Here is a 257,873-nt window from a genome sequence, read left to right on the forward strand (position 1 = left end):
CCCATCCCTGGTAGTGCTGAAATCACCAAACTAATACTGCGAGAAAATGTGGACGCCAATGCAAGAGCGGCCACATTTGACAACGTGGCTGGAGGCGACTAACCTTTTTCATCGGCAGAACATGGCCCTACGGCGTTGCACATCGCTGTGAGCACGAATTGGGACCGATTTATCATATGAATGGAACAAGAGATGGTTGAAATTTGCCTCTATGTGGACAAAGCGTGGTGCAAGCGTGGAAGGAGTGGTTGACTGCTTCTAGCTCCGAGACATCGCAGAGTTCGAGGACTTTCCGCCGTTGTGGGATAGGCTGAGAGAAGTCATCGCAACCATTGACAAAAAGGGGTAACGGACGAAGAGTCGATCACCGAGGGAGATGATGTCACGAACGAGGAAGAGTTCACTGATGAACAGGTTGTCACTAACAAAGAAGAGGTGATTGGCGAAGAGGAAGTTACTTACGAGAAGGACGCTACTGGCCAGTAGTGGATCACCGATGATGAAGAGTATCACAGCCAGCTAGTCGTAAGGTTGTGTTGACAGGAAATGAGGTTTCGGGAACTTAGAGCAGTTCTGGTTGGTGTAATAATCGGATGTAATGATCAATGATTGTTTCAGGGCGCGGCGGGATAGCTGCAAGCTGAATACGCAAGTCATAAAGTACCTTATGGCGACCCTTGGGAACCTAGTTATATACTTGGCAGGAGCTTCTTAGCAAAACAGCCGAAAGCGGTTATAAGAACTGATACTCAATTGACTGCTGAAGAAGCCATAGAAAGTCTGTCCTCAGTCAACTTCCGGCGAGGGACCGCTTGAGCATGGCACCTGCCGTTGGTCGCATACAGACGCACGAAATTTTGCACGCCCTAGCAGATATGGCGGGCAAGTTCTGAACTTCTGGCGTCGTTCGTACGGTCTCCCATCCCATGTGGCAGTCTCCCGAGCCGACATTCATGAGCGTGATCAGACAATGTGCCTTTCTCCACATTTTCAAGTCGAACTTCACTAATAATACGATGAAAGAACTCTATGGATTGAGCCGCAAGCCCATCGTGCTACGTGGCTGTTCGGGCCGACCAAGTTGCTGTCGCAGGGTGGTGGCTTGGAAACCCACACTCAAGACAGTAGAAGACATGAGTGAGAATACTACACAGGTTCCAATTTTGTTGCCATCCAGATGAAGTGTCCTAACTCGTCGTGATCCAGACACCAATTTTCGACATCCGCTACCCAACCCTCCCTTGGTAAGGCGTTCCCCGCGTATCGGGCGTACTCCCGAAGATGAGAGACTTTGAGGGTATCTTTGAAGTCCCGTTGCGATAGTTGTTCAAGATACTGTCGCTGCCATTCTATATTTGCCTTGGCTAGCCAGAGGCTGCGTGTGCTCGGAAGGTGTACAGTTTTACACGTCGCGCCACCGTTGCCGGAAGAAGGACATATTGCTATGCTGAGAAGCTCATTCAATGCGTAGCAAAAGCATATTAGTCTACAAGTGATAAGTTGTCAATAAAGAGCACACATTATTCGATTATATGACTGACCTCCCTACGCTTTCGTTACTGATCCATTCGTGCCGATTGGAAATGCTATGATGTTGCGTGTAATTGGCTCCAGTTCGATCCTTCATCATTGTATAAGTCATAGTCTAGAGATTCAAGCAAGCGTAGAAATAACGTCAGTCATAAACGTGCATGAATCCTGCTGCGCGACAGAGACTCACGCCTAAGGTAACGGTTGTTGATCTGAGATAGTGCTCAGGGATAGATGCGACATCTTCAATGTGGAGAATGGTATACAACGTGACGGCTTGTACGGCAGCAATCAATGTCTTCCTATCGTAAGACTCATGCTTTAAAATGACTGCGATTAGTGTCTGAAAACTGTTTCTGGTATCATCATGGCCCTTCTCCAATGACCGAGATGCGACCTACCTCGTGAAAAAGTCTCTGTTGTTCCATGTAGATGGTCTTCCATGCAAAAGATCTGTCTCTTAGGCTGTCTCTCGGAAACATGCGAACTATACTGGCACATGCAGCTAATGGTGGTGGAAGACATTGATGGATTCCAGACTGCTGGCACAGGATCTCGTCGCCGAAGCACGGCGAGCTGATGAAAGGTGGGAGGTTGAGATCGTTGATCAGCATTGCAGGGTACTTTCGTATGCTTCCCAGCATCATTTTCGAAGTAAGCGAGGCTTCTGCAGTTTTGTTTCTACGCGGCCGAAGTAAGTGGTTAACGTCGACCAGCATACCGAGCTCAAAATTGGCTCGTGATGAGATTTGTGTGTTGATGTCGGCAATTATATTGGTAACAATGTCAGGACTCATGTCGGCTGTTGGACCCGTGGATGTTAACCTTGGACTGTTGCTTGTGAAGTCATCGGTCCAAGGCGTTTCATTGGCAATGTTTGTGGGCACGGCAGCCCATTCAAAAACTCCAATATCACCAATGGTATCGGTGACCTCGAAAACGCTAGCTGTTTGGCGCTCATTGTGATCCCTTGTGCTAGTCATAATCGCCGCCTCAATGCTTGTAGTATCTAGCAGCGATACTTCAGAAATTTGTCCCGACGTGCACAACTGCGGACTCCGAAGCTGCCGATAACCTTTTTCTAGGTAAACACTTGCCTGCGACATAGGAGAGTAGCAGCATGGCCAATTTCGTTGCTCACAGCGGGAGCAGCGGGGCTGGTTTCGGTCACAAGCTAACTTTGACGACCGACATTGTTGACAAGACTTTCGACGGAAGTTGGGCATCCTTACGCTGAGCCTAGTGGTGCCACGAATCGTTTGGCTTCAGGGTGACGAGTCTGGCCAGCGGACAGTCTGTCACGAAACAGGAATAGCATCGGCAATCTAGGAGATACTCGTCACGTGATCTACCCCGTGATTTCGAAGGTCCCTCCCTGGACCCTTCGCTTTCTTTGGTTCTCTTCATGAGGCTAATAAAAGCTATCTTATCCCACTCCATTGACTTGTAACAAAATCAATCGTAACTAGCGCGTTCATTTGAGGCGGGGTGTTGGAATATTTAACCCAGATAAGCTGGGCTAATCCGCAAATGCCGCCCCTGTTCGCTCTGGCATAACCGCTGCTGCTAGTTGCTGCCCGCCCCAGGAAGGACACATTATGTATCCAGACCCAATTTACCAAACATGTTGAGATACGGGCCGAGCTACTATCCACTGAGCAATGATTCCGGAACATCACAGAGGAGAAAACGTCCCTTCGTCGTGCGCAGGCCGGCAGGTGGGTTCCATCTCGGCTTTTCGTTACATATGATTGGTCCTGCTTGAATCGAAAATCCGACTGCGCCAACTTGCTGCACAGACTCTCGGCTTTTCACAGAGCGGTATGCTTGTTTGGCTGCGCGAGGAGCCAGATCTTCTTGGGTTATGTGGATACTGATGACTTGTCTTATGGCTAAGGCACAGCTGTGAATGGAGTTCGGGGGGCTCATCAACGTTTCACCCGCAATGTCACCATCTCCGAGTTTCCGTGGAAGAGGCCACTAAAGTCCGCATGGAAGCTTATAAGAGAAGCACGAAGTGATGGTATTGCAAGAAATATGGTCTGAATCATCATCCTCGTCTTGAAACAGAAAACTTCATCTTCATTCAAACGTAATCTAAAATTATCTACATCTCTTCGGCCCTGTTCACGATGACTGCTATCAACTCGATTGCCACCAAATACAAAACTGAGCGAGATAAGAGATTCATCGCCATCTCTGACAACCAAGGAGACCGTATCAACTTCAGGACTAGTTCCTTGATGAACGACTTTAATCGTGACCCTTGGGCCAACTACGACGCCCTCGCCAAGGAAACTCCGCCTTTGAGTGACGGATCCGAGATTCGTTTCCTGATCCTTGGTGCCGGCCATAATGGCATACTCTTTGCCTATCAGCTAGTCGCGGCTGGATTTAATCCGGCCGATATTGTCATTATAGACGAGGCCGGCGGCTTTGGCGGCACCTGGTACTGGAATCGCTACCCAGGCCTGACCTGCGATGTCGAAGGCTACTGCTACTTGCCACTTCTCGAGGAGACAGGATTCGTTCCCAAGCATCGCTACTCGAAGGGCCAAGAGATCCGTCAGAACGTTGAGCAGATCGCAGAAAAGTATGGAATCAAGGGTATGTTTTGTACTAAGGCAAAGGGCGCCGAATGGGACGACGGCCAGAAGCGTTGGATTGTCACGATGAGCCGGAACATGGGGTCTGAATATCAGCATCTCAATGGCGATTTTGTCGTCCGGACACAGTTTCTCATGCCTGCTGGCGGCCTCTTCTACTCGCCGAGCGCGCCTGACGCTCCTGGTCTCAGCGAATTCGTGAAGAACCGGGAGATTTTCCACACGGCTCGTTGGAATTACGAATACACCGGCGGTTCTCAAACCCAAACTGACCTGGTCAATCTGAAAAACAAGAGAGTGGGAATCATTGGTACTGGTGCGACGGCTGTACAAGCTGTCCCCGAGCTGGCGAAATGGTCGGAGCAACTCTATGTCTTCCAACGCACGCCCTCATACTGCGGACCAAGAAAGCAAGTTGAGACAACCCCGGAAAGCTGGAATATTATAGCTGGCCGGCCAGGCTGGCAGGCTGATCGGATGAGAAACCTAAACAAGTTTCTTAACGACCACCCAGAGGTGACTCCTGTCGATGACCTCCTTAAAGACGGATGGAGTAATGCACGCACGTTCTCTGGACTCATTGGAAGCCCCCGGGCGAAAGATATTACTCCCGAGAACGTCCCTCAGCATCTGCAACGGATGTTGGAGCTCGACGCGGGGATCTCAACTGAGCTCCGCAAGCACGTCGAGCGCGAGGTGGACAATCCAGAACTAGCTGAAAAGTTGAAGGCCTGGTACCCCGGCTGGTGCAAGCGTCCGACATTCCACCAAGATTACCTCAAGTCTTTCAATCGTCCCAATGTCGCACTCGTTGATACCGATGGTCAAGGTATCTCTGGCTATACTGAGAAAGGTATTTTGGTCGGTAAGGGCGACTTGGCCAAGGAGTACGAGGTCGACGTTCTCGTACTTGCGACAGGTTTCGCGACGACGACTGCCGTCGATGGAGACCCATCCCAAGTACTGAACATGCCAATCCGGGGCCGCAACGGTCGCGATCTGACGCAGAAATGGCAAAGTGACGAATTTGCCACCTTCATGGGCGTGGCTACACACGACTTTCCCAATCTACTCTTCTTTACCGCAAAGGGTGCCACTTCCTCGGCAAACACGACCTACCCGTACACGGTGGGAGGCAGATTAGTAGCTCACATCGCCAAGACTGCCTGCGATCATGCTTCCGATATCAACAGGGTTGAAGTTGAGGTCAGCAAGGAGGCGGAGCAAAGTTACACGGAGAGCTTGAAGCCCTACGCTCCGTGGTATGCTCCTGTGGCATCTTGCACCCCGACTTACTTTATGGATTACAAGGATCCCAAGAAAGAGCAGGAGACAAAGAAGCCCTCGGTGGGCTTTAGTATGGGGGCTGTGGCTTTCGAACAAGTCGTGGAAAAGTGGGCCGAGGGCAGCTTGAATGGGTTTGTGGTGCAAGGCTGAGAGTGAGCCGCGTTTGGCTGAGAGCCCGAAATCGATAGCCCAAAATCGATATCCATACATCATCACTTAGTGTACAAACAAATGGACTGGTCTATCGTGAAGCTCGAGGAAGTAGAACGTAGAACCAAGTGATCTAGGTACTTACAGAAGTAGCGAGCTGGATGGGCGCACCGCTTTAAGGAGCTTTCCTCCAATAAGCGGTGCAGCGTACCTGCAATACAAACAAGTAACAAGCCTGATGACTAGCGGTGATAATGCATGTGTTGTATGCCTTACCTAGAAGGTGTCAAAGAACGTATGAAGTCAAGCATTTCTCGAGCTGCAGGATAGTAAAGAATCTGTTTAGGGGGGTAAATGGACACTCATTTAACTTCTAACTTCTTGTCAATTCGACTTACTGAGGTGCACCTTAGTACTTATGCTATGAGTGCTTCCAGTAGGATAGTAGTCTTTTGTCATGCACCACTCCCCTCGTTGTTGTAGGGTTCTCTGTTTAACCACAACTTATTCGAACATATGTACGTTGAACATGTAAATAAAATTGTAACTTCAAGATACAGGGGTCAATATAGTAAGGGAGGTACCCACGGTAAGTACTAGCATTGTGGCATCGTGCTTGGCCCTCAAGACAACACTTTGCATCGTTCAAGAAACACTTGATTGTGATGTCTGAGGTGTCCGTCATTGCTGGGACGGCGCGTCATGCTGGGGGTTTTACGCAAGTGCTTGCTCTAGTAGCTTGCAATGAGGACAGCATAACACTATCTCAGGGCAAGGAATAAAGATTTTCTCTTCTTGCGTTTCACAGAGGTTGTTACAATATTGCCACTGACAGCGCGGCGTAGGGGAAGCACAATTGGAATCTCTAGTAAGTAGTCAAAAGAATCTTTCTGACTATAAGATCTTCTCTAGGATAGGTCGAAATATCCTTTCTTCCGCGTCGATCAGAACCTGCAAAGAAAGCTCATCCATGAGCTTAATCTTGCAGTGCGCTTGAGCAGCTGTCCTTATTGTTGGGACATGCTTCGAGTCTGGACCGATAATCCAGTCGCGCGGGGCGCAGCGACGCAAGGCATAGGAGCACCCAATGGACTTCCAGCCTTGCTGAAACAAGAGGCCAGGCCAACATCGTGAATTTTCGGATGAAACAGCCCCCCAAGCGCGTCAACTATCAATAATGGTGCAGTTGGTGGCAATCCAAAACAACACTTGTCACAGGCGAGTTTGCGCACAGCCCTCTCCAGAAGAAATCAGCAGGAAACTAGTGCACGGATGGTATACCTAGCTGAATAAAGATGGAGAGTTTTCCTTGCATGTACGGCCGGCGTTGAAAATTGAAGCTCCATCTGACCACCAGCTATCTGCATGCAATATCACACCCAGAATGTCTTCAACCCCCGAATATCAGCCTTTTCTCAAATACTCGGACGACCCGAGGACCGAAGAGCCAACATCACCAAGCCGGCCATCAACCCGTCGGAACACGCTTTTTTCTCATATCCTTGTACTCATAGGCACATCGCTAGTATGGATACTTGTCTTCTTTCTGTTCTTTCCGACACCAGCTGCGACGACTGCGTCCCAAGACGCTGCACTTTCCCAGTCATCAGCTTCATATGGGGCTGGCCAGCGACACAACATAACCACTGGTAGAAAAAGAATCTCTTGCGGCAACACGACAAAAGAGGCAAGGGCCAAAGGCTGCAGATACGATGTCCTATTGAATCACTGGGTCCCGGCTCAGTGCTTTGACAAGGACTCGGTCGACGAATATCAAGAAGATGCTAGCTGGGGTGCGTTTGCGGATAAAAACATGACGCAGCAGTTGACAATTGATGAGATGTCAGAAAGAGACTTTTACTGGACTTCAATCCGGGACCATATCAACCACTGCGCTATCATGTGGCGACGCCAATTCTACGCTCTTTACGACGAGCGGGCTGCAATTGACACCATCGTCACCAGCCCTGGGCACACTGAGCACTGCTCACAGTATCTCATGGACGCCGTGGATTCGAAATGGAAGGAACCAACGAAGACAATGAGAGGGTTCGCGGGGTGCTGGGTACGCGAAACATAGTGCTTAATGCGACATACCAACCAAATACCAAAAGCTTCAAGTACACTAGGGTCACCGTGTGGGTGTAAAGGTTGAACAATGGCAGGGAATAATTATGCTATGTTATATTCGTCTGATTTCATCGGTTTAGCAAATCCACAACATGCATTGGGGATTGGCCTCAGTGTCTCTCGAAGAGCCCCCGAATCTTGGTTAAACCTCACGTGCGAGACATTTGTGCAGAGCTTGGTAGTTGTCAAAGGGATATTACACAATAGTTATCCTGTTTTGGGACTGTTTTACTCTGGGAAGTGTTGAGTAGAGATTGTACGGAGACAACTCCTAGCGACGCAGGAATACCCGCCAGGATTCAGAGCTAACCCGCTCTCAAACGGTCTCGTGAGTTCTTCAAGTTGTCTAGTCGACAGCTTGTAAGACTTGTAGGACTTTCTGGTCTTGAAATGTGTTCTGCCTATCACGAAAGCCGAGTATGTACGTGATCCAGTGGCTCTACTTCGGCGTCCAGTATCTCATGCAAATGCAGCATGATTATTGCCGACCAAGGTCTAAGGACTTTTATTACCGTTAAGCATGTCCGTTCCATCAGCTCCTGCTCTGTTTCCCGACAAGGCTGTAAAGCATTGCCCAGGCAACATCGACGCTCTCCGGAATAGCCACATGAATTATAAAATCATTCCCCCTTGGCCCATAGCCCTCTTCGTCATCCCTGAGGCGAGGAATCTCTCCCATGAGTAAATCAACAAATCGGCCTATGCTCCACATGCCACCGATTGTCTTCTGGGCGCACTCCTTGTTATCAAACACAAGCTGAGCCATGACGTCCTCATCAACGTTGCCCTGCGATGTGTCAATGAATTTTACTTGGGGGGTGAATGTGGGCCAACTCTTTATTTGGGGCAACGCAGTACATTGTTCCTCATATGCCCTTTGGAAGGTGGCTACCGTTCGCCTTGACATCGTTGGGTCTTGCACAATGACAATGGACCTCGGTGAGCAGACCCCACAGGCCTCGAGGACTCGTTTTGACTCGGCTGCATTCCCTCCACAATTTGTAGAACGGTCTTCGACTACAACCAAGAGTTTGTTCGTGTCATCTGGCTGAATTGTCGCTTCCACAGTTCCGACGTCATGGATCTGGATTCCGTACCAGCGCTCAGCTATGAGCTGCAGTACACGCGATTCGGCCTTTCCTTGCACTTCATCGGCAAGCACATTGTAGACCGGATGTCTCTTGATCGCTTCGTATAGAAAAGGCGTCGAGTGACCGATGCCACCACACAAGACCAGAACTGTGTTTCTTCCCTCTCTAAACACGAGGATTAGTACTTGGTCAAGAAGATATATTCAATCGCATAGGATCGCAGCATCTGTATACTTGGAAATTTGTTCTTTTGACTCTAACCCATTCGTATTCACAGCCGAGAAAACCACATCCGCAAGTGACAGGACTGAAGAGGCACAAAAGACGATAGCATCGGTCGCTTGGTGCTGTTCTAGGCTGCTCGGGGCAGCAGGGTCCGTGAGAGAACGGAAGAACTGGTTGAGACCGTCCACATCTTCGATCTCCTCATGTGATAGGAATGAGGACAGGGTATTGATTGCGCAAGCAGCGTTGGCCATTGAAACGAGTTGACAGGCATTGGGCATGCTGAAAGGAAAAGAGAAACGCGCATTGAACTAATTACCTGAGGTAATGAGGGGGTGATGCAATTATCAACTGCTTACGTAAAATAAATTCCCACCCAACTTCGGAGCTGGCAAAATCAGGTGTCTCCCTACTTTATGGTCATTGACGAACTTCATAATCGGTTGGCGTATACTTTAGTATGACACACCCGGCTCGAGAATAGAACGCAGGTCTTATGTTATGAACGACAGCCCGAAAAATCTTTCGGGATAATCAAAACTCTGGAACGCCCCAACCTAGCTCAACTTATTGTCATGCATCTTCACTTCAAATTCAGAATGGAGGGAGTAACGTAGACAACACCCGAATAATGATGCCTCTAGTTCGTCTAGCAGTATTTTGTTATTGTACAATATTAAACGACAGAACAAATCCCTCGCCAGTTGACAGGAGTGTGCGTCTTTCTTATACACAGAACATAATACCTCATGCTGTCACATGAGTCTCCCCTGCGGAATTTGACAAAAATGGCTGCGGAGTTGATTTTACCAGCCTGATTTTGGAGCCCAGCAACTCCGCAGGTCGTTGTCCAGCTTCATACATGTACCAAGCTACATACAACTCCGCCAAGCGCTTCATTGTGCTAATAGCTTATTTTTTCCAAGGAGTCCCTCTGAAAGTATGACACAAACATTCCACCGCATGGTGGCAGTTGAGCTTACGTGGAGTTGTCTGGGTGAACGACTATCAAACATGTACTTAGGACACGGAGTGATAGGACACGGAGTGATAGTAGAGCCAGGATATGCTTCTCCGCGGCATCGACAACTCCGCTCCACGAGTACTTCGGTTCAACTTAAAACGAAAACATTTTGCCCCAATCTGTCGAGCCTGCTGCTTTACTTACAGGTACCTCTTGATCTATCAAGTCTTTGAATCTAGCGAATCTAGCGTTCAATCCAGATTTGACACCACAGTCTATATCAACCCTCTCCGTCATGGCCTCCTCTCCGTCGAACCAAAACCGTGTAGTCTTTCTCCAGAATGTGGAAGGCGTGCAGAACCTGAGGGCAGAAATGCAGATTCGCCCGATTCCTGAAGCGACTCCCGGAAGTGTTGTTATCCGCGTTTTGGCTGCGACTGTTAGAGCCAATTCGCCGAGAATCTATCGGGACCCGAAGAGCGGATATCCGCTGCCTTTCCCCCTCGTCCCAGGACATACCGCTATTGGAAGGGTGTCTAAGATCTCTTCGGATGTCACCATTCTACAAGAAGACCAGCTTGTTTTCTTTGATCCTTACATTCGAGCACGCGATGGGGGTGGGTTTTATGTCTCGGCCATGATGGAAGGCCTTACTCCTGAAAGCTTCAAACTGTCCCGCGGAGATTGGCGGGATGGAACATACGCAGACTACGCCAAGCTGCCGATCGAGAACTGTCATGTTCTTGACGAAAGCCGCTTACTGGGGGATGAGAGCCAGGGTGGATTGGGCTATACTATACTGGACTTGACACATTTGTTTAGCATGCTTGTTCCATTTGGGGGACTATCAGATATCGATATCAAGCCAGGAGATACCATCCTCATCGCCCCAGCAACTGGTCGACATGGATCCGCTGCGGTACACCTCGCCTCAGCATTGGGTGCACGCGTTGTGGCTATTGGCCGCAACCACAGCATTCTCTCAAAGCTTGCCGCAATGAACCCACGCATCTCGTTCGCGACCATTACCGGGGATACTGCAAGGGACGCCGACACTATACGCAATGCGTGTGGAGGTTCAGCTGACGCGTTCTGGGACATGTCACCGGCCACGGCTGCCTCCTCAACTCACTTTAAGAGCTGCCTTGAGGCACTCAGGATCGGGGCGCGCGTTAGTCTCAGCGGCGGCGCCCCGCCTGATGTAAACTTCAGCTACGTTGACATACTCTTTCGCGCGCTTACCATCAAAGGCACGATGATGAGTACTCCAGAACAAACGAGGCGACTCATCAAACTTATAGAAAGTGGCATCTTGCCACTTGGGGATAGAGCTGGCATGGGTCCAGTCAGAGCGTTTGCATTGGAAGCTTGGGAAGAGGCTTGGGATGCCGCCGATCAGAGGAGAGAACCCGGGGAAATTGTTATCACCCCTCAAGTACCGAGATAAATTGATAACAAGATGCATTGTGTGTGTTGACAAATACCCATAGCTCCCGTTATGTTTGTGACTTATAATTCGTTGTCGATATGTTCCTTTGTGACTTCTGACATAGTATCGACTTTCAGCAGTTGCCAGTAGAGTCTATTCACAAATAGTATGCTTCAGGTACCAGAGAGTGTGGTTGAGCTATTCTGATTCCCTTATGCCTTAAAGAGATAATCGAGGAAAATTATTCAGTATTACTCACCACAACTCAATTTATATAAGTATATTAGATCAAGCATTTAAATAAGGAAACCTGGCGTTTGAAGCTCGGATCTCATCTGTGCCGAGTCCGTCAGCGACGTCCGCAATCGCTCCTTCGCAACCCGCGGCCATCGGCCGTGGGCTAAAGAGGCATCCCACAGGCTTGATTAATCATATCCCACCGGCTGCAACGGGCTTCAAAAGAGAAAATCTACCGGCGCACATGCGCAATATGTTTCCAGGGGAATATTGATCTCTTTGATCTAATCAAAGCATTGTTCCCTCAAGTTAAACTCAACCTCATCTCAAAGCTTCCACTGCCGACCGTTCCGGCGCCATGGTACAGGACAAGACGAAGGAAGTTGTGAGAGTGATCGACGCACCAATCGCCGACATTTGGGCAATAATTGCAGCCTTTGGTTCCGAAAGGCTTTGGTTTCCCAATGGTATCAACTCCAGTCTTGAGGGATTCGGTATTGGATCAGTTCGCACACTGACTTTCAACAACGGCCACGTGGTTCATGAGCGATTGGAGAAGGCCGATCCGGAGACACATACCATCACCTACCTAATTCTTGACGGCGTCCCAAACACGACAAACCCCCGCGGAACGTTGCGATTGACAGCCATGAGCGAGGACAAAACACAATTCAGTTGGTCGGGCGCTTCTGAATGGACGGAGCCAAGCTTTAAACCGGTTCTTGCCGGAATGTTGGAGGAGATGTTCAACGGGTGCATGGATGCTATTGTGTCCATTTCAAGTAGCCGGGAGGAAAGCTGTACATGATTTGATTATTAAACACCTATGGACACATTAAAATATGAAGGGCTCTAGGCAATTAGGCGTTCTGGACTGAAAAAGCAGAGATGCAAGGTACTGGAGAGTGCTCCTCCAATAAATAACTATCGTACCCACTGCCCATTGTCCATTGAATGCCTTGAATTAAAGGATGCCTGGCGTCCGAGGCAGCATTCCTTATGTCGATATGTGGATTGTTGACTTTTGACCCAAGTTCTCTACTTGTCGACGGGGGGCTAATTTTTGTTCAATTGGCCTAGTTCCTGCGCCCACCCTTTTTGCCCTTCTTGCACGGACTCTCGTCCACGGGATCTGCGACTGAACCCAAGTTTAGCGACTTTCATGTCTCACTTGGCATTGCTTGTTATAAGAACATCGTTTCCAAACCTCGAAAGCTTGACAGCTTCGTCGGTCAAGTTTAGACTTGATAGTAGCTCCCACTGAGAATAGCAAGGAAATATGTTCAATTGCGGAGATCATCTAGTAAATCTAGTTCGTACCTTGACCACTCTCGATAATCTTCTTGAGGCTCTCATATGCATTCTCCAACAAGTTCATTTCACCGGGACTGTTCTGGGTATAGCGGGCGTTGTACTTCATGATGCTCTTCGTCTTCAGGTAGGTCGCAATATCGAGGGGGATCGGGCTTCCAACAACGTTCCAAGCAATGGACTCGGTGCAAGGAGGGGTTGTGAGAGAGCCTGTGTATCTTTGGTACAAGTTAGACTGAAGTTCCGGGGGGTTTCAAGGATTGGTAGATGGAACATACTGGTAGATGGTGTTCTTTGAGATATGCTCAGCCAGGCTGGTAAAGTCCAGAGGTCCAGTCGCAGCGTGAGATCCGAACTCAGTGACCTTGTCAACGTTCTTGAAGACGGCAGCCAGAAGAGGGTTCGAAGTCTCGGCGACCTCGATGGGAAAGCCAACGACAGCAAGAGAGGATCCTGATTGACGATCAGCCATGTCCGACAGGACCGTAAGGAGTCAAAGTTGGCGAGAACATACCGTTCCCAATCTCGGCTTCCCAAACAAAGTGAACCTCTAGGGGGAAGTGCTCGCCGTTAATACGGTGCTCACTAGGGGTGTGGAAGTGGAATTGACGCAAGTTGTAGGTCTTTCCACCATTCTTCATGGTGCCATTCGCGCGGACCTCGAGGAATCCGGAGAGATTCTCGAGTTCGCCTCCCTCAGGGTGCTGGTCCGGGCTGAAGGTGATGGTAGAGCCTTTAATCTGCTTGGTGTTTGACTCTTGGACGTTGATGGGAGACTGGCTTCTGCCAAGAGCACAGGCAGAGTTGTTAGAGCTGATGGAGTGCCAGTTGAGAGGGCCATTCAGACCATCGAATCCGAAAGTACCATCAGCTCTTTTGAAAAGCTGATCCTTTTTGAAAAGGCTGGTTCCATGGTGGCAGAAGGCAGCGACCGCAGGAATGAGGGAGAGTAGGGTGGCAGACTTCATGATGGAGATGGAGATTGTATAGAACGAGCGATCGTAAGGTAGAGTATGATAAAAGAGTGACTGGTTCTCGGTGAAAATGAGATGAGATGTGAGCGACTCTATGAAACATCAGATTAGACAGCGGCAGATCTAAAGGTAAATATACACCAGCACTGCAGAGTGGTAGTTAATCGTAAGGAGCGGGAAGCTATGACAATGAGATGCGATATTAATTCCATGGAGCCATGATGGCACCAATCTGCGTAGAAAGCAACGTCTTGGCAGGTTTACCTGGTCAAGCCGCAAGAAACCCAAGCCCCTTTGAGGATTTGGCAGGCTTCTGCCAGCTATCTGCTCGAGGATGGAAGGGGCGGACCTCTTTGCGAACACGTGCTTGGCAATGATCAATCGCGGACGGAACCAGGGGGGATACTGGCAGGGATAAGAGTCAGGACATGGGAAACACATCACGAGAACGGAAGGGGGGCCTCTCCACGTCCAGATGAAGTCAGGTCCAAAGGAAGCACTGCAAACGCTGCCGCAAAGACAACTGGAGAAGTACGCCGAAAGATTGCCCGGAACAGGTCGTCATCAAAAAGTCAAACTGGCGACCGCTTGGCGCAGGGCGTCGCAATGCCAGTGGAGGCAGTACGGCGTTATCCCGCGTGAACACTACATCCCGCGATATTGAGCAGATATGTTAGTCTTGGCCAAATGGTAGATGGCGAAGTTTGGCCAAGGAAAAGAGTGATGAGAGGACCCTCCATGGGCTCCAATTCAACAATGCTAGAGACTCAGCTTTGGCGTCGGACACAGAATGTCGAGGAAGCCCATTCGGCGCCGACGCATGTCCGTGAGCAGCTGACTCGCCTTGCTGGTGGCCACATCTTTATTAACCTCAGTCAGCCGTGTTCAAGAATAGCCGCCGCTCGCTGGGGTAGGCTCAGGCAAGTGTTCCTTAGTGATGAACTCGTCCGAACTCGCTATAGCGGACTTGCGAACACCGCACATGGCAGAGAAGGAGTAGGGCGGATAAGATGGGACTGGAATTCGGAAGATGTGAGGAGCACGAGCAGGTGCCAACCCGTGACAGTGGTGGGGTTACTAGTTAGGACCGTTGGTGATGCGACGACGCTGACGCCAAGAATTGGGGACAGGGCTCCGGGGTTCCCAGAGAGCGCGCCTTACTCGGTGCGGCAAATGTAGAGAGGCCCATCGTGAGTTGAGGTGAGGGCTAAGCGGTCGGCGTAGACGCATGTAAACTGAGCTCTGCCTGGTTGATGCTGGTCAAGATAAAGTTTAGGGCCCAGAAGAACTATGCGCCTGGGTCATTGTGGTTCTTTTGATTGGAGCCTACGCCGCCAGAGATGAACCCGCAGGTCGGTCTATGGCGAGCCAAGAGTCTCCAAGACTGAAGAGGGAGGGGTTCGCTCGTGGACGTGCCCAGAATGCATTTTTGGCACACAGCCACGTTACCTTGCGACCTTACTCCTGTATCCTGTGTCGGCAGTGTTGGATGGATCTTACACCACGCCCTAGACTTTAGCATTTTGGGCCTTAGCATACCGGTGTCCTGGTTCAGCAAACGTATGCGAGGACTGAAACTAGCTTGACCCGCCATGTGTACAGCGTAGGTATCCGTACGGAGAACCTGCGGTCCTGTGCTCGAGCCTGGAGCGCAAGACCATGATGGTAAATGTTGCCAAGGTCATCGCAGCCCATCTTGGTCCATCTTAACAGCCACGAATGCTTTTTGTCTTGGCAAATATATAGCTGCGGCGTTTTCTCGATGGCCCAAGAAAAGTCCAAGACTTACCCAATACCTCCCAAGACCCGGGGACATAACCGACATTCTTCATCGGGCATGGCGGCACCGTTTCTCCGTGGGTTGGAGCGGGCGTCCCGACACCTTGGAACAGGAACCGGGAGGCACATCTGAGCACTGACATGCGCCAGCGGCTTGTGTCTCACTCTCGGATAGCGCCTGGGGACCGCCTGGGATTCTCGTATCGGCCCATTGGTTCTTTGTGGGATCCTCGTCTTCCCCTGATACTTGCGGATACCTTCACAAGCAAGAGACGAAACTCACTGCTTGCGGCTGTGTATTCGTACGCGGTAAAGACTATGTGAAGCAGAGTAACCCAAACTATCAATCAAGATTTCGCTGTCTCTTGATGCGCACGGCTTATCTCTCAGATCAGAAGAAAGAAGAGCAAGCGATCCTTGGGATGGGAAGAAACTTTCATCTATTCCGTCATCAGCCAAGGCTTGCGAATACCAATATGCAAATACTTTAGCGAAGTAAAGTAGGTACGCTTCATCCCATGGTCTAGGAATACCTTACTAGACAATGGCTTCACAGACTTACTTTCAGCATACACTTAATTATTGCAATACTCGATTCGTCTCATCCTCGTTCTTCCCATCAATCCATCAGCAGCTCTCCCGCTATTTACAGCAGTACCTACAGGCTCCGTACAGTCCCAGGGTTCCAGAGTCACAAGTCCAGAGAATAGCCTGCCCAGTGCAGCTTGCCGAGATCCCTAGCGTGCAATAACGTGTTTGTCTTGGCACACTAAATTCAGGACTGCGGCACTGCGACAGATGAGGACCGCCGCGTAATTGGCTGCATTGATCGGCCTTGACTTCAAGGTTTCCGTGCAGGACTCCAGGCGGACCAGGCCCCAAGCCCAGGGGACAACGGGCGGGTGGACCTTCTGAAATCTAGAATTCTGGAGAGAACAAAATCATTCCAATTTTCAATCTCCTCCCACATTTCGGCTTGGCGCGGCGGGTTTCTTCCACTTGGGAAAGGGTCAGGAGGGCAATCATAATCGAGGAACACCTCAAGGCTCCTCATCGGTCATTCACGTTGTCCACACAGAACAACACAGCTCAGCGGGTTGCAGACTTGGACTAGCCCAGTCGGCCAAGCCCAAATCCTCGCTCACCCTTTCAACTTCAACAACACAACACACCAGACCTGTCCTTGGCAAAAACTCTCACAGTCACACAAACGGATACGGATATACACACTCACACACATTCACATACATATTTCCGCCCTCAATACCTACCCATGTCGCTCTCCCTGTCTCCTCTGCTCGACGCGCTACCGACGGACTTTGTACCCGAGTCAAGCGGACTTATCCACCCCCGCCCAACTGTCACTGCCTCGTCTGCATCGTCCATCTGGAGAGATCTCCCCGAGGCTGTATTTCGCCAACATGTCGTTACGTTGGAGAAGCTGACCAATGCTGTTCCTGTCGACGCCAAATCCTTCCCGCTACCATCCCAACTGACAACTTCTTCAGATGGGTCTGCGGAAGCTCGTGCTAAAGTGCTTACAGATGGCTCTCCAGAGACCACTGTGACGAATGACCGCTACCGACAGTCCGCAGAGCAACTCAAACATCCCCGTCCCCGCCTGTTGACAGTTGCCACGGAGCAGCGCCTGGCAGATGATATTGCCTACCTTGTCGCCGTTGGAGAGGGAGCGCAGTCCGTTGCTGCTGCCACTGTCCAGGAAAGTCGGATAAAAGTCGACGTTGCAGCTGGGGGCCTCGATGGAGGCCCTAATCATGATCAACAAGCACTCCCAGCTGCAAGTCTCAAGGTCACCATCGCCTCCGCAGATGCGATCGAGCCTACCTCCCAGGCTTTCCTACGCTCTGTTTTCCAAATACTCTCTGCCCCGCCGCCTGCCAAGCCCTTACATAGCCTCTTGGACCTGGTCATCCGGCATCATCAAGCTCGCCTTCTCAACCGCCTACGATCCGCCAAATGGAATAAGCCAACTTATCTCTCCCGTACTCACAAGAAACCCCTGTATGCCGACTTCGCCAATCTCATCCACCGTGCCCAGTTTCTCTACTCCAAAAGAGAATCAACCGCGCGGGCTGGGCTAGAACGCGAACTCTCGGAGATGGCCGCCCTGCTAAAAGCTTTTGAGACGGAATCAGACGACCACGAGAAGCTGGTCGAAATCGCTCAGTCTAGCTACCAGCTTTGCGCGTCACCCCTGATCGCAAATTACCTAGAACGCTTACAAGCTATCAGAGCAACAGCACAAATTCAGGCTTGTCTCAAAACCTTGCGTCAGCTTGAAAAGATCGCAGCTTACTATCGCATATGTCAAACTCTGACTGGTTTGTCCCACACACGCCCAATGATCTTCAACAGCGCTAAGCTCGTTTTCTTACCTCCTTACGAGGCAGTGCCTCTAACTCTCGCCTACCAGCCTTGGGCAAAATCTACCCACGTCCATGCAGAAGTCATTCTGTCTGTACATCATGACTTGGAGAAATCTGACAGCCCTTGGCACAAGCCAAGATGTCTAGGCGCCTCCAAGTACTTTTGCTACCTCTGCTTCTTATTCATCCGACATCATGGGGCCTATTTTGCGGCCAACACGCACGGGGCTTGCTACGACCAATGGACTATCCCAGACCTCGCGGACTATCCTCAGCCCCTCGCAGACCACTACAGGAAAGTTGTGCGAGCGATGGATGAGGAAATTCAACATCAAACGCATGGCGCGACGTGGAGACCGGAGCCGATGACGAGCCGGGAAAACTTGATAGGACTAATAGACTGATAGATTTGATAACATGAGTTCTGCCCGAGCCTAATCTGATCCAAAGTGTTCCAGGTCAGACCTTTGCCCGGACTAGTCCCACTACGCGTGTTTGCAAGTCATGACTCTGCCGTTTACGTCGATTGTTTCGATGGCACAGCGCCCGCTTGAGGTGGCCACGATTCAGGCACGCTCAAGCCTTGGTCCACCCAACGGATTTCTGCCGGCTGATCGCTGCAAAGGCAGAGCCCCTTGATTGGAAAACGAGCGTGTGTAATAGCAAACTGGCGCTCTTCATCCACAAATGCCTGTGGGAAAGTCAGACCTGCCATTGGCATTGACGAATTACCTACTCAATATCCATCATTCGCCGACCACGCCCCTGAGCCCCTTCTTACTCAGAAGTCGAAACCATGCCACCCCACTCTCTCGCCAGCATACCCATTAATACTGATAAGAAAGCCCTGTCCGTTTCAGCTTGCGCTTATTGAGAATGTAGTACTGGACATTGGCCCAAATACCACAAACCGCGGCGGCAGTAGTGAGACCTGTTATAACTGTCCATCCGTTGCGATACTTCGGTGCATCCTCTTCTCTGAATAGCTGCTTACCAACAATACCTGAACAGTTGGCGGCCATGATGAGGATGGCCATTGTGATGGAACGTTCACCGGCGGACTTGGCGTTGGCAGAGACCCAAGCGCCATTGACAGGATCTGCGGTGTGCGTCAGTTACATGATTCGCCAGTTAAAGACGGGAATTTGAACCTACGCCAAGGAAACGAGAATGCCGTTGACAGAGTCAACATGGCAAATCTCGCGTTGCGGCCGGCATCTATCAGCAGATAGTTGCCAAGCTGTGTATTATTAGCTGGGAGCTTCGCCAAGAAGAAGCACGTGATAAAACATCAACTAACATTGAAGCCCCAGAATATGAATAAGCCTAGGAACACCCATGGACCACGGACTCCCGTTTTATCGCTGCGAAAATCAGTCATTCTGTTTTGTTTTGATGGTGATCATCTTGGCACAGAAGTGCTTACGCAGTGAACCCCCATAAGAGGTTGATTGGAATCAAGAGCCAAGCGCCAACTGAAACCATGGCATTGGATTCCAATCTCTCGAACCCCATTGAGTTCACGAGAGAGGGCGCATAAGATGATAGAGTAGAAGATGGTGCCAGGGCAGCAATAGTGAAGATAACATGGGGAATGAGTCTCCAGTTCGTCAACTAAATCCACGTGAGCCAACAATCGATGACGCCCAGGTTACGGGAGTCCAACACGTACCGCTGATCTCAGCTCTGGCCAGCTGACCGAGCGCTTCGAATGAGCCTTGGACGGGTCGTCGATCATGACTCTCTTATACAAGATTTCGGCTTCCCGTTCCGAGAAGTAGCGAAAGCCGAGCATCGATACTGGTTTGTTGACTTGGTTGGGGAAGCAAGCAAAAAAGGCGATGCCGACTAAAATTGTGAAAATTCCCTCGAGCTAGCAATCAGCCGTTAGTTTTCTCCAAATTCCCTCTTTGTTTGCCGACTACTATCTTTCTCCGCTAGGTCAACCCAACTTACGATAAAAAGCCACTGCCATCCAGCAAGTCCAGCAATGCCTCTCATGTGCAAGCTTAGGGCACACACTTTGTCAGCTCTTGCTCGAGATTGACGGTAACTCATCGTTTGTGATCGACTCACATCCCGTACGCTATGAGGCCTGAGCATGCGGCAGCTAGCATGTTGCCAATGAAGAACCACGAGAACCTTTTACTAGTCTCATCTCTCTTATACCAACGCGTCATCGTGAAAAGAGCTGCAGGAATGAAGCCTGCCTCGCAAAGGCTACATGTCCGATTTGTCAGTTTTCTTCAGATGGAATTGCTTGATGAAGCTATCCAGGCTTACCCAAGGAGGATTCGGGTCACCATGTATGCACCCTGCCCTTTTTGAAATGCTTGGAAGGTCGCAACCAATCCCCTATCCACTTGTCAGTATCACTGCAAGGCTATTGCAGTCTTCCCAGAAAGACTGAGAAAATATTACCAGGCCACTATCTGTCCTCCAATCCAGAGCGTTGGTCCAATACGGTAAAGAACTAGGTTGCTCGGTATCTATGGATCATGTCAGCCGGATGTTTAGGATAAGGTAGGATGTCCCAGTTCAATCGACTGACTTCCAGAATCACGATGCCTGCAGATAACAATTGTTGACCAACGTTGAATTGGTTCTGTGTGATACCAACATCTCTAAGGAAATAGTCTGTCAATGCATTGCCACTGCTTTTGGTCAGATATTTTTACAGATCAGGTCCATTATGCTCAGATAGTCTTCGTACATGTTGCCACGGTCGAGCTGTAGGGCAAAGAAAGCGAGGATCAACAGCGGCATGATAATCAAATCAACTCTTTAAGCCCCCCCAAGTTAGCTTTAGTCCTCTGAAGCCAAAGAACGTTTGACAAACTTACTTTCGCACCAATTGTCGCTCTTCCTCCGGGCTCCAGTCGATATCGGGATTTTCGCCATCACTCTGACTTCCTGGGCTCTTGGCCACCATCTTGATTTGCTTTCCGTCTACTATTGCTACCATTTTGAAGAGCTGAGGAAATGTGGTTGGTTGTGTTGGTTACGCAGGCGTTGACTCGAAAGCAATACGTCGAAGGACGAACTCAACATGGCAACTTGAACCTTTGTATGTTCTCGAACAATTACTGATACACGGCAAGCTCTGCCAAAATGCATTCTCGAAAGAAAAAATGTACCTTGCCCCTCATTGATCCCGGCTTACCTGTCCAGGTCTCGCCTTGCTGTTCCGCGTCCCACATATGTTCCAGCTGTCAAACTCGGACTTCTTGCTCTGACGGAACGGAATATGTCATGAACGCAGCATTTCCGTGGAGAACTGAACAAATACCACGCGTCGCAGAGCCGATTTGTCGGGTCGTGTTCAAGCTGCCATAGGTCTTCTGGGCCGACACTCGGCTGTCTGCCGTCTGGACGTACAAGATGACCCACTCTCTCGTTGATGCCATCATCTGGAGCGCTCACGCCATCGACGGTGACCCCTTAGGATGCTCCAAACTCGCATTTGAACATCCACCCTCTACGCAGCTAGGCTTAGGTAAGATACTGATGCAATCACCTCTCGGGATTGCGAATGTCTTTGGTGCCAATCGGATGGTCAAATTTCTCGGGAGCGGCCGACTTTTCAACCATCGCGGCATGCGCATTGCCACTTTGCACCAGAGCGTCGGCCTTGTTCCGACACAGGTACCTTACCTTAGAAAGTCGCTATCTTCAGAGCTTGAAATAGCTAGATATCTTTCCATATAAGCTCAATTTCCCAATCATATTTCCAAACTCGAGGAAGTCACCTTAGATAAATTGGCCGCCTTTCTTTTGGTCGTAGCCTTGGACCTGGAAAAATATGCTGATAGATATTGAGAGCACTAACCACTTTTTCCAGGCTCTTTCGGACTGCAGAAGCACGCAGTCGTTGAAATGTCTAGTTGGCGACTGAGAAGGCGCGGGAAAAGCCCAACTTATATGTCACTTTAGCGTATGACACCCTCTTTGTTGCCCGCAAATCAGGAGAAAGCCCGGCGCGTCTAATCTCAAGGTCAGATCGCGCAATGTATAGATGTTGACGTGCTCGGTGGCACAAATTGAGGGGAAATTGTAATGCTGTTCTCGTAGTCAAAGTAACGAGGTCTTACGCTTCAACAAATATACCTCTCGGACATGAAATCCAGCTCATTCCAGTTTCCGTCTTCTTTCAGCAATATATGGACTCACTATGTCGAATTTGGAGTCTAGAAAGCATGTCTCCCCGGACTCAGGCTTCCCGATCTCCTTGCATCCGCACTTCCATCCCAAGATACAAAATCATGTACCTCTGGAGCCAGTTCGAGAGGAGAGATTTCCGGAGAAGGACAGGGCATCCTTCGCCGATCCTGAGAAGAAAGCCCTCCTTTCAGCTGCGAAGAGATTTGACTTGACAGAGTCAATCGGCACAGTCTTAGAAAGTGTGCAGTTGTCACAACTATCTACACAGCAACTGGATGAACTCGCACTTCTTGTTACTGAGCGCGGGGTTGTCTTCTTTCGGAACCAGGACCTGACAACTGAGGGTCAAGTTAAGCTCTTCGAGCATTACGGCACTCTCGACCGTCATCCCGCGCAGAAGGATGTGAAGTACGTTGTTATCAAGGGCAGCCGCGAGGATCACCGTGAAATACTCAAGTACACCCCTTGGCCCTCTGGAGACTTCCACGCCGACACGTCCTTTGAGATCAACCCGCCATCCTACTCCTTGTTGCGTATGGAGGAGCACCCTAACGTCGGCGGTGACACTGCCTGGGTTTCTCAATACGGACTCTATGACGCTCTCAGCAACGCCATGAAAAAGTTCGTTGACGGACTGCACGCAGTACACACTTCACGACTGCAATATGACACAATCTTGGATCTATGGGGTACTGGCCCAAATCGACCTCCCATCGATTCACACCATCCGGCTGTTAGAACCCATCCAGTCTCCGGCCTCAAGGCGCTGAATGTCAATCCAGGCTTTGTAACCGCCTTTGCTGAGCTCAAAAAGGTCGAGTCTGACAAACTTTTGGACTTTTTCTCGTACCATATCCACTCTGCCGATGACCATGCTGTTCGGTGGAAGTGGGAAGTGGGCAGCGTGGCCATGTGGGATAATAGGTGAGTTGGACATAACGCATTTAGGTCCTCGTGAACGTTTTCTTGTCCTCAGCTCACCCTTCTTAGATGTACAATTCATCGTGTCATTCCGGGGACTTACGATGGACCGCGTAAGGGTATCAGAACGACCGTATTTGGTGAAAAGCGTAAGTTTTGTCATCCCACTGGTAATGTCATTAGTCTAATGGCATACTTAGCCTATTTCGACGCGAGCAGCGAAAGCAGAGAAGAGCGGGTAGCAAGATTAAGCAGTCATTCAAGTCAGGTCTTAGTACAAGGGGTCAAGAAGGGCCCATGAGAGCAGACATGCACACGCAATTACATTAGCCAAAACTCGGAGACACGGTGGTGTCTCAACTCTCCACCCTCCCTTACTTATCGGCAATCTGAATATGGTAGAATTCGAACTCTTTTTATAGTGATTCCAGCGTAAGCAACGAGACCTGCTCTTTGAAGTCCGTCTTGCGCAAAATATCTCTAATCTGCACACATCCAACGTAGATATCCCGATGATTCTCGCCTTCTATCCAGCACCCAGATCTGACCCAAGGTAGTACTCAATCAGGCTTCCAGCCCTTTTGTTGTCTCTTCTTCATTCCCGCGTAACCTTCCAATTGGTATGTACGTGTATCGCAGTGTTGGTTTGCTCTCTGGTGAGTTTTCGTTCAGAATCGCCATCGTCATTGCTGCCCATCTCGTGCTCCTTGTCATTCTTGAGAAGTCAGCAAATCTCTCCCAGGACCTTACAAGCGGCTTGAATGCCATTGGAAAATTTGACAACTAACCAGTTCTATCCATGCTGTGTACTGACCAGGTTTGGGTTGCACCTTGATCTGCCCACTCCGCGATCCCTTGTTGAATGCACTCTGGCTATTGGAATTTTCGATCGAGGAGGACTTGTACTTGGCTCTCCATCTGAGGTAGAAGGGTCGAAGCATAGGGATATTGATGCAAAGACCTGCAAGCATGAGCTCGACCGTGCATAACATGAATGTAGTCAAGGAAGTGCCAGTCAAATTGCCAATGAGATCGATAACGTAGATCTGCCAGAATCGAACAATGCCAATCACACAGCATCTTCGCTGTATCAGTTCACCGAGCCATCGATAGCAGTATCAAGGGGGTTCAGGTGGATTGACTCACGCTAAGCCGAGGGCAAAGCAAGCAATAACAGCAAGCTTTTCGGTTTTTCGCATTTGCAATTGCCAGACAGTCCAGATAGGTAGAATTACAATGAACAGGTCGGTGACAAGGTTTGTCATGATAATGCACTTGAGCACCAGGATCTGGTCCATGCAGTGCCCGATTCGCTGCACTGTCCATTGTTGGGAAATCGGATTACAGAGGAAGATGAAGACGAAGGTGAAGACCAAAGCCCATGCAATGACAACGCTGCCAATAAGGAAGATCCACCACTTGAGTTGAACAGAAAAGGCTCTGTAATAGAACCAGAGCTGACTGAGCTTCAAGGACGCCAGTGCCCAAAGGTAGATAAGCGTGAAAGCAAAAGTCGTCTAGTTCACTTTTTATTAGGTATGATTCGTAGAATCGAGAGTTTGGGAGAATGTTCCGTTGCCGAAGTAGATACTATTCTTACCTTCAAGATGAATTGCATGTTATTGAGCACTATACAACATGATCAGCGCCTGAAAATTCAAAGCAACGATCGAAAGTCCAATGACGCCTTTGGGGTTGTTGTTTAATAGCACACCAGTCGCCTTAGACCACTCACATACATTTTGGATACACCTCAGAGTCAGGGTCGAAGTTGTACCCGACACCAGACGTAAGAACTGTGGTCTCAGTCATTATCCTATGGCTCCAGACTGGAAAGCCATGCCAAAAATACCTGCTGTATTCATGCCTATTGTACTGCCTGATAGAAACTGTGATATCTGTTAGACCAAGTGCGAGACGCAATCATCTACCAGTCGTAACTCACACAAGCAGCCAAAGCCAAGATATCATCTCCGCCAACGCCAATTCCACGATATCTGCCCCAGAGTCGAGCAAATACTACCGCTGCAAAAATTGCCCATAGAAAGCAGATAGCTATGAGCGAGTCTCTCGCGCCAGTCGTCATCGGGATATACATGGATGGCCACGACGCCAGCGTCGCTGGTGTAGCCATCGAGGGCAGTGTTCGATCGGGGTTCGGTTTCAACAAGTCGATGAACGGGAAATGCGTGATGGATGTGAGTCAGGTTCCGCCGAGTACTTCTTAAAGGGGAGGCATGGACAACAGATACACTAAGGGGAGATATATTGACGAAGAGTGGTAGTTCTAGTTCGTGGCGCCCCAGTAGTTAAAGTTATGACGCCCAGCCAGTCATACTCGGCGATATTTTGCGGCCCTGGCTAGGTTGAATTTGATCACGAATTTCAGCGCTCTGTAGTAGGCAACTCTGGATGAAAATCTCCGGCTGAATTGACTTAGCTCAAGCCGGGAGACATGTTTTTGGTTGCCGAGCTTTGAAGCCCTGCTTCCGGGTGCACCATCTGGTGTTGCCATGACTTTGCCTCGTCCTCCTGTGGACCACCGTTCCCAGGGTCTGCCAAGCCGTGACTCGCGGAGACCCATTGGTGATTCTGAAATATGACTGCACTGAAGTTGAAGCAGTGGCTTCCGTTTCTGATTTATCATTGACCACGGTGCTCCGCAAGTCGTCAATGTTTTGACCAGCGGCAACTCTAAAACTTGAGCGGAACATTGAGGGTGCCTTTCTGTGCCGGCACTTAGTAGACACTCATGTAATAACTTAAACTCACAAGGGTTCGACGAAGTGTCAAGTTCTTCATCTTGTGCTCCTCTTACTTGCATGTGAGAATTGGCGTCTAGAATATCGGCATAGATTAGCTGGAACGAAGTAGCGATACTTTGGGATTCAATTAGGGATACTGCTCCTCTGAACTTTCGGGGTCGTAATGTTTCGCCTGCTTTTTTAATGAATTGCAGGATGTATACGGAGTGCGTACAGATGGATACTCCTTCTAACCTGTTGGTTCTCTGAGCTCATGGAGTTCGCCGTTTCCCAACCATGGTTAACAAAAATTACGAGTGCTTGGCATCCGCTGACCCCGGTATTCTCAATCCTGAAGCGTCTCTCTTCTGGTTTAGCACTTATCTGTCGCTGGTGACCATGGACTCGCTCCGCTCAGTCTCACCAGAACGTCGCAAGTTCATGTTCATAACCAAGTTTGTTAGAGTCGGATTGGGCAAAGAGAAGCAGGCTGGGACTAGCACGCGGCCGCTTAACCGGGTGCTCACAAATGACTACGTGTCCGGAAAAAGGTTTCAAGCAGTTGATCTTCTCCTCAAATTGAAGTGAAAGCCTTCGCTCCTCGAATGAAAATTCACAAACCATTCCTGATGAAGAACTACATCTCGGCAGTCGGGGCCTGCACACGATCAGTTTTCCGAAAGGAGGCTGTCTGAGACTTTAACACATGCTGGAGCAGTGATGCTTGATAGGCATGTTTCGTTGATCAGAAGTAGTCAGATGGTAACCATTCAGTCACTCAGAGCAGAAAACTTCATTACTTGACGGTCCGATCGTCGTGAGGGAACCATGACTTCATTATCGACAAGATCCATCCATCAGACCCGAGCTGGCCATCGATTTGGAGCAGGCGTCTCTACATCGCGGGGGCTTTGAGTGCATCCCGTTGTTTTGAGAGGTAGAAATATCCTGTTAGTTTTGGACACATGGTGATACGGTTCATGTGCGGGTGTCCCCAGGTCATCTTGGCCTACAGTCTGGACTTCTCATCGGTATCGAGACGTGTCGTAAAGAACAAAAGCTTACTACTTGGTAGTTACGGATACAACTGCAATTGCCTGTTTATATTCAGCGAGAGAAAAAATGCTGACCCCGACTGGATGGTGAACCAAGTGTCACAAAGTTCCTAAAGTGGAGAGGTAGGGGATGTGTCTCCATTATTTGCCCCCGGTTCCATTCGGGTTCCCTGGGCGCTTGAAGATCTTGGAAAGATTCGTCTTAGTGCCATGTGCTGGTCACGTTGCATTCAGGCGGTATCTCTGTGCGTCCCGTTATTATGTCCTGGGCTCCTGACAAGCTTGAGTCCTGGCAAGCGTATCTTCAAGGATAGAGCTGTAGCGCAACCCCATTACGTTTCCTTCCTCCCACGACTGGAGGGGGAAAGATCTAGATCATGTTTTTTCCATCAAGACTACATGTAACGTGAGGTATACGGGAATCTTCTTGCTCACGATCGCTCATCTCCTCTGATGCCACTAAGAACCCCGGTTCGGAGCGTGTCGCCTGTTGCACTTCGAGGGGCTGGCCTAGCCACGGTATATGCGTCGACGGTCGGTGCTGTTGGCTCATTTAGGATTCTTCAATGGGCACAAGATGTCCCATCTCGGCATTGTGGGTCGCCCCCGCAGGCTCGCTGCACTAGCAAACGCTAGTTGGCTCCCCTCGTCAAGGTCGCTCCTTTTCTCAGGGGCTCGTTGTGATCGTGCTTTTTTCTTGATTTCCAGACGGGTCGCAGAAGCTGCTCTTCCGGCCAGTAAGCGCACGCCTTTTATCAATGTTGCGGTGGCTGGTGGGCCAAGGTGATTCGAGCTGCACTGCCTGGGTGGTGCAGGCAAAACATGTATGCAGTATTTATATATCCATTGGAAAGGTAGCTGTCACATAATCTTGCGCTTAGCAGAGGTTGCGTCGACGATATGACCTCTTGTGCACACTCGGTCCAGCGATTTGTGTCCGAAATGGCCTCCATCGCCATCGTAGATGGTCTCAAGGCTGCCCTGAGTCCCAATGCAGTCGCCTACTTTATTGTTCTTTATGTCGCTTATCACATCGTCGTAGCCTTGTATAATATCTCGCCATTCCATCCGCTAGCGCACTTTCCTGGTCCAAAGATCGCAGCTGCATCTTACCTATACGAAGCGTACTTTGACTGGTGGTTGCTTGGCAGATATGGCAAGGTCATTACACGGATGCATGAGCATTATGGTAGATTCGACGAGAACCCTAGTCTGAGACTTAATTCGCTGCTGACCAACATGAATCACAGGGCCCATTGTCAGAATAAACCCGGATGAACTTCATGTTTCTGATCCTTACTTCACTGACGAAATATATGCCGGTCCGGGCCGTATCCGCGACAAGTGGCAACATCAACTCAACACCGGTGGCGCAGGCCCTGTCTCGGTGACCGGCTTCTCCACCGTCAATCATGAGGTTCATCGAATGCGCAAGGGCGCTTTGTCAAAGTTTTTCTCGCGCCAGCAAATGCTCAAACTTGAGGGCGAGGTGCAGGAGTTTGCCCAGCTCACGGCAGATAAAATGCTCCGCTCAGCGGGGAAGGAGCCATTCGACGTGAAGGAGGCATTCAATTGTTTTACTGCGGATATCATTTCCCAGTATGCTTTTGGAGAACCCATGGGCTTCATCTCTCAGGAAGGATGGGAGCCCAACTTTGCTACTTGGGTGAAGTCCTTCTTCAAAAGTGCTTATATGATGAGACACAACGCTCTTGGTCGTAAAATGGCTCAAGTCATGCCTATGATGGCTGATTACTTAGGTGAAGACATCAAGTCTGTCATGAGACAGATGAATGTTGTCATCCCCGGGTACATCAAGGCAGCTCTGAGCAACCCGGAAAATGGAAGAGTCTTTGCCGATCTCATGGAATCCAAGACACTTCCCGACGAAGAGAAATCATTGTATCGACTTTCTGGGGAGGGCTTCAACTTCTTACTCGCCGGTACCGAGACCACTGCTGTGAGAATGAGTAACTTCCCGTTACGTGCCGCGTTGCTAATTGTTATGACACAGGCTACTCTGACTGTCGTGACGTACTACCTTCTCGCCCAGCCCCAGACCTATGCTCGCCTTATGGAGCAGTTACAAGGTCTCAACCCATCAAACCTGAAATGGACAGAGCTCGAACGAAAGCCTTACCTGTGGGCAGTCATTCACGAGTCTCTTCGCATGATGCCTGGTGTGTCGCACAGATCTGCCAGGATTGCTCGCGAGGAGGACTTGGTTTACAGGACCCGTGACGATAAAAAGGAATGGCTTATCCCCAGAGGAACCCCCGTTGGCATGACATCAATGATCAACCACTGGAACGAGGAACTCTTCCCAAAGCCCGGGGAATTTATTCCTGAGCGCTGGTTAATCGATGGTCAGCCGAACCACAAGCTGGAGAAGTTCCTCCTTGCGTTCGGGAAAGGTAGTCGCTCCTGTATTGGTGAGAAGTAAGTGCTTGTTCAGAGACCAAGGCTCTCGATCCTCAATGCTAACGACGCCTCTCAGCTTGGCATATTGCGAAGTCTATCATATGGTTGCCACGATGGCTCTCTGCGTCATACCGAGATCCAATTTATTTGAAACCACGGTCGAAGATATCTCTTACGACCATGATCTCATCGTCGTACAAACTAAGAAGGGCTCAATTTCTGTCAAGATAAAAATTACCTGAGATGTGTTTTACTGATTGTCAAGAGATTACAACAACACTCAAGGATGGGGTGACTATGACTGTCCATTGGCCGACTTCCGAAATTGGCGCTTCACACAAAACTTAAGGACCAGGCCGGAAGTGTCCATTCAGTGGTTCTTTCATTCTTGTTCCTGCCTTCGTTCGCATTGCTACACTGCGGCATAGGTACGGTGCTATCTCCAACATTAATCACAATCAGATATCATCAAGAGGAAGCCGAATGGGAATTGTGAGTAAGGCTCATCTCCACAGCAATCCACTTTAGTAGGAGTCCAATTCTCCTGAGATGCACATCTTTACTGCTTCTGCAGTGACTTGGTCTAGATCCTCAACCGGGAGGTTCAAGGCCATATTTGCCAACCCGTGCTTGTGCTCGACGTCACCGTCAGTCGCGGAGAAGAAAATGCGCGAGTACATCATTCGCGAGAACCCATTTCTATCCCCTGATCTCAGTGCCTCGTAGCCAGCTTCCCACCGCTTTTTCGAGCTTTCGTGGTTGATGACCCAGTCCTCGTTTGTTGTATTCGTGACCCTCTTCATACTTTCGAACATGTCTCTTTGAGATACCAAGAAGCTCGAGACGTAGAACACATCATTGGCCCAGTTCTGAATGTTGGGGCACTGATCATCCTTGTCATCAGGCAACCATTTGAGGCTCAAGAAAGCAGCCAGTCCGCGGCCACATTGAGACCAGGTAGAAGTATTGATCTTGAGATCGCCCTCATCGAACAGGGTGAGTGACTTGTTTCTGACGTCGAATCCATATCGATTAGGCGAGCCGGCCACGCTAAATTCGTACCAAAATCCACAAGACATGATGATCCATTCGCTTACCCCAAGGTGCTCAATCTCTTTGACAGCTCCTTGAAACGAAGAACCAAGAAGAGCATCTTTCATCATGTCTTCATTCTTTGGATCAGGACCCCACGCGTTCGGCATGACGTAAGGTACGCCAGCTTTGGCCGCAGCCCGTACAAGCTTATTTTGGGTCTCCTGGCCGACGGTGGACTTCATCGTGATGATCAAGTATTGCTGTCCCTTTAGAGCCTCCACAATCGAGCTCTCGTCGTCGTAGTTGACCTTGGCAGCAATAACACCGTCGGGTAATTTGGAATCACTGTCATGTCGGGTAATTGCGGTGACCGAGTGCTTTCCACCTTTCAATAGCTCCCGAGCTACAAACTTTCCCATGGTACCAGCAGCCTTGGAGCTGTCAGTCTCTTTTCTTATGATTTGCTGGGGAGTCGCGATTTAGTTTGAGAGGTACTTACACCGACGATGGCAACTTTCTCGATGCGATTCACAAAGCCTTCCGGCTGATCTTTGGCAAATCTAAGAGTCTTGGGGGCCATTGCGTAGATGATGTCTGAGAAATGACACGGTAGGTTTTTAATTGAGAGGTAGAGCAGTTGATGATAGTGATCACTCAGGGGTGTTGGCCTTAATGATGTTACCAGTTTTACAAGCTGGGAATGTTTTCCGATCAGACGAATAGCATGGGGGATTTTATATCTATTTCTTCAGCGTCTGGAAAATGATTGCATTCTTAAAACGAGGAAAAGGTACCTCTGCAACCAAGACCTATCGTTGTGGATCATCATCGTGTAAGACAATGAGAGCATCGTGAGGCAAATGAGACTGTGCGCTAGACTCGGATTTACAGGCACACTAGGCGTAAATACGTTTCGCCGTGGGTATGAGCTTTCAAACGGAAGAAGTCTTTCAATTGCAGACAACGTCATTACATCTTTTACGCTAGCTTCTAATCGTATTCTAAGATCTGTTGGCACTGCCGGCATTAAGCAATTTAAGTGCGCGAAATGCCTCAAAAAAGAATAGACCACGTTCGGTTCCCCTGGACGCTCTCATCCATCAACGGCGCATCACATTAGGCGTGTGAGCTTATCATAAGTCCGTCGGTTGTGGCCGGGAGTCGGAAACTTGAGTTTCCGTATTGGGAACACCCAGCTCCGACGCTTGGCCATCAGGCGGCGCTTACCCCAGAAACTTGAACCATTGGACAGCCACAGATATCGACGTATTCCTTTACAATTTAGGCGACAGGATATCCGTTTTAGGCGATCTTCTCTCATATTTGCACCGTCTTAACTCCGCCGGGGTGCCATCTTTCTCTATGCGCCAAGCCGGGTCCCACGCCGTGACCACCGACTGTCCATGGCCTTGGCATTCTCCACACCCTTGACGTCAAATTCTCTTGCACGGAGACGCGACGCTGATAAGATATATTACTGACAGTCCGTAGCTTGATACTTTGAAAAGTTTCTTACTCTGAAAGGTCCCAGTGTTTACATGGCGCTTTGTACAGATGACTAGCAGGCAATAACGCCTGGCCCTAGAGTATGTGCAATTTGATATCTACAATGGTTTTACAACACATGTGCCAAGTCCGATACGGCTGGCGTTGGTGATAATGTATCTACAGGAATCGAAAGCCTTGAACAAACAATCTCAAAGATTTGAGTCAGATTGTCGGCTTATTCGGTCAAGTTATCCTCCGCGATGGTGATGGAGTCGACGGTCCAGGTGATACCGTTGTCCTTCGTCTGCCATTCCGTGTGGGTAGCGTTGGTGTAAGAGACTATGTCGGCCAAGTTCGTAACAGCCTTGTCGAAAACAAGGGTGATATTGGTGTACTTGTAAGCCGGCAGAGTACCGCAGCCATCACCGTAACACTCGTTGCCAGAGTAGAAGACGGCAGGTCTCATGCCCTTGGCTGTAGTGGGTTGTCAGCATTCGTCTTGGAAGTTGATATGGGCGTCACTTACAGTCAGACTCGGAAGAGATGAGGTCTCCGTTCTGCCAGATCTTTTGGTCGATCATGTCGGTGGAGGAGTTGAGAGAAACTACGACACTGTTAGCAGATCGATCTCGCAATCGAATCAGGCGTGGAAACATACTCTCAAACTCAAGAGTGGCCTCCTTGTTGACCGGAACGTAGGCCTGGCCAATTTGACCGCTGGGTTGGTAAGTGCTGGCAGCAGCACACCACTGCGTGTTGGGAGCACTGCAGCCCCAGACGGAGTTATCGGGTCCCCAGTTGAGGAGGGGCTGGACAAAGTTCATGTTGAGCACGTCGCCGTTGTTGGGGTTGTCCTGAACACCGATCCAGAGGGAGAGCCAGCGCTGAGTCTCATCGGTCTTCACCCAGTTTGTGGGCGGGTTGGGGACCTCCATGTTGTAGGTGGCCTTGGTGATATACTGGCCACCGGTGGTAGGGCCAAGGTAGAACATGTTGCCATACTCATAGTTGGGGTAGATGTCGGCTCTAGCTCCCAGAGCCAGGGAAGCGGCGGCGGCGATGATCGAGTTGCGCATCTTGTAAGGACTGTTGAGTGAAAAGAATAACGGGAAACGAATGACGAGAGATCCTGTCTCTGTAGTTGGGAAATGTACAAAATCGAAGAAGAGCGTGATGCGGTTGACTATCGTGAGAAGGATTGCCAAGCCCCATGCTTTTGTTCTTATAAGTCTGTAAGCCTTCATTTAGTTGATACTGCCCCTAGTTGAAACATTTGGTAATAAAGGTGGACATGCCCCCTATCATGGGTCGGTTCAGCCTACGGAGAAATTAGTTTTGCCCACACGGGTAGATCGGCATCCAGCGCAACGGTAAGTGGCGGAATGATATAGATGAGATCGTCCGTCTGTTTCCTCTTGCGCAACTCAGAGTTCATTTTCGCCTGTGCTCTGTTGGCGCGACTCGCCAGAATCATCAAGCAACAGAGGCTCAGAGCGCATGTCAGACCTGGCAGAGCGGAAGTCATCACATCACTACGGGATACCGACCCGGGGCACTATATTCTACGGCATAGATCCGAGAATACAATACACGTTTTGCACGCCTCAAAGCTTGAGCATTGTTGTGACTTGCCCGTTCGTCGTAGTCACCGGATCCATCGCAAGCTGAAGATTTTGAGCTAGACTCGGAAGAGTCAACGCAACCCCGCAACGGTTTCAAGTGGGAGACCTAGTTCAATACGAAAATTGGCCGATTAAACGAGCTGCCCTGAAGTTTTGAGCTCCCTGATTCATCCGAATGGTTGATTAATTTGTCTTATCGAGATAAGTTACCCTACCGTCGTCTTCCTTCAGTTGTCAACCCTTGTCAGCAACACATAAATATTCACCGGCGACAGTGTCAGGGGAGGGAAATCTTCACAACATAATTATCGCTTACGAATTAATCTGGAAAAGGTCTTGACGAGGCATATGTTTCTCTCTAGGCTCTCCTTTCGTTTCAACAACAATCCACCCCGAGCATTGTAGTCAAGCATGTAGTTGCTGTGGTTCTGGCACGAGCTCAGTTAAGGTTCAAATACCTTAGCTTTAGGGTAGTCTGAGCTGTCAATGCCCAGGTTGAAAGCAAACTCTATTCAATGGAAGTCCCTCAAAAGTCAGAACTTTGTTCTGAACAATGAGGTAGTGGGTTGGCAGGGCTTGCAACCAGAATAGACGAGAGCCTAGCGGATACGCTGCGGAATGGTCGTCTGAAACTTGCACAGATCGAATGGTAACTTGGCTCTAGCTAGCTTTCAATGTCGGGTCATTATGCCTTTTGAAACAGAACGAAAGTACATGGGAGTAAATGTCGCGGGAGTGATAGTACCGGCCGGGCTATTCGCATTAGTCATTGGTTGTCCTGGTGAGATTACCAGAGATGAACGAAGGCTGTGGTCAAAACTTCGATGTTCAGAACGCACAAGTCTTTAGACTTCTAACATGTTGGAGTAATTGACATCATACAACACAAATTCCTACGGGTCCAAAAGTTTGTGGGTAGTATGCGTCGCCTTCTAAGTATCGACTAGGTATACTAATGGGGCTTCTTCTCACTAAGTATCTAATGTATAACAAGGTAAGACATCAGACCGACGAGAACCTGTCTCAAGGGCGACCGCGACCTCCCAAGTTTACACAGCGCTCGCTACCGCAGTAGCCTTCAAATAGGGTATTGCGAGACTGTGAAAGAGTTTAGAGTTCCCTGGTTTGGAGTCATCACTAACTTTGAGAGCGATAGACCTTTGCCTCGATGTTGACAACAAACTCATTGCCAGTCTCAACTCTATTTCTCGACGTAGTCATCCTAAGTTCAAGTGCTGGGGGCAGATAGGAGATATGACAAGAAGTCCTAGCGCGGAGCAGAATGTGGATTTGTTCATTGTCTTCAAACCCTGCCTGTCACTCGGTGTTGCCAGGCCATTCTTACGCCCACGGCCGGATTAGATCTCAGCTCAATAAGTAGAGGTCGAAGAAAAGGCGAGGTCGTCGGGCAAGCGCTGGTTTTCAGCGATTATTAACGTGATCACAAGAGGTTCTTTCGTCATTTTGAGGGCCGGGTGCTGCGGCCTCATGGCATGCATCTGTGGGTAACGCGCGTTTTGTTTTGTATATGCATGGTACTTTGCTGCGTCTATTGTTCTGATTATAATAATGGACACATGTGTCGCTAAGAAAGGAAGAGCTCAAGCTATGCTGCATCGCTAGTGACCCTGGATGCTGTCAACCGCTCTTTGGCCCGTCCAAGGGGCTCACAGTTGGGTCCCAGCAAACTGGGGAGTACTCGTCTGTCTCCAAGTTCTTGACGTCCTCGTCCGTCAGTTGGAAATCGTAAATCTTGGTGTTATCCAAGATACGAGTGGGCGTCACACTCTTGGGGAGAGGGATATAACCCTTCTGCAAACTCCAACGCAGCAGGATCTGGGCCTCAGACTTGCCGTGCTTTTCGGCCAAGGCCTTGAGAGTCTTGTCGCCCCATCTCTCGCCTCTGACCAGAGGGCTATAAGCCTCAATAGCGACGTCGCGCTTCTGAAGCCACTGGACGATGTCGTTGCGCGCGCACCATGGATGGATTTCGTACTGTGCGACATTGATGGCACCCCCCTTGCCTTTGCCGCCGCGCTCCTCCTCGAGCTCCTTGATGTGCGTCTCGAGCTCGTCAAGGTGGTGCACTCCGTAGTTGCTGACGCCAATGGACTTGACCAGACCAGCTTCTTGGGCCTCGACGAGGGCTTTCCAGGCACCCTTGCGGCCTTCTGAGCCGCCATAGGGGCAGTGAAGCAGCATCAGGTCAATGTAGTCGAGGCCGGTCTTTTCTAGAGTATCCTCTACTTGGTCCTTGGCATCGTCGTAGTTGATGTAGCGAACCTTGGAAGTGAAGAAGATATCGGAGCGGGGAATATCCTCGACACCACGGATAGCAGCTCCGGCGCCGGCCTCGTTCTTGTACGAAGCCGCCGAGTCGACCTGTCATGATAGTTAGTAGGTGACGTAAATCGAGGCTTATGCCGTGGAACCCACATGGCGGTAGCCAACTTTGAGAGCTTCAGTGGTGACCTCTTCAGCTTGTTCGGGCGCACTAGCAGTCGGTGTTGGCAATGTTGGTTGCTATGATGTGTTTTCAGTTGTACTTACGTCTTCCATAGCTATGTCCTTGTCAGTAACAAGATCATGATAATCGCGCAAGGGGGGGGGGGGTCATACGCCATAACCGAGCACGGGGATCTCGAGGCCGTTGTTCAGCTTCTGCTTGGACTGAAGTGTGAGTGCGGACGCCATGTTGTGGGAACGGTGCGCGGAAAAAGCGATGGGTTTAATGAATTTGCGCCGTTGAAGATGAGATGAGGTGAAGAAAACAGATGAGCTGGCCAAGAGCACTTGCATTCGCAATTTGGGCATTGTCCGTCTTCTCGAATGAGGCCATTAGTCATTCCGGCCCAGGATAAGATGAGGAGTGATCCCCCGCCATTTGCACCATCCATTCTGTCCCGTCGGCTGCATGTTCGGTGTTGCTGTGCCGAGCTGTTGCGCACTGTCAGAGACTCCTGTTCATTGGATCCCGAATTGTGTTTCTCACCCCAGCGGTTTAGTGAGCACAGGCGATGGCCCAGGATGCTCGGGTGCCTATGCCAGGGCATGGGCCTGGACCGGAAAGGAGAGGGGGAGGGGCAATGGGCAGCGCTGATTACCCCGCCATTGAAGCCCCTCCATCGCTACCTTACTTTAAGATCGGGTATTATGCTTTCCACGTTATCGTATGCCCCAACATGAAGGGAATTGAAGATGCGCCGAGTCACCTACACAAGTTTATGAGTTTATATTGTGTTTTGAATCTCCTACTTCTATGCATCTCTCTTTTCAAAATGCACTTGTTTGGTATCATTTACTCATATATATATGTATCCGCATTCGACTCAGATGATTGACTCGCCACCAGCTTCACCGCTAGCTGCAGCGCTATCTTCATCCTCATCGTCGTCCAGGTCGTGGATGGGGTAGGACAGAATGGCGGCAACACTGCCCAGCATGTCCAGCCGCTTGCCGCTCTCGTGGTCACTGCTGAGAATCCTGACATCGCCGCCATCCGCCTTAACCTTGTCCACCATGGCCACGTACTTTTTCCTTGTTGGAATATCCGAACTGCGGAATAGCGAGTTATTCATGATGAGGACGCCGCCACCAGGGCCAATGGCACCTTCGTTGACCGCTTTTGCCACGGACGTTGTTCCGTACCACGCCCTTCCGTCCTCTAACCGGAGTCGTTCGAAGAACTGATCCATCAATTTTGTCTCCTTGGTGAACTTGAAGTCCTTGAGCTTGTTGCCCATCTCAGGGCTCTTGAGAACCTCGTTGAGACTGTGCACGTGGCCCGAATTTGTGTGAATGACGACCGCCTCCCTAGCGACCCCCGACAGCTTCTTGTCTGATTTGTCCCTCCCCTCGTCCGCAATGTACTTTTTGAAATCGGCCGCGGTGAACCCAGGACTGGCGAGGAGCAGGGGTCTCGGGGTATCAAAGTTGACGGTTCGGAGAAGAGCGGTCAGCGTCTTTTCATAGAAGCGGGTCATGCCCTGTGAGGTTTCGGTTGCGGCGCTTCGCTTTTTGGGTATGACGCTTTCGATTCGTTGCTTGACGACGGTGCGGAATTGGCTGATGAGGCAGATGTTGGCGATGCCCTCCTGCATGACGACGGCAGCCATAGCGCCATCTTTGTCGTCCGACAGGCTCTCTGATAATGTGTCTTTGGCGACCGAGTCCCAGCCCTGCGGCTTGCTTAACGTGAAGGGGCGAGAGACCTCGAGGTCAAGCGTATGGTATTGACCCAGACTGACGTAGGCATTTTCCGACTTGACGACGCCGCTGACCTGAAGCTGGCCGACAATGGGGTCGAAGAATGTGCTCTTGACTTGGATCGCAAGGACGGTGTGGACTCGTTCAGAAATCGTGCTGCCGGTTTTGGTTTCGGCGACGACTTTCCTCACGGCATGCGCCATGACGAGGTCGCCGGGTGTGATGAGGTTGTAGGCATGCCACTATTATGCTGTTAGTCGGACTGGTTTGGTGTGTTGTGAATAGCATCTCGTCGCAAGACGTCGCAGCGTTGGGCGCATCAGGCGACGGGATAGAGTGGGTTCGTGGACTTGCCATATCCTCAGAATCTTCGGGCAAAAGGGTTACTGCATCCTCGGCAATATTTTGCGACGGCTTGGTCGGAACAAGCTTCATTTTCTAGGAGGGTGTGCTATTGAAGCACGCGAGGAAGGGGACAAGAAAGTGCTAGGTTCGTGTTGGAAAGAAAATGAAGTTGCGACGATGACGAAGATCGAGAATGTTTGAAAATATCTGGACGCAGATTGGCAGATTGAATTACCTCTGGGCTCTACCTTAGGTAGCTGCTGGGGAACGGAATGCACTGCGCATCATTTTAGGCCGTCACTGCACTGTATCTCCGAAAGTGACGGCAGAAGTGCTGGGCTGAGGTGCCCGGTGGCGGGGTTGAGGTACCTTAAGGTAAGGTAGGTACGTATCTTGGATTCCATGTTTCTTTCTCTTATCGTTATCGCTATCTATCGGAGACAGGTCCGATAACGATTCTCGTCTTAGGTCCTCCCATTCCAGTTCTCAGAGCCTCTCAGGGATTCAGATGATCAAGGTTCTCCAAGTGCTCAAGAAAATCTACCTCAGCCATGCCCACGTGAAAGGCCGAAAGGGGGAGCACAATTGGGTTTGGGTCTTCCCTCCATGATCCTAGAAGTCGAGAGACCCTCAGCTCCAGGCCGGTGTTCAAGGTTCCCTCTCATTGTGCAATTGGGACACTGGATGAATCCCCGACGCCTCAGAAGGGTCGGAGATGCTACTTGACTTGCCTCGCTACCAGGTGCTTGCTTCGTATCACGACCGAGGTCAAGATCCTTTCCGAAGTAGACACGAGTCATCTGAAGTCATTTATTTCAGCAAATTGCCCTGAAAATCACTCATACCTTAGTTGCCATTTATGAATACAGGCACGTAAGCCCTTTGGTCCCTCTCAAGGGTATCAACCAAAACCCCCGTGCGGTGCGTGCTCATCGCCCGGCTTACCTACGCAGTAGGCGAGTTAGGTCGAGTTCAGGCACAATTGGGTGAGTGTAGATCGACGTCATAGGTCTCGTCATCGTTTTGATACCCTGCCATTGCTCAAAGTACCCTTGCCTTATCCGTACTCAACATACGTAGTAATACCTAGCATATTCATTTCCTCGGCGCATCCATGGAGCATAGTTTGCCGGCGCGCACAATTGAATGGCGGGGAGGTTTATGGGGAAGCGATGAGGAGTGCGCAAATGTGTCCAATACTCATTTCTTACTATGAACTGCAAACCAGACAGTCTAAACTTTCCAACAAAACGCCATGTTTGGAGTCTGGATGGATTTGATCTTGGCTAGCTAGTTGTTGGCCTTAGCAGAGTTGAGTGTCTCCTCAAGGCTAGGTACGTTTAGAGCCCAACTAAACCACGGTCAGCTGCAGCTGCTAGAGTGCCATATTCAAAGGCTGCTGAGAGGGCTGCGGCATTCTGCATTCACAATACAGCCTTGACTCTTCTGGAGGGTGGTTCTACTGTGCCCCTGGTTATCGAGGAACGAGCACGCATCAAAAAGCTGGCTGGTGGCGATCGTCCAGTGTCGCCATCAGCAAGCAGGCGATCCAGTTCCAAGTTCCAGCCTGGTGTCAGTGCTCCAAGCCTCCAATGTGATTTTGTGTGTGTGTCGTCTTGGGTTTCGCCTTGCCTTGTGCTACCTCATGGGACAGAATGAGTGATTGAGGCTTCCATGTCTTCGATTTCCCTCGTAATCGTTTCTTATATCTGACGCCAACCTGCTGTTTTCGGCGCACTTTCCTCCACTACCTTACCTCGCTTAGGTACCTTGCGGTCCCACTCTCTATGCCTTCCTCTTTCCACGTTTCTCTTCCATTTCGATCATTTCCCTGCTCATCCTTTCCGTCGGCTTCCATCTTCGAGACAAATACTCTTGCAAGTCTTCATTGCGCACTCTGCAGGGAGGAACAAACCATCGTCAGCGTACCTTAGACATCGTCATCTCCGCTCCGAGTATTAACTGCGCGCAAACCCAATCGCCAATTGCCTCGTGCCTCGGCTCCGTATCCATTACTCCAGACTCTATTTTTCGCTTTTAGATCTGGCCAGGGTACACACGATACGGTCAGATCTGGGCCAGTCTCATCTGTCCCGACTCATTGCGCCAGAAAAAGAAACGCGACGTTTCTGCGTTCCTGTTCCCCCACACTCTGCCCTCTTCGAAGCGGGTGCATCCTGGACAGTTGCAAGGGAAGCTGTGCGGATCCAGCCGAGAATCGACGGAGACATGCAACTTTGTCTTTCTTGATTACTTTCCTGCGTACTGCGTATTCTTCCGAGTACAGATACGTTGCAGACATAACCATAACCTTACGGTCAAATTACCAAGCCAATCCGAATCGCCCGCATACGGCAACTAGCAGGTTCTGGAATTGCTTACCGGGCAACACCAGCTATACCTTACCTAGCTGTTCATCAAAGAAAGGGTGGAAACGCGGGCTGCGTGGGTGCCTTGCTTTAGCATACGGAATACGCGGACTGGACGAATCCGAACCCGCGTAATACGTACCCAGTCTCCCAACCACCAGAAAACACCACCACCGACCGCGTTTGACCAACGACGGCCGAGCAAGCGGGCGCCGGTTCCCTTTGGGAGAAAACCTCGCGCCGCGCCCAGCGCAAAGTCCGCTTCTTCTCGTTTCCACAGAAATTTCGTATCGGGAACGACGGGAATCCAGTAGAGCGATATACCCAGTAGACAGGCCCGACCGTCCAATTCACGGCCACCCGCGGCGACGGGCAATATCGGCCGTCTGCGAATTCCGGCCTCCCCGTTGGACCGTCAAATCATCCGCCCACCGTCGTCACACTGCTCCAATCCCATTCGTGAAGCTCGGGTGTCTCGGATCATTCGTATTACTACATCTTGAATCACTCAACCACCTACCGACGACCACCACACCTCGAATTCAGGCCCACGACCTACTCAGCTTACCCGCGCTTACCTCTCGCGCCCACAAACGGCCCAAGTGCCTGCAACTCTGTACGCGGCTGTCCTCCTCGTCGGCGTTCGCATAATGGGAAATGTCGACCCCTACGTCTTCTGCCATAAAATCCATGGACGCTGGCCGTCGCGAAGATGGCCAGGCACCACCACCACTGCCGCCCCCGGCACCCGTTTCTGAACCTCGTCTCTTGACCCCCCTCAGTCGTGAAGGCTCCTCGACTGCCCAGAAGTCACCTGGCGGTTCAGAGTCTCAAGGTACGTAAAGATATGCGGATCTGTCACGCACTGGGCCCTTAGTTCTCCAAGATTGAGACCGGGGACCGTCATTGACCCTGTGTAGCGCATACGGTGGATGCTAATCGTTGTATAGGCAGCAGTTTTCCGACCTTTGCCAAGAAGACACCTACGAAGCTCGTCCGGAGTACAACGCCGAATGCAAAGGACGGCAAGGCCGACAAGCCCTCGCCAGTCGCCGTCCAATCTCCTGCCGCAATTGACCCGCTATCTCATGTTCGTCGCCGCCGTTGGCATGGCTGTAGGATAGCCTTTGGTTGCTAATTTTCCACAGCACATTCTGATGCGAACCAACACTGGCCATACTGTTCCTCCTCAGCTTCGCAAACGCCCCGATAGTCCTACTCAGGTTCCAGAGCAGCCAACGAAGCTTCCTGCGCATGCATTCGATGCCACCAAGGACAAAAAGTCCGCACTCTTGAGTCCCCTCATTCATGCTAGTGGTACTAACCTAGTGTAGAAAAGGGCCATCATTTCTAAGTCGATTGAGTATGCGAGGAGGACGAAGACGCGAAGACGACGAGGACTCTGTCTTCAGCGATCACCGAATAGATGGGACCAATGCCCAGGCCTTTGGTTCAGTCATTGGGTCCGGATACATACCCCATCACAAAGAACCCCCACGGTATATCCGGGTCAAGGCACACAGCAAGAAGATCCGCGAGTTCAATCGCATGTTTCTTGCTCAGGAGCTGTTCGTTCCACAATCCGACTCGAAAGACGACACGAATACGACAGCAACAGCATCAATCGACACTCGACGATCGAATACAAGCGGAGCTATTTGGGCAACGGAATTCAGCACCGATGGCAAGTATTTTGCTGCTGCGGGAAAAGACCAAGTTGTGAGAGTATGGGCTGTGATAACGACGCATGAGGAACGGCGTCGTCACGAAGAGGAGGAAAACGCAAACGGGGCCAGTGGAGAAAGGTTGAGTGCACCTGTCTTTCGAAGCAAGCCGATTCACGAGTTCCGAGGGCATACCGGCGAAGTACTAGACCTCAGTTGGAGCAAGAACAACTTTCTGTTGTCGTCGTCGATGGATAAGACTGTTCGTCTATGGCACATCAGCCGGAAAGAATGTCTCTGCACGTTCAAACACAAGGACTTTGTCACGTCAATAGCGTTCCATCCTACTGACGACCGGTTTTTCCTTGCGGGGTCCCTCGACTCGACACTGCGTCTCTGGAGTATTCCGGACAAAGCTGTAGCTTACTCTACCCAATTGTCTGATCTCATCACGGCTGTGGCGTTTTCGCCTGACGGGAAGACTGCAATAGCTGGAGGGCTCTCTGGCATGTGCATGTTCCACGACACGGAGGGCCTCAAACAGAACTCTCAGTTGCATGTGCGATCATCGAGAGGCAAGAATGCCAAGGGCAGCAAGATTACTGGTATCAAGACGATGGTCATTGACGACGAAGTTAAGGTTTTGATCACATCCAACGACTCAAGAGTACGCATCTATAATTTGCGCGACAAGAGCCTGGATTCCAAGTTCAAGGGCTACGAAAATACTTGCAGTCAAATTCACGCCGACTTCAGCGACAACGGACAGTGGATAGTGTCTGGCAGCGAAGACAAGAGAACGTATATCTGGTCTGTGCATTCCGCAGAATCAGACAAGGAGAAGCCTTGCGAATACTTTGATGCCCACTCAGATCGAGTTTCAACAGCAATATTCGCTCCGACCAAATCGCGCCAGCTCCTTGGTGGCTCGGGAGATCCTCTTTACGACCTCTGTAACCCTCCCCCAGTCACTCTGATGAGTCTCGAGGAGTCCATTGCCAGCCAAGCAGGTAACTCGGACGACGAAAAGCCTCAGATCAAGCAGCAGAAGATCAAAAGGCCGGAAGAATCGCCCGCTTACATCGAGAAGTCGAAACACTTTGATGGGCAAATTCTTGTCACCACGGACCAATCTGGGGGCATCAAGGTCTTCCGCCAGGACTGTGCATACATCAAACGCCGCCATGAGAACTGGGAAACGGGTTCAACTTTCTCCCGCCGCATGGGAGGAAGCATTGTTGGACGCAGCGGAAGTGTAGCAACGCGCACAAGTGTCGGTAGCCAATCGCGCTCACGCCGGGGCTCGGTTTCCCGCCTGGCAGCCCCTGGTGGTGCTCAGCTGAGCTCCGATATCAATACGTGGCGGCATGGAATCGAAAGTGGGCGCCCGAGCTCCATGATCATTACAGCATCTCAAAGCCCCCGGTCTCTATCGCCTAACAAGACGTCACGGACGCCAATTAACAACAGTGCCTCCAACCTGGCATCAGAAGCGCGAAAACAACCATACAGTGGATCATCACCACCGGCACGTCCGCAACTCCCAGCTAGTCCCACATCGAGCCGGGCTTCCCGCGATCGGGCTCCGTCCATTCCTCCGACCCCGAGTTTCTCTTTCCTATCCGCCGATGACGACGAAAGCGACGAGCTTCGACTTGATCCTGCGGGCGCCAGCTATTCTTTCTGGAATCTCAATCGATGGCGTGGGATCTCATCCTTGCGATCGTCGGTGTCGTTCAGTAACGTGAATACATCGCAATCGCAGGTTGGCCAAGGGCGAAATAGCATGAGCACAGCAGACACGATGCAAACGTCGGCTAGTAATGGAACCAAAGCCTCCCGCCGCAAGAGCTTAGGTGCGGGCATATACGACTTGGCCGTGCAAGAAGAGCACAAAGGCACAACGAAGAGCATTGAGGCTGCTGCTGATAAAGCTGAGGTAGATGAACATTTACTACAGCCAGATAATTCGCGAGTTGGGAATCGTCTTCGGAACTCGGTTGTCAGCCGTCTAAGCTCCGAGTATACCAGCGAAGATGGCGAACAAATGACTTGTCAAAAATGTGCGAGCAAGGATTTCAAACCGAAGAGAGTTGGTGGCAGACAACGTCTGATCTGCGTCAAGTGTGGTAAGCTTGCCGATGACGGCAGGTAGGAACGAACAGGCAGAGACATGCGCGGAGTTCTGTCTGAGGACAGAAGTTTCTTGGGGTTTGAATTCAATTTTACATTTTCTTTTCGACAGCGATGGATTTGACCGCTTAGGTACGATACGACGAGGCGCATCTATCATGATCAAGAACAACAGATACCCCACACAACAACGGCTGCAAAGAAATGATCGAGGACGACGGCATATATCTCCATTTCTTGTATTATTATTTTCATACATACAGACCAAAGAGTCAAAGGATATCGGTTGGGCAGCATTTTCTGGGTGGTCAAATAAAGCAACAAAGCGGCGCAAATGAGGAATCAGGGGCATGAAAAGTTTGGAGAATTAATACAATGAAACAATTTTGATGTTTTTCTGCCACGCTACGGCCAAAAATTCAACCCGTCCTCCGACTCCCATGTGCATAGCGGCGCGACAGCCGCAGTGTGATACTCTGCTTGAAATGATGAGAAACGCGACGGCGGCAATCACCCCCTCAAGGACATTTTCCAGTCCGACCTCGGGCCCGTATTGCCGCCGAGGGTGTAGCCGCCAGAGACAGTGGAACCATCATCAGGCTTGACGTTCTTCTCGGCGGCTGCGGCAGCTTCCTTCTTCTTCCTCTCGGCCTCGGCCTTCTGTGCAGCCGCCTCGGCGGCTTTCTTCTTGGCCAGCCCACCCAGCTCCTGGACGGTGGTCTGCAGGCTCCTGGGATCGGCGCCGCGGATGACGCTCCGTCCGCCGTTGTAGGGCTGACCGTTTTCAAAGAACATGAAGGTCGGCATCGCCGTCACGCCATAGCGTCGGGCGATATCTTGGGCGGAGTCGACGTTTACTTTTACAAACACGAGGGAGCCTGGCTGGCCGTGAGTGTTTGAGAGGGATTCGTATATCGGTTTGATGGCGTGGCATGGGCCGCACCAGTCTGCGTAGAAATCGGCAACGAGGTATGTGTTTGATGAGAGGAGGTTTGTGAACTCTGTGAGCGTTGTGGCGTGGAGGACGACCATTTTGGCGGCTAAGAGATGTGAGTTTTTGGTGTTGCGGAATGAGATAATAGTTGGATGTCGCTGTGTATAGTAGAGTAATTGAGATGAAGTCGTCGGCAGATCCGTGGTGTTTTCTCTTCGTTCTCACGCGGTTATTATATAGTGGGGATGCGGCAGCCTGGCTTATGAGAAAGGCTCACTTGAACTTGCCAGAGTGAGGGCGCGGGTGAGAACAAGAGTGAGTGTAAGTGTGAGTGTGAGTGTGAATGAGTGTGAGTGAGGGCATTCGTCAGCGACGGCAGTGATCTCGTCAGCTTCTCTTTCCAGCGGTAAGTGTGGGGTCGGCGACCGAGGAACCTTCCAGGTGCTCCGGAGCACAGTCGAGGGAACACTAAATCTTGGTCATTGGCTGCGCCCCGCGCTGTCCTCTTCAACTAAAACACTCGAAAACTCCACACCCGTCGCTGCAAGCAATGGAAGTTGTCACTATCACATCTCTTACGCCTTACGCACACTACTTTACACCTGGCACGTTGCCAATTGGATCGACCTTTGGGTTCTCCTAGGGCGGCCTGCTGCATGTACTCCAGATCGCTGTCCCATCTGTCTAGCAATGCAGGCCGCCGGATCGGTGTCTTCTGCATGGTTCCCGAGTCACTGGATCCTCATGACTTGCTGTTTTCTCCAACTGACGTTTCGTTATCATTGCTGACCACTCCAACAGTCAAAGGGCTTTAATGCATGTGAGCAATTTCTATGGGTATAGTTCCTGTTATCAGAATGCTGAAAACATTCTTCATCTTGTTTCTTGCGCTTCGTTGCTATCTAACCCATCGTTCTTACTCAACACCACCGTACCTTATGGTCTCGCCATGCTCCATATGCTACCTTCGACCTCCCTGTCATTAAAGCTTCAGACTTCATGAGTTCTGACATTTTGACGCTCTTTTGCGCGAGGTTACTTCGCCTTAGTGCGGACCCTTCCGGGGTAAAGGGCACCAAGTTCTACCGTCTTACACCTCTTCCACCAGCAAGCGTTCACAGTGTCGGGTCAAGTTGAAACTCGTGTCTTGGCATTCCGTGTATATGTGAGGGGAACTCACGATCTCGCGAAACGCTGGCTGGCCATCGTCGAGTGACGGCAACACACGATCCCTAAAGGACTACCAACACCCTCGGCTCTCAGAATAGAATGTTTGTCTGCCCTCGGCGGCTCTTTTGGACAAAGTGTCTAGGATCATCGAGCCCATTAACCAACAACCCCTCACTCACCCTTTGACGTTGCGTCAGATGACCCCATCAGGTGTCTTGCAAAGTCACAATCCCCCCAGCCCTCAAAGCGCCCGTCGCCCCCTTACTCCCAACTCGATCCACGGCTCTCGCCGCCCCTCCAAGTTGGTCTTTCACACCTTCACGGCCGTGACCGGCGCCTAGTTCAGCGCGAAAGGCTCAGGGGACAGGTACCATGTTTCTCTCCAGGGATGTCGGGGATATCTCATGTGGTGTCGGCCATCTTGGGTCTAGTCTTGTCCTGACCCTGCCGACTCTCTGACCTTATCGAGTTGATCTTGCCCTAGAAGACCAGGCTGCCTCCAGAAAGCTCGAAGCGCCTTGGGCTGACAGCCAACCCTCATTCAGGAACAAGTAAGATGCGTACATTCTAGCCTGATATGGCCCCCACCCTCCTCTGTTCGACGTTGAGTTGAGCCTCAGGGGTATGAACTCTCCTTGTCGTGATATTTTGGGATCGCCAGGAACCATTCTTGCATAGCACTGAGCGCTAGCCATGAGCGTCTCGCCGGACGAGGAACTGGCATCGATTGGTGTTAGCCTGTGGCTGGCTTCCCTTGGCTCACCTTCGAAGCAACTACAAGGTATTGTATCTCAAGTCTCGGGAGCGGTATGTTTCACGTCGAGTGAAAGGGTCGCCCAGGTGGCGATGTTGACAAGAGGGCCGTTGGATAGGCCGCGGTCTCGATGAAGTTGGCGTCTATGAGTCGTACCAAGCTCATTCGCAAGCTCAATGATCGATGGACATGTTCAAACTCGCTGAAGGCCGGGTGAATCTCATCTAGTATTCACTTGAGAAGTAGAATATAAGACATGTTCCCGTGTTTCTCAAGTGAGGACTCGTAGATAGCAAGCATTTCCTTTTTCTTGAACCAACCCCCAAGCTCCAATATAGTCTTTAGATACAACCTCTTCCAAAATGGCCATTTACCAGGCCCTCAACTTTGGCTTCGAGCTTGAGCTATCTCTCAATAGCAGCAAGAAGCACAAAAATTGGCTATCCATGGCCCAAGACACCAGCAGTCGCTTGGCCAAGAAAGGTGTCAGCAATCATGTCAAGGAAAAGGTGGATGGGAACTACCGCAAATGGTCCATTGTCCAGGAGATCACGATCCCTCAGAATCCTGCCAAGAACAACTGTCAGTATATCAAGCCACGCAACAAATGCTGAATTCTGATGCTGAGCCGACTCAGGGGCACTTGAGCTAGTTTCTCCCGTCTTTAGCCTCGAGTCCCAGTGGTTGTCCGATGCAGACAACATCTTTTCTGCTGTCCAGAAGCACTCGTCCGTTCAGATGCTTCCCCAGTGCAGCACTCACGTACACGTCAGCCAGGCAGATCAGGAGTTCTCGTCTTTCCAACTGGCCTCTTTGGGCAAGGCAATCATGACATATGAAGCTTGCTTCGATGCCCTCGTACCGAAGGACAGAGCTGCCGCCTACTGGTGCCAGAGCAACCGCCGGAACCCGGTGCTATCTCGTTGCCAGACCCTCGAAGACTGTCTCGACACTCTCGATATTGCGGCTCAACGAGGGACTACTGCCGTCGTTGAAGCGATGTGCCTCTTTCCGGCATCCAGTGCGTATGGAAGAGCACATGGGAGAAAGAGAGATTTCGTTCACGGCAAAGTCTACAAGTGGAACTTTGCCCGCTTGCTAGGGCACGACAGCAGCCGCACTATTGAGTTTCGACAGCCTTCGGGCAGTACTTGTATGGAAGATGCCATTGGCTGGGTTCTGTTGACACTGACGTTCGTTGCTGGTGCAACTGGAGGCGGCAACTGTATCGGCTCGTTAGAGAGTGGCGGTGATGACCGGTTGGAATTTTGGCAGCTTTTGTGTCATGGCGCTAGGGTTCTTGGACTTGATCCCTTTCTACTTGATGTCTTGAGCGGATTCATCGGTCGTGCAGCAGCTTGATCGAGTGTACGCCGTCGATCACATAAGAACTCACGCTTTCTTACTGTCCCTCAAGTTGGCTGATTTCACCTCCCGCTTGGTCGTTTGGTTCCTGGAACATTGTGAGTAGCTAGTGAGGTATCTTGTATTGTTCAGCTACTTTGGCTCTCAATCATGTCAAACGCTGGTTGTGATGATGGAAGTCTCAACTGTTGCCAAATGGACGTAGCATTGGTCCCAGCGTTCCGGCAGCCACTTCCGGCCCGGAAGACTTCCCTCCGCCGATGCTCTCCTTCAGGCCAGTACACCGTACAACGTGATGTACATTGGGCGCTATTCTCATCTCGGTTTCGAAAATCAATCGCATTGCAACCTCATATTCTCTATTTAATCTATTCGGGACGCCGTTCCCTCGATGAGTTTGGTCAAATATAGCCTTTACCACCGCCGCCTGCAGAACACATTGCATGACTCCCGGAGCTCTCAGGGCAGGAGCCAAAGATGGACCATAAGGAGAGGAGCAGCTAGTTCCGTCATTGCCCTTCAGCTGACAGGTTTTTGGAATTGAATGCAACGTGAGTAAAAGCCTCTTTGATCCTCCTTGAGTATATAACCATACACACTTGGCATCCACTTCAGTCGTTCGCCAAGCTGTCAACAAATCTTGTTGCAACCACCAAAGACTTAGTTCGCGTTCGTTTTTACTCTTTCCAGATGAACTTGATACCTGTCGTGGCCACCGGCCTATCAGCAGTCTTGCTCGCTAGTCCCGTGGTAGCGCAGACTACAGCACCAGCTTGGGGACAATGTAAGTCATGATAGACTCACCTGGTTATGCTGGAGTCAGATCTAACGCGGTCACAGGTGGCGGCAGTGGCTGGACTGGAGCTACAAGCTGCACTAGCGGCTATACCTGCTCAGTTCTTAAGTTGGTCTATCATCACAACAATCCAAACCATCCACTGACTGTTAAGACAGCCCCTACTACTCCCAATGTATTCCAGGATCCAGCACTCCCACAACCTCATCCAGCAGACCTGTTTCAAGCTCCACTACCCCTATCTCAACAGGCACTAATACCCGCACGACTTCTCGCGCAACTACCACTCTTGTGACCGTGACCACCACGGCTGCAGGTGGCGGCGGCTCTGTTCCTACAACTCTCGTCTCTGGATGGTCCTGGATTCGCGCCGTGGCCTCGCCTAACTTCCACAGCTACCTCCAGGCCAAGCCCACTGGCACGCCCAGCAAAGCCTACCTCGATTCACCCAGCAGCGCGGGTCAGTTCAAAGTAGAGGACGGCCAACTCGTTCATCTGACTGGATCATCGCCGCTTTACCTCAATGTCGAGAACCCGACAGACAAGACGCAGAGAAAGCTAGAGACGTGGTTTAGTGCAAGCAAAGGCACATATGGAACTTTTGCCTTCCAGGGCGATACGCTAACGTGGAGCACACCCGACATTAGCAGACCCAATGTGGCTGCATGGCTTGTTTGCGAGAATCAGGAGGTGTTCATTAACACGGGGGCATACTTGTATCAGACGCCCGTTGGTTGTTCTGACCAGACTGTGAGTGAAACCCTCGACTCTTGCAAGATAGTGCTAGGAAACTAATCAGAATTAGATTCATTCCTACGGAGGTTCGACCGCAGACCTCTAGTATTACCAAGATATGTCTATCAAGTAGAAAGCTTGATCATTCAAATTCATTATCCCCCGTGTAGTGCCTCAACAAGCCACACCACAACTACTCCATGCTCTCTTCCATCCCCCTCTTGTCCCCGGGGTTTTTCATCACCATGGTAGTCTCCAAGGTGAACTTGTGCGGTCCCACATAGCTCTGTGAGTTGCTTCCATCTGCGAGTGTTGTGTCCTTGAAGTACGACTCGTCGAGGTGTATTCCGCCCAGCAACAAAGCATGACTAGTAAAAGCCCACCAAACACTGAAATGCATCCCTGTCCCCATCGGTTCCAGACTCCATGTGATAGAGTTGATGTCAGTGCAGACCACCTTGTCGACCGTTGGCACTTTAGGGCCAGTGTCCGTGTTGATGGTGCAGTTAGCAAAGTCGGCCCCAGGGGTGGGCTGGACGGAAAATATCACACTGTTTCGGTTTGCGTTAGCAATGAGTTTTGTAATGACATGTCCCTCGCCGTCCCGTAGTCTGGCTTACAAGTTTCTTGTACTTGGTGGAAGACTTCCCGCGAAGAACCTGTCCACTTCGAAGACTGCTGCAGTACGTGCGGAGTGTTTAGCCGGAGTAGAAGGGGCACAAAGTGCCAAGTGGCAGAGAAGAGCCAGACTTGCAAGATACCGCATGTTGAAGAGAACGAGATGATCTAGTGGTATGGATTAATTTCGACTCATCTCTCTCGGGAATTTTGGTTGAAATAGCGAGGAATCGTCCTTATTTATGCCGAAGACGCTCGGTCTCGACCCCTTGTCTCTAGTCACACTGAGCAAAATTCGACAATCCCGATAACCTCAAAGGATTACCCGAATATTCAGCCGCTTTTGGATACTCGAATGAGGCTCTAAAAAAAAAATCCATCTCGTACCCAGAATCCAATATAATACCTGAAATAGACACTTCCTTGTGACAAACGGGTCATACCTAGAGAAGCAAACATCGACCATGCTACGTTATACGAGAGAACTGAGGGCTTTGTGTAACAAAGCATACGACTTTTGATTCCTACCAATCGGCTCCTCATCCGTGTGAGCGCCCAAGCCATGCAGATTTCTTCAATTCCAAGTGTAGCAGCAACATGAACACGCAAAAAGTCATCTATCATGAACAAACAAAGTTGGTATCCCATTAACTTTTGACTAACCATCCGTCTAAACGCTAATCGTACGGAAAACACTGAACTCGTCACCGGTAGCCATCAAGCTGCCAGTGATCTGGGGATGCCAGTGGAGCTCCTTGACGTTGGACAAGTAGTGGACGAACAACAGCTGAGGCGGCACGTCCTTGACGCCGCCGGTATCCTTGCTCTCTTCGTCGTCCAGCTCGACAGCCAGGTCCCACAGGGTGACGGTGTTGTCGCCCGCCGCAACAGCAATGATACTGTCGTCTGTGGGGTGCCACTCGATACTCGTGACCTGCTCCTTGTGGTAGTTGAAGCTGGCAATCGGCGAGGGCTTGTCGGCAGCAGAGGTAGAGCTCTGCTTCCACTGGCGCAGATCCCAGACGGCGAATTCGCCGTCATCGGCGCCAGACGCAAGCAGATGCGTCGTGAGGGGTGACCACGACATGACGTTGACATCGTGGTTGCTGACCTGCATTGAAAGCGCGGGCTTTCTGCTCTTGCTACGGACGTCCCAAACGCGGATTGTGCCGTCGCTTGAGGCGGATGAGAAGACAGACTGTTCCGAGGGACTCCATTGAATTTCCTCAACGCTGCTGGTGTGACCCTGGAATGGCCGGGTGTCGGTGACGAAACCACCGCCGTCGGTGCGAGTTGTGACGTAAATGAGACCATCGTTGTCACCAGTGAGGAGCTTTCCACTGGGAACAAGGGGGGACCAGTCAAGAGCATAACCCTCTGCTTTGTGGGCGCGAATGGTCGACACTGGCTTGTTTTGCTGTGCGGAGATGACGGTGCCCGGGTTATCGAAGGAGTAGATGTGAGGAGTAATGTCGTGAATGAAGATGTTGGATGACTCGGTCATGGTGGCTGTGAGAGTGGTAGGAGGTCTGGAAGCATCTTGCGAGGGGATCTGGTGGGCGCGGATTCGGTTCGTAGTCGAGTTCAGGGGGATCGCCTTGTGCTCAAGAATGGGCTCGGCGTCCTCATCGCCATCTTCGTCGTCGTCATCAGAGTCCTCGTCGTCCTTCTCCGTACGGCTCAGACCGCTGAATTTCATAACCATCAGCTGGTTCTCGCCAGCCCTGGCGTTCTCTGCTTGTGTACCAGCCACGGTGTACATGGTGGCGGGGTAGACCTTGCGGTTGTCACCAAGGCTGTCGCGGAGGATATCGAAAGACAGACAGGGCCATGGCGTGCTCAGGTTATGCAGCATCTCGTAGGTAGACACGTCGGGCGCGAGTGTCTGTCCCGCTTCAAGCTTGTTTCGTCCGACGATGAAAGTGCCCTGGTCGACGGCAGCTAAACCGGTCAGCTAAGTTCTGAGTCGCGGGACCGTTGCGATCATACCTTCCTTCTCCTCAGCCTCCCTCTCTGCGTCAGGGCGTCCGTCAACACCGGCCTCCATAATTTCGTCCTCCTCGAACTCATCCTCGAATTCGTCCTCGAACTCGCCCATGTCGGGGGCCTTCTCGTCAATCTCCATACCCTCAGGGCGATCACCACCCTTGAGGGGGGCGTCCCCCATTTCGACATCAGCAGAGCGTTTCGACATGATTCTTGGCCGTCTTCAGAAAATAAATGGGAAGTGGTGGTCGGGATTCTGCTCTTCTCGAGGCCGGACTGCGACCTGCAAAATCCTAGTGCTGCAGAAAAAAAAATTAAGGCCCCGCGATTTGTGGCGGAAACGGTACCCCGCGTGGCGGTGTTCTACCGTAGAATGGATCAGTTGCAGGGGCCGTTTAAGTGTGGCTTCACTCGAAATCAGAAGCACGTGACCTCGTACGTCCGTCGCGTCACCCGCCATTCCACAGCTTCCAGGCGCATCCCCGTCCCGTCGGTGTTGATTGCCCCGCCAGGTCGAATGAGACCTTGAACACCAGACGAATTCAGGCTTAATTGTCGTTCGCACTCCGACCTGGCGATTTGCGCCAACGTCGTTCCCCTCGAAGATGCTTCCTAGAGGATCACCGGCTCAATGGCGCCGCAGCAGAACACCTTCGCTGTCATTCCAGACGCCCCCGGGCGCGTCGGTGGCCCCGCGAACAGGCCGCCGATGACATCGAAGCAGGCTCAGAAGCTATACAAGCAGGCGAACAAGGAACCGAAACGATCTAAGGCCGAACAACGGAAATGGGAGAAGGAGAAACAAGAGGAGATTCGCAAGGAGCTAGAAAAGGAGCGCGCGGCAGTCAAGGCCAAGGCAGCGAGAGAACGAAAAAAGGCCAAGGAAGAGGAGGCCCGAGAGAACAGGCGAAGGGCTGGGCAGCCTCTATTTGACTGTCGACCAAGTCAAGACACGATCGCGCGTTTCGTACGAGGAAATGGTACGCACAAGAAGAGAGATTCGTCTGGAGAACCGATACCAAAACCCGAGACTGCCTCTGCCGCCTTGGCCGATATCGAGCCGGATACCTTAGCGTCAACCGCGGCTTCCAAGCCTCCTCTTCAAATTGAGTCATCAGAAGAGACCAAACCCTCAATTGCCTCCATGGCACCACCTCCTCGTCCCACACAGATAACAAAGTCGGCCATGTCACCTGCTCAAGGCGCAACTACGAGTGAAAGACAACCTTCGGCTGAAGGAGTCGCGCCGAAACCAACAGACAAAGATGCTCTCACACGACAGCTCCTGAAGCCGCTATTCACGGCGCCAGAAAAGGCACCAGCATTAATGGCTTCCATGGGACCTCCTCCACGACCTGCTGTGAAGGCCAAATCAAGGCCTTTCATGATGCCGAAAGCGGCATTACCAACCCATCAGCCACCTCGGCACAAGATATTCAAGCAAAAGCCGTCTCCCCAGCCTTCTGTCCAGCTCAAAACAGAGGTCTCACTGCCAAAAGAGTTGTCATACCCGAAGTCTGCACTGCCAAAGTCATCAACGGCGATACCTTCCCCTCCAGTACCATCACAGAAGCCCAGAATAGAGGCTGTAGGAGACAAAGCGCCGACGGACATATCCATACCGACGATTGCACCGTCACCAGGAGTCCAATCGAAACAAATGCTACCGCCACCAAGGCCGTCAATATCGCAGATGCCTCCACCAAGCACACAAGCAATCGTGCAAGATTGTTTTGATGACTTCTTCCCAACAGCCTCACAACTCGCTGTAGAGCTTGAAGAGGATTTCGATGGAGTTCAGAATGCACTGCCTTCACGTCTGAGTGCTCCAATACCAAGCAATGCTCCTGCTCAGGGGTCTGCCGGACCTTTCAGTCGACCCAAGGACACAAGGAGCCTGGCGAATGAAAGAAACTTGCCACCAGAAAAGAGCAAATTCTCGGCCATACAAGACCATGGAAGCAACTTGGGTTCGTGGTATAAACAGCTAGCCAGCCCAGGGACACAAGTCTGTGCAACGCAACCACCAACCTCTATTACGAACAAACCCCAAACCCTACATGGGCTGGCTCCAAAGGAACAGATACAGAAACCACAGCGGCAGAAACATACGATGCCTCGAGCGGTTTTTGGCCCAAAATCGAACACACATGGTGCGATTGCAGCAGCACACAGTACGCCTCTAGTCAAGCGGCATGTTGCTCCGCCACTTCTTGCGCCCAACCGGTTTCCAAATCGTGGCACCCTTCAGGAAATCAGCAGCAACCACCAACCTGCACCAAAACCTCCAGTTGCAAAAGCTTTGCCTGTTCTTGACGACTTTTTCCCCTTGATCTGCACTCAGGACCTGATGATGTCCTCTCAGGAGGTGCTGGATATAGAGTCCCCAGCCAAAGCAATGACACAGTTATCGTCAGGGGGACCGGTAACAAACCCTGCCTCGCCACTCTTCGAGATGGATCTGGGGTCGATAGATTGGGATGATGACTTGGATGATTTTTGATTTGATACATGCATACACGGAAAGGATGACATAAACGGGCACAAGGTTCAGACCGGAGCATCACAGCGCGTCAACGATTAGCAATAGGAAGGCATTATACCCACAAAGACGCAAGAGCATGAGCATGTCGGTTGCTTCATTAGTAGACAAGAATTTTCCTCTTTTCGTTAGTAGCAGCGACCAAACCCAAGAGAGAGGTTACGAACGATGATTACTTCGAGCAACTGAATAATATTATTCACGAGAAGACTCTATACAGGGGATTGTTTGCGCTCCCTGCCGCTAAAACTATGTGCTCGTGTCCTTGATCATGTACAGCGCGTGCCGCTACAAGGAAAATCATCCGCTGAGAGACCTTGTCCCTCTCACTGGACTCCTCGAATATCAAGCCCCTCAATTGAAGGGAGAAAGCAAGCCTATACCGTGACCATGGGAATCTCTGACCGATCATGCGATGCCGTCCCACCCCCAAACGCCGAGCTAATGCCATCCATGTAACCGGATGACGCCAATTCTTATTCGTCTCTTTAAAAGACTTACTTTGCGTCATTCTATGCCGCAGCTCAAAGGTAGATTCCAACCCAGGCTGTCTTGTTCGTAGCCTGTGTCTCGCAACCATCGACTGCACAGGTGAGTTTGCTTTCATCGTCGCGCCCAAATCCAGTATTCGGGCGCTTAGCTACCGGTTTGCGATTCTCGTAGCAGTCTTCGCAGTAAACCTGGTACAGCATCAGTAAAGTGAGTGGAACGCGTGTGATCTTGATCCTTACATGTCCGCAACCCTTCAAAGCCCAGAAGTGATGTTCGCTTCGCTGGCGCTTGCTGCCCTTCCGCGCAGGTTGCTTCTCATTGACAGGCACGTCAGGGTCGTAAGCCAGCTCTTCGTTGCATGCGGGACATATCACGACCAAATCAGAGGCGGTGTCTCTCGTATATCCGGGTCTAGGGGGAGGTGGAGCTTGGTGGACTGGCTTAGGTGATTCGGCGCGTTGATCAAAAGCACCGTGCTCGTATTGAAGTTGGATATTCCCAAGGGGATTGTTCAGGTCTCCCCCTTGATTGATACGATTGTGCAACATGCCGAGCAGCTGTACCTCGTCCTCAGGACCAGGGAAGAGCCTGAAAGGATACAGATGGCGCCTTAATCCAGCTGCTAGCCCACTGAATGCACTTCCGTTCGGGTTCAACATGAATCCGACCGGCTGTCGACTGCGATCGCGCTGACGAGGGGGGTGTGGAGGCGGCGGTACATGCGTACGCCTTCGCGGAACTTCGGGCGAGTCGTCGGTAAGATCGATGACGGGTGGCGCATTGCCGGCGAGAATGCTACTGTCACTCCGCGAGAAAGACGGCGGGTTCCTGCCTTGAGAATGTTGTCTTCTGGGATTCGTCGGAGGTCGAGGCGCATGTCTCTGGATAGGGCTGTCGGGTTCGTTGGTTAAGTCGATGACATCAGCAGGGCCGTTTTGGTTGTTTTGAGGTCTCCTCTCGTTTCTCCCCTGTTCGAAGTACAGCTCCAGGTCCACAAGAACATCGCCTGAGCCATTGTGACGGGCCGCGCCGCCATCACGTTGGCCTCGCATGCCTTCATCTCGGCCACCGGGGGGTGGCATCCTTTGTTCGCGAAGCTGTGGCAACTGATCCATTTCGGCGAGGAGCGCAAGCTCTAGTTCGTCGGCAAGATCGGGAGAGAAAGGGTCCGAGTCGTTAAATAGCGGATCGTGAGGGTCAATCTCGAGTGACATCAAGGACTCTGAATCGGACTCTGAAGGCTGTGATTGTGATTGTGATTCAGACTCGGGGTCCCAGTCCACCTGCGCATCGGCTTCGGAGTCGAATATGCTCGAACGATGATCACCCACGTCGGAGGAGGATTCGGGAATGTAGCCTTGGTAGGCGGCCTCGATGTCGCTATCGTCGTAAATTTCTTGCTCGGGTAAGAGAGACGCTACCGAGGGCGAACTTGGAATAATTGTAGAGAGCCGAGTCGGAGAAGATGCAGTCGATGGAGAAGCTGATATTGAGGGAGAAAGCGGAATCGGAGAGAGCCGAGCCGAAGAAGACGTCGTCGATGGAGAAGATGGTGGAGAAACAGAGCTCATATTATGTTTATCGGGCCAATATGGGTTGGCGCTGGAGAAATAATTAGCTTAAGTCCGGCAGCTCCAGTCAGCAAGTTGCTACGCACAAACCGTCTGTTCCTCGGGTAGGTGTCTTGCGTGCGGGAGGAGAATCGTAGTCGTGAACGTCGGGTCGTGTCGGGAGACGGCAAGTAGAAGTGAATCTCCTACGACGGGCACAAAGGTGAAGCGACCATCCCGTGGAAGCTGTTGGTGTGGTCGAGATGTGGAAGAAGGAAGAAAATCCGAGGGCGCTTCAGAGCACAAGGAAGAGGCGAGGTCCTTGGACTTGCCCGTCGTGGTTGTGGTGTTGTTAGGTTGGTGGCGGTTAAAGGTTAAGTGCGGGTCTAGGCCATTCAGCGGAAAGAGCGACGGATGGTTTGGCGCTTCAGCCTTAGATAAGCTCGCACAGCGCAGGCCCTGCAGGGGGCAATACCGCCGATAAGGCAGGAGCCCCTCTGGACTTTCAGGGTAAGGTGAGGTAATTGCGGCGGAATATTTGCTAAGCGACGGTGCCCTGCATTCCCCATTGTCTCCATGCAAGCACGCAAGGTAGGTAAGGTAGATGGTAATTAAGTCCCTAGGTAGAATGATTATGTCATAGTCCCGAAGAGGGACAGGCACGTCGCGATGCACCTTCGCCTCAGTACAATGTGAAAAAGCAACTGCGCATGATACCTCAAGGCATCTTCAACAGGATTCAGTAAGTCTTCCACTTGACTGATATCGGGATCCCGATGGTGTTTTTTTTCTGTTCCTTCGCGCTTTTCTTACAAGATCAGAGTACTTCATACCTTGTGAGCCCAAGACTTCGGATATCATTTTAGATGAACTCTCCTGTCCTCATTACTTATAATACAAATCGCGAGACATGCATGTCTGCTTATTCCTGCTTGAGTCCAAACACTGAAACAACGCCCTCCTCGTTGACGGAAACCAACTGCTTGGCCCCAACACCCCACTGGACCGACAATGCAGCCACCGACGTTCTGAGGGGCTCTGACCATTTCTTGGAGCTCTTGGTGTACTGTTGGACAGTAATGCCGCCGGCACCCGCGGTTGCCAGGAACTGTCCAGTGTAGTCCCAAGCAAGTGACTGCACTGGCCCCCCGGTCTCTAGTGTCTTGACCTTTGCAGCATCTCCCTCCTTGCGCAAATCGAAGATTGTTACTGAGCTCTGGCCCTTGGCTGTCGCTGCAAGCCAGAAGCCGTTTTCTGAGAAGGTCAGCGCCTCGACAGGCGCGCCGAGTTCGAATGCAGCCGCAACCTCCAACGTCGTTGTCATGAAGAGCTTGATTTCGCCTGTAACGGATCCGGCTGCGAAGAGGTGTCCATCGGGGTGGAAAGCAGAGGATGTGAGGGCTGCGCAGGTTAGTAGGTGTTATAGGAGTACTGGGGGGCTTCGGTAGCTTACCAGAGTCGGCGTAGGCACGGCTGATCTTCTTGAGGGTGTTGAGATCGTACAAGACAATGCTCTTGTCCGAGCCAACGGATGCGAGGAGGTCGCCGGTAGGGTGAAGGCTCAAGGATGTTGCGGGGCCTGCGTGTTCAGAAATTGACGCAACTTCGCTACCACTCTCGAAGACCTTCACTGATCCCTTGCTCGTGGCAAAGATGAGCTTGCTACCAGTCCAAACAGAGTCAACGACCGGCTCGTTGACCGCGACTTGGCGTTCGACCTGGTCTGCCTCAATAGAGTATATCGCAGCATCTCCTGAACGACCACTGATGGCCGCATAGCTTCCTTCGGTGGCCAGCGACGAGGCATTCGAAACCGGTGTTGAAGTGGATGCCACAGTGGTCAACAAGGCGACCTCTTCGGACGTAGCCCAGCCCTCGGGGACCGGACGCTTCTTGCGGCTCTTGGAGAGTCTGTGACTCGTTAGTGAACCATTCTAGAGTTGTCCATGCCTATGCCTTCTGAAGACTGACTCTTGGTGCTTGGCGTTGACTTTGTCAATCCATTCCTCCGGAAGACCTTCGGCCGAATCAATGGCCATAGCATCCCCATTTGTGGCTCCAGCGCTGACGCTGACCTTGGAAAGCGCCTCTCTAGCCTCATCTCGCTCCTTGGACAGACGCGCAATCACTCTGACCGCGGCATCATGTTGGTACAATGCTGTGGCTAGCTCCTCCCGTGTCCTCGCAAGCTGTTCTTTCAGGTTGAATGTCTCGAGAGCGAGCGCATCCCACTCATTCTGGAATGTCGCAAGCAAGGCCGGAATCGAAGTGAGCGTCGGGGGTCGCGGTCGGACAACGTGAGACTGTGTCAAAGGAAGAAGGTCCTCGATCGTCAGGGCTTCGCCAGTGACAGGTTCGGTTCCATTCTCCTCGATGTATTTCTCGATCAATCGTTTCTCGAAGACGGTGCCTAGTTACAGTCAGCATTTTGGGGGTTGACGCGACCAGGCGCAAAATACGTACCAGACTTCTTTGAGGCAACGGGCTCCTGAGGAGCTTCTCCGGAAACTGAGAAAGCAGTCAGCAATTGCGCAAGATACTCCCGAGGATTTAAACCTACTGGCGCACAGCATTGTCTCGAATGTCGCGATATGAGCCGTCTCAAAGTTCGTCCGCGTCAACTTTTCCCTTCCAAAACAAAACTTCAGCCTTGCTGCATCTGCAGTTCCAAGGTACCTTAGGGTGGGTCTTGCTTCGTAGCTGGTGAGCACGAGCCACTTCATCACGTGTGGCTGGTTCTGGAGGAATGTCCCGTCATCGGCGCCTCCCGTCCTGGCTTATCTTATCTCTATCTTATCGAACCATGAAGTCTCGCCGGGCTGCGGTCTACCTCACCAAGCACCTTCCACTGTCTAAAATGCAGAGGGTGCCCTTAGTGCGCGCGATATTAAAGACTACGCAGGTCATGGACGGTTACTTACTCATCGCTTCATCGTAATTCAAAATCACACAAAGTGCAATTCGTAGTTCATTATGGCTTCTCTACCTGACGTCAACAGTCTTAACTCCCTCCCCGTGGAGCAACAGACCAAGGTCCTAGATGCGCTCTTCGAGCCGAGCCCCGCGATTCACGCCTTTCTGCTGCCCTCTATTTCCACAACATCTTTCCAGTCTTACGACGAGTTCATCAATCAAGCTCAAAAGATATTCGAGGCTCTTGCGGCGGACCCTACACAAAAGGCTCAGCTCCACTCAATCATCGGCTCACACCCGCGTCTCGGGGCCAAGAAGGTTGAGAGTGCTCAGTCCGCCGCAGAGCAAGCACAGCTCCAGAGCGGAGACGCCGCAGAGCTGGCTGCGCTGAACGCCGAGTACGAGGAAAAGTTCCCAGGCCTGCGTTACGTGGTATTCGTCAACGGTCGAGGTCGGCCGGAAATTATGGAAAACATGCGTGCTCGTATCTCCCGTGCTGACTTGGCTCTTGAGGAACTCGCTGCCATACAGGCAAGTCGCGCCATTGAACCTATATCCTAGAGACATTCTTTTAATAAGACAGTAGGCAATGTGTGATATTGCCAAAGATCGTGCCGCTAAGCTCCTGGCTGCTTCGGTCTGAACGGTTCAGAGATATCTCAGAGACATTTTTTCGATCAAACAATCGGAGTCATTTCCTAGAAAAAGAATTTCCAATCCCCGTTTAAGCCTGTAGCACAACCAAATCTAGCTTGCCTGTGAGAAACTATTCAACACTTCCCTCAACCCGATCACAGCTTCGCGTTCTCGTCCAGCAGTCTCAAAAGTCTGCCAACACGCTCTGCCTCACGGTAGCCACTGACGACTGCACCAGCCACGCTTCCACGGTTTTCCATCTCTGTGTGCTCACCGGCAAATCCGAGTCTTCCATCCCACACAGGTCTGCTCAGCTCCTTGAAGTCAAGTGGGCTTCGCTCCCCATTCTCTGAAATAATTGACGGCGTGGTCGTGGCACCGCGGGAGAACTCGTCTGTCAACCAGTTGGTCATGTTGGTCTCGACCGGCTCCGCGGGCTCGGATGATGGCTTAAAGCGAGAGACGAGGAACTGGTGGTAGGCAGCCGCAACTTCCTTCTGGTCGAAGCGGAGCAATGCGGTAGCAGGAGTTTCGGAAAGGTACGTCAGCAGAGTCGGACTAGGGCCAGGGAGAGACGGCCCAGCGAAGTTGGCGCAAACCAGAGTCGACGCCTCGAAGATTTCGGCGGGGTAAGAGCTCTCGGTCACGGGCTTTGTAGATGTGGGCAAGAAAGTGTAGGATCCTGCCTTGTCGGCCTCGGGCCACCAAGCTGTCTGGTACTGAAGTAGCAACTTCTCCAAGACACCGACGTGGGTGCCCTTGATTACCTCCTGTAGGCGCGGCGGCAGCGCAGGGTTGAAGGTGCTATCGGGCAGAGTCTTGAGGGTACCGAGCGGGATGGTAGAAATGGCCGTCTTTGCCGTGAACTTATTGCCATTGGCATCGACAATGACAACTCCGTCTTGGCTCTGTGAGATTCCAGTAATCTTTGTGCTCAGCTTCACTTCAGTGCCCTTGGCCTTGGCGTCATCAAGGACCTGATTGACCAGAGACTCATAGCCTCCCTCGGGGGCGGCGTCAGAGCCACCAAATGAGATGGTAGTCTCCCATCCAGCCCACTTCAGAGAAGCTTTCTCGAGCTTAAGTCCAAGAGGAATCTCGAGGGAGCGAGCGAGGGCAGCTGCCAGCTCCTTCTGAGATGAACCTGATGCGGGTTGCGTCGCTACCTGCGTCGGGTCGGCAGGGCTGGTTTGGTTGACGTCTGAGGAAGGGTCAGGGGATGCAGAAGCTGAGAAAAGAGCCGAGTTAGCGGCCAGAAGGGCGGATGCGAGCGATGTAGATGGAGAGGGCGCTGGGTGAGGGAGCTTCAATGATGCCTGAGCGGCGCCAAGTGATGCCCGCAGGCTATCGGCGTTGGAACTTGAGAGACGGCCTGATCTTGGTCAATAAAGACATTGCGGTACGGGTCAGAGTCTCACGCACCAGCTGGGCCGTAAATCACACCCTCAGCAGCTTTGGGCAAGTGAGCGGCCTACTCCATCTCATTAGCTTCTTATCTCTATTACTCAACAACGTCCACGTCAAACTCACAACGCCAAAGTCTTGAGCAATGTATCTCGCGGGGTTTCCTTCTTTGTAGCCATGGATCCAGCTACATCCAACATCAATCTTGGCATCTCCCTTCACCCACGTACTCGCGCGTCCTCCGATTCTGTCTCTAGCCTCAAGTACCAACACTTTGCGGCCCTTGCTGGCAAGCTCCCGGGCGGCAACGGCGCCAGACCAGCCGGCTCCGATCACGATTGTGTCCAAAAGTTGATTGCTCATTGTTCCAGAATTGCGTCTAAACATGTGCTTGGATTTGAAAGTTGGACAAAATGCTGAGCAATGGGCTTGACAATGTCGTGCTTCAGTTTCCCTGGTTAAATCACCCCGCCCCCAGTGTCCCCGCCGTCGTCCCCAGGCCCAACGTCACGGCGGGGGCCCGGGAAGATGTCCGACCGGGCCGACCATCGGAACTGGTGGGGATTTCTTCTGCATTGATTCCATTGTAACACCGAGAATTGCTCTCATTCTCTGTAGCATCCCGCTATCAATACAAAATCACTCGATACGAAGAACCTTCGACACGGATCACATCTTTCAGCCTGAATCCAATGTGAGTTCCTTTTACTCTCCGGACCTTCGGATGTCGTAATTCCGGGCGGAATCATGGACGGAATTGAAGGCAGCTTGAGGCATAGGCTTCCGGCAGGCAAGTATTGCCTCTGAGTAAGTCTTTTTTTCTTCTTATTCACTTTCATCTATATCAAGGCTGGGGCTGTGACTCGACGCCTGCTTTACGGCGCCGTATCCAATAGCGTATGATTCCCGATCCTCTCTTTTCCTGTCAGGCCAACAATGACAGTGAGTGACCTGCTTACGGCGCTCATCCCATATGTCCTTAGACAGGGCCAATTGGCCATCCCGTGGCCTCGGGAGACTTGGTCGAAAAGATGCTCCTCGAATGTCGCCTACGCATTGATAGGCCAAGTCTGATTTTTGCTGCTTTTTTTTCTTTTCCACCCCAGTCCGCCCATTCCGGTGCTAATAGCTGCTTTGCTTTTGTCTTGGATTTGAAATTCGACCAAGTCGGTTCTCCTTCACCCGTCATCCAACGGCACTACCTGCCGCCGACCCAAGAAATACCATCCAGCTCATCGAGATACTCTTCGTAGGAGTTGCCATCGTCGTCAGTCTCACCAGTCTGTGCAGATCCTCCGAAAATGGCACCAAAGTCAGAGTACACATCTTCCAAATCGTCGTCATCGGCCCATGCGTAGGAACACTCATGTGTTGATGTGGGAAACGCCAGCAGCCCGTCATCCTCCATTTCATCCAGCATTGTGCTTGAAGGAGCTAGGACCGGCGACCGGGTTGGGTTTAATCTCGGCGATATAGGTTGTGTTCGAGTTGATTGAGGCGTCCATGGAGGCGATGGCTTTCTCTGCGCCTGGGCGGACAGGGCATTCGTTGGATGAGGAGTGCCTGGCGAGATTCCGGGCCGCATCAGAACAACCCTTGCTGGCGGCGGTTGCTGTCGGTGTTCTGGGTGTGCTGGCGATTGTGCAACAAACCTAGCTCCTGTGGCTAGTTGCTGGCCGTGGTGAAGCACAGCCGCATTGGCAGCCGTCACGGCGATACCGATATCACCCCGCTGTGTCGCCTCATTTCGGACACGTAGCCGAATCCTATTGAGTACTGCCGCTCTCAGCATGATGGAGCTCTCTCGAAGTAGGCCCTGTTTGCCGACATCGGGCGAGGTGGCTACAGCAGCCAGCTTCACGAAACGCTTGTCGCCCAGGGGACCGGCTTCACGGTTGATGATATGTGTCGCGGGTAATGAGTACGGCTGAGAAAGTCGACTTGTTATGAGATGAAGCCTCAAGCGACGCTTTTTACAACTCAGCCCGGCTGTGTGTGGGCCGTCAACATCGGACTCGGCTCTAGCACGCTTCACTCTGTTGAAAGATGAGGGTTGGCTCGAGAAGACGAAGTTGGCCTTCTCCTGGCTGGTAGGGAAGACGAAAGGTGTTACCATCGGCGGATTTGTCGGTGAAGAGGTGATTGGGTTCGTCTGGGCAGTTTCAGTGGATGTTGTTGTAAATATTTTTGATCCATGCTCCGGGCCACGGGCACTCGTGGTAACCAAGGTAGCTCTGCGGATTGAAGCTGGAGGGCAGTTGGACTCATGCTTAGCACATCGTCTCAAAGCCTGGGGCGAGAAGAGATGGGAGTCGATGTTGATACCGTCGTCGTCTTCGCAAGCTGAAGCTCCGAGGCGCCATGTCTTGAAGGGTTCCAACGCACTGCGGTTCAAAGAACCGACTTCAACCACCATCGTTATCTTGTTGTCTCTACTGATAACTCTCGTTCGGATGGAAGGAGACGACCACTCGCTTCTTCCGGGTGACTGAGTCGCGTTGGTAGAAAACAATGCTCGGAGAGCCGGTTCATATCCCACGGCCACTCCCACGCCCGATCTAACTACCGTCCGCTACCAACATGGAGGCCGGGTGACGTGACCCTACAGAGAATTAACAAAGTCCGTCGAAAGGTTAAAGCGGCATAAGAAAAGAATAAGATGCAAGAGTGGAGCAACCAAGGTAGATGACGAGAAAAGGGCCCTTACGCTAAGTGCGAGCGACCCTCCTAGCAGGATGCGTGACTGAGAGTGGGGAGAGCGGGAAAGGCGAAAAGGCTGATGCCGTCCGCAGCTGCAAGACAAGCACGAGACCCCGTCTTCTATTTATTGCTCTGCTCCGTACGTACTCCGTACACGTTAACCGTCAGACGGGTTCTCAGGTGAGGGCATAGAAAGCGGGGAGAGAGAGGCACAGCGCGAGAAGGGAGATCAGCACAAACCGACAGGGCGGAACCGCCCATTCGAACATTGAACGTGACTAGCTCGTGTTCCACCCCCCTTCTCCTCTCTTTTTGAAAGCCCGGGAACTGCGCTACCCATTGACAGGACGGGCTAAGAAAAACGAAAAGTCGTAGTTGACTGATGTGTGGGCGTGTGAGGGAGAGGCGACAGGGGTCGCGGAGGTAGGAATGGGCAGAGACCTGGGGAAAGCTGGCAAGGGGCGAATGAGAGGGTCGGGATGCGCCGGTCACCCCCGGTCCTGCACCAACCCCGGTCTGGGGTCGAGGGGGGAAGATGCGAGTGACATGGGCGGGAAATTTGGGGCGTTTTCAGTCTTCAGGCAAATGGACGGACATGCGTTGGGTACGGAGTAGTTGTATTTGTTTGAGTAAAGTACGGATAAGCATGCTGTGTAGCGTGGTATACAGGGGCAAAAGAAGTATGACTACTAGGTATGTATAACATAGAGAGATGCTCGTGATTCTTCCGTGGCTTTATTGCATCCGTGTTTGAAGCGCGTCAAGGTTTATCACAACCAGGGTACTCTGGACACTAAGAAGACTATGCTCAACTATTAAGAATGGTTCAGGAATCGAGCTGCTATTTTACGCACTTGCTGTGCATTGAAAAAGCAATCCCGACCTGGGATTAGAGGTCAAGTCCGTACGGCTAGATACTACTCTGCACAGGGAGGCAGAGACATGTTTTCCTGCACCCCGGACCGGGTGGTTTTGTCCGGCCCAGAGGCGATGTGACAAGCTGCATAAGAGAACACCTAGACCACTTTCTTGACCGACTGGTTTGCTGACCTCTTCCCCATTTGCCTGTCGAATGGACGCTCGGAAGCTGGGCAAAGACATGCGTCAACAGTGGAAACTGGGAGTTGTGGGAGGATCTCACGGAAGCTTCCAAGACAAGACGTGGGCTGTGTTTCTGCGTTCATTTCCATAGGTAATCCGGCCAGGTACTTACTTAGTCTGGATGCTTACCACCAAAATGTTCGCCACTCGGCAGGCTTTGGGCTTGTTTCCCACATTCCACTGCTTCTGAGTGATTACTATCCGAGTTTGTTTGGTTGGATATCTCCGATGTTGCAAGCAAGTGCAATTCCTGAATTTCCGGTCATGTTTCATGGGCCTGGCACCAAGAGCCCAACGTTTCTTTTTCTCGCGCAAGTGGCTTGGGTCATCCGCTCTGCTGGATTTTCGCCGCCCCTCTTGATCACACTTGCGATATCGCAGCTTTCAAGGTGTTTGTTAGCTCGAGGGCCTCATTCTTCACTTGTGCCGCTATCGAATTGAGCCCACACCCTTTATGTTGCCAGATTCGTCATAGGTCGTCAAGTCCTTTTTTGCAAGACTTGAGTCTCCGGTGATAGGTCTACAACACCCGAGCTCGATGTGATGACTACCTTAGCATGTCAGGAAAGAATACATTGAGACAGATGATCTGCTCTTTTGCTTCCCCGTCAACAATAACAGTCTCCTTGCTCGCCTCCCTGTAGTTTCTCGAGTACCGAGAGCCTCGAACGGTCAAAGCGACACGGGATGCAACACCATAAAAGGAGCAGCCAAGCACAATCCCGATGTGACGCCAGCAAACTCCCATTCGTTACCACACTTTGCGGGGAAACCAGCCTCGTCCAACCATGCCCCGGGTTTACGTCCTCTGATTGTGTACGTGCGTTTACCATTTACGCCTATTGTCAATCACCACGGGGTGCATAGTGCAGCGCTCGCCGCTGCGTATCCAACAAGAATTGTTCCGAGACCGCTCATCGGCTGCCAGCAGAGCTGAGAGGGGGGCGAGGCGAGACTTCGAATGCAGGATGCCCGGAATGGCATTGTACGGTAATGCGTATCCTCCCCCCCCTCTCCCTAAGCCCGCTCATCCGCGGATGGCTGCTTGTCGGTTGCTTGCAAAGCTGGTGGTATTGAGCCGCTAAGTTTGAAGTGGGAGGGTCACGCGTACCTAGCCCAGAATATTTTTATTTTTTTCGCTGAGAGTGATTATGAGCTAAAGGTTCTTGGGTTGAGGGAGTATTTGTTAGCCAATGGGCTTCGTGACGAATGAACATTCAAGGCTTGGTGAGAGCACCAAGACTAGTTGTGTTAGGCGCCTGTCAGTTGCGGCAAAGACATCAGAGAGGTGCCAGGGTAAACCCCATCTCGGGTTACCCATCTTGGAGATAGAACTAAAGCTATGGGTGTCAGCAAGAGGTAGCTTAACTCCGAGTAAGGTACATAGTTGTGGACGGATGTTTTCTGAACTACTGCTTCTTTACGAGGTACTCTTTTCGTGATGGATCATTTTTGAATGAATTTTTTTCGCCCTGAGGGCTTCCTTGTAAACACTCTAGTTTTACCAAGACATTTACTTCCTGAATTAAATCAACTCATCGCCTGGAGTTTGAAAGACTGGAACGCCCGCAGGCTGCGACATGTTGCATGACAATCCCAGTTTTTTTCGAGTCAGCGATGCCCAAGATGGACTCAGTCCCTTATTCAACTACCCTTCAGGGCCAAGCGGCCACAATTCCCATCACTTGTCAAAATTTTCCGCTTACACAGGGGATAACGGGGCCAAAGCGGCGCCAAACTGCATGTGTAAGGTGACAGACAGGCAACCCGGCCAGAAATCAGCTGAAGTTCGTTCTCGGTCAGTTGAGAAGACGGCACGACGGGTCGCCGACGGCCCCAAGGGTCAACATGTCAGCGGAAGTTCGGGCAAACTGGTGGGACAAATCCATTCTCCCGCAGGGTCTGAGAGGGTAGCAGCGGCTTTGACCTCCAGAGGCCATGGTATGTGCATTGTGAGGTATGTATGGTAGTAGTAGGGCCCATTTCCTGTCAGCTGTGTGCAGCGCTGGGTGGGAAAGCGTCTTGTCCAGGTCACACCTACTTGTAAGGATTCAAGGTCGTCTTACATCAGCCACATGTTGTGGATTTCGCCCGCCGCTTGTACGCCGTTGTGACCGGTCCAGAATGCCGTCACCCGTCTTTTTCATGTTGTATCCAAGGCCGAGGAATTATGGGTATGCCCCGGAGACGAAAGCCGGCATCCCCACCAAGTGCCGCGGCGGTCCTTGGAATGGAGCGGTGGATTCGGCGTAAGAGACTAGCCGATTCCCCTAAGAATCATCTGGGGAATTCCCCTCACATGGGGTGCCTCGGCTCCGCACCGAGACTCTGGAGTCCTGGAGTTCTGGAGAAGGGAGAAGGGAGAAGGGCAGCTCCGCACGGCCACGGCCCCCGCCACAGAGCTCCTCGTCCCGAGGTTACAATCTCGTCCTGGTCTCAGAGGGTTGTTGGGGAAAGCTGAGCTGAACCCCCGAAGCTTAACTTCAAACCAGTCAATCCCTTCTCCAAGCTCCAGAGTTTCGTCATTTTTGGCAGGCAGAAATTATTTCAAAACCCGCTTAAGGATCTCTCGTCGCGTCGTATTCTGTGATTCCGTCAATCCACCTAGATCGGCGTTACTTGTTCCCTTATTGTTGTCGTTCGGCAACCCCACCACTCGCTATGTCCAAACTCTTGTTCAAGGATGTCATGGCACTGGCCCTGCTACCAACAAGCTCGAATCATACAACAACGACAGGCGGCATCGTCAAGCGTTACATGAGTCTCTACCCAGCTTGGATACCAGGATCTGAACTCGTTGGCGGCAAAGGCCGCGGATCCAAAGCAGATCCTCGAGCTGCATATGGAGGGCATGTTTACTGCCAGGCGCCGCTAGCCGCAAGCCGAGCTGTGAAAGAGGAGGAACCTGAAGGATCCGGGACGCAATCCGGGGGGTTCGGACTTCATGTGAGATTGGAATCTACTGCCTTGAGTTGAAGATGGAACCGTCGCTAACACCATAGCAAGGCCATCCAAGGTGTCTTCTCGGCTGCGGCCAAGTCAGACAGGCCTTTCATATATGAGGTCACTATTCTATCGACTAGTCGGACATTCTGCTCCCGCCTGGTGACTGTACGCCAACCAAAGGAGACGAGCAAACGCGACCACTACGAAGACAACTTCTTACTCGAGGATGCAGAAGGACCTTTGGGTGATATCTGTTTCAGTTGCATATGCACCTTCAAACGGCCAGAGGATGCCAGAATCATCTCTCAAGAGGAGCCACCGCAGAAACGCTTTGCCGAGATTTTGTCAACAAAGTCACCACAAGATTGGCCATTCGCACCAGCGGTCGACGTGGAAGAAATTAAAGCCATGTTTCCGGATGTTGGCCAGACGACGTTTCCCATCGTTGACATGCATAAAGTCGACCTGTCGGCTTACAATGAGGGAAGGTCGGTCTCGGAGAGGAAGGAGCTTCTGTTATATCGTCTTAAAGGCCCTCTTCCAGCGGACGATCCCAATTCGCATGTAGCCGTTCACGCGTTTGAGTCCGATCGTAACGGATTATTGATGATAGGCAACCATGTTGGTCTCGGGTGGAGTCTAGGGACCGCGGCCAGCTTGACGTACAAGTTTGTCGTTCATGTCAATGTCGACCAAGCCGTGATGAAAGACGATGGTTGGTGGATTCAGGAGGCGTCATTTCCCCGGACTGGCCAGGGTCGAGGGGCATTGATCTGTAAGATGTGGAGTCCTGAAGGCATACACGTCGCTACTGGATATCAAGACGGCATACTTCGAGAGCGGAGAACAGATGGGGATAAAATTAGCCAAAAGCTATGATGAGATGATATAGCGAAGACTTATGAAGGGCTCAATTAGATCAGTGTAAGCTTAAATAGATCTAACATAGATGAACAGAATGATTTACAGATAGGAGATGCCTGGCTTCCTATTTCTGTCCTTAATTCAGTAGATTCATTCTTACTATGGTAGAGACCACCTCACCTTACCTTGTCATCTTCCTTCTTAAGTATAGATCGCTTAGAGGAAAGATCGTATTTGATTACCTACCTTAGTAAGTCGAGTCGCTCTTGCTATCTTCTGGTCTATAGATCACTGAAAGGAAGGATCGCATTAGTTTTAGATCGTTCTTGCCATCTCCATCTACAGATCGCTTAGAGGAAGGATCGCACTGGTTTAAGATCGTTCTTACTGTATCTCAGTTTATAGATCGCTGAAATGAAGGATCGCACTGGTTCGAAGTGTTCTTGCCATCTCCTTGTTTACAGATCGCTGAACGGAATGATCGCACTGGTTTGCAGACGTTCTTACTATGCCTCCTTTGCTTACTGCCATTTGAGGGTATGATTCCCTAAACTGTCCCGTTGTTCTTACCCTCACTACTCGTGACTTCCGCACCGATGTCTCTTGTCATTCTCACCTACGCTCCTTCTCTCACAGCCTCTCTCGAGCCCTACATACAACCCACGCTGCCTTTCCGCTTCTTTCCTCATTCACCACCAGAATCTTCCAGCCTCGGTGCACCACTCTGATTGACTCTTCCTCAGCACACCGCACCAGGGTCTTTTTCCTTAGTACTTCACAACAATCAGCCATCCCCTTCCAAGCTCACGACCGGTATTCTCATTGATGATATTTACAACTCATCATCTTTGACATTTCTACGCATCTTTATGAGCTTGGGTGGTTTGGCATACGTTATTCACCTAGCATCTCACACCGTTTGCGCCTACTTTGAACTCTCTGACACATAGATTGGGTTTCCTTTTCACTACATCCTGACCATTCTTCATTTGTCTGAGACCACTATCATTCGCTGAGAGCATTTGGGTAAGTAAATTGTTCACGCTTCAAATGGGTCGCAACTGCTAAGTCTATTCGGGAGGCAGGACTCGGAAGCTACGATGGACCCGACTTCGCCCTCGTACAATAGTGCGCCTGTACGGCGATCGCAACTGCTCACTTCTATTTCAGAATTGAGACAAGGAATCCAAGCTACTGAGGCCGACATCGATCGCATCGAGAACCGGATCTCGTACAAAGAGGACTGGCTCAAAGAGCTTAAATCAGAACGCATTGCCGCTGATATCCCTAAACCGGCAATTGACAAGGCCATCAAGCAGACACAATCACGCATCAAAGAGGTCGAAGAGACTCTCATTGCGAAGAAAGATGAGATCGCACGCCTGAAAAGCAGGCTGCAGAAGAAAGAGACAAAGCTTGCAGCGATCCCACAAATCGAGTCATCCAGTGCGCCCAATCCCAAAGACAACGAAGATGCTGTAGCACTGCTTGAAGTCACAGCCACCCCTGTGAATGCCATCTTCACAATCAGTGAAGACGGCAAGACCTACACCAACCCGCCCATGCTTCGGGGTGTGCCAGTCGCGCCTATTAGCGAAACCGGCTCATACTGGAACCCCTTGTGGAAAAAGTTCGCAGAGGCAGTCAACGAAGAGAAGGTGGAAAGGGAATATCAAGAATACCTCTTGATCAGACATCAGCGAATGCTCCAAGGACCCCTCCCAGCATCAGAGGATGACCCAGAGCATGTCTTCAAGAGATACCAGCGCAGCTTGCGGCAAGCCAAGGTCACAAAGCAGTGGTTCAGTCCGGGACACACGATCCATCCCAATCAACTCATGGCAAAGGAACACTTGCCTGAGACTGGGATCTGCGACAACTATGTTCTCTACAAGATCTGCAACATCCTCAGCCGGATCAACGCCATGTATGAGCGCGGAGAGGTGGGAATGCCGCCCATGCACTTCCTCATGTGGAGGATGAGTGTCTCCCTGGAGCGCTTTCCGCACGACCCCATGAAGTCATTCTGGCGCGTCATGGTTGACAAGAACCACAATGCTTACGACAGCATTCTTCGGCAAGCTGAGATCAGAGGTGCACAGCATACCGGTGACTACAACTTCTACTTAGGTCGATGGAAGCAGGCATCTTCTGCCAGAGACCAGACCCATTCGTCCGCATTGACCGGTAGCAGATCAGCCGCCCCTGACACAGCAATTGCACAGCCTGGAGCAGGTTCCCATGAGGCCTTTGCCCAGCAGCAACAGCAGCAGCAGCAGCAGAATCTGCGTGAGCCTGTTTCCAACCTTGCCCTGAACCCAATAGAGGCGTTGAGGTCGCAAATGCAGATGCAGACATCCTCCACGCAAGGAGAAGGACGGCATGTCAGTGATCGACGCAAGACGCACCACTCTTCAGAGGCGTTTGATCAATCGACCCCTGATCACGACGGTAGCCACTCGCGCCCTGCTAAGAGGCTGCGTCAGTTACCGCTGTTCACAGAGGATCGTCTTGCAGTTCGAAGCAGACCATCTGCTAAGAGCATGGTCTCGAGCCATTCCTTAGTCGGACCCATCATGGAAACCGGGCCTCCTATGGATCTTGAAGCGAAGATTGGACATGAAGCTCACACTCATACATCTACGTTCCGGGTTGTGGATGCCCCAATGGAGGATGAACTTCAACTGGACAGCTTCGAGAAGAGCATGGCCGATAATGATGATCTGGCAACCGAGGCAACGGCTCCAATTCTCGAAAACACCAGCATCGAAACCCCACTCGACAATCGCGAATGGATTGACATGTTTGTCGGCTCGGAAGAGATCAGAAGACAGATCCAGCCCACAAACATGGAGGCCATCAGAGCTGCAGTCGGAGAGAGTCCTTTCCCGAAGGATACTGGAAGAAGAGTTTCTCACGGATTTGTCTTCCCCTGGTACCACAGCGAGGAAGCTCAGAAGCTGGACGAATTGGGATTCCCTTTCTAGACGCGACTGAGTCGGGCATCTACCTCTATAGGGAGAGGCATCTTTATGGGAGGAAATAATTGGCATGAGAGTTGGATGGATGGATGGTAACCGACTCGGATAGGCATTCAGGTCGGAGGAGTGACTTTTTCCTCTATTGCTTTGTTCTTTGCTTTTTTTATTTCTTTTGCTTTTGCTTTGGAGAAAGCCTCCATCGCGGTCTTGGGCCATGTGGGTACTGAGAATGGATGGCGGAACTAAACGGTGACCAACTCGGATAGGCTCTCAGAGAAGTGGCTAGGTTTCTGGAGAACAACCTCGTCACAGTTCTGGCCCATCTGAATAACGAAAAATGGCCGGTGGACAGCTTCAGCTTAGCATGATAGCTTCGAAATAGAATAACGTCAAAAATCGTGCCATTGGCATCTTTGGGAAGCTGCATCTGAAAGCGGCGCGGATGAAAGGGGACGAAGCTATCATGGCTCTGTAATGCTCCAGCTCTCATTTGATACTCTTTTCATCACGTGATGTTATGTCGCTTACGATTCCGGTTATGGCAAGTACCTTGGCCAGTGCTCTCTCTATGGTCTCTCTGACTGGTGGTTCTCCGTAGCTTACCCGACAGCCGCAACATCAAACCATCAAATCAGGCCATCGACAAATCCCTCTCTCTTCACCCAAACCCGACGTCACAACAACGAACCTCTCCTCTCTACCACCCCAATTGCCGTCGCCATGTTTTTGCAGCGCTCCGCCATCATGGCTGCCCGCCGGGCGGCCGTCGCTCCCCTCGCCAGACGCACCTTCGCGACCTCCATGATCCGCCGTACGAACCCCAATTGAAGGCCCCCCCCAAATCCCGAGAAGAAAAAAATAAGCCTTGCAGCGAAGCCATTCCGAAAGTTCCCTTATCGCTGACTCTACGGCCATCCGCGGCCACAAACAGGCGACGCCAACTCCTCTACTCCCGCCAAGCCCTACAAGACCATCACCGGTAAGGTCTATCGAGCCAATGGATTCGAAATTATCGTCGTTTCCGTCTCGGCGCGGTTCCCCGGAATGCCCAAAGCCTGACCGCATGCATCCCTTCGGACCGCGTCGTACGATCGAAGCGACGCACCAATTTTGAACGACTTGGAAGATGAGAATACGAGGCTAATGATTTTCATTGCAACAATACAGAGATCAAGGGCGAGGACGACCTTCACGGACCTGGTGCCAAGCCCGGCAGCATCCCCACCGATCTCGAGCAGTCCACCGGTCTCGAGCGTCTCGAGATTCTCGGAAAGATGGAGGGCGTCGACATCTTCGACATGCGCCCCCTCGATGCCTCCCGCAAGGGTACGCGATTGACCCCTGTTCTTCGGAATTCAAGTGCGAGCACGAAATCTAACTCAATCATTTAGGCACCGTCGAGAACCCCATCCCCGTCCGTTCCGCCGGTGAGGAGCAGTACCTCGGCTGCACCGGTGTCCCCGTCGACTCCCACGTCACCATCTGGCTGACCGTACGTGCCCATGGACCCGATTGAGCTGCCCAAAGAGCTCCGTAACCTGACCAAACATGCGTAGATCTCCCGCGACCGCCCCATCGAGCGCTGCCCCGAGTGCGGCTCCGTCTACAAGATGGAGTACGTCGGTCCCACTGATGACCACCACCACGGCCACGACCACCACCACGGCTACGAGGAGCCCAAGACCTTTGCCGACTTCGTCAAGCCCGAGTACCGATACCAATAGATGCTTTCGCAGATGGTGGTGAGCACGTAGCAAGGAGATTGGAGGCGAGACGGCATCGGGGCTGCTCTGGAGTGAGCACGGCAGATGTGTAGATTACCTTAAGTTGTGGCTGTATAGAACCTTTTTCTCCCGACTCCTGTCTCATGACTCCTCGCGAGTTGTTGTGTGACGCCAATCAGGTCGTCGTTGTTTCTGAATCGCGGCCAGGACAAGACGAAGAGCTGCGTGGCTTGACTCGCTCCCGTGCGGATCAGTGTCCTACTCTCCCCACGTGTCCACGTTGTATTTGATAGTGACGATGATGTCCGCCCTGATCATAGCACGCCTCATTCTGGATCGAAGCTAAGCTTGATCTTCTTTCCCTTCTTCTTAGCAGGCTTCTTCTTGGCGCCTTCGTCGTCGTCACCGTTCTTCTCGCCCTTCGTCACGATCTTGTTGGCGACAGTATCTTCGTCTGCATCACCGCCAACAACCTTGCCAGCCTTCCTCTTCTTGCTCGCCCCAATCCCAGCAATCTTCTCCATCTCCCTCTTCTCCTCCTTGGTATCCTTCCCTTCCCCCTCCTCCTCTACTCCATCTTTCTTCAAGGCATCCGCCTCCACGCCGCCGTCCTTGTCCACTCTTACGTCGACGACATTGCCGTCGTCATCCACGACCAGCGGCGCGTCTTCTGCCTCTTCGCTGTCGGAGCGCTTCTTGCCCGCTCGTCGCCTTTTCGAGAGGATCTCGTCTGGGCCTCCGTTCCCTGCTGCTTGTGCTTGAAGAGCACGCAGGAATGGCGGGATGTTTGTGTCGTAGGACAGGTTTTTGCCGGTGATTTTGTCCGACATTGCGGCGGCAGGCGCGAAGCCAGTGAGGCGCCTTTACTTAGATTTCGTCTATTTCTTGTGATGATTGAGGGCGCCGGTTCAAACTCAAATCAGTCGCTGTTTTCTCGGCAGGGAATGCAGCCGTGACTGGACCGTCGTTGGCGGAGAGTGTGCGATAATGGTGGTGAAGCAACTATTGTCAAATGCCAGTCCCCACGTGCATTCGCACCTTTAGTCATTGAGGGGGTGGAGACAGTGTTCTTCAGTGATCAATCAGCATCTTTAGCGGATAGCGCAGCCGATTAGCGACCTTTTCGATGTCGTAGCGTGTCCGAATCTCGCTAATCTACAGTGCACATACGCTACTACGCCGAACAGCAGACGGGATCCATCCAGGTTAAGGTACCGTGGAAAGACTCAACTACATGGCTTCTCCCCTTCTCAACTACCTTACCACTCCACCGAACCCAGCACATTCACATCACGTATCCAAGCAAGAAGGGTCACACACTCAGATCAAAAATCTGTATTGTTGAAACTTTTGAAGAACGAGGTCACTAACCCCAATGACTTTGGTATCTAATGCAACGAAAAGAACCTCCCTAAAATCAAGCGGTTTCATGTCTGTACCAGCCAACTCATGGTTGCCGCTCTCCAACGCCGGGCCGTGTAACGCTAATGCCAATGCCGTAGAGAACCTGCCAAAGGGAACCATTCCCTTGATACACAAAGAAAGGCTGTGATGAGGCACACATAACGCCATTGATATCCTAGACGATCTGCTGGATAAACGTGGGCGCCCCGGCCTCAGTGCCCACCATGAAGTTCGCGATGGGAATGGACGCAATGGGCATAGCAGTCAAGGAGCCGGTGTCCTCGGCACGGCTGAGCGCCACCACACCAGCGTCAGTGCCCCCCATGTTGGTGGAGAAGAGTGTCTTCTGATCCTTGGAGAAGCTGAACATGCGCGGGGCCAGGCCACCGGAGGAAATTTGGTCGACGAACTCGAGAGTGATGCCACCAGTCTTGGGCTTGCACTTGGAGCCGCCGGAGGCCGCCTGTTGAGTGATCTTGAAGTGGGAGATGGAGTCGGTTGCATTGCCACTGACACGGTTGGAGACGTAGGCGTGCTTTCCATCAGCCGAGATGATGATCTCGCCTGCGGCAGCGGAGGTGGCGTTGGCGGGAGGGAAAGCAGCGCCGTAGGTGCTCAGCTCCGAGGTATGAGTAAGGGAGAGGGAAGAGCCGTTGGTAGTAGAGACAGAAAAGACCTCAAGGGTGTTGGTGAGCTCACAGGCGACAACAAAGGCAGTAGGCGTGCCTCCATTCTGAGGGTACCAGGCGCCGTGGCGAGGGCCACAACCAGCTCTAGAGACGCTGTTGCGAGACACGACTTCGAACTTATCATCCTGGGAGTCGATGATGGAGACGGAGTCAGTGCCAAGGTCGCAGATGGCGAAGTAGCGACCAGAGGGATCGAGAATGGCCTGGTGAGCGAAAGACTTGGTCTGACGCTCCTTGTTGGGACCAAGCTCACCACCGAGAGTGATGTTCTTCATGTACTTAAGAGCGCTTGCGTCAGAGATATCCCAGACGTCAACGGTGCCATTGGTGCTGATTCATATTAGTTAATGACGCGTTCGGAGGGCCCAGAATAAGGATAAAATGAAAGAAGCAAGTGGCACGTACTAGGAAGCACCAACAAGACGAGTCTTGTCCTTGTTGAAGTCGATGGAGACAACTCCCCTGTTGCCCTCAGTGGAATTAGCGGCAGCCATGAGCTCGTTGGTAGTGGTGTCGAGCTGGAAAGAGTTAGTAGAAGTTTTTGGTAAGTAGGCTCCAGCAGCTACTAGAGAAATCGAAGGCGACTTACGTTGAACAAGCGAAGGTCGTTGCTGTTCTCGTCAACAGCGTAGAGAAGGTTGGGCTCCTTGAAAGCCATCCAGCTGGGGTTGGTGCCGATCTGGGTGTCGTTCTTCACGATGTTGAACGATTTGCCATCGTAATCGGCAACGGCAATCATGTAGGAAGACCCAATGATGACCTTGGACGAAGCGGCGGGAGTGTCCTGGCGGCCGATGACTGCCGCAGAAGCAGCCGCAGCAGTAACGATGATCGAAGTGAAGCGCATCGTGATGATTTGCGTGAAGTTGAAAGGGAAGAATGAGGGTATCGAGTGATCAGTATTGAGCAATCAGAAAAAGAAGCGTAGAGAGTGAAGTGCGAAAAGAGTGCGATGGAAGAAGGAGAAAAAGAGTAGAGACTGATGAGTGGTGAGTGAAGGGGAGAAAAGTGAGTGAGTGTGATGGTAGGTGTGTGAAATGTGTGAGGCAAAAGTAGTGATTTAGAAGTCGGTGGAGGGAAGGAGCAGTCGGTCGAGATGAGGCAGGCATGTACAAAATTTTCCACGGATTCTCGCAGCAGAGGAAGGAACAGACGGGGCTGGTTGGGTCGATCCAAAGCGGAGCTGGAGAATTAGTGATTCACTGGTGATGAATTGGATACACAAGTCTGATATTTCATCCGAATAATAAAAGGGAGTCCTGGGACAGTGGAGGCAGGAAGCTGCAACCTTATAAGATGATTGAACAGGCAAGGGAAGTCCGAAAAGGCTGTGTGTGCGCATGGCCATGCGGACATGTTCACATCAGAACATGCATAATAAGGTAGTCTTTGACTCTAATTCCCATGCATGTGACTCTACCTTACCTTAGCTGGCCAGATCTACCACCCTGACAGACCCAATCCCCCAGCCATGGCTGAGTTGGATGAATGGAAGGGATAGGGTGAGATGGGATGACAAGCCCACCTCAGTCTGCTCAGCCTGGAGCCAAAAAGCCCGACATCGAACCGCCTCCACGGCCACCGAACAGTAACACACAAAGAGCCCCCCTTTCTCTGCATACATGGGTGTCTGCGTGTGTTTGTGTCACCAGCTTCATTGGTCTCAGACCCCACATCATCAAATCCCTTTTGTAAAGAGTCTTGTTCAAGAGAGCAAAGATGCAAAGTGCTCAAGGCAAGGGAGGGATTGTGGTCAGGGTCACGGCTTACAACGGGCAAACGATTGGTTGGGGATGTAAGATGGCAGGCTGACCAGCTGTTGGTTGGGTCTGTTGCATGTTGCAAGGCTTACTCGCCAGGCCTAAAGAGCCCCCAAAGAGCCGCAGGACCCCCGCCCCTGGTTATTCTTGTTTTCTTGATACTCTTGGAATAATTGACAGTCAACGTTTGACTGAATTTCCAACTTCCAGCCGCCAAATTTGATGGTCACGCGAGATGCTGCATGTTTGCCGACATCTCCTCAAACCACTTGGATGCAGGTAAGCGTGGGGATCCAGCGTCAGCCAAGTCCAGTCAGGTCTGGCTTCGAGTCCGAGTTGTCGTCCGACAGTCGACGGGGATTGGATCCTGTCATCCCGCCCAGCCATCAGCCGCTCCTTTGGGCGGACAGCCACAGCAGGACGAACAGTCTCAAGGTAGACTCCCTGCGTGAACAGGTGGTTTCCCGTTAATGTTCAAGGAGCCTCATGTTCACCAGATTGGAGCATATGCAGCTGTTCAGTGAGTCGACGGTCCAACTCTTGATCGTCCGCCCTACTGTGTGCTACTCACTACCGATGAAACAGGGGCCAAATAGCCACGGAATAATATCAGAATCGCCTTCAAGTAAGGTACCAACAGCAACGTCCTTTAGGCGCTACGGTTGGTCGCCTGGTTGGAGGGGCTGAGTGAGGGCGGTGTTTCGAAACATGTTCACCCGTCCTTGGCCGCAAAGGATTGGACGAGAAACATTCCGGGCATTTCCCATACTTTCGAGCAGGAGGGTCACTGCGCTCGGCCCCCTTTTTTTATTTCAGCTTCTCTAAATCAGAGTTTCGTCATAGCTTGCTTACCTGTTTATGAGAAACTTGAGGCGGGACTTAGTACTCTCGTTTCTCGCCCCGACACATTTCATTAGGCGGCAATAGCAAGGACGGGAAAGAGGAAAGAAGCACGGAAGATCTTCATCAGCATGCCGGTCCGGTGGTCCGCCGTTACGATACGTACCGAAGTGGGGTCTTTCTGTCAAGTGGTTCCCCGGTACGTACCCTTTCAAACGCCGTTGACGTGCGTCTATTCTCGGCGTGGCTTGCGCTTCGAGAACCAACCAAATGCCGCGGTGACGAGGACTGCTGGAGACGACATGCGCATCTACACCCAATCAGCCAACCAACGTGAGATGGGATGGTAAACCAGCTCGAGGTGCATGGGGACAGCCAACCTCAGCACTAACACTGCAGGGGAGCGCGGGGTGAATGCTAATCCAGTCATCGCAGCATATTTTGTGCCAGAGCTTGTAGAGCTTGCTTCTCCTTGAATACTACCTTGGCAGCTGCGTGCTTTACTGACATTGGCTGAAAACATCCAGTCTCTATACACTGTTGGTTGCCATGCTGGGACGGCTGGCCAGGGCTTGCTTGGTTGGCGCCTTCACGATACGATCTGTGCTCTGCCTAAGTATACGGATTCCCGAGGGCGGCTTGTTGATTTGCCTATTAGAGAGTAGTTGACAGTTTATTGATACGGGCCTTAGATCTTCCTGCAAGTTGCACATCTCCGTCAGCCTGGGCCATTCCGTACACTGCAAGCCTTTAGAGGCTGTCGTCCAAATCAGCTTGGAAGGCGTTTCTGGCGGATCAGACTTACATCTGGGAGACACAGTCTTACAAAAAATGAGACTGCCACAGTCTCTGGAGGAGAAGAAGGCTAGGGCACTTCATGAAAAAGAACAGAAGTAGCTCAAGGATTCATTCTCGATTACATTCTATGAAGGTATTACAGAAGCCCAGCAGTCATGGGTATCTTGACTCCAAGGTCCATCAGGTATTCAAAGCAAAAAGACAAACGCCCGGATTCCCCGCTGTACCAATTTACACACTTCACACTCTCTCATCGCCTGTGTCCAATCGCCTAGCTTTACCTTACCAGGTAATAGTAACAGCCTTCCTCAGGTAGTTCGGGCCACCCGACTTGAAAATCTCCTCAAAGATCCACCGTCCAACATCCTCCCTCGAGATACCGTACCCAATAGCCTTGGTCTGCACACCAGTCTTGGGATCTTCAATGCCCGTCCGGATCCGCTTCTCAGGCTGTGCGCCATCAGACAAGAACGCGGGGCGGATGAAGGTGAAAATCTCATCGCTCGCCACGATCCTCTGCTCCATGACCCTCTTGTCGGCGTGCGGCTGCTTGAGGAGGACGTGGTACATGGGCACCTGCATCAGCGGCACGTCACGCGCATGGTCCGAGATACCCGTCGTCGAGATAATCGCCAGCCTCGGCTTGCCGTTGACACCCTGGGCGCGGAGCTTCTCGAGCGCACCGAGGAGCGCCGCGGCGCCGTTCTTGCACACGTCCGGGTCCTCGACCGTCATCTTGGCCAGATTGAGCGGGCTGCCGATGCTGAAGCTGACGGCGTCGACGAGGCGGGTCGGGTCGGTTGGGTTGACGAGGCAGGCGGCCACGTCGTCGACGCTGTGGGCGTTGCCCTTCTTGACAACCAGGTTCGGGTTCTGGGCTTCGGGGAGGACGTCGGTCATCTTTGTTGGGTTGCGGCAGAGGGCGATGCAGACGTAGCCGGCCTCGAGACTGTGCTTCAGCGCTGCCATGCCGCAGCCGCCCGAGGCGCCGAAGAAGGCGATGGTCTTGATGCCGGACATGATTTGTTATGAAGTTGGGGTGTTTGTGATTTAAGGTCGGGATGAGGTTGTAATGAGGGTATGCTTTGGTAGCGTGCCAAGTGCGATGATGCTCCTGCAAAGAATATAGATGAGTGGTATCAATGAATACGATTGGGCTTGATTGTTCAAGTAGGATGAACTAAAAGTCAAGTAAAAGCTCGATGTCGCCAAGAAGTAGGATGGTAGTGATGATATTGATGATGTTCTCTTCCTTCCTCTCCTCAACGGCGAACCTGCCCAGCCTTATATGCATCCAACCTCCGTCTCAGGCCGGGCAGGTATGCAACCCATCTGCGAGACGGGGAAACATCACGTTTGGGGGGAAAAAAACCACTTACTACCTCAGCAAAAAGCAACAAACATGGCATCCATGCTGTGAGCTGTAAGCCGCAGCATGTGTGAACCCCAGAACCTCACCTAGCGCGTCGCGACTCTTCGTTCTTCGTTCTTCCAAATCTCGCTCAAACGGGCGCGTTGAAGCGAAATATCGAACCAACAACAAAAAAGCACGACGTTGGTCCGTAAGACCCGTAGGCGTAAATCGAAAAGGCGGGAACGGCCATTGCAACCACGATGTGATCGGCAGGATCACCCCTTCTTTGTGGCTTACAGGATCCGCATCCCCGCCCGTTCTGCATCGCCCTCATCCCTGTCTGAATGGAACTGTCATCTACTACACAGTCCAAATGTTAGCACTTGATGTCGTCTGTCGCCTGGTTAAGCGCTCAGCAGCATCTTTCACTAACAGTCCACTTCAGCCTAGAATCCCCCCGACGGCCCACCCAATAGCCAAGCTTGTGGCTCAGCTCGCGCCTTTCGCTTCAACTCGCTAGACTCCTCGCCTCGCGAAACACCACTCTTTCGTCCTTCGCATGGCCCCCATTCATCCCGCGTCTCGCTCATCACTATTCGTCGCCTGAAGTGCTCCGGAAGTTAATTGTCACCATTCGGCCCTGGGAGATTCGACACATCATCATCAAGAATAACAAAACGCAACCAACAACCAAATCACGTCCCCGTCCCCGACTTTCCTGTCCCGCGCCGCATCAACACATGCCTCTCTGACAACCTACGCCGCATCAACTTTACAACAAACATTTTAGATGCATCCAAGGTGAAACCTCACACCGCCTCAGCTGCCTAGAACGAGATGCCCAACAAGCTTCCGGACATCTATCTCTTTGGCGGCTCATCACCGCTTAGCCGTCTCATTCCGGCCTTTCTGATCGCCGGTACGCCCCCGGCCGCCGTTCGGCCTCCTCTCGGATGCTACGGCAGCAGCCGTGCAATGTCTCCAGTGACCCCTCTCTTACTGGATGCTACAATGTCAGCATTGTGTTTGCCTGCAGTCATCATCCATTTCTCAACGGAGACTAACCACTGCTTTTCCGAACGCTGGACCTCACTCAAGTCGCGATGTGACAAGCAAATCCAAACAAACCAATGGATGACTTCAAGACTCCAACCTCTGTTGATTGAGCAGCTCTGCCATATGTACAGACACCGGCTTTGAATTCAAAGCTCGCAAACGGTCGACTGCATATGCAATTTGGTTGCCCCAACCCCCTTACCAAATGAATGGACGGCAAGCGCCATTACCCAAAATGCCTTCATAACAATGCTTCAAAGAAAGGAATGCTCTCATTACATACAAGTAGCCCGAATCGAAACCAAGCAAGCGCATCACGTTATCCATTATACCGTTTTTTTGACAAAGCCCACCTTCTAGTCTCTACTTCATAGCCAAAAGAGAGCAGTGGCAGCCACAAGCGCGGCAAAGGCGCTGGCACCGAATGAGGATTCACGGCGGAAGCCCTCACTTGTTGACCCGGAGCTGCCACTGGAGCCACTGTTGCAGTCTTGCGAGAAGCCACTGTTGCCACAACCGCTGCTGCTGCCGGAACCGGAGCCGGATGAATCACCGGAGCCTGAGCCAGAAGATCCGGAGCCGGAGGAGCTGCTACCACTGTCGCTGTGGTCATTGCCCGTGCCAGAGCTGCTTCCACCCGGAATCGTGGCTGCTGATGCGGTAGGCTGCGCCGCGGTGCCGGTGCCAGAAGCAGATGAGGCACCTGCGTTCATGTCGAGACCGGTGCCAAGGAAGCTCTTCAGAACGGTGTCCTTGTCGCTGTCCACAACAGTATCGTTGGTAGCCTTCATGCTGTTGTAGTAGTAACTCTTCTTGCTGTTGGTGCCGGGAGAGCTCTTGGCATTGTAGCAGTTGATCTCGACATCCTTGACCATGGCATAGAAGTATCCGTTCTTCTTGATGTCCTCGTGCTCCCAGTTGATGGGGCCTCCGGCCCAGTCGATGGTACCCTTGGCGTTGGTGTCGGCACCACCGGGCCAGATGGACAGCTGGACACGGGCGGGCGTCTGAGGGAAGTCCCACTGTTGGGCAGTCGCGTTCCATGTGTCGGAGCGCTTCTTGGTTCGGCCAACCTGACCGTCTACCATCCACTTGATTTCATCGGGAGTCCACTCAATCTCGTATGTGTGCCAGTTGTTGAACGTGTCAGAGAGGGAGATGTTGCCAGACTGGTCGTCTGTAGTGATTGTCAGCATCGAGTTCGGGTCAGGGGCCATGGCGAGTCGACTTACACTTGGGAATACCCTGGAAGTAGTAGTTGGTCTGAGACATCTCCAGGTCGGCACCGACCCATTCGTAGTCGATCTCGTCCTTCACGTCGCCGTACAAGATGAAGGCTGTCACGACACCAGGACCACGCGATGTCCTGATCTTTGCGGAGACACTACCGTACCATAGGTAGGTAGAAGAGGCAAGGACAGTTCCGACGCTCTTAGCGGGCATCGTGAGGAGAACGGCCTCCTTGTTGTACAGCGCGGGCTCACCTTGGGAAACCCAGTCGGCCTTGCTCGAGTCACCGTAGTACTTGCTGATATCAACGATCTTGTCTAGCGAGTTCATGGACATCTTCTTGTCCTGGCAGACGGGGGCGGGAACGCAGGCGTCGAGAGAAAAGGACATTCGGGGATCACAACCGCCGAGGCAGAAGGCACCAGTACCGCATTGGCCATATTCTGCGATGGTCAGACTCGAGTGTTTTGGGGCATTAGAGATGATGATCATAACTTACGGGAGCAGCATGGTGCGCTCTCGGGGCACTTCTGGGTGAGGGAGCACGAGGGGGGCGTCTGGGCGAGAACGGTAGAAGCACCGAGGAGGGCAAGGCCCATGGGAAGAACCGACAACATGTTGGAGTGAAATGGGTGTGGTTCTGGGTTTGTATTACGGAGTTACAGCGGAGGAATCGAGCGAAAAATTGCTGGCGACCCGGAGGCAAGTATGCGAGAAGATGTCGATATTGGTTTTACGAATGAATTTCGAGGTTCGATGGTGACCCTGTTGGACTTTCGCCGCCCGCGGGTGACCGGTGGGATAGTGTCGGCGTGTTTACTGCCGCGGCGTGGAGGAATTCGGGTGTCTGATGACTTGTGTATCCGTCTGTGACAGGGCGGAAAGTGGTTGTACAAGGCTCGTCCGAATAACCGGGTCGAGATCGAATTCGAAATCGAAGTTGTTGATGTTCGGAGGATTAAAAAACAGAGTTTGGCTGATAATCTGGGGATCCCGGCTTCGTGATTGACTCGAGTCGGCGTGGGTTCGGGACGGAACGTGGGCGTTCGGACGACGGAGGATGGGATCAAGTTCGTCTTTTGGGGGGGGGCGCAACGAAAGTTTGCTTCTACAGGAAGGTGTAGAAGAGAGTATTAAGCGATGGTAGTATGTAGTAATTACAACGAGAAGCGCGGGTCAAGAACGAGTGAAGACCGTAGCGGACGAGATGGGTGCGTATGGAAGGGGAGAGTAGGTTGAAAGCCCAGGCCGCGAGAATTAACTTGGGGGAAGGGATGGGGAGGGCGGGAGCAGTGGGAATGCACGGGAAGTCAAACCAGGACAGGACACCAGGAGGCAAGCGCTCACTGCGCTCATTGAGGTACCTTACCTTCGGTGGTGACTGCCCGTGTTGACTGTTGGGTTCGCTGTTGCTCCTACCTTCCCTCGACTACCATTTAGCGTGCCTTGCTACGCCTTAGCACGCTTGGGAAGTAGGTAGGTAGGCACGAAGGGGCAGCTACAGTTACGCTTACCTGATTTACGCTTAACACGGATGCTGCGCCTCTTGCCTTGCTGTGTGTGTCTGTATTTGGGTGTAAATTGTACCAATGGAAGGTAACAACAACGTCCATCAATCAGCATCTCACCACCGTCAATACATCTCTTCCATCGCCATGCAGGCTGCCACGCTGTACTGCTCTCTGCTGCTCCCCCTTTCTGAACTGCTCCTTTCTCACTGATAACGATCAGACGTCGTCTCCAGTTCTTCTCAGGGTCTTTCAGTGGCACGCAAGGGAGGAATGATGGATTCTCCAGGCTTCTCCTCCTCGTCTTCCCTCGTCTCCTTCAACCTATCCGCTACAGACCAAGGGACCCGGGTGGGGCATCGAAGCCGCTCCTCACTCCCTCATTGGGACAAGCGTGGCATCATTTTGGTAGGCAAAGCCGGTTAGAGCCTGACCCTGGCCCTGACCATGTGCCTGCCCGTCTCCCTTCCAGGTTCTCGAGGGAAACCTGGAAAAAGGAAATACGGGGGGAAACAAGAACTGGAGTGCAGCTTCTCTCCTTCCATTGGTACCTCTCCGTATGGTGTCCTCGTATTGGTCCAACCGCCACCTGCCCATCTTTTCTTCTCTGTGGATCCCCCAGATCATGATTTTCTGTCCACTCACAGACCACTCTTCAAAGCCCCTTGTCCTCATTCAGGCTTAGCTCCGCATGACTTGACCAATACTTTGCTCACTTTGCTCACCAAAGTTGGAAGATCACGGCATCACTGTTCAACTCCCCCGTGTCTTCCCACCCCTGGCTCTTCCCTCGGCCATCCACTTTTTCAATTCGATTAAGTCTTGCTCTGCAGTGATTTTCGCCCCAGGTGCTCTGTGCTCCCCCGGTGCACGGGGCAAGAGCGGCATAGCGGCATGGGCGCCACGGAAAACATTCCTCTTCTCTCGATGTCGCCTGTCGCCTGTTGATCGCCGGCAATTGCTGGATGAACATGATCTGTTAGGCCATCAATGCAGCCGTGCCAGCATACCAGGTTAGCACGCACGTCAGGTAGCATGCTGGCCGTGTGTCACTGCATCCTCTGTACCTCTGTGGGCTGTATGTGGCTCTCAGAGGGCTTGCATCCTTCGTTGCACACGACCTTGACGCTTCATTGACAGGTGCTGCGTTGCGGCAGCCAAGGATCGAAGCACTAACAAGTCAACCACCCATCAAATGTCAAGATCGAATTTGGCTAGGGTCAATTTGATTATCATTGACATATCGAATCGTAAACCATTGGCTTCCAACCCGTCGAGACGCCAGAGTGAAAATGTCCCGTCAACCAGATCAGCAGACCTCAACTGCATGACGCCGTTTCTTCCACCGTTGGCACATTTCATTGTCCCGTCTCCCATTGTTTATTTACCACATTCCTCGGAACTGGGCAAGCGCCGCCACATGCCACCAGCACAAAACAAACATCAAAGTCCCATCTCTTTTCCGCCGTTTATCCGTAGACTAGTTCAACAACGGTCGCCAAAAACAAAAACAGTTGAGAAACAGCAGCATCATTGAAACTAAAGAAGACATAGAGCTAGGTACTCAAGTCTTGCAACTACCAATAGTGAATGGCGTGGTTGCCAATCATTTCCTCTCGTGGTACGCCTTTCCCGTGGGCTGTTCTTTACGCACAGCGCGCACGCATGCATGCGGCGCCGTTGACGGACGAAGACCGGCAGCGAGCCCCTGGCCTGTCGTACTCATGTGACACAAAAGAGCCCGACAGCCGCAAGATCGCGCACCTTCAGTCAGGGTTGCCCCAGGCTTTCGTCTGCTCTGCATCATGTGAGAACGCGTCTAAGGGGTCCTGATATAGGACGAACTCAAAGAGATACATTAATGCTAGCATACACTAGTGCCGGGTAATCACGTACAGAGAGTAGGTATTCGAAAGGATGAGCTCTTTCTTACATACTTTCGTACCTATAATGAGAAGAGCAACAAGTGTGAGAACGCGTAATACAAATAGCTTTGCTCCCCAGTTAGAACGGAGATGATACATAGACTTGAGATTGCTACGGATTCACCACGCGAATTCAGGACTTGTATTGTATCTTGGAGGATGACGGTCACAAAAGCCGCGTGTACATGCCATTCATAATATCCTAAACCTATCCCTCGCTTTGATTCACGCCGCTCACAGAAACAGCGTACATTGCATCCAGCGACTTAATGTTGACCGGAACTTACAAGTTGCAAGTGACACTCGAGCCTTACTGGAAACGGTGAGTAGCGCGCAAGGCTGGCAGAAGGTTTACTCAGCCGCCGAAATCCTGCGGGTAAATGGAGTTGACAGCCGTGCAGTCTCTTCAATGAAGGGTTTGATCCAAACTTTTTCGAAATTTTCGCTAATGACGAGAATACATCTATCTACCAAAGACATACTCTCGGGGTGCGCCTTTGGTGAGGCTCCAATATTGCTCTTCCTATTCTCTCTTCTTGGGCCATGTCCACCCTACTTACCTCAAGTGAAGGCATGGCAGAAGATATCCATATCGCGAACTCATCAAGTCGTCAGCCCCATCTGTTCATCGCAGCGCATGTGCGCAATGCCCACAACAATCCAAGAGTACTAGCCTAGAGGAAGACGAGCAGCACCTATCAAAGCCACTCATATAAGAATGATACTGAGCGTAGCCACAGTCAGTCCGGCTTTTTGCACCGGCTTGTATGAGCATGAAGTCATCAAGTTCAATGACATATATGTGGTCTTGTGCGGTGGCTGTTATCAATGGATTTCTGGCAAACTTACTATTCCGCAGAGATTCGACACCCTTTTGAATAATTGAGCAAAAATAACTCGACGGATAATACGAACATTCACATAGCGCAATCATGAAATGCGTTTTTAGTTCCAAGTCTTCTGCAAACAAGTAACTAGCATATCATACAGAAGTACGTTTGATAACTAAAATACCAGAAGAATAACAGTAGTCAGAGTGATAGTTTTGCCAGTCATTCTGACACCACCACACAACCTCACGAGACTATGCCTGTCGTCTACCACCTCGGCCACAATCACGACGTATACATATGTCTACAGAGCTCAGTATATCCGGCAGATTGCTCATACGTTCATGATCGAAATCAATGGTCCCTACCACATGACGCAACGTCAGGCTGATTCTACGTTGACCATGAAGACCACGACATACATTGTCCTTTTTAACACCAGTCCGGAACTTCATTTTTGGTCATCTAGATCTCAACCCAGCTCACATTCATCGTCACTTGACTTACAATGCCTCACTCAAAAATCTCAGACGGCACGTGGTCACCACAAAGTCACATCAAACATATTTCAATAGTCAATAGCCTCAATTACTCACTCATCATACAGAGTACATCTTCACCAAGTCCTCTCGCAGACCCGACGACGACAACAAAACACAAATTCTCGCACACTAAAAGGGTATAGACTCGTCATGAATCGAAACAATTTCACAATCCCGGTAACCGATTCCTTCTTCCTTCCTGCCATGACACCTTTCCCAAGCAAGCAACTTATTTTTGTGTGTGATTTGTCCCGGGACTTCCTCGACTGACGTCTTCGGCCAGTCTTGTCCACGCATCATTATATCCTCTTCTTCTCTGGCAATTAAGACATGGCATAGATGGTGGGTTCCCGTTGTCTTGTGTTGGAAACCCCCCCGCACACATCAATACCATATAGAAGGTCCTCCCGCATACGTGCGCACGCGCAGACCATCTCTCAAACGGGTATGGCAATCACCCGCCATCACTCAACTTCCTTTTCGTGTTGCGCTATGAAACTCAGAGCACATTGATAACAGGCAAGCCCCGCAAGGGCACAACCGTCGTACATGAGGGCCGGCAATCCCTATAGACACATCTTCCCCACATCCGTCACAGCCACAAGTGTTCGACCAGGGGTGACCGTGCCGGAGACGGGAAGCTGGGACACAAGGGGTAAAAAGTAATTAAAGTCCAGCCTCCAAATGAAAAACGTAGAAAAAAATTAACAAGTGCAAAGGGGGAATCGTCTTTTTTTCGAGTCCGGGTCGTTGTGATCGTCAGAACGAGAAAGAAGAAACACATTTGGTATATCCCAACGCATCGAGACACTCCCAGCGCCGTTTCGCAGTGTTGCCCATCTCCCGAGTATCCTCAGAACCGCCGATGGAGCTGAGGTTCCTCTACCGGTTGGTCGGCTTGGCGTAGAGGTCTACGAATCATTTAGTATCGTTGATGTGGATGCGGCCGTACCGACGTGATGTTGAGAGAGGGCATACCGGGAAAGTGCTCCTTGGCGTACTGTTCGCAAGCCTTGGCGGGCTTGCCGACCTTTTGCCCGATGACCTTCCACTTGTTGTTTTCGTACTCCTTGATGGCATTAAGGAGTGCTTGGCTCTGTAATTTGTCAGCAATTTTGAGGGAGAAAAGAAATACTAGGAGCGTCCGCCACGAACCTCGTCTTCCGCAAACTCTGCGTAATGCATGTCCTTGTACCAATGCTTCTTGACACTACCCTCAGTACGAGTAGGGAACGTCTACATGGTCACGTTAGTGGGCTGCTCATGACGAGAGAATGGGGTAGCAAAGATGGTACGAACCTTGGCAATCTCAGCCCAGCTGCTGCCGGCATCTCTCATCTGCTTCAGGCGAAGCTCCTCGGCCGGAGTCCAGGGGGTGTTTGTGCGGCTCTTCTTGGCCGGGGGAGGCTGGGGAGCCTGAGCGTTGGCATCTTCCGTGGCGGCAGGCTGAGCCTGGGGAGGAGGAACGGCAACGGGAGGGTTGATCTGAGGCGGCGGGATGGGGGTAGCGGTGGGCGCAACAGGAGCGGGCGGCATAGGAGGGGCGCTAGTGACCGGCGGGGCCTGTTGAGCCGGGGCCGGGGCCGGACGCTTGCGGTTTCTGGGCGCCGGCTGCGGCTGAGGCGGGGGCTGGACAGCATGCTGCTGTTGTTGCTGCTGTTGCTGTTGCTGTTGCTGCTGGTGATGCTGCTGCTGCTGGTGGTGCTGTTGCTGCTGAGGATGGGGTTGGGCCTGGGGCGGCTGAGGCGGCTGAGGCACACTCATCGGAGGCTGGACCGGAGTGGGCTGGTGATGCTGAGGTGCCGGACTCTGGTGAGGCGGCGCTCCGTACTGGAACTGTGGGTGCTGATCCCGACGAGACATGTCCTGCTGATAGGGGTGTTGAGGACTAGGATGGAGTGTTAGTAAAGTTTCATTCCGACGGGATCAACGTCGCGAATGGAGACGAGGCTCCTGAGAACAAACGGCCCCTCGCGAGAGGTCGTGTTGCCCAGGCGTGCGTGCATGCATCGACGGCGGTAGGAAAAGGGTCATGTTATTGTTGTTTGTTGTCCGTTACACCCTCTTTTGCGCCGCGGAGCAGGCCCAGTATGGCCGGGGTTGCTCAAAAGGAAAAGGTATTCCAGAGGTACATGTTCATGTACCCCTGGATCACGGGTAGGTGTCGGTACACCATACGCAGCCTCGCGGGGCGGAGGAGGATGGAAAGGGAAGGGGAGCGACCGAACGAACGAACGGGACGGGGGAGAGCAAGAGTGACTTTGGGCACAGGGACGAAAGTAGAGATCGAGGGGTACAAGGTGGATGAGGTACTTACTGCATGTCGCTAGGCTGATGGGTGGAGTTGGAGTAGATGTACTCCGGCACGGGGCCGACTTGCCACTGCTGCATGATCTAACAAGAGGTCCAAAGGTTAGTACCGTGTGTACCATGGTCGATTGATTCGTGACCCGGAAAGAAAAAATAAAATAAAAAAAACTGTCGCGCAAGAGTCATGGGCGGGGCCCGCGCTGCGCCGGGTGGTGAGGCGCGAACGCGACACGGGCGCTTTCCGCCGAGAGGGAAGAAAGAGTACATGACTGCCATCGTGTGTGGCGAAGACAACGGTGATGATAGAACCCAGCGTCCGATAGAATCCTCAACGGCGCGATGAAGACGAAAGTATGAGATGGAACATGATTGAAGTAACAGACAGGAAGAGTGAAGCAGTCGAGTGCGCGCGTAAAGCAAGGCGTTGCTTATCGGGGAGGATTCACAGACGTGCTTGCGAAGACGCGGTGAGGCAGAAAAAACTTTGACGAGAGGGCGTCGACAACATGAGCGAGCCTCGATGAGAAAGAGACGCGCGCGACAGCATCAACGCGGATGAAGCCAAGTGTATCTGTATGCGCGCGACGATTCCATGATTGAGGTACAAGTGGTGATTTGATCCTCAATCGGGACAACGGGTGAAAAGGAACATAGGAAATAGGGTGCAGGTACTTACGGGCAATGTAGTGGTAGTATTAACTCAACAACGATGCATAAACCGACGGGTTGATGGATGGGGAATATTTGGTCTCTGCTCTCTCGGGGGGTGGAAGAGAGACTTGGACCAAGCCTGAGTCGCAAAAGACAAGAAGCGGGTCACGCACACGCCCGGGGTTGGGAAGGGCTTTTTTGGGCTTTTTGGGGGGGAGGGGATGACCGATGGATGGGGAGGGATGAGGTGAAGTGACGAAGTGACGAGGTAGAAAAGGATGGGAAGGAGTGGGAGTGGGAGTGGGAGGGGGGAAGGTGGAAGGGGGGGAGGGAGGGATGGTGCGAGGTAGAGGCGAGAATAAAGGGGGACAAAGATACAAGGCGCGCGAGGCCGAGGACGTGTTTGCTTCAAGTACTCTTTTTTCTGGGGGTGGTTACTGCCGGGTTGTGTGGTGCGGCGGTGCGGCGTGCCTGCCTTGTGGTTCCAATTGACCTGGCTGGTTCGGGTCGGGTGGCAGGTGCGTTGCGTAAGGTAAGGTAAGGAAGGTAGGTACTGTGTGCGTGTTGGTCTTGGTCCAGGACTCCCGTTCAGTGTGTGCGCGCGGGCGGTGCAAATACGTGTGGTGCGGGCGACCGAAAGCGACGTACTAGACGCGACACGGAAAATCAGAGGAAAAAAAATATAAAATAAAGATAAAAAAGTGAGCACCTCAGGCGGCAGTGCAGCAATCAGCGAGGTGAGCAACGATAACGGCGGAAACCAGGTGGATCTGCGTAATGGACGGCAGGGAACGGCCGGACCTGGAGACTGGAGAGGAGAGGCTGGCAAAACCTGGAAGGCTCAGGTGGGCAAGCAGGTGAAAGGTGTAATCGTCAGATAATTGGACAGTTGCAGGAAGGTGCGCTGCTGCGGCATAGAGCGACGCGGCGCGCGGTATTCGTTGGCCGGAAGGAATGGGTGATTTCCCTTTCGGTGTGGGGAACAAAGTGCGAATGACGGCACTCCGGAAGGCAGGAAGCGGTGGAAGGCTCAAAAAATACGGAAGGTACCGAAAGTTGCGTTGCCCTTGCTCTTTCCTGGTACAAGGTAATCAGGTGAAGTAGCCCAAGTAAGGCAGACCAGGGCAGGTAGGCAAAGTGAGGTGTGTGTGGTGTATCGCGAGATAAGGTCTGGCAGGCAGGTAGTGACAAGTAGCGGCGGAGCCAGAAAGAGGTAGCGTGATGTATCCGTGGAGGATGTCGAGGTTCAGATAGACAGGCGCAGGTAGACACGAGTAGACAGGCAGCTGGAGGCAGTGCGCGAGATGTGCCGTGCGTTGCTTGTTGGTTCGCGCGTGTGAGTTGGGTGCAGCTGGTGGTCGGTGGCGGTTCCTCGGATCAAGGGTCAATCAACAACAGACGGCGATCCTAAGATGGGCGCGTATATCCGTACGGGCGGAGACAGCGAGGAGTAGGTAATGGAGAGCGAGAAGAGCAATGAAAGCTGTCTCGAACCAATTTCTGGACAGGCGATGCCGAGAGAGAGAGAGAGAGAGAGAGAGAGAGAGAGAGAGAAAGTGAGAGAAGGAGCAAAGACAGATAGGAAGCTTCGGGTATGGAGTACCTTATTGCGACGCGATTCGATATGTATGCGTGTACAATGAGGTAAGACGTAGCCAACGTCTGCAGGGAAGGCAAAGAATTAGAAAAGTGGTGGACGTTGATGAGATAGGCCCGGTGAGTGATGCGTGTGCAATGCTTTGGTGGCAAAGGTAGAAAGAGATGGAGGTGCGTGGAATTGGCGGCGCGCAAGTGAGGCAAGTGTGGTGCCGACCGCAGCTATGGCGACAGCGACAACGTCAATGACAGATGGAAAGCTCTGTGAGCGATGATGAGGTGTGAGGTGATGTGAGGTGATTGAGTACGACGGGCGACGATGGTGGAGATGTCCGTTCCCTCGCGGTTGCGGCAACGTCAAAGTGGTGTAGGTGCGGATAGATGCGCGACAATAGTATGGGCGGCGGCAGCGCGTTTGTAGCGTCGATTGCTGCTCACCTTGGGATTGTCGTTGACCTTGAAGCTCTCAGGGCTTTTCGGTCTGGGTGGGTATTCTTTGAGGTGAGGTTGAGGTGAAGCGCGTGAGGTGATGTATCCGTCAGAGTTGCGAGGTACCTGGCTGGGCGCGTAGTCGGGTACCGTGTATTCCCAGCTGTAGCTTTGTATGTAGCTGTACGGATACCTTGGTTTGCTGTAGCGGCAAGGACCTGAAGCAAAAGTGTGGAGGTGGAGCTTGAGCTGGTGCGCACCTTGAGCTGATGATGTCGGGTTGGGTATCCGTAGTGTAGTGCAGGTTGGTTTGGGAACTTGGGACTTGAGAAATGGGAGTTGGGATGCTATGGCTCGCGATGACCCAAGGATGTACCTCTGATGGAAGTAACTTCCCAGTTCTCGGTGATATTTCTGGTCGCCCTCTTTTTTTTCTGCTGGGAGAAAGTGGGTGGTGGAAGGGGTCAGGAGGGAAAATTGCTAAGGGGGAGGGGGAGGACGAGGGAACATGGAAAAGAAACGAGGGAGGCAGGCGGGGGGGAAAGGAGGGGCCACTCGACCCCATTTTAGTGGGGCCTCGGTCAGGCAGAAGGTGACGATGACACTCCGAGTATTAACCGTCTGGCTGCGCTGCGTCCACTTTTGCAGCCAAAACAGCACTGTTTGACAGGAAGACACCTTCCAATTCCCTACCTTACTGCCTCGGTCATCGACTTTCAGCCACCAGCACAGACCATCTTCCCCTCGCTCTGCATGGATCACTTTTACTTGTCACTCGACACTTCGTCATGGCTCAATGCTCAGTGGCTGCTCCGTGCCTGGTCCCTGTTCCACTTTTCCTCGTCCGCCGGGCCAGCTGTCAGTTGTTCACCTCACCTCAATCTATCAGGTCATCCATCTCAAATTCGTCACTCCAGAGGCAAGTTCCAAGCAGGTACGTACGGCAGATGAGTATTTCCTACTTTCCTTTGCTAGCGATACGATCCAATGCGACTGCGAATCACGCCCGCGTGCTGCCGCTGCTCGTATTTCGTTGTACCCAGATAGATACTTATTAGCCAGAAAGACAGCTACGCATTGGACATAGGTACCGAGTTTGTCGGTCAGATCTGACAGCTACGTGCTCGCTCACCTCGGTCCCTTCGGCCTTGCGCTCCTGCCGGTTGTCGTGCCGTGTCGTGTCGCTTGCTGCTGCGCTTTGCTTGAAGTTGATGACTGAGGTCACTGGTCACAAGCGTTTCTTCTTGCGGGGAAACCCACATCACCTCACCGCACCTCAGCTCAGCCACTTTCCTCATCCAACCTTCAACCAGGTGTGCCAAGCAAATAGCAATCCATCTGAGCCACTTTTATTTCATCCTGTTTGCCTGACTGAACGGGCAACAGGCGAGGCAGCAAGTAAGGTGCCCCAACGACTGGTTGACCATTGACGGGAGCTGGAGGGGAAACGCGAGAGGACGGGAAACAAAAGTTGAAAAGTTAATCGCATAATCTCTCAGCCTCGTCCCCTCCACCAACCTCCATCTTCAATTGAGCTTCTTGTTCTGGCAGTGTTGTTAAACGCGACCTGTACCGCATTCAAGGTCAAAGGTAAAATCAAAAGTACGTAGGTACTCGTCGCAATTGTTCTCTTGGCAGCCATTTTGAACTACATGTACTCCATGTACCGCCTGCATGGTCCAAGTACTTGATCCTCGCTTTATGTACCTCTTGTTAGTGGTATCGCTGGTGGACACCGGCCAAAACATCGGACTCTGCGCGGTACGTACAGTACCTCAATGATGCATGTACCTTTCCGCCCATCTTGAGTCTTGAGTCTCGAGCCGACTAGGTTGGCGTTTGGAAACCGGATGACATGGTTATAGCAGTGTTGAATGCATCTAAATAGCTTTGCGTGACTAGATGCCGGGTACGCAAAATCAACCTTAGTATTTCATGGCTCAGTCATTGTCTCCAATCCTTGTGATAATATCATGTCGCTACCCCTCAGCCGCCGCTTTGCCATGGTGAGTTCATCCAGACAGGTAGCATTTCTTCCATCTTCAACTTGTGATGACGCCTCCCTCTCTGTGCGTCGGACCGCTCACAGAAGTGTTCGTGGTCCAACAGTGCGCGATGCTGGTCCGTTGTCTTAGCCTTCATGTCGGAATGGGAGAGCCAGCTTGCGCTCGAGGCTCTGTCTGAAAAGACACCTGGGCGTCCATTCGAGTTTTGATGTTTTGTTTTAGGAATACCTTGGTCTGGTTGAGATCGAAAACGTTTTGCGCTAGAACATACGGTCGAGATACCATGGTGTTCAATTGAAGATCATGCAACGGGCGACTCCGCGGAAATGTTTGCCTAGCACGCCGAAGTTGCCGTACGGCGTTGGCCCTCCGATGATGCCGAGGTGCGGGGCCTGCGGCCTGGCCAGCTTTCGTAATCATTCGGGACGGGGAACGGGAGCCAGCAACTTCACGGCAGCGGACCGAAGGCCCGACTTTTCCCAGGTCACATCGGGAGAGGGTCGGTGCCGGGGTACCGGGATCTTGGAGACCGAGCTGCCTCAGAAGTGCACGGTTGCAATCGGTTCCGGGCGCTTAGGGTTCCACTTGGCCGTGGCCAGATCGGGACGGGGAGACAAGGGTGCCCGAGATACCGCGGTCCATCGCTATCACCACTCTCCACTTGCTGCTCCACGAGAGTCGCATCGTGAATGAACCCGTGTGTGCTTCTCACGATAACGAAAGAGAGATATGGAAAGGTTGATGAGGCTGACCGCCGGGCACATTCTGAGCAATTGGCCGCGTATTCCGCGCACCCACGTAAGCGGTACCCTACGCAGCTTGACCGCCAAAACAAAAGCGACGCTGCTAGTCTCCCAAGACAAGAATTGTTTCAAACACCGAAAAAAGGTGACGAAACAAGGTGGCTCGCCCGACCCTGGCAACGACCCCAGATCGCACCAGGCGTGAGGATGAGCCCCATGACCACCAAAAAAGATGAGCCCCAGGTTCATGCCAAGCTCATGTTGGATGCTGTCGTTTAGCTTCATGTTGTCGACAGGTAACCTAAAACGGCCTCATGAGCCCTGACCCGGCCACGTCTACTGCCATCCGGTCTCTCGCTTTCATGCGCGTAGGGCAATCAGACTCCGTGACGCCATCCTTTCCTTGCCAGGACGTACATGTTCGTTCCGAACATGGACAGACTTTATGCCTCCTTGGCAGGCCGCGATGAGAGACCCCAGCTATGAAACGATGTTGGTCACAGGGTTCCGGCACCAATTGTTTGAGACTCGCGGCTCTTGAGCAACATATGACTGAAGACACGTTCACCCCAACGCCTTCGCGCATGGTGGCCCTAGGCTCGGCCAAGCCGTGAATCGGTACGCTGGCCAGTGCCCCTCGCGAGCAAGTTTGTCGAGTCTGTCGATGTTTTCTCTCAAAGTGCCGCTCCAAAGTCATTGGACGATGAGGATTCATGCGAGTTGCTGAGACGGCCGACGACCAGACGATCCAACGACGATCCGTGGCGACATGAACAATTGGGAACGCACCGCCGTTGGAAATATCCGTTGCAATCTCACTTGCTTTAGAGGGCTCTTGGTTTGAAGCCCAAGGGAGGGAACGTTGCATGGGACGCCCTGATGGAAAGCAGGAGCACTGGCCCACAAGGCTGGGCCGGGCATCCTCCACGTATTTACTCGGCCGAGTAATGCGAGACACGCGGAACAAGCTGGGTATGGCGACGTTCCATTTTTCTAGGCATTTTTTCTGCACCATGTCGGACAATTACTTGAAGCCAATACGGAATCTGTGTATCTCTCTGAATGGTGATTAGTATTCTTCCCCGAATCTATTCGTCGATAAGCAGTTGTAGTATCCGACTGTCCGACAGATAGACCTGACCTATTACACTAGGGATTGGGCTTGAACGGTGTAGGCAGCGGACAGTGTCAAAGCCGGGACCTGTAATCTCGCTCTTCTTAGCCTCCGTCCTCCGTGGATCACTTGTATCCGTAGTGTACTGTTGCAGGACCGTTAGAGTGTGGGGCGGCCCCAATCCATCGGTCGAGAGATCAGACGAAAAGAGTATCGCCAAGCTTCTGTCAGGGAACCGGGCGTTACTGTTCATCTAGTCGAGTCCGGTGCGACCCCAGCACCAGGTCTGGTGGGCGGATCTTGACGCGAATCCGAACCAACCACGGGTTCGATTAATGCGGCCGTTTGTGCCTCCTCTATGACATCTCAACTCCACCAACCATACTTGCGCCCGTCGACATTTGCCTTCGGTTGATGGCCTTCCCGAAGATCATCACCGCCATCACCAGATTGGAGATGAGATGGCAGAGTGGCAGACAGGGTGCGTGACGTTTGGCGATTCCTCCTGGGAGAACCGGAGACCTTCTTGGTCTGCATTTCCCACCTGGTAGGTCTGGGTGCGGGCGCTTCTGGACTCGCGGGATGCGGGCGATCCCTTCAATACCCCAGGTATCCCGATAATGAGTCTTCCTGCTCTTTTCCCACAATGCCGGCCAAAAGTTTCCTGGCCGCTGATGATTCGGATGATGAGCATCCGCCCCGTGATATGTTGCTCCCGCGTCTTGGTCGTATGGAGGGGTAAGGCCCTTTGTTTCTGAGCCTTCTTGGCTGGATGAAGGCTCTCACATGCTGGGGGGGGGGAGACTATGGGCGATCAGGGACATCGATTGGTAGGGCCGCCAGGTTACACGCTGGAGCCTGGATGGCGGAACTTAATTGGTGCCGGGATTGACGCTCGAGAGGATCATCAATCATGGTTTATCTCCGCTCAGTATCGTGGCTTTGCTAGAGCTTGCGGGACGGGGGCCAAACGGGCGGCCGGTCGAGGTTAATTGTGCGCAACGCGCAAGAGAATGAAAAGTCCCGGAGCGGACGGCCGCAAGTCATGGTTTTGCCACGGAGAATTGGGGGCCACGAGCAGCCCGCTGCGGCGGCGGGCTGTGTTTCGATCTCCATGGCGCCGATGATGGCTCGGCTTTCTCATTTTGAGTGAAGCTGCCCAAGGAACAGCCTGTTTCTGTTAGTGCTGCGGCGGCGAGAATGTTTCTGCTCCTGTAGGATGTAAATTGCGATTTGTGAATCGTGGTGGATGGTAGAGGACGGTCTATGACTCGGTGGACCCGTCCGTCAGGTTAGGCAGCGTGCCAGTAGTCTGGTTTGACAGGCTGGTAGGGCGAAAAGGTCAGACGAATCCTATTCCTGATGAGGGTAGACGTTGGAGGGGGCCCGAGACCGAGGTTTGGCTCAGACATTTCGAACTCTGTGTGGTGTGGCTCAGCCGCCCAGACTCTCGGCCGCGACTTTTGGCGGGCGGCAGTAGCAGAATGGGGTGAGGGAAGCTTAATGGACGACGATTAAAGGGCCATGAACCTGAAAGAGCGCGCGTGATGAACGGGGTTAACGCCAGACGGTATCGATAGTGTATCCACACTCTGTAAGGTACTCCGTAGTGTACCGAGTTTTTGAGACTACTCCGTACGTAGTAGAGATTCGAGAGTAGTAGAGACCATTTGGGGGGGAGTGCCTGGGAGCGGAAACGCCCCGTTGGAGATGGTGGCATGGTGGCATGGTGCAAGCCAGATTCAGTTTCAGCAGAGATCTGTTAAGAAACAAATAAGGTTTCTTGCATTAGGGCCCCTCTGTTGTTTCTTGCAATCCATGTTCGTCCCGTCGGTCAGAGGAAGGGAAGGGGAGGGTGTGGATGGTCGGCTGTCTGTTCGCAGCGTGCGCCTGTCTGAGTTTTTGGGCGATGTCGTCGGGAAGAGAGGTGAGTGGTGGAAAATGGAGGAGGAAAATGGAGGGGTGACGAAGTCCCGGGTGTGGGCAGAAAGAAGGACGAAAAAAGAGGTTTGAAGGTACGTATCGTGTACAGTAAGGTGAAGCCGACAGCCACACTTTTGATCGGTACCAGTCATGGGGTGGGCGGTGTGTGTGCTGTGTGAGTGGCTCAAGGCCGCGATGGAAGTGGATGATACGGTACGTACAGCTGGAGGACTCGATGTGGGGGGATCACACCTTTTCGGTACGTACCGTAGGCCGTCAGGGGGAAAGGGCGACCAAGAGGGAAAGGGCTGAGACGTGTGTGAAATTGCGCCTGCTTGCTAGCGAGTTTCAAGGGACGTGGGCCCTGGACATGGAAATTCACCAAGAGGCAACAACGGCCTAGGATTCCCAAATGATCACGGCTTGACAAGCAAAAACGAGCAAAGTCCCCATCCTCTGGAAACTGGACCCCCCTTCTGTACTAACCCCCTGCCTCTCTGGAGATTTTTTTCTGTACGAAGGAAACCTGCCCTCTCCCTTTAATTGTGCTGTCGTTACGAAAACAGGTGAAGCGTTTTTATTGCTCTCTCCACATCTTGGCAGGAAAGTGGTGTGAGTTTCAATGTTTTGGTGCGGCTCGGCACCCACGGAAGGCGGGGGATAATGCTTTCGAATCTCAAGGAAGGGAATGTCGACAAGCCTGCCAGTGCGTGCCCTACAGGTGAATCGCGGTAGAACAAATTCATTTATTTTGTCAACTTGTCACTTGTGACTGCCGGAGAGAAAGTGACTGACTGGGGGGGGGGCCGTGAACCAAGAGAAAGAGAAAAGTATGTGTGTGAGAGGCCACGTTGGGATGCCGATGATGAAGTGCGTATCTGTAAAGGATTCTTATCCAATGTCAAGTCTTATGAATAGCATCCGTCCGTGTTTATCCGTAAGTTTCCCTCATATAAGGTACGGAGACTTTTAATGATGCCCGAATGAGGGGTGTGCTAAGTTTGGCTGCGAATGGATGGATGCGGGCAATTCAACTTGCAATGCGGTGACTGCATCCCAGTCTGGGATGGCATCGTAGTGTAGGGCAGTCAATTTAGACAAACATGCCGCTATGCCGGGTGATCCAATGACTGCCATAGCAATGTCACATATGGAGAATAGATGGACAGGCACTCTACTGTTGGTTTCTGATGAGCGAGCACTTTGCACCAAGTACGCAGTGCACCATCCATGGACCACCACGCCCTGAGAATTGTTAGTCTCAGAGCGCAGGTGCCGAGGCGGCGTCAGAGAGGGACGAACAAGAAACAGCCTCATGTTTCGATGCAGATGCCAACGCCTATGCTTCTACTTCGCACATTACAAGGACACCGGACACCAGAAACCAGACACCTGGGCTGGACACGCCATCACATCACATCGCTTCGACAAGGTCGCGCGGGGTAGGGGTGCCAGAATTGCTGATCATCAGATGGGACCATGGGAAGAGTCTATTCGTGCGAATACAGTCGTCAGCCGTGTCATGGTCCAGGGCGACGAAGCCAAGAATATGTCTCTTACTCAAAGTTTCTTAACTGAAAGTGAATATCCGTCAGGATACTCGGTGGCCCAGACAGGACGGCGCCTTTGTTGAAGCCTTGAAGGGGAGAGCCCTGACATCAAACCAAACAGCCGGGTTGGCATCTGGGCCTGTCGAATCGTCGATACCCTAAGGTACCATATGGTAGTAGCGGCTCTGGCGCAACTGTTCCCATTGAGGAGGCTCTTACACGGCAAGCCGCAACGGGGCCTAGTGGGAGACGACGACGTGGGACGAGGTCAAGGAGGCTCGAGCCTCAAGCCTCGAGAATTGACTGACTGACTGTAATAATGGTGTATCCATACTGCGTACGGAGACACCATAGAGAAGAGATTCACTCACTGTGAACAAAAGGACGGGTACAGTAGACAGGGGTGTTCGGCCCCGCCGCACCGGTGGTTCGCAATGAGGTGGAAACTGCGGATGGGTCGTGAGGTGGGGCTCACTTGCCTCGGGACCCGATACGTATCGACGCTACAAGTACGTAGAGCTACGTACCCGTCACGGTTGCGAGGCTGACCAGGGTAATGGCGGTTTCTGTTCCTGACTTGACCCAATACGGACTAGCAGCCTCATAGCGTGCCTTGCCCTTCTGTGCGTGCAACTCGCAAGGAAGGCTCAGGGGCTGCCGCGAAAACGGGCCAATGGCAGTCACAGGCGCGCCTCTGTAACACGTACCGTCCATCGCTTGACCCCGCCGTCAAACGTCAGACAGACATCCTCACACAACCTTCAGACACAGGGTCACGATCCTGTCACGACGACGACGACGACAACGACGACGACCACTGCCCGCAAGTTGCAACAACCTGAACAACACCAGCGGCAGCATCAACACCACCGCTCGCCGCCCTTTACTAGTGTACCAGTTCCAGCTCCTCACCAAAACGGCACTTGAGTCTCGAGGTACCATCCCGAGTACACCGGCTATGCCACGACGGCCGGCGGTTGCGATGACCATGCCGCAATGCAGCCTGCGCGTCCTCTCCTCATCCTTCTGCACATCGTGACCTACCGTACGGATACGCAATACGCAGTTAAGGTCCTGTACTGCACACCGCACCGTCCGCACCTCACCGCACCGCACGTACAATACTTCGTACACGCGCGCTATACCATACGAGACCGAGACGAAGAAAAACAACCTGCTCAGTACCCCGTTTCCCTCTTAATTGGGCATATGCCGCGAATGTATGCCTCGCGTACCCGCAGAGCCCCTGCTTCTCCCCCTCTGCCTTGTCCAGCCTACGGATACTGCTCAACAACTACCTGTTCGAATCCCACGAATACCTCGCTATCGTTGTTCCAAGAATCCCCTCTGCAAGTGCGAGACTGCAACCTTACGCAGAGCCCCAAAACGCTACAGCCATTCCCCTTCCTATGCTTCCCCTCCCTCATCCTCGCCAATGCCTCCGCGAGATCGACAGCGAGCAGACGTATGCTTATCGCGACTTGAGACTAGATGTCGACCACAAATAGTAACACCCTCTTCCTTGTTGCGAGCCACCCGACCCAGCGTGACGGTGTCAACTTTGTCGAGGTCTCGGGAGGGATCAATGGTTTGTTTTCTGAGTCAAGTTACCTTACTTTTCAAAACAGCCTTCGGCGATGCCATGCCACGCCATCCCAAGCCCCATACTATGCGGCGCTCTGCCACGCGCGCAACACGAGTATCCATCCTTACCTTCAACAGTAATACCATACTCCGTAGAAAGAGAAAGAGGACCGAATTCTCTAAAGTTCCTCCTCCTCATCAGTCATGAACAAGATCCACCGACCATGTGCCGTGGCCGAAACCAAAACCAGCTGGCGGGTCATCAAGATGCTTGCAACAAACTAGCCAAGTTGAGGCTCTGAACTGAATCTGCATGGAGCCCAGGCACTCACTCCCCTTGACGAAGAAGGGGAAGAAACAAATCGGAGGCACGACACCGCTCTTTTCGGTAATGGAGACGCTACGCTGCACGCATTTGGTGGCTTTCCTTTACCATGTTCCAGGTTTGCAAGAGCCTCTCTCTCCTCTTCTTCCCAATCTCTCTTGTTCTGTTTTGCTCCCCGAGTCTTCAATGAAAGCTCCATTTCTGGGGGGCCCTAGGCTTGGTCTATGCTCAATCTGCATCCGAGCCTCCGAGGCTACAGCTCGTTGCGGGCAATCATCCATTTTACTTTGGCTTGTCTATTGGCGGGCGCCACTTGAGTCTGGCTGCTCTCTTTCTCGATCCATCATGGCGGCCGGTTGAGACGCACGTTCGTCTCTCACCGGATCCATAATCTCGCACCCATGCCTGTTCCTCGTCCGTCTCCTCTTTCTGGCCCTGCCCTCGAACAAGTTACGTACAGGGGTGTGGCCAAAAAGGGTGTGGCTTGCACAAGTGTTGCCGGGCCTGGTCTTGGTTTCTCTCTCTCTGTCTCTCTTGTCTGCTGGGTCTCTCACACACACTCTTCATCTTTCCTTTTCCCCCTTCAGAAAATGGGGATGGCAGCAGGCCAGGCGGATCAGACCAAACGTTATGCTCTGCTAATTCTGTCACATCCACCCCATCTTCTCCAGGGTCTGGCTGGCTTCACTGCTGAATATCTGCAACAGGGCTAGACTTGACGGTGTGCTACCCCCTGTCCTCCATGTACCAGCGCCCGAACATGATGAGGCAATGTTTGCTATGCCTGCCCACCCGCTCTTCTCCTTTGGGCGTGTGTGTGAGTGGTGCCTTGTCTGGTACAGGGACAGATACGGTCTAATGCTGGTAGAGCTGGTCCCGTCTTGTCTCGTCTTGCCAGTTGCCAGATAGAAACTGAGAAGAGACTGGGACCCAGGGCCAACTTTGGCTGTGGCTGTAATATTACTTTATCCTCCCCCTCTCCCCCCCATCTCGAACTTTTTCCATCTTTCTGTTTACCTTCTCTACCTAACTTGGGTTTATCATCAACATCCCTTTTCTTCGTCTTCTTGAAGCGCAGTTGCGTGTCCTTCTTTTCTTCTCCCGCAGCTAGGGTTTTACTTTCCTTCATTGTCCAACTGGCTTGGCTGCACACACTCATTTGACTACGCTTCTTGAACACCACCTTTTTTGTCAATATATCTTGACCTATCCGGTTTATTCAAACAAACGAACTTCACTTCACTTCTTTGGGACCTTCCCCCTCTTGCCTATCCGTTTCCTCTCTCCTTGACGGATCTGCAGAAAGCCGACTTCGTTGTTGCGAGCTTCCGGCTGGGACACCACCTTTTTTCCAACAACAATCAACTTTTTCAAACCTTCGATTCGTTGGCAGCAAGTTTCTGCCTCTTTCTTATCAAACCCAGCTTCCAGGACACCGCGAACGACATAACGCGTGAAGATTCTCCACCGAGAGACACAAGAGTTTACCCTACTTCTGAGAGGTACAACGACGCAACATCGACTGTTCCGAAACGATTTAACGAGCAAAAATGTCTCCCACGATGCAATTGGCGCCTCATACGGCCACCTACACTCCCACTTCCGACGCCATGGATCGTCATGAATATGGAATCACCAAGAACCGCAAGGCGGCTTCAACCGGAGGAGGCAGAGCATGGAGCGAGGATGAGGTATGTTTCACAGAGTCTAGGACTGCTGCGATCCAGAGTCACATGTGAGACCACAATGTCTAACCGTACCGCAGGAAGTCTATCTCCTCCAGACTCGTCTTCAGAAGATGCCTTACAAGCACATCGCTGCTCACCTGAAGAAGACTGAGCTGGCATGCCGCCTTCACTACCATCAGCTTAGCCACGGTAGCAACCGACGCAAGCAGCGTGCCACCTCGGTCTCTTCCGGCTCTTCCACCACCCACTCACCTGTCATGCAACCGACGATGCCTTCTTCGATCCGAGAGTCGACTCCTCGTTCGGTTTCTCCCCCAGGCAGCTCAACCAGCTACGCCCCTCACTCGCCCGCCCCTATGCAACTTCCCAGCATCATGGGCCACGAGGCTTCTCCCAGGCTTCCCGCCATCCTCCCTAAGCCGGTCTGCATGACACTGCCACCTCCCACCGCCTCCCCCACCCGCGGGTATCCCACACCTCTCCCTGAGCCTCGCAGCGCGGCTCTCCCCTCCGCCTCCTTCCAGTCCATGTCCGGCAGCCTCCCCATTACGCCACCCCTGCGTTTGGAGTGCCCTCTCCCTTCTGCCCAGTCCATCGTCAGCCATCAACACGTTGACATGAACCGCCTTCAATCCGTCTACACTGCACACCGCGCCTCTTTCTGGGCCGCTGTGGCTAACGACTACGGCCCGGGCGCAAGCCCAGTTGCTTTGGAGCAGGCATGGCAGAATGGTGCATGCTGCAACCAGCAGCAGGCCAGCACACCCATTACACCCACCTCCAGCCCCGACAATCTGGATCGCGATAGCTACGAACGCCCACAAGACAAGACTCGCATCTCTGCTATTCTTGGCATTGACGCCAACCCTCGCTCTCCCCGTGAGCGCGAGTTGGTGAGACGCATGGAGGAATCAAGAGTCGGCGCCTAAGAAACTCGGCACCGACCAAGACAACACTTTGATTCTAACAGTGTATTACTTTACAACTTTGGAGTGTCTGATTCTCGCTTGAAGTTTTGCGTCTTTTTTGGTGTGCAACAAGAAGACTACAGCATCAAGCCGCAGTTTTGTTATTCGCTTCAGTTGGCTTCTCCCTTCAGGAGAAATTCGGTTTCTTTTTCTTTTGGTTTAGGCTTTTCGCCAAACCGGTTTCCCCATCTTCATCGTACACGAACACATACGGCTGGGGTGGCTGCGAACTGTTAGGGCGATATCCGGCGCAGGGAAGGGGCAGGGGTTTTGCTCAGGAGGGGAAAGGAGCCCTTTCTTCCATTTCTTCTTCATTTCTTCTTCTATCTTTCTGAGGGGAAAAACGAGGCCATCACCGAGGCATGCGAGAGGGATTGAACGCTACATTCTCGAAACGGGATGGTTGGGCACGACTGGCAGTGCGGAGGACATTTACAACATTTCTTTCATCTTCTCGGGAAGGCATTTTTCCACCCTTTGCAGAAATGAAGTGATGACTATGAACCACAAACACCTCGCAACCGTGGGGTCTTCCCGAAACAACTTGTTACGGCAGTTTTTTGTACACTAGAGCGGCCCCTGGGGTCCTGCGGGATTCATGCAGACGATGATTGCGTTGGCTTTATTTTGCTTTTTTTTCTTCTTCAAAACGGCGAATCGAGAAATCAGAGTTTTGAGAAATCTTGTTCCATCTGCAGTGATGTTTAGTGACCTAGTCCTTTTGGTTCTGAGTACTGGTGCCAAGACAGCTGCAACTGAGAGAAAGAAGCAATACGAAGAGAGGGGAGCGGGTGCGTCTGTCCAAGCGTGATGTGTTTGGACATTGTGTGAATCACTTCGATACTGATACGATGTGTCTCTCAATCCTTGTCCAGATTAGGGTAACAAGTCGTCGAGTGAAGGTTGTTGACGTTTGTCTGACAAGTGCTTTGACGATCCAAGCTGCAGTTTCTAATTGCCGATTCCAGACAAGCGCTTCGAAGATAACGTCCATACATACATGATCAAACCGTCGATAGCGTCATGTAAGAGCGATGCAAGATGCAGAAGAGGAGTTACCATCGGCAATTGTTCCCTCGCGGCAAGGTGCCGTAGGTGTTGTTGACAGTAAGATAGATACTTCACGGCACTCTCTATCCGTACCTTGGACGAAAATTGCTTACCCTTCTCTCATTGCGGGAAAATTGGAAATAGCAACAGGGCCGTGAATTGTCGCGGGTACGTACATATGGCTCGCCTTGCCTTCCGCACATTTTTCTCTGGAGTTGAAGTTGAGGTTGAGATTGAGGTACGTACTGACGCGGTCAGAGTTCCCCTTCACACCCTCTCGATCCTCCCAAACCTCATCTTCCACCACCACCACCTCCTCCACCTCCTCCTCCTCCTCCTCCTTTTCTTTGCTACACTAATATATGGCTACTTCCCTTCGACCACCCACCTACCTTATTACCTTATCATCACTCAGCCCAAACGTCCAAAGATTCCAAGGTTTCGACGGTCCGCCTTGATCAGCAAAGCTCTGCCTTTTTGACACCCTCCGAAACCTTTTTTCCTCCCAACTCTTGAAGCATAAATGGTTTTGGCCTTGTTGGAACAGACGCCAGCCAAGCATGGTCCCTGGACATGTTTCTCACACCCCCAGCAGAAGCGAGCAACGCAGAGCACGGCACGGCTTGGCTCGAGAGAGGACGGACGGACGAAGAAGGATGGTGCAGGTGAGGGGAGAGGGGGTGAAGAAGGAGGAGGCTTCGTAATGAGCTGCGCCATCCGTCTGGATTTCGAAACGAGCAGAGTTGAGCGGATAGCTCGGACGAAAAAGAGAGGAAGGTTGGCCCCTCCCCTTGAGTCTCGACGAACGCCCTTCCATTGCTGTTCTCTCTGCCTTCCAACACCGGGGCACACGTTGAAACGAGCGAGAGTAAAAGCATGACTTCATAAGTGCATCGCCAGCGTTCCCTCGCCCTCGCCGATCCAAACGCAGAGTCAAACAGAGTGTCATCCCATCCCACTGGTGAGAGGCGCCAGGGAGATGCCCCCCTCTCACCGTCCAGTGTCCGAACTTTCGCAACACGACAGGGCCTTGGCACGATTTCTGTTTCTCTAATCGAAACCCTACTAGAGCAGACGACCACGTCCCTCTCGATTGATTTCGAGATTCGGGGCTGGTGGTGGTGGTGGTGTAATGGTCGGTATTGCGTGCATATAAGCACACGCACTCATACACGTACACTTACGATTTACATGCACACTACACACAGCAAGTGTAGCAACGGGCGGGGGAAAAGAGTCAAGACGTTGCAGCGCTCTCCACGCCCAGACAAACAGGCAATCGACCGCCCAAGCCGGGGATGCAGGGAGGGTTTGCCGGAGGACCCCCACCTAGCGGAGACTCCGTCAACCACGATTATCTTCAGATGTTCTCGTGCTAAGATGTCCCGAATGCCTCGATCTCCGAACCGCGAGCCGGCTGGGCCCCGCCTCCGGGAGTCGGCCTAGTCTGAGTCCCGGCAGATCTCTCGCCCTGGAGTTTGTTCAACGTCTTGACCCAAGACAGGGTCATTGTTATAGCAACATCTCCTTTGAGAAGCATGTCACACAGGTGACTAGCGCGGTAATGGTTCGACAATTCTCCAACCTGTTCTGTACGCTATGGACAGATCTGATTCTGACTATACGTCCACGCAGCGAAATCGGCTTGAGCTCATCTCGCGGGGGCCGGGGCCGGCACCGGCATTGGGCCTCCGCCCATTGAATCCCGTCTTGTACGACAAATGCGTCTACTTTGATTGGGACGTACGTTAGGTGGGGGACAGCCCGATTTCCCATACCGCGAGTGAGAATATGCAGACTGGACGCCGCCATCAAAAGGTGGCACCATGCCTCACTCGGACACCACCACCTACAGACCAAGTCCAAGAACCAACCAAGACAAATGCATTGGGCATCCCATGAACGCTAGTGGGAGCTAAGGACACAGGACTGCGACGAGTTCCACGAGAAAGCGTGGACAGATCCGGGAGCAGCCAGAAGCTCTTGCGTATCCCACGGACTGGCGCCATCCAAACGCCTGACTGGCCGGCATCTCACTTGTCATACTTTGACGTTTTGTACGCACCTTCACTCAGTCGCAGCAATAGCCAATTGGGAGGCGTGGGGGACATACCTTTCATTGTAGAGAATGCCGGTGGTGACGATGCTTCTTTTTGGAGTTGGAACTCATTGGCGTCTCCCCTTCTCACTTCTTAGTTGGCCCCTGGCAAGCTGGTCCGGCATCGTTCAACTCCATCGCAATTCATTTTCCGATACTCTCGTCATTCGTCAATGGGTTATTTCCATCGCATTTACCCCTCATCAACACGTCCCATCCCTTCTTATTCATCCGCAAAGCCAATTGAGTGTTGCTCCACTCCTACCGCGGACTATGCCCTGATTCCCCTCCGGCGCGGCTGGGATCACCCGACCGAAAGCTGCGAGCCGCTTCGTCTCCGTCGGCAGCCCTCCCAATAAGATCGCTCGCATTAAGCAGCAATGGATTCAATGGTGTCCCGAGCGGATCCGTCCCCAAGGTTTCTGGTGGAGTACTTCACGATGTCCCTGCCGGTAGCCTATTGAGGAACAGGAAGAAAGCAACGAGCTCTGTTGGCTTTCCCCGCGCCCTTCCCACTCTGCCCGCATTGTAAATCTTAGCTGCCGTTGTCGCTACCAGGAGCTTTGCTCTCGCGCTTGAGCTACATAGTAGTAGGATGTACACAGAACACAAGTGTGTGGTGGGTGAAACAAAGTTCAAAAAGATGTTGCCGCCCCCCAGTCGCCCTTTTCCCTTCCCCGCGTCTACTGCTGCTCATTGACTCGTTTTCTCCCTTTCATGATCTTTCGTTGACAGACTTCTCTTCCTGCTCTGTCACCAATTCAATATTTCAGGTAACCTTGGCCCTCCCGACTATCGAATCCAAACGAGTCAACGCGAATTGATGAAATTATCTACTTCCAGCGAACCGAACACCCGTTTACACTGCCCACAAGTCGTCACAATGAGCGCAGACCAAGCAGGCCACGTCCCAGGTGACGCCGAAGAGACAAGCTACAAGGACAGCCACGATTACATCCAGTTCAAGGAGCACCCCATTGAAGGTCAACTCAACCGGTGGTCACACACAATCACAAGGGAACATGACTTTCCCGGTGCACAGGTACGCGAAATATTCGGTGAATCCAATCCCGCCGTCTCTTGTGACACAACAAAGTTGGGGAATGCGGGGTTGTGGCCGGTGATGCGGGGTGTCACCGCGGGGTTGTCGAAAGCACGCAGGAAGATGAAGGCTCACGATGTTGTAGGCCATGCTGTACGGCGCTGGCGTGCCGAACAAGGAGATGATGAAGAAGGCGCCGCATGTTGGTATTGCAACAGTATGGTGGGAGGGCAATCCATGCAAGTATGTCTTCCCCTTTGGAGTGGTTGTCAAGAGTTTATCGACTAACAAGGTTGTTACAGCACGCATCGTAAGCAGATTTCCCGGCTCGAAGGGAATGCCCCAAGAATGAACTACGAAAGCTGATAAGAGAACAGTGCTCGATTTCGGCAAGATTGTGAAGAAGGCTGTTGAGAAGCAGGGCATGCTCGGCTGGCAGTTCAACACCGTAGGCGTGTCAGACGCCATCACCATGGGAGGAGAAGGTAAGTTATCCTTTCCTTAACTGCAGTTTGCATACGACAAGCACTGACATAACACTTCCAGGCATGCGCTTCTCCCTCCAGACTCGCGAAATCATTGCCGATAGTATCGAATCGGTGACTTGCGCACAGCACCACGACGCCAACATCTCTATTCCGGGTTGCGATAAGAACATGCCGGGTACAATCATGGCCGCCGCGCGTCACAACCGTCCCTTTATCATGATCTACGGCGGTACCATCATGAAGGGCCACTCGGACCTCTTGGAGAAGCCCATCAATATCAGCACTTGCTACGAGGCCCGCGGTGCTTTCACATACGACCGCCTCCACGCAAAGACCAACCCGGGCACGGAAGGCCGCACCCCGTCCGATGTCCTCGACGATATTGAGCAGCACGCCTGCCCTGGAGCCGGTGCTTGCGGAGGCATGTATACGGCAAACACCATGGCGACTGCGATTGAGGCAATGGGTCTGTCTCTCCCTGGATCTTCATCATACCCAGCTCTGTCCCCAGAAAAGGCCCGCGAATGCGAGCGCGCCGCTGCCACTATCAGGATCACCATGGAGAAGGACCTCCGCCCTCGCAAGCTCATGACCCGAGCCGCCTTTGAGAACGCTCTGGTGCTCACCATGATTCTCGGCGGTTCCACCAACGGCGTACTCCACTTCCTCGCCATGGCCAACACAGCCGATGTGCCCCTGACGATTGACGACATTGACCGCACCAGCAACCGTATTCCCTTCCTGGCCGACCTTGCCCCGTCAGGAAAGTACTACATGGAGGATCTCTACAAAGTAGGCGGCACGCCCTCCGTTCTGAAGATGCTCGTCGCAGCCAACCTCATCGACGGCTCCATCATGACAGTGACGGGTCGCACCCTCGCCGAAAACGTCGCAGACTGGCCCTCGCTCGACCCAAATCAGAAGATCATCCGTCCGCTCTCGAATCCGATCAAGGCGACGGGCCACATCCGCATCCTCCGCGGAAACCTCGCTCCCGAAGGCGCCGTCGCCAAAATTACCGGCAAGGAAGGTCTCACCTTCACGGGCAAGGCCCGCGTCTTCGATAAAGAGCACGAGCTCGACGTTGCACTGTCGGCGGGCTCCATCCGCCGCGAGGACGGCAACCTTGTCCTTATTGTCCGGTACGAGGGTCCCAAGGGCGGACCGGGCATGCCGGAGCAGCTCCGCGCCAGCGCGGCCATCATGGGTGCCGGGCTGGATAACGTGGCGCTCGTGACGGACGGCAGGTACAGCGGTGCGTCCCACGGCTTCATCATCGGCCACGTCTGTCCTGAGGCGGCTGTCGGTGGGCCGCTTGCGCTCGTGAAAAATGGAGATACGGTCACGATTAACGGCGAGACGAATCGCATCGACGCTGTTGATGTTGACGAGGCGGAGATGGAGAGGCGGAAGAAGGAGTGGAAGGCTCCCTTGCCGCATGTGAGGAGAGGTGCTCTGGGCAAGTATGCGAGGTTGGTGGGTGATGCCAGTCATGGAGCCGTCACGGACGCGGCGGATCCGTCGTGGTAGATGTAGACACGTCTTTGGTATAGACTTGTAATTCGGTATAATTTGGAAGTCAACTTCTTCAGTAGTCTATCAGTTGCGAGCCCTTGCCCGGATGATCAAGTCACAGGATACCGCCGTTGACATCTCGGCTTTCTCCTTCAGGCACTGATCTTCTGTGTTCCATACTTGGGCATGCTAGACTAGCGAGGTTAGAGGTAGCTCTTGGTAGCAATAACTTCGGCGAGATGTACTGTTTGGCCTCACGTTATGGTTCTAGAAGGAGAGATTATGAAGTATCGTGACTTTGTAGCAGACTGTAATGTACTTCTAAGTTGGTTAAAATTAGATTAAGAGACATCATCCAGGACAACTTCCATTCATCTATAAGGACTTCAGTACGACTGAGCTAGCAATCAAGCATTGTTTGGTGTCTAAGTCAATACGCTGCGTCGCGGTGCCTGAAGGAGACATAACGGACAAGGGAGAGAAATGGGCTAAAGGAGACTGAGGTCTCGCTGTTGGTCTATCATAGAGCAAAGCGGACATGATACCCTGTGGAACTGACTTCAAACCAGTCCCTTTACCAAAAGTCACTGGTAGCAAGATTGACCCTTATGGAATTTCTCTGTCTCTACAGACTTCCGTCACAGGGCAGGCATCACAGCATCGGGACACTCATGTTCGGTAAACCACATGTATACCATTGGCACTGGAAAGGCTGGGGCTTTCCAGCATGCGCTTCTAACTTTGAAAGCTCTCCCGAGAACAGACGTCGATATTTCGTTGTTTATGCGTCTCATACAGCTTGGTATCCTTGTGCGCGCGCGGTAAAAAGGGACTTATCCAGCACCCTCGTTCTTCCTGCAGCATGTCTCCCCCTCTCGCTCACTATCGAGGCTGCCATTTCTTCCGCCTTCCTCTGCTTTCGACAACTTGAAAAAAGACTTGCGCAGCTCTAGGAATAACCTGAGCCAACCATTTCTGTAACTTTCCACCTCTCTATTTCATGCGTCGCGATTCCTTGTGGTGTTTGATGAAAAGGAAAAAAAAGACAACGATTATGGACAGTGGCCGAAAACTTTGAAAACCTTAACTCCCAAAGAACTCGAGCAAAGACCTGTAATGGCGATGCCGTTACACCTATGCGTGCCAACATTAATGAGACACCCTTCTGTGAAGACAAAGAGTCTGAAGTCTCCGCTTTGTCAATATACAATCCCTTTTTATGTCGTTTCCTCCGTGACTGGTGCCAGCGCTCGTCTGCTGGCTGTGGCTCGTGACATCGTATGCGTATGCGATGCATTGTTGTTGCATCTACGGGCTGGCCCATCCACCGGCAACATCGACCCATTCAGCAAGGCACGATCCCTCCTTGCCCTCGACGTCGACAATGTCTGTGTCGCAGCGGCATCTGCATCCGACACCGTTCTCCTTCTCAGCATCCCAGTTTTCCCAGTACTTATCTTCCTCGATACGCTTCTTTTCGTCGAGGGTTGTCGTCTCGAGGTAGGGCTGCCTGGGCAGCTGTCGGGCCGGCGCATTGGCAGGGCAGTGCTGGATAGTGGTGTGTCGGTATCCAAAGTCACGGAAGTAGTGGATGTCGCGAGGGGAGAGGAGGGCGCCGGCTGCCAAGGAGTGGATGGGGGCATCACCCCACTATCAAATGTTAGCTTGGCTCCTCATGGTTCTGCATCCTGCGGACTTACGCGTTCCATCCAGAAGCCTCCACTGCGGTCCATCATCTCGAAGAACTCTTCGTACTCCTTGCCGCGGAACCAATCAAGGCTAGCAATTTCGAAGTTGGACCAGAAATGGCACATGTTGTACGACTCGCCTTCCATAGCCTCGGGGTCGATGTCAGGCAGGTTGTTGCGGTTGGGGTCGGCACGCAAAACTTCTTCGGGCAGGGGGGACTGGTCGGTGACCGGCTCTTCCTTCTTCTCGACGGGGTCGACGAACATCTCCCACAAGCCTTTAGACTTGAGGCCCTTGAGGCGCTTGTAGGCGGAAGCGTATCTGAAGATGTTGGGGACAGTCTCGCGAAGTTCTTTGACAGCGATGGTGAAGCCGTAGGTCTTGTTGGCATCGATCATGGCCCAGAAAGGATCACTGTGTAGGAGTTAGCAAGTGAAACGTTGATCGATTAAAAGTGTCCAGACGTACTAGGTGATGTCGCAGAAGTACTTGATCTCGGGCTCGAGACGCCAGTACCAGTTGTACTTGGCGAGCAGCTCGTGCTTGTAGAAGAAACTGTGCCGGCGTTAGTATAGAGATAACAAGCGGTTTGCGTTTCTGGAACGTACCCAGAGTAGAAGCGGCACATGGCGTGGTAGCTCTCCAAGCCACCGTACATGACAGCGGCGTCACCCTGCTTCGCGATGCCCTCCTTGGCGACCTTGTGGTCGATCCAGTCGGGGTAACCCCACATCTCAGGACCGACCTTGCCAAACTCGACGGGTGCAGACGTGTAGTTGGTGACAACCTCCTTGAAGGTCTCGTTGAAGTCACCATCGTTCAGGAAGACGTAGGGGTAGTGGTACCAGCGGTTGAAGTGACGCTCAATGGACTTGATGGATTGAATGACACCTTCCAACTCCTGGTTGCGGGCCAGAACGACAAATGCACCGTTGGCCTTGGGTCTGCTCGTATCGGGCTCGAGACATCCGGTGACGAAGACCTTGTCGTGCTCTTCGCTGATTTTCCTGTGCACAATATCGTTAGGCTTAATCAATTGAGAGAATGAGATCAGGTGCATACCTGATAGCAGGGGGAGCGCCTGCGGGCATCAATATCCTTCCAGGCGAGCTCGGGTGTCTAACGAACAGCACGAGGATGAGGATGACGACGATCAAGGGAAAGAGGATGACGACGCCGAGAGGCACCGAGATGCTCGAGTTTCCGCGGAGTCGCAGCGGTCTTCTGAAGAAGGCAAGTCGCGAGGTCAATCTGTTCTGGCGAGCGGCCTTTGTGGTAGGCTTCTCGTCAGCGGTGGGCAGTTGCGGCGACGTCGAGGTCGCCTTTGCGGCTCGTCTAAAAAGATCCATGGCTACGGCTGCGGCGCACCGTGGCCGGCAGTTGTGTGAAGGAGGAGGTTGTGTTTGGCGGTGTCGCGGTGGAAAGATGTCGGATGAGAGATGGGATGGCTCCAAGGGTGGCGTTGAAGGATGTGTCGTCAAAGATTAGCAGGGCTGGTTGGATATGGGGTGTGTGTGGAAGGGCGATTGCGGTGCGATGCGTCGATTAATGGACCTGATTCCTTTTTCCTTTGGATGAACACGCGAACCGCGAACAAATGCAAAGCCGTATGTTATCGAAGCAGCATACACAGGCGAAAGACAAGAAAGGCTGATTGACACGTGGGTTGCGTGGGCGATGCGAATTGCGAAGGGGTGCGGTACGTGAACGAGCGGCAGGGACGAGATTTCCCTCGAGCAAGGCGTCGGGTTTGGTGGTGGTTGTGGAGTGCTGACCGAAGACGGGGGGTGAGAAGCTGAGACTGAACAGTTTTCAGACTTCGCGTCGAAGGCGGAGGAAAGACACGGCACTCGCTGATGGAGAGGGTGTGATGTGGATGCGGTAGCGGAAGCGGAAGCGGAGCGCGCGGTTGCTTTGCGAGGCCTCGCTGTTGCAATCAATGGACGGAATCGACGGTGAGACTACTACCCTCGTGGTATGTGTACGATTGTGCGTGTGGGATTGAGCCCAAAGGTTTCAATGAAGCGGAAGAAGGTTGGTTCTTCACTCCCAAGGTCACACACACACACAAAGGGCCTGACGGGTTGAGCCGATTTGGGATGTGGTCAATTGCGTCGAGCAGAGGGTCTCGTCTCGGCAGGCGACATAGGTCAGTGGCGTTCGCGAAGAAAAGAGGCGCGGGCGCTTGCGAACGCTATCGTGGATTGTCGTCGTCGTCTTCGTTCGTCAGGTCGGAGGGGAGGGAGGGTGTCAAGTTGGAGAAAGGGAAAGGTCGTTCGGCGGGATGAAGGGGGTGGGTTCGTGAGTGGGAGAGAGAAAAGGGAGTTGGAATCCGTCGGGACCAAGTACCTTAAGGAACCAACTTTTTTTTTTCGGGGGTGTGGGAAGGGGGGAAAAGCTGACAGATGTCACCCGTGGATGGCTACCTTACGGATGAGGAGAGACGTAGGAGAGTTACGGACGGGATACCTAAGGAGTGAGGTATTAGGGTGGCATTTTTTTCATGGCGATAGGGAAGCCGGGGGAGGGAAGGAGACACGGTAGGCGCCTTCCAAGTTCCATCTTCCATTTTACAGCTCAATGTGACGGCAGGCACCACGAACACGGCACCTGCCACCACGAACACGCAATCCAGTAGCGAGATAGGGACGCCGTCTCCTGTCATGCACCTCACTGGGTCCCTCATAGCCTCAATCAGAGTCCCAGTCCCCTAATCACAACAATGCCATCTTTCTTCACAGTTCACTCCATGGCTGCTCACCCCATGCTGGGCTGCCCGTGGTCTAGGACTTGTAAGTTGACGGGGATGCCAGAGACCAGACCGGACTGGACTGAATCTGGACGTGAACTGCAACGACTGCAACTCGACACAGCCAACCATAGCATAGCAAGGGGATGTAGAGTGGGGGCGAGGGGGGCTTTGGGTGGATGCGAGCAGCTCAGGGAACCTCGCGTCATTGGATAGATCGTCCCGCCAAGAAACGCGGAAAGGAGAAAGTGGACCCCCTCCTTTCGTCTGGATACCGGTAGGTACTCTGGGGTACGTACCGAGGTTCTCCCATCCTGCAATCTGGACTCTTTCCGTTTTCATCCAGCAGTCGGGCACTCACTTTTTCCTTCCATTATCAGTATCTATCTACCCGTCCTGTCCAGGGTTACAAAGTACAAAAGTACGAATACCTTATGGACTTTGAATCCCGGCATCCCAAAGGCTTAGGTAATAATCCTGCATCCTGTCAGCAAAAGTAAGTAGTGTTTAGAGGCTCAGACCTTTCTTGCCATGTTGCATTGGCTTGCATTGGATGCCATTTCCTGTAATCTGGCAATCTGGCAGCTGCTGCCCTGGAGCTTGTCAGCTCCTGTCGCCTGCGCCACACTTCCCACCTCCCGTCTGCCCAATCGCCAAGCAGACAAATCGCACACACCAACTTCCAACTTCCATCCTGTCACGAAGGACAAGTGTGGTCCCCAAGGGCCCCAATCCGATCCTGCTCCGATGGTGGCACTTTCACGCCCAATAGCAGCCAGTCTGTGCTTCTAGCGCCACAACCGCATGCGACACTGTCATCTCCGGTGCCTCTTGTCCTTATCGACTGCCCACGAGTGGCACCAGCCGCGCTACCTTACCTTATTCATGAGGTTGTATTAACAACCTAAGCGCACGCCGGAAATAATACAGATACAGCTTGGCTAGCTCCGTTGATCATTGATGAGATTGATGAAGGCCATCTATCGGTGTGGATCACCAGATAACCATGACTTCAACTCTAATCGTCCTGTGGGTTACTCACATGTTGTGCATGACTGGTGCATGGCATCCATCTCACTTCACGACTTTACGAATTGCTTATTTTGATGCCACTGACTGTTGACATGAGGTGAAGAACTGCCTTAGTACCGGTAGTACGCCCTGTCTCATTTTGCCATATAGTTACCTTATATCATCCTCCTACATTCTTCAAGTCCTTATCGAGTTATCAAATGTTGAAATGGCTGAGACAACACAAACCCCCCATACCCTGACTGACGTATGATATAGTAAACTCTAATCATCTTTGGGCTGTTGAGCCTTATTTACATCTCGATCACCAGATTCGACAATGATTCCTTTCTCTAATTCAGAACAACCTTCTCCAAATTAGCTTATGGAACTTCATAGTGTCTCAGTATCTCTCGTCTCGCATGGGAAAGATGAATCGATGACTACCCCTTTTCTTACCAGTCTGCCACTGGAGACTGCCTGGAGAAAGTTGATAGTGCCCTGCTGAGAAATACTATTCCAAGGACCCGTACTTCATAAATTACTACCTGACACCAACCTCATCCTCCATCTGAGATTCGTTGATGATCATCGAGAGCCCTCACTTCGCCTTGCTGAACATCTTCTTCTCCGTAGACCTCATCTTCACCATAATCCTCTTATACAACGGATCCTGTAAAACCGCAGGCACCAGATCCAAAAACGCCATCTGCACCGCGTGACCCCAGTACGGAATCAGCACCGCCCTCCCGCACCCGACCCGGTCCAAGATAGCATTCGCAATGACCTCAACCGAAGGCCAAAATGCCCGCGGCGTCATCAGCTCCGGTTTAGTCGCCACTGCCCCGATCCGCACGCCCATGACCTCGACATCGAACCCGTCCATCGACAGCTCCCGTGCCATGGACGTCGACATGGCACCGAGGAACGCCTTGCTCCCGCTGTAAAACGACAGCAGCGGCAGTCCGTTGTCCGAAAGCGACCCGACATTGATAATTAGCGCGGGCTCAGACGACGCAGTGAAGCGCGGAATCAGAATGGCGTTGAGCAGCGTCGGAAATAGAGCATTTATGTGCACGTTGGCTGCAATATCCTCCATGGACGACTCATCCAGTCTCCTCATGATCGGCTCCGCCGGCCCGCCGCCGACATTGTTGACAAGCACGCGTAGATTCAGATTCTCCAGCGGTGCAAGCATGACGTCCCACGGCTGATTCCCTGATCCGAGAACCCCGGCATCGCCAACCATGATGCGGAACTCCCTGTCCGGGTTCGCGAGCGCGAGGTTGTGCCGCACCTCTTCCAGCTTCACGTCGTTGCGGCCGTGGAGGACGACATTGAAGCCCCGCCGAGCGAGCTCGTTTGCGAGGCCTTTGCCTATGCCGTCGCTTGCGCCGGTGACAAGGGCCCAGGCTGGTTTGCCGTGGACGGGGACGAGGTAGCGGTCGAGTTTGGATTTGCGGAGGAAGGGGAAGAAGGGCCATGCGAGGTTGTATGCCACGGCGACGAGGGCGATGAGCCCGACTATTTGAAGGAAGCTGAGAGTGTCCATAGTAAGGTGATTAGAAGGGGGTACCAATTAGTTCCTAGCTAGCTGGCAAAAAGCACGAATGTGAACGTAAAGAGCTCAAGCTGCCTCTCATACTCACCTTGTCCCGTTCCATACTCAGCTACTTGTACGCTCGAAAGAAACGAAACACGCATGTGAATGGTCGGACCAGACGTCATCCAGTCCAAGAGGTTGTCGAATTGACTCTGCCCAACAGGGATGGTTCAACAACACCAAACGCCAGTTCTTCATGCTCCCCGCGTGGGAGTTGAACATCCGAGGGCAGCCGGCTACCAAAATCCATTAATACGGATACGCTCTACCATGCCATCTCGGAGTCAACTCGTTCCCCGATGAGCGGCTAGATGAGCGGGATCTTTCCGCAGCGCAGGCAAGATAGTCCTCTGCATGTCAGCAATGCAAGAGTTGGGCCGAACTCTGCTTCCCTTTCTTGGCCCTGTGTCTCTGGTAAGCCTATTCTTACAGACCAGAGCCTAGGCCGTTCGTTTCCGCTCAACATCGGACGGAGAATAGAGAGTGCGGAAATAAGGCCCAGCTGTTCGAGCTTGGGGGGTAGTAGTAGTATTGATACAATGTCTGTACATACAAATCGCCGGGAAGTAATGGTACATTTATTCGTCCTGTTTTTTTGTGCTCTTCCTCCACATCAACCACCGCCCTCCCCCGTCTACCAAAGGGTGTTGTCGCGGGTAACCTTCTTGGTCTCCTTGCGCGACTCCTTGTCGGCGTGCTCGATGCGCTTTCTCGCAAGCGGCACCTTGAAGTACAAAGACGGTGACTCGCCCTCCTTGAGCAAGTGGCTCAAGTAACCGCGGTGGGCGGGGTCGCGGTAGTACTCAATATCCTCACGGCTAGTGGGGTCGGGCAATCTGTAGAGGAACGTCTTCTTGCGGGCCTCGGAGAGGATGCTCTCGACGTACTCCTTGCCGACGGGCAGAGGCTTGTCGGTGTTCTGGGACTCGCCGCGGAGGAGGCGCTTGATTGACTGCTTGGTGTAGAACCTGGTGAGGATCTTGCCGCCATTGCCCTCGACGGCGTCGATGGCGGAGGCGGAGGCGCGCGAGACCATGATATCGATGGGCTGGCGGAGGTCGGTCTTGCCGCGGCCGAGGAGCTTGATGCCGTCCTTGACACTGCCGATGAGGCCCGACTCGATGATTTCCTTGACGGTGATTTGCTTCGTAGGGTCTAGGCGGCCGGCGTCGATCCATTGTTGGAGCTTGTCGAGGTTCAGTTTGGACATGACAGGAGCGCGCCTGCGTTTGAAAGTCAGCGACTGAAGATCCAGTGTATATACAAGGCTCTGGACAAGCCATTGGCGTATGATTTTCGGAAATACACCTACTTGTTGTCGAAACCCTTGGTTCCCCTTTGCACAATCAACGGTGTCTGACCACCCTGGAACCACGGCTTGACGTGACCATGCTGTCCCTGACCCTTGTGACCTCTTCCAGATGTCTTGCCCTTGCCAGCAGAGGGACCGCGACCGAGTCTGATGCGCTTGTTGTAAGCTCCCTTGTTGTCGCTCAGGCTGGCGAGGATGGAGGCATTGCGGGTGCCAATGGACAGGCCAGCGAAGAGGGAGACGAGGCTCGTGGGGTTCGTGGAGGGGCGAAGGGTGCGGCTACAGCATGTCGCAGCATGCAACGGCGATACTATCCGTGGCGGCATTGTGAGGGTGGATGTGGTGGCGGTCGTGGGCGTTGGGTGACGATGAACAGCGACAAGGCCGAGATTCCAGGTCCGGTCCTCCAAAATTTCCAATGGAGCCTCACTCTCTCGGGAAGCTGCTGCAGGTGGCCCCGTCGCGGTTCGGCGGGTTCACGCGAAGAAGAGCCGACCAAGCCACATCCAGGAAGAGTGGCTGAAGCTGGCCCAAGTGTGGCGGATAATCGAGGTGTACCCTGCATGCTTACCTAAGGCCCACTTGAAGGACATGACTTGCGTTAGGCGCCTGAAGCTTCCCTGGCGGCAGCCCAGTGCCCCTCTACGGAGCACCTTACGGAGCACGTCGACCTGCGACAAGGACTGTTTGCTCCGCAACAGCGTGGTCTCCTGGTTCAGTCCACTAGATGTCCCAGCTCTGTCCCTAGTTCAGGCACTGAGTGAGGCACAGACGGACAATTGGGATTCAGGCTCACCTCACTGTCAGTGTCGCCAGAAACAGCGTATCCTCGTCCAAGTCCCAGAGGAACTTGAGCAAGAAAGTAAGGTACCTGACCAGGTACCTGACCAGGTCCCTTCCCTCGCAGCCCACGGCCCGTCTCGACTTGTCTCAAGCTTCCAATCCTTGGCCCCAGCTCTGCCTCCAGGTTGGGTTGTGACTTTGGGAGTCAAAAAAAGTTTCAAGCTTTTTGTCTTGATTAATCTTTTTTCTGTTCAAACTTCCAATCGTGAGATCGCTCTCTGTTTCTGTACAGTTTGTTGTGCGTGTGTACGTACGCATCATCGTCAACCATTTCAGTGCTGCGTGTACATACTTAGGTACCTCACCTTCCATCGGTACCTTGCCATTGTCGCGGCCTGTCGCATCATCCACCCACTGGACCCCCCGGTCTTCCTTTCATCATCGTCTTCTGGTTCCTCGCGCTGTTGGTGTTTGCAAGGTACGGATACTCGACTCGACTGGACGCAGCTCAGCTCTCCCACACCTCTGCTGGAACCGACCTTGAGCTCTCTCGGCTCTCTGTTACTGCGATACCTTGACGTTGGCGCCAGTACCTACGCGGCAAGCTTACTCCGTCCGGACCTTTGGTCACCACGACTCGCCCGTGGACCTCTCTGCTCTCTTACCTTATCTCGTCACACTGCAACCGCCCGTATTCTCCAAAGTCCCCCGTTACGCATCAATTACGAGGCCTCTCTGCTCTGCGTCCTTCGTTGGATAGCGCACTCCTCCGACCAGCAGCCCTTCCAATCCATCCAAGGGAAGTCAATCGGCCTCTAGAGTACAGATACCACCAGCCAAACGCCAGTACTACCTCGATAACCTTGGAATTCGTTACCACCCTTCTCTCGCACCCCTCCTAATCGCAGTTGGCCGTCCAGTACATAATCGCCTACAATGTCCCTCTTCGGATCATCACCACCGGCGGATTCGCCCTCAAACACCTCTGCTGCGCCCTCGCGATCGCTGTTCGACGAAGGCTCCATGTCAAAGTCCGGCTCCAATTCGCTCTTCACCGACGACGATCTCGCCGGAGCCGAGAGCTCACCCTGGGACATGCCCACTCCGCGGAAGAAGCAGTCGCGCGCCGATGTCGTCCGCAACCTCTTATCCGCCTCCGACGTCCCCGAGCCCTACATTGAGACCTTTGACACAGTCGTGCGCGAAGATGGCACCGGAGGGCGCATCAATGCCGGTGGCATAGCCAAGCTATTCGCTGCTGCGCGCCTGGGAGCCGACCAGCAGGCGCAGATCATGTCCATGGTTGTGCCAGCTGCAGGTGGCGACATTGCTGTCGGACGCGGCGAGTTCAACGTCCTGCTGGCTCTTATTGCCCTGTCACAGGAGGGCGACCACATCAGCCTCGACACCGTCGACGAGCGACGCAGAAGTGAGTCCATTTTCTTTCTACCTCTTTTCTTTCATCACCATCATCATCACCGTTTCCCAGCACCAGCAAACATCCACTTTTGTCTTGCCCACCTTGTTATGTCATGACCTCGGCACCCTGTTCGCCGAGCTGCCCTACCCGACCCTCGCAGCTATCCCTCCTTCGTACCTTACGACCACTTATCAGTGCGCGCAATCTGTGTGGGGTTCTCTGCTAATTGCCAATACACTAATCCAGATCTCCCACTCCCCAAGCTCGCCGGCTTGACTGCTGCTCCCGTGATGCCTCCCGTCTCCGAGCTTGCTGCCAAACCTCCTCAAGCCCCTGCAACCCCCGTCCAAGATACCCCATCGCCGCCCTCACCGCCGCCGCCGCAGCCCACCACTCTGCGCCGACCTCCGATGGACTTCCCAGAGCCAGAGGACCCATGGAATTCTCCCGATGTACACAAGGGCCACGCGCACGCCATCGCCGAGTCCCCCAGTAGAACCAACGGCGCCAGTCCCCAGCGACCTGCAGCAAACGGCAATGGCAACGGCAATGGCCACTACAGCACGTCTCCGAGCACCGCCATTGCCGGTCGAACCATGTCTTCCTACACGTCTGCGGCCATCGGCTCAGAGAGGAGTTCCGGGCGGCAGGATGTAAACACCGGCACATCGCCGGGCGGTGGATGGGGCGGCTACTTCGATGGCAACCCCACGGGAGGCGGCTTCAGCGAACCACCCCAAAATAATCAGGTCACAAGTCCTTTTGGTGGTGCAAGCGGTGGACGCGACGCGAATCTCAATCCCGCGACCGTGCCCTCTCTGCGGCCTGCCGTGAGCGGTCGTTCGGGAAGTTCTGTGGAAGAGAATGTCGTTATCACGTTGATGCCGGAGAAGGAAGGACTCTTCATGTTCCAACACCACAATTACGAGGTTGCGAGCGTCCGACGGGGTAGCAAGGTCATCAGGCGGTACAGCGACTTTGTGTGGCTTTTGGACTGCCTGCACAAGCGGTATCCGTTCAGGGCTCTCCCTCTGCTGCCGCCCAAGCGTGTTGCTGGTAGGTCTCGATGCTGTTTGTTGTTTACAATGTTTACATGGTCCCCACTAACATCTATACGTTAGTCAACGGTAACCACTTCTCTAATGATGGCGCATTTATCGAGAAGCGCCGCAGAGGCCTTGGAAGGTTCCTCAATGCTCTTGTCCGGCATCCCATTCTGAGCCAGGAACAGCTCATTATCATGTTCCTTACCGTCCCGACTGTAGGCCGCTTCTAGTCTTCTCGCTCCACTGCATTTCGCTAATTGTTAGTATCAGGAACTGGCTGTATGGCGCAAGCAGGCCACCATCTCCGTCCAAGACGAATTCTCCGGACGTGCCTTGCCGCCCAACCTGGAAGACTCGTTGCCGCCCACTCTCGAGGCCATGTTTGATAAGACGCGCTCCGGCATCAGACGCTCAGCCGAGCTGTACATTAACATCTGCAACGTCATGGATCGTCTGGTGAAGCGCAGCGAGGGAGTTGCGGCGGACCATGCTCGTATTGCCATGTCTCTGACCTCCCTCACCGAAACGAGTGCCGACACATACGCCAGCGACACCAACGATGTGCCTCTGCTAAATGATGGCCTGACGTCCATGAGCAGACACTTGAGAACGTGCCAGACACTTTTGGAAGATGAGAGCAAGGCCTGGGAAGAGGGTGTGTTGGAGGATCTCAAGCGCCAACGAGATGCTCTCGTGAGCATCCGTGACTTGTTCGATCGCAGGGAACGTTTGGACAAGGACAATATTCCCTACCTTGAGCGAAGGATCCAGACAAATGAGACCAAGTTGGCCAGTCTCCGCAGCAAACCCGATGGCATGGTCAAGCCTGGTGAGATTGAGAAGGTGGTTGAGTCCATTCTCAAGGTATGTTGGACGCGTTCCTCTCGCTCGTTACAGTACTGATAATAGTTACAGGACAAGGAGTCCATCGTCAACCAACACAACCGATCCATCTTTGTCAAGGAGTGCATCCGTGACGAGCTCATCTACTTCCAGACCACCCAGTTCCACGTCTCGCGTTGGAACCAAGACTGGGCTCAGGAGCGCGTCAAGTACTCCGAAATGCTGGCCGACAACTGGCGCCGTCTTCTCGATGAGCTTGACGGCATGCCCCTCGGCGACTAATTACCTTTACTCCGTACTTTACCCTTTCTATGAACGCATCGGCTTTGCATATGAGCGTCTCTTCACTACTGGCGTTCCGGTCTTTCCTCTTCATCCGCCGGGATTATTTCGACTCTTGCGTTGGACTGTGTCAGCGACAGTCTACCTCAGTCTTGTACGAATTTGTGTCCGATGGTCCTTGATTTTTTTTTCTGAGCGCGATATCTCACAAGTCAGAATGTACATCTTAGAGCAGGGACCCGTTGCCGAATACCCTTTGGTTACGCAAGTTGCTTTTAATACATTGTTCTTAATCTCTATCTCATCATCTGCTCTTGCATCCTTTGGCCTTTACCCGGTAGCTTTCGAGGCCTTGACTTGATGAACATGCCATCGTCATCGTCATCGTCGTCATCGTCGTCGTCGTCCAGCTCGAATCTTTCGCCAATATACGCTGCCATCAGATTAAGCAAGTATCTCACGGCTCAGGTCAGACTTCAATCCACATTCCTGATATCATTTCAATGACAGTTCTCATGGCAGATGAGACCTCAACTTCATGAACTATCATTGGTCGTCTCTACAAAGTCGACGAGATTAACATGCTCGTCATCTGAGGTACGTACAGTATCTGGCAAGGAAACCTTCGAAAGGATGCTCAGCAAGCATCAAGTCCTTTAGACCAGGTGCTCATGCACTTCTCCCTATCAATCCAATTAATGGCCTCATGTCAGATGAGACCAAGCTCCTCATCCAAGCGAAAGCTCTGTCCATTAATGAGATCACAGACGCCATCTACCAGATAGAGCCCCATCGTCGGAAGCTCTCGAGTCATTGAGATGCCTTTCCGAAACCAGAAAGGCCCATATCGAGTGGCTTCACCTTAGGTGTCCATATGCGATGCCCATATATGCCACATGATGATAAACTTGGCTCTTATGTGCCATGAAATGCCCGGCTCTCGAGCCAAAAGATGATTTCCTCGGTCCTTGATCCGTAGTCGGCGTCAGCGGAAAGAATATAACCCATCATGCAGAACTTTCTGTTCATCGAGGCTTCTCTTCAATGGGTACCTACCTTCGTCGAGCTTTCTGTCTCTAGTGAGCTATCACTGATCTATCGATGAGACATCACCATAAACAAGTTTAGCGATTGGATATGGCGAAAGCCTTACATGGAATGACGTATCACTCAGTCAATCCTCGGGGCTTCTAGTTTCTTTTCCTCTTTGCTTCATCCCTCAAAGGAGCACTATTGTGCTCTGATCGTGCCCCTGGGTCATACATCGCATGTACCCTCCACCGTTCCCCATCACCACTTGATGTGAAGAGCCCCCATCCCCGTCCTCAGGCATATTATGGCTCGACAGCCACGGGACAAAACCGAGTCATCGTGAAAATCTCATGAGCTCCGTAATAACACAAGCCCTAGAATGCCGTCAACAAGCGGATACCGCCACGATGGGAATTCACGTCCAGAAATCCTTTCAGTTGACGAGACTTTTTAGATTTTCTCTTCTTTCTTCCTCCCATCCGGGCATCACCACATTCTTCCAGCCTTTTCTGGACATATCTCGACAGCCAACTATCTCCAGATTCACGATACCTACCTAGTCAACATGGATGTAAGTCCTCCCTCCCCTTGGTCCCCTATCTTGTGAGTGTTACATACTAATAATCGATTGCCAGCAGGAAAAGGGCAAGAAGGATAAGCCCATCGTCGTCTCGAGTGACGAGGGTGAGGCCGAGGAGGGCAACCCCTCGGCTCCGCCCCTCACCCCCCGAACCGCCGCGTCTGCCGGCCAGCTCCGGGTTGCCCGGCTTCTCGCCGAAGGCCCCGAGGGCTGGACTCCCGGGCGTGATCCTCCTACCCTCGCCGAGTTCGGCCTCGCCAATGCCCCTGCCCGGGTCCCTGCCGCCCCTACCGTTCCCATCGCGCCCACCTCCCGTGCGGCCAACGCCCGCGCCAGCCCGGCGGCCTCGGCAGCCTCAACAAGCTCAAGCTCCGCCGGCTCGATCGGGTCGGGAAGCTCGGCCTCTGTCGGCTCTTTCTTCGACGACGAGGACCTCCAAGGAAGAATTCGGGCGCAGGCAGGCAGTAGGAAGGACCACCGTCGCTGCAAGTTCAAGTACTACCAGCGCAGACAAAGCCGGTCCAAGTATCGGAACGTGTACCGTTGCAAGGGGTACCCCGGAAATCCCGATTGCAAGAACAAGCTCTACTGCTCCCGCGAGAGGAAGTGCTTGCATAAATCCAACTTTAAGGACAAGGACGGACGTATCAACCTCAAGAACTGCGCAAGTTGCCGCGCCGGAACTCGTACCGCCAAGATCGAGGATAAGGGCGAGCGCGAAGCCAAGAGACGCCAGCTGGCCTCCGAGTTTAACGCCGTCCCGTTCAGACGTGGTTCCGGTGCCGGTCGTAACGCCAAAGGCAAGAAGAAGCGTCTCGGCAAGAAGAACAACTCTGCCCGCAAGGGCAAGGCCACTGCCAAGTCCGGCCGCAAGGCTGCTGCGGGTGCTCGCGGCAACATGAACGGGAACGAGACTGAGTCTGACGTCGAGACGGAGGAGGAACCCCTGGATCACGTGGAACTGCCTGACGAGCGTCCCGGCTTGAGAAAGCGTCGCCGCGAGGACGAGTCTGATGATGACGACGACAACTACGGCGCCAACGGAAAGGGTGGCTTTTCAGGATTCGGTGGAGGAAATGGCGCGATCCTTGTGGCGGCTTGCTAAGGAGGTTTCTGTTCTCGTCCCAAAACGGTACGGAGGTCATACATTCAACTTCATTCGCAACTTGGTCCTCTACCGGTACTGGCAGCTCGCACATTACGACCTATCGACAGAATCACTGGCCTGGTTCGATACAACACATATACATGCAAGGCGTCTCGTTTTCTTTCTCGGTATGACAGGCTCGACATGGCTAGTGGCTCTCATTTCTTGCACAATTGAGGGGAAGTGAGCGTGGAGACTGTGTCTAGATGGGGGCGTTACTTCAGCAAGGGGTCAACCCCTAGGAGGATTACTTTGGCTTTGGAGGGCAAGGACATTGGGTTTTGGGAGACATGGGTGGTTTGCTGCTTTGTTTTTTTGAGGAGGCTCTCGCATGGATCCGTCGAGAAACGTTACTAATGACGCCCTTCACGACATTATCCGCCATGTTCTTGAGCATAGGACATCCAGTATTGGCGAGAAGACTGCATCACCTCATCGGTTGCAATCTATCTCAAGTCACATTGCGGCGCGAGGAAGAAGAGGCACTGGCGAGCATCAAATTGCCGGATTCACGAACTGGAGACGTACAGATTCGTACCCACGACTCTCTGATATCGCATACGCCTTTTCGGCTCGTTTCTCGAGAGACTATGGGCCTGGAGCTACAGTATAGGCTTGGAGGTACCTTTATTCGACTTAATTCATGACTTTTGGCTCGAAATCATCCCTCTCTAAATGTAAAAATCTTCCGAGTGACCTGCTTGAGATCTGATAATGTGTTGACTGATACCCATGAACTGAGAGATATCTGAAAGCAGAACGTACTCCAGCCTTCAGTTTTGATTTGTAACAAATTTTCTGAGACCTGTCACCTGAAATACCATTCTCACCTCGCCAAGGCTGCCATCCATATGACAGATAGCCTTCACCATGCCTGCCTACCATCCTTTCGCCCTGCAAGTGAACTACCTAGTGAACTTCTCAATGAACCTCCTGTTCACTCGGGGGCCCGCAATAAGCCCAATCGCTCACACTGCATTGAGGGCCTGCCCTAGGGCTATCATGAGCTTCACGGTCAGGTCAAGAAAGACACAAAATGCCACCTCTGACCGGCAAGCGGGGTGGTCTGCCTAAGTAAATCTGTACATGAGCTGATTTGGCCCCTTCTTCTCTTTCTTACTCTTTCCATACTCAACAACCACAAAGAGTTCTTCGATCGAGGTCGAAGAGGCTCATCACATCAACAAATCTCACGAGCAAAGAAATCAAGGGGCTTCGAGCCAAGCCACTCAGTATGGCGCCTGTAAGTTGGCCTTCTCTTTCGTTCCATCTCGATTTCTCTTATTCTCTCCTGTACTGCCACAGAGGGAATTTTTCGACCTTCAGTCTTGTGCTGGTGGTTTTGGTGCCTCTCAAGCTGTTTTCTATTGCATTACCATCACCATTAGCCCACCACTCTTCTACCCCATATTGCTTCAAAGCCCCCCCCCCCAGAAAACATGGATCTCATTCTCAGAATCATTCGTGTGCCATTGAATCAGTGGACTGATATTCGATCGAGTCACAGCGCCAGAGAAGTCAGACGAGCATTCATCACCATTGCTACATCGACAACTATCCCGAGACCCAGTATCCCAAGGGCACTCCCCGCCGTTGCCGTGGTCAGGATGCCGAGTGCGCCAGCCTCGTCTTTTGCAGCACATGTCGCAAGTGTCACGATGAGACTTGCTTCCGCCAGAACTCTTCCGGTTTCTTCGAGGCTCGTGCCTGCATCGATTGCGACAACAGGAAGAAGAAAGCGAAATTGAAGAAGGCCTCCAAGGGTGAAGATACCGCGGACCAGGCGTCTTCCAGTCACGCCTCTTCCAGCCAAGCCTTTCCCAACCAGGATGCTCTCAACCAGGACTCTCTCAACCAGGACTCTCTCAATCAGCCCTCTCAGCTTGTACGGCCGATTCATCCTCCGACTCAGCAGCAACTCTCAAGCCTTCATGCTTCCAATCCCCACCAGCAAGCTTTCGGCCATCTCCAGCCAAACTTTGGCTCCGTGTACAACCATCAGTCTCTCGGCCTTCCCCAAACTCCCACTGGACGTCATCAATCTGCCTCTGGTCCCTATCAGCAGTTTTCTGGCCCACCTCTGGCATACTTCCCGGGTTACGGCTAGCAGCCTGCCTTGTATGCCCAGGATCCTCCTGATGATGATCCGGAGCCAACTACTCACCAGACCCCTCATCAACCGTATCCGGGTCCTGGAGACGCGTAAGGCTGGCAACCAGGGGGAGGGAGCTGTTGTTGCTCTGAGACTTGACATCTTCAGCGGGTTCTCCGCCTTACTGAAGACATCGACATTACCACTTATGACGAACAACTTTGCAAATGGGGCATGTAGACATCCAAAGTCGAGATCTGGGGTCGCGCTCTAGATCTGCACAATTGCTCTCTACTCTTACGAAGGATGGAGAGAAGGTTGGGTGGTGGTTGTGCATCCGCAAGGTAAGCTCATTTCCTTCACTTCAATGCGACCTTGCCCAGGAACTAACTTATTTTCTAGAAGAGTATAGGGACAGCTGAAGAAAACGCAAGCTTGAGAGCAGCCGGGAACGTGGAGACCGGAGCTGGGAAGAGCGAGAGGCCGATGATGTAAGAAGCTTAGGTCGCCCCCGGATTCATCGTCAAATAAATGCATTCCCTTTGAATATGCCTTGCGCACCCATGACGTGGAATTCTCCAACAGTGACTAGGAAGGTGAAAAGAATTCGAACATGTGCAAATCATTCCATGAGTTGGCAACTCTTCGCGGGTTAAGCTTTGAGAATAGCATACCTTAACCACTCCACTAATTGGCTATATCGAGTCGCAGCGTGGATCGAAGAGCTCACGGCCACTTTGCAATGAGACCATTGCTGGAGTCAATGTGGTGATCAATGAGCTTAAGCCGGGCCACGTCAATCCAGTCAATTGACTCTACAAGCTGTCAGATGCTGGCTGGATCTTGGCGCGGCATGGCTGTCATCTTTGAGAAGCAATACGAGAAACTGGAGCCCGCGGTCCGCGACGCCGCATGGCCGACGCCTTCCGGGCGCCGACTCCCGCCGGCACACGGATTGCGAAGGCTTCATAGCTACTTGAAATGGCGAGACTCACGCACTCTCAACCACTTCAGCTCGACTGATGTGCTTTCTTGGGTTCATCTTCTCGTGGAAGAGAAGCCTAGTACTGGAAGGGGAGGGGGAACATCGGCACCTTTCCCGAAATCGCACAAGAGCAACCCTCGCCTAACCTCATTCTTCGATGACCACTTGACATCCCTCCGTTTTTGGTTCACCGCTGCTTCACACCATCTTCGCCCAGCTCCCGCTGCTCAACTCTCTCATTATTCTCGTATTCCACGCCCGTTTTGCATCTCTTGCACCCAAACTATAATGACGGTACCATCCCAAAGAGACCCAAAAAGCAACCCTCTTATCTCATCACAGAGATAATGGACGGCTGGGATGTGGGCGAGGCTGCCAACCAGAACGTCGAGACCCCCGGCTAGTTGCCGGTGTCGCGCATATCAATAGATAATGCACCGCGATATGGGTATGTGGGATGTGGGATGCGGTAGAATGCCAGCAGAGCAGATCGCTGAGACTAATGGCCCATGGAAAACCTAGACCACAGCGTTGGATATCAGATACCTATATCAATCGCCCCGGGTCACTAGTCCCGCAGGGCGCGCGCCATCGCGGGGCAACTTTTTCCTGACTTCAGCATATCATCGCGAATGGGGAATCTTCTCGGCAGCTCGGCACCGCCAACGATGGGTTCGTATCCCAACCGAGAGTTGCGTAAAGCACACACTTAGACAACGGATGGATTAGGATGTGCCGTGTTTCCCGACGGATCTTACGGGGACTGGTTGCCGTAAGGGATTAATACTGGCAGTGCGACACGTTCAATAGTGACAACGACACTCCTCTCACTCTCACGGACCAAGATGCAATTCGTTTACAGCAAATGACAATCACGATCAAGCGAGGGAGGAACGCTCCGGATTTTGAGAATATGAGTCGACATTAAGGAAGAGGAATGATTTCCTGGAATATGTATCTCGCATCTATCTTCGACGGCCGTTAATGCGCTCGAATCCGATCTCGTCGAAACGCGACCGTTTTATCTACCAGGAAAAGGGAACCAAAGTATCCGGGACACCATTCGATGAGAAGGAGACAAAGAAAAAGCGCAAGAAAACCCGAGGTATTACATCCGTCCTGCATATCATATTCGCGTTTCGACCTGCCGTTCGCTCCAATGTACACCAACCGCAAACAACAGGGTCGCTACATGTATGCGCCAGAAAAAGCCCAAGTGAGTAATGAAAATCCCACTGATTGGAGGAAAAAGCAAAAAATCGTGAAAAGCATGAGGGACGAGAGGGAGTGATGACTGAAGAGTGCGCCACCGTCAGCCCAAGACAGCCGCAAACCTTGGCCGAAAGCCTTAGTTGCACCACATCTCAACACGAGTCTTGTCAAGCTGGTTCAGGACGTCAAAGTCGAGTCCTGTTTGTCTGAAAGCGACGATTATCATGTCGAAGCGCTGCTCTAGCGACCGCGCATTCCAGTCCTCGACATCCAGGCGCGCGATTTGCGGTACAGCCTCCTGCTTGACGAGAGGGTCGGCCCAGCAAACATCGACCTTGTCCGTCAGCACGAGGCTCTTTGCGAGTTCGAGACCGGGAGAGTTAGCCAGGTGCGACTGGCCCTTCTTGAAGCCCATGCCCACGACAAGGACGCTGGGCCTCAGCTTCTCGGCGCACAATGTGTCAACCGCGCGCTGAGCAATCGTCATGGGGCGAGCTCGCATCTTCTCCGTTGCATGTTGCAGGAGAGGAAACTGACTGTTCGAAAGAAGGTAGTAGGGGTTGACTGGAATGCAGTGACCACCAACGCCGAGACTGGGCATAAACGGCATATATCCGAAGGGCTTGGTCGCCGCCGCACCGGACACCTCGTACGGGTCAACGCCATGGCCCAAACAAGCATCGGCCATCTCGTTTGCGAACGCGATACACATCATACGCTGGCAATTCTCGTACAACTTGGTCATCTCAGCGACTTCGGGCCGAGACACAGGGACGACATTGTCAAACACCTGCGAGTATAGGCGAACAATGGCATTGAGCGAGCCAGGAACCATGTCATCCAAACCGGAAACAATTTTGGGAATGGCGAATGCAGGCGGCTCAACTCGGCCAGGGTCAACTCGTTCGGGCGACATTCCGGCAAAGAGGTGACGCTCCTTTGCCAGAGGCCCAAGCAGCTCTCTCGTCATACCGACTGCGACGGACGATTCGACGACAACCACCGAACCGGGGCGAGCGTATGTGGCGACGTTCTTGAGAGCAGATTTCAGAAAGGAAGCGTCAATGGTCTGGTCTGGGCGCAATAGTGTCGGAACCGAGATGAGGAAGTGCGTGGCAGCTGCCATATCGCTAGGCTTGCAAGTGAACTTGGCCTTGCTGTCTGGGCCAAATTCCTCGCCAAGACCCTGGACACGCGCCTCAGAGACATCGAAACCGAGAACGTTGAACTTGCGAGCAAAGTTGCCCACAAGGTGCTCTCCAACGTATCCGACACCGATGACGGCCACCAGAGGTTCCGCCTCAAGATCAATGGAGCTTGCAACAGTGGCAAGCTCCTCATCCGATTCGCACTCCTCCGTGGGAGGCGTGATGGGGTAGTAGCCATCATGAGGAAAGTCCCATGCTTGAGGCTTGGTCTCCGGAGAGTCGAAAGGATATCCGTTGTGGCAAGTCGGAAACCGCTCCGGGGTGTCAGGAGTGAGCATCTGGGCATCCATTGCAACGGAGCGAGGATATAAACGAACGATGAGGGCTTCTGGAAAACGAGTGGTGGGGTAGGCCTGTGAAGATGAAGGAGAATATCTCTTCTGATATCTGCCTTTGGGAAAAAGTCAACTACAATGCCAAGTGTCTAAAGCTCTTGGAAAGGGCGTAGGAGTGGAAGAGAGGGGCGCACGGAATGGAAGGAAGAAAGCCCTTGTCAGAGGAAAGGAGACGTGAGTTAAAAGGACTTTCCAACTGAGGCACTGACATGATGGCCAGGCACGAGGAGGAAGGGAGAAGAGGAGACAGCCCACTCATGTTGACCCTGCCCCTGGCGTCAGCTTTCTCGAGGTTGCCCAGACCAAACCGTTGCGGCCGCCGTCCTCCATGGCAGCACCAGAGCAAAGCAATGATTGAGACATGGCATCGAAATGGGTGTTGCCGGGCCTGATCGGGATCCACGTCTGGTTTGCAGCATACGGCATAAACGCCATGGTAGTGGTGAGGCTCCCTCAAGCCAGCCCGGCGGCACGCGGCTGGAGAATAGCGACGGGGCCGTGGACAGATCAAAGTCGGGAAGCAGAACGACATGTTAGTTTCAGGTCGAGGCTAGCTCCCGAGCAGGCCAGAACTTGAAGTCAAACAGGCGACCATCAGCAATAGTTTGTCCAAAAGCAGTCCATGGCAAAGCGGCCTGAAGGTGGCTGAAGGTTCCACCCCCTCAGAGCGCAACCACAACCATAACCACGGGCGCGCTTCGGCAAGACGACGCTGCACGGAGAAAGGTACAATAGCGCAATATGGCATCAGCACAACGAGAATGGCAGAATGCTGCTCAGGCCGGGTGTGTCCAGTCTCTCATCACTCACCAGCAATATCATCGAGCGTGGAATCGCCAAGCTGGCAAGCCCGGATGCATGAGGCAGGCAAAGACACTCATCTCCCCTGTCTGCCCATCGCACTCTCGCCGAGGTGTCCTCCGACGCTTGATGTCATGCAAAACGCCCCCCGTCAACACTTGCTGAGGACCAATTTTTGGGGAAGAGGTTGCTGCGGCCTGCTCGGCTGGCCTGGAGTAGGCATGCTTTCTTGGAACTTGGACGCGGAATTTGAACATGACAATCTTTGCTGCATGGCCATATTCGGGGTTCGTAAGCGGTGGTCCAGGGTACTGCTGGATCGAGATGAATCGAAAAAGACCGGAGGTTACGCTGGGGTCACCTTCGCATCTCATGGCCGAGGGGGGTTGCTTGCTTGGCCACCGGCCTTGGGCGCGTCGATCACGCATGGCTGAGTTCTTTTCGCGGAAGAGATTTCTCGACCTCTCGACCTATCTTCTCCGGCGATATCCTAAAAAAAGGCTTGGAGGTCATCTTCGACAGAAACCTTGCGAGAGTATCGACAGGGGGTCTGCAAGAAGAGAGGAAGGGTGTATGAGCAAGCTGGAAAAGAGCCAGGATGAGGCTTGTTTGCAGAGTACGGACTGGAGGCGGCGTGCAGAAAGCTCCTTCGGTCTCCGTATTCCGTATGCACATTTCGAGGTCGACGGAAGCTACTGTCTTGGCAGCTTGGAATCGAGTCGAGAGTCGAATGAGACGACGTTATGTGTCGAAGCACAACAATAGAGAAGTAAGTACTCTGTATGCGTTGTGGAGAGGATGATTGGTGTGCGGAACGAGACAAGGAACGTTTGGTCAGCTCCCCATGGATATGCATATGAGACTAATGCATATGCATATGGGAGATGTATATGCAAGTGTCATGCAATATGCATCACGGCAGCATGGGAGCGAGGTATCCGCCCCCGCCGAATGCTTTATTGCATGTCGGAAAAATGCTGGGTGGTATTGCATGAGTGCGAAGTCCAGGGTGTCTCTCATCCCCGCTCGACTTTCTTCTTTCTTCATCTTCTCCGTTACTGCATCACCATCTTATCATTTTCCCACGCCCCCTCCATCACCACCATCACCCACCCTCCTTCATCCCCTCGTCCGCCCCTCCTTCATGAGCTATGTACCGGTAGGTTCTTAGCTTCGTGGGGCGCGAGCCCCCCTTCCATGGCTTTCCGGTCCGTCCTCCACGATTCCATCCCATCAACCGCCCGTTCGACACCGATCCAAGCTTACAAGCCACAAACGGCCCCTTGCACTGGGCGCCATACACGTGGTGGAGAACAACGCCAATGGACAACTAGTTTTCCCTCAGGGACGCCTCTCTTTGCCCTATCCGTTCTCTACAAAGCTCGTTCAGGAAGGGAAGAAGAAAACATGAATGCCAAGAACCCTCCTTCATCTCGTCATTCTCGGCTCGGGACCGGCGCGGCGCCTTGGGGGAAGCGCTTGTGTTGCACACGCGGCCGACCTGCCAGCGGGTTATCATTTCGGGACCCCTCAAGCCACAGCGGACGTTTGTCAACCAGCAAACAAGCAGCCTCTGGTGCGCTGAGCGATGCTATTTGCAGTCCCGTCGCCTGGGGCCAACGTATGGCTCGAGCTGATGGGTCGTAGCATGATGCTTCATTCGAACAAGCAAAGCCTTTGTCCAAAACAGGGCGCTGAGAAGTTTGGATCGACAGCCAAGTCGCACACTGTCGACCTGAGCAGCAGCATCATCAAGCATTCGGCTCGTTTCATATCACGATGGCAGTTCTTCTCGAAAGGGGTCCATAAGCGGGAATTTGCCTCTGCACTCCCATGTGGCTGTGACGGCGACGGGACGACGGCTTCGACTGTAATGCCGTCTCCTCACCGTGATCTCGCAACACTTGCCGACCTGTCTCTCGACCACCAGAAGCCCGCCGCCGCGTCCACGAACGAAGGCGCACCGCCACTGCGCGTTGCTCAGACTAGTTCTCTGTGGTTTGGAAGACTGTTTTCCAATATTCTGATCATGGGATTTGCCATCGTGCTCGGTGTGTGCCCTCAACACTAGCATGATTGGTGGGACTTCGTGCCCTCGTCTAAAGCTGACGAACCACAAGATGAGACACAAGATGAGATGGCAAAGGCCTTTGCGCTGGTGCCATCTGCACTGCAAATGCAAGATGCAATACAATTATAGAAATTCAAAGGCACCCCCAACGGATTGGGCATGGATATTGGAGCCGCAGCCTACAGCCCTGCCAGGTTGGCGCCAAGTTCTGCCAACAATGCAAAGAAGACGAGGTGCATCTCACTCTTTGTGTGAGGTTGGGGATATCATTGGCCCCAGCCATGATCGCACCGCTTCAGTCTGGCGACTGGTGCGTCCTTAGGCTTCTGATTATACGAGGAGGTTCAGCCGATGAGGCTGCCGTCTTTACTCAATCATTCGCACTTTACGACCTTGTCCGACCTGATGACATCAAAAAGTCGACAAGCGTAGGCCGGCCGATGTTCATGGAGACACCTTGTTACTGAAAAGGTTGGCCTGCGGAGAGGAGGATGCTGACAACACTAAAAGATTGGAGCAAAGCGACATTTTTCACCGCCAAGGACCAAAAGTTCTTTACCTGTTTTTTGGAGTCTGGGAGGCAGATATTGCCGACTGGAACCTCGCTGACGAGGACGCGGCACTAAGCATAGCAGTTTGTCGCCAGGTATCGGCGACTTCACCTCCCGGGATCATTACCAGAACCTCGGAGACAGCCAAGGACCGGCGCGTCCGCAGGAGGACAAGCCTGACCAGCCTTGGGGAAACACAAACCCGTCCATTCGGGTTGTCGGCTGGAAGATTCCGATCTTCGCACCAGCTTTCGTACGACGTTGAAGAGAGCAAGATGAAAGACAACATGTCCTTGTCCTCGATTTGGTCTTCAAAGTCATGCAGTGAGGCTATTCTTACGGTCAAGTTGTATTCTAGACATCGTTGTCGCAGGGCACGGAACCTGGACAAGAGAACTCCTTGAGAAAAGACCAAGACGGGTTGATGACTTCCCCGCCTCTTTGGTCTCTCGTTCTGTTATGTGCATCTTCGAACAAAGCAAAGTATTGCTCGGATAATCGAATGTGGATGATTGACAGGGGTCATCTACTCACAGCCAGGGATTCTAGACTCCTCGGGGGCATCTCGTCGCCCGCGGTCAGCCCCCCGGTTACATCCCAGCTCCTAGTATTTGATCTTCCTCTAGGTATGCCCCTGTTACTCTCACAAAGCACATCATCAATCTATCATTAGGGCACCTGCAGTGGATCTTCGGTCTGTCTGGCTGGAGGTTGGCATGCTGGCCTGACTGGGTAAGTATGTTATTGCCCAGCTTCTGCAGCTCCAAGTCTGCAAGAGCCCAATATGTCTGGTCTCACTCAGCCCATCTCATACTCAATGGGGAGAAAAATTTTCCTTTTCACCGTTAGCCTGCCAACGCACACCTTGTCTACCAGTTACCGTCCGGCTGTTGGATGGCTGACCTCGTACACGAGCAATATCTGCCGATCCCAGCCTTTAGTCGGGCACAACGGGGCCGTGATCGGGTGAAGGCTCATATGGTTCATCTCTTCAACCCCGCGAGCTTCCCGTACCTGACCCGGCTCTCACGGCTCCGCAACTCGTATGCCACCTGTCGACAGCCTATGCGTCAATGTCTGGCATGTAGTCATGCTGGGGTCACGTACGAATAGTTGGGTCCAAAGCCATGGATTCAGTCATCTGAAGGGCCGTAGGACGCAATGTCATGCTGAATATTGGAGTCTTAGCCCACGATCTGACGGAGCGCCGCCTCGTATCGAGAGGGTTGAAGGTGCCAGCCTACCTTTGCAAGTGCCGTTTCTCCCGTCTGACTCCATCCATCTTTGGCCTGAATAATGCCATTATATGCGCTTGGCCCAGCGCCATTGATCCAGCTGCCAAGTTACGCGCTCTCAGCCAGCCTACTCTTGCCCTCTCTGTCAATACAACCCGAAGGACTGGACTCAACACGGCGTCCTTGGCAGGTCTGTAGGAGCAATATCCATCTTCGTAGTGTAAACCCGAAGACCAGTCATTATCGTCGAGGAATCTCTCGTAAATACTGCCCTTCGCCTCCTTTGAATCGTTCCGGAACCTATTCTCCATCTTGCCCGCAGCGTCGATCGGTCGGAATCATACCCTCTTTGCCTTGCAGACTGCCTCACATTCTCTAGCCATGCATGCGCTTCTGCCTATTCTCCTCTCAGGGGCGGCCATGGCCGCCACTATAAACGCTCCCCTGAGGAAGCGCGCCGAGTGCGGGCCCGGAATCGGGTCCTGCGATCCGGGACAGTGTTGCTCAGAAGCCGGCTGGTGTGGAACGACGGCAGATTATTGCGGCGGCTCGCAATGCCAACTTGATTACAGCGACTCTTGCGATACCTTGTAAGTTAACGTCGGCCGGAGTCCTCATTATGCCGTACAGTTGCTAACCAAGCCTCGACAGCTTCCCGCCACCTGGTGCTAGCACGGAGAGTATCGCGCGGCCCCTTGTGGGCTCCGTGCCTTATGGTGTGTTCATCTGCCTATGCATCGTGGGACTGACCTAACTTGCATATCCGTCTAGGCTCAATCATCACCACTTGTGCCAACCCAGGAACCTTGGCATTGACCTACGATGATGGCCCCTACATCTACACCTCCAACCTACTCGACATCCTCGAGGCCCAGAACATCACCGCCACCTTCTTTGTCGCCGGAAACAACATTGGCAAGAACCGGATGGACAACCCCGATACGCCTTGGCCGGCCGTAATGCAAAGAATGTACGCCGCCGGCCACCATATTGCAAGCCATACATGGACCCACCGCAACCTGAACGAGGTCAACAGCACCATTCAAAGAACCGAGATCATCTACAACGAGATGGCATTCCGAAACCTATTCGGCTGGATTCCCACTTACATGCGCCCGCCGTTCCTTGAATGCGACGCCGGGTCAGGATGCCAGAACCTGCTCAAGACGCTCGGTTACCACATCATCAACGTGAATATCGACACCAAGGACTACATGTATGATTCGCCTGAAGAGATCCAGACCGCCAAGGACCGCTTCTCCAATGGTGTCTCAACAAACGCGGCAGCAAACAAGTACATCGAGTTGTCCCATGATGTGCACTATCAGACCGTGGTCAACTTGACACAGTTCATGATTGACACTGCCAAGGCGCGTGGTTATCGCCTGGTGACCGTAGGAGAGTGTCTCAATGACCCCAGAGAGAACTGGTACAGGTCAGCGGGTGGCGCCATTAGCTCCGGCGTCGCAGTCGGCACGACGAGGACGACAACGACAACCTCGGTGCCCACTTCCGTGGCCTCGACGCTCGTTTCATCGCCGCAGACCAGAGCCACGTCCAGCACAGCATTCACCAGCGTCGCAAGTCGCACATCGTCGTCAAGTGTCCCTGCTTCGACAAACGTATCACCGGACCAAACCTGTGGTGGCACCACGGGTTACACGTGCCTCAACTCAGCGTTTGGCAACTGCTGCTCCTACTATGGATTCTGGTAAGCCTCTGGACGCCTTTGACGCCATGAATGATACGGCTGACATCTTCCCCCTAACACAGCGGCTCAAGCCTTACATACTGCGGAACAGGCTGCCAATCAGGCTTTGGGTCTTGCTCCCCCCAGTCATCGACTGTGACCGAATCTTCCAATGGTCTCTGCGGAAGCCAATGGAATGCCACTTGCAAGAACTACGGCACGAAAACTTGCTGTTCTCAATATGGATACTGGTATGTTTTTTTGCACTTTCTTCTTTTCCTCTCCGTTAACCCTTGCCGTCGGGCCTGGTCCATCCGCAACAATTAGTCGCAATAAGTCGGCATGCTGATGAGAATATTACAGTGGCAACTCTGCAACGCACTGCGGAACAGGCTGCCAGTCGCTTTTCGGAACATGCAATTGATCGGGCTGTGTTGTTTAGTGCAGCATATATTGCCAGCCTGCATCTAACCTTGAGGCTGGCCGCCATACTTGCACAACATGGTCGATCCTCGGGGACCTCCCCTTCCAGCCCCGGGGAGCCCCCGTACAGATCACTTTTCTGCAATATATCGCGCAGAAGCTGACAACGAACATGAGGGGCAAACTTTGCAAACCTTGATTCACATAGTTTTGTTTTTTTCGGTCAGTCGGGCTATGGAACCGGTAGAAACGACCGTCGCGCAGTTTATCGAGAGACGCCAAGGCTGTCGGCGCGGACGCATTGCTACCTGGCTACTAGCTACCACCTACCTTTACGATCTCTACGGCCGAGAAGCTGGGATACAGCTGGGGAGGGATTTGAAGCATTTGCATTGCAGCAGAAGCGTTGGAATACAGTTAGAACGCATTGGCATGTGGACGCAAAGAGGGCTTAGAACATTTGGGGGGAGGCAAATAGTTTAATGATAACACCTAATCGAGCAGGCGAGAGGGCATGTCTCGACCTACATCGTGCGTTTGCGACATCTCAACGGCCAGTGTCGTGCTTGTTTTTTGCAATTTGAATTGTTTCTCCGGATGATGCATGTCTTGAAGCGCGACTACAACGGTTTTCTTTGTGTTCACCTTCCATATACGAGAAGCCTCCGAACGCGACGCCATGCCATGTGTAGCATCGAAGGAACGCACGCAATTATCGTGGTCCGGTCAGTCAGCTGAAATTACCAGACATTGCGATACTTTACTTGGACACCTGGCAGCAAGTAACGGGGAAACATATCCCGAATACCGGAGAAAACACCATTCACCCAAGCCCAAAAAAAAAGTTTGCTGCACTACGACGTATGACGAGCTTGGCCGAGCCCTCGGGCGATGGGTTCGAGAATACCATGTGGTGGGACCGGCTCTTCAAGGGTACTGTAAACTAGAGAGATGAAGCGAGAACTTGATTAGATGTCAGTTAGTCCCCCCTCCCCCTAGCTCACCCGCGCGGCACCCGTCTCCGAACTGCCAAGGGAAGCAATAACTACCAAGACTTTACCCGAGCTTACGTGGAGAGAAGAGATGAAGGCGAAAAAGACGCAGGTAAGCAAATAACTTGAACTTACCTGTTCTAGGTGCCATTGAGCTTAGCACACTTGTCGACGATGTGATTGCTTGAATAGGACGGGAAGGCTTGGTGCGGAATGTGAATCACGAAGGGAGGGTTACCATTGCCAGCTTACGGCCTGAATGTTTACCCGCACATCAAAAGTACGTTGAATCGAAGCAGTTTGGAAGTATCTAGTCGATGGCTGAAAGCGTGTGTCTTCCAGCCCTCCTTAATCATACAGACAGATTACGTCAAGTAGCGAGGTCTGTTCATCACTTCAGGGTGTGCTTTCTCGCCCAACCTTACGGTTCGTCAAGTCTAAGCGAGGCCTTCATCTCAGCTCCGCTGGATTGCACTGATTCAGGTGTTCGGGTCATCTAGAAAACAGCGTGATCCGCGTGAATCTATCATTCGATGTTTGGATAAAGTGGGTCTAAGATGATGATGCGCGGCCGGACTTAAACAGCCCTTGAATTTGACGGAGACGATGAGGGGTGGTCGGGGGCGAAGGGCTACGTGAAGGAGAGGGGGAAGACGGTACCGTAGCATTTCGTGGGGGAAATCGATAGTGCCATGCTGCAGCAGGTGTTCACCCAGTGATATCCAAGGTCGGGCAGTACTGAGGCAAACTTGTGTTTGTATTCGTAGAGAAGCCAAGAGGAAGGGGCATGGCAGCCAGGTCCCGTATGGGTGATGTATAGGTGCATACACGAAAGCCATTTGTGCCATTTGTGTTGCCCCGTGTCGTTGTGAGGGCTTAGGCTAGTTCTGGTGTGAGGATCAGGTCTATCCTTTGCAATGTCATTCGTGCCCCCATTGACAACCACCTGGTATGTGTCTGTGTGTGCGTGTGGCGGGCCTGTTCTCTTCGTCCTGCCCTGCCGGCCTTCTCCCTCCCCAGCGCTGTTTCTCACCTTATTTTACCTTAGAAACAACTTTACAACTTCCCCATATTTCTCCCGCACATTTCTCCCCTGGTCAGATTTTAGCAATTTTACCCTAGTTCCCCGAGGTGCCAAGAGCGCGTAACCTTGGAAAACAAGGAAGAGGCTACTGCAGGTCCTGGGATGCCGCGTGTCTAGCGCCGCGCTCAACTCTCACCGGGGGGCTGAAGTGGGGCCGCTTCCGCCGCTGATGGACCCACTAAGGCCTTCCGGGGCACCGACCGCGCAATATCGAGATAAACGGTTATATGCATAACAGAATATTCTATCCGCCGGTAATTACTCCGGTTAATGGAGGGGGCGTGTGCATCCTTCCCCCCTTCCCGTCCCCTGCGTTTTCCACCGCCGTCAACCTCACCCTCTCACAACCTTCACGAAGACGACGACAACCACACACATTCACGCAACACCCCCCTCCCGCCACCCCGTCTCCCTTCGCAATAGGCTCCTCCCCTCATACACCACCTGAATACCTAGAATTCCGCATCGTAACGATATGCAAGCCGCTTCCGCATCGCTAGGCGCCCCGCTTCCCATCTCCCACACTCTCACGATCCGCCTCGACCCCATCGTCCAGTCATACCGGGGAGGGGGCTGATGGATCATGGATGAGCTGGGGCTGGGAATCACGTACCGGCCATTCGCAACCTCAACCACGGACCATGGGCACATCCACAAGATGGTGTGATGTTGCATCAACGCCACGCTTTCTTCTTGTGCCGCTGGCTCGCCGCCAGATTCGCCATACTGCCTGGCCACCACTACACGCACACACGCACACACGCACGTACGCACGCACCACGCAAATCCCATGAGAGTTTTGGGACCTCTTTCGTACCGTCAAACCTATGCCCAGCCGGCTGGCAGCAGACTGCTCCAAAGTGAGTGTCCTGATTCTATTACTCAGGGTCTCTGACAAAACAAAGAAGCAAACGTTCTCAGCTGGTCATTCCCAAAGCAGACACGAAGGTGGACAGAAAGGGACAGGAACGAAAAGAAGGGTCTTCTTGGCCGTGTTTGACCCTCGTCTGCTTCGGCCTCGATTTTGTTTTTTTCTCTCCTCTGGGCTGGGGCGGTCGTGCCCGTGCGACTCTCAGACAAACCGTTAATGACCCAGATATTGCAGATGGCAGGCAGGTTTGGAGGTTGAGCCAAGGTTGTCGAGCTGAGTCAAACACCAGCCATTCGTCCCGTCTTTCCAGTCATCCGAAGTTCCTGACAGACGTAGGGAACCACAGGCGCAGCATTGGCTCGATCCCACAGACATTAGGCTGCTTTGCTCTTCTGCGTTCAATAAGTGCATGCCCACCTCGTCCACTAGGAGTTATCGGTCAGCGTCCGTGTATGGAGGAAATGAGACTTTAGTTCATACGCTCACGCAAACTCACGATTGTGTGCCTGACTGAAGGCGGCAGCCCTGTTCGGCGTCCTTCACTTGGTGCCCAGAATTCAAGCTTACTTGTGTGTGGAGGCATCTATATGCAAGGACAGGCACTGTACAACTTTCCTGCCCACTCGTGCAGCCCGCGAATCCATAAACACGGGCTTGGCACGCCGGGGTTGATCTGACTTGATTCGATTTACAGCTCACTGCTGCTGCAGCCAGCAACCATGAGATGTTGTTGACCCAGCTTTCTCGCCTCTTCAAATCCTTCCTTACAGCTCGTCTCTTCAAAGGGAAAGAGTGCGATAGGTAGAAGGATGTCGTCTGAATGGAGACGATGCTGGCCCCCCCAGCGAGCCGATCAAAGTCCAGCCCAACCCAGTCAGCGTTCTGTATCTGCGGCTCTTCTCTCATGCTTCCTCCCCCTCCTTTCGCCTCTCCGTGCTAGTGGTTACTCAGAAGCGAAGATCAGCCGCGAACACCACCGGAAGAGATTCATTTGCCTTGAACCCGAGCCCAAAATATCTCTCGCAGCTGCACGTTGCAACTCGCACTCTCAAGCAGCGGTGTCCTGAAGTTGAAACTGACGTGTATATTGGACAGGGGTCAGCGGAGCATCACCGCGCTAAGTTGAGGACCGATCACCACCATCGACCACCAACCCCGGTCAACGTCGCCGTTGCCCATGTCTTGCTTAACGAGCGGCTCCCGCCTTGGGGTGTAGCACTGACCATGCGTCTTTCGCTGCGCCATCTTTTGAGCGGCTCTCTCCTTTGGTGTGTGCTTGCGGGCTGTATTTCTTTTTGTTCCGAAGGTGGATGTTGCTGTTTTCTGCCATTTCCACGCCATGCCACATGTTGTCGTTGAACGCCACAGCTTTCCTCGGACGAAGCCGATGCCCTTTCGGGTGCTAGGAATCTCTGCTTGATGTGAATTGGTACACACAATACATCGACTGATGCATATCGTTGGCCCTATGCTTTGTATCCCGATCCGTATTCTGTCGATCATGGCGTTCTCGGGCTCAGGCGTACCTGCTGAATAGCAAGAACGTAGCGGCAACACCAGCAACACACAATCACAGAAGAGCTGGAAAAGCCCTATGTGAAGTGGCCGGCGTCAACTCGGGGGCGTGTAAATGACCGTCGGCCAGGCATACCGCTGTCTGTTCGTCCAAGGTCCGCTCACCTGCAGCCGCCGACGTGTGCTGCTGAACCTTTTTCGAGAACATGGGTATGGTTGTCTCATCTCCACCACCAACCACACACACATTTGGCAGCAACGGGACAGGCTTGTTCCCCTTGCTGCCTTGCCTCCCCTTGCAACATCTTTCTTCGTGATGGCACCAGATGGCGTTTGATGTACCCCCGTGGCCGGTCGAGTGGACAATCTTTGAACTTGGTCCGAATATGGTATTCTTTGCTTGCTCAGCTGACGCTAGAAGTCATGTTGCTGTCGCCATGCCAGATGTGTGTATGGATATCGTTCGGCCAAGCCCAGGAACTGCAACCAGTCAATAGTCCGTATTTGCGAGACATGATCGCACGTCGTTCCCGCCAGAAAGCAAGTCCAGTCAGTTGACGAGCAGCATGGCGGTCCATGCCTTACCCCGGCCGAGCTGCCGCCACTCTATCCGAGCCTGAGAAGAGACCTTTGATTCCGACCCAGACAGCTGGTCGGATCAACCGCCTCGTGAGGCTAGCCCCGAATGTCGAGTCCAGGTCCGGCGTCCTGATGTTACCCTCTTTTACCCCATGCTGGCCCTCTTTTTTCTCTTTTACCGTCTTCTCTCGTAGGAATAAAGATTCATCATCCACTTCTCACTTTTCACTCTCTTTCCTCCCCATCGGTAGGAAACTCTGCTCTGTTGCCTCCGGCAGTCATCACATTCGTTTTGTTGTTGGCCCGACTCCCTCCCAGGATCTTGATCAGATCCCTGACCCTCCGGCCCTTCAAACATACAGTCTTTCGCTCCTCATTGTGTGCGCTTGATACTCCTTCTCTTGTCGTTGTCGAGGTCTTTGGTTAGAATCTTTCAACCTTCATTTCCAATTCACACAATCTCAAGCCAGCCACCATGGCTCACCGTCCCGCACCGCCACCTCCTCCCATGGCGGAGAGCAGCCGCCCTCCCCTGTCTCCTCTCTCAGGAGCTACAACACCGGCTCGAAGCCAGCGAAGTCTCTCTATTCCGAGGCCACTTGGATCTCGAATCCAGTCACAGGGCTCTGTAAGTCGCATGCCTCCGTTTTGAAGGAGTGGCACATTACTGACTGGCTAGTCTGTTGTTGGCTTCACCACAGAAGACCTCCCCTTCGGCGTCCGTACACCCGGTTCCTTCGGCCACCGCTCATGGCAGTCTCGTGGCGGCGAGTCTGCTGCCTCCTTCGTATCCTCCGTCCAGACTGAAGAGGCGAAGCTGAGATGGGACTCGGACTCGGAGCTGAAACTTGTGTCCAAGTCTCTCTTGCGGTTCCAGAAATGGTGCCTGCTCATCGGCCTGTTGTGTATCAATGCCGCCCTCATTTACGTGTCTTTCACGTATCATGTCGCCCATTACTTCTTCATGGTGCTTCTCAGCTCCAACACCGTCCTCCAATTCATAATGATCGTCTTCATTCTGGGCCACTTCATCTTCAAGGGTATCTTCTTCTGCTTTCGCCGCAAAGAAAAGGTGCCAGAGACCCCTGAAAGAATGGTTATGCTTCTGCCTTGCTACAACGAGACGTTTCAGGAGCTTACTCGATCTCTGGACTCCTTGGTTGCGCAAAAGAACATTGACGACCACCCGCGCATGATCTTCATTGTCGTTGACGGCAATGTCAAGGGCGCTGGTATGGAGAAGACGACGCAAGAGTACCTTCTTGAGGATATCCTGGAGCCGGGCCCAACGCGCTTCTTCGAGAACGGCTACCGCGCTCGAGACGGTCTTTTCATGCCGACCAAGATCCAGACTGGTTACTACAAGGGCATTCCGTATGTCTTTGTCGGCAAGCGTTACAACCAGGGCAAGCGCGACAGCTTGTGCTTTGCCCGTTCGTTTTTGTACCACTTCCACAAGCGCTCCACCAACATCATGACCATGTTCAGCAATGAGCTATTCGAGCACCTCGGCAACGCGTTCGTCTCTCAGGGCCTTGAGAATGTCGAATACCTTGTTGGTATGGACGCCGATACTGTGTTTGACGAATTCTGTATCTGGGAGATGTTGAGGGAAATCCGCAAGAACCCCAAGCTCGTCGGTGTCTGTGGCCACGTCTGTGTCGACTACGATGGCAAGAACTGGGGTCTCTGGTCGCTGTACCAGTCAGTCGAGTACTCTCAAACCCAAGGTCTCCGTCGCATGTTCCAATCCCGCATCACCGGCAAGGTCAACTGTCTCCCCGGTTGCTGTCAGTTGATCAAGATTGACGAAGCCACTTTCGGCGACGAGGTCCTCCGCCAGCGATTCGGATACTGTCCCAAGCCCAACGATCTCATGACGCAGCACATCATGGGCAACTACTCCGAGGACTCCATCCACGCCAGCATCATCTTCTCGCTCTTCCCCCAGCGCCAGACCGCCCAGGCCCTGCGCGCCAAGGCCTTCACCATTGTGCCGCAAGACTGGAAAGTATTCCTATCCCAGCGCAAGCGTTGGGCTCTCGGCTCAATCTCTAACGAGTTCGTCATGATCTTCCGCCCCGGTATCATCCCCATCGAGCGTCTTCAATCCATCATTGCTGTCATGACCTGGTTCATTACACCCTTCATCATGGCTGCCGTCATCGCTTTGATCATCATTCTCTGCCGTCGCGGTGATGAGTTGGTGAGGGATCCGGTCTTCATGTCGCTGTTCGCCCTACTCTTGTTCCGATACGTAAGTCTTCTCCCTCGAAAACTCTTTCGCTTACCATATCCGATAAACTTTTGAGACAAATTCTAACGGAGTGATTTCACAGATTTACTCCTTCTGCATCGGTTTCTGGCTGCCGAGAAACATGCTCGAGCGCATGCAATACTTTGTCGGCTACTTCTTCCACCTGTGCACGTCGCCCTTCCTCAACATGATCATCTTGGGATACTCCCTCGTTTACTCGGATGACTTCAAATGGGGCAAGACCCGCGAGGTCATCAAGGGAGGCGACGACGAGAAGATGGACGCTGAAGGCGGTCGTGGCACTCTTTAAGAGCCTCGCGTCGATCCAGATCAATCCAGATTGCTGGATGATGCGCGCTGGCACTAAGGGTGTCACTATTGCCCTGGCGTCGCGGCATCCCACGCACCAAGACCGAATTGGGCGTTTCTCAGCTGACTACTTTTTGCTTGTTTTTTTCCCCTTCACACACACATTTCTTACTGTTGAATCATTCATGTGGCGTTTTGACCTTGCTTGAGGCTGAAAAATATGGGAACATTAGACTCGTCCAAGTCAGACGAATGGGAACGCGTCAGAATATGGGATCATGATTGGAGGGAAACCGGAGAAAAAGTTGATATCGCATCATCATATCTACATAGTATCTACACTCTTTTGGGAAAAGGACACACAACTGAGGCGGGCTGAATATGGGGGGAAGCGAAGGGATTCGGGGATTGGCTCACTTCATCTATGCACACACGGTACCGCCACCATCATCATCACATACCTCGACAAGAGCTGAAAGTTCGTACATATCGAAGAACTTATTGTACAGATGGGCGCGGGTGGAAGAGGAGAGGGGATGATGATGATGAGGGGCTGAGCTCTGGCCGGACCTTGATCGATTCGATTCTTCACAACTCGCTATACTTTCGTTGCCGGGGGTTTCCTCAGACGACAATTGTTTTTGGTCGCCGTTTTATTTCTTTATTCGTAATGTAATGTTTAGGTCTGGTGGCTACATGAAATGACTTATGAAGCATAGATACCTTTCCCATGAGTATCCAGAATAACAATTGAATATCGGAAATTTGCTTTGATCTTTAAATCTTCGCGTGCATCTCGACTGATCGACGCTTGGTGAAGTCGTTAGTCCACTCATCCCACCTTCTTCGATGGACCAGATCGAAGTCTAGCCAGCGCTGGCCTTTGTGGCTTGCCATGTGTCATTGAACTGATGGCATATCTCTGGTCGATAATGCGCGCTAAGGCATTTGGGCTAGAATAACGTCAACTACGGCGAATTGAGTTTAAGATCGATCGTAGTGGGGAGTGAGGCGTCGACGACTGCCAGCTGAAGACAGCGCCAAAAGTCTAATCGAGGTGACTTCGGTACATGAGAACCAGCATCTGCCGTCGGGGTTGAGCGATTGGAGCCCTCGAAATTTCATTGGCGTCCACTATTTTCAGTGACAGAAACGTCTCTTTGATATGAACTACTTGAACTCTGAAAGCCGCCATAGTTCATCTCAAGAGCTCAGGGGTGAAACACTCACAGTACACAGTAGATGGTAATGATCCCCTCCACCCTCCGCTTTCTGACCGCCCTGCCCTACTACGATTCATTCTGGACCGTGCTTCCCAGGCCCAACCCCGGGGCTTGCGATGTCCGTGGGGTGAAAGGCGTGAATAGCACCAAGGCCCTGTGTGTCCGGGCCGCTGCGGAGACCTCTGGGGGTAGCGCTGGCGCCGCCCAAGATCGCATTAACCACGGGACCTAGCAGCGACTAGTGTTTTGGACTGGTGCTGAGGTAGCCGTAGCCCATGACGAGCACCGCCAGGCATGCCCGTAGGTAGTCCCAGTCAAGGGGGGCGTGAGCCTTTGTGTTCCAATATAGTGATAGATCATGGAAGATCGTGACGGCTTCATGCCCGCGATTCTAGCTTGTTGGAAGCGCCGGCACTAGAACACTGGGACAGTGCCCGAGTGGTACCCCGCCATCCGAGCCCGGCATCGATCCACAGTGACTCGTGTCCGGCAGCGCACCGGAGGCGGTGTCAGTCCGTCTCTCAGACTTATTCTCCATTGTGGCTTTCTGACTCAGCAATGCTTTCTGTCTCGGGGAGCGATCGTAGGTTTGAGTCGAGTAATGGAACGACAACGGTAGTGTCTTACATGTACATAATCGCTCATTCAAACCTTGCCCACCCATCACATCGATCACAGTAGCCCCAGGAGTCCCAGGCGTGCCAGGGTGCTAGGTATGGACATCAGTTGACGTGATTGAGTTGACAAGGCCATGAGCGGTCCGCCTGGGCACACTGGGGAAGTGATCCGAACCGCGACCTATCCATTTCTCCCACAATTAACGTAGAACGCCCCGAAGTGTCGATCTTGCTCCCTTATCCTTACTGGCCACATAAGAGTCTTTCCAATAGAGGGCAACGTGGACTCGGTCCATTTGGACGAGGTCTGGTGTGAAAAGACTGGGTAAACATCATACGCACGTAGGCCAACCAAACTTTCCCCATGCCCGCACCCCGCTAAATGGCATCAATCCTTGGAATGATTTTAAAGATTTTCCACTCAACTGCAGATATTAATTTGCGTATTATCCCGAAGGTTTTCGCCAAAGTCTGACAAACAGTCGAGCTTACTACATTTGTAAAGAACAGCGAGCTTCTAACACCTAGTTGCTATTCGGAAAAGCCTGAGACTCACCCGTTTTACCCCTCATCTCATTTGAATCACATCGTATTCCAACCACCAGACGCCCGATGGCCGGTAGGGTGTCTTGGTCGTTCCTGACAAGGCATAGGCATAGGAATGTCTTGGACAAAGTGGTTGGCGTATCACAACTGTCAAGGCTCGATGTGGCCTGGAAAATACGGGTTAGACAGGGGAAGTAGAACGATACTGGAATACTTGCCACTTCAACGGGTCAACCTCTTTCCAAGCCACCGTCGTCGGTGGCATCGCATCCCCTTAGCTTCTTGGCATCTGCCTCAAGGTCGAATCCCAGGACTGCCGGGCGAGCGGCAGTACCGGTAGGTAATAGCTGGGAACAGCCGGACTTTGCAAGGTGACACAAACTTTTCTCTCCTTCACGTAAGCATGTGCGATCCTGGTACCTTTTTTTTTATTTCACCAACTTTTGTGCGAGTACAACCCGATGCGGTGAATTTCGAGCCAAAGCTGCACGTAGCTTCAGCTGTGCCGTGATGCAGCATTGCGTCGTGCGTGGTGTGTGCAGAATTGGGCGAAGCGAGGAATCCTTCTGAGAGAGTTGGGAGACCAGGGAGGGGGAGGAGACATCCTACCCAACACCCCATCCGACAGGCGGGTACCAAGCTCGGAAGTTGAGTTATGACCCGTTGCCAGCGGTGCCATGATGGATTTTGTGAACCGTGAAAATTTTGACTAAACATCAGGCCTTTTCCCTTCCTCTCTTAGAACCATGGCACCTTTGCTGTGCCCGATGGTGACGGGGAAGACGGAGGCTGGAGAAGTGGGAAAAGAGTTGGTGAAACAGGAACATGGTTGGTTGTCTCTAAAGTCTGGGCAAACCCGTGTCTGCACGAAACTGGAGCGGTCAACTGCCTAAAAGACGCCTCAATCGCCGCCGATGTTGCTGTCAACCCGGCATCGGATCCTCTGCCGACATGAAGGGCACTGAATTGGGATTCTTGAGAAGCATCATGGCTGGGGTGTCGTGGGCGTTTGCCGGTCTTTTGTTTGCCTGCCACCGTAAGAGTCACATCAGAGCTAGATCAGACCTGATACGCACAGGAGACTCCGGCCACGACCATGGCCACGCTGATGGTGATGGTGAACGGACGGTCGAGCAATGCCAAAAGAAGACAGGAAAGCTTCAAGAACGGGTAGAGGGTGTTGAGAGCCCGACCCAGAATGCTTGCCTCACCAGACCCCTGGCTGCTGTCATCGCCCGGCAGAGATGCTCTCAAAGCATAATAGTTCCCATCCCCAGTACCGGGAGGTAATGAGCATTTTGGTTCCGACGTTCAGGGCTACCGGGGCGTCCTGAACATGAGAGAAATGTAACCGTAGACTTACAATTCGCAACTTACAGAGGAGTAAGGACAATGACAGCCCACCGAAGTCTTGCCAAGCCAATAATTCGGCAGGCCAGGGGCGCTTGTGGGACGTGGCAGACTCTGAGAGAGCGCGTTGCTTTGGCCTCTGCTTACCTTTGCACCGTTTTCGTAGACCTTGGCTCACCGCGGGGTAAAGCTGCATCTAGCGGGGTTCAGCGTTATAAAGAGGTACTGGGGTCTCTTACCCGATTATCGCATGAGACCTACTCAGATTATTCACTTTCTCTTAAGACCAAAAACGAACACCCCCCTCGGTCTTGCTCCACTTTTCCACTTTCTGCCCCGCCTTCCGCCCCCGGTTCACTGCACACTCACTCACTCCATCCACTCGCTCCCGCATCTCTCATCCACCTCTCATCCACTTTGATCCTCTCATCCTCTCATCCCCTTTCTTCCCCTTCGCGTCGCGCATACGCAGTATGGTTTCTCCTCCCCCTTCCGTTACTAGCGGGTTCCTTATTAACCTCCAAGTGAGGTACTAACCTGCTACAGAAATGTGACTGTATCTCATCATCCACAGTTCATCCTGCCCATCTCACCTACATGAGAAAATGCGCAAGACTTTGTGAACGGTGACGGAGCCTTCTCCATTTAATAACCACGAACCAACGATTACACGCGTCAGTCGTACAGGCAATAAGACGATGGACCCAACGAAGGATTCCGCAAGGTGAAAAATCATCATGCCATTGTCTACCGCAACGTTGGTTGCTCGGCCGTTCTGCAAGGCAAGGCTGGGCAAGCAAAGGCACGTTGCAGTGTCCGTATGAGCGAGGACGAAAGTCTTTACATCTCGTTTTCTCATTTTGTCCGATCCTTTCTTTGCTTTTCGCTGTTCAACGGTTCGTTCATGCTGTTCAGTACCCCACAACAGCTGACCTTGATCGGCCTCAGCGTTCATACCGGCTGACCTCCGGCACTGTCTCGTACCTCGAAAACAGCTCTTCTTTGTACACCACTTCATCAGTCAGGCACGCAATAGCACCATGTATTATTCCAATATTGTCAGCGCTGGACTCTCTCAACGCACCATACAGCCTCGTGAACCCGAGATGCCAAGTCGCTAAAACATACGCCAGGTTGCCAGCGTGGTCTAAGACTGAAGGCAAGGACAGCCAAGTGGCGCCCCGGCAGACTTTCATATTGAAGACGAATAGCAAATACATTCTCTGCCGGCGGGTTGAATGCCCATGGTTCGGAATTCTGATTCAGCCATCTGCACCTGAACCATCTCCATATGTGCTCTCGGCGCAGCGACATTGTTGCTTTTCCTTTCCAAATGGACCTCTCCCAGCTCGTATTAGTCGATACAAACAAGCAGGTGACTAAAATAGCCCCGTGTGCCGGTAGAGAGGACCATGAACCAAGAAGTGGCTCGCTGCAAGGCACCCTTGCTCCTGGTTAGCTATCCCACACGCGCCTGTCTAGACAATACCAGCACCACGCGCGAAATATCAGCCGGCCACTATGTCTCTGCGCTGTTGACTGCCCGGGCTGATCTGCCCTGTTTAATTTGCTCTGCTTGGAGCTGGGCGACCAACTACTGGCCCAGCTTGCAGTAGCCGATCGCTCACACGCTAGGTCAAGGTTGCATTTTCAGCCCATACTCAGGCTGCTTATTGCTTAGTCTACTTACCCGAAGACGCATCTGCTTCCGTGTTATATAACAATGGCCGGCCCCGAGCCGTCTAGTCCGCTTTGCTATTCTTCCGGACCACGGTGTAATTAAGTTGTCGAGTGCAGTGCTGCATCGTGTACATTGTCCCAATCTGGCTCGGCTTCTTCTTTATTGAACTCTGCTCTGCCAATTTCATTCGCTAGGCGCTACTTTCTTTTTGCTTTAACCTTCGGGGAAGCCCATTCGTTACCGCACATACTTATCTTCTCGCTGTGCCAACTGGCTAGTTGACCCTCCATCAGAATGCATTTCACAACTCTCGCTTTTGCCGTCAGCTTGGGCTTGGCTGCTGCCCACGGTGCCCATGGCGGCGATGAGCAGCCCGTTCCAAACATCATGGCTGGTAGACGGGCTTTGCAAGATTTTACTGCAGCTCGTCGGACCGTACAGCGCCGCGCTGCCCATGCCGGGACAGAACCCGCGGTCTCAGAGTTGGAGAAGCGCCAGTCTCCTGACGGTCGCTGCGGTCCCGATCATAACAACCAGGTCTGCGACCAAAGCGACTGCTGTTCTAGTGCTGGGTAAGTTGTTGGTTGCGCCCGGCAGCTGAGTCTTCAAGAAGTCTAACCATGCGACAGGTGGTGCGGTCAGGGCTACCTTTACTGCTCGGCTCCCTCCTGCATGATCGAGTATGGCCCATCGTGCGATGCCAACATCCGCCCCGACGGACCAGACACGACGAATGTTCCCCGTACTAGGCTTGGCTCTGTCCCTTATGGTCAGGCCATCTACCACTGCGAGCACTATGGTGACATTGCTTTAACTTTCGACGATGGCCCTTACATCTACACCGAGGATCTGCTGAACAAGCTGAAGGTATATCGATGCCTTCAACACGTGACTATCAATGAGCCGTGCTGACGTGCATGCAGGCATACAATGCCAAGGCAACGTTCTTCATTACTGGTAACAACCTGGGCAAGGGCAAGATAAACGACCCAACCACCAACTGGCCTGCTCTCATCAGGGTTTGTCTGCATCTATCCTGCAGCTCTTGATCAATGACTGACCTCCCACAGCGCATGATTGCCGAGGGCCACCAGATTGCCAGCCACACCTGGTCTCATCAGAGGCTCACCACTATCAGCGCCGAAAAGTTCCGTAACCAGATGATTTACAATGAGATCGCCTTTGCTGACCTGCTGGGATACTTCCCTACTTACATGAGGTATGCTCACTGTGATCATGATCAAACATGAAGCGTCATTGCCTAACCAGTTATAGACCCCCCTACTCGGCCTGTGATGCTACATGCGAGGGCTATCTCAATGACTTGGGTTACCACATCACCTACTTCAACCTCGATACTGAGGGCTATCTCCATGACAGCGCCGATCTCATCCAAGATTCCAAAGACATCTGGGACGAGAATGTCGAGGGCAAGGACGTCGCCACGACCAAGTGGCTTCAAATCGAGCACGACCCCGTCTATCAGAGCGTCTACAATCTGACAGACCACATGCTCGAGTCCCTCTTCCGCAACGGATTCAAGTCCGTCACCGTCGGCGAATGTCTCGACGACCCGCAAGAGAACTGGTACCGCTCCGTCGGCGATGCCCCGCCATCCAGCGGCACCACTACTCGCGTAGCCACGGGAAGTGCCACGTCTTCAAGCGTTGCCGCCCCTACTGGCACTCTCCCCGCGTCCACCGACGGCCGCTGCGGAGCCAACTTTGGCAGTACAACATGCTTCACCGAGCCCGGCGCAACTTGCTGCTCATCCGCCGGCTGGTGTGGAAACACGGCCGACCACTGCGGCGCAGCGTGTCAGCCTCTCTACGGCAACTGCCAGATCTCCGGGGCATCGAGCTCTCCCGCCCCCGTTAGTTCCGCTTCGTCATCTGCAGCAGTCCCTACGCCGTCCGTAACCAGCTCCGCGCCTGCGACCACTGGCACGGCGGCATCTCCGCCTCTGAGCACCAACGGGCGCTGTGGTACCACGCAGGGCGGCGCCACTTGCATTAGTGAACCCGGCGCAACGTGCTGTTCGCAGTATGGATGGTGCGGTGCCACGACAGACCACTGTGGTGGTGGTTGCCAGGCTGGTTTCGGTACTTGCGGCACGTCGAACTGATGTTGGTCAAGTTTGTCTGGATGCCTCCGGATTCATCCCTGCATTTTGGGAGTTTCAATTTCTCAAGTCACCTCTGGTCAAAGAGCAGAGGACAAATCTTTAGTGTGTAATCTTATAATGGGAGCGCTGAGCTGTCAGAGAACTCTCCACGTACATATTGGCGTTTGGGCTAAGGCGAAAATGAAAATGGTATCATGGGTGCTTGATAATATAAACTTAATGGGCAAATGTCAATCTTATTCCAGTCGATCGAAGCAAATCTGCCCTCACCATCTGACTCAAACACCCTGTGTTCATGATCTACTCGGGAGCATGGTGGCTTACATGTTCGAGGCAGTATTTCTCCCAATTGTGACCACTCACCTGAGGCCTTGAAACCGTGTAGTGTGCTAGTACGAGATGACATCGCAAACTGCTGCTTCACCATGGACTCTAACACAAAGCCAAATGATTCGATCGCCTTTTATAGCATGCCTCTCAACTAATTCTCCGCGGTCGACTACATCGTTGCGAAAGCCTCTTGTAGACTCTGACCGCTCAGCGCTGGCGGGCTTACTGTTCTCGAGCGTGACTTCATGACTGAAGGTCAGCTGCCCAGTGCGCGAGTCTTGACTCGGAGTCTGGGGTCTGGACCGTCCACAAACTTCTGCTGCCCGCGACAAAAACCTCCGAAAAATAGAGGCCGGGCCGATGTGGGTCCACCGCGGATCCTTCAGAGTACCGTGTTGCCCGGGTGCCCGGAGAGAGTGCTGGAAAGCAACACAGAGGGCAGTAGTCGGAACTGCCACGCAAACAAGCCAAATGACCTTTTGAAGTTTCTGGGAGTCTTAGAGATAAATAGTGAGTTGACCTGAATCTAGTAATACCTTAGAAAAGAATAGAAAATTTCGTAGGGTCTACGGCAGCTTGGCCACGTTTCATGTTATAGCCGAGACCTCCGCTGGTGGCCTTGGCATGCCCCTCGGCTACACGAGCCGGCGGGATCGTATTCTTTCACCCACATTCGACAGAACCTAAAGATGTTGGTTATTCTCGTATTTAACTCTCTTTCAATCCAACTAGGAGATGAACACGCGAGCGGCGGGTACTACACCTTGGCAGGCACATTAACTAATGTTCAGTTAACAAGCGGATGAAACAGCCGGCGGCGAACACCTTCATCAAATTTGAACTGTTTTTCACGAGTCAGTGGGTGCCTGTCAGAGCTGACAAAATAGGGCAGGTCGGCTCGCACCCAAGACTTTCAAGCAACCACAAGTAAACCGATGGCACCGACTAGACGTCGCCAGCTCAAAGGCCAACTTGCTGGGACCACTTCATTTCGATCCCTATCGATAATGCCTCTGGGACCTGGGAATTGGGCGGTCAGAGGGGCATGCACAGCCGTCAGAACTGGGTGCTTACTTGGCATTCTATGATTCCCCTCTTGGTCCTGGTTTTGGCATGATTAAAGATTATAGCCTGAACTTTGAGCTGACAGAATATGGGTCCTTCTTGGAAGGTTATGCCTGACTTTGATCATGGCTGAGCAATATCATATCCTATCCAGAGTGTAGCTGAGGTTTGTCAGCGGTTAGTCTCGAGATATGCTTTCCGACCATACTGCGAACGTTTTCTAGTACCAAATATTAGCTAGATACTAGGTTTCGTCAGCGTCAAGAAGGAGCAGGAAAGACATCGCTATTTCCACCTTGCCGCTGACAGGAAAAGTGATTAATGGCCGTGTCAGGCGCCAGTGACACTTACTTGAGTGGTATGCATTCATATTCGAATCCATCGTACGTCACATCTGGGTTCATGAGAACATTGAACTCAAAGCCCCTTAGACTGTAAGCGAGCTGGGCAAGAAGAAGCATTTCCCTTCAATTAAAGCCAAACCCATCCTATCTTTAGACTGGATGACTCCAATCAATGCCACTTGCAGGGCTGTGTTGATGGAAGTTGGAACGAACCGGCTGAAGACTTGGCGAGACCGTCTCCGCACCGGCCTTACAAGGAGACTCAAATAAACTACTTCGCTTTCCTGGGATGCAGAAAAGTTCCGTAGGGCTGTTAAGCGGTGTACAAGAAAACACGGTGGGCAGCCCTTGTTTCAAAACGTACCTTTTGCTCATTGTCGTTAATGCTTCGACGTCTTAAAAAGCGCACCGATATAGCAGCCGGTGGGTAGTTCCAGGTTAAGGGTCCCACCGGGCACGAGTCGGGCGGCACGTAGAGAACCACGCCAACTTACAACCAAATTCATGCATGACTGGAAGATGACTGATCAGTCTTCAGCTCAGGAGCAAGTAGGCTTTGTTACCGGATATCGGAAAGATGCCTTTTCGCGATGTATAAGACCTCAGGGTCGGCTGTATTGAGAAGATGAGGTTCGCTACACTCATCAAACTCATCTATACACTCTCTCGGCTGTCTTTAGCTTACCAGGGCTCAGTATTTGCCCAAGACATTCTTTTACTTGGAACTTAAAACTTCTCTGTGTGTCAATACGAGTGCTTCTTGAAGAAGTTTTCAAAATGAGGGCAAATTCAATTCTTCTGGCCTTGGCCTACACCGGCGCTTTCGCTACCCCCGTTCCACAAGACACTGGTTCTGCAGACTGCAAGACTGAGGCTCTCAACCAAGACACGTGGAAGAAGCTCGACATTGAGAATTTCCTTGCTGATTGGACGACCTTCAACGTCAGCAAGGTAGAACATAACGCTGTCCAAAACTTTGCTAATTCCTTTGGTGCACCCAACTTCTTTTGGTGAGTCTCAAACCGTGACTTTATCTGCAGAATGTAGACACTGATACCCGGAATAGTGGCCTCGACAGTTTCTGCAATGCCGGACAACCCTGTTCTCCGGTCAAATTGCCTGGATGGTACGCTCTCGTTGCCGTTCAAAACTGGAATAGCTACATGAACTCTCTCAACACTGCCATCACCTTCGCCTCAAGCATCTTGAGCCTCACCCTCCCAGGCATCGTCCAAGACTTCTACCCGAACCCCAAGGACGACATCACAGACCTCAAGACCATGACCCGCGTCTTTGCTGGCGTTCTATCCATCATTCCTTTCACGGGTCCCCTCAGCACCGTTGCCGGCGCCGTCGGCAGCACCTCCAGCTTTGTCTCCACCAACCTCAAAGCCCCTGAGCCCACCAACCTCTTTCTCTCTTGGAGCAATGTTGCTACTTCTCTAGGAAAGGTCGTCCAAAACTGGCAGTCTGCCGTTTCTTCAAGCTTTCAGACCACCATCGACGCACAAGTCAACGTCACGGGGGGCATTTTCCAGATCATCCGCGACGGGAAGTTCCTTGGAACCAGCCGCAATATCACTCAGGGCGACATGCAGAAGGAGATGACGCGCAGTTTGGAACTCTACACTATTGGCCTTGCCCTGCAGGCTCAAAAAGTGTTTGTCCTGCGCTCACAGCCTTTTGCCGAAAAGTGCACAGAGTACACCGAAGCTGAGCTCTGTTCGCAAGATGCTGATGGCCGCTGGCGTCAGTACATTCTCATCCAGCGCTCGGATCACAAAAACTCTATTGGGCGCAAGGATCTTATGAAACTCTTGACTGAGAAGTATCAGTTGAAGAAGGAGACTGTCACCAAGGAAGTAGCTGAATGTGTTGATGCTGCTGGAGGGAAGCAGTTGACTTATCCCTTTGGAGACATCCTGCCTGTTGACAGCACCGCAAAGTGCATCTTTAACTTGCAGGTTTGCACCACACCCCCAGGTGCAAGAGAGGGCATCATCACAACGTGCGAGGGCCTTGGATTGGATGTTTAAGGTCTTGATAGCCTCCATATTAGCGTAGTGTCTCGTTGAAAAATATATTGAATGATACCCTCAGGTTGGATCTGTTTCCTTTGTTGCCAGTGTGAAGAGTATTCTCTCGGACTCAAGTAACGTAAGCACCTTGGTACTAATATAAAAATACCAGTGTAAATGTCAGGAATCCAGTCTCATGTTTCTGGAACTTGATTGTAGCCGAGCTATTGAGAGTGATCTATAGAGACAAGCACCGCAAATACATGTAGTGCTACTCAAGTTCCTGTCAACAGATCCTTAAAAGATCTCGATCAATGGCTGCACAGCACCGAATGAGTCTTTGACTGGTGCAATCTGTCCGCGCGTCTGGACAGAGACGGTTAGCTTGCTGTGAATGTCCTCCTTACTCTCTGCTCCAATTGCTCTCATCAGATCCTCTCCAAAGGGGATGTAAGTATACGTGTCAAGCTTGTTCTTCTGGCAATTCTTGCAATTAGCGAGAACCCATCGACTGAGGATTGCGTCGCGATCAATCTCAACCTCTCTGCCATCGGCAAGCTTGGCAGAGGTACGGATGACGAATGATCCCTCATGGTCCATGGTGCTGATGCCACTGACGCGGGCGATAGCGACGAGTGGAAGCTCAGGGTCACCCAGGACGGGTCCACTGGTCGGAAGGTCAAGGGAGCCTTCGCCGTACATGTATCCCAACTGATTGATATCGGTGATGTCGTCGGAAGTGTAGAACACAGGGTTGCTGATACTGCCGGACTTCAAGAAAGGGGCAAGAGGACTGCTCATCTCCAGCTTGCTTCCCGGAGGAAGAATGGGACTTCCTGCGCTGAGTGTTCCCGCCGTGATGTCGGGTTCCACTGACAGGCTACCCGGCTGAGTAAGACCGTGCTTGACCTGCCAGGTCCAGAAGACATAGTCAATGAAGGCATGGTGAAGGAAGAAGATGGGGTCGAAGCTAGCGGTTTCGTTCTCTCCCATGTCACCATGGGCACCCTCAACAGGTTTGGCGTTTTCTTCCCCATCTTGGTAGAAGCCTCCGATAGCAAGATGAACAGCATTGTGTGGATCTTCAAGAGAAGTATGGAACTTGCTCTCCAGTGAGCCTCTCGTGTTATCAAGCCACTCGCCCCTGGAAGCTTTGTTCGAGAACAGCGTGTAGTTGGGGGCATCAAGGCTGGCCTTGTATCTCGAAATGATGGAGACAGTGTCCGGAATTGACGCTGGTGACGCCTTGCCATCAATTTGGATCTTTCCGTTGAGCCAGGCTGCAATATTGCCATTGAGAATGCTGGCTTGCGAAGCGGGGTCCTCTCCTTTCAAGTCGGTGACGCCCGCAAGCGGGTAACGAGCCGTCTGTGATCCCGTTGATTTGCTGTAACGCTGAGCATCTGATGGCTTCTCGTGGTTGTCTGCAACTCCCTTCTGGAATTTGTAGGAGTAGAGTGGGTTCGTATTATCTCCATCAAGGTCGAAGGTCGGAGTGGTTAAGATCCAAGGGAGGGGAGTATTCTGGTCGAAGGGCCGGCACTCATCCAAGAATGGCAGGGCTAGGCTTGGAGCATCGGGAACAGCCCGACGCATGGCGTCTTCGAGCCGAAGGAGGTATGCTCGATGCCAAGTGGGGAACAAGACCGTCTGATGTTGGCAGTAACCTCCCCGCCAATTCTTTTCGCGGCTTTGTTGAATGAAGCTCAAGTACCTGCCACCAGCGGCCTCGGCATATTATGTCCACGTTGGGGTCGATCTGTGGCGATCTTCCGTTCGTCGAACCATTCTGCCATTCCGAGACTCGGCTTACATCGTCAAGTTTGTTCCGATTCCCTTCTTGCTTCCTGGTAGACATGTTCATATGCGAACTACCTCACAAAAACCAGAACTGAAGGGTATGTTCGGCATGATACACGAGAGCACGCGGTCTGCCTTGTTCCTCCCTGTATTGCTCGGTCGTTTCTCTTGAGTAACAGTTCACATCGCACTTGACGCCCCTGGGCCGGAAGCTTGCATCTGTAAACCGTGACTGATCGACACACGATCACATGTAACAACCCCCTTGTGAGAGTTTCAACGCCGCTCAAGAAAGATGAGGCTTCTTCTGGCGTAAATTATCTCTCATCTTATAGCTAAGTAGCCTGAGCGAAGTGAGACAAAAGTGCGCATCCAACCGCCTGGACGATCACTGGCGTTTCAGATTGCCGCATCGAGGACTTCATTGGCGGCTGCGTTGTCTTGCATGTCTCTATTCATGATATTCATCGAGATCTAGTTCCCGCACTTGAACTTGGAGACTGAGAAAAGACGCGGCTACTATATCTCTCGTTTACAGGAAACAGCAATATCGACCCTGACGCAACTTCAGCGGTATAAAGTCGCCGGGAGTCCATGTCCCCATGATTCTAGGATCCCTGGCTATCAGAACACGCAGAATAGTCCACAAGTAACATCAAACACTTTTACCAGATCACCACTTTTGTAAATCACAATGTCCTGAGTCCGTCCCTCTCTCCAAGATGTGTGCGACCAATACACATCTGGAGAGGATCGGACTACCCTGGAGAATATCATCAGAGCCTTTCGAAGGCTTCAGAGACTTGATCCAAGCAACGAAGACTCCTTTTTTCAGGTCAGTACCTATTCGCAGTAGAAGCGGGGAAGTAGACGAGACAATGACGTAAGTTGAGCTCATATGAATAAGGTCCATTTTCTCAGTCGAATGCCTATTCAAGCTAGTGTGATTGAGGTCAGTCAGTGACCGAGGAGCGGCCGCCAAGTAATAAGATGCTATTTCTGGATTCGAAACCGTTCAATTTTGAACGGTTCATGGATCTAGATTTGATGGCAATTCCGAAATCCATGTTGTTATTATCAAGTGATGAGATCAACGTTGAGGAAATTGTAACTGAGCCACGTAAGCGCTCGAAAGACATCTCGATTGTTCGGCAACCGCGAAGCACAGTGGAAGACAATCGTGCTTGGCAATGACATCTCAATTTTTACCTAACATAGATTTGAAATGAACTCAAGGGCCATGCGGTCAACTGCGTACAAGACAAGAATGCTCAAAATGTAGGCATTGTCATCAGCCTACATGGCGAACAAAGTTATCTGCAACCTTTTAGTCATGCATGATGCAACAAAAAACACAAAAGCATTAGGGTTATCAGATGTATTGTATGGGGTTGAATCAAAGAAGTGACTTCTTAATACAACATCTACTCACGCCACATAAACCTCTCTTCTCTTGGATAATGACTATTTTAGGATTCTAACCCTAACACCATCTAACAAGAAGCTTCGCCAAAGGGAATCTCCTCCACATCCGACAAAATCCACACTCCTGCTTTCCCTAGGATACTCGAGCCTTGTAAGCTTCTAGAGAGCGGCTTGAATATCCTTCTTCAGAGGCCGCATAATAGATTGCTGGTTCATGGTAGCGACCATGTTCCCCTGTTGATCCCAAAGCCGGGCTTCAGTGTAAGTTCGGCCGTCGTTGCCGGCGATAGTCTTCATCTCTCTAAGGTGCCAGTTGTCCAAGTTGATTTCTGCAGTGAAGAACCTCAACGCAAAGTCTAGTGAGGAGCAAGGACCGGCGTCATCTAGGAACTTGCTGCTGTGGGTCAGGGGGATGAAGGACAGAGCTGCGTCCAGGATGAACCCCAGTGCAGAGAACCGATCTTGGAGTCGCTCCAGGGGATGGCGACAACGGAACCAATCGGCCGAGGTCTTCGATGTCAAGTCGAGACTTTCCTGGGGCGTCTTGACAGTCTTGGCCATGCCGTAGAGGTTGTTCGGTGCAATTGTCTCCGGACAGCCGCGGGTCTCAAAGAAGCGGCTGTTAAACCCAAAAGTAGCCAGGTACAGGACCCCCAGCTTTTTTGTCACAACACCCCTCTGCACCTTATCTTCAGTTGCCTCCTGTGTTGTGAGACACTTCTCAGGCGGTGAGTAGCTCATTGATGGCGGTGCTGAGTATACAAGAAGAGAAGCCTCTTCTTTCACTTGGAAATCGGCCAGCATGATCATGCAGAGCCTGGGTTTGCCGTCGTCTTGATCTTGGCTGATCTCAACCAATCTGGTCGCGAATGTTCTCGTATCGCGGACTCTTCGGACGGTACATTTGAGCTTGCGGTCTGTCAACGCTGGGCCTAAGTAGTTGCCCGTCGCCGAATACAGCAGGTACTTGGGCGATACAGTGCTGCATGCCGCTTGGACGCCGATACTGATGGTACAACCCCCGTAGGCAATATTTGCCTTGTTTCCCATGCGGGCGGGATCGACGCGACTGGTGAAATGGTCTGATCCCAGGTCGTCTACCGCAACTTGCTCCCGCATTGTGCTGGCCATAGAACCGTGTGACATGTTGAGTTATTCGGCCTGAGCTGTCGTATGGTAGATCCTTGCTGTGATTCACACAAAGTTTGGACGGAAATGCGACGCTGATTTTGTTGATGAGATGTTCAGTAATCAAGCGATGTCGGCTGTGAGTTTGTGTCCTTTCGTTGTCTACATCGTTGCCGCCTAGTCGCGTTGGCGCGCCGCCTCGGCGCCTCCAACAGGTTGGGGAATTGGGGGGCCGCTCACAACCGAGGTTGGCGTTTGAGGAATGTGAAGGTGGGGCAGGCCATGGTTGCGCTAACAGGTGAATTGGCAATCACTCTCATGTTATGTGAACATGGATTCCATGAGAGTTGGTACAATCATCACGTATTGTGAATTGAGGTTGGCAAGATTCAAGTCTTTGTTGTTTCTTTAATGAACCTATTTATTTCCCCTAGAGAAATCGTACTCATGCCAGTGCATGAATTAGATTCACTAGAACCTCGAAGCTTGTTGGTGCACATGTTGTGTCTAGACTGATTTCCGATTTGGTTGGTTCTAGGAAGGTTGGTGGTGGGAGCTTCCGTACACCTCGGCAGTAAGTGGGGCCAAACAGGTTGTGTCCGTGACCTCGGACTTTGACTTGCATTCAACATTTTGTTGCTGTATTTTTGATGTTTGATATGTCTCATTACTATACGATCAATACGCAACCACTTCTTTTGTGTGGTGCAACCTTAGCCCGGGGGCCTGTTGTTGTTGGTGACAGGAATGAGAATAAGGGGGACAAAGGCTTTCAATTTTCCGTATATTATATTCGGGACGGTAACGAATATTAACTAGGTACCGTGGAAACTTTTAGATATTCAGATGGCAGCTTCCTGTCATGACGCTATACTTCGCGCTGCCTAGTGTGATTGCATTATACCGCTTGCTACATTGCGAGAACTCGCCTCCTCGGGCATATATGTATGGCCCATCCTTGGGTCCCTCTTTTGGAAGAATTAAGACACATGCTACTGTCTATGTCTTCCACTTGTCTCCTCGCTCTGTGACAATCTCGCCTTAGAGTTAGAACTCATAGCTTTTTTTTGTTGTACTAAGCCAAGTGGACCTCTGACAAGAGCACCCTCTTAGCATGTATCAATGGCATCTTTTCTCTTCACAGGCACCATTGACATTGACCAGTATTCTTTGGACGCAAGTGCACCATGTGATCGGATGTAAGGTTCTGTAAAGACCTAGGCCTATCACAGGTCGGGGTGGTGTGAGCTATGAGAGTTGACTGAGGTAAATTATGATTTGTGTTCAACAAAGTCCGAAGCTTTGTCAAATGATTCAGAGGAGCTAGTGTCAATAGGTATGTCAAGCAGGGAGGAAGCTCGCAGAGGCCGACTACTATTAGGGTCAAAGAGACAAATTACTGAAATCTGCCCCTCTTTAGACGTGTAATTCCTGCGCTGTATATATGACTGAGGTCCTCCTTTGTTGCTTGGACCCTTTCTGACACCCTCATGCTAACTTCTCTCTGGGAGGGCTTTGACAGAGAGCGCTTGCCAACTCGCAAGAAGCAACCGATGTAATTACCTTTTGTATATCCGTCCCAATAACAGCGGTTAGAGTGAAACATTAGAAATTCATTTGGTCTTAATTCTAGATGAAAAACTTACTCAACGCTTTCCGGAAGGCAGAGAACACAAAGTCTCAATAAGAGATTGATCTTTTTTTCCTTTTTTTTTTTTTTTTTTTTTTTTTTGAATCCAAGTATGATTGTCTACTTCAGCAGTCGGCCCCTAGCATCAAGTCACGCTATGAGTTGGGACTTGTGAATGTAATTGGACATCGAATCAGTTTTCATAGTTCTGGTGCATTTGTGTGATTTAAACGGTCTCAGCCGTGGGTATCTTGTATTTAAGTCATTGCAGACTTCATGTGACTATTAATTATTTACAGGACGGTCTTACAACCTAAGACGAACGGCAAGCAAAGGGCTTGTGAGCACTTCCGGAGCTTGTCTCGTCAATAATATCAACGATGGTTGAGTAGGTGCCGGCAACCAATGTGACAGCTCCGACGATGAACGCCAAGATGCTGCCAAGGCTGATGAGAATGTTCTCGCGTGCGAACCACTTGCCCTTGCAGAGAAGGGTGAACCACATGATGGCAGGAACGTAAAAGGAGAATCCGGAAACAAACAGCGCCGAAGCCAGCGAGAGCAGGTCGGAGAAGATGGGAATAGCCTCAGCAATCACCCACGCAATAATGGTGAACACGACAACAAGGATGATCCAGCTGGCCCAACCCATGGGGGTGTTGATGTACTTCAGGTGAGAGTTCTTGTACATGCGGCCGTGAATGTATCGCAGGGCAACAGTCGAGTTGATTGAACCGGAGATGAAAATGACCGGGATAGCGACTCCGAAGGCGATCTTCGAGATAAGGGGTCCGGCAGAGAGAAGAGCAGGAGATTGAACCGAGGGACCAATAAAGGCGTAACAAAGAGCGCCAGTAAGGGTGTAAATGGCGATCTGGATGAAGCCAGAGGCCCAGATGGACTTCATATAGTCGGTGGGCGTATGCATCTCATCCATGAAAGAGAATTGACCGATGGCGAAACTGAAGGCGAAAATGATGTTGCTCACGGCAACAAAGGCCTCGGAGAAGGTCACACCCTCCCTGGGCCAAGCAGACCACTCGATGCCGGAGAGACCGCCGGAGCCGCTGTTGGCCTGGATACCGGTGGCGATGACCGTGATTCCGATGGCAGCCAGAATGGAGACGAAGTCGATATAACCGAGGATAGCGACCTCAGTGAACGAGGGCGGGATAGCAAGAATCAGGAGAATGATAGCTGACACGGCCGAGAAGACAATGGAGCAGACGTGACCGCCGTTGATATCGACGAGCGCAATGCTGCCAGTCAAAGCGTGAGAACCGACGACCATGACAAGCTCAAGAACAAGTGCAGCTCCGAAGATTTCGTATCCGATGCGTCCGTAGCGACCAAAGAGAAGTCTTCCGGCTTCGGCGTAGTTGGCGACGTGTGGATGGGCCAGCTTGACCTGGCCAACGATGTAACTGGTGAAAATCGAAAGCATACCAATGGTTATGGTAAGGAAAACTCCGGGGAACATTCCGAGGGTGTGGTAGGCGGAAGGCAAGCTGAGAGCACCAAGGGCAACGGCCTCGACAATGGTGACAATTGCCAAGCGTTTCCAGCCCAGACGGTGGAAGTGAGCGCTGCCCTGTGCAGCGATCTGCTTGAGGCGGTCGTTGTTCATCTCATCGCTCGTCTCGCCGAGCATGGTGTTATCGTTCATCTCAGGCCAAGGGTTAGGGGGCTGAACCATCTCGGCATCAGGTCCGTCCTCCTTCTGCTTGGAGGACTTGTTGTTGCCGTGGTCGACCGTGTGGGAGATGGCGTCCGTCATGGTGGCAGAAGGTGTATTTCAACCGCGGCGAAGTTGAAGACAATTGATGGACGATAAGAGGCAGTCCAAGGGGAGGTCGTTGAAGTGATGGGATGGAAGAAGCCAACGGAGAAAGGAGGGCTCGAGGAGGCAAAAAGGGCACGACGCGTCTGACGTTCCTGACTTTTAAAAGATCAACTTACAGGCGCGAGTCAGATGGATTCAGGGTCCACATGGTGGTAGACGGACTGGATTCATCCTTGACAGAGGTTGTCGTCAGTTCGGTAGCCCGGTGAAAGCCGGGCCACCTCCACAGAATGATCTCGCCCCCATGGGCGGGAAAGATAACAGATCGCCCTGCAACACGGGGAATGCATTTCTGAGTTGATAAGATCTAATTGTTTTGTGTCACTGCTGTCAAATTGCCCCGTAAACTCTGGATTGCGACGTCCCTAAGTGGGCGTTCTTCGGCCTGTTCTTGACACTGACATTGCGGAGGGCGCAGCGAAGAAGTTTTGATGTCGTAAAAGAAGCTTTCCATGGCATGTTGGAGCCGCGCTAAGAGACCCGCTCGGCGGTTCTCGATGGAGCCTTTCTCGATTCAGAAACACAAGCGAGGAGCTTTTAGGTAAAAGATGGAGACAGTTGCGGCTCCCGCGAGATTCAGATGAGTGCAAGAATTTTCCTATAGCAAAGCCGAGTAAAAACCGCCGCTAACCACCGCGTCAACATGACTTCGCCGTCAAGTCTTTTGCCTGCCACGGAGCCTGTCCGGAGGTCCAAGCGGGGCCGTATTACGTCCGTGAAATCTCTCTATTGGGCGGACTTGCCGGTTTGTACGTTTTTATTCAAGGGCTGGACTTGTTAAAAGGTGGACATTGTCGCCTTTGCGATGTGCCAAGTGACATACAAATTTGCTCACTGGTCAACAGAGATAAGGACTTGTAATTTGTTATGGTAAAGAGCTGTTGAACGACAGCTACAATGTAGGATTCTGCTGAGCTGCTCCCGAGGCACAACAATAACATGCCAGCTCATGTCTGATGTCTCGACCCTTGCGCATATCTCTTCACCTCCCGTTCATATGATCGTGTTGAAGGGTAACGGCTGCAGGCTTTAACCCTCTTTGGCCATGGCGCAAAATTTTCTCCGATCTTGGTTCCTGCATCTCGAGTTTAGAAGGCGGGCTTGGTCTAGGCTCCCCACCAGCCAGAGATGGGTCATCATTTCTCAAGGCGTCTCTTCAGAATCAGGGTATGGTTACTGGTAGGGCCTTCCACGTGGCGTCTACCCGGCTCTCGGTCTATCAAGTTGCGTTTCGCTACAGGTCAGCTGAAGTTTTCGCGCGAAGTTTATTGAGTGAGTAGAGAAGTGGACGGGAGATAGAGATGCCTACCCGTAGCCTCTATGTTTACTTAGACCCTCACTACCGTCATGTTATTCGCCAGAATTGGTAAGGTCTCGAACTTTACCGCTTCAAATTTCGCGATGTGTCGAAGCTTTCGGGCTAGATATATCTTCAAGAATCCTCTACCGGGCTATCAACTGGGATTGGCAAGCAATGAGGCTTGAGAGCCCGGCTTAGTCACGACAAAGAAGAAGTAGTTGTGACGATGAGTAGGGACGATTGCCTAAGCATTGGGGTTATTGCATAGGCCATCTTCCTTACATTGATTTCAAGAGAGGCCCTGCCTGTGAACCGAAAATTTAGCTGCGCGACCCACCAGTTCAGGTGTTTTAATCAATTTCACATTGGCACGGATGCTGGGGCAGGCATACCCAATCGATAAACTTAGTCGCAGCCGCACCAGACTGCATGCACGCATCACCCGCAGGTGATACTTCGTACAGCATGCTGTAGATACAAGCAGTGTATTATAGACATTTACTGCTTCGGGGTTTAACGTATCAACCTCGAGATACATTGTATTTGGTAAAAGCTTCCCCGAACCATTCAGTCATGCTGGGCCGCTCTTCCCTCAACTTGGGTTCGACTTGAGGGCGTAGATCATCTCTACCTAATAACTTTTTTTTTTTTAAAAAAAACTCAAACTCAAGTAGTTCCTCTTCCCCAAGCAACTACGAAAGATAAGCGATGTCCAGTGTGTCAATGAAAAGCACAGGCGAAGTCCGTTTGCGGATTTGCACGTTGGCGAGGATCACGACAGTGTTGAGGTCGTGCACATTCCGAGTTCGTCGGGATTCAGGCTCCAACATAACGGATTACTTAATCCGATAGTATCGTGGTCTTCTATCGAAGAATCCATTATCTGGTTTCTCGCTTATGTGATCGGTTCGCCCACCGGCAGCGCTCCAGGTCTACAGAGCGGAGCAGAACTTTCTGGCGCCAATTGAAAGCAGGTCGCTTCCACTTTGAGACTAAGGGCAACCAGAAACATCTACTAACAGAGACTCGTCTCTCCGCCTCCTGCCCGGCTCAATTATTGCTCCGGTCAACTTAAACGCCATGAGCGGAATGTCGAACGGGATTCGGGTATCACATAACTACGTTCCTTAGTCGTATACAAACAAACCAACTCTATTCCGACTTGATCTTGCTGTAAAGACACCAATCATCCACCTTTTGGCACAATGACTTCCTCCATGTGGGCAGTCACGGCACCAAGCTTTTGCGAACCGTCCGCATATGAGCTTTCCACGATCCCCTTGCCGGTTGTAACAGAAGCTACTGATGTGGTATTCCGCGTCCACGCAGCGAGTATCAATCCCGTAGATGTCAAGAAGGCAGCAGGAGTCTTTAAGCTTGCGGTTAAAGAGAAGTCCGTCAGGAAACCTCATCATGCGATCATCTTATCAGCTAACACCATTAAAACAGATTCCCATACCAAATTGGCTACGATTGCTCAGGAACCGTAACAGAAGTGGGACAGGATGTCAAAGGCATCAAGGTTGGTGACGGGATTTACTCGCGGCTACCGGAGGCCAGCCGAGGTATATATACGCTCAAAAGTTGCGATAGGTCATAGGTACAGATGCTGAACTCCTGTATTTGCAGGGGCATGGAGTGAATTCGCCAAATGTTCACAGCATTACGTCACTCTCAAACCTAAGAATCTGTCTTTCGATGATGCCGCCTCATTGCCATTGGCAGGTATGACCGCACTGCAAACTTTGCGACGATACGAGGGATCATTATCAGGCAAGACGGTCTTCGTACCAGCTGGCTGTGAGTGAGATTCATCGTAATCTACGCGGGAAAATTACTGATGATACTCTGGGAAGTGAGTGGCACTGGCGCGTATGCGTGTCAGATCGCTAAGAACGTCTTCCATGCCGGCAAAGTGATCACCACTGTCTCAACATCAAAAGTAGAAAAAGTGCCGCAGCTGCTTGGTAAAGGCACGGTTGACCAAAGTGAGCCACCATCAGACTACCTAGTTATTTGAACAAAGAGTGTACCTAACCGGAATATAGTAATCGACTACACCAAGGAAGACGTATCCCAGGCCATTCCTCGTGGATCCGTTGACTTCATCTTAGACACAACTGGAGACTCTATGTCTTTTCTTCACCTCATGACTCCGTCTACGGGTGTCATTGTCTCTATAGCTACGCAGCCCTCTGGCACTCAGCTCCAACAATCGAGCGTGATGAAGAGGCCAGATGATCCAAGTCTCCCGTGGCTCGCACGCATGGTGTTGAACATGGTTGATTCGTATCGGAGGGCACGTGCAAGACGCTGGGGTGTTAAATACGAGTACTTGTTCCTCGATCCCAATGCCAAAGACTTGGAAACACTGGCACTCCACGCGGAAAAAGGAGATGTCCTGCCTGTTGTTGGTTGTAAAGTTGACTTTATGGATATCGACGGCGTGAGAGATGCGTGTACAACGGTGTACAACGGGAAAGGTGGCCTTGGGAAAACGGTATTTACTATGATCGCGAGTTAAGTTTAGCAGTTTCGGCACGGGCGATAGTTTATAGGCTTCCACGCAATTTTCATTAATGACGCTTTATCGAGGCGAATTACATGCATTATCAGTCAACGTTCTTGTCAGGTAGACTGTAGCTGATACAGAGGCGTTGTGAGATGAGACCCGATACCATATCGTTCATTTTCAGAGAGCAGGATAAACTAGGCTACGCAAGCGTTCAGCGTCAGCAATACGATCTAGACCAAGAATGATGGTCAGTGGAAGGAGCAGATGGTTAGAGCGATGGACACTATAACATCACCCTGATCGGTTTGAGTCAGCGGTGAGCGGTTTTGCATCTATTGGGGACGTGTATCTCTATTGAAGGAATGGGCAGAGGCTTTCTACGCCGCCTCTAGTGCTAGTAGTTCTATTAATACCAGAACTGTTGACTCTAGATGGGGTTTCCTTCCCTCACTACGTAGAGTAGTGACCAGTTGATAAGAGCAACAAGCGTAATGCCCCAGAATGGCGCACCAACAAAGTTGTTGCTAAGTCCCCAGCCAAGGACAGTTCCTCCGATAGTAGGTCCGAGCATGCGAGCTGCGGCTGAAGTGCTCGATGCAACACCATGCACAGTGGCTAGCAGGGCAGGGTGCGGAGCAGAGTCGTTGACCAGCATGATCGTTGCCGGCCCCACAAACGTTCTCGACATGACTTGTGCACTCAAGATGACAGACAAAAAGGGCCACAAGAGCGTGCTTTTGTTCGACAACAGGGCGAGATAGGGCAGCGAGCAGTACGCCAGCGCACTGAAGGGGAGGAATGTGCGGTAGGACTGCAGGACACCGAGTCTACTGCTGATCCAGGGAAACAAGAGGATTTGGAGGGGAAGACCGACAGCTCCAATGACTGTGTTAGCAAAGCCAACCTTTTGGGATGACAGACCCAGACCACCCGTGAATCGGAATGGGAGCTGAGCATTGGTGTTGTCTGCTTGGGGTGCTGGTAGCATAACGAACAGTATGGAGTTGAAGGCAGAAACGTGGAGAGCCGAGGAAAAGTTCTGAACCAACGTCAAGATAACGTTGCGCGTACAGATAGCACGCAGAGGCGCCCGGCCCTTGTCTTCCACGGGCTTGCTGGACGAAGATTGGTCTTCAACGTCTCCTGCTTCGGTCGACTCGTTTCCATTGCCAATGAGATGATAATCATTGGGCGGGCTTTCCACTCTGAAGACCTTTCTGAGCAGAAAGCGCCCGAGGTCCCGGCCTCTGTCTCGTTGATGGCGCCTGAGCGGATGCGTTTCGTCCAGCCCAAGAACTACTCCCAGCGCCGCAATCATCAAGATACTTGAGCAAACAAAGTTTGTTAGAGCGTATGGGAATCGTATCATCCACCAAACTCCATTTTCACCACCGAGAAACGAGCCTGGTCCGAAGATTGAGGGGAGAGATGCAATAGGGTCGGCAAGAAATCCACCCAGAAGAGGTCCGATGATGACGCCAACGTTGAAGCACATTGGAAGTAGAAGAAAAGCGCGGGATCGATACCTATTTACTTTTTAATACTGATCACGCAATCCTAAATGAAAGGGGTATCAGATCACGCGTACCTTTTGTCTTCAACAATTTCCGAAATCATGGTCCTGAGAACACCTACGTTTCCGTTCAGTGCTCCAGCTAGAACACGGAAGAACACCACAGAGGCATAGGAAGTGGATAGTCCCATTCCGATCGCTGAGATACAAGTTCCCAGCAACCCCACGAGAAGGACTCGCTTTCGACCAAAAAGAGGACTGTCAGCCACATGTCCCCATAACATGCCAGTCACACACTGGGCAGCGGCGAACGCAGCAGTGAGAAGACCGGCCTGTCTTGCAATCGCCGAGTCTGGGAGAGACGGGCTGAGAAACTTCAACTGATAGAAAAGGTACGATGTAAGTGACCGCTCAGCCAGCGGTTCAGCTAGGCGGGCAAAGACGACCATGCCCAACTGCCACTTCTTTGGCATTGACATCCAGGACACCGGTTGTTGGGGCGCTTCTGTCTCAGCCACGAGACTCAAGTCGGGAGTCTGATACGAAGGAACGGCCATGTTGGAATGACTAGCTTTGAGAAGCGGTGTCTCATCATTGATAACTACGTTGTCATCTTGATGTTGGTCTCGACTGCTGCGTCTTCTTTGCGAGCTTGCCGTCGAGTGAGGGCTTTTTGGAGCCGAGGAATCGACCGGCTTCGCCATTTTTCTATTGGTTAGATAAAAATATAATGAACAACGGAAAGGTTCCAATGGAGGCAAAGAAATGCAAGCTGCAAGCTGCCAGGTGATCTTCTAGATCAAATGTTTCTTCTTCTGCCGTATCAATCCACGTTAGCTCCAGCCCCGACCCGCCCACATCAAGAAACGCGTTCAGGGATCAAAAGTCCCGCAAGATGCATGCACTTCTAGGTCGGCTCCCACTCACTCGATAGATCGACTTCTGTTAATCCCGACGTAGTCCAGAGGGGCGTGAAAAAGACGTTTAAAGCATGGTTGATTGACGGATGTTGGCCGCGTAGCAGTCCTCGCTGGCTCGCTCGCTCGAGCCGAGCGGAATAACGTCGTATCACCGAGAAACCATGAAACTTGTTTCCAAGCTGTGATTCGTCCGTTCTTCAACGTCACCTCGTTCGACCTATTGTTGAAGATGAAGAAGAACAAGAGGAAACTCTGCGTATCTAGCTTATGCGAGTAAGTTTCATTCAGTGAATATATAAAAGCTGATATTTCCATCCTGCTTTCACCCTTTTTTCCACGGGAATCAGCGAGGTTTTATTCAGGGAACCCAGTACTCTGTGTTAGGGTATGATAAAGTCCAGTTGCTCCAGAATGTCTTTTAACACCAAACTACCGCGATTTAGACTTCTAGACTTCCCTTGGAACAACAGGGATTTTGGATCTGCATGAAATATCACTGTGAGAAATTCTGCACAAACAGTAGAGCAATGCTTATTGGTGTCTTGGAGAAGATGGACCTCCACTTCATGCGCCGCCGCTACTCACTTTAGGCCATCCCCGGGACAGATTTTTTCAGTAACAGCGCTTTGGCTTGCTTTACCTCCTTTGTCGGCTCCAAGGAGACTCATCATGTTCCCAGTTTGGTGGTCCAACCTTGTCATCATCGGGTCTAGCTCCTGCAGATTCATGATTCGAAGGGTCTCTGCAACCTTGATTTCGGCGAACTGTGGATCTAATCTGATTGATTAGATGCGCCTTCGTCGGACTAGACAGGTTCATCGCCTTCTCATCTGCACGTGGTGCCACCCAGTTCCCAAGCGGGAGCGCCTGACGAACGCAGGGCCATCCACGGCTTGCGACCCTAGACGCGTAGTCGGGGTTAGGACCCTCCGTTGTTGTCCATCGGTCAATTTTGGAGTGACATTCATGATGACTATGCTATAAGAACCAAACTTCGTCAAATAATGAAATCGCCTTTCGCTCTACAGTCGACACTCTACGTTTCTCCACAGTCGGACGGTCTCAGCTCAATCTCTTCTCCTCCTCCTCAACACTCAAGCATGGCTGCCGAAGCAGTACCACCCTCTCGGGATGCCGAGCAAGCTCCCGCAGACTATGTCTCTGAGACGAGTCAAAATGAAAAGCAGGGCTTTACAACCGCTGTCTCTGCGTCCCCGGATAGCGATGAAGTGTCAGTCAATAGCAGCCTCAGACCAGTTCCCTTGACATGGAAGTTGGCCTCTGTTGTGTTGGTAACAGCTATTGGATTTGGTTCTCAGTGGAGTTCCGGCCTCAGCGGTGCCATGAAGACGACGATGAAGAAGGAAATGAAGATCAACAACACGCAGTTCTCTCTTTTGGAAGCTAGCGAGGATTTCATGGTCACTGCTCTGATGCTTCTCAGTGGTGTCGTCACGGACAGAATTGGTGGCGCAGGTATGAAAACCCGCAGACACCAATGCGAATTTTACTGACAGACAACTAGGTGCCATGTTGTACGGCAATTTCCTCTACTCGGCCGGCTCGATTCTTGTGGCAGCAGCAGCTCAGACCCGCTCTTACAAGTTTATGATTGCTGGCAGAGTGATCCGCTCCCTCGGAGATATCGCGACTCAAGTGGTGCAATACAAAGTCTTCTCATCCTGGTTCGCCCCCGGCAACGGCTTTGCCTCGACTTTGGGCTTCGAGCTGGGCATCGGCAAGATTGGTGCATTTGCTGGAAAGTCGTCTGCCAATATCATCGCCAAGAAGACGGGAGATTTCGCCTGGGTGTTTTGGGTTGCGGTTTTCATGAATCTCTTCACGAATGTCATGACGGGCGTGTTTTACTGGTTCACAAAGGTTGCCAACAGCAAATTCCACGGCGTTAGCGACCCTGCCACTGGCGAGAGATTGAAGGAAAAGACGAAGAAAGTCGAGTTGCGCAAGGTTCTCGAGTTGCCGTGGGCCTTCTGGGCTGTCATGGGCTTCTCATTGTTCGAAACGAGTACTGCCATCGTCTTCCTGCAAAACGCCACCGAGCTCGCCGAGCAGCGCTTCGGAACAAGCTCCATCACTGCTGGTTGGTACAGCGCCACGTTGCAATATGCCGGTGCGTGTCTACTCTTCAGTTTTCCCTCTACCCTTCAGTCAGCTAACATAGGCAGGATTCTTCGTTGTTCCCATACTAGGAGTCTTCCTTGACCTTTACGTGAACCGTATTTCAGTCTGTGAGTGCTTGAATAACAATCGATTCTGCAAAAACGAGGTCTTGTGACTAAAACAGCCCTCTAGTGGTCTTCTGTGGCATTGGAATGTTCACTTCCATGTTGCTCGTGTGTTTCGCCAACACCACTCAGGGTACTGCTGCGAGTTTCGGAGTGTTTGCTTTCGCCTACTGCTTCGGGCCAGCCACCATCATTGACAGTATCCGTACATCAATGTGGGACTCGACTGTCTTTGGCTCAGCTTACGCTCTGAAGATCACCATGAACAACGCGTAAGATTTCTGCTCAAAACCTCCTCTGATGCCCAGTCCAAGCTAACATGATGCTTCTTCAGGATGAATATCGTCGTTCGCGTCATTACTGGTGTCATCCAAGACAACGACAACAACTCCTACGATAAAGTGACTATTGTCTACGTCATTCTTGCTGGAATCTCCGTGGTTGTTTCGTTCCTCCTGACGTTCGCTTCCTGGAAGTCCGTCGATCTCGGACACCTTCAGTGGACACGCAAACTGCGCATTGCGCGTGGCGAGATCCTCAACGTCAGGAAGGAGAGGTTCTACGGGCAAAATGGCGAGAAGAACAGACTCATATCCAAGAGCTGCTTCGTAGCATTGATCGTGCTTATCTTGGGAAGTTGGTGTGGGTACTTCTGGGGGGTTGCGACTGGCAACAACTCTTGATGACTTGAGCGAAGGACGAAACAGGATGCGATGACTCGTAAGGGACAATCAATCTCGTATCATACAGTCATGACGAACATGAAGAATTAACATTCAGTTCAACTAATACAACTGACGATCGCCGGTCATTCTGGCTACTATGAAACCTGCTTTCAGCGCAGCGTCACTTAGCTGAAGTAATGTGCAGATGAGCAAGACTACTACCGCGGCGTCGATAAGTTGGGCTATAAAATTGCTTCATCGTATATGGCTTTCGGTAGCGTTCGCATTTGAGCCGAAAGCGCCATGAAAGTATTCGCTTCACGCAACTTGCTCAACTTCCAGACATAATCCGGCGCGACCGTTGATACCCCCATAAATCGGGTCCGAAGCCGCCGAAGGAATCCAAAAAGCCGGGTGTCTAGCGGAGAAGAAAGCCGGGGTAAACCGGATCAGAAGGATCGATGTAGAAGTTCATCCGCCCAACCAGATTGGCATGTCCCCGGACGCGAGGGATACAGGCAGGGAAGCCTTCCACAGGACTTGTCTCCTCGGATATAATGTCGGCTTGGAAGCGGGTAGAAACGATGGATTGGTGCATAAGCTTGGAGCGACCTGGTGTTATCCTGCCCTGCGCAAGCAGAACAGCAAGTCTTGCGCAGGTACCCGAACCGCATGGAGAACGATCGATTTGTCCATCAGCAAAGACGGTGACGTTTCTCTGTTTCACCTCATCTCGCTCACTATCGACCTCGCCTTCTTCGTTGTAAAATATCACGCCATAGAGATCGTAGGTGCCATAGTTGGCCTTGTCACCAATGGAAGCCTTGATCTCTCTGCCGAGTCTGATGAAGTCCTGGTGACTGCCAGGCTCGACCAGGACTCCGACCTGAGATGCATCCAGCGTAGCGTAGACGGCACCGGCAAAGGCAAGGTTGACTTTGATTGCTGCATGATGAGACGGGATCTGGACCTCCAGGTCCTCGACAAGTTGGTAGCTCAATACGTTGACAAAGTCGGCATAGACAGGCTTGCCCTGCTTGATACCGATGCTGGCAACCACGCGCCCAGAAGGAACATCGATTACAACATCGACAACTCCGTCAACTTTGGGTGCTTCGACGAGTCCCTTTGTAATAGCCCAGTACCCCAGGGCGATGGTTCCATGCCCGCATGCAGTCGAAAATCCATCTTTGTGCCAAAACATGACACCAAAATGAGCTCCAGAGTCATCAGGTGGCGTGATGAAACCTCCGTACATGTCGGCGTGGCCGCGGGGCTCGTGGCATAATGATTGGCGAAGCTCATCTAACGGGTGGCCCGGAGTTCTGATGACTGCGAAACGACGATCAGCTACGGTTTGCGCCTCGGGTAGGTAGCCTTGTGGCAGCTTGTCCACGATGCGGAAAGGCTCGCCGGCAGTATGCCAATCCTCGGCTTCGACCCAGAAAGGATTCTTCTCGCTAAAAGACATGGTGAATATCAGGGCGGGTGGAGACCTTGGCAAGCAGAAGGTTCTAGCGCTTCTGAAGAGGTGGAGAATACGAGTAAACGTCAGTCTAGGTCCCTCGGTGATCAGCTTAACTTTGGTAGGAGACGTCTGAAATAAGTACCCGACTTTTGCTGTCAGTTCCCTCGGATATAGGCGTCCTCAGAATGTCTCCCGGCGGAAGATAACGGCGGCGAAGCACCCCCGCATCGGAGGTCGACCCGGTCCGGTCAAGATGGGGTCCGGAAGGTGGTCCCGAGAATACGAGAAAGACTCAGGATTTTCGTATTGCCAATTAGCCATTGGCAAACTTTTGTGAATGCGGGGGATTCGCAATTGCCTTTGCGAGGCAAGATGCTAAGAACCGGGGCATTTCATCTTTCATGTGATATTGAACCCCAGAAAACTTCTGATTTTTCAGATTCTCCAGGATTGAGTAGTGCTTATTTCAGCTGGGCTGAAAGCTGGCTGTGAATGGCCGTCGCAAAATAGTAGTGGCTCAATCGGCATGAAGGACTGAAATGACCCTAGGTTTTTTCGAATCATTTTCTGAAAAAGTTCTATGAAATACTAATATTCTCAAATTATTTGTGGCTTCTGATCATGAGTTCCCACGTGCATTGCGTTTGTTGGCCGATGAGTTGACTGAGATGCATACTGGCCTCTGAAAAGCTCGGCCAGGACGGTGCCGAATTTGACGCAAGTTTGAGGATGTGAGTCCGGCAGCGGTTTGGCTGTTTTGTTTCGGTGCGAGGCTGTAAGGGTCTAGCTAATAGATTGAATGAGTCAGAAACCGTAAGGACAACTACAAGGTACTCTGGTATCAAAATTACTTGAACATACTTCTTTTGCCCTTCAGCAAGGCTTCTGGCACGACTTCAAAGCCGAGGGCTGGTACCTGATTGAGGCCCATAACGGAGGCGTGTGTAGGTACATAAACTCACAATGACCCACCCTACCCTCATTAAGACTACCAATGCATGAATCTTCAAGCTCTCCACCGATCAAAAGCCACAGATATCGCTCACAATTGGCACTGGAAAGAGTCCTAGGCCCCAAACTTGAAGCCCCAGTGAGATCAGGGTGAGCCTGTGAGGGACGAATCTGGGGTTTTGACCGGGGCCGCGTCTTGGCTTCCTGATGAGGACTAGCGCCGATCGCTCAATCTGCCGGCCTCCCGATCCGCCGGGTCTACCGCTTGATAAGAAAAACACCCCGCCACGCTCGCCTGCCAACTCTCACCTCCTCGGCCTCCACACCTCACCCTGACCCAACTTCACGCAAACATTCAACATCAAAGACACTCGCCAATCAACCAACGATGTTCCATTCGTCATGCCAGACGCGTCCCACGCTTCCAATTCGTGCTGGACCTGTCGGCAGAAGCGGGCCAAGTGTGACAGACTCCTCCCAACTTGTCTCCGCTGTACCTCCTTGAAGCTTCGTTGCCAAGGATATGACCGACCGAAGAAGTTGGTGTGGACCAATAGTGTGGCCAGCCGAGGCAAGATGATGGGGAAAGCCACATTCGGTGCAGATCAAGGACCAAATCATGATCTTGTAGCCACAAGAGATTGCCACTCTGGCACCCTCGCAGTAGGACACTCCTGGGACACTTTGCGTGAAGCACTGCCGGCATCACTTGACGTGTCATGGTCTCTCATCGACCCTGACCTGCAAGACTTGTCAATTGATTGCCGGAAGTACATACGCTACTGTAAGCTGTGACCTGGACCGAAGTTATCCCGATGGTGAAGGCGCTGATCATGTTGTGACAGTTGACATGGAAATGTCCAAGGAATGTGTCGTTTATCAGACATCCAGCAATCCTTTCTTGTCTCTTATGCCGCTTATGTCTAGGAGCCATGCCTTATCCCATGCAATGATCGCAATATCGGCTTTCCACTACTCTCATCGGCTAGTCATCAACCAGATGCAAGCCCCCCGTGCGGAAAGCAGGCTTCTCGAGGTTGACAATACTTCACTGTGGCATAAATCAGAGGGACGCGACTGGCAGCTGAGCCAGCCAAACTTCTCACCCTCACTGCGTGTAGCTCTAGCTCATAAGCAAAGAGCCTTGCAGTATCTGAAGGTAGAAATACAAGACGGCGATGTGACAAACAATGATGCCGCAGTGGCAGCCATTGTTCTGTTTATCTGTATGGATGTGGTTGAGTTTGGCAGCCGGGGGTGGGAGCATCACCTGGGAGGTGCTGGCGAAATACTCCAACAGCGCAAAGCCTCCCTTCAGAATCGCAGTCTCGGAAATGATCACTGGGTGGATTATTTTGACACAGCCTACACGACGTAAGTGCACTTCCTGAAAGTTCTCGACTGGACTCACCGCTAACCTTTCACATAGGTTTGGGATCATGGGCGCAACCCTGGCGCCAGCGAAGGACTCTTTTGCTCAGCAACTAGCTTCACTTGATCCGTCTCTCCTAAGAATCTTGCGACAATCTGAAGATCAAACTTGGGTTGGCTGTCCTGCCGAGCTGCTCTACCTAGTTTCCATCATCAACTCTATGCGATCACTCACGGCCTATTCTGAAGCAGACCAGGTGAAGGCCGCAGAGTTGTGCAAAGGTCTCGAGAACTTCTCGCCATCAGCGTGGGCAGAGAACTTCCCGGATCCTGAGCATTACGAGTCGCGTTCACACCTTGCGCATGCTTATAAGGCCGCGGTTGAAGTATATGCCTCTCACATAGTCGGACAGCTGCTTGACCGAGGGCAGAATCTTTCTGATCTGTATCTTGAAGGGGTAACTCGATCCGCCATACTCCACATGCTCTCCATCTCAGCCCAGGACTTCCATGTAAAGAGCCTGGTGTGGCCGGCCTTTGTCATTGGGGCAGAGATTCAAGCGGCCGATCTGAAGATCATGGTTCGGGAAATTTTCAGGAATATCTGGGTATCATCGTGTTGCTACAATGTCAGAAACGCCATTGAGATGCTGGAAAGGATCTGGGCTCGAGACGATGATGAGAAGATGGCAAGGTCCTGGCTCAACTATCTCTGGTCACTGGAAGACAGTTGGTTGTTCCTTTAGCTCAGACCAAACGACATCTGCGAAATTCAAGGCAACAACCCGGAGCCCGAGGACAGGACTGCTAACAAGGATGATACATGTACTTGGTGATAAGCAGCGATGCCAAGATGCCGTGACAGCATGGAACGAAGCTGCAGGACGCTTATACCCGGATGGGACGTGCGGGTCAAGCGCCACTCCTAAAATGTGGATCACCTGCGCCGAACTTACCTCGCTGCAACGGGGTCCGATAAGGAGGAGAGTTCCCGCCTCGGTTTGAGGCCAGCAATAACGGTGCCGCCAACATCCACACATCCACCCATTACCGGACCCCGTTTATAAAACCCTCCTGTTCCCTCCATCATTTGTGCTTGGGATCATCTCGAGTCTCTTCATTCACATCCTCCAACTACATAGCCTATCTCCAGCATGTCAGCACCACATCCCCTCTGCCCCCTCTCAGGTGCGGAGATCAAAGCTGCAGCCCAAGTGATCCAGACTGCTTGGCCAACATCTGTTTCTCTTCGGTTCAAGGTGGTGACTCTCAGTGAACCCGCCAAGGCAGAACTGGCACCTTACCTTGACGCAAAGGACAAGGGACTGTCCGCTACTCAACCTGACCGCAGGGCGTTTCTTGCATATTACGTCCGGGGAACGGTACGATATCTAGGCTTTACTCACCTGAGGTCCGACAGAAACGCTGACAAGAACCGTCATAGGATCTCTTCCATGAAGCGGTAGTCAATCTGACAAGCGGGAAGGTTGAGAGCAACCTCAAGCTCGGTGCCAATGTCCACGGCAACGTCGACTACGATGAGGCTCAGTTAGTCGAGAAGATCGCCCTTGAGGACCCTAAAGTCCTTGCCGAGATCAAGAAACTCGAGCTACCTGAAGGCACAGTTGTCTGCGCTGATCCTTGGATCTACGGTGGGTACCCAAACTAAGTGCTCGTGTTTCTTGCGACTAAGCCTTGCCAGGATCTGATGGTGTCAACGATGATGCCCGTCTGTATCAAGTTTTCCTTTACATGAGAGACCCCAACAACTCATCCGAGCCCGACTCTAATCACTATGCTTTCCCGCTACCAATTCTGCCCGTAGTAGAGTGTAACGAGTATAAGATCATCCGCATTGATATTCTTCCCACTGGTGCGGACAACACCATCAAGCCTCTTAGCCCATACACACCTAAGCCAGGAAACGAGTACATCCCGGAGGCCCAGAACCTCCGGAAAGACCTCAAGCCTCTCCAGGTTGTCCAGCCCGAGGGACCCAGTTTCACCGTCACACCCGTGGGAGAGACTGGCCATGTGCTCGAGTGGCAGAAGTGGAGTTTCTTCATCGGTACGTAAAGGGTACTCCGAGGGGGGAGAGAGGAAGAACAAAATGGTTTGTAATGATGACTAACACAGCATAACTCCAGGCTTCAACCAGCGTGAAGGTATGGTGTTGTACAACGTCAAGTATGATGGCCGTCCGCTGTTCTACAGATTGTCGCTCTCGGAGATGAGTGTACCCTATGGTGACCCGCGTCACCCCTTCCATAAGAAAGCCGCTTTCGATCTCGGTGATGCGGGCGCGGGAGCCACTGCCAACAATCTACAGCTGGGATGCGACTGCTTAGGAAGCATTCAGTACCTCAGTGGTGTGATTTCCGATGACCGCGGTCAGCCGGAGTCTAGAGACAACTGCATCTGCATCCACGAGCAAGATGCAGGCATCGGCTGGAAGCACACCAACTACCGTACAGGACGTGCTGCGCTCGTCCGATCTCGCGAATTGGTGCTTCAGAGCATCATCACGGTCTCCAACTATGAGTACATTTTGATGTTCCTATTTAATCAGGCCGGCGAGGTGACTTACGAAGTCCGGGCCACTGGTATCCTATCAACACAGCCTATCGACCATGAGCTGGACAAGGTCGGCACGTCTTTCGGTACCGTTGTTCACCCTGGTGTCCTCGCAGGACATCATCAACACATCTTCTCCCTGCGCGTCGACCCCATGATCGATGGACACACCAACCAGCTGGTGTACTCGGAAGCGCACAAGATGCCGCGCGACCCCAACTGGAACCCTCACGGCACAGGCTACGAAGTTGTCGACAAGGTCGTGGAAAAGACATCGGGCCTTGACCTTGACTTTGACGTGAACCGCACGTTCAAGATCACCAACCCTAACTCCCTTAACCCTATCAACGGGAAACCAGTGGCCTACAAGATCATGGCACCGCCTTTCCAGAAGCTCATGAGCGATAATGACAGCTTCAACTACAAGCGCGCCGAGTTCGCGGACCACAACATCTATGTCACAACACATCGAGACCGGGAGCTTTACGCTGGCGGTTGGTATACCAATCAGTCTCGTGGAGGCACCGGTGTTAGAGGCTGGTCTGAGCGAAATGAGACATTGAATGCCGAGTCTGACATTGTCGTCTGGGTACAGTTCGGCATTAACCATGTGCCAAGAATCGAAGACTTCCCCGTCATGCCGGTTGAAATTCTCAAGGTGCATCTGAAGCCTGTCAACTTCTTTGATAAGAACCCCGCGTTGGATGTGCCTCCCAGTGAACAGAGCTTCAACAAAAGCACTCTCGTTGAAACTAGCAAGGCGGCAAAGGAGGCTGACGGATGTGGGTGCGACGGCCCTGCTGCAGCATCGAAGCTTTAGCCGCCAGATTATTGTATATACTTTTTGTCCAGGCAGGCAACTGTTCCCCCAGAATACATGTCTACCTCCTATCAGATTACTCTTATCCACGTTCAATAGTTGTGGCAAAGGCAAGGGGCGGAGGATTATTATCAGGCGAATAAGAGTGCTTTCCACCTCCATTTAAGGGGTTTCCCTCAGGGGGCGATATGATAATACTGCATACCAAAGATGATGAACTGACCTCTTTATATCATGATTGGTATGGAGATGCAGGCCCTTTTTTAAACTTTTAAGTCTATCGTGCATGTGGATAGTGGCTACATTCACCGGGTCCCTTGCGAAGGTGCTTCCGAAGTTCCGACTTGCGAGTGGTATCATGGCTTGCGGCTGAAATTCTTCATGCCAAGCCCAAGGAACCGCGGATTTGAACACCGTGACTTGCGGCTGAGATAACGGTATCATACTATGGTACTATGAGAAATGCAGGACTTGGAGTCAGTGGCCCCCTTTGTGGTTGTCTTGATGTCCGGGTTCCGATGCATCCCATCGGCGTCGAGCTGAGCATTGCGTTCTCGACCTTGTCCCTCTCAGATCGGAATGCTTGCTTGTCGCGGGCCGAGACGAGGGACTTCACCACTCGGTTATCAATTCCCGTAGCTTATTGGCAGGCACAAAACAGCGTGGAATGCGGGTGTGGGGTTGTTCATGAGATCACGACACTCCCTCCAGCGTGATAGCGAATCTTCTCGCGCAGGCTTGATAGGGGGTCGAAATCGTGTAACAAACACGTTTTGCATGGAATGTCTCGCAATGGATTCTCCCAAATGTGTGTAACGTTCGACTAACCCCATCAGTGCCGAGATCTCCCTGGCCCCTGACTTAACCGCCCATGTCTCACAACTCAAAAACATGGTGGCGCGGGCGGAACAATTAGTCTCGCGAATGAACTAGACCAAGCTCAACAACTCAGTTGCTCAGGATGTTAGGGCCCATGTATCCGAAAGTAAACATTGCGGCGATGCCGGATTGCTCTTTTCATTCGTTTGTCTTGGGTAAATCCGGCTGTTGATCTACCTAGGCTTGAACACGTCGGGTTGCGACCCTGGCTGCGGGGGGTGCCATCTGGAGACCCCCTTGTCAGTGTCGAAAGCTTGAATGTCGTTGGGCTTGACTGAGACACAACTATATATGATTGAGAATGCTGATGTATCTCGTGGCCTCTCATTGCATTGCTTCAAGTCTCGGGCAGACCACCCACTGGTGAGCGGCGTTCCGATTCGGATGCGATTCCTCTTTCGGCCCTGTTCACCCTCTTCTCCCTTGAAATTCCCATTCCTCAATGCCTCGGATTCTTATCGCCACAGCATGTCCGCTAGGGATCCTGCATCGCAGCCTCAAATCTTGAGTTATAAACTCGTGAAGCATACCTATCCACTGCAGAAAACCGGAAGACACACAGCAACACTACCTCTCGAACAGTTCTTTTCAAACCAGACTGCCTCCTCCTCAACACGACCTCCTTCCCTTGCTTCTCTATACAGCTCGAGATGCTGGACCAAGGCGAGCTCGGCACGGCCATGAAGGTCCTCTCCAAGGAGTCTGCTGATACCGTTCGTGGCTGGTTCTCGGGAGGGCAGGCGGGCGAGTCCTACGAGCCACTTCTTGAAGACGAGGAAGCAGATCTTTCGGCAGATCTGTCTGAACTATCGTACGAAGAAGAAAAACCAGTCGAGTACACCAGAAGAAGTTGGTTTCGATGGCGCCGTTTCCATGCACGACGCATCTTCTGGACCTTGGTGCCATCGTTCGTGGCCCACGCGTACGGCCATGGGGACGAAAATTCAGTAGTCCCTGATTCTCACCCAACGTCGTACCTGAACGGCCTCCGTGGCATCGCGGCAATGGTTGTCATTATCCTCCACTACACTGATGATGTGAGCATTCATTGAACGGGATGTACCATTATGAGAAGATAGCTGACAATCTGGTGTTTAGTTCGTTTTCATCAATCATGGTTGGGGAGAGGATCCGAACAATAAGTACATATTGCAACTCCCATTCATCCGACTTATCCACTGCGGAGTCTTGAGCGTCATGATCTTCTTCGTCCTCAGCGGCTTTGTGCTCACATATAGTCCGTTGAAGAAGGCTCATAGTGGACAAGCTGAAGCCTGCATTGGATCCCTTCCATCAAGCGTTTTCCGCCGCGGGATGCGACTATTTTTCCCGACTGTCCCCCTCCTTTTCATTGTCCTCGTCTTGAAAACATACGGGTTGTACTACAATAGCGGAAGCAGGGATCCCGAGGCACCCCCAGCCACCGGCATCTTGGCGCTTCTCGCCATGGTTTGGCATAATTTCATCATCATCACGACTCAGACCACCACCGCCAGCTTCTTGCCTCAGGCCTGGACACTGTCAGTCGAGTTCAGGGGATCAATTCTCGTCTTCCTGTGCTGCTTGGCCCTGGGACGGGTGTCCCCCCTGGCCCGGCTATCGGTGGTTGCGATCATTTTCGTTTTCTTCTGGACCCTCGGCGCGGATGGAGACATGTGGCAGCCCTGCCTCTTTCTCTGGGGCATGGCTCTCGCTGACATCCGCCATTTGCGGAACAAGCTACCGAGCCTGGAGGGTTCACTTGAGAGAACGGCTTCGTACAGCTGGTGGCTGGTCTTTGTGTTCTCGCTCTGGCTGGGAGGCTACCCCATCAATGGTCACACCTTCAACGCCGTAGGATACGGGTGGCTCGAATACTTCCCCACGTTCGGCCAGGACCCGGCGCGCACTTTCCCGGCTGTCGGTGCCATGATACTGGTAACATCCCTAGAAAACTTGCCCCCTTTGCAGCGCTTGTTGAACGCGCGCTGGGTGTTATACCTGGGCGAGGTCAGCTTCGGCATGTATCTGGTTCACTGGGCTGTTGAGAGGTCTTTCCTCGGCCTGGGTCTCAAGTTCGCGATGCAGAACGCCGGGTATTCTCTTGGCCTGGCTTGGACTTGCAGTTTCACCGTGGTTATTGTGCTCACCTTGTGGTTCGGAGATTTGCACTGGAGATTTATTGACCAGAAGTGCGTTCGCCTTGCACGCTGGTTGACCGATACGTTGGGGGTGTAGTACATGAGCTTTCATTCTGAGACTATCTATAATCATGATTTTGTAGTATTGTCGTGTTGATTTACTATACAGATTGCATGTAGATTGATAGCTTCTATTCCGTCGTTCCAGCGTCTTACACTATACCTCTTGACTCTCATTCTTTGATCTGACCTGTGATGAATGGTATGAAATCCGAGCCAATGGTGGCTTTCTTGGCTTGGAGTCCTATTGTGATCGATATCGAAAACTCCAGGTTGGCGTTCTGATAGTGTTGGTATACACGTAAGCAGGTCAGACCTTTCGGTCGCGACGAAGGTCAATAATCGTGGTAGATCTATTGCGCGTAGTTGAAGGAGGAGGAATCGTGGGCAGAGCCCGCGATCCCTCTGTGGGTGTAAGTAGGTGTGTTGGATTGGCAAGGCAGAAAAAGGGGTCTAGGTAGACGGTTAGGTAGGGGAGGTAGGTAGGCAGTCTGGGCCCGTGCAGACGGACCCTTCGACCTACTTACACCCACTGAGGGATCGCGGGCTCTGCCCACGGTCTTCCCCTTCTACATACGCGCAATAGACCTACCTCGACTATTGACCTCGTCGCGACCGAAAGGTCTGACCTGCCCACGTGTATACCAATACTCACACTCCCTACCAGCAAGGACGCATATGTGTCGATACTCTTCGCCAGAGAGAAATCCGGCAAAGTGGTCCTTGCTTGCTTTATATAAGTCCCTACAGGCACGGAGGTGTGAGAAGTGATCCCACTTGGTCGTCCCGCCACCACAGGCCAACTCCATCTCGGGCTCCAGGGCCCCGGAGCCTAAGGCTGTAACAGCACGACCAGAGTGAGCTGCCTGTGTTACAAAGACCAATCTCTTGAAGTGATCCTTCAGGTGATTGTCGAAGCAGTGGCATGGGGCCTCAAAAACGATCAGTGTGTTCCAAGACAGGACGGAAACCACCATTCACTGACGCGGAATGGCTCGCCCTCTGTGACGGCCAAGGCAGCACAGATAGATGCGAATCGTCCTTGACACCTTGGATACGGCCCACGAAAAAGTCCGAACGAAACAGCATCCATGATGATGCTCTAGCTCCGTAAAATATAAGGGCGGGAGATGGTGTAGCGTCAACTTCGTCGGCGGCAAATGGCATACCCCGTCGCCTGAGTCCCAGGCAACAACGAAGAGCGCTTCACTGAACCTGCATAAGCCTTCAACAGCAGATCGTGGTCTAGACGAAGGCAAGCGTGAACCATCGCAATCGAAACGGTGGTTTTGCGTCCTGACAACAGCGTTAGCTCATAGCACTGCTCTCAAGACGTGTAGACTCACCACGCAACTACCGCTTCTGCCGATGAACTGGTCAAAGGTACGCGAAGGGTACAGAGAGAGGTGGCCGAAGAGAAAACCAGAGCAGCAAGGGCCGACTATCATGAGACTGTGCCGTTCAAACAGTTTTACAATATTGCCCGATTTGCCCGAGATTTCAGTCTATGGTACTACTTCAGGTCAAGGTTCAAGCTGTCTTGCATTGCCGTCTTTAGTAGCTTCGCGTTGGTGTCGCCCTGGCCTCTGGTGATGTTGCCCTTCTTGAGGAACTCCTTTACGAGAGCCTCGCCCCTTTCGGTCTTCGCTAGCTTTTCAATCTCCGACTCGGCCCTGGAGATCTTAACCAGGAGCAGCAGCTCGTATAGCCGCGCCGCCACAGTGCCGGCCTTTGCGTCCTCCTTGACAGCCATGCTGATCAGCTTGGCGAGATCATGAAACGCCTCTGGTAGCGGGTCGCCGCTGTTGTTAGTTAGGGCGGCGCCAGAAGATGGAACGATACGGCAGCCGGATACGGATCAGTCAGGCAAGGCGAAGGATATGATGATGCCCAGGGCATTGGCGGATACCTTTGGCTGGGGTGGCCTGATGTTCTGTCCCCAGACGAAGAGCGGCCATCCTACGACCTCCGCCAAACCCGACGAGATCGTGAATATATAGGTCTGCGTTACAGGAACCAGCTCACACATGAGATCGCACGTTGCTCCTTCGTGTCGAAGTACTGGTGCTGCGCGTTCGCTGATGAATAACAGACGTCAACAACAGGCCCAGTATAGATACATCTGTCCAACAGTCGTCCCATGTCGGTGTAGTGTGAACGGGACGCGATCATGTCGTACTCGACGAAATCGTCCGCGGCACCAGACTATACCGCCTCGAATACTGTGGACAACAGCTTTATACCGGAATATTCAGGGCCTGGGAACACTGCATCATCTGTTAGCTCGATCCTTTGATAAACGAGACGCCATAGCAAGTCATAGAGATAGGTACGCACCGGAATTATGTTGATGCTTCGACGGGTCGAGAGGCAGTGTATATCTCCTCGAACCTGCGTGGATGGAAACACTGGCCATACGAAGCAAGGCGCCAGCCACCGGTGCGATACCACCCGTCTGCTACCTGCAAAAGGGCCCGGGGGATAGTGCCGACCCAGACGTCAGGAAGCATCGAATGCAGCCCCAGAAACCAGAACACATCTGTGGGATGAGAAAGGTCAGAAAGAGCACGAAGGACCTCAAGATACTAGGGGAGCCATACACGAAGGCTTTACTAACCGATGAGGGTAATATGCTTCCGGCACGCCGTTTCGCGTCCCTCCGCTATCCTCGGATCGGCGCCGCCGTCGCCTGCCTCCATCGGCGGTGCTTTCTCGCAAGGGCCCGGAGTCTTCCGTCAACTCCGCAAAAAGGGGCCGAACTGTAAAAGAAATGCTTGCCAGGGCAGCGACGAGAAGTTGCAGATGTCACCTAGGCCAGACCATGACCAAGCAGGCCGGCACCAAGCAGCGAAGCTAACGTGCGAGCCAATTAGCTTTTGCAAGCGGGGGAATATATACTGGAATCCAGATCAAATCGTTATCCGAAGATTCTAAATTCCCAGAAGAGAGGAGAAGATCGCTACTAAGCTCCATATCGCGTCGTGTTTTGATATCCTACAACACGTAGTCGATCGGGATATTCAGTAAAGTTCTGTCCCACGTGGGTATAATATAGACGTGGGCCCAGGGGAATTTGACATAAAGAAGGGGGTAAAGAGAGGTCGACTATAAGGTGACCAGTACGTCGGGAGGGAGGCATTCGGACAGGACGATGTTCCTCCTAACGTACGAGTTGCTGGCTGCCTGAGCGCAGTCGTGAAGCGGGAACATGTTCAGGGCCGAGTCGGGCCTGGGGCTCGGGAGCCACGCAGAATAGTCTAATGAGGATTGAGGATGAGAGTAAGGATAGAAGGTGAAGAAGGAAGAGACCAGTGGAACGAGGGATCGCGGGGGATTCGTTGGTAATAGCTCAGATGATTCCTCTATGGAGAAGAATTAAGACCTGACAGCCTCCACTGTCTGACCTATGTGAAGATGACAGACATCGGTGGGCAGCGTTTCCACCGCCCCCAAAGCGCTGTTGCTTTAGGAGAGCCAGGATCTCCTTGATGATCTTTGAGTTACACATGCCGCGGCCCGGCGTTTGAAGGTTGGCAGTGTGGCGCTCGCAAATTGAAAGGGCTACCAGTAAACGGGACCAAACACAACCTGAATTGTCTGATCCAAGATTGCCCCATGTTCCCACGATGCAGGGCATGGGATCCAGGAGTGGCTGGAATCTCAGACCTCTGCGCAGGAGACACGCAGCTCGCCAAGATGCCATCTCAAGCAAACAAGACTGACTGACTGACTCACGTTGTGTTGTTCCCCATGTCGCATGCCAATTTCCACCACAAGAGATACATCAGAAACAAACGGATACGCACAACTGACGCAAACGCCGAGGCACACCCCGTCCTCTCAGAAAGCTAGTGGACCACGGCTGCTACCCGTCTGAGCAATCATCTCAATCAAGATGCCTGGTTTGACCACGATGGAAAGACGGGAAGGCGGGCGTGAGCAGACGGGACCAAGGATGCCCAAGTGGTGGCCGTCATCCGGTGAAATAAATGGGGCACCATCCTGCCGGCCCCCGACTCCGTCTGCGACACAGTATCCGGAAACTCAGGCTCCAGCTCGACCTCGCCCAGCATCGACTGCCCTTTCTGATATGTGACGACCCTTGGCGACCAAAGCGGTAGGGAACGTCGTAATATAGTCCCGCGGCACAGTCGTCTCTGCCAATCGGATTCGCAGCCGCGGTTGAAATGCCGGAATACGAGATGCCACAGCCCGGTGCCATGGGCCGAGACGTAGCATCCGCGAAAAGAAGAAGGGGCTGTCAAACGGACGCCTTTGAGCCGCATGACGCACATCATGTCTTTGACTACCTGGAACCACTGAGTCTTGTAGTGAAAATTGTGGACCGAGAGTAAGAGGCCTCTGGGCCTTGGGAAATACGTTCCGTTGCTTCTTCCGCTCTCAACGCTTCTATCTATCTATCCCGTCCATTGACAGGAGATGGGCTCAGATTTGGAGCCATGCATAAACTCCAAACGACCAACTGCAAAATGCAAGACATGCTCAAAGGCACGTCTTCTCTCAAAAGAAAGCCAAAAACTCCACCATGTCTACAGTGTCCCAAGCGACATCGTCCACCCAATTACAATTATGGCAAACAGCCAAGCTTCGGTATTTCCTTGCCATCACAAGCTGCCTGGGACACAAGCAACCATCTCGCGCATGGCGGCAGGGCCAAATGACCAAATGGTTTCCATGGCATGTAACCCAACGCCATTGCAGGCTCAAGTTCCACTGAAGCCGCAGGGAAAGACACCCAATGAAATCAGAAACCAGGGGTATCTCCGCCATTCTCCTTCCTTACAACGTGAAAGACCTTCAATTTTTTTTTCTGTTTGTGGCACCGAGGATTCCTCGTCAATTTTTCTACTCAATCTCCGAATCCGGCATTGCCGGGACATCTGGCGATTCGTATTCGTCCCATGCTTTTTGTATCATGTCCCTATGGCATCGTGTTAGCTGCATTGCCTTATTCTCATAAAGATGTGGAATACTCACGCTTCAACCTTGATCAGTTCCACCCCCTTCTTGCGGCAAAAGACCAAGAAACGCCTTTTGGTGCGGTCCCTCTTAAACTCAGCCAAGAGGTCGCCTCTAGGCTTGCCATCAGGCGAAACCACGACGCCGTCTTTGCAAACCACAATGACCTTGGAAGTGTCCGTGGCCCATTTCATCTCCTGGATGTGTTCCAATTCCAAGTGGAAATTTACCGGCTTGGCGTAAATACCCCAGGTCAAGGTGTCGCTTTCCGCAAGTACTTGGTGCTCAAAGATCTGCTCGCCATTGTCTGGGATCCAGTGCCAGTACTGTGTCACACCGGTACTAACGCTGTTCAGTCGGGACTTGATCCGGTTCAATGCCCAGTCATGCTGGCCGATATGATCGCCGCTATAGTCATCAACGTCGGTGAAGCCGTCGTAGTGTAAATCTTCATCTTTGAGCTTTCCAGGAATCCTTGCCGTCCTAAGCTTCTTGGACTGCCTGGCAAGCTCGGGAGTCGGCGGCGTACTTAAAGGTGTCTCGCTTTTTCGAGATTGGAGCTGGCTTGGCGGCAATTGGCTTTGTGGCTGAGGCGGAGGTTGAGGCTGAGGCTGAGCTTGAGGCTGGACAGGTGGATGAACCTGAGGCGGCTGTACCTGGGGCTGCATCTGAGGCTGCACCTGCTGGACTTGAGGCTGAGACTGGAATTGAGGTGTCGGTGTTGGGGCAAGCGGACGCTGGGATGCGAGGGGATACTCTTCGTTGATGAAGAGCTTGCGTTTTTTGTTGTTTGGGGTGCCTCTGGCCGAATTAGGCGAGTCTTTTGGCGCCATCTTCATGCCTGACGGTCTTCCAATGCTCTTTTTCCCGTTGGCGAGTCTCAGAGCCACGTACTTTGAATCGTGATAAAAGTCATGGATTGTCTTGGCCAGGTTGAAGTCCGGTCCGTCCAAGATGATGATTTCCTGCAGGCGTTGACGTAGCCACTCCAAAGGGGTGATGTCAAGGGTCTTGAAGCCTTCCAGAGTTCGCAGAGTGTCGGCTAGACGGAAAATGGTGTCGTAGGAAACAAGTCGGGTCATCATGTACTTCTTCCCCACTAGTTGATAGGGGCAAAAGTCGGCGTCGCTCAAAAACTTTAGAATAGTCTCTCCTCGGTTTACCTGTCTTCCCAGTTGGAACTTCATGCTGGTCTGCCCCTTTTCCAGAGCAGTTTGTAGCTTGTCTCGCCATGACTGCAATGTCGGCTCGATCGTGGGCACGATATCCGGCCAGGCTGGGTCCCAGTACTCGTGTGTCCGATCAATCTTGTTAACGGGTACACCGGCCATGCACTCGGGATGCGTAAAGACTTTTCCGTCGTGCTTCAACAAGAGATTCGCTTTGGTGATTGGAGTCATGTCCTCCTCTGTCTCGTCAGTAGCTGTTGAGCCCTCCGCAAAGCTCTTATCTCGGGAACCAGGTCGGCTCTGGCCGACGGGAGTCGCAGTGCCATTGGTGAAGCTGCCGTTGGCGGCTCGTTCGTTATATACATCTTGGGCGTTGAGTGCCCTGAATCCCCTCGTGGGCGGCGTTTGACTTATTGACGACGGGACGTCGCAACAGTTTGTGCTCTGCCAAACGCAGTTACCACATGCTTGAAATTCAGGCATGTCGAGGCCAATGCATTGCACAAAGGGACCTCTGCCGCTAGCACATTGAGCGCACTGCTGCGATTGTTTCCGAACGAGGCCTGTGGCTTGGATGATGGCGCCTTTCCACTTGTCTTCCGCCTCTCCAAAGGCTTTCATGTCGTCCTGGCTGAATGTGATGCCATCGCGGAGCTGGACAGGTCGTTTTTGAGGTAAGCTAGACAGATATATGACGATTCTGTTGCTCGATACGAGGCGGTTCACCGGTCCAACAGTACGACCCGATGCGTCAATGATCATGGTCAAAGGAGGTTGGTTAGGTCTGACATGACTGGGGATCGTTACGGCGGCGCCATTCCGATGCTCTCCGTTAGTGTTCATGCCATTGAGTCCGGCGCTGGCGACCTTGCTTAGATGTGACGCTTCAATATGCCCCGAATCGCGGCGCGGGGCGGCGCCGGCGAGAGCTGCAGCTGCAATGCTAACACGTTCATCATTCTCTTTCCGGCGTTGCTCGTCGAACCAGACAGCCAACTGCCTTTGGTGATGTTCGCGCTGAATCTTCATATCCTTTCTGGTGTTGTGGAACCTGTCGTTGAGCTCTTCAAGGTGCTTATGTTCTCGTGTGATGGCGCGGTGAACTTCGAGGGCACGTCGCTCGAGCTCATTTTTCTCCAAGTTTAGCTCGGTTAGGCGTGCCATGTAGTACTTGGCATTGTTGAGATACTCTTTGTCGAGGTTTTCATCGTCTTGCTCTTGCAGCTGGCGCATGGACTGCCAGTATTGCTCCTCATCCTGGGTGACAGGCCTCCTGTCATCTCCAGGATCGAAAGGCATGGTGAAGGCGCCCCAATTGGCAGGGTAGTGGTGGTGGTGGTGGTGGTGAGCAGATGAAAATGGCGGGTTTTGAGGGGACGTGTGAGTGAAATGCGTCGATAAACGCAGCAGTGCTGTTCATCCAATGTTGGAGACACGGGGCGCGAGCTCTCGAGATCGGTCGGGCAGAAAATCGAGATTACTTGAGCACGAGGGTGCGACCGTTCCAAACAAGACTGGGGTTTCGCATTGAAGGAGATGGAGAAACTTGAATGGAAATGAAATGCGGCGACAGTCCGACCAGGGGTGCAAAATGTGTGGATAAGCCGAAGATGTCGCGAGCGTCGATCAATCCGCGGCGGCCTTGGGTGTGTTATGCCGGCGCTATGGCCTGTGAGCCTGTGAGGTGAGGTGCTGTCAAGAGTTGTGTGTGTGCCTGTGTGAGATGCGATGCAACAGGAGAGGGGCACTGAAAGTCAGACCGGGGAGGGTAAAGTAAGGTAAGGTAAGTTAGGTAGCTATCCGTAGTGGGAACTGTAATCCACGTAAAGGGTCGGAAGGAAATAGCCGACGGGAGATGAAAACGTAAGGCGACAGTTGGAAGTTGGTTGGAAGTGAATGTGAGGGTGAAGACGGGAGATGAGGCGATAGCGTCAAAGGATACGGATAGGACCTGACTGCAACGGGCAGCGGGATGTGGGTGAGTGAGACGTCAAGCGACGCAGATTTGCAGGACGGTGGCTGCTAGTGTACTGTACGACAGTCCCTAGGTGACCGTATCGAAATGGAAATTCCGAGCAATGAAAAGGTAGCGCGGGTGGACAGGGGACGAGAAACCGACTAATGCACTTAGGTAGCTGAGGTGCCTCGATGTCGTTGAGGATAGGCGGATTATAGGCCGGGTGGAATTTGGCGATAGGCGGATACCTTCAAGCACGCGGTCGGAACACGACAATGGGTGCTGGGCTGGGTCGATGGCTGAGATAGGTGAGCGAGACAGTCTGGGAAGTGATGGGCCGAAATCTCGAGGGCAGAAAAGGTCCGGTGTTGCTGCCCAGTGATGATTTGCTGTGGTAGATGCGGACAGAAAGACGTGATGCGATGCGGGTGCGAATGAGATTGGATGGTTCCTTGAGAGAATGCCTAGGTGAGTAAGATGGTCGACTGCACCGAACTGCACCTCACTGCACCTCAGACGCTGTTGGAAGGCGATTGATTTAGTCGACAGGTAATGAGTATCGCGTGTTCGCACGTGATCTTGCGCAAGAAATTAGACGCTTACTCCCCTGTGCCGACGCAATAGAAGGGATGGGGGAGGGGGGCAAGATAGTCGTGTATGTACAGAGTACGAACAGATAGGGAGTTGGGCCAGGGTGGAGGTGGATGTGTGAGGTACCTTATTGTGCGATGGACGATGGGGCAGACTGCAGACCGGGTCTAAGAGAAGTTGCGAGTTGGCCGGTCGTCGGCTGTTACGAGCTGTCCGATTATCGACAATCCCCTGATGCACTGAGTCGGTTGCGGAAAATGTTTTGTCTGGGGAGGGGGAAGCCAAGCAAACAGGACCCGGGCTTGAATCAGAGATCGAATGCGCGGTGGTCTCCGGAGTAGATTAGAACCTAGAAAGATGTGCCCAGGGGTGGAAGGGGGCCTTGTGTGAGGGAGAAGGAAAAATTCAACAAAGTGAAAGAAAAGGCCCGGATAATGGACAATAGCTGGCACCTTGGTCCATGGACTAGGAAGAGCAGCATCAATTTGCTTGCTTCCCCTGCCTTTCTAGTCTCTGAGGCACCTATTCCTATCATGCATCACACCTAAGTACCTTACGAAGTAGCTAAGTAGGTAGGTAATCAACCACATGGCCAGCGTCACAAAAGGTAATCAATGCCGATGTACGTACGGATAGGTACACTAGAATCCGCACATAGACACATTACCTCAGATGCATACCGAAATAGTAGGCCGGCTCATTCACTATCCGTATGAACGTCAACACTTGCCTCATTGTTGGCCAAAGGGCAGGAACGGACTGCGAGTTGCCCCCACCGGCACACGCACAATATTGAAGAGGAAGCCAATCGACATCTGCTGCGTCCTTCCCTTGTTCTATCTTCGGGTGCAATACCCTGGTAGATGGTATCAATAGTTGAGGTAACCTAAACTGATACGAATACCTTGTCGCTTACCTAGTATGGAGTACTCAAGCACTCAAGGTAGCGCTACAGAGTACGGAGTACCTTAGGTAAGGTAACGTAAGGTGCTGTGTTGGCCCATGCATTGTGCATGTACCTTTTCAAGTATTTTCCCCAGTCCCTCGTGCCTCCCTAGCAAATATTGTTCGACATGGAAATCCAGGCAAGTACCTATTGCGCAATCGACAGGATACTCAAGGTATATATTTACCTACTTTACGCTTAGGTAGATGCAAAGCGCCTTGATCATTCTACGGATAACACAATCTGATTCCCCCAATTGTGTCTCAAGTACTGATTTGAATTGCTCCAAGGAAACATGTCTCACGACACCTAGAATCTAATTACCTAGGTATTCGACCTTATTTTACTTTGTCGCACCCAAACCACGTGATTGGACACAAGTGCGAGGAAACTCAGGAAAGCCCCTTAGCTTCAGGCTAGCGCACGCCGATAACAGATCCTCTATGTACCCGATAAGGCACCTTGACCTGGGTCGCCTGGGCCCCCTCCACTTCTTACCACGTCCCCTCCTCCGATATCAAAACCTCCAAGTTCCAGCTTACCTACATACCTACTCAACCGTTTAACCGCCTTTCTCCTGGACCGATGCCACGAGGTCTGGACTCCCGAGACTGACTGGCAGAGTCATGTGCTGTGATTTGTGACCATCTGTACGAACTATGTCCGGTGTGCCAGTACAGATACCTTTCTCACCTTAACTTACGGAGTACCTTACCTTACCTTAAGGTAGGTACATTATGTAAAACTTCACTCGGCCTCGTTTCCGTGTTCCGGTCTCCGTGCATCTCAGACTGGGACTCCACCTCCACTTCCCACTCCCACCCCTTCCAATCCAAATCCTACCTTGGAGACACGGACGCAGATCGTAAAAAACCTTCTTTTTCGTTAACTTTTTCAATCAAGCTTGTCAACGCTTGTCTGTCCGTGTATCCGTATCTATATTTCCCCCCCAGGCTGCAAGCCCGAGCCTCTCGCGCTGCTCGGGCAGTGGATGTGACTTTATCTTGCGGGCTCGACATTGCTCGCTTGTTGCTCCTTCCCTCATTCAAGGTTTGCCTGGGGGTCTCGCGGACTACACATTTAATTAGCCCACCAACGGCTGGCCATCTGCTATGCTTCACCTTGATTGATCATCGAAGTCTTTTCAAAGCTTGATATAAGTTCATGCCAAATTTGTCCCCCTTTCCTATGACTATAACGTGGATGGCAAGCAAAACTCAATATGGCGTTCGAGTCAAACTGCCACATATACCCTTATTGCAGAGTCGCATAGTGTCTACGCATGCCAAGACATCGCTGCCTCGACTTGCATGCCCGTACGAACTCGGAACGAGCTAGGTAGAACCGTAGAATGACACGTTCACCAGGACAAGACTTCATCCGTGTCATCTTGCGCTTCTACTGGCCTCCCCAGTGTGCGACCACGCGGCTTGCATTCCCTTCGGACCCCTCCCCTTGTGCGTTTCCCCTGGCTGAAGACTCGTAATCTCTTACCGGGCGCACTGAAATTGCTCTATCTTGATTGAATTAAACTATGTACTACTGACACCCATGGGCATCGATACCTATACGTGTTAACGATATTAACCTATTCGCTGTGCTAGTTGCTGGTTGATCCTACAACCGGCAGGCCCCGCCTCGGCCGCCCGCCTCAACCCAAAAACTCAAAATCGGCCGTGTCTCGGGATGCAGCCCGACCTGTAAAGACAGTTTTTACCCCCAAACGCCATTCTGATTCAATGCCCAAGTCGTCGTCATCCCCAAAGTAACACAGATGTCCGAAGAACATTCGCTGCAGATCGGCAAGATCCGGACTCCTGTCATGAAATTTCGCCGTGGAAAACGCCCATTCGATGTCTAGGCGTTGTCATGCACATCCTCGCCGCCAATCTCGCCGCATCAGTACCTTGCGGAGTAACGCGCTGGTGCTGGAGAGGGGGAGTAGGAGTGATCGTATCCACCGGTGTGGTTGTAGGGGTCGTTGTCATAAACAGTCGCTCGACGATCCTCCTCTGGCAACAGCTCCTTGACCTCCCAGTTGTTCATCCTAGTTCCAACTGAGAATTCGAGGTCTTCGCGGGTGATAGAGTCCCAGTACTGCAGTAGCGGATCAGTAAATGCTGTCATTCCAAGACTTTCAACTCTACATACCTTGTACACCATCATGACACCCAGCAGGTTGCAGATGGTGGCGAAGAAAAGGCCGTCGAGGTAGTGGCTAACAGCGGTGCAAATCTGTGTGCTCACGGCGTACAGAATCACTTGGCCAACGACGAAGAAGAAGATGCCAAACGCAATGTCGCCCAGCGGCCAGCGGTCCTGGAGAGTCCTAACGACGAGGAGGATTTGCAGGGCAACGTAGACGAAGAGCTCAATAGCATTAAGCAAGTACAGGACGACGAACAGGCCGACAGTGTTGGTGGGACCCAGGCCAGCCCACGATTTGAAGGTCGCAAGGGAGACGAGGAAGCATATCGCAAAGGCTACCAGAGAGCAGACGCGCAGCAGCCAAACGGAGAGGAAGGTGCCATCTTCGTACAACTGGAAGCCAACAAAGCCGTTGATCAACAGGCAAGTAATCAGAGCTGATGACAAGCCGTTTTGAACTGACACGAAGTACGGGTAGGGGTCGGATCCAGGGGGCACGACACCTGCGTCGACGCAAAGTGAGATGAAACTCAGAAGCATGTAGATGTAGAAGAACATGAGGATTTCCTTGCGGCCTATCGACGTTTCGTCAGTATCTCTATGTCAAAAACGAGGGGTCGTGAAGGCTGACGTACCGACAGCAGTGAACTTGCCACGAATGTGCAAGATCATGACGACGGTCATGAGCAGAGACACAATGTGCATAGCGCTGGCAGCACCCTCAAAGATGATGGTGTTTGCCAGCTCGATATTGCGCGCGTAGCAGTCCGGCTCAATACCAACGCCACTCGTCACCTCCGTAATGGGGCCGATGGATGCGCACAATGGCAGCGGCGCCATGTGGCAGATGTTGGTGAAGTCGCCGAAGCCTGACATGATGGGCTACGGCCGACCTACGGCGATGAGTCTTTCGGAAGGGCAGATGGCGAAATGGCAACGTCGAATGGTTGGAACGGGGTGCGAGGTATGCGGTTGGAAGGTTCCGTCGAGGGTCGGATGAAGTTCTCGACAGGGGTGATGGTGAAAGGATATTCGAGCGATGGACGGAGTCGAGGCCAAGCGACAGATTCGACGTGATATGGATGGCGTTTCGTCAAGAGTGAGCGAGAGGTCCGGCGAAGCCCGGTCGTATCGTCGCGAACGAAGGGGACGATCGTGCGAATGGACGAGGAATGGATGTTTCGATAGACGTCAAGGGAGGTCACTCGGATGGAGGGCAGGCGGGTTTCTCGTGGAGATGAGGCGTCGGGGGTCCGTGACGGGAGATGGCAATAATCAGGAGTCCGAGTTCAAGAGCGATGGGGAGAGGTTTTTTTCTTGGAGGTGGTTCTTGTCGACGACGATGACGATATTACGGAGGCAACGACGACAATCTAACGGTGAAGAGGGAACGGAGCGAGGGTGCGACAACGAATGACTGGGACAAGAACCTGATTCTGATGAACGGGCTGGTGGTTGGGGAGCGAGTGACAGTGGACGGTTGCTGTCCGACGACAAGCTGAAGCTGAACGGGGGGGGACGTTGGAGAAGCGTTGCTGTGGAAAAGGGAGGAAAGGAGCCCACTCTGGACACTCTGAGGCCCTGCAGGTGCAGAACAAGCGCGGCAAGTGCAGGATTCAAAGTGTACAAGTGCCAGGAAGGGGCGGGCAAGCGGGCAAGACGGGTAGCACAGCAAGCAAGGAAGCACCAGCTGGAAGGAGAAGGGTCAAGGGGACCACTGGGAAGGTAGAACGCTCTCTCGTAAGAGGCGCCTTCCCGGTCCAGGAACGGGACGGAGTGGGGCGGATGGCAATCTTTGCAGGTCAAAAGGTGGCTGGTGGCTTTTGAGAGTCCCCAGTTGAATACAACAGAATGCCATTCTTCCCGGCCTCTGACTGGCCATCTCGTGTCCTCCCTTCCCCACCTTGGAAAGTTGAAGTGCGTATTCTCGGCAAATTATCCCAATTTAGCAGCATTGCCCCTGCCCAAGCCATTGAAGCGACGTCCATTCTTCCCCGCTAGCTCGAACACGAGGCCCCGTCGCCCCGTCTGGCAAGAAGTGTGAGCAGGTGAGATCCCCGTTGTTGCCAGTTGCCCAGCCACTATTTAGACCCTTCATGTCGTGTACTGCGTAGAGTGCTTATGTAATTCCTCCCTTTCGTAGTCGCATCTCCTCAATTCAATGCCTCTTCTCTCTGAGACGAGGCGCATTCTGTGCATTCGTCTGGCCTTGATTGCTTCGTATCCATTTCCAAATTCCACCATTGTCAAACAAAGACATTGAGTCGGGTTTGCGACGTGTTGCCCGTCCCTGCGTCAGGAAAGAAAAAATCCTGACATCGGGACAAGACAAACCTTGCAAAGAACAGCAAACTCCCGCTGTCACTCACGCGGGCACGCACTCTCTCCGTCGTCCAGTCAACCGTCGCATGGTTTTCATCCCATCTCGCCCCAAACTCTCTGCCTCTGCGATAATCACCTACAAACCGGTTTATCAAAATGACCAATGACCAAGATGCGGCCTACTAATAGTCATGTCTCTCTCTCTCTCTCTCTCTCTCTCTCTCTCTCTCTGCCTGGCCGCGGCCTTGCCTGTGCCACACAATTGTTGACCTGGCAGCTCCAACTGCGAATCAATGTTGATCAACCAACGCGGCAACCGTCTCGGTGTAGCTCACAACCTGTCTAATACGTTGTCGTCCCAGCTTATTGGCCCGGCCGAACAAACGTCTCAGCCTGGCACGTTGAAACGTCACCCAGCACGACAAAATAGCCCTGAATTACCACAATTATTCAGTCCATGTCTTGGCGCAACTTCACCTCGTTTTCAGATCAGCCTCATCTGACGGATCTCGAAACCTCCCTACACCTCCAGCGTTGGTGGTGCCAGCACCATCAAGAAAGTGCTGCCTGGCGCCCAACTATGCCTCACCCACGGCATGGCCTTCAGCATCTGAAAGTGAGCGGGCAGAATTTCCCCCGTCCAGCTTCGTGGCTCCTGCCGTGGCCCTCCAACATCCGCGTCACCAAACTCGTCATCGTATTCTAACAACTCCATCGACCGGTGTTGCAGAAACCGCATCAGAGTTCGGAATGTGGCAGGAGTAAAGCTGCTTTCTTTGGTGATGCCGACCGTCACGCCAGCTTGTCCCATTCTCTCCTCCACCTCCCTCGTCTGGAAGTCGGTCCAGTCCACCTCACCAAGTATCTCCAGCGACGTCAATACATTGGGTAACACCATTTGTTGGTGAGCGAGACTGGCTGGTGCTCGTCTGCAACCCAACATGCCATACACGTTAGTTACAATACACCATTGAGCCTTGCTGTTGCTACTGCTCCTCACATGTCCTTCCGCGTCCGCCACAATTCGACAAGCCTTCTTGAGGCACTGGATGGCGTTGATAGCGCGATGGATGCGATGTCATTTGGTTAGGCCGAGTAAGAACAGAGCCTTCATGAACGCTACAGGCATATTGCCCTCCCGATCGTTGCTTTGGTAGAGCTTCCTCATCGTCTGGATGAAGCGGTCGACCAACGCGGCAATGTCGATTAACGAATCTGCGGCTTTCTCCAACGTATCGGCGACCGCGCTCGGCTTCAGCCACAACAAGCTACTCTCCAGCTGTAGCTTGCTGTGCAACAAGCTGGCCATGCAAGCGATAACCTTGACGGCAGCCCGCTGGCAGTCCGTCCCCAGCATCATAATGAGACGGTGCTCGGCGTTTGGCCCGAAGCCTACAAAGCATCGACTGACAGACTCGGACGGGTGGTAGTCGATTGTGAGGCTCCCGTGGTGCATGAGCAGGCCCTTGGATAGGTGCTTCTTCTCCTTGACGCGGTATAGCACCCTGGAAGAGCAAGAATCATAGTCGATCCGGGATCCGTCTCTAGAACAGTGGCCGACGTCGCCAGAGGACAGCGGCATCCAAAAGACGTCGTCCGCCAAGGGGCCTGATGGGTGGTAGAATTTAGACTTGTCTACTGTGAATGTCCCTCGCGGGGCTTCGACGGACATCCATGCTGCTGCCATATCAATATCCGACGGCGCCGGGCGTGGGGCCATGGCGAAGCTTCCAGATGTCAGACGGCGTACGGGGACGAGATCGTTGGCAGACTCGTTCTTTGCGTCGTCTGCGCTCTTGGACCTCTTGAATCTCTTGGATATGCCGAACGTCATCGTTTCCTTTGGTCTTCAGTGGGCGTTATGGAACGAGTTGCTGTCGCGTGCTTCGGGTCGCCAAGCAAACGTTCACCAACCTTGTTCGTCTATAACTCGTTCTCAGTGTGTATTCTGGTGATAATACCTGGGGGCGTGGTACGCCGACTGACAAGTTGTCGATTTCTCTTGACTAATTTGTGACCCTCAAGAAAAATAGTGAAAAGACGATATATTTTCGTAGCTTCTGAAAGGTGACATGGTGCCGTATCTTCCCAGCCTCAGACCCATCTCCGATTGACCATTCTCTAATAGAGTTCTGGTGCTTGATGGGGACCCAAGTTCTCACATGATATGCGCGACCCAGAACTTCACGAGCAATCTGGGCTGTTTCCAAAAGTTATTTCCGATGAGGCGTGGCCTTGCTTTCCCCTCTAGGTATTTCGGACTAAACCGCCCGCAGAAGGATTTAGCTCTCGCAAACGACTTTTCCCAGCAAATATGAGAGCTGCACAAGGTATCTTGCTAGTAATAGCCATTTATAAGTACCCAGGCAAGGTATTGAGCAAAGCGAGATTCCCTGGAGTCTTGTCATCTAACATGATTAAACATATTCAATCCTATCTGCCTACCTTATTCAAGGTACTTTATCGTCTGTGACGGATGTAATTTGCACATTATCCGCAGCCCGTCCGCCATCATATGCAAAATAACCTACAAGACCGAGTAGTCCAACTATGCCTTTCAAGCTTATGGGCTCTTTGAGTCTCATGATATATCTTCTAGTCTCCTCCCCCTCAGTCTCAAGAAACACTCACCTTGGCGAACATCCTGGCGAGTCAGAGAATACCGTGCCAAACATGTCATTGAAGATATTCTTCACACAGTGCCAATTTTCAACCAACCAACATCGCCAAAAGTGCGATGTCACTGTCACTCTCTGATTGGTTCATTCCTCCAAACTCAATCCTTCCGAAATCCAGCAGCAATCTCCGCTGACGGCCATCTATCCATCAGATTTAGCCAAGCATCACATTCAACACATCATAATGCCCTTTGGAACAAGAGATTACTGTCTACTTTGACGTTTTTTAGTTTGATTCGTCTGATCTTTCGTGATCTAGCTGTCATCGCTGACGCTTAGTTTCTATCTACACCGAAAAAAGGCCCCTTTGCCTCTTCGGAAGAGCCCAAAAACCCAACCGCTTCCTCTCTTTGGGTAAGCTGAGCTTTCGAAGTGCATCATCTACCAGATGATGCACGAGCTTGAAAGACCATTACTCTTTCTTGCCTTGTTAACCTCCTTGTTACCCCGAGAGCCCAAAAGTAGAGAGTGAAAAAAGACAACTCCGCCTGATGCAATTTTCACAGTTGATCCATGAGAGTCATCCCTTTCCTTGCCAAGACTGCCCAAGTTTCCCCAATCCTCCCTCGCCGCTGATGAAGTATAAAAAATAATGATCCTGACCCGACGCCTTGGACAATGCAATGCTTAAAAAAATGAGTTGAAAGATCTATCCTCCGTGTGTTGTCTCGGAGGAGTGTATGTTGGAAATGGTGGCTGGTCCATTCGGTTCCCAAGCCTCTAGTTCGGGAAGGGCCCTTGCGGCAGACCATGGGGCATGTGCGGCATGTGAGCGCTCATTCTGTAGGGTGCATGCATGAACTCTGGAACCACACCGGTTCGCAAGTCGTTGCGCCGCCCGAGAGGCTGGTAGTGCATCTGCGTCGTAGGCAGGTGATACTCATTGAGAGAAGCCGAGGGTGGAGGGTAGAGTAATGTGTTGACGTGACGGATAGGCTTGTATGGGCTGGGACGTTGTTGAAGATAGACGCTCGGCGAGTGTGACATGGGCGTATGCGAAATCGGAGTGTGCATGACAGATGTCGGGAACTGTTCTCCGAGGGGCGAAGACGCATACACAGAGAGGCTTCCTGGGCTGTGTCTCTTCGTCGGGGTGCCGTATCCCATGTTGGGATGCATCGGAACGTTCGAGGGCGTAAGCGAGGCTTGCGGCATCGAGGTCGTAGCTGGCATGGGCAGCTGCGGCATCGAGACTGTCGTGGTAGGGTTGAACACTGTTGACATGGCACGAATGCCGTTGCTCAAGGGCGGCAAGGAGACGTGTTGCTGTGCCGGATAGGTCGTCGGGGCCGGGTACATTTGTGCCTGTGATGGTGCGGGGTTGGTGTTCAGCGTCAGGTTCGGTACGGGCAGACGCATGGGCTGCTCGCTGACCGCCATAGGTCTGCCGACAGGGGGCATCGCGTTAGGCTGCCTGCTAAGTCTCTTCGCCGGGGGCTCCGCCACATCTTCCTCCGAACTTCTCTTACGAGCATTCATGTTCATGCCCGAGACGTGCTTGCCAGACAGTGGTGACACCTGTGGGTTGTGATGATATGTCGAGGGCCAGACCTGCGTGTTGCTCTGCAAGTTGGGGCTCGGCGAGTAGACATTTGCGGCAGAAGGCGTGAGGGGTGGGAACGAGACTGCGGGCTGCGCGACGGCGATGGGCGAAGGGACCGGCGAGGCGAATGACTTGTTCAACGGTGAGGTTGGTTGCTTCTGGGCCCGTTCGTAGTATTCTGAGAAGCAAGACAGCTTGACGAGCCACTCCTCCCACTCCTCTTTAGTGGCCAGCAGGCTGTAGCGCATATTGCTGAGAAACTCGACCTCCATTACGTGGATCTCTTGAACGGTAATGCCAGAGACCTCAGCCCAGGTCTTGTTCGTGTAGGTATTATCATCCAAAACTATGAGATATCAGCATAAGACTCTCCCCCTCCCTATAGCAGTTGTCACTCACACTTGTTGCCCAGCATAAGAGCCACCGTCAGGAGACGGTACTCACTACCGGATCGACCCTTGACGGAAGGATTTGTCGTCTTCAATCGGTACACGAAAAGCAGGGCCAGGAGGATCACGTTCTGCGTGACCTGTGTCGTCGAGAGCACGCTGTAGGCCCACTTCTTGAACTGGGGGAACGGGGTCGCATACTCGGTGAGGCGAGGTACAGTGGCGGTCGACGGACGGGAACGGATATTCTCAGCGATTCGTAATGTGTCCATAGACTCGAACCAAAAGAGGCACGTAATCTGGAGGAGGTCAGCTATTTTTCTCTTTCTTCCGTTGAGGGTCAAGTCCCACTTACCTGTGCTGCAAAGTCGGCCAAATTACCACCCTTGGGGTTGATGCAGCTCGGTATCGAGAGGCTGTGCAGAACGAGAGCCGAAGATCCCTTCCGTGATGAAGTGCCATCTGGCTTGCCAATGGCACCTGAAGTCGGTGTTGACGGGCGAGTTGAGTGTCGAGAGGTGGTCGAGTATTGGCTAGTGCCCGAGGCAGGATTCGTTACCGGTTGTGGGGGTTGAGAATATGTGTTGGCGGGTTGTTGGTACCGAGGGTATTGAGGGGCTCTCGCAGTCTCGGTCATGACAGCTTTGGGTCCTCTTGCCTGAGCAACTGAGGAAGGATATGAGGGAAGGACATGGCTGTCGTAGGAGACAAGGTGAGGGGCGTGGTAGGTAGCACTCATGGCGTCGGTTGGCGGCGTGCGAAGCCCACCCCGGTACAGAGAAGCTCCTGCCCCGAGATCGAACCTGGAATCCTTTTGCGAGTGAGTGGCCGTGGAGGAGGTTTGCTGAGGGTAGCTCTGTCTACACGACGAGGGGTGTGCAGGAGACAGAGGGAGGCTGTAGAAGGGCAAAGGTGCAGCAGTCGAACACATCGGAGCGGGGAAGTTGATCGTTGGCTCGCGGAGGGGGACTCGAGGTTTGTCGTTCGAAGGCCGACAATCTGGTGAGCGATGCTTCAACTGCGGAAGAAGTTTGTTTTCGAGAGGTCGAACGGAGATCGGAAGAGGGTGTGAGAGAGGGAGAGGCGGGTCGAGGAGTGTCAATCAAGGAGAATCAAGGTCGTGGGCTTCTACATTTGTGATCGAAGCAGGCGGCAGATTTTCGAATATGATTCACTTGTAGAAGCGTCCTCAGTAGTGAGAGATGTGTGTGCAGCTCGACAGGATGCTGTGGGCAGTTTGAGTCAGGTAGAAAAGGTCAACCCGGAATTATATGAATGCTCCCGTCGGGTGGTTTTCCCCTGTACTCGCAGGCTTGAAATAGCAGTTCTCTTGAGGATTGGTGGTTCTACTGTTGTCGAGGCTGTCTATCTCCGCTACAGGCTGGCCAGGGCAAGGTGAATTGCCCAGGAATTTGGTCCAGTCGCAGTCTCGAATCAAGATGTTCGTGCTCGTGGTCCAAGAATCGGGAGGCGTAAATCGTGTTCGTCGGCCGTCGAGGTGCTGATTCGATTGCAGGAGCAAAAGCAGAAGTAGAAGCAAGAGAACGAACACCTTTGGAGGGGTGGGTTGGTGGGCACAGTGACCAAGGTATGGAATCGGAGATGGGTTCGAAGTTGATGTCAGGTCGACAAGGTACGAAGAAGTCGGAGGGGTGGTGAATGGGTCGGTGGATTAAATTCGGCGGAAATGGGAGGTAGGTATAAGGTAAGGTGGAAGAGATGACCCTGGGCCGACGTGTACTTCAGATTGTCCGTGTAAATGAAGGGCTCGTGGGTGGTGAGGTCAATGGGGCTCCGTGATTCGGTGGGATGGCCGTGGTGGGAAGGGTGGATGGGTGCGAGAAAGAAGAGTGTGGCTGGCGGTATTGGAATTGTATTGTATTGTACGGGATGTTGCTTGGTATCTGGCACACGCACGCATACATGTACACATACAACAACAGCAACACACTAGACCAGAGTGATGGAACAGGGGAAGAAGAAGAAGGACGATAATAAGAAGTAAGAAGAGGCTAAAGACCAGAGCAGTAGCAAGAGGGTCCCCGTCAACAAAAACAAGATTAGCACCTCTTGAGAGAGGATAATAAAAAAAGAGACGAGGCAAGGCAAGCTGGACGAAGAAGAGTTGGAGAGAAAGAAGCAAGGTAAAGGCAAGGTAAGGCACCTCTCACACGGCAAAAAGGTCGGGGCCGGGGGTCCAGGTAGAAAGGTAAGGTACGAAGTGATAGATTAGAAGCCGAAGCAGTAAAACCACAGGAAAAACGGAGGTCCAGTGATATGGTTGCGTCGTTCGTTGTCTGGACTCTGGTACCTCTCTACTTTCCCGTTTTTTTAGTTTTATTTTGTTTTTATTATTATCATTGGGAGGAACTCGCAGCAATGCCTACCTGCAGTCAGAGAGACATGAGTGAGTAAGGCGAGGTGAAAAAGGTAAGGAACACACCTACCAAGGAAAGCAAAGTACCTAGTTCCCAGCCTAGGCCCAGTAGCGCATGTACCGGTCATCCACAGATTGTAGGCAAGGTCACTAGGTACCGATGTCTTGTGCGAGAGCTGTGCGAGAGGAGAAGTATCCGTATCCGCGCGCCCTGTGTTATGGGTCCCCGTCTGGGTCAGGTCTGTGGTCGCAGTGGATGGGGGAAGGCATGGGATTGGGGGTTTGGGCAAGGGCAGGCAGGTGGCACTGTGGCAGGAAAGGACGGGACCCGGAACAGTGAACATGGGACACGGAAGGATGGATGGGATGTAGCATGTATCTCCGTACCCTCAAGTATGGGGATGAGGATGAGGATTGAGGAAGGGACGTGGGAGGGGGAGGGTAGGGGAGGGGACCAAGGTATCTTGTTCCATGTGCGGCCTACGGTGCGGCGTGCGGCGTACCCTGTCCTTTAGTCTTTGACTCGGAGGGGAAGGGGGAGAGGTGAGGTGGGCAAAAAAAAAAAAAAAAAAAGAGGAAGATACTTACCGACCAGCTTGTTCCATTCGTACCTACCTGCCTGACGGGGTACGGGTCTCCAGCAAATAACAACCCATCCGCAAGCGCAGGTCCAGTTCAGCTGTGGAGGTCTGAGGAGCAAAGAAAGAAAGAAAGAAAGAAAGGGCAACGCCGCACCTCACCTCACCTCAACCGGGAAGCTCCAGCATTGGCGGCACCAGCACACCACACCACACCAGTTGGCAAAAAAGCACCAACACGGTCGGCCGGCGGAGAGGAGCAGGGGCTCCTGAGTCCAGGGAAGAAGGCAACTTTTGCAAGGAACATGACCCCAGAATTAGACACTTGCTATGCTCTGCAACTTGCCAGTAAGTCCGTCTGTATCCATAGTTCCATTGACTTGCTGCCCCTCCAAGTAAGGCAGGTTGTGGTAATAAGGACCGTGAGGTATCCGTATTGGGAAGTGCCGCTTTGAGAACAACCACTCAGTGCACAAATTAGGTACCTTACTTTCCACAAAGTGTCCGTACGCTTCTTTGCGGCCATACAACACCGGCAAGAGCAGCAGTATCTTTACCTCCTCGGAGGGAGATAGGCAAACAAACCTGAAGCCAGAGTTTCCCCGTGTCCATTCCCTCAGCTGGTCCGCCCGCCCGCCCCTCAGCAAGCAACCACGCAACCAAGCCGATTATGGAAACAAGCTACAAAAAAATGCAAAAGTCGCGAAGGATTCAAGGAGGAGACTAAGAGACAATTTGGCTCAGGTACGCAAAGAACTTTGGGCCAACCATGTCCCGGGGCGCCCTCAAAGTGGGCCTCGACCCAGAGGGTGAGAGGGAGGAGGGAAGGGGGGGAAGAAAGCAGAATGCACGAGGACAGACGGAAAGAGAATAGGTACTTGGCTGAGGTACCTTTTCTCTCTTCACTTGTACCTGGGGCGTGAAAGTACCTTTTCTCCCGTTGCGCCACCAAAAAGACACATGCCTCGGGGGTTCCAGTTTCCAGTGGTTAGCCATTTTCAATGCGGAACACGATACCTTACACGGCATGTAGCTACGTACCTTACTTTGCCTTGCGGCAATGCACTTGAATCTCGCACCGGCACCAACACCATCCATCCATCAATGATTGATCCAGGACCAACCCCAACCTCAACCAGCGTCAGCCATGAGGAGGCGCCGCGTGTCTGCGTCTTTCGACACACAGGCTGGTAAGGCAAGGCGAAGTCAAGGCACGCGAAAGAAAGCCCAGCCAAGCCAAGCAAGCCTACGTAGCTCCAAGGAGCTCACTAGCCCTCAGTGTCGTCCTCTCCTCGTCCCTCACACTCACAGATCACAGATCGATACTCCGTATCCGCAAAGAGCACGGATCAACAATACTTTGGGTATCGTGATGGACAAAGCCTGGAGGCTTCCGCAGGGCATGGTCCCGTTATTAAACGCATAGCGAGTGACAGAGTGACAGACAACCTGGAAGCTGCCAGACCGAATGTCCAACAGTCCAAGGCTCTAACCGGCCAGTCCCCGTCCCAAGTCGCAGTCCCGTTCCCAGGTCGCTTGGTTACCATTTGACAATGATTGTGAGGACACCCCCTGTCATGACCGTGACTGTAACTGTGACCCCGACCACGACAGATGGATGCTCTGCTCCGTCGTCAATGTTCAATCCTATCCTTGAATATGATCCAGCACAGCGTATCGGGCAGACGTAATACAGGCCCAGCCCGGTCGGTGATGGTCCGTCGGCGTCCAAGTGCCCTCGTCCGCCCCCTCGTCTGAGGTTTCTGCCAGACTCTTTCCTAGGCCTTGGTACCGATCCGAATCTTACCTAGCGCGTGGGACCCACCTTCAGCTCAGGTGTGGTAAATAGCAGACCGTGGGAGGACGGCGGCGATGAAGCAGCAAGTCCCCGAACCTGAGATTTGGTGTAAGGCCGCATGAGGTGTGCGAATACACTCCTGCTCAGGGTTGAGTCCTGTGTATTCGTAGTGTGTAGTGGAGGCGTGGGCGCGGGCGACGGCGTGGGGTATGGGGCGTGGTTTCTAAGCTTTCTACACAAGAGTAGGTATCGGAAGGGTGTGTAGACTGTATCCGTACTACTGAGCGAGGGCGTGGAGGTGAAAAGAAAAAGCCGAGATTCAAAGTCAAGGTGGAAAAAAAAAAAAAAAGAAAAAAAAAAAAAAAAAAAAAAAAAGAAGAGTCGTATCTGAATCAAATGTGCAAAGTTGCAAAGGGCTGCCGGCTAGACCAGAGGGAAAGTTGTGGACTCAGACCTTCCAAGGTTGCCAGTGGACGGATCGAACTGTCACTGACTGGCGGAAAGGAAGATGCAAGTTTTCTGTCCTTTCTTTCCGTGATGGTGGAGTGGCACCTGAGTGGTCGTTTTTTTCCCCTTCTTTCAGATTCTCCATCAGTCTTGAGGGTTGGTCCCCACTCCTGAGCCAATCAGGTCAATCCAGCCAATCATGCTACTTTTAGTCTGGATGCAGCCCCAGCAGAGGGGGAGAGCAGGTGCCAGGTCATGCCCTGCTTCTGCTGCACCACACCTCAGGCTTCCAATATTGCAGGCCAGGCCACCACCACCCATTATTATCCAAGGTCGGGTGAGAGTATCTATTCGTACCGAAAAGAGACCTTGAACGTCCTTGACGAGCAGCTCGCAAGCACGTCAAGTAATACCTAAGACCATGTGGGTAGAGGGCTGAAAGAAACGCCGGAGAAGAGTCGTGAACCGATGAGAAAAGGAAAAGAAAGGACCAGTAGGCACTGGGTATGTGCTCCGTATCCACTCACGTGCGACTGGCACCTACCACAGTACGCAGTACCTGAAGTACCTTAGATGTTAGAGCCCAGCTCGACAAGGGGGCAAGAAGGACGGGAAAGAAAGTGACGAGGAAAAGGTACCTGCCCTCCGCTATCATCCACACTGAAGGTGGAAGTACTCCTTACTTTACCATCTCAAGTGTTCCTGTATCTGTATCAGTATGTCTGTACCGATCCAATCGAGTCGAATCGACGACAGCACCCAGTACACCCTCATCCACTGTTTCCTCCAGTCAGCAAAGCCAAGAGGGTTAATGTAAGACTTCAAATATCAAGACTCAACTTCTCACGCAACTCTCATGCTCTGGTGTAATAAGCAACCCTGGAACCAGAGGGAGGGAAAGGCATGCTTGAGACTTCTCCCGTCCCCGTGCGCCTCTCCGCCGGGCGCCTCATTGCCTTTCCATCTTGAACCTTCCAGCCAATTATGGGCCGGGCCATGCTACTTCGTGCCAAAAAATTCAAGAAAGTCGACGACTCCTCCAAGCCTCGAGGAGAAGGCAGCGGGACTTGATATCCAGACGCCCCCTCCCCATCTAACTTCTTTGCTATCCTCCTTGAGCTTCCGCTTCTCACACCCATCTCCACCTCTCATCCCCCCCCCCCTTTCTCCTGCACCACCGCCCAGCCAGCACTACTCACCCTCTTTTTCCATCTGCGGTGCTGATTGAGAATTCTAGGGTTGGGTCTCGGGCGTGCTTTAGGTCTTGGGGTCGGGTGGGGGGGGGGGTCAACTGGCCCTTTCTTCGGTCCTGGGTGCGGGTGCGACTCCGACTCCGACTCTGCTGAACGGAGTACGATGTAGCCGTATGTGGCTGACAGGGGGAGGGCACGCCGCATACAGGGAGGAAGCAGAATACCGCTAACTACCTACCACAGCATGGCGGCGAGCAGAGTCCAGTTGAGCCCGCACATAGCTTCGCAGTCTTCCCATCCAGATACCACTGACCAGTGGCTAGCCAGACGGGCAGGACAGGGAAGAGGCCGACATGCAAGACGAGAGCTGCACCTCCGCTCGCTGCACCACAAGTCCACAACGGTGACTAGAGAATGCTAGAGACGGTGTCCATCGATAGCAGAGGTCACCGGAATCCAGGCGTGGGTGCCGGCTACAGGTACTCGCCCCTTTCGTCACGAACAGGTCGCTTCTTGCGAATACCGACATTGTGATGTCCTAGTGATAGTCGCTGTTAGCCAGTCCGATATCATCAGCAAATGAGCATCAGCCTACTTAGTGTACACCAACCAACAGATGTTTCTCCCCCACTCGCTTTACCCGTCAGCGATAGCTTCAGCCTCCGCCTACCTTGACGGCAGGGAACCGTCTCAGACGCCTCAAGCACCGTCAAATATAAATTGTACCGGAGCAGTCCAACAGGGGTCGGATAATACCGCGCATCTCTATATGGAGTAATACTGTGTAGGCTTGACCTGGCGTGCCTGGGTCGCTTGATAATGGATCGCTGGGTGTGTGAAGTGCTCGGCTTGTGCATCCTCGTACCGTGAACGGAACAGGACTTGCGAGGGGGGCGTCGCGTTGCGCTGCGCTGTGTATCCGTACTCCGTAAGGTATCATCAGTAGGCTTCCTAGCGCAGCAGCGAGCCCCGTTCATCGTCAGCCATCGTTAGCATGCCCATCCATCGCTATCACCGGCACACTTCGGTGGTACTTAGTCTTGAGCATCTCGTCCCATCCCAATTCACAACCCACACTCACGCCCACTCGGTGCAATGCGGCACCAACCCCACACCAAACTCTGTCGGCCCTCGTTCGTTTTGGGCTTTGCTCTTACGAGTGCCCTGTAAAGCGAGCACCTGCATTCTGCTAGTACCTTGGCTGAACTGCACTGCACAGTGGGCGAAGTACCCATGCAATGCATTTTTACCTGGCTGTCTTTGAGCCTTGAGGTAACCTTGGACCACGCCGTATCAGGGCTTGGCCGTCTTCGTTGCCTCGAATCCGAGTGACCTTGATTTCCATTCGTTGTCTTGAATCACTAGCCGCTGCAGCGCCTCTGGCTGGTCGGTTCGTCCACGGCTGGCTTCCCATTTGTAACATCTGCTTCCGCGACATGCTTTCCTCCCAGTCGTAATGGTCCTCGGCATATCAGACAGATTCTTCTTGTCTCAAACCCGCTCGGTAACGCGGGCGTCATTTTGCTCGACCGTCGTTTTTGGGGCAGATTACGCCCGCCTTCGGCTTCCATCGTGCCGCATGCTGCAGGATAGATTTCGGGATGAAATGTAGGCGTCCGTTTCCAAGAAGAATTTGTCTGCGCCCTGGTGTACGGAGTACGTCCAGCAATATAACGACCTCGTCAGAGAGATGTCCTAAACAGACTGTGACTCGTACGTCTGCGCCCACTTTGCTAAGTTATGCTCAGCATCTGGATTCCCCAGAAGTGACCGCAGAAACGCAGCTCGAACAACGTACGTTTGTCGGACGGGACTTTCCGTCCCCTCCCTCCTTGACAGGCTCGAGCAAGAGTGACTCAAGCACACCTAACCCTCTGGACAACACTCCAAGGATTCAAAGTAATGGCTTCCGGTGCGTGTACGGTTTGTGGTGTGTGGTGTTGTTCCGGGCATAGCCTTGTTTCGACGTTGCCCAGGTCTCTGACAACATGTTAGATACCTCACATGCCTATTCCATACTGTCTCATCAAAACTGCGAAACTTTCGAACGACTGCCTACAATCCATCCCATCAAATGCAGTAATGGCTCCACGATCATTTGCGTTGTCATACGTATCGAACAAATGCCACAGGTTCGCGGCAGGCCAGATTGAATGAGGGCACCGAACATTCGTGACCTTATTGCGTGTCCGCACATCAGCTTCTCAAATTGACCGAAGTCAATACCGGCAGGGAAGAAATCTGACAAGGAACACCATACTTTGCAACATGCCTTGTCTCCGTCACTCTAATTCGTGCGGCGTGCCCAGCAGGTCAGATCTTCAGAGGTCGGCAAATCCCAGACGACCCAGCATGTTGAATTAAGCCCGGGCATTGGTGGCGCACCGCAGTAGTAGTTCCATATCCGTGCCCATACTGTCGTGGCTCGACGCCCAAAAAAAAAAAAAATGAAGAGGTGCCAGGGCATTGGCATTTCGATGGATGAGAGATAGTTGATCCAATTTAGTCCAGCTGCTTGCAGGCGAGTCAACTTCTCAACCAAGGGCAAAGAAAGTAGCACAAGACCGACGTGAGGTGCGACCCCTTGTGTCACCTTGCGTCCCGCATAAGAAATACAGCTGCTGACGGCACCGCACCGTCTTTTCGCCTGTTTGCTGCTGTTGACTCGGTGTAAATTGTAATTTAGGTGGATGTCGGTGCTAGGTAGGTCATCGTGGTCACTGGAGTCGTGTCGTGGCCGCGGTGGTGGGGGGAGGCATCTTGTCCCTTGCCTCGCTCCGTCCGGATGGCACACGTATTGCCGTGCGTACGCCGCCAAAAGTCCGTTTGCAGGGTCCTGTCTTGTGTCGCGTAGGTGTGCCCATGGCTTCCAGAACGCTAGGTAAGATGGAGCAAGCCAATGTCGGTATGCTCGCTGCTGTCGACGCTGGTACCTCCACTAAGAAGTCTCCATTCACCTTTTCGGTCCTGCGTCGACATTAATCATATGCCTTGGGCAGTGGGTGCTGGGTAGCATTGCGAACTGCGGTCAGTCCAAGAACCTCAAAGCCCCTCCTCGCCTCATCCTAGACTCTTGCTAGGCATTGAGACAACACCCACTACTCAGAAAGGAATGGTGATCCAACTTCCAAGGTCGTGTGGACGGCTGCACCGACCGGGTCCCGTTCTCAAATGCGCGGGAGAGGATCGTCCCCTGGACGGCCGAATCGATATTGCTGCTGCGTCTGTTCTTGTCTAGGTTGTCTTGTGCAATGCCGCTGCCTTCATTCATGGTTATAGCCGGACCAGGGTTGCCAGGACACCATCGCTGTCTTTGGCCCTCTGTCCGCCGTTTTCTTGCCCGACAGTCAACCCCTTGTCGTGCAAAGCGATTAAAAGAAATGAAGCGGCAATAGAGTGATCTCAAATGAGATCGAGGTGGGAGAATTAAGGAGTCTACCAGTCTCGTCGCCAACGCAACGGCGGCCTTGATTGCTTAATCTGCCCTTTTACCCCAAAATAGAACGCAGCAGAGATGCTGAGCCTTGAGGATGGCTGATATTGACAAAGCTAGGTGGTTAGCTCGGCTAGCAAATCAAATAACATACTATTCTTGCCTGGTTTTGCCGCGAAATCTGCCAATGTGGTGAGCAACGCACGCAACAATTTTTATCTTCCTCGAAAGACCTTTGATGGTCAACACCAAAGCCAAGTAGGTTGTATCCTCAGCAAGGGTGTTGGTTTATGGAGAGCTTGCAGGAACCAAAGAAGAAGCGATGGATGATAGTAGCGCATCGCCAAAGCCGAGACCATTGAGCATTGCTTGCTTGCCGGCCTGCTGCTTCAAGACGAGGCTGTCAAGCTGACGACTGATGCTCGGCCCAGGCCAGGCTCTCTGCTTTCCTAGAGGTTGAAATCGGCCATAGAATCAAGGGATTGTATCCGTACACCATGGTCGAACCAGTGAGGCTGCGCGCTATGGTAGAGTATGCAAATAGTCCACGGCCGATCCTTGAGCAAAGGAACTTGCATGCTTTCGTGGCTCTGTCTGGCCCACGCCCTTTGCGTTTGCGTCCTCATCCTAACGATACCGCGGCTTGGGGCTCGCCATTTCTATGCGTCAGAGAACTCGCTGTCGCGCGGAGGCAGTTTGTGAGCAGCCATCACAAGCGAGATAGACTGCAATTTCATAGGGAAAACAGTGTAGACAGAAGAGTTGGCTGTTCTCTAGGTTCCGAAACATTACACATTCCGTGAGGCACGTCATGCACAGACCAGCCTTTGTAGTATTGTCAGCTTAGACTCTGCGGGCTGCTTAACCGGATCGTTGTCTTGCCTCCTTCCAGCTTATCCACTGTCCCAGTCTCGAACTGGTTCGGGTCAGGGGTGGGCGCTGCGCTTGAAGGAATGGATGCACCTCTGACTTATGATGAGGGTGGGTGAGTGGCACGCCCGTTTCGACAAGGTCTTCGTCTGTGGCAGCATCAACGAGACACCTCAAATGACAAAACATCGGTAATACAGCGGCGTCATGAGCTACGCCGATCATGCCGGCCGAATAGCTGGGCGACGCCGCGCGCAGGGGCACTGCTGTTCCGTCCACTGTGCTCGAATTCATGAGCTCGGCCAGGTCATTAAGATCCCTGCAACATCAAACGACCCTGTTCGCCATGGACACTATCCCCCGTGACCGACACGCGAATGAGGGTTATCTTACCCGCGTTTTCCCTGCCAGACTGCCAGACAACCGGATGGATGGAGCGGGCCAAAGTGGTTGCATTTGCGGATACAGCAAAGATTTGAGGTACCGGCCCCCAGACATGTGATGTAAGAGACGCAGTCAATTAGCACGGCCTCCGCAAGGCCACAACGGACGCTGCCACCACTGAGGTGGTGTTGGGAGTCGTCCAGTCATCGGGAAGTACGTGAAAATAGCGACAAGCATCATAACTGGTGAAGGGCCAAACAAGCCTGGCTCCTGGCAAGCCTATTACTCAGTCAGGGTCAGAGAACAGCGGTAATGGGACGAGAGGGGTGTAGGCGTCGTAATATCTCAGCCTTCAAGCGAGAAAACTGGACTTACATCTGCTGACGGATTGCATGCGCATCAGTGGGCGGCGAATGAATGAGGATGCGCCCTCCCCAAACGCCCCTGTGGCATGTCTGTTGCGTTGCATGTTGAGATGTTTCCCCATAGAGGATGCATAGTTCGAGTCTGATTCTCAGCGACTACGCGAGGCCTGCCGACAGGGTTTCAAGGGTCTTTGCCTGGTACTGCTTGTGTCCACCTCATTCATGTTGAATCCGACTTTAGCAACGTGCAGTTGCTGATTGTCAAAGGACTTTTAGATCTTGACCTAGGCTTGACCCACCCAAGTCCAATGGCGCCGGCGCCGGTCTGCGACGGAGGAGCAAGCCCGGTGTGGCAGTATCCCTTCTTACTTGAGCCTGGTTCTTAGACACACTCAGCATGGCTCGTCCGGAAATTCGGGCATCGGTTGTAGCCTCCGTGATTGTGAACTGAGAAACGGCAGGGAGGAGGAGCAGAATCTCATTCGTCAGTCGGGCTTCGTCGACAGGCGCTCAGTATTCCTTGCTCAGCCCAACACATCGTTCCCTTCCCGGCTGCGACATGAGACCGAGATCGTGAAGAGGCCGTGTTCATCCACTCCACACGTTCATGTTTGCTGTTGAGAAATGGTTCGCTCTGTGTGGTTAAGGCCATTATGTGTACGAAGTACGTATCGTGAAAGCAAAGTACAATTCTCTGTGATTCAATCTCAGCCTCGTCATCGTCAAACAAAACTTCTTGGTAAGAAGCTTCGTCTCAGAGTAGCGGAAAATGGCGATGTTTCCCTTCTGGAATGCATACTTCGGTCCTAGGGAAACGCGCGATGGTTGTGAAAGTGAGGTCAAAGACTGTGAGCCTTGACCAGCCAACCTTCATCGCACCACGCAAACGAACCAGCGCGGAAATCAATCATGCAATCTTCCCATTGACTCTGCATGTAACCCTGATTGTAATCGAAGGGGTGTGCCCATATACTTCGCCTTCCGTTTTGTCGCCTAGGAACTGCCACTGCGTAATACTTCTTTGGCGTTGCGAAGAGATGCTCCCCACACAATGGGAAGCGGTGGCATAAGCCACACCTCCTGTGGGCGGCCTTCAGGTCAACTTCGAAGGCATGTCACAAACAGGGGTGTGACGGCACTACTAACTTTTGTTTTGAACCGAATCGCGAATTTGCCATCGCCGCACAGGTTTCGTGGCGAGTCGCAACCAACTCCAGGGCTATACTTCCGCTCCTACTGGTCCATAGGGACGGTCGTTAGGACTTCGCAGCCTAATGAGGAAGTCAACATCAAACTTGTGCTTTCTTCGTTCAACGGGAACTCTCATTGCTGACGCCAAATATTGAAGAAGGTAAGTACGGCGTAACGCTGCCCACGGCGGTGCGGCCACCCATGTGGCTTGTCAGTCGGCTAGCGCAGACTGTCGGTGTGGTGCTCGGTCGGTCGATCGGTGGAAACAAAACTGACTGTTTGATGGACGCCTTGAGTGTGTGAATAGAAGCTTTCCCGGGTAAAAAGGTTGCAGACCACATGTCGCCCACTACCTTAGCTGGGATCACGACACGGAACTGGGTTCTGCAGTCTGACCACTGACCCCATATTGCGTGCACCGTTGTCTAGCATGCGGAACGTCAGTGTGATGCGCAACCACATAGCCTTTCCTTTCAATTTACCTGCCGGGCTCAATGAGTATCAACCTCAATTTAGTGGCGTGGGACGGATACGAGACTTTGAGCAGTCGCATTCGGGACAGTGTATCAAATTCGACAAGGAAGATCTCTTGCTACTATGTACACTTCAAAGGCTTTGTCGGTGATGAAGTATCCGTCTATCCGCAAAGCAGTATCTCGACATGCCACCCCGACCGGGCTTGAGATTTGTGAAATTTTGTAATAATCGTCGTCGGTCGGTGTTTGGAGGAGCTGCTTCTGCGAACATACAAATACTGCTCCCGGTCTTGGCTTCCTGACAGACATAATGCATGAGTCGGTCTCTTTGCGTGGGCCATGCGATCAAGCGGCGGAAGACTGGTGGCGTGTGTGGTTTGCAGTCCTCTATTGCGCCCATATCCGTACCGTTTCCGAATGGAGGTCCGCCAGTTACCTATGCAATCAATATCTTGGTTAAGCCGGAGTCGCAAGATTATTGCTTCCTCGCGAAACAAGAGCACACCTATAACAACGCTTGGGAGCCAGTGCGAAGGGGTCGAAAATTCAACCACAATTGGTCAACATCGCTGTGTAAAGCGGGCTACCGAGCCTTCTAGGGTGGGAGGGGCGTGTCTGAAAGATCCAGAACACTGTATTAAGTCTCGCAACCTGAAGGTTCCCATACTCCATATCCGATCTTTACGGCGCAAGTGTCTGGACCGCCGGGCGGCAGCCAATTAAATATCATAATCGGTCGCACATTTTGGCTACTTCAACGGTGCGACAATGTACTCAGCACAAGTAAAGGATTTGCCAGTTGTCGCCAACAAGAAGGGTCAATCAGGGATCAGGGACTGGCTCGGGGCTCCGTGTTTCCCGCCGTGAAGGCCGAAGTGTCCAGAATTGACGACCGCTGAGATGGCCGACTTGGCGTTGCCAGTTTTTGCCAATAATCGGGGCATTCTGAGGCATTTGGAACCTTGATAGCGCTGTCCAAAGGAGTCCCCGAAGCAGAGCCAGTCAATTTTAATGAATGTAATCGCAAGACTGTGATACAGCCCTTTGCCGTCCAAATCGGATGGCATTGTCAGAGTATTTGACGTCGGGGCTTTTGGCCATATCGAAGTCACCGAACCGGCCGGCGGGGATGGAGCGGCTAGGGATGGATGGTTTGCTGGGCAGGCCGTGATCTGGCCATCAGCCACGCTTAAAACATCTCAGAACCTCGCAGAACCAGCCGTGCCAGTATAGGTAATGATGGTCTGGAGAGGCCAGTGACTTGTGCCTCGGGTGCCAGAACGAATTAGCGTTGCGTTCATGGCACACATTGTCGAGCGAAAGCGGCCGGGGTGTCCCTAGCAATTCTCGCGTATCCGTAGATTTGGGTGCGAACTCTTTGCTAACATAGTGCGAAGTTCGCCCAGAATTTGAACGATTTGTCCCGGCAGCCGCCCTGCCGTGCTGCCGCCAAGAGCGACGCCTGTGGCGCTGTGTGGCAGATTCGGGAATACTAAAGTGTGTGGAAAGCAAAGTATGCTGGTGTGTGCTGCGGCGAGCTGAGACTCATGCTCTCCTAGACATCTGGGATTAGCAATTGCATCGACCAGGACTCTTATGCTGTTACTCCACCTCGAGGCAGCATCGCGAGATGCCAAAAATGAAAGTCAACCGCCTGGCACAGTGCTATGCCTACAATCCAAACAATGGCCCGTTCCAAGGCATCATTTATGCGTATGGCAGTCGTACAATGCGTGTAGTCGATGTCGAGCGCAGTATATTCATCACGTGAATGCTGGAGTGAGTAGTCCAGTGCTCCTGTGCGTGCCAATCTTCGAGCTTACAAGTGTATGTTATCTGCGGCCGAAACAGGTGCTTCAAAGCTTAGAATATCAGAAGGCCTCTCAGTAAAGAGATCTTTCACGCGGAGTAGCCAGTCGTGCAGGTGAGACAGACAGGCCATGAAATGCAAATTGAACCACCCGTCTACCTTTACCGTACTGTGTAGGTATTGGGCAGACTTGCAGGGAGTAGAGGGGAAGGAGGGTGTGCTTGATTGGCGGGCGAGCTTGCAAGAAGGCAAGTATCGAGCCTCGACGAGAGTTGAACCGACCCTGAGCAACGATCGCCCAAGGCCCCGTCTAGCCCCATTCCTTCTGCAAAGTGTTGGCGGTGGTTTGGCAATCACCAGTTGCAGTGTCATTTGTGTGTGTGTGTGTGTGTATGGTAAAACACACAGATACTGAGCATGTGGTGAAGAGGCAATGTAACTGTAAAGCGAGGGTGAATCGATGGACAAGATAATCCCTTTGATGGCATGGCTCGTTCTGGTGACGTCCGCCTGGCTCGAAGGTGGAGGAGCGGTGCCATGCTGTCTGTCTCACACACGACGTATCCGTACAGGGGCGATAGCATGAAGCCAGCCCTGACTGTTTGAAAGTGCTTGAACGCTGGAGCTGGCGGGGGGTCGATGTGCACGAGACTTAGGCCAGCGAGCCCATCAACCGCGGCGTCTGGGAGTACCTAGCTTGGTCCGCGGCCTGGATAACGCAACGCGGCACAGGCAAACGACATCGGTCCCTGCTGACTCGATGGCCTGGTGACTTGTTCCATGTCTTTTGAGGGGCAATAGGCACGACAGGGTATAGTGGCTGTGATGGTCGCCGAGGGGTAATGTTGGTTGGTGGTGCTGGTTCAGATGCTGGTCATGATGGTGGAGGCGCGTAGGTATTTGATTTTGGATTCTTCTTTGCAGGTGGCCGACTCTTTGGCTAGGCAGTGTCATCATCACTCCAGATGCCCATACTGCATGCTGAATATAATACCAGGCCATCGAGGCATGGCAGTCGATGAAAGTAAAGTAGGTTGAAAAGGTGGGGCGTTGATGTTGATGTCGAGGTCATCGTCTGCGCCTAAAGTGATGTAAAAAGAGAATGATCAAAGGAAGACGAAAGAAGTTGCTGCCTCGGCTTCACCCGCAGCATCTGTTAGGAAGACCTGAGGCAGGAGGAACTCAAGCTCCACTGGCGCAGTGTCGTTAGGTTCTTTCCAATATGTAAGTGCTCCGTTCCTTGCACCTTCTGCTGCAGCATCCTCGACATGAAAATTAAGTCCAGTTTGGGTGGTGCAGGCGTCCTCAGCCTGTCACCTTCGGACCTTCCTTCTCCCATCTCTAAGTGCCTACTTACGGATAGTTCGTAGCTCCGTACCTCGTGGATACCTTACCGACCAATGTCATTTGGGGCAGGGACTTGAGGCAGGCAGGCAGGCAGGCAGGCAGGCAGGCAGGCATCTGGCAGGTGCACAAAAAGCCTAGGCAGCGTAAGGGAAGAGGCATGAGAGGGCCTGCCAAAGGGACATTCAAAGAAATATGCCACGTTCCGTGCCTAGGAAGGTCCTATGTCCACAGGGTACGTCCTCCTGACCTAAGCAAGCTAAGCTTACATACCATCCAACCCAGTATCTCGAATGCTTAGGTAATACGCCAAGCTCAAATCGCCTGTCACTTCCACCATCACCATCGCCCCTCAAAGCCTGCTTCTTTCTATCCCATGCAAAACTGCATCCTCCAAGGCCCAAGCCCGTTTCCGTTTGGTATATCATATCGGCCTGTCCAAACCAAACGATATTGACGGACATGATGTGCGGATGTTCCTGGCCATCGTACATCCGCGGGAGCAGCTAGGTGCTCATGCCACCGCAGACAATACCAACACTGGTTGATATCAGCCACGACATACCGAATGTCGGACATAGAGTCGTACACAAATCGCACGCTTTTGTCTCCCGTCATCTAGCGCCACGAGTCCAAGAATCGCCAGCACTGATTGTCTCGAACCTGGCAGCCTGGCCCCAACAAGCCTCTTCGTCTTTGATTGCCCTCTTGGCTTGGCTTCAGACTCTTCTATGGGTTGATCCAGTCCCCTCCTCTACGGATACCTTTGGTCTTCGCAGTACTCCGTAAATACGGCTACCACCTGGCAGCTCTGTGGCTCGTTGTTGTATGGTTGAGCTACCCTGCATTCCATGCCGTATCTAGCTAGCCTCATCTGGACTGGACTGCCGCTATTTCAGTAGCATATTCTCAGGCTCCTCAGTCAGAAGTCCTCACTACGGATAATATCACTCACAAAGTCACCACCCCTTTCACCTCGAGCTCGGACACTACATCTGCAGTCGCCCAACCAACGACGCTGGGGGGACATGCCGCTTTCGACTACGGATACGGGTACCAACCATCTTAATCAATACGCCCCTGGGCCTCAGTAGCTGCATGACAGAGTCAGTCGGCTGCTCGCTTGCTTTTTTGTCCCTCAGTCACAATCACATCAGCCCCTTCTCAACGCTGCTCGACCTCGGCCTCGGTTGGTGTCCAGGTGAAAACTGACTGGTCGAGAGCGGAATCGATGTTCACGAAACCATTGCCATCTCTTACTCTTGACTGTACTCTTGTTACGTCTGATGAAAGCTCCATCAAAACGACTCACCTTGTGCTTGGTTGTCTGTCACACTGCGCTTGGGGTGATCGAGGTCAGCTAAGCTCTGGGGTCTAGGTATCTGTACGGATACTGGCTTTCTCGTCCGATCCTATCCCTGGTACCCTTGGTCGCGGCACTCCAGGTTGGCTTCGGAGAGTCTGCCGCACCGGAGCACCGGCCGGGCCCATCTGGCGCTGCCCTTGTGTCACGAAGTGCGTACGGAGTAGGTATTTGTCCACGGCACCCCCTTTGGCAGATCATCAACTTAAGTTTCGGGCTTCCATTGCATTTCGCCAACCAAAGCCTAGTCCGGCCAGTCTGGTGCCACATATCCGACATTGACATGGTGTCAGTCCTGCACTCACGACTCCATCTGACCTTCAGGCTTGACTTCACGTAAACATGGTTTTGATTTTCTTCCTTTCTCTTCCCACTTCGGGACACTGTGGAGATGTGTTTGACAAGTCTCAGCTGCCCAGTCACATTGATTGTTTGGCACGTTGATAAGCCGGTCATACCGGTATCAGAGGAACTAACAGTCCTCGGTGCCAGGTAGTGGAAACGGCTGTGTTCTTCTGTCACTTCCCTCTTCATGGTATGGCCAAAGCTAGTTTGGAGAGCAAGTTGGAGTCGGACAACATCTCCGCCGCGGAACAGGACCTTCCACTACCGATTGCTTCATCGCCGGCATTGTCATTAGGAAATAGCTTTACTCCGTACTTTATCATATGACTCGCAGCAGCAACAATCCCGAGCCGCTGGAATCCTAGATATGCTTCTGCACATAATGATACCTACACAGACATTCGTTAGTCGACCACCTGCTCGCCATGGAGCTGGACATGACCGGTGCCAGCGGACCATGGCAAGGCAAGCAAGCCCTCAGACCATCCCAGTCGAGTTGTCAAAGTGTTTTGGCCCCTTCCCAGGCCCGGCATGACATGCAAGTCTCGAAAATCTATCTCACTTTGCCTCACTCTACCCCAGCACCCCAGCAGCCCTCACTTTGTTGCATCTGCAAGGACAGCCGATATCAATGGAGACGGTGGCTGAATGACGAAGATATTTGCAGGCACGCTTTTGTTTTTCTCTCTCCTACTTCCTTGCTTCCCTGCTTGCCGTCAAGTCTTCACTCCATTCATTCCGGTGTACAGGATAGGCTACAGCGATACATTTGGCCATCACAAATGGACACCGCCCACCGAAAGATGAATCCCCGTTTTCACGAATTCACCCCCTATTCCCGGTTTAGTCTCGATCCTGTTTTCGTCCATGAACAAATCACAATGGGGTATCAGGCCCATCGCAGCGACTCAGGCAGATCACGCTGAGTGATGACGACTCCCCACTCGCACACAAAAGCATGTCCCCATTGGCAGTAGCGAGCCTCCAGGGCCAAGTCTCCAATCAGTTTTGCTGAGAAGAACCGTCTGTAATTTGGCGTCCCCGGAGCCTGCCCCGCGCTGATCCGACTATTGGCACACCTTCGAGTATGGCTACCCTCTGGTGGTGGTCACGGTGGTTCCTTTTGGGCTTCGCGCCTCCACATCAGTCCCCCGCCCGCCGCCGACGCTGGCGTAACACCACGAACTTGCCTCCGGCCGGCCGTCCCGGGGCCGCGGAGTGCTGTGGACGTTGACTTTACGATATCGATTCTGATTCGATTGACTGAGACCGATCTATAATCTGCCAAGTGACAGACAGCAGCATTGGGGCCTTTCCGCGCAAGGCGGCATAGGCACCACGAATTCATTTTCGTCTCGCACACTTACGTACCGGAGCCCAACGTCAGTATCCACTGGTGGCACTGTGAAGAGATCTGGCCGCTGAGACTTGAAATGATGATTTTGTCTGGCGGCGACGGTTATGAGCGCTCGGCGTCCTCACCCGCTGGCTTTACACATACTCTTGAGTGATGCAAGCGAATCTCGATACAGGCATGACATTCAGCATACCCGTCATCTACGAGAGGATCTCGATTTGCCGTCGGCAAGGCCACCTTCACTTTGAAGTCTGACTGGCTCTCGACTTGGCGTCTGGACTATTTCACGATGTAATAAATCGTCGAAGGTAACGGCCGTGTGCACTAGAACAGTTATCCGAAAAGCATGCGTGCAACTCATGAATCAAAATCGTCCATACAGGAATGCATAGTGATCCAATCCATGGTCAATCTACAGAGCGATGCTGCTCATTTGCTAAATACATCTACATAAAAGCTGGTTGTGGTCAATGATACAACCATACTGCTCAGCAATGCTCCGCAAGCGTGTCTAATCATCTCACATTGAGTATCTGTAGTCTTTCAGATGGTCTTCGACTGCCACATTGTTCGTATTCTATCAACTGGGTTTGTAGAAATCGGCATCTACAGTCACAGTTAGAAAAGGATCGGTCTCCCAGGAACACGGCCGGTGCTGATATTCCTCTCTCTTGCCAGTGATTTGGAACGGGTAGCTGAGCCTGTACATCTGATAGCTCTCATGGGCACAGCCTATGCCCGTACCATGCTAGTTTGTCGAGATGACTTGCTCGGGCATTCGATCCACAACTACATAGACACTCAGAAGCAAATGAGCCTCTGTAACTCCTTGTGAGTGTTGCACGGAGACTATAACAAGTCACTTGGAGCGGCATGTTACGATGTAAAATTCTATTCTTTGCCGCACATGTCTGACATTTGGCTAACATGGGCGGGAATAGATGATTGTATCCTTGAAAATGTTGGGAGGGAGACGAGATGCATATATGACATCTTTAAACGGAAAGTCGCCCGTACTGTATCGACAGGAGCTCTCACCATATCCAGGAAATATATTCAAGTTTTCCTGCGAGTGTTTGAAGCACGATGGCATCTTCGAATGCCTGAACGATACTAGTTGATACCTTGATTCCTTCAGAGAGACAATTCAAGCAAACCTTTGATACCGAGTGGCATCAATTCACTCACCTTGCCAATCCGCCGAAAGAAGAGAAACAGTAGACGAGGATTGTTTACCTCGAAACAAGTTTGAAGCAAAGAGACGAGAAGACATAATCTGATGGTGTTTCGAGATATGCAAGTTCAATTATCCCCGGAACAATGCTTTGAGTATCTTTTAGACGTCGACCTTGTTCTTTACCCTATAGCAACAACCTGCGGCTGCCTTTGACTTCACATTTTCTTTGCCAACATGACCATCGAGTTTGAAAGAATGTTGTACTGCGAAAACACAGAGCACGGCTGGTTGATCCTCTTCCAGGAATAAACTGGAATCATGTAGACAATGTAAAGAAACAATAGACAAGGAAACGAAGGAACCTAGCGACAGAGACGAACGGGCATATTTCTATACATCTTGACCAATAAATACGTGGTAAATATCTCCTTGATTCAGATATCAGTTCGAAAAATCAGCCCAGTTGCAAACTCATCATTATGTCGCATAGAGAAGACACGCAGAAGCTTTTGAGCCTAAAGGGAATCCTACACTCGGACGAGGGCCCCATCGGCGACGAACCCAACTTCCGGTCTCTGCGAGACGGCCGTAGGTATGTCACTGCTAGAGATGCTGACAATATTAGAGACGTGACTTTTGTCGGGTTTCCTCAGCTGGATGCTATCCGGGAAGAGAAGCTCGCGAACCTTGCAGCGGACTTGGCAAAGCCCACCAAGGAGGCTTCTCCCGTAGGTTCAACCCCCTCTGAGTTCATGAATGAGATGCTGACATACGGTGGGTATAGAAAACAATTGTAAGATATCTTGACTATCTCCCAAAGGACAAGGTCTTCATCGTCGAGAGACTTCAAACGCAAAGGTCATGGCGACCCGTGAGAGGTACTACACAAGACGATGTAGTCCTCGACGTAGCTTGGGACCTCCTCCTTGCCCTCGCCTACCTCCACGCAACAGGCACCGCACACGGAGATGTCCGCCTCCACAACATCATTCCCTTTCCCTCAGAAGACTCGTCGCGCGTCCGATTCAAGCTCCTCGGACACGGCCTCGTTCCAGAGGTCATCAGCCACAACTTGCGCAACGACGGCTACACAGCCCCTGAGCTCCGCTTCTCAGGTAAGTGGTACGCCTTCAGTGCCAACACAAAGCCGACGTTCGAATCCGACATTTGGATGTTGGGTATGGTGCTCTGGCACTGTCACCGCTTCGGCGTCTACTACGACGGCCGCGGATCTGCTAGGGAACGGTGGGAATCAGATAGACTTGTCCAGCCTGACCTGACTAACGGCGCGGAATTCGGTATTAACCCGCTGGCTACCCGGGTCCGTGGCTGTGAGCCTTCGCCTCATCGATTTGTGGAGGACCTGCTCCATAAGATGCTCATTCCAGACCCTAAGCGGCGATGGACTGCTGCGGACTTGCTGGAACAGATGAAGATGCAAAGGAATTACACGCCGGCGGAGGATGAGATCAGGCGAGACCTAGCTGATCTTCAGGCTGCTCTGAAAGGTGAGAAGTACGATACGTTCAGAAGGTTGGCGGCTACGTTGAGAGAGGCTCCGCGCAGATCTTGGGCGAGGTTGGGAGGATGGCTGTTCTTGCTTGCTTTCGTCTTGGTACCTCTGTGAGTGAGTACCTTTATGAAGATAGATGTTTCCTTACTAGTATGCAGGAATTGGGAAGGACTTTAGATTCTGTTCGGACTTTGCTTGAGATTTCTGGTGTACGGGGTTCTACAAGAGATGAAGAAAGCTCTCTAGCTGAGCGGCTTCGAAATTATTCCTTTTCGAACATCTATTACCAGCTACATCTCTGAGCCGTAGTGTGTGTTTGAGCGGTCGAACAAAGGGCCAGATGCATGGCATACTAGTCAAGTATCTGCCTCGTCAGAGTCCAACCATCCTAAGTGAACTGGGTGCTCAGTTGGTAAAGACAGTCGAGCCGAGACTTCTTGCGCCGGACGCAAGTCTACATTGTTCAGTTCTCAAGACTTGTGTCCGTAAAGATCAGCCAGTCAGCAACACGGCCACTTCTCACCAATACATGATCATTTGGATAATTTCATTCTGTGAAGGTAACAACGAGTAGAGCAGGGTAGACTCTCATCATGATATTACTGAGGTAACATGGCTAGGTTTTGGTCATGGAGCCCCTCACAACATCTAAGTATCAATGAGATGAAATAAATTACCATGAGTCTTGCATGAGTAGATGCTCTAAGCTATACCATCATAGAAATTCAATAGCTCTCATGTGTCCTAGGTCGCGCATACGAGTGACCGCAGCAACGGGATACAAAAGAAATCAGAACAAAAAAGCCCTCGTTTCGCTGAGCTCGTCAATGAATTTACTCTATACAACACCCCGAAACTATTGACGGGATTCAAGGGCCGCTGAGAGAAAGAGAGGTGACTTCAGTCCCGGCTTCGTAATGACGATGACAGGTTAGCCTCAACCATTGTTGCTCACCATCAAACTCGTATTACCGAACCTCAAGTCCTCATCTGTGAGAACATCCGTTGCTTTAGACCATACCTGCGTGTCGTCACACCCGTCGGCCTCAAGAAGCATTGGCCAATCGCTGACTATCATGTCGCAAGCACGCGTAGACTAGCCCGGCTCTAAAACCTCACCCACTTCATCATCCGCCCATCTCCTACTCTGTCTCACTCAGATCTAACACAATCTAAACGGCCAACACACCCTCCAATAGACGGCAATGAGGTTCCAGGCCTTGCCATCACTCGCCTCCAAAATCCCAAGACTCCATCGTCCACTCGTCGGGACGTTCCTCTCCCGGGTCAAGTCGTAATGCAGATGTCCACCGAACCCCAGGTTGCCACCTACCAGAAGTAATGTACGGCTCTTCATCCGAGGCAACAATTCAATCGATGAATCGCTTGATTGGAGGCGAAAAAAAGCTACACAAATAGAGCTTCCTTTCGGCAGGCAAGCAAACGATTGGCCGAGTGAACCGCTAGAAGGGTGAGCGTGAAGAGCAGAGGGAATCCTTATGCCACTCTCTTCCAAACTACCCGCGTGGTTCTCTGTGCATCAGAGTTCCGGGGATCGAATCCGAGCCAAGGAAAGCTTGTCTCGCTCTTCCCTGTCCGTCTGCACACAACCACACAACGTCCAAGTGGCATCACAACCACACCACGGGTTCCCGGTCTAACAAGAAGTCTTCACATCTTCTCCTCACATCGTTATCGGGTTCTTTTCCCCGCAAGATTGTGGACGTTTGACGAATCCGCCCTTCAGTCACACAATTAACATTTATCGCGCAATATCGAGTGAATTACTTGCTTACTTTTTCACTCACGTATCTGTTGTGTTATCGAATGCGCCTCTCGGTCACCCTGCAAGCCCTCACCGACTCTCAGACCATCCGATAAAACCTCCCTCTCACCCAAACCCTTTGCTCTCCGTCCTCCCATAAATCTCACCCATCACCCATCAAGCCACCTCTATTTCCATCCGACCCTCCCAACAAGTCAATACCTAACCCGCCCCTCCGTTTGCATTCTGCCTTTCTCCCCCCGAAGTTCTTGACTCGCCCGTCTCTCTTCCCCTCCATCCCACAAGAAAGATCCCTGTGTTGACGGCATCGTCCCGAGCCAGCCGTAGACCCGACTTGTTTCTAACCTATCTGCTGCTCCTCCTCCCACACGCTGCGTAAGCTAACCAAGCCGTACGTCTGCCGCAAGAGAATTACGCACAGCCGCCGTCGGCGCTGTCCTTGCAGCAGGCTTTCACTACGCATGTAGTGGGAAAAACTCGCTGTACTTCCTCGATCTGCGTGACCACCCACCGAGGAAACCCAAAGGCCGCGCCAGATTCCCACTCAAGACCGACGTGCCGGGTTGACCCTCGCTCGGACGATCCCAACTCCTCAGAGTTCGGGCTCTGATACCGGGGGGAAGAAGCCCAACGAGCCGGCTCCCAAAGTTTCATTTGCTTTTCGCACCGCCTACTAGCCTTTGGATACGGGCTCATCGTCATTTGCATTCATTTACCCTCGCTGCCATTCTCCTTTTGGTGGTCTTAATATCCCCTTTTACCTCGACCTCCGGTCCAAGCAATCTCCTGTTACAGGTTTACTGTCACCGAGCTCGCTCCTCCAAACACCAAGCTACCTGTCTCACTTGAAGAGTCCGGTCTCATTGACGGCGTCAACACACCCGAGACATCTCACAATAACACGAACGGCTCATCCCCAAACGTCGTACTCACCGCTGTTCACATATCACCGCGCATGTCTCAGTCTAATAGCAGCCACCGCAGTCGCGCCCTCACAAAGACAACCCGGTCGGGAGACACCACCATGGCCCGGACGCGGCGCTCCTACTCTCCATCCTCCCGCTCGCGCTCCTCCTCCGCGGGTCCCCGCGATCATCACAAGAAGCCCGGCATAAAAACCGCAGCCGTCTTCATCGCCGCCATCGCCGTCGCCTCTCTCGCCGTCCACAAGCTCTGGCCGCGCGGCATAATCCACTCGGAAAAGGAGCACTGGGAGCACTCGCCCTCGCCAAGCGGTCGCCGGTCCCGCAGGCGCAACGTCATACGGGACCGTCACAACGGGTACATCGACTACGAAGACCACAACGTCTGGGACCGCAACGACTACCCCCGCGATCGAAGGAGGCTACCTGAGAGGGAGTACTTACCTCCCCGAAGTCGCGGCGGCGGGCGGTCACGCGGCTACGGAAGTGAGAGCGAAGGAGATTCGTACTACTCTGATGATTACCTCCCGTCTCCGAGCGAGCGCTTCGAAAGAAGAGGTAGGATCGAAGGGGATGGCCGAGGGCGATCGCGTGGAGTCGGCGCAGAGGGGGAGAATGAGATGGTGAGATATGAGAAGCAGTCAAATAGGTCAGAAGCTGCCGGGAGTCGATTCGTGGAGGAGCGTTTACCAAGACCACGATATAATGAGGCCGTGGAGGATTGGAGTCGGCGCGGTGATCAACGATTTCCTTCACCACCCCGCGAGCCAGAGTACGTGGATCGAAGGCCCCGACGGAGATCTGATTATTATTAGCTGTTTAAATTCATGTGGATGTGAGTCGACGGCATCACAGTCGCAATGTTCGAAGCAGCCGGTGAAATAAAGCCAAGCAAGATGAATGGCTACCATAACATAATATCTGACCGTACTATTGGAGCCAGATTTACAACCAGTTTCAATGCCATCCCGTTGTACTCCTTCACCTGCGCCAAACCGCCCTCTCTTCCTGTATACTATCGCTTTCCCCAAATGCAACGTATTCATTATGTTCATCTATTCCTCGGCGGTCGATACAACAGGATTGTTTGCTTCCATGTGAGGTTCCATAGAAGGTTCACTCTCGGCGGCCGGACTTGGCGGTTGCTCCATTAAGCTCATGGCCTCATCTACGGCAGCTTGCCAGCCTTCTCCAGCAGTCCTCATGACCAGAGGAGTGCTGATCTCTGCGGCAAAGTAGTTCTCCTTGCGCATGTTGCCGCGCGCGACACCCTCCAATGCCGAGTAGGCGGCACGAGTACTGCGCATCCTCTTACCTGGCCTGCCGCCTTCACTTAGTAGATCACTGCGTTGCATGCGATTCTGCATGAGACGATGATCATAGTTTATGATACTGCGCACATAGGGCGCCACCTCAAGAGTAATCATGCGCATAGTACGGTCAAAGACTGACGGCTCGAGACTGGTGGCCATCATGGCCGCTGCCTTCTCGGAGATAGCGATGGGATCGAAAGCCATGGCCATATCATAGCGGTTGATCACCTCTTCTTCCCGGGGAGGATCGACAAAGAACTTTTTCATTTGGCGGATTGCGCTGTGCTCTTGGAAACAATCCATATTGACTGTACTGCCGTTTCGTAAGGATGCGGTGTGGAGAAGCTGTCGGGCGGCGCATTTAAGACCGGTGGCGATGGTGGTGGCCGTGTGAGTGTAGTCAGTTTGGAATGGGGCCTCGAGTAGACGCCGGCCTAAATTGAAGTCGTCGCGGGTTTTGATAGGAAGATCCGGCTGTGTGGGATCGAGAGGTTCCTGTGTATCTGTTAGCCACAGTCGCACGATGTTAAGCGTTATTCAGACTACTCGCCTGGAACTTGAGGCCAAAGTCACCATCAGAGCAGATATCAGCCGCGCTCATGAGATCAGAGAACTCAGAGAACACGTCTAGCGCGATAGCCCTCTCGCTGGGCGAAGAAGTCATCACGCTGTCTGCCCATGAGGCCATGTCAAGTGAATCATGCCAGTTGCTCAAATCCATTCCGAGGCCCTGCCAGCATTGGCTCACCAACTCTTCTTCGGCAGCACGCACGCTGGGAACCACTGCTCGGTCGCGACTGATCCACCCCATGCCCTCCAAGTACGTTCCCTCGCTGACTACACGCACGACGTCGCCGTTCTCGTCTTTGTCGCAGCCTTTTGGCCATCGCGGGTAGAACCAGTCAAAGCCGCCTCGACGGTCACCAACTCCAAGCTGACACCAGTAGTTGAGTTCCATTAGAGACGCTCGAAGATCGTTATCCTTTGATGCATAGAGGGCGCTCACGGCTGCTCGGCTAAGAGCATGGCCTTCGTTGGCTGCAATGAGTAGGAGTACATCGACCGCCAAGAGTGCTGGTGGTGGTGTGAAGCGGAGGATTCCATATAGCATAAAGCTGTGAAATGGAACCAGAGTCTCGTCGTTGCAAGTCATGACGAATGGCCTCTTGGACTGCGCGACCAAGTTGATGATGGTAGCCCAAAATTGCTTGTCCTCTTCGTAGAGAAGATCGACCTCTTCGAGGAGGATTAACGATTGCTTTTGACTCTGGGTTTTTGCCTTTGCTGACTTGGGTGCATCGGACGGCTGGTCAATCGGCTGTGGTACCGCTTCTGGTTTGGGAACCACCTTCGCCTTGAAGAACGATGTCATGGTGCCTTGCTTGCCAGATTTGATGTCCTTTGCTGTCTCGTCATCGGCGTTGTCTCCGGCATCACCCTTGCCGCCTTGGCGGTTATGTTGAACAAGGTGATTCTGCGTCATGTCTCCAATCTTCTCCATGACGTCTTTGCCGTTGCGGCGACTGCTGGCGTTGATCTCAAATATCTCGAAGCCGAGCTCCTTTGCTACAGCGTAGACAGCAGCCGTCTTGCCACTGCCATGAGGTCCGCTAAGGACAATTGCATTGGTCAGGCGGCTCGCATCTTTCGCAACATCTCTGCGAACTACAGTCTTCTTCGGGCCACCATGAACAGGTGTCGGCAGCCATTCATCCTCATCATCAGACACCGAAGGTAGAAAGTCTGCTTCATCACCGTCTAAAACGATGAATCCATCCATCTTGCCGCGCTTCCGCTTCTTCTTTGCCGCCGAACCCATTTTTGTACCGGAGGCCTTCTGGTCTGCAGTGGAAGCACCTGTGTTGACTGATTGAACGGTCAACGTCTGCAGCCACTCCTTTAATAATACGCCCTCTTCGAATTGAAGGACTTCTTCTCCACTGATTGGTGCGTATTTGTGTGCCCACGGAAGGTCCTCGCATTGCGACCTGTCATAGGCTGAGAGATTGGTTTCCAACATGTTGTAAAGGCGAGCCACTGAAGGATGGGGTTTCCGGTTGGACGCTGTAAGTAGCTCATCATCACTGTCTGCACTCGAGATAACTGGCAGAACAGATTTCAGCTCTCGCTTGATCCTTTGCCGAAGCTTGCGACCGCTTTCAAAGTGTTTCTCAGGAAGGCGGAGCTCCGCGGGTGTCGGCTCGTAGTCTTCTGCGGCCTGCTGCACTGACTTCTTGATGCTCAGAGTGTTGAGCGATTTGGTGAGCTGGTCTATGATAGATTCACCAGGGTAGATGTTTGTAGTCTGCCCCTTGGATTTCCGGGACGAAACCTTGTTATCTTTTGCAACTGGAAGACGTTCTTCCTCCGGAAGAAGCCCCCTTACATGTGCCATCCCCTGGGCCGGCCATGCGGGATGGCAAGCGCCTGGAACCCTGAGACCCATAGATCGGACACCGAACTGTGGAAGTTGGATCTTGCCAGCTATCGGGGCTACCCGCTGCTTTCTGGGAGAGCATGGGGTCGATGAGAAGATGGTGGCTCTAGGTGGTTTGGGAGCGGCGGGAGGCGCGTCCACCGGCTTCGCAGCCTTCTTAGCATTACCTAGAAACAGAGGATGGGTGTCCTTCGCTTTTGGTTTGTCCTGGTCCTGCTTGGGAGCCTTCGCACGAGGCTTCCGGGGGTCCGTCTTCGCTGGAGCCGTGAGAATCTGCTCAATTTTCAGGCCAATGCGCTCGCGGGACGCCACATCAATTCCATACTTGATTGTTACGATGCGGGCGGGTTTGGCCAGTGACTTGGACGCCTTTGCGCTTTTGGACGTTTCTGCAGGGCTTGGTTTAGGCTTCGGAGGTGAACCAATTGTGCCGGTTTTTGGGTTGAATTTGAGCACTTTGGTAGGCTTTTTGGGTTCTCCTCTAGCACCAGGAGCTGCATTGATCGCATTCGAGGTCGTATTCGAAGGGTTATCAATCATGTTCAAAAGGGAGACAGGAGCCTGGTTCAGTGGGTGGGCAGCTATAGCGGGCTGTGTCGGTGCGGGATCGGGCGTTTGTGGGACTTGATTGGCAAGCGAGGTCGTCGGCACGCTGTTGACCTGGGAGAAGTGGCTCGTGATATCGACAGATGGGATATTTGGCTTCTTCCTGGGTCGCCCTCTTTTCTTCCCAGAACTTGGAGGGTTCCCAGCACCAGTCTTTTGCCTCTTGCGATCTTGTTCATCCTCGCCTATGTCTGACGACGCTGGCTCCACGTCGCTGGATGGTTGCTGAGATGCCCGTGCCTGCTTTCGAGATCGAACGGGTTTACTCTTCAAAGGTGTGCTGTCGACAGACTGAGGCTGGTCGTCGGTACTCGAATCGGTTCTCGGTGCATCGGCGGTCTTCCCAGGGACGAAGAATGGGTGAAGCTTTGTGGTGTGGGAGGCGTCCAGCCCATCTGGGGCCATGTTGGCTACCAGAAGAGTTCCCATGAGATCGTGCGATGCTGTAATGAAAGTATGGTTTAGCATTTAGTTATGGCAGCATCGGTAGAGCAACGGAGGTGCATTCAATGTATGGAACAGGAGACTTGGGAACTTACGCCAGAGCCGTCGCGCCTTTAGACTACGTCAGCGGGCATACAACTGGTCGAGAATTGGTGAATGTCGAGAGATGTATGCGAGTCCAAATTGGATAAAGTACCAATGTCCGGAAGTTTGGCACCGTCTATTATAAAAAGTAGGACATAACGGAGAATTCCTCTAGAGTTTCAATATAGCACCGCAAATCGATGGGTGTGAGAAATCGAGGTCGGTGGGTTGTTAAAGTATGGAGTGCACCAGTCGCGTGAGTCGCGTCGTCGAACCGCCGGGAGCAGCAGTGGGCGTGTAGCGCGACGTCCATTAAGGTACACTTAAGATCCTGGACCCACCAGTATTCCTGATTATCTCTTATCCCTTATCTTATCTAATCATTATGGTTGAGCGGTCCGCAGATTATCCGACAGCAATTATTTTTGTATCCTGTCGCACTGTCTTCCTTGGTGGAATTATGAGTTAGAGAACAGTGCCAAATCTTCGTCCGGCCGACTTTTGCACCCCACTACAGCAGAGTCCTCCAACTTTTTTTTTCTTTCGGCATCGCGACCTTCACTTACACAGCCAGGTTTTCGAGGTTGGAAAGAGCCATTGCAGTCGCACCCAGACCTGAGCCCCGCCGAAACCCCAATTCACAGTTTCTCTGTAGGCCAACGCTGTGAGAAGACACAAGATGGCTCCCACTTTCCGCATTCACCGGCCAGACGTTTTGGCATCGCTGCCGCGTCCTCTCGACCACACTAAGGGCCAGTACCACATTGGCGAAGTTTACACACAAAAGCCCGGATCGAAGAAGAGGAAGAGGCTGGAAGTTGTTGTTGGTGTGGATGGAGAAGCAGCCAATATTTACCACGTAAGTAGCTGTATCGGGGTGCCTCCTCAATACAGCGTCTAACAATTGCTTAGGTGCCCTCGTCTGGTTTGCGAACATCGTACCCGATTCCGCCTCAAGAGTCCTTCACTTGCGCGCCGCACTCGATCCGATTCCAGGGAGAAGGCTCAAGCAGTCGCAACAACTACACATACCTCTCCACAAGAGACACTACCGGCGCAAAGGTTACCCTCTGCCGCGATGTGATCGACACGACTGGCAAGACAAACTCTGCTAGCACGTCTCAGCGAGTGCGCCATAAGTCCCCAATCACGCATTTGTTTACTTCCGCCGCCGTCGACACCACTATCCTCAGCGAAAACCAATCCGACAAGGGCCATGTCGTTGCTCTTTGTAAGGATGGCCAAGTCTTGTGCCTGGACGGCGAGGCATTGGAGCAAAAATGGAGCGCATCGTCATACAGCCTCTGTAAAGATCTGCTTCCTGCGACTGTCTCAGACTACGAGGTGGAGTTCTCTCTACACGCTGCGGCATCAGATATCTTGAATGGACTATTCCAGGGCAGACAGGACGCCTTTGGCTCTTTCGGACGCCAGATTGACCCCAAGACCTTCAACCCCGACGTTCTCGCCTTTGTCGCCCGCACTACCAGCGAAGGAATCACCTCAAGATTCCTCATCATCTTCGGTATAATTACTACGGCGCCTTCGCAGCCGTTGGTTCAGCTCCACGTCACGCCCTTGCCTTCGCAAGACGAAGTTGGCACCGACTCGGCCACATACCAGCTCCATACCCAGTCAGGAAAGCTGCTTCAGCTTCACGGTTCAGTCCTCCGAACGTACGATCTGACGAGCGCCGTGCCCAAGTTGCAAGGCAGTCTGCCTCTGCCGGATTTGACTTCATTCCTCCAACTTTCAGACCACTCGGTTCTGTGCCTATCAAAAACCTCTGCCAGCATGATGAACCCCACCTTCCACTCGATTCAGGCTTCGACAGCAGTCGAGTTCTCCGAGGCCACTGAGCAGCAGAAGCCAACGCTCGTGACTTTCCTGTCAAAGCTCGACATGGCGGTAGCGGTTGTTGGCAACACGTTGGTCTCTATACAGATTGAACGCCCCAAGTCTCACAGCAAGGAAGGTCTTCTCATCGATTCCATCGGCAGAGGTCTGCCAAGGTCTGACCGTGTGCCAACAAGCCTTCCCAAGACTGGCAACGAAACGTTTGAAAACTACCTCCCAGGAACCCTGTCTGACGAATACGTCAAGGAGTCTCTAGCTGATGTCGTGAGAGCGGATGGGTTTATGCAGGAACAAGATTGGAAGTCATTCGAAGCCCTGCTTGCGCAAAGATTTGGGGTCGCAGTGCAACAGGAGGTTGTCTCTAATGACCTCCAGACGCCAACCTGGAAGTGGCTGGCTGAATCAGAAGCGTACCCTGCCGTTGACCGCAGGTGGGTGCTTTACGCCATCAGCAGAGTCTTCTCGATGGAGATTCAGAGCCCCGAGTCGGCCATTCTTCGATGCAACCTTCCCGCGAGCAACGTCCTGATCTACCTCATTGCTGCTGGCCACCTCACGAATGCCAACATGTGTGCGGCCTTCAAGAGCGAGCTGGCCGAGGTGGCATCGAAGGATTCGGTCATTGACAAGCTGGTTCAGAATCTCGTCGTCATGAACCCTGCGATGGAGCTGCTCCTCAGCTATGTCACGGCAACCAAGCTCGGCGAGAAGGACTTGCTGGTGGTGGTCCGCGCCATCATGCAGACCCTCAACATGAAGCCGCCGCAAGAGCTTCTTGCGCTGACAGAAACTGAGCAAGAAGAGGATGTGGCGATGGAGATTGAGAAGACAGAACAAACACTGGAAATGGCCGAGGTGGCCGTATACCACATGGACGACGACCGCAACCTCCGCGAACGAGCTCTCACAACAGCATTCGAGAAGCTTGCAAGCTACTCGTCTATCGCGACGGTGCGCGCCCTCCGCGAGACTCTCAGCCCGACGGAGATTCTGTCACTCATCGACACTCTGCGAACACAACTCTACCGCGGCGCCTGGACATCACGGTACTTTGACATGACAGACATGGACAAGGACGAGGCCGCAGGAACACCGCCGGATGGCACCATCTCTCTCATTGCAGAACTGATTTCCCGATGCATTGATTCCATCGGCCTCAGTGGATGGCTTACAAATGGAGCATCCTCCGTGGGCGGCCGTGCGGACGCGCTTGAATTCATTACTAACCTGAGCAACGAAGTCAGCGCGGCCCTGACCGGTCTGCACGAAACAGTCCTCCTGGACGGCTACGTTGGCGAAGCGGTTCAGTACGGCAGAACAGCAAAGACGGGATCATCAGCCAACGCGGCTGCTTCCGCGCGCGCTGGGGCCCTCGCTAAGCCGGTCTCCCTCGACGTGGAACTCTCGACTCGCTTGCCTCTGGGACTCGTGTCCAAGCAGCATGTGTCTAACCAGAAGATTGTTTCGGGCGGCGAGGTGCTCGAGAGGAGCTCGCGTGAGAGAGGACACCTGCTGAGTCAGAAGGTCAAGGCGTATTCGCTGGAGAGGATCTCCATTTGAGCCGCATGTCAGACGAAGATGACAGTAATGTATCGAGGGATCTGGGGCCCCACCAGACCAGCGTGTGAGATTATCGGGCTTTGAAGTAAAAAGTTTAAGGCTGAAGACAAACAAAAAACGGAGGAGGCTCTGCATGGGCTGATGGTTTGGGGCAATAGAAGCCGCCCTGTGACAGTGAAGCCTGTGAGTATCGGACAGGAAGAGAGGGGGAAAGCGTAGAGGACGAGGACAAGCCAGAAAGTGTAGTGCTCGAAAAGATACCATGAACGGATACCGAAGCGTACATTTCCTTTTCCCCTCTCGTCGACCACGACATCGGTTACATTCGGTGAAGGCCAACCATGTGGTCAACTGTGAGCCATTCTCGAACATTGAACAACTCCCCTGTGTACCCTCCAATGAACTACCTACCACTACCTAGCATAATAAAGTTTGCATTGGTCGAACAATAGAAATCATCGCCCGAATTCTAGCGCCAGCTGACATGAGGGAATTGGGCTACGGCAGGGCTGACTTGAGATGCACCCTTCCGTGACCGGACGAATCGGAACGCTGAAACTTACCCGTCGGTGTGACAGACCACTTACAGCTGAGGCATTTCGAGAGGAAGGACAAGATGATTTTCAAAGGTTGACTGAATTGGATGTGCACGATTCAGAGCACGATACTCTCCTAGGTTGGTTGTTTGGTTGGTTCAGAGAGATTTTGTTTGCTCATGAATCTCTGTTGCTCATATGGCGCTCAGGCTCTGAGCACTTTTGGCTTTTTCGGCTAGCGATTTCTTGGAGCAAGTCAGGCCATGAAGCAAATTCAGCTTCTGAATAATCAACATCTGGTTTCAACATCCATTGAGCTTCTTTGGCGACACTCTCAATCCTCGGCTCGTCAACAGACATGTGGCAGCAGGCAGAGACAGACTAAGACGTGACACTGCTGACTGGAAAGTAGAGAGGAGGGGCATGTGCACAGAGGCCCAAGCTCCATATCTCGAAATGCTTCAGGACGCATGCTCCCGTCTCAAGTGACTTCCTCCTCATTGGGCGGGTTGAGTTTCCGCATTGCTGTCCAGTACTTTGGACAAGATGATATGCCGAGAGAAAGAAGCAGAAGAGACTCTGACAAGCCTCCTTTTCTGCCGTCTTACAAGCCGGTCCACAAAAGTCATGAATGCAGAAATTGTACGGTACGACCCTCACGAGCTGTGGGAGGAGACATAACAGACTATCGATTTCACTAGATCGATGGAGAACGGTGGCTTTGCACATTCGGGGCTCTGCTGAGGGATTGTGCGGGGGGAGCGAATGAGGCCCTTGGAGTTGCATCGTGGGCCATCGCTGGCAGTTCATGGCAGATCTCATGGCGGATCTAATTGGTTGCTGACGATGCAACCGATGCAAGAGTCCTTTCTCAACTGGCTAGCGGCAACGCTTGATGTGGCTTGTCGGGCAGCTTTTCCTGCGCCTTCTTGCTGCATGTCCAGCGAAGACGCACGAAGAACGGGTTGCCTGCCGGTCAGCCACCTCTGATGGGACCGCCGTGACAGGTATGCTTTGCGTCCGAATCTTTGGAGGGATTGGGGGAATGTGGATAGCATCGGAATCAAGCGCTTTTCGACAACTTTCCGCCGCTTCAAGGCGGAAAGATGCATGGACAAGGCAACGAGCTCAAGGTTGTACAGTGTCCAAGGCTACGTACTGAGAAGAAGGAACCACGAGATCAGACCAGCCCAGAACCAAGAGTCACAGGCGAGAGTTTGTCGGCGAGCATCACAGCGAAGAGACAGAAAGCGTCGTTCCCACCGGAAATATCGGCCTCTCGATGTACGAAGGATGCAAGGCATCCAAAGTCCTGCAGCAACAAGAGCCGTGTTGTTACCGCAGTGGCATTCGTCAGCAAGTGACTTCTTTTCCCGGGTCTCCGGTGTTTCCAGTTGCCCGCTCTCAAGCCTCGACTCTATTCTATTCTACACGCGTTGTAATATCGATGGAGATGCAAACGAGCTGGCTGAACTTTGAAGTGGGTTTCGAAACGGACCGTCTTCAACAGACAGCTCTGACTCTTACACGAACCCTGTTTCTTACCAATGACATGCTCAAATCCCCTCCCAGGACCCTGACGGATGGGCCGAATGGGACAGAGCTTCTAGAAGCCGTTTTTAGCGTCTTCTCGTGTTCGACTCGATGATACGGATGCCGGAGCCGTCCTTTGGGGCCTTGGATTCCGGAGTTCCTCTTCCCCAAGGGCCAAGACGAACTGACATGCAGAGTCGAACCCAAAAAAACCGTTCTTTCGCCCCCCCTGCCCGTATTCCAATCGGTTCTCAGAGAGAGCTGCAAGTGCTGTTCCGTATTCTGTGCAGCAGCGAGGATACCCACATTGACTGGAACGCCGGGTATGCAGGACTGCACGAACGAGGCCCCAATGGAGACAAGGACGAAGAAAATCGAGCCTGCTGCGCTGCTGGTGCTTCTGGAAATAGGATCTCTCGGGGTCCGCCGAGAGGCAAGAAAACCAACAACGCTACCGTGCGTGGATATCTGCCAGAGCGCAACAAAGTTGTCACTTGTCAGAGCTCACTCGTGTACCCGACGTTTGCCTCGCTGCAACTTGCCGAGCGCTATAGAGCACCCGCTGCTATCACTGTGTGTCGAATTGAAGTCCACAGCATCAGGGCCAGGGCCAAGCAAGGTTCTAACTGCATGGCTTCTGTCTCCCCTCGTGGGCCGCTCCGCCGTCGTCTTGTTCGTCGGCATCGATGTCTGCCCTGGCGCCATCCCCCAGTACCTGACGTTTGGTGCTTACAGGCGTACCTCGCCGACCACAGGATGCCTTTCCCGGGGCCGCTGGGCATTCTGTACCCGCCCTGCCTGCGAGGTAAAAAAATAATAAAAAAAAAAAATGAATTGTTACTGCTCACGCGGGGCTGCGTTCCTGTTTGAGGCTTGGCGAGGGGCAGCCCTCCATAAGTCCAAAGTGGCTCTCTGGAAGAGTCCGAAGGGGAGAGGGCCACAGGGTATGGAGGATCGAGGGGAGCTGCACGGCGCTTCTTGGATTGCTGCTCGCCCCTCGATTCATCCAGACGGGTGGCGCAGGCGGCAACAGGGACACCCCAGTAGGCATGGGTGGCGCGTCCCTGTCTCCCCCGGAGAAACTGCGTATGGTGACGATGCTGCTGTTCCAAGAGAAAGGAGAACTCGGACCACATGGTTGGCGAGGATGGGTAAGTCTGAAAGGGTTCAGTTCAGGTACAACGTTACGGATTGCGGTACATGTGCTGCTCAGTGTCAATCCAAGGCCAAGCCCTGTCGTTAGCATGACGCCCGTGATGAGTTGAGGTGAAGGGTCGAGGATTGGCATTACAGCCCTATGGAGAAACAAAATCTCTCCCAAACACGCCAGGGCTATTTCAGGGTGATTGTTTACGAAACTTTTCATGTTCAATCGCCTCGGCGATATCATGGTCGTTCTGAAGAGTGGTAGACGCTATTTCCGGCAGTTGAAAGGGCGTCATGCAGAACGACCCAGGCACCTAGGGTTGGCAAACAAATGCCGCGACCGAGTCTCAAGTTCATTGAAGGGGTCTTGAACAGAGAGGAACAGAGAGGTTTGAAGAAGGGATGATTCATGAATGATAGCTTCACAAGATCGAGTCCGGTGGTTGCCTACCTTACTACCACATCCACGATCTCCCGGAGTCTCTGCAAGGTATCTTCTTTGCAGAGTGACGGTGGAGAGATACATGAAAGGGATATCCAGGCTCGTACAGAGACATACAACGCAAGAGACAACACCCTGACTCCGGATGTCACTGCCCAGACAGACACACAGCAGTGTGACAGAGCAAGAGTGACCTCTGACCTCTGACCACTTACCACTTACCACTTACAGTACGTGAGTACATACCTAGGTAGGTAGGTCACTGATCCAAAGAAAAGGGCTGGAGAGAAAGGGTCTTCTGCTCCGGCCGTGCAGCTAGTCCCAGGCGGGCAGCAGATGGTGCAGATCCAACCGTCAGTCCGTCACTGATCCCCTGCCACTGACGGCCCCCCCTGTCTCGTCTTCTGCGCGCCCCCGGACAGTATGATTTCATGGACCTGGAGCGAATACGTCACTGCAGGAAGATGGAGCATGGAGTATGGAGCAGGAGCCACGGAGCTTGCTTCTGCGTGTCGCGTTGGCAGTTTGCTGCGCGCTCCTCGTCTGCGTATGGCACCTCCCACATCCCACCAGCCAACCACCACCAACGACAAGCAGCAAGCACTACATCACAAGCTCATCTCAGCCCCTCCCTCTCTTTCTGTCTGATACTTTGTAGTTGTGAGCGGCAACACCGGGCAAAAGAGTACTTGTCAGCTTTGGTCTGCCTCGACATCCTGCTGATGCCTGGTGTGCCTCTTTGATCCCGGTGCAAGTCAGAAGTCGCTACTTACTTTTATCTCCGCAGCAGCACTCGACCGAGTTGAGTCATCCGCGCAACTTTGCTCTGGCCTTCTGCGCTTGATAATGGATGAGAACCTCTACATCCACGCTCGCATCTCCCTCAGCCAGTTGGCAAGTCCAGCACTTTGCTCAAACCCTCGGGCCATTACTCCTCCTACACCATCAGTTTACATGACGAGGATAGACCTATTGGACACGGCGCAGATCCGCTGCCTTGGAACGGATACTGGTACACGCGAACCCATCACCAATGAAGTCTGCCCCCTCCCCCTTCTTTGCTACTACGCAGTAGGTGCTGTGTAATGAAGAGGGGCACTCGTCAAAGCTGTGCTCCCCCTCCATCCCGCGGTACATCCCAAAGTCGACTGTTTCTCCCAAGCGACGCGGGGCCGAGTTGGAGTCGCCCTCGGGTTGCGACCACATGATTAGCTGCCACACCCAAGGCCATGGAATCAAGTAGAGTACACCGGCGAGGTACAACCTGACCCCCCCCCTGTCTGCGTTTCCCTTGCCTTTTCTTCCCTCTCCCAAAAAGGCACAAGTGACAGTTGAAGTCATTGTCAGCCATCCGGTTTACTGTACGTACACTACGAGTACGTTCCATGACAATATCGCCATGAGGCCCCGTTTCGGGTCACCACCACCTACCTTACTCTACCTCCTTTGCTCTTCGCTTGGTTTTCTACTGGCCTCGCCTGGATACACCTAGACAAGCACACAAGCACACAAGCAAGGCCTTGGTTTATGATTTACCCGCCTGTCTATCTGTATCTGTGGTGTACCTCACCTCTCTCTCTCTGTCTCTTTCCCTGACTCTGTACGAATACTTGATACTCGGAGGCTGAGTAACTCTACTTCCTGCCGACTCTTGGACTCCAGCTTTTCGGTGAAGCAGATCAGGACAGGATTTGGGGAAGTTATTATTCTCGGACCTCACGTTGCACATCACAAATCAACATTCTCTCCCTCTTCCTCACTTCTTTTCCTCTTGAGACCCCTTCTCTTCATATCTTCCCCTGCGGACCAACCTTTCCCTTTTCAACCCTCATCCTCCGTCCGTCGCCCACGTTCTCGTTCCCGACCCCCCTGCTACATCTAGAACCTCGCAGCCTCTCCTCTGATGCCACATCTTTATTGCTGTGCCTGACTTGCATCACTTTTCCCTGGTCTTAACCCGCCCTCCCTATTGCGTATTGCCGTCGATCACACCCAACGCAGCGTCCCAATACATCTGTCGCCTACCCGCAAGAGCGCGCTATCTTAGACGGACGTTGGTTCCTCCCGTCTCTCTTCCTCTCCATCTCATCAACACCACCAACGAACACCAAGAAAAACCACGCCTACGCAATAGTCGCTGCTCGTCGACCGAGCAGGAAACCTCACCAATACTGACCACAACCATAACGACCCCATCACTTTTTCGTGATGAGTAACGGCAACTCACCCCCCAGCCTGAGAGCTGTTGATGCCTTTGCGCGCGTCTTATACCGTCGCGCCAAGGCATCGGGACCAGATTTCGACGACGTCGCCAACGTAGTCCGTCGCCTGCACACGGTCCTCAAGCACCTCAAGGTCGAGTCCGAAGACCAAGACTCCCTACTCAATTCAGACGCCTCATCAGTCTATAACCGCCAGCTCGCACCCCTCGTTGAGGACTGCGACTTTGCCCTGAAGCAACTCGAGACCATGATCGAAAAGTATGGCGAGGGTACACAGCTTGAAGAGCGCGAGCGTGACATGTTGGCCATGGTTCGCACGAAACTTGCCAACCAAGAAACAGCTATCGATATGTTTCTCGACACAGTACAGCTGCACAATCCCAGTAAAGCCCAACGCGTAGTAGACGAACAAGGCGGAAACTTGGACAATATTAAGGACAAGGTGGACGCCATTGCCGCAAGGTTATTTGCACGGAGAGACAGCGGCATTGGCGACGATGAAGAGGATCTTTGGCAACAGTTTCGAGCCGAGCTGGAAAAGGAGGGCTTCTCAAAGGAAGTGTTGCGCAAGAACAAGGTACGATGATCTTGAACACATAGACAGGAACAAAGCTGTTGCTAACTCACTCGAACAGGAGGTTCTGCGTGCATACATCCGCGAGCTCGAACACTCAACTGGCAATGATGCTACGGCACCGCCATCGGTCCGCGGGCTTCTAGCCCAGGAGCGCGCATATCCCCATCCAGCCATGGCGGTCACACCTGCATCCTACCAGGGCCGCGACAGTCATGGTCCTGGAGAGACGTACGGCTCATACGACGATAAGTATGCTCCGGCTGTAAGAGGTGACCGCCGTATGGCAGACCAGCGCTCCGCCCCCAACCTGCCTAACGAATTCAGTACCCTTTCCACTTATGAAAGGGAACATGGCGCGGAGGACGAGCACAACGACTCTCTCGCCCTCATCTCAACCCGCGATCTCATGGCCATGGACACCATCAACCACGGCATGGAGAACCTTCGCCTCACTGCTGCTCACAATTACAGCACCTCCCCTTCATCTACTTCACCGGCAAACCGCTATTTACCACCAGATGTTGCAGCTGCCCGCGCTGCAGCAGACTTCTCCTCCTCGCCCTCCAATCTAGGCGTATCACCACGCTTCGTACCTCCAATCCCTCATGCCAGTGGTGTGCCCCCTTCTGCTTATGGTGCATCCCCGCGTACGTCTCAGAGCCGTCTTGCACCAGACCGTTACGGCATGGATATTCCCCTGGAAGCCAAGTGGACGCGCATCCGCCGTGCCCTGATCTCCCCCGAGATCCTTGAGCGTGCAGGCGTCCGCTATGAGGCTCGCCCAGACTATGTCGCAGTCCTCGGCGTTCTCAGCCGTGAAGAGATCACCAACTATGCTCGTCTCTCTGCCGAGGCCCGCGCTGCACGCTCTTCAAGACGTCACAACGGCGGCCCCCCGCCAAAAGTTGGTCCTATGCAAGGCTCACCTCGCCGCCGCGGCGATTCACATACCTCGTCATCAGAGGAGCCTCTCTGGGACTCTTCCGACAACTCGTCAGAAGCCAGCTATCCCGACGAGGAGAAGGGAAATAAGACATACTACATCGTTCCGCCGCCCTCCGACAAGGAGAAGGGCACATCTCCCGCCGCAACGGTCCAACCAAAGCCCATCCTCAAGAACAAGAACGAGAATCATGTTCGCTTCGACCCGCAGCCGCATGAGCTCGACCCCCACGCCTCATCTCCTCGTTCCTACCGCGACGACCGCGATCGGAGGAGAAGGCCCTCGCGCCGCGAGCACAGGGATTACGAGAGCAGAGACCGTGACGGCCACTACAGAGATCGCGAGCGGGAGCGTGACCGAGATCGTGGTGATCGTGAGAGAGACCGCGACCGCGACCGCGACAGCCACAGAGACCGCCACCGTGACCGGGACCATTATCCCAGCCGTCACCACCGCGAGCGATCTGACCGCGACAGGCGAGATAAGAAGAAGGCCTGGGGTGAGACTCTTGGAGCCGTGGGTATTGGTGGTGCCGCGGCCAGTCTGCTAAGCGTTCTCACTGAGGCAGCCTCAGTGCTGTGATACTCAAACACACCTGCCTACTCATCTACCTTACCTACATACATCCCGTCATTTCTCCTTTGTTAGTTGTACGATGGCTAGTTGATCGGAGACGTTCCCCCTGTATCAATCAATCTACTGTTCTAGGAGCTGGCGCCCTTGTCTCCTTTCTACATATCCTTCTAGCGTTTACCATTTGGGCTGTGCCCAAGACACATTTTGATCCGACGAGAACAGCAACTAGGAATACAGGACATTTCAGGGAGACAAGGAAAGGAAATCTTTTTGCAATCACAAAATATCCCGGACAACAGAACTTGTACCTTTTCTTTCCTTTGTCAAAACCTGTTTCCAAGTTGAACAGCAAATCCATGATACCTGTACTTAGGAAGGGGGGAACAAGCACGGGCGGATGAAGAGTTAGCTGTACGAGAGCGCACGAGAGAAGCCCCTGACAGTTGTAGATGTACATCATACCTTTACGAAATGAGAGATACCCCCAAAGATTGATGCTTTTATGATCTCGTTTGTTCCTAGAAATTCATGAAATTCCTATGCCTACTCCGTAAACCCTGTCATGGCGTCGTCAATTCCATGTTCCTTTGTTGTCATGCTATGCAATGCTATAACCCCTCCCCCACCTCTCCTCTCCGCGCCCGCTTCTCACAAACGCGCGGGCCGTTCCCCCTTGTCCTCTCGTGATGATATAATCCAAACAAAATCCGCGCAAAGTAACTTGATTGTTTCATACAAATACCGATGTTGAAGTAACCCGGCGCCTTCTTTTTACTTGCGTCTTAGTTGCCTGGTATTAGGCCTTGCCTCGTCACTAAAGTCAAATCCCCCAATGGTGGAAATCTTCTTCCTGGCAGGCTGACTGACGACGGGAGAAGACGGAGCCGCCCCTTTGCCGGCTCCCTCGCCGCCGACGCTGGCAATCTTGCTCATCATCTTGGCCCGATGCTGCTGGGCGCCGGGGTCCTGATACTGTATTTGCGTCGATGGTGGTTCCTGCTCCTTCTCCTGCTGGGGCTTCTCCTCCGCCGTCCGGCCCATCGAGTCCATGCGCGACTCGGCGCTTCCGCTAGATGCTGCCGACGCGTTGCTGATAGCGCGCCCAAATATTCGTTTGGCACGTCGTGTCGGTTGCTGCAGCGGGCCTGAGCCTTCCACATCGAGGGCATTCTCGCCGCTGGGTTTCGACTCGATAAGAGATGCAAGCTTAAAAGTTAGGTCTTCTTTCTCCGCGTCCTTTATCGCGTCCCGTTGACGTTTGCGCTCCGCTTCCGCCTCCGCTTCTTCATTATCTATTGGTTTCGTCTTGACTTGGCTGTCCTCACCGGCTGCGTCGGTGCCAACCTCAGCCTCAACGGGAGCCTGCGCTTCGGCTAGAGAAATAGGGGTCGCATCCAGACTGTCGGCCACGCTCGTGGTTCTAATCAATCCCACAGGTCGCCTGATTGGCCGCTCCGCTTTCAAGTCGCTGAGCATTGCGTCTGTCAACGGCGGTGCCACTGTCCCAGCACCAAAGCTATCTGCCTGGTGCGTCTTGGCTGTCTGGAACTGGAGAGAGGGGGTCAACTCAGCCTTTGCGATCATCGTTTCGGATTGTGCAAAAGCCGCTGCCGAGGTCTCCTTCACGGCTGGAACCTTCGCAGTTGAAGTAGCAGGTTTCCGCCGACCTTCATCGTCGTGGAATGCTGTTGTGTCGATTCCACCCGCGACTGTAGAGTGTCTTGCCGCTGGCTTTCTAGAAGCTTGAGGCACAGGCTCAGACCTTGTCCTTTGGAAGGCCTGCTTCATATCCTCCCTAGTTGTCTCTTTGGGCTTTGGTTTGGGCTGGAGATTGAAAGGCTGGCCCAATTCAGGAAACATGAACTCCTTGATTGGCACGTTGAAACCTGTTGTCATGCACTCCCAAAGCCACTCCGAGCTGACAACTGGGATGTTATTGTCGAGGGCTAATTTGAGCTTCTCCTTCCTCGTTTCCGCAAGCGCTCTACACACCAGCACTGAGGTCGTGTCGTTGAGTCTTGATGCGAACCGAGCACCGATTTGTGTGACTGCCTTTTCCACATGCAACAGATCGATTCCACTAAATCCCGCCGTGCAGATGGAAATATCCTTGAAACCATGAATGGGAAATACTGGTAGCGGGCGACCTAAGATGTGATTGTCCGGGTCGCGGAAAGCTTTATTATGCAGGCATCGCTCGATGAAGAACTCGGTCACAATTTGGATCTTGTCGATGTGCTCAGGCGGAACCTGAAGATATGTTGAAGGCTGGGATTCTTGTGGGACGATAAGAAGCCTGCGGTTCGGCCTGGCCTCGTAGCCTTTGGTGGAAAGTTCTTGGAAGGAGTCGCAAACCTGTCCACCGAGGGACACTATGGTGTCTGCGAGGATTTTGGATTTCCATGGCTCAAACCCGGACATGAAGAAAGAGCATACAGAGAAGACGCCCGCGTCAGGGGCAGGCTGGACCATTCGATCGTGGATGCCAGAGTCTTGAACTTCAATCCTGTCCGCCGTATCGCCAGGCCCGGCGGACTCGCCTGAGGGCTTGTTGCCGAGGATATCTCCCCAAAGCATGTCTCGCTGGCTGCCGAGCTTCATGCTGGCCGTTTTTCTGAGTTTTCTCTGGCCAATCTCGCCGGTGCCTGATCTCGATCTTTTCCCTGCGGACGCCTTCCTTGGCGTTACTCTATTCCAGGCGCCCTGGCCTTGCTCCTCGGCCGGCAGGACGGGGTCGAAACACTGCTCATCGAGAATCAGGCCGCGCTCGATGCTCTGTTCGAGCCAGGCTAAGGAAACGGTGCGGATATTCCATGCTCTGGCAGCCTTGTACTTCTTTCCTTCCGGTTTTCGGACGATCAGGTGGGAGACTCGTTTCGTTAGGTCGCCCGTATATGCGCCGCCGTTGGAAGTGATTTTCTCGATGATGCTGTTGCGTTGATCGGCTGTGAAAGGTCAGATCTGTGGTAGAAATAAACCCAGTAAAGTTTGCTTACGATCGTCGAAGCCAGTCATACAAAGCAACAGACTCCCACGCTTAGCTTCAGTAGAATCGGCTGCATCGACGACATGGCCGCACGTCTCCAGTGGCTTGAGCTGCCACTCTCGTTCGAGGGCGGCAAAGTCAATATCGGCATCCTTCATCCATAGATCTCCTACTGCATCGATCCATTTGGCATCCATAACCTTAATATCGGTTCGTTCTTTGGCGACATGGCGGTATTTGGGCGTGTCGTAGTCTCCTACGACAAGATGTGTTACGTCGGGTGTTAGATCGTACTTGTGGATGCCTCCGAGTTCTTCAGTCTTTGTGGCTACTTGTGTCTATATAAGTGTCAGAAGATTGGGGTATGGTGAGGTTGTAACAAGCAGCAGCAGCAGCAGCAGCCATCGAGTGTAGGCAGAGGGGCGAGTGAATGTGCGCATCACCACAACTTACTCGCTGGTCTGGCGGGATGCTTGTGCAGCACACGACAACGCCCTTGAAAGGATGCGCAGGGTCGATGGCCGGCTCGCTCGAGTCCCGACTGCGAGGGGAGTCCATCCTATGGCATGTCGGTAGCTGTGTGGTCTTCGAGGCAGCATTCAAGACTGGTTATCCTATTCTGTCGAGGGTTGGATGTTCTCAAAGAAGGTCGTCTTTGTCGCTGTGGTGTAAGGTACGGTACCTCATGCAACAGCGGGACGGCGCGTCGAGAAAAAAGTCGCGTCTGCTGCCTGCCCAATCAATTAAAACAGCTGTCAAGCGCAACAGGTGCCATTGGTAGACGTCATTCATAGTGGGGCTTCTCATATCATTCGCACACTATGCATTTGGACAACGGGCGCAGTCAAGAAGGTGCTGTGGCGGGTAAAAACACAGTGCGGTTGTCAGACCAGCAAGGTGCCTTACACAACGAGACAAGTCTCAGGCTTGAACTATCACTTCAGCTTCTTCACCAAACCTCACTCAAATGGAAATGAGTTTAAATTATTGATTCGCGAGAATGGTCGACTGGAAACCTTTCATTGGGCGGTTTAGTCAATGCACCTCAATTTCGTAGGGCACACACAAACCGATCTTGCTCCTAAAGAATAGCTGTCCTAAGCTAGTCTTAATCTTGGTCTTGGCTCATCATCGTTATCCTCATGGCATGAAACGAAGCCTCATGTTTGTGTACAAAATATGGCTTGAGGTGATTGGAGAGTAGAGAAGAAATAAGCCCATATCGATCTCATGAAGATACACCCTCTCGAAGTTTGCTGTCCCTGTCATCATATATGAGAGGAAATGTAAAGTGTTATCGTCTACCTTACACGGATGAGATCTGATGGGAGGCCATCGGGCTTTCATAACTCATCATGAAAGATTCAGACGAGGATAGAGGCGATGAAACAGAGAAACTGAAAAGAATAAGCAACAGAAGGTCTGTGGGTCTTTGCAGTGAGTTTGACGAGGTCGATGAGTATGAGATGCACGCATAGAAACGCGGGAGAATGTTCCTTTCAAGATGAAAGCCCAATAAGGAAGGCGGGGTCAAAGACGCGGGCTCTTGCGGTCGGAGGGTCCCACTTCCCGCCGTCCACGGCCCGCCATGGCACCAGACCGAAGGTACCTTATGGAGTACAGCACCTCAAGACAGGGCAGTGGAGGGCATCTTTTGAAGTGAGGTGATCACTGAGTGAGAGCCTTACCGCCCCAAAAAACCAGAGACTACCCCGCCATAGGCAGGAAGACCTTCAGCAACCAAATTGGAAGGCATCGCTCGTTGGCTCTTACCCCACCATCTCGGCTTCAGCCTTGCTCGCTCCCACCCCTCCGAAGCTCTTTTCCACCATTTTACTTCCTCCCTTCCCAACTGACCTCACCACTGCAACAGCGACTTTCAATCTCACGCACCTCGTCACGTCTGACCTGCACGAACTTCACCTCGTCTCCTCAACAAGCGGCTTACCCACGACCTTTCCCTCTCTGCCTCGAAGCATATTGCCCTACCGCCGACACCCTCAGCTCGTCGCATCGTCACCGACTGTTGAAAGCGGCCGATTGCGTCACGCGACTCCCTCAACTCACGTACAAACCAGGAAGACAGTCTTGGGCGATAAGGCCACACGCAGACGGAGGTAGAACTGCTGCGAGCACAATGGCGCCGACATCGACCTCCCAGAAGGCGATGACCACCCAGTTCGTTCAGTTGACGGGTGCAAGCGACAGAACTGCACAACGGGTGAGTCCAAGCCTAGAGAAGAATACACTATCGCTATCGGTGTCTCGGTTTCTTGTCTACCATGCGACGCACGCGCTTTCCCAGCTCCTCATCGTCCTCCTCGGTTCGCAAGACGTGAACCTCGTTATTGAATTGATGGCGAAACGTCGAAGCCTGTCGTGCGCCGCTACTCTACGTTGCGCTGCATTGCGCTGTGCTGTCTAGTGGCCGGACCATGACTGGGCATCGACGCGATACTGCCTTGGCGGGGAAGGGGGGCTGCTGGTAGAAGACGAGACCGCCGCCCACCGGGCCGTTGGATCTTCAAGACGGAATGGAATGCTGACTACAAGCTTCCAAATAGTACCTGAAGAACGCCGGATACAAGCTCAATGAAGCTGTTGATGCGTAAGTGCAACTCACCCGATATACTACATTGGGTTTCTTATTTTTCTACGCCTCGGTTTTGTTTCGTTTCGTTTCATTTGGTCTCGCTCGCCCCCCGTTGTTTGCTCGACATGGCCGTTTCTGCCATCGCCTTTTACCGCCCGTATAATGTTATCCGAACCACTCATCTCACCATGCGCCGGCCCTTCTCGGGCAATTTGGCCTGCAGCGCACGCAAGGATACCGCGTTAGCCCATACTTGACTTGCTCGGGTGTTGGCCCGGTCTGAGATGCCCTTTGTGGGGGAACCGCCGTCGAACCCCCCTCGGAGCGCTACTCAGCGTTGCGCTGCTCCAATGCACCCGTCAGAGAGAGGCACCTCTGCAGCTACGAGGTCACAGTTCACTCTTTGGGGATACATTGTTGCCCACACCGCAGGAGAAAGGCCGAGTCGACGCCGATTGACAATTGCTCCTGAAACATACACGCGGATGAAATAGCTCTTAAAGCAACGAACTGCCGTGGCAGCCGCCACCGTCGTTGCTTGGATCGGCCATCTCCCGTCCATTGGTCGATCTAGTTGACGCAAGTGCCTCGCCTTTCCGGACTGGGCCGGCTGTCACCCCGGTGCCACTCATATCCGACTACCTCGAAGGTCACGGTCCTTTGTATGGAGAAATTGGCTAGCATCCATCATCTTCCCAAGCCTCCCGTCACAAACGGCCACAGGCAGTCAGCACGTCTTTGCTTCTTCGAGCCTCCATCAGTTATTTTGGTTCCGCACCAAACGGCGTGCTTCGTTCTTGGTTGCGCCGGATCCCCTAAGCACGTTGGGACTGCTTGACGCCGAGACAAGAAAGGAGCATCAAGACGATGGGGTGGAAAGGGGTGAAGAATGCCTTGTCTATCAAGGGCTCGAGCTTGTGGCCTTCAAGACGCAAGTCCTCAAAAAATAACCTCGTCGCTGAGGAGAAGAATCAGTCTGGGTATTCCACCCACTCAGTCTGCCATGCCCTGCGCAAAGTTGCCAGCTGACATTCGCCTCTTGAAGCTTCATGAGCCCAACTTTGTTTACGTTTTCATGGACTTGTTGTCCCTTTTGTTGCAGAAAAGCATTGACTGACAAGTCCTAAAGATACTTCTCTGGCGGTAGTGGAACTTCCACACCCACGACTTCAGCGCTCGATACTTCGTTGAATCAAATGTTCGACAAGCTACGAGGTATCATCTCACAGCCTGGCCCCTCCGTTCCATGACTAACAGTAGGTAGATGACTCAAGAGACGAGAAGAACACACTGGGCCTTGACACTACGATGGCGTACCTCGGCGACCTGGGTGTCAACATCGAGAATGCTGAGCTGCTAGTCGTGATGGAACTCCTTCAGGCACCTTCTGTTGGAGAGATTACCAGAAAAGGCTTCGTTGATGGCTGGAAGGCGTCTGGGTACGAGTACCTTTTTCAGCGTCAGTCAACAGTAGACTAACATGACAATAGTGCTGCAACGCGTCAAGCACACGTCTCCCACATCAAGTCACTGGTCAGCAGTCTTTCAACTGACCCTGCTTACTTCAGAAAGGTGTACCGGCACACCTTCGTTGCCAGCAAGGAGCCGACCCAGAAGGCACTCAACCTTGAAATTGCTACAGTCTACTGGAACGTCCTCTTTTCGCCACCCGGCTGGGAGTGGAAGACGAAAAACCAGGAGTGGCTGCAGCTGTGGTTGAAGTTCCTCGAAGAGAAGTGGACCAGATCTGTTAACCGTGACATGTGGAACCAGATTCTCGAGTTTGCGACCAAGTCCATGGCAGATGAGACATTGTCTTTCTGGAATGAGGATGGAGCATGGCCCAGTGTGATTGATGACTTCGTGGCTTGGTGCAAAGAGAGAGGGATTGGCAAGTCCGAGACAATGGACTTGGACGCCTGAAGGCATTTACAGCAGACCATGGATCGGTCTCGCCACACGAGGCCGAAACTCACGACCAAAGGTCATCAAGATAATGACTGGGACGAATCCGACGACGATAGGAGGAGTGCAAATCAGCACCCCTTCCCCACACACTTGGTACATATCAGCGGGACGTCGTCTATCGACAGCCAGGCCGCTGAAACCACAGAGAAAGGCTGCATCGAGAGGCCAAATATCATGACCAGTGGTAGAGATTTTCAGCATTAGCCTAGCGCATGCAGTTATGGACTGCGAATAACAGATTGACAAAAGCTCAAGTGCAGGGGGAAAGTGCATGGTTCTCAATGCAGTGATTGAGATAAAACTTTGACGTCCAATTTGTATCAGTGGCGTGCCACGTATTTATACACTCCGAACTATAGTCGGCTCTATTCATGCGCAATCAAATGTCCCCGGCACCGGCTCGGGGGTGGATCCCGTATCATACAACAACTGTCATTTTGAGGCCCGCGAGCCACGATTCACGTCTTCCACGCGAAGGGGAATCATACACCCCACGCTGTGCGGTCTCCCACTCTTTATCCGCGGCGGTGATGATCCGCAAATTCCCTTTTCTCTTTCCATGCCCCTCTCACGTCTTGGGGGCCGTCTTTTTTTCCTTTCTTCCCCTGAAAACGCGCTCATTGATCCCACTTGACGTCTCCGAAGCGGGCCATGGTCTCGAGTTTGCCATCGCCGAGCTTGACGTGGGCGGTGCGGATGACGCGGGGGTCGAGGTTGATGGTAGTGCGCATGTCGTTGTGGGTGGCAGAGGAGGCGTCGTAGCGCATGACAAAGTAGTGGCCCGCCTTGTGCTTCATCTGGGCCTTTGCGACGGGGCGCGGGAGGGTGAAGACGCCCCAGTTGGAGATGCCACGGATGACGCCGCCGTTGCGGAGGACGATTTGGCCGGCGGTGAGGGCGATTCTGTAGAGGTAAATTGGTTAGTGATCGGAAGGGCATTGCGGAATGGGTAGGGTAGGGTTTGCGATGGTGGACGGCGGGAGGTATCGAGGCGTTGGGATCGAAGGGGGTAATGGGTAGAGATGGAGGGATCGCGTACTCTTTCACCTCGGCGAGGGAGCCCGGTCGCACCTGTGGTGATGTTAGTGACTTGCTCGAGACGACATGTATCGATAGGAGAGTGGGGCAGCGGCTTACAATTCCTATGAGTTCGTACAACATCTTGATATCGACATTGACGCTATACTGGGGATGAATCGAGGTTCGGAAGAAGCTCCAATCGACGATTGCCAAATTATTTCGGGAGTCTATGCGCCACAGTGTGGAATTTTCCGAAATGTGGCCGGTGCTTCGACAACATACACAGTAAAATATGGGGTGAAGGGAGCTTCAGCCACAGCCGTGTGGCGCGTGATCAAGTTGATCATTGGCACTGTCCCCGCGGACGAACCGGCCAATCCAGGTGACGGAAATGTCAGCACTGGGTCTATCGATGGGGTTCACGGTTCAACTCAGTCACGGCTCAGATGTAATTAGGCTTCATGGGAGCATGATTACTTATTTACACGGTCTCTTTAACGAGAAGCCAAGCTAGTCTTACACTGCACTCTTACATAGCCAACCCATTGATGTTGTAACACCGTCGGATAAGTGATTATACAGGACCATGTTATTGTGGCCACTTAGATCTGGCTCTTGCTCGTCGCACGCCACAGACGCCAAGGCAGTTTCCAGCTCGGCTTCACCGTCCACGGGTCAAAGTTGGTCCCCTCGAGATTCGTCAGGTACTCCTGCGCGGGCACAGCCTCAAGTAGCACTCCGAACCCTCGTCGAAGGTCCCGCTGCGTGTCATCCTCTTCCGGCTCGTACACGTGCTCCGCCTCTCCCTGGTGTTCAAACTCGTGACCGGCATCCTGCCCAGCCTTGAGATTCTTAAGCATCTCCCGCGCCGTAATGAGGTGGTCGTTGGCCCGCGTAGCCACCTTGAACACGGCGTCCTGGAAGCCCTCTGCCTGCGGGCCGTATCGAAAGACATCCTCCTCCCGCAGGTTGACCTCCGCCATGACATCCAGCGGGAGGAGAAGCGCGGGATCCTGTCGTCCGCCGCCCGGTCCGGCATGGGATTTCGCGGGCTGCTGCTGCGGCGCCGCCAGCACCGGGATACCGCGCAGGACGGCCACGATGCCGCACGCCTTGCCAATGTGACTCGCCAGGTGATCCACCTGCATGGAGCGAAGCGGCATCGACGCCAGCGTAGCGTACATGAGCGTCGAGTACGTGTTCTCAGCATACTCCTCCAGCGCGGCCAGTGACGCATACGGCCTGTTGTCCATGTGCTTCGCCCGCGTCTTGACGAGCCGCTGCACCCAGAACTTGATGGAGCTCGCCGTGGCGTTACCTGGCGAGCGTGCGCGCAAGTCCTGCAGCGCCTGGTGGAGGAGTACGCATATCGGTTCGGCCGGGGGCGCGCCGGCAAAGGTCTTGTCGATGGAGTCGCGCCAGAACTGCATGCGCATCTGGCCGATGGTCGGGTTCGAGACGAGCTCGGGGAGGCGGACGAGTTCGAGGTTGAGGCTGCGGAGGGCGAGGTAGGTGTCTGTTGCGCGTGCCGGGACGAGGCGGCTTATTATGTGTGCATCGTAGTCGCTGTGCCTTTTTGGGAAGTCAGCATCTTTTGGAACGGTCAAGTTCATGATTCCGGGGACAGGATGCGGACGTACTGTAGCTGCGATTGGCAGTACTTCCTCGCCTTGACGACGTCTGCGTCTGTGACGATGCCCCTGGTGCTCCGTGGAGGGGTCTGGACGGGCCTTCTCAGGCCATGGCCGGCGATCCGTGTTGTGCGATTCATTCAGGAAAAGACGCTGGTGACATGCGCCATGTCGGTGCTGCTTCTGAAATTCGCGAGATGCAACTGGATAGAGAGCTGTGGGGCCTGATTTTGTGCCTGCTGCCGCTGCTACACTGTGTAAGTGCACTAAAACTTCGAGGTCGAACTTTTGCAGTTGCGAGTAGTGACGTCTTTGCTGGGATGTTTCTTAATTGACTTACCTCAGCAGACACGCAGTCACATGATGACCCGACGCGCCCGTCGCGCTGATTGATTCGCCTCGCGTCTCCCGTCTTTCCTTGCCCAGGTAGTTTTTGTGGCGGTTCGTCTCATTCAGTGTCAGTGGCACACCACCCAATACGACCCGCCATCGTGGAAACTTTCATGGCGGCGACTTGAACAGCCATGGAATATCCACAGTCTCCTGAACCTCCGGCGAAGAGGAGACGCTTCTTTGCCGCCTCGGACGACGATGTGTTGAGCCATCAGTCCAGCCCAGTGCTGCCCACCCCGCCAACGCAACCGAAGCAGCGATTCTTCCAAGATGTCGACGACCAATCACCCCAAATCAAGAGCGAGGATGCTGAACCCCCGTCTTCGCCCTCTAAACCACGCGGACCGCTCGTAGAACAGCCAGTCGACGATGCCTCCAACCGATCCGGCCCGTCTGCAAATATGCAGCGCGAAGAGTCCGCCATGACGTTCGATCAGGAGACCTTTGAGAGCTTCATAGGAGACAAGGTCACGGCGGAGGTGCTGGATATAATTCGGGATAGTTGCGACAATAATCTCGAGCGAGCCGTCAACATGTACTTCGATGGCACGTGGAAGAACCTCAAGAAGAAATCCCCGGCTCTCAATGCCGTCTCTCGATCCCCACCAGCCGCAGCGAACAGCACGAAGCAAGATTCTGCCATGGAAGACGCGCCAAAGCCAGTGATCAGACGAACGATGCCCGAGGCGCGGTACATCGGTTCCCTCGGTGTTGAGGGTTGGGCAACACGGAGCGGAGCAAACCTTTTGAACCACGGAGATGTAGTCAGGATTGAGCGGCAAAAGATCCAACCGCCCAAGTCCAAGTTACACACCAAGTTCGGTGTCGCGAACGCTCCTCAGCGTGGCCCAGCTGCGGGTTCAAAGCGAAACGACGTTTTAGTTCGATTTACAAACAGCAGCGGGTCCGAGATTGGCAGGTTGGAGAAAGAGACAGCCGAATGGGTCTCAACGTTGATGGACCAGAAGATATGCAAGTTCGAGGGCACCTGCGTGTACGCCCCTGAACGACTGCGAACGAACGACACCGTCTTCATTCAGTTGAAGTGTTATCTGCTTGCCTCAGCGTTCCATCGGCCTGGATTCAAGGAGGCGGAAAACAGGGCGACCAATTTCTTCGAGGAGAAAGAGTCGACCGAGGAAAAGGAGCTGCGCCTGAGGCAAGTGGCATTGGTGAAGCTCTTTTCTGAAATCAACCTTGAACCAACGCGGGCCAATGCCACTGCGTCGAAACACCAGCGGCAAGGCTTGCTACAGGCTGCAGAGATGGATGAGAAGAAGGAAAAAGACGCTGCCAAGCCAAGCGACAGAGCGCCCGGGTCCTCGCCCCCCTCAGACGAGCAAGAGGAGGGTGAAGAGCTGGAGCAAGACCAGCTTGATGCTCTTTACCGCAAGGCCCAGTCATTCGACTTCAACACACCCGAAGCGGAACCTGCAGATACCTTCGCTATGAACCTCAGACCCTACCAGAAGCAAGCGTTGCATTGGATGATGACCAAGGAAAAGGACCAGAAGAGCAACAGGGAGCCAAGCATGCACCCCCTGTGGGAGGAGTATTCATGGCCACTCAAGGACACTGACGAAAAGGAGCTTCCTCAAGTCCATGACCAGCAGCATTTCTACGTCAATCCATACTCGGGAGACCTCTCTCTCGATTTCCCTGTTCAAGAACAAAACTGCCTCGGCGGTATCCTGGCTGATGAGATGGGTCTTGGCAAGACCATCCAGATGCTCAGTCTAGTCCACACCCACCGCTCTGACATCGCGCAGCAAGCCAAGGCGATTGGTGGTGTTCCCACGTCCGTCAACGAGCTTCCAAGGCTTGCATC

General features: G+C 52.6%; 84 protein-coding genes across 84 annotated transcripts in view; 41 read left to right on the forward strand and 43 right to left on the reverse strand.

Annotated features, from left to right (window-relative positions):
• Positions 1–781: 781 nt before the first annotated feature.
• BDZ83DRAFT_616171 (uncharacterized protein) lies at positions 782–2,810 on the reverse strand. The gene is made up of 4 exons (XM_060507954.1): positions 1,932–2,810; positions 1,721–1,849; positions 1,542–1,645; positions 782–1,486 (listed from the first exon to the last, which is right to left on the reverse strand). Exons 1-4 carry the CDS (start codon positions 2,754–2,756, stop codon positions 1,147–1,149), a joined length of 1,398 nt encoding a protein of 465 aa, XP_060366338.1. The 5' UTR covers positions 2,757–2,810; the 3' UTR covers positions 782–1,146.
• A 492-nt stretch (positions 2,811–3,302) lies between these two features.
• On the forward strand, positions 3,303–5,573 carry BDZ83DRAFT_791278 (phenylacetone monooxygenase; the record flags this gene model as incomplete). Its single annotated transcript, XM_060515730.1, has 2 exons — positions 3,303–3,351; positions 3,428–5,573. The coding sequence occupies exon 2, from the start codon at positions 3,663–3,665 to the stop codon at positions 5,571–5,573; it is 1,911 nt and encodes a 636-aa protein (XP_060366339.1). The 5' UTR covers positions 3,303–3,351; positions 3,428–3,662.
• Positions 5,574–6,912: 1,339 nt separating this feature from the next.
• Positions 6,913–7,837, forward strand: BDZ83DRAFT_668510 (uncharacterized protein). Its single transcript, XM_060511106.1, has one exon. It carries the CDS (start codon positions 6,958–6,960, stop codon positions 7,651–7,653), a length of 696 nt encoding a protein of 231 aa, XP_060366340.1. The 5' UTR covers positions 6,913–6,957; the 3' UTR covers positions 7,654–7,837.
• BDZ83DRAFT_616175 (uncharacterized protein) lies at positions 7,832–9,341 on the reverse strand. Its single transcript, XM_060507955.1, has 2 exons — positions 9,029–9,341; positions 7,832–8,959 (listed from the first exon to the last, which is right to left on the reverse strand). Exons 1-2 carry the CDS (start codon positions 9,298–9,300, stop codon positions 8,236–8,238), a joined length of 996 nt encoding a protein of 331 aa, XP_060366341.1. The 5' UTR covers positions 9,301–9,341; the 3' UTR covers positions 7,832–8,235.
• Positions 9,342–10,356: 1,015 nt separating this feature from the next.
• On the forward strand, positions 10,357–11,430 carry BDZ83DRAFT_574743 (uncharacterized protein; the record flags this gene model as incomplete). Its single annotated transcript, XM_060504737.1, has 1 exon — positions 10,357–11,430. One exon carries the CDS (start codon positions 10,357–10,359, stop codon positions 11,428–11,430), a length of 1,074 nt encoding a protein of 357 aa, XP_060366342.1.
• A 431-nt stretch (positions 11,431–11,861) lies between these two features.
• On the forward strand, positions 11,862–12,656 carry BDZ83DRAFT_616178 (bet V I allergen). Its single transcript, XM_060507956.1, has one exon. The coding sequence runs from the start codon at positions 12,008–12,010 to the stop codon at positions 12,455–12,457; it is 450 nt and encodes a 149-aa protein (XP_060366343.1). The 5' UTR covers positions 11,862–12,007; the 3' UTR covers positions 12,458–12,656.
• A 276-nt stretch (positions 12,657–12,932) lies between these two features.
• Positions 12,933–13,928, reverse strand: BDZ83DRAFT_650466 (carbonic anhydrase; the record flags this gene model as incomplete). The annotated part of the gene is made up of 4 exons (XM_060510374.1): positions 12,933–12,949; positions 12,970–13,178; positions 13,239–13,413; positions 13,475–13,928. 4 exons carry the CDS (start codon positions 13,926–13,928, stop codon positions 12,933–12,935), a joined length of 855 nt encoding a protein of 284 aa, XP_060366344.1.
• A 3,058-nt stretch (positions 13,929–16,986) lies between these two features.
• On the forward strand, positions 16,987–18,504 carry BDZ83DRAFT_574727 (uncharacterized protein; the record flags this gene model as incomplete). Its single annotated transcript, XM_060504735.1, has 1 exon — positions 16,987–18,504. The coding sequence occupies one exon, from the start codon at positions 16,987–16,989 to the stop codon at positions 18,502–18,504; it is 1,518 nt and encodes a 505-aa protein (XP_060366345.1).
• A 423-nt stretch (positions 18,505–18,927) lies between these two features.
• Positions 18,928–21,065, reverse strand: BDZ83DRAFT_718511 (alternative sulfate transporter; the record flags this gene model as incomplete). Its single annotated transcript, XM_060512082.1, has 12 exons — positions 18,928–19,199; positions 19,256–19,340; positions 19,401–19,464; positions 19,527–19,714; positions 19,773–19,973; positions 20,057–20,108; positions 20,177–20,320; positions 20,384–20,455; positions 20,522–20,589; positions 20,652–20,754; positions 20,814–20,882; positions 20,944–21,065. The coding sequence occupies 12 exons, from the start codon at positions 21,063–21,065 to the stop codon at positions 18,928–18,930; spliced, it is 1,440 nt and encodes a 479-aa protein (XP_060366346.1).
• Positions 21,066–22,175: 1,110 nt separating this feature from the next.
• On the forward strand, positions 22,176–23,623 carry BDZ83DRAFT_616199 (alpha-ketoglutarate-dependent sulfonate dioxygenase). Its single transcript, XM_060507957.1, has 3 exons — positions 22,176–23,185; positions 23,252–23,331; positions 23,383–23,623. Exons 1-3 carry the CDS (start codon positions 22,272–22,274, stop codon positions 23,481–23,483), a joined length of 1,095 nt encoding a protein of 364 aa, XP_060366347.1. The 5' UTR covers positions 22,176–22,271; the 3' UTR covers positions 23,484–23,623.
• A 305-nt stretch (positions 23,624–23,928) lies between these two features.
• BDZ83DRAFT_574706 (uncharacterized protein) lies at positions 23,929–25,268 on the reverse strand (the record flags this gene model as incomplete). Its single annotated transcript, XM_060504734.1, has 6 exons — positions 23,929–24,262; positions 24,329–24,699; positions 24,783–24,811; positions 24,922–24,978; positions 25,035–25,071; positions 25,128–25,268. 6 exons carry the CDS (start codon positions 25,266–25,268, stop codon positions 23,929–23,931), a joined length of 969 nt encoding a protein of 322 aa, XP_060366348.1.
• A 2,655-nt stretch (positions 25,269–27,923) lies between these two features.
• On the forward strand, positions 27,924–29,644 carry BDZ83DRAFT_574764 (benzoate 4-monooxygenase cytochrome P450; the record flags this gene model as incomplete). The annotated part of the gene is made up of 4 exons (XM_060504740.1): positions 27,924–28,170; positions 28,232–28,941; positions 28,996–29,420; positions 29,479–29,644. 4 exons carry the CDS (start codon positions 27,924–27,926, stop codon positions 29,642–29,644), a joined length of 1,548 nt encoding a protein of 515 aa, XP_060366349.1.
• A 141-nt stretch (positions 29,645–29,785) lies between these two features.
• BDZ83DRAFT_774616 (uncharacterized protein) lies at positions 29,786–31,063 on the reverse strand. The gene is made up of 2 exons (XM_060515426.1): positions 30,937–31,063; positions 29,786–30,868 (listed from the first exon to the last, which is right to left on the reverse strand). Exons 1-2 carry the CDS (start codon positions 31,015–31,017, stop codon positions 29,927–29,929), a joined length of 1,023 nt encoding a protein of 340 aa, XP_060366350.1. The 5' UTR covers positions 31,018–31,063; the 3' UTR covers positions 29,786–29,926.
• A 1,066-nt stretch (positions 31,064–32,129) lies between these two features.
• BDZ83DRAFT_791287 (uncharacterized protein) lies at positions 32,130–33,001 on the reverse strand (the record flags this gene model as incomplete). The annotated part of the gene is made up of 3 exons (XM_060515731.1): positions 32,130–32,399; positions 32,452–32,529; positions 32,584–33,001. The coding sequence occupies 3 exons, from the start codon at positions 32,999–33,001 to the stop codon at positions 32,161–32,163; spliced, it is 735 nt and encodes a 244-aa protein (XP_060366351.1). The 3' UTR covers positions 32,130–32,160.
• Positions 33,002–35,185: 2,184 nt separating this feature from the next.
• BDZ83DRAFT_750905 (aldo/keto reductase) lies at positions 35,186–36,241 on the reverse strand (the record flags this gene model as incomplete). The annotated part of the gene is made up of 4 exons (XM_060513981.1): positions 35,186–35,929; positions 35,984–36,041; positions 36,098–36,108; positions 36,167–36,241. 4 exons carry the CDS (start codon positions 36,239–36,241, stop codon positions 35,186–35,188), a joined length of 888 nt encoding a protein of 295 aa, XP_060366352.1.
• A 635-nt stretch (positions 36,242–36,876) lies between these two features.
• Positions 36,877–38,188, reverse strand: BDZ83DRAFT_718517 (translation factor pelota; the record flags this gene model as incomplete). The annotated part of the gene is made up of 2 exons (XM_060512083.1): positions 36,877–37,995; positions 38,108–38,188. The coding sequence occupies 2 exons, from the start codon at positions 38,186–38,188 to the stop codon at positions 36,877–36,879; spliced, it is 1,200 nt and encodes a 399-aa protein (XP_060366353.1).
• A 2,936-nt stretch (positions 38,189–41,124) lies between these two features.
• Positions 41,125–44,286, forward strand: BDZ83DRAFT_750907 (WD repeat domain-containing protein; the record flags this gene model as incomplete). The annotated part of the gene is made up of 4 exons (XM_060513982.1): positions 41,125–41,302; positions 41,418–41,557; positions 41,616–41,749; positions 41,802–44,286. The coding sequence occupies 4 exons, from the start codon at positions 41,125–41,127 to the stop codon at positions 44,284–44,286; spliced, it is 2,937 nt and encodes a 978-aa protein (XP_060366354.1).
• A 488-nt stretch (positions 44,287–44,774) lies between these two features.
• BDZ83DRAFT_574647 (thioredoxin) lies at positions 44,775–45,296 on the reverse strand (the record flags this gene model as incomplete). The annotated part of the gene is made up of 1 exon (XM_060504729.1): positions 44,775–45,296. One exon carries the CDS (start codon positions 45,294–45,296, stop codon positions 44,775–44,777), a length of 522 nt encoding a protein of 173 aa, XP_060366355.1.
• A 1,880-nt stretch (positions 45,297–47,176) lies between these two features.
• BDZ83DRAFT_616214 (putative amidoligase enzyme-domain-containing protein) lies at positions 47,177–48,877 on the forward strand. The gene is made up of 2 exons (XM_060507958.1): positions 47,177–47,704; positions 47,760–48,877. Exons 1-2 carry the CDS (start codon positions 47,485–47,487, stop codon positions 48,482–48,484), a joined length of 945 nt encoding a protein of 314 aa, XP_060366356.1. The 5' UTR covers positions 47,177–47,484; the 3' UTR covers positions 48,485–48,877.
• A 300-nt stretch (positions 48,878–49,177) lies between these two features.
• BDZ83DRAFT_774622 (uncharacterized protein) lies at positions 49,178–50,323 on the forward strand (the record flags this gene model as incomplete). Its single annotated transcript, XM_060515427.1, has 4 exons — positions 49,178–49,271; positions 49,328–49,391; positions 49,442–50,033; positions 50,089–50,323. 4 exons carry the CDS (start codon positions 49,178–49,180, stop codon positions 50,122–50,124), a joined length of 786 nt encoding a protein of 261 aa, XP_060366357.1. The 3' UTR covers positions 50,125–50,323.
• A 983-nt stretch (positions 50,324–51,306) lies between these two features.
• Positions 51,307–52,830, reverse strand: BDZ83DRAFT_574746 (WD domain-containing protein; the record flags this gene model as incomplete). Its single annotated transcript, XM_060504738.1, has 2 exons — positions 51,307–52,577; positions 52,626–52,830. 2 exons carry the CDS (start codon positions 52,828–52,830, stop codon positions 51,307–51,309), a joined length of 1,476 nt encoding a protein of 491 aa, XP_060366358.1.
• Positions 52,831–53,253: 423 nt separating this feature from the next.
• Positions 53,254–55,125, forward strand: BDZ83DRAFT_574617 (uncharacterized protein; the record flags this gene model as incomplete). Its single annotated transcript, XM_060504727.1, has 3 exons — positions 53,254–54,417; positions 54,727–54,807; positions 54,967–55,125. 3 exons carry the CDS (start codon positions 53,254–53,256, stop codon positions 55,123–55,125), a joined length of 1,404 nt encoding a protein of 467 aa, XP_060366359.1.
• Positions 55,126–55,362: 237 nt separating this feature from the next.
• Positions 55,363–57,586, reverse strand: BDZ83DRAFT_616221 (uncharacterized protein). Its single transcript, XM_060507959.1, has 3 exons — positions 57,314–57,586; positions 55,896–57,258; positions 55,363–55,844 (listed from the first exon to the last, which is right to left on the reverse strand). The coding sequence occupies exons 2-3, from the start codon at positions 57,225–57,227 to the stop codon at positions 55,689–55,691; spliced, it is 1,488 nt and encodes a 495-aa protein (XP_060366360.1). The 5' UTR covers positions 57,228–57,258; positions 57,314–57,586; the 3' UTR covers positions 55,363–55,688.
• A 542-nt stretch (positions 57,587–58,128) lies between these two features.
• BDZ83DRAFT_718524 (WD40-repeat-containing domain protein) lies at positions 58,129–59,779 on the reverse strand (the record flags this gene model as incomplete). The annotated part of the gene is made up of 5 exons (XM_060512084.1): positions 58,129–58,607; positions 58,660–59,117; positions 59,178–59,616; positions 59,670–59,714; positions 59,767–59,779. The coding sequence occupies 5 exons, from the start codon at positions 59,777–59,779 to the stop codon at positions 58,129–58,131; spliced, it is 1,434 nt and encodes a 477-aa protein (XP_060366361.1).
• A 230-nt stretch (positions 59,780–60,009) lies between these two features.
• Positions 60,010–60,836, forward strand: BDZ83DRAFT_261840 (OHCU decarboxylase). The gene is made up of 2 exons (XM_060501998.1): positions 60,010–60,650; positions 60,706–60,836. Exons 1-2 carry the CDS (start codon positions 60,180–60,182, stop codon positions 60,760–60,762), a joined length of 528 nt encoding a protein of 175 aa, XP_060366362.1. The 5' UTR covers positions 60,010–60,179; the 3' UTR covers positions 60,763–60,836.
• On the reverse strand, positions 60,796–62,655 carry BDZ83DRAFT_261837 (flavin-containing amine oxidoreductase). The gene is made up of 3 exons (XM_060501997.1): positions 62,286–62,655; positions 62,178–62,226; positions 60,796–62,127 (listed from the first exon to the last, which is right to left on the reverse strand). Exons 1-3 carry the CDS (start codon positions 62,544–62,546, stop codon positions 60,911–60,913), a joined length of 1,527 nt encoding a protein of 508 aa, XP_060366363.1. The 5' UTR covers positions 62,547–62,655; the 3' UTR covers positions 60,796–60,910.
• A 702-nt stretch (positions 62,656–63,357) lies between these two features.
• Positions 63,358–64,575, reverse strand: BDZ83DRAFT_650487 (uncharacterized protein; the record flags this gene model as incomplete). The annotated part of the gene is made up of 1 exon (XM_060510375.1): positions 63,358–64,575. The coding sequence occupies one exon, from the start codon at positions 64,573–64,575 to the stop codon at positions 63,358–63,360; it is 1,218 nt and encodes a 405-aa protein (XP_060366364.1).
• A 4,046-nt stretch (positions 64,576–68,621) lies between these two features.
• On the forward strand, positions 68,622–69,785 carry BDZ83DRAFT_574701 (acyl-CoA thioesterase II; the record flags this gene model as incomplete). The annotated part of the gene is made up of 2 exons (XM_060504733.1): positions 68,622–68,906; positions 68,967–69,785. The coding sequence occupies 2 exons, from the start codon at positions 68,622–68,624 to the stop codon at positions 69,783–69,785; spliced, it is 1,104 nt and encodes a 367-aa protein (XP_060366365.1).
• A 1,085-nt stretch (positions 69,786–70,870) lies between these two features.
• BDZ83DRAFT_718528 (uncharacterized protein) lies at positions 70,871–72,757 on the forward strand (the record flags this gene model as incomplete). Its single annotated transcript, XM_060512085.1, is given in 2 exon segments — positions 70,871–70,890; positions 70,900–72,757. Coding segments are annotated over 2 exon segments (1,878 nt in total).
• A 641-nt stretch (positions 72,758–73,398) lies between these two features.
• BDZ83DRAFT_616242 (cytochrome c oxidase subunit VB) lies at positions 73,399–74,611 on the forward strand. Its single transcript, XM_060507960.1, has 5 exons — positions 73,399–73,562; positions 73,683–73,730; positions 73,919–74,077; positions 74,143–74,243; positions 74,308–74,611. The coding sequence occupies exons 1-5, from the start codon at positions 73,472–73,474 to the stop codon at positions 74,473–74,475; spliced, it is 567 nt and encodes a 188-aa protein (XP_060366367.1). The 5' UTR covers positions 73,399–73,471; the 3' UTR covers positions 74,476–74,611.
• BDZ83DRAFT_616246 (uncharacterized protein) lies at positions 74,612–75,506 on the reverse strand. Its single transcript, XM_060507961.1, has one exon. It carries the CDS (start codon positions 75,303–75,305, stop codon positions 74,802–74,804), a length of 504 nt encoding a protein of 167 aa, XP_060366368.1. The 5' UTR covers positions 75,306–75,506; the 3' UTR covers positions 74,612–74,801.
• Positions 75,507–75,665: 159 nt separating this feature from the next.
• On the reverse strand, positions 75,666–77,888 carry BDZ83DRAFT_616249 (Lactonase, 7-bladed beta-propeller-domain-containing protein). The gene is made up of 4 exons (XM_060507962.1): positions 77,158–77,888; positions 76,974–77,086; positions 75,978–76,898; positions 75,666–75,906 (listed from the first exon to the last, which is right to left on the reverse strand). The coding sequence occupies exons 1-3, from the start codon at positions 77,413–77,415 to the stop codon at positions 76,055–76,057; spliced, it is 1,215 nt and encodes a 404-aa protein (XP_060366369.1). The 5' UTR covers positions 77,416–77,888; the 3' UTR covers positions 75,666–75,906; positions 75,978–76,054.
• Positions 77,889–79,829: 1,941 nt separating this feature from the next.
• BDZ83DRAFT_262096 (NAD(P)-binding protein) lies at positions 79,830–81,359 on the reverse strand. Its single transcript, XM_060501999.1, has 3 exons — positions 81,346–81,359; positions 79,974–81,080; positions 79,830–79,866 (listed from the first exon to the last, which is right to left on the reverse strand). Exon 2 carries the CDS (start codon positions 80,984–80,986, stop codon positions 80,249–80,251), a length of 738 nt encoding a protein of 245 aa, XP_060366370.1. The 5' UTR covers positions 80,987–81,080; positions 81,346–81,359; the 3' UTR covers positions 79,830–79,866; positions 79,974–80,248.
• A 1,273-nt stretch (positions 81,360–82,632) lies between these two features.
• On the reverse strand, positions 82,633–84,632 carry BDZ83DRAFT_262112 (concanavalin A-like lectin/glucanase domain-containing protein). Its single transcript, XM_060502000.1, has 3 exons — positions 84,106–84,632; positions 83,609–84,049; positions 82,633–83,553 (listed from the first exon to the last, which is right to left on the reverse strand). Exons 1-3 carry the CDS (start codon positions 84,221–84,223, stop codon positions 82,745–82,747), a joined length of 1,368 nt encoding a protein of 455 aa, XP_060366371.1. The 5' UTR covers positions 84,224–84,632; the 3' UTR covers positions 82,633–82,744.
• A 4,370-nt stretch (positions 84,633–89,002) lies between these two features.
• BDZ83DRAFT_262170 (uncharacterized protein) lies at positions 89,003–90,387 on the reverse strand. The gene is made up of 4 exons (XM_060502001.1): positions 89,711–90,387; positions 89,567–89,647; positions 89,390–89,507; positions 89,003–89,322 (listed from the first exon to the last, which is right to left on the reverse strand). Exons 1-4 carry the CDS (start codon positions 90,272–90,274, stop codon positions 89,294–89,296), a joined length of 792 nt encoding a protein of 263 aa, XP_060366372.1. The 5' UTR covers positions 90,275–90,387; the 3' UTR covers positions 89,003–89,293.
• A 2,666-nt stretch (positions 90,388–93,053) lies between these two features.
• On the reverse strand, positions 93,054–95,039 carry BDZ83DRAFT_650496 (uncharacterized protein; the record flags this gene model as incomplete). The annotated part of the gene is made up of 4 exons (XM_060510376.1): positions 93,054–93,230; positions 93,407–93,721; positions 94,530–94,621; positions 94,916–95,039. 4 exons carry the CDS (start codon positions 95,037–95,039, stop codon positions 93,054–93,056), a joined length of 708 nt encoding a protein of 235 aa, XP_060366373.1.
• A 1,233-nt stretch (positions 95,040–96,272) lies between these two features.
• On the reverse strand, positions 96,273–97,432 carry BDZ83DRAFT_262286 (uncharacterized protein). Its single transcript, XM_060502002.1, has one exon. It carries the CDS (start codon positions 97,159–97,161, stop codon positions 96,448–96,450), a length of 714 nt encoding a protein of 237 aa, XP_060366374.1. The 5' UTR covers positions 97,162–97,432; the 3' UTR covers positions 96,273–96,447.
• Positions 97,433–101,481: 4,049 nt separating this feature from the next.
• Positions 101,482–102,562, forward strand: BDZ83DRAFT_262314 (uncharacterized protein). Its single transcript, XM_060502003.1, has 2 exons — positions 101,482–101,953; positions 102,225–102,562. Exons 1-2 carry the CDS (start codon positions 101,730–101,732, stop codon positions 102,523–102,525), a joined length of 525 nt encoding a protein of 174 aa, XP_060366375.1. The 5' UTR covers positions 101,482–101,729; the 3' UTR covers positions 102,526–102,562.
• Positions 102,563–104,192: 1,630 nt separating this feature from the next.
• Positions 104,193–105,259, forward strand: BDZ83DRAFT_750927 (uncharacterized protein; the record flags this gene model as incomplete). The annotated part of the gene is made up of 2 exons (XM_060513983.1): positions 104,193–104,333; positions 104,408–105,259. 2 exons carry the CDS (start codon positions 104,193–104,195, stop codon positions 105,257–105,259), a joined length of 993 nt encoding a protein of 330 aa, XP_060366376.1.
• Positions 105,260–106,658: 1,399 nt separating this feature from the next.
• Positions 106,659–107,062, reverse strand: BDZ83DRAFT_616292 (uncharacterized protein; the record flags this gene model as incomplete). Its single annotated transcript, XM_060507963.1, has 1 exon — positions 106,659–107,062. A coding segment is annotated over exon 1 (169 nt), but the record flags the coding sequence as incomplete, so codon positions are not given.
• A 2,404-nt stretch (positions 107,063–109,466) lies between these two features.
• Positions 109,467–111,852, forward strand: BDZ83DRAFT_616295 (dihydroxy-acid dehydratase). Its single transcript, XM_060507964.1, has 4 exons — positions 109,467–109,731; positions 109,791–109,798; positions 109,866–109,973; positions 110,035–111,852. Exons 1-4 carry the CDS (start codon positions 109,637–109,639, stop codon positions 111,504–111,506), a joined length of 1,683 nt encoding a protein of 560 aa, XP_060366378.1. The 5' UTR covers positions 109,467–109,636; the 3' UTR covers positions 111,507–111,852.
• A 673-nt stretch (positions 111,853–112,525) lies between these two features.
• BDZ83DRAFT_262362 (glycolipid 2-alpha-mannosyltransferase) lies at positions 112,526–114,923 on the reverse strand. The gene is made up of 5 exons (XM_060502004.1): positions 114,243–114,923; positions 113,789–114,187; positions 113,649–113,735; positions 113,192–113,594; positions 112,526–113,141 (listed from the first exon to the last, which is right to left on the reverse strand). Exons 1-5 carry the CDS (start codon positions 114,527–114,529, stop codon positions 112,800–112,802), a joined length of 1,518 nt encoding a protein of 505 aa, XP_060366379.1. The 5' UTR covers positions 114,530–114,923; the 3' UTR covers positions 112,526–112,799.
• A 2,618-nt stretch (positions 114,924–117,541) lies between these two features.
• On the reverse strand, positions 117,542–118,492 carry BDZ83DRAFT_718536 (short chain dehydrogenase; the record flags this gene model as incomplete). The annotated part of the gene is made up of 1 exon (XM_060512086.1): positions 117,542–118,492. The coding sequence occupies one exon, from the start codon at positions 118,490–118,492 to the stop codon at positions 117,542–117,544; it is 951 nt and encodes a 316-aa protein (XP_060366380.1).
• Positions 118,493–119,093: 601 nt separating this feature from the next.
• Positions 119,094–120,481, reverse strand: BDZ83DRAFT_262429 (ribosomal protein L15). Its single transcript, XM_060502005.1, has 2 exons — positions 119,856–120,481; positions 119,094–119,766 (listed from the first exon to the last, which is right to left on the reverse strand). Exons 1-2 carry the CDS (start codon positions 120,179–120,181, stop codon positions 119,178–119,180), a joined length of 915 nt encoding a protein of 304 aa, XP_060366381.1. The 5' UTR covers positions 120,182–120,481; the 3' UTR covers positions 119,094–119,177.
• A 1,093-nt stretch (positions 120,482–121,574) lies between these two features.
• On the forward strand, positions 121,575–124,229 carry BDZ83DRAFT_750932 (PX domain-containing protein; the record flags this gene model as incomplete). The annotated part of the gene is made up of 5 exons (XM_060513984.1): positions 121,575–122,067; positions 122,305–123,114; positions 123,180–123,319; positions 123,375–123,968; positions 124,020–124,229. The coding sequence occupies 5 exons, from the start codon at positions 121,575–121,577 to the stop codon at positions 124,227–124,229; spliced, it is 2,247 nt and encodes a 748-aa protein (XP_060366382.1).
• A 1,597-nt stretch (positions 124,230–125,826) lies between these two features.
• BDZ83DRAFT_750933 (uncharacterized protein) lies at positions 125,827–126,946 on the forward strand (the record flags this gene model as incomplete). Its single annotated transcript, XM_060513985.1, has 2 exons — positions 125,827–125,832; positions 125,897–126,946. 2 exons carry the CDS (start codon positions 125,827–125,829, stop codon positions 126,944–126,946), a joined length of 1,056 nt encoding a protein of 351 aa, XP_060366383.1.
• A 993-nt stretch (positions 126,947–127,939) lies between these two features.
• Positions 127,940–128,676, reverse strand: BDZ83DRAFT_616310 (uncharacterized protein). The gene is made up of 2 exons (XM_060507965.1): positions 128,490–128,676; positions 127,940–128,231 (listed from the first exon to the last, which is right to left on the reverse strand). Exons 1-2 carry the CDS (start codon positions 128,629–128,631, stop codon positions 128,218–128,220), a joined length of 156 nt encoding a protein of 51 aa, XP_060366384.1. The 5' UTR covers positions 128,632–128,676; the 3' UTR covers positions 127,940–128,217.
• A 2,737-nt stretch (positions 128,677–131,413) lies between these two features.
• On the reverse strand, positions 131,414–132,775 carry BDZ83DRAFT_718539 (nucleotide sugar dehydrogenase; the record flags this gene model as incomplete). Its single annotated transcript, XM_060512087.1, has 1 exon — positions 131,414–132,775. The coding sequence occupies one exon, from the start codon at positions 132,773–132,775 to the stop codon at positions 131,414–131,416; it is 1,362 nt and encodes a 453-aa protein (XP_060366385.1).
• A 1,462-nt stretch (positions 132,776–134,237) lies between these two features.
• Positions 134,238–135,481, forward strand: BDZ83DRAFT_262559 (uncharacterized protein). Its single transcript, XM_060502006.1, has one exon. The coding sequence runs from the start codon at positions 134,420–134,422 to the stop codon at positions 135,266–135,268; it is 849 nt and encodes a 282-aa protein (XP_060366386.1). The 5' UTR covers positions 134,238–134,419; the 3' UTR covers positions 135,269–135,481.
• A 2,378-nt stretch (positions 135,482–137,859) lies between these two features.
• BDZ83DRAFT_774652 (polysaccharide deacetylase) lies at positions 137,860–139,431 on the forward strand (the record flags this gene model as incomplete). The annotated part of the gene is made up of 3 exons (XM_060515428.1): positions 137,860–138,068; positions 138,130–138,194; positions 138,250–139,431. 3 exons carry the CDS (start codon positions 137,860–137,862, stop codon positions 139,191–139,193), a joined length of 1,218 nt encoding a protein of 405 aa, XP_060366387.1. The 3' UTR covers positions 139,194–139,431.
• Positions 139,432–142,224: 2,793 nt separating this feature from the next.
• Positions 142,225–143,244, forward strand: BDZ83DRAFT_262669 (uncharacterized protein). The gene is made up of 2 exons (XM_060502008.1): positions 142,225–142,527; positions 142,576–143,244. Exons 1-2 carry the CDS (start codon positions 142,334–142,336, stop codon positions 143,009–143,011), a joined length of 630 nt encoding a protein of 209 aa, XP_060366388.1. The 5' UTR covers positions 142,225–142,333; the 3' UTR covers positions 143,012–143,244.
• Positions 143,245–144,362: 1,118 nt separating this feature from the next.
• On the forward strand, positions 144,363–144,796 carry BDZ83DRAFT_616324 (uncharacterized protein). The gene has a single exon (XM_060507966.1). It carries the CDS (start codon positions 144,390–144,392, stop codon positions 144,609–144,611), a length of 222 nt encoding a protein of 73 aa, XP_060366389.1. The 5' UTR covers positions 144,363–144,389; the 3' UTR covers positions 144,612–144,796.
• Positions 144,797–144,859: 63 nt separating this feature from the next.
• On the forward strand, positions 144,860–147,027 carry BDZ83DRAFT_262656 (family 2 glycosyltransferase). Its single transcript, XM_060502007.1, has 2 exons — positions 144,860–145,260; positions 145,312–147,027. The coding sequence occupies exons 1-2, from the start codon at positions 145,108–145,110 to the stop codon at positions 146,941–146,943; spliced, it is 1,785 nt and encodes a 594-aa protein (XP_060366390.1). The 5' UTR covers positions 144,860–145,107; the 3' UTR covers positions 146,944–147,027.
• Positions 147,028–152,690: 5,663 nt separating this feature from the next.
• Positions 152,691–155,005, forward strand: BDZ83DRAFT_616340 (polysaccharide deacetylase). The gene is made up of 5 exons (XM_060507967.1): positions 152,691–153,187; positions 153,245–153,482; positions 153,539–153,634; positions 153,686–153,834; positions 153,891–155,005. Exons 1-5 carry the CDS (start codon positions 152,910–152,912, stop codon positions 154,738–154,740), a joined length of 1,611 nt encoding a protein of 536 aa, XP_060366391.1. The 5' UTR covers positions 152,691–152,909; the 3' UTR covers positions 154,741–155,005.
• A 2,251-nt stretch (positions 155,006–157,256) lies between these two features.
• Positions 157,257–158,515, forward strand: BDZ83DRAFT_750939 (uncharacterized protein; the record flags this gene model as incomplete). The annotated part of the gene is made up of 2 exons (XM_060513986.1): positions 157,257–157,489; positions 157,546–158,515. 2 exons carry the CDS (start codon positions 157,257–157,259, stop codon positions 158,513–158,515), a joined length of 1,203 nt encoding a protein of 400 aa, XP_060366392.1.
• A 279-nt stretch (positions 158,516–158,794) lies between these two features.
• On the reverse strand, positions 158,795–160,183 carry BDZ83DRAFT_574740 (uncharacterized protein; the record flags this gene model as incomplete). Its single annotated transcript, XM_060504736.1, has 1 exon — positions 158,795–160,183. A coding segment is annotated over one exon (1,389 nt), but the record flags the coding sequence as incomplete, so codon positions are not given.
• A 1,480-nt stretch (positions 160,184–161,663) lies between these two features.
• BDZ83DRAFT_616342 (acyl-CoA thioesterase II) lies at positions 161,664–163,216 on the reverse strand. The gene has a single exon (XM_060507968.1). It carries the CDS (start codon positions 162,866–162,868, stop codon positions 161,882–161,884), a length of 987 nt encoding a protein of 328 aa, XP_060366394.1. The 5' UTR covers positions 162,869–163,216; the 3' UTR covers positions 161,664–161,881.
• A 1,577-nt stretch (positions 163,217–164,793) lies between these two features.
• BDZ83DRAFT_650512 (transmembrane amino acid transporter) lies at positions 164,794–166,257 on the reverse strand (the record flags this gene model as incomplete). The annotated part of the gene is made up of 1 exon (XM_060510377.1): positions 164,794–166,257. The coding sequence occupies one exon, from the start codon at positions 166,255–166,257 to the stop codon at positions 164,794–164,796; it is 1,464 nt and encodes a 487-aa protein (XP_060366395.1).
• A 2,303-nt stretch (positions 166,258–168,560) lies between these two features.
• Positions 168,561–170,220, forward strand: BDZ83DRAFT_616346 (chaperonin 10-like protein). Its single transcript, XM_060507969.1, has 5 exons — positions 168,561–169,016; positions 169,073–169,188; positions 169,253–169,423; positions 169,480–169,611; positions 169,672–170,220. Exons 1-5 carry the CDS (start codon positions 168,829–168,831, stop codon positions 170,145–170,147), a joined length of 1,083 nt encoding a protein of 360 aa, XP_060366396.1. The 5' UTR covers positions 168,561–168,828; the 3' UTR covers positions 170,148–170,220.
• A 255-nt stretch (positions 170,221–170,475) lies between these two features.
• On the reverse strand, positions 170,476–172,656 carry BDZ83DRAFT_616349 (major facilitator superfamily domain-containing protein). The gene is made up of 2 exons (XM_060507970.1): positions 171,727–172,656; positions 170,476–171,664 (listed from the first exon to the last, which is right to left on the reverse strand). The coding sequence occupies exons 1-2, from the start codon at positions 172,353–172,355 to the stop codon at positions 170,566–170,568; spliced, it is 1,728 nt and encodes a 575-aa protein (XP_060366397.1). The 5' UTR covers positions 172,356–172,656; the 3' UTR covers positions 170,476–170,565.
• A 919-nt stretch (positions 172,657–173,575) lies between these two features.
• BDZ83DRAFT_718548 (major facilitator superfamily domain-containing protein) lies at positions 173,576–175,500 on the forward strand (the record flags this gene model as incomplete). Its single annotated transcript, XM_060512088.1, is given in 6 exon segments — positions 173,576–173,802; positions 173,815–174,047; positions 174,097–174,702; positions 174,758–174,820; positions 174,885–175,089; positions 175,152–175,500. 6 exon segments carry the CDS (start codon positions 173,576–173,578, stop codon positions 175,498–175,500), a joined length of 1,683 nt encoding a protein of 560 aa, XP_060366398.1.
• Positions 175,501–175,900: 400 nt separating this feature from the next.
• BDZ83DRAFT_718549 (uncharacterized protein) lies at positions 175,901–176,953 on the reverse strand (the record flags this gene model as incomplete). Its single annotated transcript, XM_060512089.1, has 1 exon — positions 175,901–176,953. One exon carries the CDS (start codon positions 176,951–176,953, stop codon positions 175,901–175,903), a length of 1,053 nt encoding a protein of 350 aa, XP_060366399.1.
• Positions 176,954–178,303: 1,350 nt separating this feature from the next.
• BDZ83DRAFT_574638 (fungal-specific transcription factor domain-containing protein) lies at positions 178,304–180,018 on the forward strand (the record flags this gene model as incomplete). The annotated part of the gene is given in 3 exon segments (XM_060504728.1): positions 178,304–178,692; positions 178,709–179,275; positions 179,331–180,018. The coding sequence occupies 3 exon segments, from the start codon at positions 178,304–178,306 to the stop codon at positions 180,016–180,018; spliced, it is 1,644 nt and encodes a 547-aa protein (XP_060366400.1).
• A 204-nt stretch (positions 180,019–180,222) lies between these two features.
• On the forward strand, positions 180,223–182,707 carry BDZ83DRAFT_262915 (copper amine oxidase). Its single transcript, XM_060502009.1, has 4 exons — positions 180,223–180,654; positions 180,717–180,924; positions 180,975–181,340; positions 181,420–182,707. Exons 1-4 carry the CDS (start codon positions 180,427–180,429, stop codon positions 182,664–182,666), a joined length of 2,049 nt encoding a protein of 682 aa, XP_060366401.1. The 5' UTR covers positions 180,223–180,426; the 3' UTR covers positions 182,667–182,707.
• Positions 182,708–184,195: 1,488 nt separating this feature from the next.
• On the forward strand, positions 184,196–184,597 carry BDZ83DRAFT_650519 (uncharacterized protein; the record flags this gene model as incomplete). Its single annotated transcript, XM_060510378.1, has 1 exon — positions 184,196–184,597. The coding sequence occupies one exon, from the start codon at positions 184,196–184,198 to the stop codon at positions 184,595–184,597; it is 402 nt and encodes a 133-aa protein (XP_060366402.1).
• On the forward strand, positions 184,560–186,054 carry BDZ83DRAFT_616362 (acyltransferase 3). The gene has a single exon (XM_060507971.1). It carries the CDS (start codon positions 184,743–184,745, stop codon positions 185,760–185,762), a length of 1,020 nt encoding a protein of 339 aa, XP_060366403.1. The 5' UTR covers positions 184,560–184,742; the 3' UTR covers positions 185,763–186,054.
• Positions 186,055–189,521: 3,467 nt separating this feature from the next.
• BDZ83DRAFT_262945 (uncharacterized protein) lies at positions 189,522–190,307 on the reverse strand. Its single transcript, XM_060502010.1, has one exon. It carries the CDS (start codon positions 190,021–190,023, stop codon positions 189,616–189,618), a length of 408 nt encoding a protein of 135 aa, XP_060366404.1. The 5' UTR covers positions 190,024–190,307; the 3' UTR covers positions 189,522–189,615.
• Positions 190,308–190,591: 284 nt separating this feature from the next.
• BDZ83DRAFT_750951 (uncharacterized protein) lies at positions 190,592–193,173 on the reverse strand (the record flags this gene model as incomplete). The annotated part of the gene is made up of 2 exons (XM_060513987.1): positions 190,592–190,667; positions 190,724–193,173. The coding sequence occupies 2 exons, from the start codon at positions 193,171–193,173 to the stop codon at positions 190,592–190,594; spliced, it is 2,526 nt and encodes an 841-aa protein (XP_060366405.1).
• Positions 193,174–196,986: 3,813 nt separating this feature from the next.
• BDZ83DRAFT_263016 (chitin synthase export chaperone) lies at positions 196,987–198,806 on the reverse strand. The gene is made up of 3 exons (XM_060502011.1): positions 198,152–198,806; positions 197,520–198,091; positions 196,987–197,465 (listed from the first exon to the last, which is right to left on the reverse strand). Exons 1-3 carry the CDS (start codon positions 198,390–198,392, stop codon positions 197,268–197,270), a joined length of 1,011 nt encoding a protein of 336 aa, XP_060366406.1. The 5' UTR covers positions 198,393–198,806; the 3' UTR covers positions 196,987–197,267.
• A 1,610-nt stretch (positions 198,807–200,416) lies between these two features.
• Positions 200,417–201,525, reverse strand: BDZ83DRAFT_718554 (uncharacterized protein; the record flags this gene model as incomplete). The annotated part of the gene is made up of 3 exons (XM_060512090.1): positions 200,417–200,448; positions 200,523–200,883; positions 200,962–201,525. 3 exons carry the CDS (start codon positions 201,523–201,525, stop codon positions 200,417–200,419), a joined length of 957 nt encoding a protein of 318 aa, XP_060366407.1.
• Positions 201,526–203,236: 1,711 nt separating this feature from the next.
• Positions 203,237–205,187, reverse strand: BDZ83DRAFT_574803 (cyclin; the record flags this gene model as incomplete). The annotated part of the gene is made up of 3 exons (XM_060504744.1): positions 203,237–204,405; positions 204,459–204,747; positions 204,804–205,187. The coding sequence occupies 3 exons, from the start codon at positions 205,185–205,187 to the stop codon at positions 203,237–203,239; spliced, it is 1,842 nt and encodes a 613-aa protein (XP_060366408.1).
• A 14,643-nt stretch (positions 205,188–219,830) lies between these two features.
• On the forward strand, positions 219,831–221,503 carry BDZ83DRAFT_650527 (uncharacterized protein; the record flags this gene model as incomplete). Its single annotated transcript, XM_060510379.1, has 5 exons — positions 219,831–219,891; positions 220,368–220,399; positions 220,531–220,594; positions 220,741–220,860; positions 221,337–221,503. 5 exons carry the CDS (start codon positions 219,831–219,833, stop codon positions 221,501–221,503), a joined length of 444 nt encoding a protein of 147 aa, XP_060366409.1.
• A 3,932-nt stretch (positions 221,504–225,435) lies between these two features.
• Positions 225,436–227,580, forward strand: BDZ83DRAFT_650528 (kinase-like domain-containing protein; the record flags this gene model as incomplete). The annotated part of the gene is made up of 5 exons (XM_060510380.1): positions 225,436–225,548; positions 225,582–225,684; positions 225,741–226,464; positions 226,826–227,029; positions 227,405–227,580. The coding sequence occupies 5 exons, from the start codon at positions 225,436–225,438 to the stop codon at positions 227,578–227,580; spliced, it is 1,320 nt and encodes a 439-aa protein (XP_060366410.1).
• A 1,506-nt stretch (positions 227,581–229,086) lies between these two features.
• On the forward strand, positions 229,087–230,113 carry BDZ83DRAFT_263424 (uncharacterized protein). Its single transcript, XM_060502012.1, has one exon. It carries the CDS (start codon positions 229,211–229,213, stop codon positions 229,991–229,993), a length of 783 nt encoding a protein of 260 aa, XP_060366411.1. The 5' UTR covers positions 229,087–229,210; the 3' UTR covers positions 229,994–230,113.
• On the reverse strand, positions 230,080–233,977 carry BDZ83DRAFT_616407 (ATPase). Its single transcript, XM_060507972.1, has 2 exons — positions 231,042–233,977; positions 230,080–230,986 (listed from the first exon to the last, which is right to left on the reverse strand). Exons 1-2 carry the CDS (start codon positions 233,961–233,963, stop codon positions 230,234–230,236), a joined length of 3,675 nt encoding a protein of 1,224 aa, XP_060366412.1. The 5' UTR covers positions 233,964–233,977; the 3' UTR covers positions 230,080–230,233.
• A 764-nt stretch (positions 233,978–234,741) lies between these two features.
• BDZ83DRAFT_574770 (uncharacterized protein) lies at positions 234,742–237,479 on the forward strand (the record flags this gene model as incomplete). The annotated part of the gene is made up of 2 exons (XM_060504741.1): positions 234,742–234,921; positions 234,975–237,479. 2 exons carry the CDS (start codon positions 234,742–234,744, stop codon positions 237,477–237,479), a joined length of 2,685 nt encoding a protein of 894 aa, XP_060366413.1.
• Positions 237,480–239,577: 2,098 nt separating this feature from the next.
• Positions 239,578–240,508, forward strand: BDZ83DRAFT_263505 (uncharacterized protein). Its single transcript, XM_060502013.1, has one exon. The coding sequence runs from the start codon at positions 239,660–239,662 to the stop codon at positions 240,416–240,418; it is 759 nt and encodes a 252-aa protein (XP_060366414.1). The 5' UTR covers positions 239,578–239,659; the 3' UTR covers positions 240,419–240,508.
• A 2,836-nt stretch (positions 240,509–243,344) lies between these two features.
• BDZ83DRAFT_650532 (uncharacterized protein) lies at positions 243,345–245,460 on the forward strand (the record flags this gene model as incomplete). Its single annotated transcript, XM_060510381.1, has 2 exons — positions 243,345–243,935; positions 243,994–245,460. The coding sequence occupies 2 exons, from the start codon at positions 243,345–243,347 to the stop codon at positions 245,458–245,460; spliced, it is 2,058 nt and encodes a 685-aa protein (XP_060366415.1).
• A 54-nt stretch (positions 245,461–245,514) lies between these two features.
• BDZ83DRAFT_263510 (uncharacterized protein) lies at positions 245,515–246,069 on the reverse strand. Its single transcript, XM_060502014.1, has one exon. The coding sequence runs from the start codon at positions 245,912–245,914 to the stop codon at positions 245,570–245,572; it is 345 nt and encodes a 114-aa protein (XP_060366416.1). The 5' UTR covers positions 245,915–246,069; the 3' UTR covers positions 245,515–245,569.
• Positions 246,070–246,225: 156 nt separating this feature from the next.
• BDZ83DRAFT_718559 (BRCA1 C terminus domain-containing protein) lies at positions 246,226–250,030 on the reverse strand (the record flags this gene model as incomplete). The annotated part of the gene is made up of 4 exons (XM_060512091.1): positions 246,226–248,399; positions 248,451–248,778; positions 248,894–248,981; positions 250,014–250,030. The coding sequence occupies 4 exons, from the start codon at positions 250,028–250,030 to the stop codon at positions 246,226–246,228; spliced, it is 2,607 nt and encodes an 868-aa protein (XP_060366417.1).
• A 91-nt stretch (positions 250,031–250,121) lies between these two features.
• Positions 250,122–253,252, forward strand: BDZ83DRAFT_616418 (Cullin binding-domain-containing protein). Its single transcript, XM_060507973.1, has 5 exons — positions 250,122–250,661; positions 251,005–251,048; positions 252,163–252,248; positions 252,298–252,472; positions 252,524–253,252. The coding sequence occupies exons 1-5, from the start codon at positions 250,578–250,580 to the stop codon at positions 252,954–252,956; spliced, it is 822 nt and encodes a 273-aa protein (XP_060366418.1). The 5' UTR covers positions 250,122–250,577; the 3' UTR covers positions 252,957–253,252.
• On the reverse strand, positions 253,253–254,259 carry BDZ83DRAFT_616433 (30S ribosomal protein S6). Its single transcript, XM_060507974.1, has 3 exons — positions 254,139–254,259; positions 254,041–254,072; positions 253,253–253,904 (listed from the first exon to the last, which is right to left on the reverse strand). The coding sequence occupies exons 1-3, from the start codon at positions 254,160–254,162 to the stop codon at positions 253,619–253,621; spliced, it is 342 nt and encodes a 113-aa protein (XP_060366419.1). The 5' UTR covers positions 254,163–254,259; the 3' UTR covers positions 253,253–253,618.
• Positions 254,260–254,440: 181 nt separating this feature from the next.
• Positions 254,441–255,938, reverse strand: BDZ83DRAFT_616435 (squalene/phytoene synthase). The gene is made up of 2 exons (XM_060507975.1): positions 255,662–255,938; positions 254,441–255,593 (listed from the first exon to the last, which is right to left on the reverse strand). Exons 1-2 carry the CDS (start codon positions 255,790–255,792, stop codon positions 254,624–254,626), a joined length of 1,101 nt encoding a protein of 366 aa, XP_060366420.1. The 5' UTR covers positions 255,793–255,938; the 3' UTR covers positions 254,441–254,623.
• A 238-nt stretch (positions 255,939–256,176) lies between these two features.
• The window catches only part of BDZ83DRAFT_650536 (DNA repair protein RAD5), a gene marked incomplete at both ends in the record, with an annotated part of 3,444 nt that continues 1,747 nt past the window's right edge, over positions 256,177–257,873 (forward strand). The window contains one exon of the mRNA XM_060510382.1: positions 256,177–257,873. This exon is cut by the window's right edge and continues 612 nt beyond it. Within this exon, the coding sequence (XP_060366421.1) occupies positions 256,177–257,873 (1,697 nt within the window).

Source organism: Colletotrichum acutatum (genome assembly GCF_030867785.1).
Source record: "Colletotrichum acutatum strain CBS 112980 chromosome Unknown BDZ83scaffold_33, whole genome shotgun sequence".
NCBI lineage: Eukaryota > Fungi > Ascomycota > Sordariomycetes > Glomerellales > Glomerellaceae > Colletotrichum > Colletotrichum acutatum.

Bases quoted from the DNA above. Each gene is read 5' to 3' on its own strand.
- BDZ83DRAFT_262314 (XM_060502003.1), top strand. From the start codon at position 101,730: ATGCAGCCTGCGCGTCCTCTCCTCATCCTTCTGCACATCGTGACCTAC. The intron at 101,954-102,224 runs GTATGCCTCGCG...ACTTGAGACTAG, and splicing joins ATTGGGCATATGCCGCGAAT to ATGTCGACCACAAATAGTAA.
- BDZ83DRAFT_262096 (XM_060501999.1), bottom strand. From the start codon at position 80,986: ATGTCCGGCATCAAGACCATCGCCTTCTTCGGCGCCTCGGGCGGCTGC.
- BDZ83DRAFT_616340 (XM_060507967.1), top strand. From the start codon at position 152,910: ATGCATTTCACAACTCTCGCTTTTGCCGTCAGCTTGGGCTTGGCTGCT. The intron at 153,188-153,244 runs GTAAGTTGTTGG...ACCATGCGACAG, and splicing joins GACTGCTGTTCTAGTGCTGG to GTGGTGCGGTCAGGGCTACC. The intron at 153,635-153,685 runs GTTTGTCTGCAT...GACCTCCCACAG, and splicing joins ACTGGCCTGCTCTCATCAGG to CGCATGATTGCCGAGGGCCA.
- BDZ83DRAFT_616310 (XM_060507965.1), bottom strand. From the start codon at position 128,631: ATGTGCTGCAAAAGACGAGGCTGGCGCACTCGGCATCCTGACCACGGC.
- BDZ83DRAFT_616349 (XM_060507970.1), bottom strand. From the start codon at position 172,355: ATGGCGAAGCCGGTCGATTCCTCGGCTCCAAAAAGCCCTCACTCGACG. The intron at 171,665-171,726 runs GTACGCGTGATC...AAAAGTAAATAG, and splicing joins GAAATTGTTGAAGACAAAAG to GTATCGATCCCGCGCTTTTC.
- BDZ83DRAFT_262945 (XM_060502010.1), bottom strand. From the start codon at position 190,023: ATGATGTGCGTCATGCGGCTCAAAGGCGTCCGTTTGACAGCCCCTTCT.
- BDZ83DRAFT_616178 (XM_060507956.1), top strand. From the start codon at position 12,008: ATGGTACAGGACAAGACGAAGGAAGTTGTGAGAGTGATCGACGCACCA.
- BDZ83DRAFT_263510 (XM_060502014.1), bottom strand. From the start codon at position 245,914: ATGATGTACATCTACAACTGTCAGGGGCTTCTCTCGTGCGCTCTCGTA.
- BDZ83DRAFT_616346 (XM_060507969.1), top strand. From the start codon at position 168,829: ATGACTTCCTCCATGTGGGCAGTCACGGCACCAAGCTTTTGCGAACCG. The intron at 169,189-169,252 runs GTATATATACGC...CTGTATTTGCAG, and splicing joins GCTACCGGAGGCCAGCCGAG to GGGCATGGAGTGAATTCGCC. The intron at 169,612-169,671 runs GTGAGCCACCAT...ACCGGAATATAG, and splicing joins TAAAGGCACGGTTGACCAAA to TAATCGACTACACCAAGGAA.
- BDZ83DRAFT_616324 (XM_060507966.1), top strand. From the start codon at position 144,390: ATGTACCCCCGTGGCCGGTCGAGTGGACAATCTTTGAACTTGGTCCGA.
- BDZ83DRAFT_616407 (XM_060507972.1), bottom strand. From the start codon at position 233,963: ATGGGAACTCTTCTGGTAGCCAACATGGCCCCAGATGGGCTGGACGCC. The intron at 230,987-231,041 runs GCGAGTAGTCTG...ACAGATACACAG, and splicing joins ACTTTGGCCTCAAGTTCCAG to GAACCTCTCGATCCCACACA.
- BDZ83DRAFT_263424 (XM_060502012.1), top strand. From the start codon at position 229,211: ATGTCTCAGTCTAATAGCAGCCACCGCAGTCGCGCCCTCACAAAGACA.
- BDZ83DRAFT_616295 (XM_060507964.1), top strand. From the start codon at position 109,637: ATGCTGTACGGCGCTGGCGTGCCGAACAAGGAGATGATGAAGAAGGCG. The intron at 109,974-110,034 runs GTAAGTTATCCT...TAACACTTCCAG, and splicing joins CATCACCATGGGAGGAGAAG to GCATGCGCTTCTCCCTCCAG.
- BDZ83DRAFT_262656 (XM_060502007.1), top strand. From the start codon at position 145,108: ATGGCTCACCGTCCCGCACCGCCACCTCCTCCCATGGCGGAGAGCAGC. The intron at 145,261-145,311 runs GTAAGTCGCATG...CTGACTGGCTAG, and splicing joins GAATCCAGTCACAGGGCTCT to TCTGTTGTTGGCTTCACCAC.
- BDZ83DRAFT_262915 (XM_060502009.1), top strand. From the start codon at position 180,427: ATGTCAGCACCACATCCCCTCTGCCCCCTCTCAGGTGCGGAGATCAAA. The intron at 180,655-180,716 runs GTACGATATCTA...GAACCGTCATAG, and splicing joins CATATTACGTCCGGGGAACG to GATCTCTTCCATGAAGCGGT. The intron at 180,925-180,974 runs GTGGGTACCCAA...AAGCCTTGCCAG, and splicing joins CGCTGATCCTTGGATCTACG to GATCTGATGGTGTCAACGAT.
- BDZ83DRAFT_262559 (XM_060502006.1), top strand. From the start codon at position 134,420: ATGATTGGTGTGCGGAACGAGACAAGGAACGTTTGGTCAGCTCCCCAT.
- BDZ83DRAFT_262429 (XM_060502005.1), bottom strand. From the start codon at position 120,181: ATGCCGCCACGGATAGTATCGCCGTTGCATGCTGCGACATGCTGTAGC. The intron at 119,767-119,855 runs GTAGGTGTATTT...TTTCAAACGCAG, and splicing joins ACCAAGGGTTTCGACAACAA to GCGCGCTCCTGTCATGTCCA.
- BDZ83DRAFT_616221 (XM_060507959.1), bottom strand. From the start codon at position 57,227: ATGAGCTCTGTTTCTCCACCATCTTCTCCATCGACGACGTCTTCTTCG. The intron at 55,845-55,895 runs GTAAGGATCAAG...ATGCTGTACCAG, and splicing joins CTTTGAAGGGTTGCGGACAT to GTTTACTGCGAAGACTGCTA.
- BDZ83DRAFT_616242 (XM_060507960.1), top strand. From the start codon at position 73,472: ATGTTTTTGCAGCGCTCCGCCATCATGGCTGCCCGCCGGGCGGCCGTC. The intron at 73,563-73,682 runs GTACGAACCCCA...GGCCACAAACAG, and splicing joins CGCGACCTCCATGATCCGCC to GCGACGCCAACTCCTCTACT. The intron at 74,244-74,307 runs GTACGTGCCCAT...AAACATGCGTAG, and splicing joins ACGTCACCATCTGGCTGACC to ATCTCCCGCGACCGCCCCAT.
- BDZ83DRAFT_616171 (XM_060507954.1), bottom strand. From the start codon at position 2,756: ATGCCCAACTTCCGTCGAAAGTCTTGTCAACAATGTCGGTCGTCAAAG. The intron at 1,646-1,720 runs GTGAGTCTCTGT...TTGAATCTCTAG, and splicing joins CAACAACCGTTACCTTAGGC to ACTATGACTTATACAATGAT. The intron at 1,487-1,541 runs GTCAGTCATATA...TATCACTTGTAG, and splicing joins AGTAACGAAAGCGTAGGGAG to ACTAATATGCTTTTGCTACG.
- BDZ83DRAFT_616246 (XM_060507961.1), bottom strand. From the start codon at position 75,305: ATGTCGGACAAAATCACCGGCAAAAACCTGTCCTACGACACAAACATC.
- BDZ83DRAFT_616175 (XM_060507955.1), bottom strand. From the start codon at position 9,300: ATGCCCAATGCCTGTCAACTCGTTTCAATGGCCAACGCTGCTTGCGCA. The intron at 8,960-9,028 runs GTATACAGATGC...CCTCGTGTTTAG, and splicing joins TCAAAAGAACAAATTTCCAA to AGAGGGAAGAAACACAGTTC.
- BDZ83DRAFT_262286 (XM_060502002.1), bottom strand. From the start codon at position 97,161: ATGGTGCAGAAAAAATGCCTAGAAAAATGGAACGTCGCCATACCCAGC.
- BDZ83DRAFT_616418 (XM_060507973.1), top strand. From the start codon at position 250,578: ATGGCGCCGACATCGACCTCCCAGAAGGCGATGACCACCCAGTTCGTT. The intron at 251,049-252,162 runs GTAAGTGCAACT...CAAGTCCTAAAG, and splicing joins CTCAATGAAGCTGTTGATGC to ATACTTCTCTGGCGGTAGTG. The intron at 252,249-252,297 runs GTATCATCTCAC...AACAGTAGGTAG, and splicing joins AATGTTCGACAAGCTACGAG to ATGACTCAAGAGACGAGAAG.
- BDZ83DRAFT_616199 (XM_060507957.1), top strand. From the start codon at position 22,272: ATGTCGAATTTGGAGTCTAGAAAGCATGTCTCCCCGGACTCAGGCTTC. The intron at 23,186-23,251 runs GTGAGTTGGACA...CACCCTTCTTAG, and splicing joins GTGGCCATGTGGGATAATAG to ATGTACAATTCATCGTGTCA. The intron at 23,332-23,382 runs GTAAGTTTTGTC...TGGCATACTTAG, and splicing joins GACCGTATTTGGTGAAAAGC to CCTATTTCGACGCGAGCAGC.
- BDZ83DRAFT_616342 (XM_060507968.1), bottom strand. From the start codon at position 162,868: ATGTCACACGGTTCTATGGCCAGCACAATGCGGGAGCAAGTTGCGGTA.
- BDZ83DRAFT_262669 (XM_060502008.1), top strand. From the start codon at position 142,334: ATGTTGCATCAACGCCACGCTTTCTTCTTGTGCCGCTGGCTCGCCGCC. The intron at 142,528-142,575 runs GTGAGTGTCCTG...AAAACAAAGAAG, and splicing joins TGGCAGCAGACTGCTCCAAA to CAAACGTTCTCAGCTGGTCA.
- BDZ83DRAFT_262170 (XM_060502001.1), bottom strand. From the start codon at position 90,274: ATGTCTCGTCGGGATCAGCACCCACAGTTCCAGTACGGAGCGCCGCCT. The intron at 89,648-89,710 runs GTTCGTACCATC...GTGACCATGTAG, and splicing joins GCTGGGCTGAGATTGCCAAG to ACGTTCCCTACTCGTACTGA. The intron at 89,323-89,389 runs GTATGCCCTCTC...AATGATTCGTAG, and splicing joins CGCCAAGGAGCACTTTCCCG to ACCTCTACGCCAAGCCGACC.
- BDZ83DRAFT_616435 (XM_060507975.1), bottom strand. From the start codon at position 255,792: ATGAATCGCACAACACGGATCGCCGGCCATGGCCTGAGAAGGCCCGTC. The intron at 255,594-255,661 runs GTACGTCCGCAT...CTTCCCAAAAAG, and splicing joins TACTGCCAATCGCAGCTACA to GCACAGCGACTACGATGCAC.
- BDZ83DRAFT_616214 (XM_060507958.1), top strand. From the start codon at position 47,485: ATGGCCATTTACCAGGCCCTCAACTTTGGCTTCGAGCTTGAGCTATCT. The intron at 47,705-47,759 runs GTCAGTATATCA...GAGCCGACTCAG, and splicing joins GAATCCTGCCAAGAACAACT to GGGCACTTGAGCTAGTTTCT.
- BDZ83DRAFT_616433 (XM_060507974.1), bottom strand. From the start codon at position 254,162: ATGTTGTACGAACTCATAGGAATT. The intron at 254,073-254,138 runs GTAAGCCGCTGC...ACATCACCACAG, and splicing joins TGTACGAACTCATAGGAATT to GTGCGACCGGGCTCCCTCGC. The intron at 253,905-254,040 runs GTACGCGATCCC...TTACCTCTACAG, and splicing joins TCCCTCGCCGAGGTGAAAGA to AATCGCCCTCACCGCCGGCC.
- BDZ83DRAFT_261837 (XM_060501997.1), bottom strand. From the start codon at position 62,546: ATGTTTAGACGCAATTCTGGAACAATGAGCAATCAACTTTTGGACACA. The intron at 62,227-62,285 runs GTGAGTTTGACG...GAGATGGAGTAG, and splicing joins TTGCTCAAGACTTTGGCGTT to GCCGCTCACTTGCCCAAAGC. The intron at 62,128-62,177 runs GTGCGTGAGACT...GACCAAGATCAG, and splicing joins TGTGATTTACGGCCCAGCTG to GCCGTCTCTCAAGTTCCAAC.
- BDZ83DRAFT_668510 (XM_060511106.1), top strand. From the start codon at position 6,958: ATGTCTTCAACCCCCGAATATCAGCCTTTTCTCAAATACTCGGACGAC.
- BDZ83DRAFT_774616 (XM_060515426.1), bottom strand. From the start codon at position 31,017: ATGGCCCCCAAGACTCTTAGATTTGCCAAAGATCAGCCGGAAGGCTTT. The intron at 30,869-30,936 runs GTAAGTACCTCT...GACAGCTCCAAG, and splicing joins AGAAAGTTGCCATCGTCGGT to GCTGCTGGTACCATGGGAAA.
- BDZ83DRAFT_616362 (XM_060507971.1), top strand. From the start codon at position 184,743: ATGATCTTCTTCGTCCTCAGCGGCTTTGTGCTCACATATAGTCCGTTG.
- BDZ83DRAFT_616249 (XM_060507962.1), bottom strand. From the start codon at position 77,415: ATGCGCTTCACTTCGATCATCGTTACTGCTGCGGCTGCTTCTGCGGCA. The intron at 77,087-77,157 runs GTAAGTCGCCTT...AACTCTTTCCAG, and splicing joins ACGACCTTCGCTTGTTCAAC to CTCGACACCACTACCAACGA. The intron at 76,899-76,973 runs GTACGTGCCACT...AATATGAATCAG, and splicing joins CGTCTTGTTGGTGCTTCCTA to CACCAATGGCACCGTTGACG.
- BDZ83DRAFT_263016 (XM_060502011.1), bottom strand. From the start codon at position 198,392: ATGTCAGGCTTCGGCGACTTCACCAACATCTGCCACATGGCGCCGCTG. The intron at 198,092-198,151 runs GTACGTCAGCCT...AAACGTCGATAG, and splicing joins TGGCAAGTTCACTGCTGTCG to GCCGCAAGGAAATCCTCATG. The intron at 197,466-197,519 runs GTATGTAGAGTT...CCGCTACTGCAG, and splicing joins GTGTCATGATGGTGTACAAG to TACTGGGACTCTATCACCCG.
- BDZ83DRAFT_263505 (XM_060502013.1), top strand. From the start codon at position 239,660: ATGATACGGATGCCGGAGCCGTCCTTTGGGGCCTTGGATTCCGGAGTT.
- BDZ83DRAFT_261840 (XM_060501998.1), top strand. From the start codon at position 60,180: ATGGCTTCTCTACCTGACGTCAACAGTCTTAACTCCCTCCCCGTGGAG. The intron at 60,651-60,705 runs GCAAGTCGCGCC...ATAAGACAGTAG, and splicing joins AGGAACTCGCTGCCATACAG to GCAATGTGTGATATTGCCAA.
- BDZ83DRAFT_262362 (XM_060502004.1), bottom strand. From the start codon at position 114,529: ATGGATCTTTTTAGACGAGCCGCAAAGGCGACCTCGACGTCGCCGCAA. The intron at 113,595-113,648 runs GTACGTCTGGAC...ACTCCTACACAG, and splicing joins TACTTCTGCGACATCACCTA to TGATCCTTTCTGGGCCATGA. The intron at 113,142-113,191 runs GTAAGTCCGCAG...AACATTTGATAG, and splicing joins GAGGCTTCTGGATGGAACGC to TGGGGTGATGCCCCCATCCA.
- BDZ83DRAFT_262112 (XM_060502000.1), bottom strand. From the start codon at position 84,223: ATGTTGTCGGTTCTTCCCATGGGCCTTGCCCTCCTCGGTGCTTCTACC. The intron at 84,050-84,105 runs GTAAGTTATGAT...TGACCATCGCAG, and splicing joins GAGCGCACCATGCTGCTCCC to AATATGGCCAATGCGGTACT. The intron at 83,554-83,608 runs GTAAGTCGACTC...CAATCACTACAG, and splicing joins CTTCCAGGGTATTCCCAAGT to ACGACCAGTCTGGCAACATC.